The sequence below is a fragment of the Mytilus trossulus genome, chromosome 1, assembly GCF_036588685.1.
Source record: "Mytilus trossulus isolate FHL-02 chromosome 1, PNRI_Mtr1.1.1.hap1, whole genome shotgun sequence".
Taxonomy (NCBI): Eukaryota; Metazoa; Mollusca; class Bivalvia; order Mytilida; family Mytilidae; genus Mytilus; species Mytilus trossulus.
In genome coordinates, this window is record NC_086373.1 from 11,383,422 (window position 1) to 11,663,080 (window position 279,659).

Consider the following 279,659-nt stretch of genomic DNA (forward strand, 5'->3'; position numbering starts at 1 on the left):
GCAAATTTTTTTAAAGGCATTCAAATGGATAAAACCAGAGGATTTCGAATATCTGACAAAACATTTAAAACTACATTTGATCGCAGAGTTGAAATATTAAATTGTTTGGTACAATGAAGCCATACATGGAGCAATAACAAGGAAATGCAGACTTTTCCAGAGGAGTCAGTACATTTTAGAAAATCGAGAATTACACAATTTTTTTTTTATTGATACGATAAAAATACATGTTCACAAGTTATTATATCTAGCGTTATCGCTATTTTACGAAATTTCTTTTGATCTTGCCCGACTTATAAATTCTTTTCTCAGCGGAGTCGAGTGATTTGAAAAATTATCGCTGGAAACTAAAGGGGCACGTGGCGTTGTCAATGAAATTGACATGATTCATTTACAGTTGACTACACTTTAACGTCAAATATACTTGGTATAGTTGGGAAAAAATTAAGTAGTTATTCATGGAACTGATAAGCTTGCAGAATTCTGAACAGCAGCTTCATAATCAAGGACAAAAGCAATGATACGTTACCTCGGTTGCTTTGTTCAAAACATTTGGTGATAATTAGTTCTATTTTCTATTTTTGTTTAGACAATAATGCGTATTATGGAACGTCTATAATCGCAGTCTTGTCATGTTTCTATGCCTTCTTGATTAGTATAGATGCCAGTTGTTTTGGTAGATAACAATTATCCAGTATTGTGGACTTTATAGTGGTGTTTTGGACTTAAAAAGATGAATTGCGAACTTTAACGGCGCCACAATCCAGTATAACATTCTTTATAAAATTTGCAGGAATTGGAAGAGTACTTACATTTCATAAACATTTGTTATACTGAAATACTTCAAATACAAATAGTACAAAAAGTATACATAGTTCTATATTTACCAGACCAGAAGTCCATTTCTAAACTTCTGACTAGACCTATAAAATAACAACAATCGTCAATTTAAATAACAGAGATTCTCGTTATGAATAAAATAACAAATTGAGTAAAATGTTTATAAATTTATATTAAAATTCTCAAATGAAGCAATAGCATTATCACAGCATTATCTATATCACACACTTTCTATCACAGACATTGAATTATTAACTCTACAAGTGGATAAACGAGAATAAAACTTTTGATTTTACTAAATGTTGTTGGTGCAGTACCGACTGAAAAAATCAGTTCAATTCAATCTGTTTTTAAAGAATATATCATTTCTGATTTCTGTTTTCTCCTTATACCAAGTGCATGACACACCAATGTGTATGGTCACTAAATGCTGTGTTTTTCTTGTCGTAAATCTTTCGAAATAACACATATATGTACCGAGAGAGTATGAAAATCTTTCCACAATTTACCGGCAGAGTATTTTTTTAAGGCAAATTTAAATGTAAAAAGCGACTAGTCTATGTAAGTTAAAAATTATATGCAATTGTGGTAGATAAGTGAATTCGCCCGTTACATGGAAAGATGTCTATATTTTTAATGAAACTGAACACGAATTTTAAGTAAATGCAACACCTAACCATTACAGAAGTTTTGCAAATACGTTTATGTACTGTACAGTAGTACAAAAATGAAAGTCTGAAATGGCAATTGCACCTTTGATAAACAATGCAAGCGGGGAAATATACAATAATGTGTTCATATGTTAGGAACATAAATAAAGATGGATTCCTCATGTATGAACACAAGAATTGGCACAATAAAATCACAATCGCATTAAGAAACATCACTTGTCTGGTCGTCTGAGCTTTGCAGACATATTCATAGAACGTCTCGCTCCTGCTGGAATCCATTTTGAACCAGCAGTTTGTTCACTCTCTAAAGGAGGTAAATTACTTGAGTTTTTACTAGCACCTTTATTTATTTTCATATTAGGCATAGAAGAACGAACTGCAGGCTTCGGACTTCTTGGTGCCATAGGCAACCGATTAATGTCTAACGTCTCGCGTTTTGTCGTACTTTCCCTAGAATTAAGCAAGAGGTCTTTTATGTCTCGTACATCACTAAAAATTTCGTTATTCTGAGCTCTCAAGTTTTTCATCTCTTCGTATTGTTGTTTCATAACCTCACGCATGCGTTCTACTTCTAGACGCATTGCACGTGACGCCTTCTCTAAGTCGTCTCGAAACCGTGAGTTCATTTCTCCCTTTTCATATTCAAGATTTTTAATTTTCGTGTTTTGTTGTTCTATTATATGTCTAGCACGAGTCAATTCATTTTGCATCGAATTTAGTTTGTCTTTCACGGAATGCAGCTCATGTTTTAGTTTCTTTATTTCATCACTCTGAGATTTGTACAACGTATCGGATTCAAGATGTCTTTTTTCTTCCCTAAGCTTTGATACCTTTTTATTTAAATCTTTCGCGTAATCTTCAGTTTGTTCAACAAGTGATTTTAATTCAGTAATTTCATCAATTTTCTCTAGTAAATGTTGACTCTGCTCTTCCTTTTCTTTATTCAAATGTTTAATCCTATAATCTCTAACAGAAATTGATTCCGTCAATTCACTGATTTCATGATCTTTTACTTTAAGAGCTCGGTCTTTTTCGTGAACAACTTTCTTTTTTTCTGTCTCTTGGTTTTTCTGTTCAACGTCTATTCGTAATCTTAAAGCCACTACTTGCTCTTCAAGATCTTTGTTGACTTGCATCACATTTTGTAAAAGTTCCATAGCTTCAGTTGGTAACTGGAAACTACCTATTGGCTCGCCCAGTTCTCCAATGTCTTCTGGGTTGCTTGTGGTTCCTGATAACGGCCTCGAAGAAGACTGAGGTGATGACACATTACTAGCACCCTGGTCTGCCGGTCTGTCTGTACTATAACCTTTTCCTGTTATCTTAAATCCGTTTTTGTCGTCCTGAAATGAAATTCGATCATTTACCATTTATCTGCTATTTCAAAAAGAAAACCCTTGATGGTCCTTACAAAACTTATATTTGACCGGAGTATTAAAGTTTTATGGTATAGAGTTTGTTCTGTGTTATAGTGTGTTTCTTTGGACTTTTTTGGAAAATGTTCTATCGTGTAAAGCCGTTTACCTGCTGTTGTCTCTTACGAAGCTTTTCAGCAAATAACAACAACCTTGTGTTCTAATTCAAGATGGAATTACGGTTTTGTAAAACGTAGCTGTTACCACATTTGTATTAATTGCACTTAAACATTTTTCATAAAATATTTATATCCAAGGAGTTAAAAAATACATGCCATACTCTAGATGCGCCTGTCCGTCAGTCCAGTTTTTTTTTGTTATTTGTTTTGTCATTAATCAGACAGTGGATTTTGTCGTTTGAATCATTTCATAATTTCTGACTTTGGGAATTCAAAGTTTACATTGCAGTATGTTTTTTTCCTGTATGTGGACTTTAGAAAGACCGTTCGGAGCCTTGTTGTTGCTTACTTTAACTATATTTGGTATCTGGTTGACAGTTGTCTCATTGGCAACTCTAACACAGATCCGTACTTTTGCAATATGAAACAAACCATTTTAGTGTCTTTCTTTGGTCTTTGTGATGCAATCGTCCCACCTCCAGTCGCCATCACTGAATGCTTGACCTACAAATAAAATCATTGGTTCTTGAATGCCACTATTGTATAAAACTCATCTTTATGTTATTTAAGAAGACTAACATAGACTAGTTAGTTTTATTACACCTTAAGGAATTATTTTCCATAGGCATGGGGCATAGATACCCCCACTTGCACAGCTCAGTGATTTTCACGCGGATTAAAAATTCCATTCAAATTTCAATCCAAGTATCATGCCTCGGCTCTGGAACGATGCAAGCGAAAAGATGAGAATATAACTCTTAACATGCCTTTAGTGGGCCAGAACAATTTATTAAAATTTCAATTTATTTCTGAAAGAGTATTAAAAGGATAATACATAGAAGTAGAAACAGATAGAACAAATTGAGTCAAATGAATTAAAGTTGAACTTATCACCTACAATAATATGGAAGTGGTTAACTTTCCTTCGTGTCAATTTCATTGTTATTGAAATTACATTTAATAAACACACCAATCAATGTTGAAATTGAAAATTATAATTTGATAGAGAAGCGCTTAGAAAAAGCAGTATAATCTTTAAATATTTAAATATCTACAATCACGAATAAAAATCATCGTATTTGTAAAGTACTCGGTATTTAATTAGTATTGATAGGATCTCAGATTGAACAGCAGATAAATGCATACTTTTGTCCATGTAAAGTCGGCCGTGTTCTTCTTTTCATGAGAACGAAATCAATGACTGACGAGAATGTAGGGATGAGACGCATCTCGCGGAGTATTTTGTATTTTCTGCGTAATGTTTGGTAAAATGTAAGACTGTTTACAGTTACTGATTTTATTTGAAAGAACTAATAGTTTGAATAAATATTGACTATCTAAAAAAACTCGAGAAACCGTCGTCAACTTGTTCTGCTGAGCATATATGCTTTATCAGTCTGTATTAGCTTCTTTGTGTTTGATTTAAGAAATGACATGTATTTAAGAATGATATTGCTTGTTTTTATAATTGTTTGACTAGTATTTGGGTTTGTTATGCCCAACAACGGTATTATACTTTTTTCCAGCCTGACCATCCGTCCGTCCGTCCGTCGACACAGTTGTCGTGGTCGTCAGCTTGAAGCCTCAGTTCAATTTTACGTGTACTTTTTAACTAATGCATAAATCATATTATGCTGAGTTCACATGTAATTCGAATTCGATTCGCATTAACTAATTCGAATTAGTTTAATTCGCATTCAAAACGTTTGGTGTCCTAACGTCAATTCTAATTCGAATTACAATGCGCGACAAATTCGCTTTACTGTCAGAATGGCGTTAACTTTTAATTCGTATTGACAAAAACGTATTTCTAATGCGAATTGGATAATTCGAATTAAAAAAGAAGAGTGTGTGAACGCAATTAGCGAATTCGATTCGAATTCAATTCGAATTAAATGTCCATGTGAACGAGGCATTACTTTATTGACCTTGATTCAAATTTTTGATAATATAATAGACATATGATGGTGCTACAGGGGCATGGTATTCTATGACACGCATTCTGGTTTTTGTCTATTATAACATGACTTTAGAGTGCTTTCTCTGTGTATTTTTTTTAACGAGGGTGCTACTACAAAGACATGAAAACTCTTCTTAAAGTAATATATTAAGGAATAGTTGTGTCTCGTTGGCACTCGTACCACATCTTCTTATATCTATATACGTCTTGATAAAATATGCGAGAATTACTGACATGATCGTTTCATCTTTTTAATATTTTCTCTCTTTCTGATAACATTTTAATATTTCTTGCTATTTAAATATAAGTTTAACATAGCAAATACATTTATTTGGGTGACTTAAACCTTGAATTGATAAGAATACAATAAGACAAGCATGTTACCTCACGTCTGACACTCTTTATCCTTTAAATTGTATGTCATTGTATATCTAAACGGATTTCAATGAAATATCAAACTTTTGAATAAATCTTTAATTCTGTATTGTCGCCATATAGTTGTGAAAAATCGCTAATAATAAGAAAGAATGATATTTAAGATGTCTAAAAATAACAGTTTTCCATTTTAACATGTTTTTCTTCAATATACGTTTATACGTTAAAGTTTTTAAGGCGTACATTAATTATATATAAAAGTAGTCTGCACTTTAAATAAAATTATTTTAGTAGCCAAGCCTAATTGTAAAGAAAATATACAGAATGAAAAAAATAGTATATGAGTTATAAATGCAAACGAACAGTTTTTAAAGACCCTACCTCTTATTCAAAGTTTACATTTTTATCCAAGTATGTACTCTTTTCGGACAGTTTACATATCAATATCCGCCATTATGAACCAGTCTCGATTTCAGTTTCGGGATATTCCGAGCAGTAATCGATTCGGAATCATTCCTTTATCGTTGATGTAGTCTTGGACACCAAAGCTTACTTTGTTAAGTGACTAAGATTAATCTATACCTGAGTTATCGAGCAATTCTTTATGAAATTTAAATGTATGTAAATAAATATTGTGTAAACATTTTGAGAACAAAGAAGCAGAAAATTATCAATATTAATAGGCAAGGGTAAATGACAAAAACTTTTAAAATACTAAAAGATTAATCAGGTATGAATTTAAAAAGCCATTGAATTCATAAAAGAATAAATGGGGAATTTTTTACAACTTTGCATCCTGTGTTTAGAATGCGCAGATGGCTTTGTTGTATTAGTTACGCTATTTACATACATGTACGAAAGTTTACAAATGACTCTCAAGAACTATTGAAGAAAACTAGTACATGAGCAAACAAGTATAATGATAGCATTTGTTATGCTACTAACATCACAGAAGGAATTATCATGTTTTTGTGGCTGGCATAAAATGCTCTATCTTTCCTTGATCATTCAGCAGATGAAAGTTAGGAATATTTCATTTTTATGTCATATATGATAGAATAAAATAAGAAGTATGCATGTTTCAGCACGAAACGGAGGAATGTGTGCAGCATGCAGCCTAACATGTAATGTACATATAGCTTTTTTTCAACCTTTAGAACGAAAGCATCGGGGTATATAAATGCTAAAAGTGATACTTTTATAAACTATTGGACATATTCAGACTGTGGCGAATTTACATCAATATTCTAATAAATGGGTAATTGCAAACTCTCCAGGAAATCGATTATTATATATTTTGATATACCAAGGACCTTATGTACCATGTTATTTAAGGTCCTAGGAGAAAAAAAAACCTAAAAAATGCTGAAGACTTTATGATAATACAATTGACTACATATAATAAACACAAATAAGGCTGTTGTACATTTGGTCTTGTTTTTGTTGAAATTTATGGAATACCTTTTTACTTATATTCACGTCGGCAAAAGAACGCGCTTACATAAATTCCTATAGAATCATTTGCTACATCAAGTCTTTTTGATTTGATACGAATTAGATACGACACCTTATGGTAACGATCATTCAAGTTTATTTGAAATCTTAGCTGGAACATATTTCAGTGGAATATTAATGTCGGGTGATTTAATATATTCTTGATGTTTTCCTCCTCAAATGAATTTCTGGAAACTCGAGAAAAGCGACTTGGAGACACGGAGTTTATAAAACTTATTTTCATTATCTACAGACTATGTTTCTCTTACCTTGTCTGGATACATATGTCTAAGATCATTTCTGTTGATAGGCATATCAGAAATATCTTTCATTGTTGATGTTCAACTAATAATAACCCTTGATGTATTGTCTTTGATGCTTGTAAATTTTTAAGGATACTGAAAACTTACTCTCTCTGTAATATTTATACTATTTTAATATATAAATACCCTAATCAAAATTACCCAATCATACAGTTTGTCAGATCATTCCTTAATTCAAGAGTCAAAGTCAACATGTTCTATTGACACTTTGTTATATCAATTTTCTCATAAACAAAGAAATCCAGTCTGCAATAAAATAACGTCTGGTGAGGGTTTCATTTAATATTCATAGTTTGACACTAGAATATTTAAAATCTAGTCAATTAATAATACATTACGACATACAATATATCTATCTATAAAGTTAACTTAGTGTGAAACTAAAGAAGAAATAAACAACCAAATGGTCATTCCTCTCGACCTATATCTTATTTATAGAATAGTAGTGATTGGTTATGGTAGGTATCGTTTATATCGCTATTCGAAATAAAAATAAAAGTCCTTCAGTTGGATCTCCTAGTGCGAAAAGTCTCTCAACGGTTCTGGTTGACACTTATTAAAAACATTATCAATTTTTTTTTTACATCGAATGTGACCTTGAGAGGTCATTTCGGTGTTACGTTGCTTCAGAATTTCTGCACACACCCGGCGCTTTTGACTGGTAACGGAACGCATTTTATATAGATACGCGGGTATTATCAAGAACAAAATCTCATTTCTTATAGCTTGTAATACACATGAACATATTTTTTTAAGAACAGAAATAAATAATATGAAAATGTTGTGTCGTCGTAATAAATATATAAGTATATATACAAATCAGGAATAACTATGCACACGTACCAACTTTTAAAAATTGTGTTTGCGGATGAATATGTCATTTATTTCATGTGAATTGAATAATTGTAGGATGTACCAGGGATATACATAGATATACCGTTCCCAGTGTATACATATCTGTCTGATAGTTTTCAAATTACCATCTGTCATTTATTCATTGTTCAATCATGGAAACTTGCGGTCATGATCCGATGTCCAGTATATCAGTACTTTGATTATATTCAACATGCACAATCGTGCTATACTGTCGTGTTATAAACGTTTGACGTTTTTATAAACGAATCGGACACGACGTCAATCAATCAATCAATCAATCATCAACATTTATCATATTTTTGCACACGTGATAATATAAATTCTATCCCTATTTATAAACTATTTTTCAATTTCGACACACAGGACTGATTTCTTTTTCAAATGGATGTGCGTGAAAGTACGTCAAATAGCCTAAAACGAAGTTCTATCTAAAGATTTTGACTGATATTTTAAATGTAAATCCGTTCAGAATCAATCAATAGTTTCTTTTATATTTATATTCTTTGACTCAAACTTTCCAGCTTCCGGGTGCGGGATTTTCTAGCTGTTTTGAAGACACATTGGTGGCCTTTTGCTGTTTTCTGCTCTTTGGTTGGATTGTTGTCTCTTTGACACATTCCTAATTTCCATTCTCAGTTTTAATATGTTTTTTAAAATACCCTCTGAAGACAGTCCAGGTTTATTAAGTTTATTCGAATAATTCTCTCGCCAAGACAAGACATACATAATGTATTACATTGTTCCGTTTTCTTTTTAAAATACTATCTTGTAATATGCTTGTACTGTATTGAATTTTGTTTGTTAATCGAAATTACTTACAATATTCACTTTTAAATAAAGATAAAAACGTCTACCTAATTTTCTATTCAATGGTACACAAAATTTAAAGATTACATTTATTGGAACATATCCAAGTTTAACTAAATGATACATATTTTAAACTAAAATATACTTTACATCTACATAGACCTAGATGTAAACCTATCATTTAAAAATATTTGTTTGTGCGAAATCGATAACTTGTTGCATTTTTTTTTTTTATTAATTAACTCCTTGAAACAAAGAATGTCAAACTTATAACAAAGGAATATTCCCACTAAAAAGGTGAGTTGCTGTATATTGATAAATAGGAATTTTGTGTTAACTTATATTTTGTCAATGCAGATCGATCAATCAATTTTAAGTTTTTTTTTAATGTTGAATAATGAAATAAATACTATAAATTTTTGAATAGTATTGCGGTTGTCTACGTTGTTATGAAAATGATTCTAACAAAATGAGACATCGTCACTTAAATAAGATCAATGCACCGGTTGGTCATTTTTGAATACAACTTTATAAATACTAGTAGCTTATATGCTTTTACAAAAGTTATTTTTAGTTTTAAAAAAAGGGCAAAAGATACCAGAGCAACATTCAAACTGATAGATAGAAAATAAACTGACAACACCATAGCTAAAAAAAAAAGACAAACAGACAAATAATAGTACACAACTGAGACACAACATATAGACCCAAAGACAAAGCAACACCAAAAACTTGGGGTGATCTCAGGTGCTCCGGAAGGATAAGCGGATCCTGCTACACATGTGGCAATTGTCGTATTGCTCATGTTATTACAAATCTGGTAAATCGTCTAACTCGGTAGGTCACTTTCGTGGAAATAGAACGGGATTGAAGTAACGGCATTATAGGGACATATCCGATATCATCTGCGAAACGAATATTCCGTTGCGGTCAACCTGTAAAACTGAACATTAATACGATACTGAAAGGCTGGATAAAGGCAGCGCTTCGACTATCATTGCAGAAAGCTGTACATTTTCAATTTTTCTAGGTAACTGAATAGGCGAGCGAAGTATGGCGTCAACAACAAAGAGAGAGGTGAGGTCATAGGAAACTTGTAATTCAATCTTATGCCGTTTTATTTCAGCACTTTCACAAAAATCAAATTTCGGAAGTGGCTTTTCAATTTTTATTACCATACGAAGATGTGGTATGTATTCCTATAAGACAACACAGCACAAGAAACTAAATAACACCACAATTAACAACTATGAATCACTGTACGGCCTTCAACAATGAGCAAAGTCCATACCGAATATTCAGCTAAAAGATGCTCCGAATTCACAGATGTAAAACAATTCAAACGAAAACACCAACGACAAAACTTTTTGTACAAAGCCATGAACGAATAAACAAATGTCTTGCAAAGCAGCAAATGACGACCACTGAGTTAAAGGCTACTGACTTGGGACTTATACAGAATGTTAAACAAGTTTGAGGTGTGAACAAAGTAAGACATAAGATAGGTAAAAATGTCAAAAATATGGGTACAGCTGACTCAACATTTTTATATAGAATCTTTATCACTGTAAAATGTCTATATAAAGCCTGCAAACAATTACATAAATATGACTATACAAATTCCTATACTTTTTTCTCTCTATTCAATATATATATATATGTATGTATACAAAACTAGTTATCATTAGTAAAATTCGCATGTAAGACTTTAATTTACAGGAGCCACAAAAGTTATCAATTCAAGGACTTTCTCTACCAAAACCTGAAGAAAAATTATTTGAGGACAGGTTTGGATCTTTTGTTGGATCTGAGGATGAATCCGATACAATTCAGCATTCTTTGATCCAGCAAATAGTCAACATGAACTTGGGACTCGAAAAACAAATAGAAACATTGCGTTTAAGACTAGACTTTGGAAGAAAGCATCACCATGCTGCAAATGAATCTGAAAAACTGTCTATGGAATCCGAAATTAAAGTAAAGACAATCAAAATTGATAGTCTGAAAACAGAGCTGAATAACAAGGAATGTTCTTTGTCAAAGTTAGAAGAAGACACTGATGACAAACGGAGTAAGCTGGCTGAAATTCAGACTCAGATTAGCGAAATGAAGCAGAATGTCGATGCTGCAACCACGTGGTTAACGGAAATTCAGAAAGAAATAGTTAACCTGGAATCCGAAAACAGACAGTTGGTGTCCGGTGAAGCTTTTGAGAAAGCACAAAAAGACATTATCACTTTAAAAAACGAAATTTATACTTTTCAACAAAATATAAAAGTAATGTCGAAAGAACTAAATCGGGCGCGAGAAGTTGTTGTTTCCCAAGGAAACAGTATGAAAATTCTTGAAACAGACAAACTTAATATACAGGTTAAATTCAAAGAAGATTTACAACGAATAACAATGTCTGTAAGATTTGAGATAGAGCGCATGCGTGATATTATGCAAAACCAGTGGAGTGAGATGAAATATCTCCGAGAGCAAAATCATACTGTGCGACAAGATGTAAAGGAAATCAAACATTTGTTGACACTTGCGCAAGCTCAACCAGATTCTAGTCGTCTTGCAAAGAGACAACCTGAATCAACTTTGTCATCTTTTCCACCAAGTCGAAATCCAACCCGAAAACCATCTCATCCTCCGTTGCCGGCATTGTCGCCAAAACGAACAATCGTTCATAGAAAATGATTTTTTCGTCAAATATAATTGACTGCTGTTAAAGTCCTCTTTTAAGTACATCACTTGGCATTTGGTAGTATAATACGACTGAAACAACTCGGGTAACTGAGTTCTAAGAATAGCTTTTTACTTTCCTTGTTTCGAGTTTGTAACAAATACGCGAACCCTAGAATTTCATTTGATGATAAAAATTTAACATGTCAGAAATATTACTTTTGTAGTTTGAATTAAGACATTTTAAGAGTAGATTGCAGTCAAGTCAATTTGGTATACATTTTTGCACATGGAACGGCCATTATTACAGTCTTTCGAAGTTAAAATATGTATCCGATTATATATATTGACGTAGCTCAATTGAAATGCTCAGATTTTAAATAAATACCGAGATTGGTATTCTTAGAAAACACACTCATGTTTCGTCAATTTGTAATTCAAGAAACAGACATTATTTTCTTATTGCCAAATATATTTTTATGTTGTATAACTTTTTTTTTCAACAGACAATCGTCATGTCTACTGATGGGAACAAATTATCCTTCTCTTCTTGTTGAATTGTTTCTCAATACGCGTGAGACAGACTTCATACAAGTTCTTCATAAGAAGAAATAAAAGAATCTGGTATTTTCATTTAACTCAAAGTTGCACTAAACATTGATGTTCTCCGAGGGACCCACTGAATTGTTCTATGTTGACTTTGTTGGTCACTTAACTTAAGGCAATTTATACCAATGATATAGTTATGTCCTCTTCATGTCCTGACTCGCATCAAGAAATTGGCAATGCCGCGATTTCGGACAAATATTCTACTATATACAACAAAATATACTTTCCGCTAAGAAATATTTCAGCATCCCCTACAAATGGAGGTCGAATCAATGGTTACACATTGTAAAGTTCGTCGTTATTTCTACCGACACCATCATCATTCGGGTGACTGTTATAGCGAAACTATGTGCTAGATAACCACAAATATTGTTAAATCGTCATTGTTGCAATCCAGACCATTTATGCTTCATATTATAATCTCCGACTGGGACTTTTCTTCTTATTCTTATTTTTTGCAAGCATGTAACATGACGGATGGCATAAGAAACTTGGTTCCGGAACTGTCTATATTTCCTTGTACACCCTGGTTTTTTTTTTAAATAAGTTCGTGTTGTCTTTGCTCACGTTTTAAGTCTGTGTGTTGTGCTTCCTGCTACTGTATTGAGGCTTACAATTTTCTGCTCCTTTGTTTGATTGTAAATTTGTTGTGATCCTTTGTAATTTCCTTTTCAGGCTTGGTATTGTATGTCATTTTCTCACTGTGTTGAATACCAATTGGTGGTCTTGTGATGTTTTCTGTATGCTCTTTGGTCGGGTTGTTATCTCTTTGACACATTCTCCACTTGCATTCACAATTTTAAAATCGTCGATTGGTGGTTTTTCCCCTTGGTACTCTCTTCCTTCTTTTTTCTTGGTTTCTACGTTAATCTTTTTTTCCAAATGTTCCATTAGTTTTATATTTTCTTATTTAAAGTTATTGTAAAGGTCGGTACATTTAAAAAAAAAAATAATTGTGTACACCACGTTTTTATTTCGGTTACAAACATTTTCATCTTTGCTCTCAAAATCAGACAAAATAATTAAATCATGAAAACGACATCAAACCGAGAAAAAAAATAAAGAGCTATTGTATTTTTCAAGAATATATTTGTTCTTTTTTTATATTTCAACAAATATATATGTATATATAATTTGTTCTTTTTTTATATTTCAACAAATATATTCATTCTAAAAATGTACGCACGGTCAACGCTTTTACAACCCTATAAAGTTTCAAAAAGAAGTATTCAATACTTATAATTACATTTTTTTTAGCTAAAATCATGAAAACACGATTTTTATCGAGTTTTATTTAATTCACCTGTGCACTTTTTTGTGGGACCTCGTGTCATCATGCTTGTTAAATGTTATTGTCTGATGCAATTGTTTACGGAATAACATGTTAGCCAATCAAAATAACGTATTATAATGAAACTTACATCTAATGTAATTATTTACAAATAAAATATAATGATCAGATTAAAACATAACAACAATTCAACATCATTAAAATATTAGAAATTAACAATAAACAAACACGCCTGCGTGCAGAATCTATGGATGGATCTATGTACATTGTAAATCTAAAACATTGACTTAAAATAGTCTACACAAATGAGATACACTGCATCTATAAAAAATTTATCTACAAAAATGAGATTCACTGCGTCTAGACAATCTCGATATTTAAATATGAGATACGCTGTGTATAAATTTTAATCTACAAAAATGAGAAACACTGCGTCTAGACACATGAGTCTAGTCGTCTGCTGTGATAGTAACTTGTTGTAAACATCCGGTATGGTTTAATATTTCTTAGGCGGAAGATTATCATTGGTAGTAACGACAACTGGACCATCATTTTCCTGTGGAGCTTTGTACATTTCTTTTTTAAGTAAAGCTGCCAGGCGCTTTCTTCTCCAAAGGCTGTAAAATATAATTTTAATGGTAAAAATTTAAACTTAAACATGAACCTGAAAATAAAAGTAGAGATATTAAAACGGTATACCTTCTTGAACGGTGTTAAATGTACTTACAGGACGTGTGCACAACGTTTTTATTTCGGTTACAAACATTTTCATCTTTGCTCTCAAAATCAGACAAAATAATTAAATCATGAAAACGACATCAAACCGAGAAAAAAAATAAAGAGCTATTGTATTTTTCAAGAATATATTTGTTCTTTTTTTATATTTCAACAAATATATATGTATATATAATTTGTTCTTTTTTTATATTTCAACAAATATATTCATTCTAAAAATGTACGCACGGTCAACGCTTTTACAACCCTATAAAGTTTCAAAAAGAAGTATTCAATACTTATAATTACATTTTTTTTAGCTAAAATCATGAAAACACGATTTTTATCGAGTTTTATTTAATTCACCTGTGCACTTTTTTGTGGGACCTCGTGTCATCATGCTTGTTAAATGTTATTGTCTGATGCAATTGTTTACGGAATAACATGTTAGCCAATCAAAATAACGTATTATAATGAAACTTACATCTAATGTAATTATTTACAAATAAAATATAATGATCAGATTAAAACATAACAACAATTCAACATCATTAAAATATTAGAAATTAACAATAAACAAACACGCCTGCGTGCAGAATCTATGGATGGATCTATGTACATTGTAAATCTAAAACATTGACTTAAAATAGTCTACACAAATGAGATACACTGCATCTATAAAAAATTTATCTACAAAAATGAGATTCACTGCGTCTAGACAATCTCGATATTTAAATATGAGATACGCTGTGTATAAATTTTAATCTACAAAAATGAGAAACACTGCGTCTAGACACATGAGTCTAGTCGTCTGCTGTGATAGTAACTTGTTGTAAACATCCGGTATGGTTTAATATTTCTTAGGCGGAAGATTATCATTGGTAGTAACGACAACTGGACCATCATTTTCCTGTGGAGCTTTGTACATTTCTTTTTTAAGTAAAGCTGCCAGGCGCTTTCTTCTCCAAAGGCTGTAAAATATAATTTTAATGGTAAAAATTTAAACTTAAACATGAACCTGAAAATAAAAGTAGAGATATTAAAACGGTATACCTTCTTGAACGGTGTTAAATGTACTTACAGGACGTGTGCACAACGTTTCTCTTTTGGTCATTTCTTAATAAATATTAGAAAACAGTCATTTAGAATATCGTATACGTCAAAATAATCCCCCCAACGTACTATAACTTGGTGTAGGCCTAAAAATAAAAAATAAAATATTTATACCAATTTTTCATTCGTAAACCTATACCTACAAAAAGAATGGCTCTGTCTAGTCCTATAATATATGACCTCGGAGTTTCACTGATATCATTTACATTTTTTTTACTATCAATGTTGAATCATTGAATAGTAAAAATAAGATCCCATAAAAAACGTTGAATGTAAATATTAAGAAACTCCGAAGTCATATATTATATGATAGTCACTATACTCTGTCGTGCCTTTAAAATGGAAGGTATGACAGAAAGTCACAGGACAAAAAGTGAAAATACAATAAAGATACATGTAACTTGTTTTCCTTTTATAAACGAAATAATTATAATGACCATATTTTCAATCACTACTTTGTAATTAGTGCCGTCATCAGCGCCGCCAACACTTGATACCAACCACACTCGTAAGCATCGTTTTCGAAACTAAAAAAACTTACTATATAGCAACCATGGAGATCAACACACCAGCAATTATCACTGATCCGATGACCAAAACAACATATCGATGGTTTCGATGACATCGATGAAACTTCTTTCCGTAATCTTCTTCTTGTTCTTCACAATCATCATCATCATCGTCCTTTTCTAGATATATAAAAAGGAACTCAAACACCCTTTATGAAAATTGCATCTTTTTAGTTAATGTATATGATTGTAATATATAGGTTGAGGGTTTGGTGCAAGCAAGCTACAAATTGAAGTTTAAACCCGCCACATTATGTATATGCATTTTTCAAAAATCAAGAGCCCGTAACTCAGTGGTTTCCGTTTCTTGTTGTATATCATATTTGTTTTTCGTTCATTGTTTTGTCTGAATCAAACTGTTTAATAGTTTTCTCATTAAAATTGTTAAAAATAGATGTGAATTTTCTTATTTCGGGTTTTTATAGCTGACGATGCGTTAAAGTTGTTTCTCATTGTCGATACTGTACGATGACATATATTTGTTAACTTCTATGTCATTTGGTCTCTGGTGGAGACTGATCTCATTGTCAATCTAAAAACATCCTTTTATTTTATATGTTTCTACACATTATTCTGATGCTGTAGCTCAATCTTTGCTCTCACTTCTTGATGTCGCGTGGGTTGCGTAGAAGTAGCAAATACCAATTTTATAGTATTCTTGATTTGTTCCAACCTGAGATCGAACCAAATATCTCCAACGCTCGAGGTGAGCACATCACCGAGACGATCAAATTATATTAAAAAAAAACATAATATCACTCTGCATGAATAAAGAGTTCACATATTGACTGAGATATACGAAAAATAGAGAAGACGAATAGTCTAGCATAGCAAACTTTTATAAAATAAACAATACAAATGGAAATGAAAGACGTAAAAATGTAAATAAAAAAATGTTTTTACTAAACACATGAATTATGCTGAAACCTTTAAACTTTTTGAACAAAAGCTTATACATCGTGTTGAGTAAAAGTTTATGTTATCATTTTGAGTAGCAATTATTACAATATGATTCGTACGCATACTGTGTATAAATGTAAATCATAACTTACTGAAACAATAAGCTTCGTCCTGTGTAGCAGTTGCATTGAGATAGTAGACATTGTATTCTCCACAGTTGTGAACTTTGATGCTGTACTTGTTTTCACAAGGTTTTCCTTCACTATGATAAACACATCCGTCTAGGATTGCGTTATCACCTTCGTTAGCTGGAAAGGATCCTTAAAGCAAAAATATTTTACAAAAAATATTAAAAATTTCAGTGCAAAGTATATTATCAGTATGTTTAATAATATTGTGTTTCATTTTATTTTCGTAAAGAAAACGGGTTTTAAATATTGTTATATCATGTCTAAGGAGTTTCAAATATTGACTGTTCTAAACATATCTAAACATATGCACACTTTTTGAATTTTTGCCGAATGGTATTTATTTTCAAACATTACATGCTTGTAAAACCTGCTTAATGCTTTAGGAATTGAGTGTGGCTTGTTTGGAAATGGATATCATAGCATTGGTGTTTTTTTTAACCCTTCGCCAGGTACCATCTAGACCAAACCAGGAATGTCGAATAGAATTATATACTATCAGATTATTACATGGCATTTTTCATATCGCATGTATTATCAGCCCTAGGTTCAATATCAGCCCAAGAGCCGCATGGCTCGAGGGCTGATATTGACCGAGGGCTGATAATACATGCGATATGAAAAGATGACATGTTATGATCTTTTTATCATATGCTTCAACAATGGAGAAAAATAACAGATAGGTATATTGATCCTTTTACGTGGTTTTAAAATAAAAGTTCAAAGAGTGAAAAGTTCATGGATGTCGGACCTAAAATTTAGTACATTTGATATGAAATCTCTCTATCATATACCCAAACAGAAAAGAAAAATATCTAAATATGTACAAATCGACAAAAAAAAGTTATTCAACACTATACATAATGAACACCGTTTCGAAAAGTCAACTTTTTTTAGTAACTTTCTAAATTGTGTTTAAAACTTTTAAAAATGCATTTGTTCGGGTTTTTATTTGTTTGTTGTTTGGTTTTTTTTTTAATAATTTTACGCAATATACTTTCCAGTATCAAAATAATTGTTCTGTACATTACTTTGTAATGTTTTCCACTGAAAACGTAGCATTGCGGTGTATTTTCCGGAATTTGCCGAGTATCACCGGAATGCCATGCGATAACGTTACGGAATGGCATGTGATAACATTTGAAGCATGTGATAAACTTTTCATATCAGCCCTCTAAGCACCAATTCGAAAAATATGAAATTTTCGTTAATTCAATGCTATTATCATACAGTAAGAATCACATGTTATTTACTCTAAGTATATGATAAAACAAAATATCGAACAACAAAATCAAATAAAACAAATTATTTTATAATGGTCAATTAAAAATTATTGAACAGAATTTTTTACTAACAATTACGTACCTTTTGCCCATATTGGAAACTGTATAAATGAACAGGATTCGGGAATATCATCTTCATTGAGTAACTCGTGGTGTTTCATTCTGTACCATCCTAAAGTTAATGTGTTATGCGTGTTTGTCTTCTCCTTCGTGTCAAGTTTTATTGCTGAGTCACATTCTACTGAGCTATCAGCTGAAACACAAATAATCACTTTACCATGTAGGTAAATATTCGATGTTTTAAGAGACTTATAAAAAATAGGGAAAATAATGCATTGGAGACCTATGTAATACCCGATTAGGGAATTTATATAGAATGCTGCAAGGCGAAAGGTTCATATCATTTTAAAATCAAGAACGCATTGTCGGATTAAACTTTCATTAGAAAATCCCATGGTTTATTGTGTGACCGTCATGTGCGATATAAAAAGCAGTCTTACAATGTTACTGGGGAAAAAACAAATAAAAAATAGTAAAAACATCAACATAAAACGAAACGATATAACTTGACATAATGAACAAGTACATATTATCGTACAAAATAAGGGAGAAAATTAAAAACCAATTGTTCTGAACAATTGAAGGTCTTTCCACCAATAAGGATCTATTTTGATATGAAAATATAAAAATTCAGTTGGAAATGTCAGTTCCTATGGCTTATGAATTTCAAGCAAAGGTCAAAATCTAGAACGTCCATTTAACCTATGACCTTGACCTCAATTTCAAGGTCATAAACCAAGGATCCTAAATCCAAAGACCCTAGGTCTGTATTATGTATGGTCCATGAGTAATATCACTTTACACATAATTCTAAATATAAGAGGGGCAAAAACTCCCATTTATTGTCTACGCACCCTTCCAATCAAAATTTATAAGTAACGACATGTCGCAACTATCAATTTCGTGAAAATAATTTGTCAAAATCTTATAAAGTTAATGAAAAAGAGTGAAAATAAGCCAAAATCAAAATTTAAAATTTGACCTTGACCTTTTACCTTGACCTAATTTTCATTTTTTTGGACCAAGGATCTTAAATCAAAAGATCCTAGGTCTCTATCACTTATGGTTTACCAGTTAGAAATGCATATAACTTATATCAAATGCATAAGGGAAAAAAACTCTCATATGGAGCGTTCATATTGCTTCCGTCAAAATAGGACAAATCATGCGAAGGATATAATGAGCAATTTTATAAAATAAATTTGTCGTAATCTTTTACGGTTGCGAAGGAGTAGTGCAAACAAGGAAAACAGTGTTTGGGGAGATAACTCCTACAAAGACAAGTATTGGGTTAAGCAGGGTAAATTTCAAAATCGCATAAACTGTTCGATATCATATACCAAATGTATAAGCGACATATTGCGATACAAATGTTTATTGCAAGAACAAAATTAGGCGGAAGAAAAAAAAAAAAAAAAAAATAATCAGAAGAAAAACAATAGGTCTTTCCACAGAAAAGTGGAAAGACCTAATTAAACACGAAAAACTGAACAACTGAATTAATGAAATCAACAAAACAGGCAATGTGAGAATTTCATGTTCCTAAAACAACCAATAACTCGGTCACAGGAGCCATGAAAGACATGAAAACTGGGTTCCCAGAATAATAGCTCCTCGCTTTTTTCGTTTTTAAACAAAAATGAATTGATTTTAAAATTTATTATCTATAGATACATATGATGACGTGGTACGAGTGTCAATGAGACAACTCTCCATCCTAGTCACAATTTGTTAAAGTAAACCATCATAGGTCAATGAACGACCTTCAACACGGAGCGTTGGCTCACACGGTCACACCTAACATATTTACCTCGAATATATGATGGTTTCCAAGTCTTTGAGTTATTAACGGACATACATTGTTTATTTATTTATTTATTATTGTTCTATATGCGTTGGAGAGCGGTTAGTTACTAGGTAAAATGAACGTGCAACACATTTATATATATTTAAAAAATCAGTAGACATCATTAATCACGAAAACATGTTTATTTTTATATGTTTTCAATTTTCTCTTGGTTTAAAGATTCTTCCATAAAATGACTGTTAATAACAATACAATAAGTTTACTTCTTTCTTGACGATTCATAGTTCAAAATATTCTGTATAACCTCCTTGTTATAACTTACTCCTATTTTAGTCCGAAATTAGAGTCTTTTTATAATAATTGGTTTCATATAAATACTTATGATTGCGGCATGGTTGTCATAGGTATGTACACTCGAATCAAAATTACACCGGAATTTCCGATTTTCTTTTGATTAGGCAGAAACGCCTTTTATATAAATGTCCAAGCTACAAGAAATTATCCGTATTTAAAGTTTCCTTGTGAAGTGTTTTTTCGTTGTTATTTACTCGTTTTCTATATCTACAATGAAAGATATGTAAACAAGTATTAATCAACGTTCAAAAGGTCAACTTACCATTTACAGTTATGCTGCTGATAACTAGTAAAGCCAAAAGAAATATCCTCATTGCTTTCAAGTCTAGCTAAGACCAACTCTAAAAGATATTAAACGAATAACCAGATTTAACCTAATATTATCTAATCGTCTCTTTAATTATTAATTCTATATACCGACCTCAGGGTCGTTTTACACAGAATTTGTCAATAGCACATTTACAACAAGTCATGCATGGTATATATTTCAGTATTGCACGAAGTTGGTACACTTCTATTTAAATATTACAATCAAATATTTGAATTACAAAAGTTATTTGAAGGTTGTTCTATTTTTGTAATTCGTGATCGAATTGAATTGATTTTGAATTGAATGATCTATAGATATAAGAAGATGTGGTATGAGTGCAAATGAGAAACTCTCATCCAAGTCAAATTTGTAAAAGTAAACAATTCATGATAGGTCAAAGTATCGTCTTCAACATGGAGCCTTTGCTCACACAGAACAGTCATAAATGACCCAGAAAGGACTAGTTTAAAACCATTTATAACTAGAAACACTTATGAACCACATCAACAAACGACAACCATCGAACATCAGGTTCCTGTCTAGGACAGGTGCAAACAAATCAAAATCTACATGGTTTAGCATGGATGTCAATGCTCAAGTTTTTTTTAATTATTCTTATGATAAGGAGGTTTGTGCTGATTAAAACAAATATATCGTCCTGAACCTTCATGTAATATTTGCCACTGGTTGTTACGCTACCAACAGACAATCAATCAAATTTAATTTGCAATGCAATTATTTCATTTTGCTGTTGGAGAAGACACTCATTTGAGAAATGTTTTCTTGTAAATATCTATAACCTTCATTTCTTTATTTGTTGTCCATATGTGTCATGTCTTCATTGGGTCTTAATTTTGTTCATAAATAATTGCATTCAGTGTGCGCTGTTCCAGTGTTGTTAAATTTTTATTATGTGAAAATAAATTTGTACAAAGACAGGCATGCTGAAGCTTACCTGGAACAAAGTATACCATGAAAATCATCAGTATACTGTATAATGATTTCATTGCTGTTTTTATGTCCAGTTTTCACATAGGTTTATAGTTCCATTCAATCTTTAGTCTCTAAGACTTTTACAGGTAATCAATGGGAAATATAACCTATAAATACTCATTAAATATATATCCAGGTATATATTGATCTATATTTCAGAACGTTCACTTTTCTAAAGTAGACATTTATATCAGTGTTCAATATTTAATTTTGAGAAAGATGTTTAGAAAACATAGGAGTCAATCTATAATTCACTTAGAAATAGATATTATATAAAAGAAGATACCAGAGAATATTCCTGATTGTCAACAATCTATTTATGGTCTATTAGTTTCCAACTAATTCTGATTGCTTTGTTTCAGTATTCATATTTGAAAATACTTTCATCGTTTCTGAGATCATTCGCAGGGAGCCACATATGATATTCTTGTCAAAATGTGGCTCTTTATATTAACTTTTTGATTCACAATCGCATATCAGAAGAACTGAAGGACAAACGTCCAACCAAAAATCCCAATTCAGAAAAACTTGTTTTGGTTGAAATTATTGCTTAAATTATAGAAATCCAATGTTGGTGAAAAAGAAAAGTGAGATATCTCAGATAAAGAGTATTTTAATATTTTTCGTTACCAGAAATAGATTTTGACTTATTTACCACACGAAATACCGTGGTTCGTATAATGATTTAGATGTTAGAAAATACTAAATAATGACAAAACCATCTAAACCGTTTACTAGTTTACAATGGGAAAATATTGACTAAATGGGTCAAATACGAAAGCCATATGCAGGTATTGGAATCTTTAAATTGCTTGGTTTATCAAAAACAATTGGAGAAAATGTTGCTGTATATAGAGCAACTAAACAAATAAGGGGTTTGTGTCTTTAAATATCAGGCTGTTTCTTGTAGTTAGGTTGCTGTCTCATACTTCACATCTCATTTAATTCTTATCCGCCCTGTTTACATGTCTTGGTTGGAAAGTATGCATGCCAAACTTCCGGGTCAAAGTGAAGAAAATACATTCTTGTTCTTATGTTACATTTACCCAAGAGCAATTTAATACAATATATATGTAAATCTACTTTACTGTTGGTCGATGATTATGTTTTGTTTTTACTTGTTATGGATTTGTTTTGGGTGTTTTTTTGTAATAACAATTTTGGTCTTTTTAAAACTGCCAACCATTAATTATCATTCACAAGTCCCAAATCAGGATCATATGGCCTTAATGTTTGTTTTGTATGTTTTTTTCTAATTTAAGTTCATTTATATGTTCCGGAATTTAATGTGACGTCCATTTTCATTGAACCTGAACATATTTTTGTTTAGAGGCAGCTTAAGCCCTCCAATGGTTGCAAGATTTTCTCGCTGTGTTGAAGAACTAATGGTGGCCTTGTGTTAATTGTTCTTTGCTCTTTGGTTGGGCTTTTGTCTCTTTGACCCATTACCCATTTCCATTCTCAATTTAACATCAAATCATGTTATCGAGAATTTTATTCAGTGATGAATGAAGTATGATATTGGGTCTGTGGAACCAAGGATTTGTATAGTAAGAAGTCTTACTATACAAATCCTTGATGGAACATACTGTTTACGAAAAAAGATTGAATTGACAAATTATATGTTTTATTGAAATACAAATGAACACTTGGTACAATTGTCAGAATATTTAGTTGTTCGTCTCGGTGAGTTGTAGCAGCACCATTCAATATTAGAAATCTTCGGACTTGATCTAAAATATATCAAAAGTTCAGAGTTTAGATAACAGTCTTTCACAATTGGTATAATCATGGAAGTATTATAATACTTCCATGGTATAATATAGTGGAATAGTGGCTATAATGATTTATAAGTATTCAAGTGGTTACTACTATGCCTCTGAAACCCCTAAAGCTAGTCGAATAGAGGGAATAGGGCACTAGTCAGTAAAATTAAGTATCGGAACAAAAATTCTGAACATTTCATATGATAATAAGGAACAAGAAACGATTAAAAAGCCGAACTGGAAATGTATTATGATCAGCCGCGTAAATGGTACTCTCAATCTTTTTCTTGTCATTCACACTAACAATTAAAGGATGCTTTTCACAAATATGGAGCGGAAGACGCACTCATAGAATAAAAGAATGTTCAGACGATTAATTAAATGAATAAACTCACCAAAATTGACTGTTTTACACAGAAAACTGAATGCTTTTTAACCGGCAATGTTGTTTCCAGTGAAGTTGAATAGGTTCAAGAAGAAGAGTCCTCCTAACACTGCAAAAGAAAATATTATCATAAGAATAATGTTAATCTTATAGGTTCAAGAAGAACAGTCCTCCTAACACTGCAAAAGAAAATATTATCATAAGGATAATGTTAATCTTATTCTAAAAAAAGGATTCACCTGTGTGTTCATTTTACATTATGATTTTAACAAAAATAAGACTTTGATCAAATTAGATATGCATGAAAACAAGAATTGCAAAGCACGATAGTTATAACTCAGCACAAGAGTTTTGCTGAATTTAGTTTTGATTTTATTCTACAGATCTTGTGATATCAAAGAATCAGATTTCTCGATGTAGAAATATTCTTAGATTTGTTGAATTCAAACTTATGGTTTTCCTCACCATCATGCAGTTAAACAACCTTACTGCACATATATAGATAAATGGTAAATGATAGATGATAGATATTAACGACACTTATTATTATGATTCCATGGTATAACGAAAGTCATGAATATGATTCCATGGTAATAAATGACATAGATATAAAGTTAAACTTACAGTAGTTGAAAAGTCTGGCCTGTTTAAGGGCTTGTTGGCTGTTTGCTGCGTAACTGGCGTACTGTGCAACGTTTCTTTGTCCGTATCCATACTGTCCATACTGGGCTCCGGGGTAGTAGGCCGCTGAGACTACCATGGCCAAGATACAGGGGAGGACAATGCAGAGGATGATTTTGTTCATTTTGATTTTTAAGATGACTTTCACAATCTGAAAATGATAAAATCATTAGTTGATAAATAAAAAAGAAGATGTGGTATGATTGCCAATGAGACAACTCTCAACAAGAGAGCATATGACACAGAAATTAACAACTATAGGTAACCGTGCGGCCTTCATCAATGAGCAAAGCCAATACCGCATAGTATGAGTATATGATAATAAATTTTAATCGAAACAAATATCATTAATCTTGAGATGTATGAACTCAAATTCTAAATACACTGAAACATAAACTGTTACATACAAAAACTGGATATTTCAGGTCTTATTCATTGCGCAGGTTGAGTATTCGAGAAAATATATATTCTTTACAATAACACGCGAAGTTATGAATCTTTTACTGTATATAAAGCTTTATAAATGAACATTATATATTTTTCAAATTTCAAAATGTTGTCAAATGGAATTCTTATCAAAAAATGTTTATTCTTGTAAATTCTACAAAGTACAAAATTTAAAAACAATTAATTCTGAACAAATATTATATTTTTCCTAATATATTTTAATAGACAATACTGCTCTAAATATGATTTATATTGCAAGTTAAATCTGAAAAAAAATATTTTCAAGAATTCTTTTATATATTGATTACATGCTATATTTCTAGCATATACCAATAAATTATAGTTATTATGAAACACAAACCGTTTGTGTTGTACATCATAATTCTTTAAAAAGGACTTAAAAAAAACCCATGAAAATGATCATAATAAATTACATATTCAGGAAAACTTGTTAAAAAGTGCGTTTGTATAAATTTAGTTTAAAAGCATTACAAATTAGATTCAGTAATTAAAAAAAAAAAATAACAACTTTCAGTATTTACCAATGCTGTAGATATATATAATTTTTCCCAATTTCAATTGCAACACAAGAAGTAAACCTTACCTTTGAGATTAGAACTGGAAGTGTATGTGAAATAGCTCTGTTTGGTATTTATACATGTTTTTTTTTTCGTATTACGAAATTTTACATAGACCGATATATCCGTTATATCTCCGAAACAGACACATGTAGTAATATTATTTCACCAAAACAAGTTCCTTGAATTTTACTCGACTAGGAAGTAAAACATGAAGTAAGGTAATGTTATTACTTTTTTTCTGAATGTAAACAAAAATCGCATTGAATATAATGTAAGATGCTTGATAGATTGTCTTTATTTTTTTATTTCCATGGTCTCTTATTTTTTTCCAACTCAATGGTCTTTATTTTTTTCATTTCAATGGTCTTTATTTTTTTTCATTTCAATGGTCTTTATTTTTTTTCATTTACATGGTCTTTATTTTTTTTTTTATTTCCATGGTCTTTATTTTTTTCATTTCAATGGTCTTTATTATTATTATTTCCATGGTCTTTATTTTTTTTCATTTCAATGATCTTTATTTTTTTTCATTTCATTGGTCTTTATTTTTTTTCATTTCAATGATCTTTATTTTTTTTCATTTCATTGGTCTTTATTTTTTTTCATTTCAATGGTTTTTATTTTTTTTCCATTTCAATGAGCTTTATTTTTTTTTCGTTTCCATGGTCTTTTTTTTCATTTTCATGGTCTTTATTTTTTTTTCATTTCCATGGTCTTTAATTTTTTTTCATTTCCATGGTCTTTGTTTCAATGGTCTTTATTTTGTTTCATTTCCATGGTCTTTATTTTTTTCATTTCCATGGTCTTTATTTTTCATTTCCCTTTAAGTTTTAACAGTTTATTGATAATGAATCAAAGCAATATGTTAACACACAAGTGTGTATACCAACTATCTACTACAAGATAAATATGTTCCGGACCATATGAGTATTTATTTTATCAAGTTTTCTCATGTATATTATTGAAAAATATACCTATATGGTCCAAATACTCATATGGTCCTGCCCGTTTATAACCAAACGAGTATATACTCATATGGTCCGACCATACGCGTATGGTCGGACCATATGAGTATACACATATGGTCATGACCATACGCGTATGGTCCAAATACTCATATGGTCCGGAACATATATAATAGATTTGACAAGACAATTGAACTGATAAACGTGTGATAGAATATTGGGAAAAATGTATTCCCCCTTTTTTTTTTACTAGAGCGTTAATTACAAACGTGAAGAAAATACTATAATATTATAGATGAATAGATGAGTTTTATTTTTGAATACTAATTTTTGTCGAGCCTTCTTCTTAGGTCGAAAAAGCGAGAAAGCGATCCTACATTCCGTCGATGTTGGCGGCGGCGTCCACAAATATTTACTCTGTGGTTAAAGTTTTGAAATTTTATTAACTTTCTTAAATTATTCTGGATTTCAAACAAACTTGGACAGAAGCTTGTTTGTGATCATAAGATAGTATCCAGAAGTAAATTTGGTATAAAAAAAATCTGTTTTTCCGTATCTTACTTAAAAAGTACTTATTTTTTCTTCCAGTTAATATTAAATACAGTCTGCAATTAAAGTTTTTAAAACATTTATTTGATTAAAAAGCTATCCTGGATATTTACCAAACTAAGACAGAAGATTCTTACTTTCAAAAGATAGAATCGAGAGGAATATTTTTATCGACTTTTTTTCTTTCATTTTGTTGAGCCTGCATTTACCAACAAAAGTAGGCCAGACACTGGGTTCCTCGGAACCCTCGCGAATTTTGTAATATCAAAAATTCCCGCTTTATCAATATTGAAAAAAACCGTTGGTGAATTCTTTGCAGAGGAAATTAAGTTCCAATTTATCAGCGCTGTTCGATATTTGCAGATTACCTAATCAAATTACAATTCCCTCAGATTACCCATTTCCCCTAATTTAAGTCTTTTTGTCACTTCTATCGTCAGTGTAGAAAACCGATTCGGAATCTTTCCAAGCTCACTACGATGAGCAATTTTATTCACCCATCCATGTATTTTTGTTTCTTTACACTAAATTAAAATTTCAGACCACCACATATAGTAAACTAAGAGGGCTCGATACATCAGCAGAACTACACAGAAGTGAGAAAGAACAAACAGACTTTCTGCAAATGTGTATAGCACAGTAATCTTCAGGTTTACTAACCTGCAGGCATTCAGATTTTTCTTCCAGATTTGAGTTTTGGCACCAATAGATATTTTCATTTATTATGCCCCACCTACGATAGTAAAGGGGCATTATGTTTTCTGGTCTGTGCCTCCGTTCGTCCGTCTGTGCGTCCGTGTGTCCGTTCGCTTCAGGTTAAAGTTTTTGGTCAAGGTAGTTTTTAAAGAAGTTGAAATCCAATCAACTTGAAACTTAGTACACATGTTTCCCATGATATGATCTTTCTTATTTTAATGCCAAATTATAGTTTTGACCCCAATTTTATGGTCCACTGAACATAGAAAATGATAGTGTGAAGTTCAGGTTAAAGTTTTTGGTCAAGGTAGTTTTTGATGAAGTTGAAGTCCAATCAACTTGAAACTTAGTACACATGTTTCCTATGATATGATCTTTCTAATTTTAATTCAAAATTAAAGTTTTGACCCCAATTTCACGGTCTACTGAACATAGAAAATGATAGTGCGAGTGGGGCAACCGTGTACTATGGACACATTCTTGTTTTTATATATTTTGATAAATACTGAATAAAATTGAGAAAGGAAATGGGAAATGTGTCAAAACGACAACAACCCGACTAAAGAGCAGACAACAGTCGAATGCCACCAATGTGTCTTCAATGTAGCAAGAAACTCCAACACCGTAGGTGTTCTTCAGTCGGCCCCTTAAAAAATATGTTAAATAATTTAATTTAATTTAATTCTTTATTTATTTAAAGAGTATTGCCAACAGCCAGATGCTACGTGTGGGTCTCCTCAACGTAGATATATACAAATTCACAATTATCAAAGTTTTGAATACAAACATGTTAAACATAAGACTAGACAATATATACAGGACAAGACATACAAATATATTTTGACTACACACCCATCCAATCACTCGCTCATTATTATTCACATGCACACGACTTAACAAACATGTACGATTCAGTAATATAGAATAGTGATTATTGAAAGACAATTTTGAGCACAATCAGGTCAAATTTAATATTATATATGTGTTTCAAAGCTTATATGTTTTTTACAAAAAAAAAGTTAAAGAACATATAAGTTATTAAGCTATTGAGAAAATCTGTTCGAAGATTTAATAAATCGAAACACACACTCAACAACTCTAAATTAGTATCATCAGACAAATCATCACTAATAAAAATATGTTTACTAGTATAAAGGGATAATGGACGTCATACTAAACTCCGAATTATACACAAGAAACTAAATTAAAAAGTATACAACACAAAGAAAGGCCAGAGGCTCCTGACTTGGGACAGGCACAAAATTGCTGCGGGGTTAAACATGTTTATGAGATCTCAACCCTCCCCCTATACCTCTAGCCAATGTAGAAAAGTAAACGCACAACAATACGCAAATTAAAATGCAGTTCAAGAGAAGTCCGAGTCCGATGTCAGAAGATGTAACAGAAGAAAATAAATAGAATGACAATAATACATAAAAAAAAAACAGACTACTAGCAGTTAACTGAGATGCCAGCTCCAGACCTCAATCAAACTGATTGAAAGATTATGTCTTCATCATATAAAAATCAGGCACAATCCCTCCCGTTAGGGGTTTAGTATCATACTATCATAAAATATATGAGAAGAACTTAACCCGTGTCATGGCAACAACTTTTTTTTTTAAATAAACGTGTTTAGTTCCGATGATAAGACCCTATAAGTGAATCAATATTAAAGCCAAAATATGCAATCTTAAATGATCTGACAACAGTATCGTGAAGCCTTTTTTCGACAGAACTAATATTTTTAGGAAACCGATTGAATATATTAACAAATGTTATTCAAAATTTTTTAATACATATTTATAGTTGATGTTTATACAGGTCCTTTCATTCGTTCAGGTCCAGTACATTGACATCACATAAATATTTGCATTTTTTTGGTCTATCCAATTAGTTTTTAACGTTTTCTTGAACAGAATCCAAGTTTGAAATAAATCTATTGAATAACGAAAGTAATTTGAATTTGTATACAAATCCTTGGTATAATATCCTCCAATTGACAGAATCTGTAAACATATATAAAGCAAGTATATTTTGATGTCAACAATGTTTTTGTAAGAGTAAACATTGGATAGATCCATTCATTTAGGATGGATCAAGGGAGTTCCAATAACAGCAAAACAGTAAATTGATTTGGCTTAAATCAGATAACAAGGAATTGTAAAGGGACAATAACAGATAACAGTAAATGAAATCTTAAAATCAGTCCGGTCCAGAACCAATACAGTACTGTCAGTAGATCTTATTATATAACTGCTTGTATGGATCTGGTAAGGCGTTATCAGAGACATATATATATATATATATTCACTTATTTAAACAGGGATATTTTATCGAGAAATTAAATTTTTGAAGCTGTAAAAGACACATCTTTAAATGTAGCAACAGTTTCCGATCTTCACTTTTCAGTATGTGAACCAGTTGAAAAGCTTTTGAAAAATTAATAGTCAGGGTTCTCTTTCATGTAAATACAAAAGAAAGGAGTAGAACTTCTAAATGTGAATGCTAAAAGCAAAACATGTTGTGTAATTCCCAAAGGCAATATTTCACTCACATGCTCAAACAAATGATACATATATATACTATTTTTGTATTTTGTAATAAGTATAAAAGGAGATGTATGATTGCCAATGAGAAAACTCTTTAAAAGAGACAAAAAGACAAAGAAATTAACAACTATAGCTCATCATACCACCTTCGACTATGAGCAGACCAAAACTGCATTGTCAGATATAAATAAAAGGCCTTGAAATGACAAACGAAAAACTATTCAAACGAGAAATTTAACAGCGGCGAGCTTGATTTATCTACAAAAAACTGAACAAAAACAACCACTGAATTACAGGCTCCTGACTTGGGACAGGCACATACTGAGAATGTGGTGGGGTTAAACATGTTAGTTGGTGCCTAACCTTTGACAGTGGTGTAACAGTACAACATAACGTTCATTGTTTGGTCATTGAATTAAAATTATAAACGGTGTATCAATGCTTTTTTTTTTATAACAAATTGTAAAACAAATGTGAACAAAGTCAAAATACAAATTATAATTTGTAAGAAAAATGTGTACAAAGTCAAAAAACAAACTATAATTTGTTCCTATTTTTTGTACAAATATATAATTTGTACAACATCATACAGACAGAAATGAGATTTCTTGTCTGGTTTTGGGCGTTTACCGGTGGGCTTTTGATCCGATATTTTGGGGTATGGTTAGCACTTCGACGCTCTTCAACGCGTGTGTAAGATTTTGGGCTTATATTGAAGTGTAACAGTTAAAAAAAATCGTTTAAATTAAATTAAAAAATATTCTCAAGCTGCACCATCCGTAAATATTTCCGTAGCCATGATAGAGTTTTCTTATTGTTTTCTTTCAACAATAAAATTTAAAAAAATATGGTCCCCATGATACAGAATATTGAAATGAAATATGAGAAGATAGTTTTATAACATGCTTCCAGGAATTTAAAAAGAAAACAGTGCAATCGACTTGTTTTCTTGCTACAATAATCAGTGTATGTAAAGTGCGGATCCTAAAATAGCATTTTTACTGTATATGCCATAAATGTCTAATGTAGAATGATAAATAAACAGACGAACTTTTTTTCATTTTTGAAGAAAATGAAGAAAATTAGTTAAAATGTATATGTTCAGAAATACATAATACTAATAAAACAAAGTAAGAGATGCGAGCGGGGTTTTATCACGCCTAAAGCCATCCAGCTGTGAAATATATACCAAAATAGGTGAATATTTAGGACATTTCACGAACAGATCGTGCAGGTGCTTTAAAACTAACAGATAAGATGTTGTTGCAGTACAAAATATTCATTTTAATACAATTATTAAAGTTGTATAACATAGAATATGTTTTGTCATTCAGTTTCTTCATATTTAACTAAATTCCACTATGATGATTTCGTAATGCTAGTCATGTTTACTGTCGAATAATGATACTATTCTTTCATTTTCACTGTGGAGCGAATCATTAGTATTGTATATGCGGTGCATTTTCACTGTATAATTATTTATTTTTTATCTATAACAGCTCATTTCTTTAAGCATGTAGAGCAAGACTTTAGTTGATTTGCTTGCTTTTTTTTTATTGGATAATCATTATGATAACACCCAATTTAATTCAAATATTAAAAATACAGGTTAAACGTACTATGCCTATTCATATTGTTTAAAGATGTCAATCTTATTTACAAAGTTTGTATAAACAATTATACAAACAACGCAAGCAAGCCAACCAAAGTTTTGCTTTACATGCATTAGGAAATTAGCTGTAAAGCCTTAATTTAGCCGACTTGATCAAACAATTAAAGTAAGAGAAAGATTTGATCAAATTTAACTTACGTAGGAAAGTTTGGTTTTAAAACACTCTAATAAATTCAATAGAAATAACATTTATTTCAAATGTATTCCATTTAGTTTATTATAAAGCGTATAGGGATCTTTATCCTTATTTTTTTTATCCATTTCCATGACACTTCACCACTAATTACGTACATCTTGATATAGATTGCACCTTTGTTTTCCCGTTTAAGAGATTTTACACTGGAGCCCTTTATAACTTGCTGTTCGGTGTGAGCCAATACTCCATATTGAAGACCGTATTTTGACGTATAATAGTCTACATTTATAAATTGTGACTCGGATGGAGAGTTGTCTCATTGTCACATACGACATCTATATATGGCTCAAAAACGAAACGAGACGGGATAAAAAGGGATAAAAAATCCACGCTACTTTTTTAATATATTTATAATGGGCTTAATATGAGTCAAAATAGAGTAAAATAGTGGGTCGCATTTGGGTATAAGCGTCACGCCGAATTGCCGATTTTTTTGCAAGCGTGACAGGTGAAAGTCAAATGATTGTGTAGTGAAAAACGGGAAATGAAGTCTAGCGGGACACGGATAATTACAAAAAAATAGAACTGCATAGTATAAGCGGGATACGGCAATCTGACAAAACAATAAGCGGAATACGGGAATATGCCAAGACAGTAAGCGGGATCCGGGATCAGAATCCCCAATGAGACCCCAGAATAAGATATTTTGGTATATTTCATCCTATTGTTACAGTCATGCCTTCAATAACAAATGTATCCGATGCATGCATTTTTTTATTTTTTTGGTCCATTTTCAATTTTGTGGGGTCTAAATTTATAGACAAAAGTCCTTTAATATAGGTATTTGGAATTCGTTGACATGCTGAATCTAACCGTGTATCTAGTTTGGGGATTTTTTGCCTAGTTGCTGAAATAGCCCACATAGAGTTCCAAAAGGTCTAAAATCAACAAAAATTAATTGTAGCATGCATTTCGTGTATAATAACCCAAATGTGCATGGTTTTACTTCTGCGGTAGTATCCATTCGCGGATCTAGAAATTTTCATAAGTAGGGGCCCACTGACTGCATAAGAGGGCCCGCTGCTGTCACGCTCCAGTGATTCCCTATATGAGTTAAAATCAAGGAGAAACGTAATCTGAATAATACAATATGACATTTTGAGAATCGCTTTTGTTACAAGTTTGAAAAGCTATATATTTGATGAAGAATGAAGGAGGAGTTTGTATTTCAATTTGAAAATAGATGTATCATAAATCCTAAAGTCATCAACCAAGTTTTTTTTCATTTGTTGCAAGTCCATGTTTCACATAATTCTACAATAAAAATTCCTCGCATCTTTGAGAATTCTACATTAATAATGACTGCACTAACAGTGATAATTCATCGCATCTATAGTTAAAATGGATCGCTTTCAATAAACGATATGCTATATTATGATGCTTTTATAACACTTATTTGAACTTTAATGCTATGTTTGTATATTATAAAGACATATCACAATGAAAATATGTTAAAACTTAACTTGAAATCCTTTAACTTGATATTTTCAAAACGTAAACAAATACAGTTTTCCCATGATCCTTTATTCTAAAATAGACATACTCGCATATAACAGTAAAAATGAACTACCTCGATTCGCACTTTATATACACTGATAATGAAAAATTCCTTTATATTTTTTTTAATTATCTCCCCATAAATGAGTAAGTTTAAAAATGGATCAACCAAAAGCAAATATTTTGTATAAGATAAAACATTCTAAATAGTTTAATAAATCACTATTTTTTTTCCTTATTCAAATAAATATTTTTACACATAAACTGTCAATCTGGCTAAAAATGTGCAGATTTATAATAATCAACGACCTGGACCGACCACGTACGCCTATTTTACTATCCAAGGTCGATTTAGACGATATAAAAGGTAAAAATACAAAAAGAAATAAATTAAGAAACAAAAGAAAAGAAACAAAGAAAGAAATAAAGGAGGACACAAAAATAAAGAAAGCCCGTAAAAAAAGAAACGAAAGGCGGTGCTCCAATAAGTAGGAGACTTTTAAATCACATACTATTCTATTTATTTACATATGATCTTCCCGACGTGTGGCGCTTTTAATCAGTTTCCGGTTTTGATTGACCAAAACAGAAAATAGAAAATAGAATATCTTATGTGATATAAGAAAAAGAACACCATGCAAGTAGGTTATATCAATTAGAACTGATGTTATATAGGAAATTTAACATATAAGGAACCTAATTTTGATGATTTGTTCACAAAAAAACGTACAGATAAAGGACACAGCCCTGTCAAAAATGAACAGTAGAAAACTGGAATAAATTTCTATTTGCAGCAAAACATGAAACAAGGTTGTGCATTTTATGGCATGTAGAGTTGTTCCAGATTTCCCCCAAAATCAATGAAATAGATTTCTGTCTGACAGAGGTCCTCAATCCTCAGTTGAGGTTCATCATAAATTAATAAACATAAGGAATTGACAAATTTCATTGTGATGGACTCGCCCAAGTACTCCCAACTTCTCTAGAAAGGGATGCAGGTCGTTTCATACCTAGTCCATTCGTAACTAACTAGGAGGCTTTTTTAACTGAGACGTTTCTGAACCTTACAACAATTATTTCAGACTGAAATTCTCTGCACACCCTGTTCCTAGAAGTCAAGCCCAGGGCTCACGCTAACAGGCGACTTGGGCGAAGAAGTCGCTTTCCCGACCGTCACTTCGCTTTCCCCAAAAGCGAAGACAAGTCGCCCTGTTGTTTACGATACTCGCTTTCAGTCGCTTCCATCATCGGACATTTCAATTTTTACCAAGTTGATGAAACATCAACTTTTTATTGATAATTAAAGTAATTAAGACATAAACTATTAATTATCTATGAAATGAGATTGAAGCAATGTTTTTTGCAGTGTGTAGCAAGTTATTTGATAAAAATACAACTTTTTATCACTTCGTGCACTTCCGAAAGTTCCGGTGCTTGTTACTTGAAAACGTACATCAACCTAACTTTCAGCTGGAAAATTAGTTTTTTACTTCATTTAAACTTGATAAAAGTTGCCCCCAGTAAATGTTCAATCCATTTATTGCATTAAAAACGTCATGATCCTTTCCAAATAACTTGTAAAACATTGTTTATTTTTGTAAATTTTCTTGAAATCGTCCGCCATTGTCCGATTTCTAAACTACGGATCGGAAACGGACCAGCTATGACCGAAATCCGTATTTTAACAAAAATTACTACGGACGCACGGATGGAACAGCTGACAGAAGAATATTGATCCCAAAAGGAAAAATTACGCATTCCACACGCATTAAAAGACTTTTGGTTACATCTAAATAAACTCATCATTGATTGGTGTATATAATTCCCTATAATTTATATGGATTGTTGTAAACTATTGTAAAGTTGCTTAACTCTTAGGCTATAACAATAATATCAATAAATTATGGCCAAGCTTACCTTTATTATACCTTTTGATGAGAAACACTAAATGCATACACAAGATAGTTTTCAATTAAATTGTAATTGATATATTATAAATTCTTTACCTTTTTAAAAAAAAAATATTTTTTTTTAGTGCTAGACATTTAGTTGGTAGCTAGTTTCTCACAAGGACCTTAGTAAAATTTAAACAGCTTTTAATTTGAAATGTTACTTTAATTGAATACTCAGATATGAATTGAACAATATAAAAAGAACATTATTTACAAATGACCTTTTATACTACAGTAAAATCCAAACATTGTAGCGCACCGCGCGAATGAGCACTTCTCTTCCAAATCTCACCACTTCTCCCTATCAGTTTCAAAAAGAGAAGTCACTTCTCCCTACAAATGCCCTATAATTCTAAAGTAATGTGAGCCCTGAAGCCATCTTCAATAAAATTCAAAATACTTGTTTCGTAGTAGTTTCGTATTATAGTGTTATTAACTGACTGTTTTAAATGTTTATGTATTGGCACTGGTATAGAGTGAAGGTTTGCTGTATTGGCCTTGAGAAGTTAACTGTAGGGTCCAAGGACAATACAGCTGACAGAGAATGTATACCAGTGCCAATACAAAAACAGCCAGTTCATAAATGTACATGTCATAATCATATTATTTAAAATAATTCAATTTAAACCATATTGATCATTCAAAAAGATCAATGTTTACACTCCTAGAGACAAAACTAGTTAATTAATTCATATACAGATATATATTTTCTTTAACTGTTAAATTCAAACTAATTAATTTAAATCTATGATAGGGACACACTTTATAACCATATAAAATTACACCAGGTATGAAATGTCTCAGTTTCAAATTAACGTACATTTGTAGTTACGAACGGACCAGGTACTCCTACATGTAACGAAACGACCAGCATTTCTGGAAAGAAGCTTTTAGAAGAAAATTATGTTGACCCTCCTCAGACCTTATTCCGTAAAACACCCAATGAATGCCACTTCATGATTTTTTGAAAAAATCTACATCCCTATGCACATGATTCAGATATTCATAAAAGAAACATGGTACAGCGGTATACTACATTTTGTATTATTGCCTTTATTTACTTCCAATTCACTTTTTCAGATTCTAAAGGACAATCGGTGATTTCATTGGACTAATACAATGTACATGTAGATGATATGACATTATTTGTTAAAATTCTATAGTTTCAGATATTTTGAAGCAATCATATATATCGTCTTGGTGTACACTTTGGTTCTCAACATATTACCCAGAATTTATTAGATTCTGAAACTGAATTGGGCCTTAAGTGTACTACAGTATTTATATCCTTTTCTTGATTTGTCACTCTTCAGACTGAGAGGTCTCAATTACTCCTAATTTTGGAAATAATTTAAGGTGATTCGTTGAAATTAGTTGATTTTTGTTAAGCCTGTTTGTTAAATTTATTTAGTGAAAGCTACATTGAAATAAATCCTAGACAAAAATTCTTGTTTTACACTAGATATCCACTGGACTGTCTGGAGTGATCCTTATCAAAATTACCAGTTGACAGTTACATGAACACGTAGTTCCATCAAAAAAAAAACAATATTCAAGTGCTCTAATGTTTACAAAACATCCATTTCTTGCACAATTTTTATTATGAATGCATTCTCATAGACATAATTCTGACATATACATTGTACTTATATATAAAAGTAAAAACCTTTAATAAGGATTGGGTCAAACATTATTATAAGTCATGCTACTGTACATAATTTGTACATGTAAACATGGTATATGTGTACTGTTTTAAAGTAAACAATCATTGATTATTAATTAAACATTTTCTAAAAATTGTATAAATTACATTCTCATTTAATATATTTTCTTCCCAAAATATCTTCCCGTAAGATGAGACAAAGGAGCTTCTCTTTTACTATTTTGTGATGATCATGGTACAAGACGGAGGATGTTTTTTTATAAATGCTTAAAACAATGCAAAATTTTTTAGTGAGACAGTATTTCACTGGGCGTGCATTTTACATATAATTTATATTTCATGTTTTTTGTCAAACGTATCTCTATTTTTATTTTTGTTTATTGTCTATTGCAATTGTGTGATAAAAAAATCAATGTTATGATTATGCCTGTAATAGGTCCACTATTGGAAATGAAATATATCTTAATCTCATATCAAATCATTTCCTGTGAAATTGAAGATTTCTGAAATTTGCCTTATTACAAAAAAAAAATGTACTGCATTTTGAGGTTCATGAACAAATGGTATTATTATTGATCAAAATCTGTGATTTGATCTACTAATCAGAAACATTTACTATAATTTTTTAAAAGCAATATGGTAAATAGTAAATAATATGAGTGTTATCTTTATACATGTATGTATGTCCATGTCCATCAGTTTACCTGAATGATCCAGTTGTTATATTACGCTCCCTAGCGATCACTACATTAACCTCCAAAGGTGGAGAGAATTGGAGAAGGTAAGGGCTTGAATTATTCGAGTTAGTCCAGCTGTCAGGATTTATCTGACCATTACCTCATTTGCATGGTTCTATGGTCAATGTTAAGTTTTTGTGAGTGGGAATGTTTCTGAAGAACATTGTACACAAACACATGAACTAAAAGCAATAGGTTATCAATATTACAGTCTAGGTGGTCAAATGAGTCCTTGATCTTATAAAAATTTTCAATATAAAATTGAGACAATAACAGTTAAAGGAAGACTGCTTTTTACACAACCGCAAAAATTTAAAATATTTTTGGTCGTATATTGGTATCATGTAGTCGTCGTCAGCATTGTCCAAAGACGAATGGTTTCCAAATAATAACTTAAGTATAAGTACAATGTAGATATAAATCAATCAAATTTTAACACAAGGTTTAGAACGAATAAAGTGAGGGTGGGATTGAATTTGGGGGTTATGGTCCCAACTGTTTAGGAAAAGGGGCCAAAAAGAGGCACAAGGAAGCATTTCCCCACAATAACTTGTGTTAAAGTGTATGAATCTCTCTGAAATTATACCACAAGTTTCCATACAACAGAGGGATGGTTAGGATTGACTATGGGGTTATTTCTCTAACTATTTAGGAATGAGGGGCAAGAAAGGGGGAACATAAGTTTTTTTTCTGGTCAAAGGACAATTCAGACAATTTAAAAGCAGTCTAAGGGAGGTAATCCATACCCAATTCAAGACAACAATGTTTGATTACCTCCCTAACACTGCTTGTTAATTATGTATTAAGAAATGTGATTGTCTTAAGGTGGTTAGCTGTCAATTTAAAAGTAACTATAAATTAATATCAATTTTAGCCATTACTTTGTACAATGTATGTCATTTTATATTTTAAGACTTGTATGATGTATTTTAAAGGGTTATTATGGTTGTAAACTTTATTAGAATTTGAATTGAGATTATGACTATAACTTGAGAGAATGATTTTTTTTGGAATAAGGGAAAGGGGGGTGTGAAAAAAATTGTGTGGGAGGCGCCCCCCCCCCCCCCCCCACATGCGGGGTAGGTATATAAAAATTTGTGGGGGGGGCTATTTTTTTCTCATTTCAGATTCCAGAAATAAAAAGAAAATGTTTTGTGCAGGGTTAATTTTCAACAGTAATGTACAATGTACATGTATATTGCACAAAAGCAAAAAAACTTATCCAGCTGTGCTCAGTGAAGCAATTTTTGTACCCTTGCTTTCAATTGTTTTCCCTAATGAGGTTTTATTTTGGTTCAAAGACTTTATCTACTGAACATATGGAATCATTATTATTCATTGGTTGCCAAATATGGGTACAGGTGAACCACAAGTTCAACTGTTCAACAATTTACAAATTTTCTATTAGAAATACATTTGTATTCCTAAATCTATGAAAGTTGAAAAATTCCCATGAAAAATAAATGTTTCCACAGTACTTTGAGATTGTGGTTCAAAGGCGGTCATTTACATCCAATTAAGACTTTTCTTGCTTCATATAAGAAAGTATAATTTTTTTAGAACTTCATGCTGTTATACTCTATTTTGATTTTGATGAAATTTGAGTTCAAGATTGACCATGTACATGTACCTAACAATAAACATATTATTTCTTGGAGTTATAAATATTGAGTGTTACACATTTAATTCTATACCTTAAAAATGGAAGATTAGCCCAATTATATTTTTATTGCATAAAAGTACAAACAATTACTAGGTTAATATAATATTTATACCGTATTTGTATGGGGGATTTAATACTCATGTAAAATACATTGTATACATGTACATGTACTTATACATGTATCATTAACAGTGATCACTTAACATTATTTATTTTTAAATGCTTTGGATATTTAAATATCTGATACAAGTTTTATATTATATTTGTGTTAGGGAATATTCTGAAGTACATTTGTGCTCAATTTCAATTGAATTGCTATACTTTTATTGCTTCCTTGATGGAAGAAGGAAGTAAAAAGCTTATTTTGTTTGTAAACAGGTAAAATGTAAAACTGATTTCAGACACAAATGAATCAATGTTGTAACTTTATAGATAATACATGACTGATTCTCTTATTTAATTGTTTTGTATTTAAGATGACTAGATTGTTAACATGGTTAAGTTCTGTTGACTCTGAGCACTCTACTATACATGCATTCAGTAATTTGAATCACTTTGATATTTCCTGCTATGTGCTTAATTTTTTTTTAAATGTTTGTGTAATTGGGAATGAGGATATACGTTGTACAACATGCATGTACATGTACACTATTCAAAGAAATAACATCCAAATTTGGCAGATACATGCACATGTTGATATACATGTATGAGGTACAACGTAGATCATGGAGATTTTGGGTTCAAGTCCTAAATGATCCTCTCTGTCAGTACTTGATGATTACATGTACATGTACTTTTAACCTGTCCTGAATCATTGGGCTGGGCAACACTTATAAAGCTCATGTTTTTGCCAATCTTGGTCCTGATTTAATATCCAGTGTAGCAACTGTATATTATACAGTTTTGTATTGGAAAAGAATTTTGAAAGATTTGTAGAATTATTGAATCAATACTCATTTGAAACGTAGAGCCTATAGCTAAAACAAATAATCTTTTTTGTATATGTAAAACACTAATATATACCAACTGAAAATTAATAATGGTAATTACTAATTGTCCAACAGTCATTTCTTTCATGTCTTTGTAAATTGACACAAATTACTGTAAAAGGAGACAAATGTTTTGTTGTGACAACAGGGCACTGATCTGTTTAACAAAGATTAATATAGATAAATCATACAATACTTTATTTTTCAGGTGATACTGATCATGAAAACAAGGTAGAATGTGTTCCAAATTAACACCAGAGTGTGTTACTCCACAGAATTTGACCATCATGACCATACAGGAACATATCTCCTAGCAGAATCTCAAATAAGAGATGGGAGATTCAGGTAAGTGGTTTTATTGTGCTACCTGTGACCATGGTGACAAATGGACAAAAACATACATGTAGGGACGAGAATTCACCAGCTATTGTGATGGCATAAATCATTTGTTTACAACTTTATATGTCAGAGGGTGAAAGACCTGGGATGCGTCATACCTTGTCTGTCTGTATATGTCTTACATCATAAAGTTTCTGTCTGTCATTTATCCATTGTCCTTGACCTCATGTTCATTGTTTAGCATGCACATCTGTTTAATAAGAAAAACTACAAATATATGTATATATAGTATTTCATCACATGCATTTTTCATTTATTAAAAGTAATAAGATTATCCAATTTGGTATGAGATGAAACCTGTACCAAATCAGGAATATGACAGTTCTTGTCCAATCGTTTTTGATGCGTTTTGTTATTTGATTTTGCCATGTGATTATGGACTTTCCAAATTGATTTTCCTCTAAGTTCAGTATTTTTTGTGATTTTACTTTTAACTGTGCATATTGCTATGTGATACATGTATAGGGGAGGGTTGAGATCTCACAAAAAATATTTTACCCTGTCACATCTTTGTGCCTGTCCCAAGTCAGGAACCTCTGGCCTTTGTTAGTCTTGTATGGTTTTTTTAATTTTAGTTCATTTATATGTTTTGGAGTTTAGTGTGACAACCAGTGAAATAGTACAGATTTTGTGAGGAGCCAGCTGAAGCCTGCCTTTGGTAGTGGGATTTTCTTGCTCTGTTGAAGACCCATTTATGACCTTCGGCTGTTGCCTTCTCTATGGTCGGGTTGTTGTCTTTTTGACAAATTCCCCATTTCCATTTTCACTTTTATTTTAAGTTAATGTAATACTTGTAGTAAGACCTTCATCTTAATGATTTTTAACATAAATTCAATTGTGATCAGTAAAGCAGGCAGACATTTAGATTATTTCAGTGTATTCTTACTGGTTATAATACTTATTGATATGTATATTATTATTTTAAGATAAATTTGTATTAGCTTCCATGTAAAACCCAGATTTTTGGTCTGTTTAAAAAATGAAACTTAATTGTTAACAACCTGATTGAAGCATGAAATGAGTTACAGTATTCTTTTGGTAATCCTTAAGTTGCCTGCTGTAGATATTTTTGATTGAAGAAAATTCTTTGAATAATAAATACCATATATTTTTTACAGAATTAACTACTCACACCAGTATAAAACCTGATGGTGGAGGATCTGGCTCAGGTAATTACTTAACAGGGAAATAAATCAAGGGAGATAATCCTACAAGTAAATGGAAATCATATTTGCTGTGTGAGCATTCAATATGGACAGATTTCATGAAATTAATCTCAACCTGTGCCTCATGTCACTAGATTAATAGCTACACATTTTGATATCTTTCAAGCCTCAGTTCTGCCTTTTACAGTTCAAACATCATACAGTAGATCAGTGAAATGAACATTCTTTTGACCATACTAATTCATGTGTCACTTTAGTAATTGATTAATGATATTTACTCTGATATTTAAGTTAAAAAAGTATGTGATTTCCTATAATCAGAAGACTAACTATCTATGAAAATTACAGATCATTTGTGTAAAAAATAGTTCAGGCACAATTGTATATACGTAAGATGCCTCCAATTCAAAAGATTGTTTTACATATGTATTGCCCTTTAATTGGGATGTTTATGATCTTTAAAAACATTTTTTTATATTGAATATTATGTCGGGGGGGGGGGGGGGGGGGGGGAAGGATAAGTAATCTCTAAATAAAAATTTATGAAAGGCAAATTCAGATCTTTACAGGTGGATGTTAACTCCTACTAAAACAATAATTTAAAAAAATATTACTAATGTTAACATAGAATTTAAATCAAATAATGAGATAACGCATACTAATGAGTTATACATTGTAGATGGAGTATTAATGAAACCGAGAGATAACACAGAATTTGAGCAGTCATTACAGATTGTTCTTGGCACTGTATGTGGTGTGTTTGGTCTCCTTGGTTTGATACTAGTGCTATCCTTCTTGTACAAGTTTTATAAAAGAAGACGGTCCCCTCAACATACTAGAGGTAATAAAGAAAGTTGACATAATACTATAAGTTAGCCTTTTACACATGAATATGATGTATTTAGGTCACTATTGACCACAATCTTATTTAAAAATTGATCTTTGTATCTGACCTGAAACTGCTGCTGTCAATGCAAAAGTGTAAATTTGCAGTAATTTTTTCTGATGATTAAAACATTTGTTTGCAGTTAACATAATAATACAGTCTATGGTTGCAGTTAACATTTACATACTGTCTTAAATTATATTGATAGACATCTATAACTATGTTTAAAGATCGTTCCACTGTCTTTATCCCTCTGCTCAGCTTTTGATAAAATTGCAAATCACAGCTTTGTGATGTCAAATACATTGACCCTTCCTAAATATCTTTGAACGGGACATATCAGCAACTTCTTAATGTTTTTACTGACTTTGATAAGTTTGACCCATACTTATCAAATCATCATCCAGTTGCTGGTAAAGCTAAGAAAACACTTCTTAAAGACACTAAAACAGCCTGATGAATTGATTTTCAGGTTATCCCTATATTGATATTGTAAAATATCATCTGCTAGACACAATATGAAGCTTTTTTTGAGTGATTTTACAATATGAACATGCAGACAACCTGATAAGCAGTACATATCAGCTACACAACACAATTTGAAGATGTTTTTATCTTGTTTGATGCTCTGTGCTCACTCGACAAAAAAGCTTCATATTGTGACTCCCAGCTGATATTTTACATTATCAATATGCAGACAACCTGATAATCAGTATTTATCTTCAAGGGATGTTACAAAACTAAACTCAGACAGAAGTTATTTTAAGATCAAGAAATGGCATCTGAAAAAAATATATTGTTTTACATATTTTACTTACAAATGGACTTATTTTGCAGTCAACTTGACACTTGTACTCCATAAGTAGGAAAAGCATAGACATAGGGTTCTTTGGAACCTGTTACAAATGTTCTATACACTAACATTGAAGCTTACAAGTTCATTAAAGTAAACATTTTTGCATCCTATGCTTATTAAATTTTGTTCATCTTTAAAAATATTTGTATTTTATTTTATAGGACAAAGAGATTCTGATTTCAACAGTTCAATATCTATTGGTAATTATTTATATAAAAAATACATTGTCTCCATGCTATCCCCATGCTATCAAACTAATTCGTACAATGCCTGAAAAAAAATGAATGCGATGCTTATCCCAGCATTTCTATTTTGTTCAGGACAGTGAAATTCTACAGAAACATATTACCAACAACAAATACAAGGCTTGATACTATCAGGGATTTTAAAAAGATAAAGTTTTTTTATCTTCTGTCAACTTACTTTCACTAAAAATATCAATTTGTTCTATTTTCGTTGTTCGTTGATAATGTTAAGTTTATGTACTTTATACTTGTATTAAAACCTTCATTTAACAGACTTCCAACATACATTCAATCTTTAGTAAAGTAAACAGTCTGTGCACTCATGTAAAGAATTTAAATTTCACAAAAAGGGATGTTTTGTGTTTTAATTACATGCAGTTGATTTATCTACCATTTTAAAAGAAGAATTCTAGTTTGAGTACATGTATATGCTTATGTTATGTCATGTTATAAGATTTTGCTTTTGATCATAATGAAGTTTTTATAATTTACTTACAGATTTAGAACAAAAGACAGTACCTACTGTGTTAGTACTATACTCCAGTGATTGTTCGGCTCATGAGAAAGTGGTCTCATCGTTTGCTGGGTTTCTCATAGAAGCCTGCCATTGTAATGTTCATTTAGACATTTTTGAAGATCAGCTAATATATGAGAGGGGTCTTGATGAATGGTTGGTTGAAAAACTTCAAGAAGCAGATTTTATTATTGTTATGTGTTCTGTTGGTGCTAGATTACGTTGTACAAAAAAGCGAGCCAGATTTAAATGTGACCCAAATAGAACAATTCCAGATTATTTTGCAATAGCAGTTGATTATGTAGCAGAGAAAATGAGAGTGGAAAGGTCAAAAGGATTGCCAATGTCAAGGTTTATAGTAGCTTACATGGAATATTCTTCTGCCAGCGATATCCCCCATCAATTGGATACTGGCGTTAAATTTAATTTGATGAAAGATATGAATGCACTCTTTAATCATCTTCATGGTTTTCCATCTGACGTGAATAAATTTGGTCCAGTTTGGCGAGATACAATTGAACAAAATTGTGATTTTTCAGAATTAACCACAGAACTAAATTTGTCATTAGAATCAGCCAAAGAATATTTTAAAGCAAACCCTAATTGGATAGAGGATAGCATGGAATATATTCCTGCTCCATCAAAATCAAAATCTAGACATGTCAGAAAAAGTTCATTAGAACCGTTACTGAAAGAAAGTCAAATGAACCTACCATTTGAAACCTCTGGAAAAATTGACACATTGGTTGATATTCACAATCAAACACTACCTCGAACACTGAAACAGGAGGATCTTAATATGGTCCCACTGTATCAGCGCCAAAATTCCTTGCCCTCCTCACTCAGCAGTCATCAGACAAACTCCTCTCCAACACCGCCAACAAACACATCAAAAAGTTTTGAAAATTTCCAGACTAATACAAGATACCAAGATATCGACTTTCAACCATGTATGTTTTGTGGTTTGGAGGAACACGAAGACAGGAGAGCACCGTGTAAGGGGAGAAAACTTGTCCATAGTCAGATTGAAGATACTGAGCAAGAGGATATAGATTTATCTTCAGGAAAGTTAAAAAGTAAATCAATGCCAACAATATGTCCAAACTTATATTCAAGCTCACACACAGTTTTACATGCAGACGTGCACAAAGAGTGGGGATTTCATGATTGTCATCTCTCTGTTAGCTCAGAGTCCACCTCTGATAAAGAATTTGCTTTAGATGATTTAGAAAAAGATCTTCAGTCCATTCGAATGTTAGCAAGCTATGATGCTTTAAAACATTTTTCTAAAGAACAAAAGTCTTTGCCTAAGACCTTGTCTGTAAAGGTAGATCTTTATGGGTCTAACCCTAGAAGTGAACTTATTGACATATCTCCCCAAACCGCAGTGGTATCTCTTCAGAACAACTCTTACATTGGAAACATGAGTTTCCACAACTCATTAAATGCCAATCAAGACGATCAGGTCATTCAGCTTCAAGATATTAGATTATAAAATTGTTCAATTTTTTTTATTGTGTGTGTCCTCATATTTTGTAGAAAGTATTTTTTACAACTGATTTGTTTAGATTATATACTACTTAATTGTAAGAGCATATATATATATATATATTTGTATATAAACAAAATGGCTGTGAAATACATGTACTACATCTGTATCATAAATGAAGAATGATTTGATCTGTCTCCTTTATATAACATAATTTACCGGTATATGTAGATGACAAAAATTAGAAAATAGTCATTATGTAACTTTCATTCTGGAATTGAGTGATTCATACTTTGCTTAACAAGAATTAACTTTTAAAAGGGGGGTTATCTGCAAGGAAGAATTCAAAATAAAATTTCACCATTTCAAGATGAAGGAACAATTAAAAATTTCTTGCACATTTATCTTTTGACTGGTTTAATGAAACATGGTGAATAACGAACCCTTTTCATGGTTGCATTTGAAATAAAAATGGCAAAACATGTTGAACAAAAATAACCCTTTACCACCCTCTAATAAAGTTCCACCATTAGCAATGATAAGTAATTAATTAGAGATACGTGTATTACATGATCTCAGATTAAGGGGATGGGGTGGGGGAGGATTGTGGGTTTTATCAATCATAGATTGTTGACAGTTGTGTAGATTTATAGGCATAATAAAAAAATATTTGATTGCCTCCCCTGGTTTTTTTTAAAAAAAGGTTCGAAACAAGGTTTAAACATGTTGAATTAATGTGAATTTAAAAATGGTTTCTTTTTTGAATGAGATCAACTTTTTTCAACATGTATCAAATTATTTAGTACTTATTTTGCTTTACTTAATTGTCAATCTTTCTTGTACACACTTGCACACACACATGCATGCACATAAGATCTAACAAATGTTATTATATAACATTTAATATGTAGATGAATGCTGGTCATTCATAGTAGATACCAAATACAATTCCTGATATAACCAGAATTTTATTGCCTTTCTTTAATTGTTTAAGGCTGCTCTTGGAAAAAAATTCAACAAGTTTAATAATGTATATTGATAAGAGGGTAGGAATGGGTTAACCCACATGACCAATGATGGTCAAGATTAACATTTTTTCTCCCATTTGACATTGACAGTATTTACACAGTGAGATAAAACAAATGACAATAAGAAAATTCCAATTTTATTGTACATGTATAACAGTTTTTTTTAGTTTTGTTTGCAATTTTATTTTTTAAATTATTTCAAACTATAAAACTTTGTAATGTCAAATAAATGAATCCACAAAAACAAATAAAAAAAAGCTGATAAAATTTAACATATTTCTTATTGATCATATATATCAAGTAATAACTTCTTATTTAATCATGAATTATTATTTAGTTATTATATTTTCATAGAGAAAAAAAACAACACATTTTATATTCTAAATATCTTAAAGTGTGATAAGCTGATTTAATATGAAATATGTTTATTCATGTAGATATACAAAATTGTTAAGACTGTTCTACCTGAATTTGACCTTGATACTTTTCACTTGAAAAGGCTGTCTTGGATGACTTTTTTGTGTGCATAATACTGGCATTTTCTTCTAAAAACAACCTCCACAAGAAGTCAAAAAGTAGAAAATATTTATGCTTATTCAAGACATGTTTGTGTTTTAACCTTTTTTTCTCTTCCAGAGTAGCCCTTAAAACTTATATTGTGTAATTGTATTATATATATATACATATATATATGTATATGTGATATTAGTGTTACTATAGTAGCATAATGATAATTTATATTTGTATGATATCTAATTTGTGTATATTTAAATTATGAAAGATTGTGTTAAAGTTGAGGGAGAGAAAGATAAAACAATGTGTTAGTGTACCTGTACTTAAAGTTGATAGAGAGTGAGATTAAACAACGTATTAGTGTACCTGTACTTAAAGTTGATAGAGAGTGAGATTAAACAACGTATTAGTGTACCTGTACTTAAAGTTCATAGAGAGTGAGATAAAAACTATGTTTTTTTACTGAAAAATCAAGAATATATTGTTTTCTCCCATTTTGTAAAAAGATAGTTGCCAACTTTGCCATAACCTATATATACAACCATTTAATATGGGTACATGCATGTATCTAATTTAATACAGAGATATATAAAACTATGTTTTTTTACTGAAAAATCAAGAATGCACCTCCTTGTATGTTTGCTCCCATTTTGTTAAAGATAGTTGCCAATTAACCTATATATACAACCATGCACATAGTTAAGTATTTTAAGTCTTCTTTGATATCCAATTCAGGACTTTATTATGATATCAATTCAATCAAAGAAATAGATATAAGTTTTAGAAGCTTCTGACACTTCACAAAATAACAAGATATACGTTGGTGTCAGACCTACAATTCACCTACTCTAATTTAGAAGGTATGTAAAAGTAGTCCTTCCTTGACAAAAAATGTTGCCTTTGATTTTATTGTTTTCTTAAACTAACCAACAAAAATTTGCAGAACTGAAACTGTTGCCATGTTGGTGAAAGATAAATATATTTAGACCATTTAAGCCCAAAATTATTATTGTTAATGTATTTACATTAAAAATTGTGTTAGTATACTTATTTAAGATTTTCTGAAAACCAGGGGTTAATTTTAGTATTAATTACATTTGGAACATTGGTATTTTACAACAAGTTTTAACAAATTTTAATAATTGTCATTTAGAAAGGTGATAAATATACAATTCAGGACATACCTGGTTTCTATGAAATTAAACTTAAGGTAAAATATTTAGAAAGCTGTTGACAAATTTGGTTGAAAAGAAAAGGATGTGGTGGTCTGACACTTTTCTCATCACTTGATAACTTTTTCTAACATATTTCTTTTTTAAGTTGTCATTATCTTTTTGACTTATTTTCATTTCTACCTCTAGTTATAGAAACCAAATTGTCTGAAAATAACTAATAATTAAGTCAATATAATGACATGTGCCCCAAGTTGTCCATAATAATTTTTATGCCAATTACTGTGGATTCATTTAGCAATGAGTATCAATTTTCTTGTATTGCTGAAATCATGCAATTTCGTGGATATTTGATTTCATGGTTTTGCCAATCTCTGTATACAAACTGAGAGCCTATTGAAAATATGTAATTAGTTGAGTTTTTGAATTCCTGATTTATCTGTACCAACGAAACTCACGAAAATTTGTATCCAACAAATAAAAATGAATCCACAGTATGTGGGTAATGTGTGAAATCTATAACTTATTCCAATAAGTTGGCATATATTGCATTCATCTTGTCAGTCTGTTTGTCCAAATATATTTCTGTCAATTTTTTTTTCTCAGGTACAACTGGACAGAAAGATTTCATATTTGGTCAACTATTGATGAGTTATAAAATTTGGGTATTTTTCAGTTTTATCTAACCTAATTCCAATATCACACTCTAGTATTGCTAAAAAGACCTCTTATCTAACTTGACAGTGATGGGTTTTACCATGAGATCTTTCCAGACTGCTAGACACTGACTTCCTGTTTCTGAATACTGTTAATTCAGAAATTATTGCGAAATTTGCGATAGAGTTGTACACACAATAATTTAAACTTTAAACTCACATTTTTAAAATATTTTATATGAATTGAGCAGGATTTTCCCCATCGAAAAATAAAATCGCATTTAAGTTTAAAATGACAAAATCACAATAATTAATGCACGCAAAAATGAACAATATTTGGAATTAATCAATGTGAGATGAAAAAGAATTACTGCCTATGTTCCTGACTTCAGATAACCTTATAAAAATGTCTACATTCCATATTTTCTGAATGAAAAAAAGATGCTATAACAATTTTGATTTTTTTTCTGATTGAATTGAATTTATGTCCTATGTCAATTATTTTACTAAAGGCTGTTAAAAGTGCTTAACAATAGCATAATTATACTGCAATGAAATATTTATTTATAAGAATTGTGAATTTATCATTAAACATATCATGTTTATTTTTGTTTTTGTTTGCTTTTCCAAAGTTATGACTAACACATTGTACAAAAACATCACTGCAAAGTTTACACACACATGGCACTCCTTTGTTGAACTTGAAAAAGTAACAAACAGAAAATGATAAAGCTTATCTTCATCATTTGTATATTAAACCTTTTCAGTCTTCTACGTACATCAGAGATGTGTATTTATATGTCTCTGTGAACATTAGTTTTTACATACAAATGTCTTCTTTCAGAGAACCACTGAATGGAATGAAACCAAACATAAATGTTCTTTGTGAGGTACGAATGAAGTGTTGATTCTTTGTTGCTGATTTACTGTTAAATACTGCCACCAGGGCTAATTATACAATTATCTTTGCAAATTTACCACTTTTAGTTATTATTTTGCATCAACCATAGAGGAGGGGACATTCAGTTTATCCTTGTTTGTCTGTCCAAAAGTTAAATTCAGTTTTCTACCTTTAGTTTGCCTCAATCCATTGTTATGAAACTTGACACAAAGCAGGGGCAGCATCTGAAATTTCAAACAAGGATGATAAACTGGATCTTCAATCAGTGTATTGGATTACTAATCTACATAGTTGTCCTTACAAACAACTGTTTATTGCTTTGTCTTCGAAGTGTTCCTTGCAACCTCTTTCTTAATTATTAACATCAATTTTATCAGCAAATAAATCTGGGTTCAAAGTTATTGTCAAAACTACATATTCAAGAGAAGACATGAATCAGATGTGAATACTTAAAAAATCCAAAAATCTTTCCACTATATAGATGATGTTCTCTCACTAAATAATTCAAAATTTGGTGACTATGTTAAACACATCTATCCAATCGAACTAGAGATAAAGATTACAACAGATACAGCTAAGTTGGCCTCATATCCTGACTTACATCTAGAAATTGACAATGTGGGTTGGTTGAAAACAAAACTTTTCGACAAAAGAGATGATTTCGGCTTTCCAATTGTGAACTTTCCATTTCTAAGTATCAACATTCCAGCAGCATCTGCATACGATATTCCCGTGCCTGTATTTCCTATCATGATTTTCTTGATAGAGGGTTGCTGCTCACAAGGAAGCTATTAAACCAAGAGTTCCAAATGGTTAAGTTGAAGTCATTACTCCGTAAATTTTACGGACGCCATCACGAGTTGGTTGACCGTTGTGGAAAAGCCATTTCACAAATGATATCGGATATGTTCCTTACGTCGTAACTACAATTCCCTTTCATGAATATTACCTACCGAGTTAGAGAATTTACTGGATTTGTAATAACATTAGCAACACGACGAGTGCCAAATGTGGAGCAGGATCTATTTACCCTTCCGGAGCATCTGAGATCACCCCAGTTTTTGTTGGTATCATGTTGCTTTATGTTTAGTTTTAAATGTTGTGTAGCCATGGCGTTTATTTTCGATTTATGAGTTTGACTGTCCCTCTGGTATCTTTCGTCTCTCTTTTAGAGTACATACAATATAAGACTCTTTCATCTTGCAATAGTATTAAACATTATACTGTTCTACATTTTACACAAGTATTCCCAATTTAAGAAAAAAAGACAAATCGAAAAAGTTGGTCTTACTTCGTTTCATTAAAATTGAATGGCCAACGAAGGTACAAGTATATTTTATATTGTCTTAGGGAGAAATAAATTCTACTCTGTAAAAATTCACACGGAATCAAACAAAATTTTCTCTGAAAAGAATCTGACATTTTAAAAGACTCTTGATTTCTTGATTGACAACACATTTGTTACTTTTAAAGGATGTGTTTTTTCAAGAAATAATCGTCTTTCCCAAGGGAAGCAATCGTGCCCCCATTGCCGACTTGTTCCTTGAACATATTTATCCGACTTCATACAGTAACTTTTTATTTAGAAAGAAAAAAAGTTAGCAGTATCATTTAACTTCTTTGACCTACCATGTTCTACATAAGGCAATGTCTTGACCGAGTCAGGAATAAAACAGTTGTTTCACATTCGTCAGATGTGTTTGATATTGCCATTTGATAACGGACTTTCAAATTTGAATTTGAACTTGGGGTTCGTTTTGTTTTAGTTATTTTACTTTTTTGCTGAGTTTCTTCTTCAAACTTCTGTAACATCGGACTCCGACTTATTGTGTATTAATTTTTACTGTGCGTAATGCTGTGTGTTATTCCACATTGGCTAAATGCACAGTAAGAGGGTTGAGATCTCATAAAACCTCTAGTCTTTGTTAGTCATGTGTTTTATTTTTTTAGCTTACATGACCTGAAAGGTCAAGTGAGCTTTTCTCATCACTTGGCGTCCGTCGTCTGTTAACTTTATCAAAACAATCTTCTTCTCTGAAATTAATAGCCCAAAATTTAACCAATTTGGCCACAATCATCACTAGGGTATTTAGTTTAAGAATGTGTCCGTTGACCCCGCCTTTCATCCAACATGGCCGAACATAACGACAAATAGAACATAGGGGGATAATGCAATCTCTGAAACTAAAGCATTTAGAGCAGATCTAAAAAAGTTCATCAGGTTAAGATTTATCCTCCCCTTTCCTTTTCATACGAATCCAGCAACCCAATTTTGGGTTGATGTCCCTTAACTGGTTGTTTTAAATACATTTTTATATTTTTTGGTCATTATCTTGAATATTATTATAGATATAGATAAACTGTATAAACAGAATTAATGCTGTCAGGAATATTAAAAAAGTTGTTGTCCATTCGTTTTTGATGTGTTTTATCATTTGATTTTGACATGTGATTAGAGACTTTCCAATTTGATTTTCCTCTGAGTAGTATTTTTGTGATTTTACTTTCTAGGAGTCATTGTCCTTTATAGTAAATTTTTAACATTTTTTCGTATTTTTTTTTATATTTTTTACAAAAATCTTTTTCTCTGAAACTACTGAGACAAATTTTACCATACTTGAGCATAATCATTATTAGAGTACCTAGTTTTAAAAACGTATCCGATGACATGCTCTAACTATTATGACTGCCATGGTTAAGCATAGAACATAGGGGTAAAATGCACTTTTAGCCTATATCTCTGAAACTCAAACATTTAGAGCAATTTTGACAGGTGGCAAACATGCTTATTCGATTGAGATTTATCTGCCCTGATGTTCGGTTGCTGCCCCTAAATTAGTAATTTTACGAAAATTTTGCAGTTTTTTGTTATTATCTTAGATGTCATTATTTTACATAATTTCCAAATCACCAGTATGGAGCCTCTAGTTAATTTTAGTTCATTTATATTATGTTTCGGAGGAGTTTAGTGTGGCGTCATATCACTGAATAAGGATTTGGAGGAGTTTAGTGTGACGACATATCACTGAATTAGTAAACTTTATTTGCCGAAATGAGCATCAAGTGCAAGGCCATTTACCATTTAAATTTACTGATATAAAGGTGATGTGATATTTCAAAGATTTGCGCATTTAGAGGAATATTTCGATGATTTGAACTACAAAGAAATGAAATTAACATTAATTGTAAAATTGATTAATTATTAAAAAACAAGGAAGCATTTAAAGTTCATGTATTTACGTTAGGGAAAAAGCGAAATTCATTTTTTTATTTTGTTGAATAGTGAAACGATCATTAACTTCAAACACTTTTTTATGAGTAATTTATATATGCATCGTTTTAGAATTAGATTATTTGTGGACTAGTAATTTTATTTCGAAATCGTGATGAAATTATAAGCAATTAGACACGTTACATTCAAATTTTGATTACAATGTACTTTAAGTAGTTGGGACAGCTTTTTAATTCCGTTTATTGTTTAGAAAAATGGTAAATAAAATCAACAGTGGTATACTTTCAGTCATAAATTGATTGCGAGAAAGCAAATGCAGGTTACACACTATTAAAAATCGAGGGAAACACATCAACTATTAGTGGAAAACAACGAAACCACAAACCATGAAGTGCAACAAAAACAAACGACAATGCAACATAAACTGAAGAAAAAAAAAACGTATTACAAAACAACTGCCATATTCCTGACTTGATACAGGGCATTGAAAAAAATGGTGGTTTTCTGGCTATGTTGATCAATTTGAAAGTAATTCTTTATGATTATTGAGATAAATAAATTATTCATCTAATATCAAACTTATATTTTAATGTCATTTGTGCAAATACGCAAACAGTGTCTTAGTTCTAGTTTCGCCTGCATACAAACGAGACGGACACATCAGTATAAACTGAGTGTAAAAGGCTATATTAGAGAGAAGAAGACCTTGATACTTCATATCTTGTTATATTTATATGTATGTATGTATGGCATCATGTATCATTAAACTATGACCTCATTTTCATGGTTGATTGGTGATTGTTAAAATTTCATGGTTTGGTATGTTTATTTTATACTTTAAGCAACAGGCCAACTGTAATTGATGAATACAATGATTTTAAGATGTACATAACTATCTGACAGGGTTTATCTGACTCTGATTTCATTTCTTTTATCATTGATGATGTTATATCTTTTTTATATTTGTAGTAAAGCCCTAATCTTTCAACATAAAACCAATTATGTTCAGTAAAGCGGGTTAGATATTTCCGCGAAAGCATTATAAATCGAAGAAAATAACTGGAAGCTTGTTTAAAATTATATACTCTTGCATAGCTCTGGATCAGTACAATTAAAACCGTTTATGTCATTGCAAGCATAATCAGCACCAGTTTTTACCGTTTCAATTGAATAACTATAACTCTGAAAAGAGAACATGTTATCAGATTTTATTTTGGCTTCTCAAATGGCAAAAATAGTAAAACATTACCAAGTCTTTTAAAATCCTTCATACTGAAAAAATTCAAAACGGAAAGCGGCTTAGCCCGTAATCAAATGGCAAAATCAAAAGCTCAAACACATCAAACGAATTGACAACAACTGCCATATTCCTGACGAGGTAAGAGACATCGTCAGAAAAAAATGGTGGGATGAACCTGGTCCAAGGACATAGTTATCGTCCTTTGGTTTTCGTTATCTACGAATATAGTCCCTAGTGTAAACAGTGTATAACTGGCATGTTTTATTTGATACACTTTTCCAATGTATTTCTTGATACAAAATGCATGAAATATTAAGTAGGGGGATGTAATTATATGTCCAAAAAATTTGGGTGCTGAATCTTAATGTTAAGTAGTGATTTGGTCCACTTCAAAAAGGTCAAATTTTATCACATCTGAAGCTGTCAAACTGAATTTTACACCCCTTAGCACAGAATTGTCAATATTTTGAGTTAGAGCTGGTAGACGTTTCTGTAATTTTGATATTATTTGTCTCACCGTTAGTACACTACACTGTAAATATCTTTTTGAGAAAGACCAGGTGCGATTTTTTTAATTAGAACTTATTGTCTAAAAGAAATGCACTATGCACTAACTGTGTTCTAGGGCCACCTATTATGGATAGCCAAACATCACGTTAAAAAAGACTTGCTAAAATGATAGAAATACGACACAAAAAACATTCATCACAGAAAAAAACCCGTTTTGGTAAAAAAAACAAAAACAAATGTACTCTTCCTCTACTGATTTCATCCTAATATTCTAATTATTTTGTATGTTGAAGTATTTTTAAAAATTATTTGATTAGTTTTTTTTTATTATTTATTTAGGTGTGCTATTATCGATCAGCATTTATTGCCTATTAAATGTAACACAAAACTGTTATGAAGGCTCATATATAATTAAAGATATTCAGGATAAATATGGAAGAGGGGGAATTAAGTAATTTTGTGAAAGGGAAGAAAAGTAAATTTCAGGATTGACGCACACTGTACAATGTTGTATCAAATTCTTTTGGCTACTTTGGCTGTGGTAGCGTTCATGTTATGTGCAAACAGTAGGAAAATTAAATTACAGAATTTTGAACTAGAGAAAAATAATCGTATTGTTCCAACCAGTTCGTCTGTAGGAACATACATTACACGAACATTCTTTGAATGTGCAAGCTCGTGTACTAAAGATGAAAACTGTTACTCTGCAAACTATGAATCCGTTTCAGGACATTGTAGTATCTACCATGCACACTTTCCGCACAAGGAATCATCTTTAGGATATGAAACAATCAGAAGGACAGGTAATCATACGATTCTTTTTCAATGCTTGTTTTACTGAGGAAAACTTGTTGCATTTTTTTTATCAAATAAATGAACATTTGTCAGGAGCCTGTAATTCAGTGGTTGTCGTTTGTTTATGTGTTACATATTTGTTTTTCGTTCATTTTTTACATAAATAATGCCGTTAGTTTTCTCGTCTGAATTGGTTTACATTGTCTTATCTGGGCCTTTTATAGCTGACTATGCGGTATGGGCTTTGCTCATTGTTGAAGGCCGTACGGTGACCTATAGTTGTTAATGTTTTTGTCATTTTGGTCTTTTGTGGATAGTTGTCTCATTGGCAATCATACCACATCTTCTTTTTTTTTTATATTTGGAACAGTTGTAAAATCAACTAAAAATTTTAACATTGTTTTGTATTACTACAATTTATTTCCGTTTATTCAAATGAACATGGTTATTTTATAAAACGTTTATCTATAGAAAATAAATAAATATAATTATCTTACATTACATCATATAAAACATAGTGTAACTACAATCCCCTTCCCTTTCATGAATTTGACCTACCGAATTAGACTATTTACCGGATTTGTAATCACATAAGCAACACGACGGGTGCCGCATGTGGAGCAGGATCTGCTTACCCTTCCGGAGCACCTGAGATCACCCCTAGTTTTTGGTGGGGTTCGTGTTGTTTATTCTTTAGTTTTCTATGTTGTGTCATGTGTACTATTGTTTTTCTGTTTGTCTTTTTCATTTTTAGCCATGGCGTTGTCAGTTTGTTTTAGATTTATGAGTTTGACTGTCCCTTTGGTATCTTTCGTCCCTCTTTTAAACCTTCTCTTTACAAAACTGTTAATAACTATTTTAAACTGAGCCTCACTAATGAGTCTTATGTATCCGAAGTGTCTGGTGTATCATATATAAATAAGCCTGGTATCTTTGATAACTATTTAAAATAAAGAAATGTATCATGTATGTCATTGTATGTTTATGTGATACAACAAGAGGATATAGGTATAATGTAACCATCAGTATTTGTTACAAGGTATATCCTGAAAAAGAAGATCACGCAGATGCCACTACAACATGCAGAGCAGATGGTGTCCATCTCCTGCTCATCAACTCCCTACAGGTGTATCAATGGGCTGTTGATCAGATGGGTAATATAATTCATTAACGATCAAGCAAAGACTTGAATTTAAGATTAAATGTCATAATAGCTACGTTTCACACGACTTAGCAAAAAGTAACAAAAATACCGAACTCTGAGGAAAATTTAGAACGAAAAGTCCCTAATTCAAATGGCAAAATGAAAAGCCCAGACAATTCAAACGAATGGATAACAACTGCAATATTCATGACTTATTTTTGTACAGGAATTTTTGGTAAAATAAAGGCAACAGTAGTATACCACTGTTCAAAACTCGTAAATCCATGGACAAAAAACAAAATCGGGGTAACAAACTCAAACTGAGGGAAACGCTTAAAATATAAGAGGAGAACAACGACACAACATAAAAATGTTACACACAAAGAAACAAACTAACCATTAGACAAAATCCTAGAGAATAACAAATATAACATCAAAACCAAATACACGAATTTGGGATAGAAACGTACCGTGACAAGTATTATAGTAATATGAATTCACACTCAAACACAAGAGAAAACAAACGACACAACGGAAACACAACGTTTAAATGTAATACACACAGAAACGAACTATAATACAACAATGGCCATATTCCTGACTTGGTACAGGACATTTTTAAAGAAAAAAAATGGTGGAGTGAACCTGGTTTAAATATGTTTTACAGGAAACATGAACTTATTCTTTTTTGTGTCAAGCTTGCGAAACTTAATTCGCGGGAGCCATACATAACGATTCTATATTCCGTCGTCGGCGTCGGTGTTGTCAACATTTAGGATAAGTTTATGGTTAAAGTTTTTGGGGCATCATTAACTTTATCAATCATACAGAATTGTAATAAAATTGGGACAATAGCTTGGATATGACCAAACCACAGTATCATGATACTTTGTATACTTTTAAACCAAATTGGGGTACTTGTCAAAACCATCTCCATGGATAATCTAGAATGATGGAAGTATTGTTATTTTGACATGAACGACTACTCATAAAAAATACTTGCAAACAATTTAACTCTATACATGATACTGGGTCGAAATTGTCAAGAAAAATGTCTAACGTAAAACGACAGGATTTCGTACGTAGAAGGAACGACTTTCTAGGGGGAGATTTCTACGTTTCAGAGTTTTACGCATAACAGGTAGAGACAAACAAAGCAGGAAACAAGGATAAACAGATGTGCAATACAATAAAACTGTGCTTTAGTAATTATCAATTAAACACAACATACATTACACTGATATCTTCCCTTAATAAAAATAGTTAACCATTTTAGTGAGTTATGCTCCTCCAAACAGCAAAAAAGTAATGCCTGTCCGTATAGGACACCTTAATTGTATATGCAAATAGTTACCAGGTTTGTACTAACATGAGCAATACGACGGGTGTCGATCTGCTTATCCTTCCGGAGCACCTGAGATCACCACAAGTTTTTCTTCTGGGGGTCGTGGTGCTTAGTCTATCCTTTCTATGTTAATGTATTATTATTTGTCTGTTTGTATTTTTTTTTGAGCGATTATGTTGTCGGTTTGTTTTCGATTTATGAGTTTGAATGTCCTTCTGTATCTTTTGCTCCTCGTTTAGAATAGTATAGGTCAAGACAATGGCCACTGTTTAGGATAAATACAAAACATTGAGAATAGTTTAAAGGTCTAGGTTCTCAATATGTGAAAAGACTACTAGAAATTTTAAATGCAAAGGGAATACCTCACAGGAAAAAGGGAGAGGTTCAATTTAGTAGTTACTGGGAAAAGAGAAATAATTCTAGTATATGAAGAAACACGTGCGTAATCTTTTTTCTACACTTTTTTACTTCATTTTAGTTTCCAATGAGATGACAATAATATATTTCCAAGGTGAAAGAGCCGATGATGATTTTCCATTTTTGGACGACGAGGGAATTGAATTAACATATTTCAATTGGTATAAAAAGGACAAAGGAAAGTATCTACGTACCGACTATAATACCAAACTCATGGAGGCATCCAGCGGTATACATACCGTTACGGATATATTTGTCAAATATATTAGATTTTTTCATCTGGTGTATCATCTTAAAAGTCATATGAAACGATTGACTGTTGACAACAATTGTTAATTCAATACTTGAGCAACGCATGCATATATCATAATTTAAGACTTCTGTTCACGATTTTGTCATTTTTTGCACATTTATTACGTATAATCGTCTAAAAAACATTACACTTGGTCATTGTTGTTATTAAAACATGACAGCTTAATAGTCGTGTTTTGAAACCGAAGTTTACCGATTGTCACCTTTGTAAACAATCAAAAAACAATTAAGTTTTCCCCTTTGCACTTGCGTATTCTGATCTCCACACCGGATTTTTACGAGAAAGGTCGCGCTCAGGTAATTGCATAAGATGAAAATGTCGGCGAATTGTTGTCTGGTCATCAATTAAAAATAGTGAATTTCTTTTAAATATGGACAAATTAAAGAATTTTCTAGAGAAAAAGTATATGTACATAAGTTTTATATAAAAAAAAAACTACCCATTTTGTAACAAAAACACATGCATCATTGTATTTTAATTTGAAGTTATATATGACTTTAATAACACTTAATACAGAGTCCTCAGATATGGCCCTGATAACTTTCAATTGTTCTTTGTTCCAAGATTAAGACAATTATTATTTGAATCAGTGAACCTTGGTAGACATTTTATTGATAATATAACATTTGCTAATTCAATGACACTTCATCAAAGACAAACTGCTAAATATTTAAATTTATTTTTCTGTAAAAGAAAGGAACTTCTTTATAAGTAACAATCACAATACGTATTACAAATTTGAACATTAGGTTTAAAGTGACTTATAGGTCCAACGGGCCGGGTATAAAGTTATTTAACTACTGTATATTTATTATGTAATATTATATATACTACACATGTCACTATAATAAATGATATACTTACTTACTTACTTTTAATACAGAGTCCTCAGATATGGCCCTGATAACTTTCAATTGTTCTTTTTTCCATGTTTGACTAGAGTACCGATTCTGGATTGTCAATCTAATAAAGTTCCATTTATGATTTATTGTAATGTTGTGCTTGAATTTGAGTGCCTGTTGTTTATACTTTACATAGGTGTGCTTAACAATTAAGAGTTTGGTATCATAGTCTGTACGTAGATACTTTCCGTTGTCCTTTTATTAAAAAAAAACCTGATAATAAATTGTTCAAATAAGGCCTTTGAAAATAGTGGAATTAATTACTTTTGGAGTGTCAAAAACTCGTTGAAAGTACTTGATAAATTGCATGCATATATTGGTGATTTTGAATCTGTTCAAAGTTTTGATTTTTCTACCCTATTTACCACTTTGCCTCATATTCTTTTTAAGAATACAAATCACATCCCTTATTAACTGGGCATTTCAAAAGTCAGAATGCGAGTGCATATGTTCAAACTCTTTTAGGTCATTTTTGTAGCACAAACAAAAGAACTTTGTCAATTGGACATGCTATGATACTATATTTGCGCTTACATTTTTACTTGATAACATTTTTGTTCGCTTTGGAGATTCCGTATATCGTCAAGTTATTGGAATTCCAATGGGAACTAACCGGGCACCAATTATTCCGGACCTGTTTTTGTATTGTTATGAGTTACAATGTATGACTAATATTAGCAAAGACCCATCGAAACAACATTTGATACAAAAATTTAACAATACTTTTAGATATTTGGATGATATATTGGCTCTCAATAATGACGAATTCAGTATGTATACTAAAGAAATTTATCATGTTGAACTTACTTTAAACAAAGCTAATACTGTCAATGACCACTGCCTTTTCCTCGATCTTGATATCTATATCATTTACGGGAAGCTTAATACAAAAATTTATGATAAAAGACAGGATTTTTCATTTCCTATCGTTAATTATCCATGTTTAGATGGTGATGTTCCCTTGTCACCGTCTTATGGTGTTTATATATCGCAACTTGTACAATTCGCTGGTGTATGTAACAACGTATTAGAGTTTAGTTAGAGAAATTTATGTATAACTGAAAAATTATTACACCAGGGTTTTCGATATCACAAACTGGTCAAAAATAAAGGCAACAGTAGTATACCGCTGTTCAAAACTCATAAATCCATGGACAAAAAACAAAATCGGGGTAACAAACCAAAACCGTGCGAAATGCATTAAATATAAGAGGAGAACAACGACACAACACCGAAACGCAACACACACAGAAACTGACCAATCATCAGACAAAACACCACGAGAATAACAAATATAACATGAAAACCAAATGCATGAATTTGGGATAGACAAGTACCGTGCCACGTCTTATCTAAATTTTATCATCGGTACAAGGAAATAATTCGTAAATATAACTTAACATGCAGACATCTTAACTTTTAATAAGACTTATTAAGAAGGGATATAGTTACGATACTGTTTTCAGGTCATTAAAGATTGCATATTTTGGCTTTAATATCGATTCATTTATAGGGTCTTTGCATCGGAACTAAACACATTCATCTAAAAAAAAAACCAGTTGTTGGCATGACACGGATTATGTTTTCCTCATATATCTTATGATAGTATGCTACTAAACCCTTAACGGGAGGGATTGTGCCTGATTATTATATGATGAAGACATAATCTTTCAAATAGTTTAATTGAGGTCTGGATCTGGCATGTCAGTTAACTGCTAGTAGTCTGTTGTTATTTATGTATTATTGTCATTCTACTTATTTTCTTTTGTTACATCTTTTGACATCTGACATCGGACTTCTCTTGAACTGAATTTTAATGTGCGTATTGTTATGCGTTTACTTTTCTACATTGACTAGAGGTATAGGGAGAGGGTTGAGATCTCCTAAACATGTTAAACCCCGCCGCAATTTTGCGCCTGTCCCAAGTCAGGAGCCTCTGGCCTTTGTTAGTCTTGTATGATTTTTAATTTTAGTTTCTTGTGTATAATTCGGAGTTTATTATGACCTCCATTATCACTGTACTAGTATACATATTTTTTTAGGGAACAGCTAAAGGACACCAACGGGTGCGGGAATTCTCGCTACATTGAAGACCCATTGCTGGCTTTCGGCTGTTGTCTGTTCTATGGTCGGGTTGTTATCGCTTTGACACATCCCCCATTTCCTTTCTCAATTTTATCTTATAAACGAAACAGTATGTAAACCTAAACAAGGCATCAAGTGTTCAACAAAACAAAAATATAATTATGAAGTAATGTATGTACATATGTTTGCCAAAGAGGAAAAGGAATGTTTCGTTAAGATCAAGGGAATTTAAACATCATACATTCTTCAACAATGTCAAATCCATACCGTAAAGTAGGTCATACAGGTTCAAACAACACACTGGCTTATAAAAACGGACAAACTTACAGCAAACAACACACTGGCTTATAAAAACGAACAAACTTACAGCAAACAACACACTGGCTTATAAAAACGAACAAACTTACAGCAAACAAAATACTGTACAGACACAAAAAACAGAGGGAGCATTTAGTAATGTGAATGTCGACAACAATGAATGTTTACCTTTTGATGGATATAAGCTTAAATCAAACTGTCAGTTTACTCGTCTGAATTGATTTATATTTTGAAATACCGATGACCACTGTCGCTCAAGTTAAAGGATGCACATTGTAAAGCAGTTCTATTTGAGATACAAATCCATCAATAATTAAAGTGCAGTAAATATATAAAACAAAATGCATTCGAGAAGATGTTTTGGAAATCTTCTTATGTTGATTTTCAAGTCTTCGGATTTTTGAAGTACACTCGAAACAAGATATGCCTCTTTCGTATTTTGATATTTTCCTTTGTTGTTGACAGCAATTGAGGTCTTTAAACTAGAATTTATGACACACCTGTTGATTTCAGATTTCCAATTGTCAACTTCCTAATTCTCAGCTGAGCTGGAACATACTCTCATTGGATCGCATTTACATATCTTTATTGATAAGTCACGCTCGTGCCTGTTTACATTAATTAAGGTATGTTTACACGGTACGATTTTCCATTCGATTTTCATCCCGATACATACGGATTTTGTCAAAAGATTTGACAAAATTTTCATGTCCAAAAACTAAGCATGTCACTTATCCATTTAGGAAAAGTAACTATGGTCAAAATTAAACGGAAGAAACACTATATGTACTCTAACTTGAAATAAATGTTTCAGTTTTTGTCTAAAACATTTTCTTCATATAATAAAACTCCATAAAATTGGGCATTTTAGGGATTTAAACTCCAAAAACACATGCACAAATTTGTTGTCTGCAATTTGAAAATTTTGTATAGATTTTGTCCTATCGATGATTTAAACCCTTATGTATTTCACCATTGTTCATTTGTAAATTTTATTGAAACTTATACAAAAAATGTACAACATTCAATGCTATTTTGACACTGCTCAATAGTAATAGGGGAGTTTTTAGTTCTCGATTTTCTATGTGACAGTAACGTTTACTGTTGCTGAATTGCTAGTTTTATGGTTGTCAATATAATGGAATTGTATGCGACTGTCATACAAGTGAGAGGTTTAGCTGGCTATAAAACCAGGTTAAATCCACTATTTTCTATATGTAAAAATGCTGTTCCAAGTCAGGAATATGACAATTGTTATCTATTTGTTTGATGTGTGTGAGCTTTTGAATTTGCCATGATTAGGGATTTCTGTTTTGAATTTTATTATATATTTTGGTTCAATATATTGATTTTTTTCGGACATGAAAGGTTGTTATATGTACTAGCTGTCGACGAACCAGTTCTTGCTCAATTAAGAGTTGACACAATACATTTTCCTTTTTATGTATGTGTGTGTGTGTTATCTTTATTTGGCTTTTCTTAAATCGAATTACGAGATTTAAACACCAGTAAACTACTATCGCCTCAATAGTATGTAGCCTGTATCATATACTATCAATCTTCTACGTTAATAATAGCAGATTTCAGCTTTTGTAGCTGTTAAAGTTGGTTTTTGTTTGTCCTTATTTCCCTTCCGAAACCTTTTATACATGTTGACTTTCTTAATGAAATGAAACCTCGTCCAAGAATCCTCGATGTAAGAGGCGAGGTACGTTTTTGAAGCAAATCTAGTTCGTAATTTCTTAACTCTTTTTTTTTAATTCTTTTTCTTAACATGTCATTTAAAAAGGCAAAAGGTACTATATATATAGTAGTTGTTCACCAAACAGAAAGAAATTCCTCTAAAACGCATTCATTAATTTATTCAGGAAAGATTAAATAAAATAAAATGCCTTTTCAATTTTTAAAAGTATAAATATATTTAAAATAGACATATGATGAGGTAGAAAGTATAAAACGAAATGAGCTGTTGACAATAGAAAAACTTGAATAGACACATTAACTGTAGACCTTTCTAAGTCGTTCAACTTAATCAGGTTCAAAAAGATATCTGAATATGAAGCAGGACTGTTTGCTTTCAGTATAATTGAAAATGCCATAGGCTATATGAGATGAACGCACGTACTGAAATGAGTTGAGGTGATCAAAAACATATCTAAATGTGAATCTAATGAAACTAAAGAAACCGGCAAGGTGTTTTTTTCTATGAATTTCCTGTAAAGGATGTGTATGAGTTTGTCCTGACGAAATAAAACTAAAGAACCTGGCAAGGTGTCTTTTCTATGTGTCCTTGTGAAAGTTGTGTATGGGTTTGGTCTGTAGAAATTAATCTAAAGAACCTGACAAGGTGTCTTTTCTTTTTGTCTTTATGAAGGTTGTGTATGAGTTTGACCTGTGGAAATAAAACTAAAGAAACCGGCAAGGTGTCTTTTCTATTTGTCCTTGTGAAACATGTGTATGAGTTTGGCCTGTTGAAATAAAACGTAAGAACCTGGCAAGGTGTTTTTTTCTATGTATTTCCTGTAAAGGTTGTGTATGAGTTTGGCCTGTAGAAATAAAACTAAAGAACCTGGCAAGGTGTATTTTCTATTTGTCCTTGTGAAGGTTGTGTATGAGTTAGGCCTGTAGAAATAAAACTAAAGAACCTGGCAAGGTGTATTTTCTATTTGTCCTTGTAAAGGTTGTGTATGAGTTAGGCCTGTAGAAATAAAACTAAAGAACCTGGCAAGGTGTATTTTCTATGTGTCATTGTAAAGGTTGTGTATGAGTTTTGCCTGTAGAAATAAAACTAAAGAACCTGGCAAGGTGTCTTTTCTATTTGTCTTTGTGAAGGTTGTGTATGAGTTTAACCTGTAGAAATAAAACTAAAGAACCCGACAGGTGTCTTTTCTATTTGTCCTTGTGAAAGATGAGTATGAATTTGGATTGAAACAATAAAACTTAAGAACCTAGAAAGATGTCGTTCCTATTTGTCCTTGTGAAGGTTGTGTATGAGGTTGGACTGTAAAATAACCCATGCTGCAAATAAACTCATCATATATACCATGATTAAAATTTTGTTTTTGCACCAGACGTGTGTTTCCTCTACAAAGGACTCATTAGTGACACTCCAATCAAAAAAGTTAAAGAGTCAAAATTAAGAACGAAGTTGAAGAGCAATGAAGACCAAAAAATAAATATTTTGCCAAATTCAGATAAAACTATTTATTCCTCAGATAGAAAAGCCTTATTATTTAAAAAAAATCAAAGTTTTGTGGACAGTTAATTTCCAAATATGACCAAATCAATGATAACTCATGTTAACATCGAAGTGCTAACTACTGGGCTGGTGAAACTTTCGGTGAAAAAAACTCAATCAGCAGTGGCATCGACATCCTAGTGGTTGTAAATAGACTCTTCATATACTTAATATACCAAAGGCAAGAACAAACACATTTAGAAGATCTTTTTCATATTCTGGCCCAACTTTATGGAATAAACTACCAGAAGCACTAAGACACATGTCAAACATAAATACTTTTAAAACAAACTGCTTTAAGTTTTACTTGAAAATCCAGGAAATATTTAAATGACTATGTATCAACTTTGATTTATGTTTTCTTTGTTTTGAAGAAATTGTGTGAATTGCATTATGAGTGGAGTGTGAGGGCCTCAAGGGAGAATAGTGTTTGTACTAATTGAGCATACCCTCTTGAAATAAAGATTATTATTATAGATACCAAGTTTGAATTTTTGTATTTTTGCCAGACGCGCGGTTCTTTTTCAAAAGACTCATTAGTGACGCTCCAATCAAAACAATTTAAAAATAAAAACAAATAAAGTATTGCACTGCAATCATCGTAATGACGTTTCTCAATCATGACATGTCAAGAACATTATGCAATTCCGAGAGAATCATTCAAGAAGACGTTCAATAAAGAATGAGGGGGGATAGGAGGGGTCCTGATCCCAAAATCCCGGGCTTAAAAACGCGAAATCCCGAGGTCCCGAATTTAAATAAAGTAAATCCCGACGTCCCGAAATTCGACAACAAGAATTCCCGGATCCCGAAAGGGTCAATCCCGAAATCCCGAGCTTAAAAACAAGGTCCTATCCCCCCTCAAGAATGTGTGTAGATAAATTAATAAATAAACACACTTACATTAATCAATAACCCTTGGTGTCAAAAAGAACAAAGAACATTTGTCATTTTTCAAGAGGTATTTTTGTTATGTTATTTCTAGATTTTTATTTAATTACCAGGACTAAAATTTGAATAAAGCAAGTTGAAGAAAGTAATCAAGACAATTAGATTTTGGTATAGGATTTGATTTTGCTCCATGCGTCAAGTATTTTACACTATACATGTATTTAGTGCTTTGTACTTTCGTAGTAAAAAATTATTTAGGAATCAATGATATGGTACAAATAAGCTTTTGCACGCAATTTTAAAAAAAGACTGTCATGTGTTGGTGCAACTAATTCTCTATACCGTTCAGTCACAAAAACCACATAAGTTTTGTTCGACTAAAGCACTAGAGTTGCGTCCCTTTGTCTTTTCAATACCATATAATCAGGAAAAATGTAAGCTTGATCAAGTTGATGTCGAATATTATTGTTTTCCTGAAAGGTTTGTTCTATGTGTATATGTATCAACCAAATTTACATTATCAATTGGAAAAGGATCAGGGAACTAGAGGATGCAGTCGTAATTTTGTGTGCTGATTAAAGGACCAGTTACAACCAACGTTACATAGATAAGAGGTTTGTAACTAACGTTTGCTAAAATAAAGAAATGGGTAATGCGTATGCTGTTGATGTTTGAATTGAATCAAATAAAGGCAACAGTAGTATACCAGTGTTCAAAAGTAGTAAATCGATTGGGAGAAAACAAAAAAGTTCGGGTTACAAAACAAAACTGAGGGACACAGTCGTTGAAAGAGACGTTTCTTTGTAGAAAAAAAATTTTGTTTTAAGTAAGGCTTAAACCAAAGAATACAGTTGATCAGTTTTGTTTAGTTTAAGTATTTATACCAAAAACAAAATCGTTTAGAAGAAATTCTACTATAATGTATGTCATAACTGTCATACGATCCGCCGATTAAATTGTTGAATTTTCCAATTTGAGGGAATAAGATTTTTGTGGAACCCATTTGATTAAACCAGAAATAGATTATTTGCGTACTGGTCAGTTAACTAAAAACAACTTTAAACTGAATGGATAATCAGGGCCAATTTAGGGGTCGTTGTAACTTAGATTATACGATAAGTTTTGCCCTTTCACAATACCATTTGGTACTATACAAATATCATATGGATAAAATAATCAAATTACAGTTTGAATTCATGATATCTTGTAATTTTTAGTACAGGTATTGTCACCTTTTTACACGATTTGTCCCTCTGACATGGGCGATGTTCGTAAACGTTCACATTTTTCAAACTGCTTGGTCAATTTGAATCAAACATTACAGTATTTAATGAAATTCCCTTTAGTTTTAATCGGACAAAGTTCATGACGCAAGACGCAAACTTTGTATCGGAATGACTAAATCAGCAGATAGATATAGGAACATGTGGTATAAGTGCCGATGAGACAACTCTTCATTCAAGTCACAATTTATAATAGTAAACCATTAAAGGAACATTTATCAAAATAATTTTCCTCTGAAACAATAAGGCGAAACTTTACAGTATTGTTGATTAAAGGCAATTTGAGGATCATATTCTCTTTTTAGTTGTTCAAATTGAAAACAAAACATGGCAGCATAATGCTTCGAAGGCGTTTGATTTGCTTGTGATCGAAAGAACTACATAGACGTCAGAAATGGCTTGAACTGTACATGATTGGTGAACAAGAGACAACAGCTAGCTTTTGTTACTGTTGTTAAATTTCATTCAACCAAAGTTATGCAGTTGGAGGCTTCGACCATTTTCTTTGAGCCTCTGCACTTTTATGGAAGGCTGGAACAATGCAACACATTCTTTTCAGGAACGCTAGTAAAACAGTTCCACTTAAATACTTACTCTTTTATATTATCATCCAGATTTTTTCGTGCATTTTCTTTTAAAAATCCGAATAGCCAGTATATAGTTGTGGTAAACATAATGTGGTTGTATGATAATTAAGGCGAGTATGAGAATGAATAAGCCCATTGAATGCGATTCCCTCGGTTTTCGTTGGTTACCCCGATTTTGTTTTTTGTCCATGGATTTATGAGTTTTGAACATCAGTATACTACTGTTGCCTTTATCTATATCCATGTGTATGATATGTGCTTCAGGGTTCTTACCTTATGATTATGTTGAGTTTCTATATAAATCATCGAGTTATAAATGCCTTGAGATATTCAAAAATTCAATTGTAAACGAATGTTAGGAAATGTTGAGTATTACCCTGTATATAGTAAAATGTAAACGAACATTCTTTAACCAAACCCGAAATTAAGTCGGAATAAAGCTATTTAAAGATATTTCGTCTTCGGATTAAAATAAATTCATTTTAGGTAAGTTATGTCCTTTGATTTTTTAAATATTTTACAAATACATGTATGATTTGCAATTTTGTATCATGATATCATATCAGTTAAAATATAGAATGATTCGTCCTTATGCTTAACTCTTATGCCAAGTGTGCCTGGTTTAGTTTTACTCTTTTTGTTTTTGGGATTGTCATCTTTTCAATGTTTCTATGAGGTTTTGGGTTTCAATGTTTTGGAATCGAGCATCCATAAAGACACTTGTATGATCGAATTTAAAAAAAATTGATATGCTTTTTTTTTACGTTAAGTACAAAGCAAGATGAATCAAATAAAATATATGTTTATCAAAAATATTGAATATTGATTTTGGATACTTTCCCAGATATTCGTCAAACAAAATTCTGGTATTTTAATGCTTTCTTCATTTGAATGGGCTACATTAATGCCAATCAGGTCACTTAAGCTATTCATGGTTTAATGCGATCAGTATGCTCCGATTACAAAGAAATAGTATTTGCAATGCATAATCACCACCATTGTGAAATGTAACCAACCTTTAATTTTTTTCTCAATTGAAAACTAATTAATACTTTTTTTTCTAAAAATTGGATTCACTATTGAAAAAATACACGAAAAACAGGGAAAGTGTCAGGTTTTCTGGTATCTTGATGCACAATTGAGTGTGAAATATGGCCATGCACAGTAATCTAAAATTAAAGTTTAGTAAAATAGCATCCTACCGAAAGATAATCAATAGATTGTAAAACATCGTTCTCTTAATTATTTTCTACTGATTAAAACAAACCTGTCATCACTGTTTTAATGATAGTGATTCGTTCAATAGTATTTGTTTAAAATTTAAAGTTAGAATTTTCAAATAAATCTGAAATCATAGTTACATATGTTGATTATCAGTTGTTATCCATTTGATTGATGTGTTTGATCTTTTGATTTTGCCATTAGATTAGGGACTTTCCGTTTTGAATTTTCCTTGGAGTTCGGTGTTATTGTGATTTTACTTTTTGAGAACATTATCTTCTTCACATTATTTACTGTTCATTATTTGTTTATAAAGTATCTTAGTTGCTATTGATTCTATGGTCAAATCAAGTTTTCATAGAATCTTAAAAAGCTTAATTTCCCAATCTCAGAACAGTATAAAATTTAGATAGAAATCCGAAATAGATATATATGTTATGAAGTATAAAATCATTTACTATGGTTTTGTTATATTGCTAGTAGTTTGGTATTTGAATGTTCTGTCAGCTTTCATTAGTGTGAAACATGGTTTGCTCGAGAAAATTTCAATTACCGTTGTTGGCCATTTCTTTACTGGCATTGATTTGCTCCATATCCTGATTATTTTTACACTGAGTTGATTTACGGAATAAAATTCTGTGTGACGACTTTTACTTACTGTCATTATTGGCCATTTAATCGACTCTTAACACCACAGAAAAATCGAGCACGTACAAAAATGACTTTTTTAATGATGAGAGGGAGAAGATTGACTTGGTCACGGACACCATTAGTTAAGCTTATATCTATAGCAACAGACTTGTTACAACAGATTAGCTATTATTTATTTGATATTTACAAAAAAAGTTGTCACAATGTGTTAATTTTCCTTTTTTGTGATATGTAAAACCATTTTTTTTTGTAAAGGGTATACATATTTTGTAACAATTCTCATCGCCTTTCAAAGAACAAGATTTATCATTAGTAATTGTGATACTCATGCTTTTACCAATGAAACTTTTCTATCCAGATTTTAGCTCCAATCAAAGTAATTCAAACTTATCATGTGCGCAACAGTTGATATAGTTAAAAGATAATATGTGTGGCTTACATTTGTTAGACACGGTTCAAAGAAGAAAAAACAGTTTCACCCAAAAGACAATACTTGCACGAAATTCTAGATAACTTGAGGTGACAGTAAACAAAAAATATGTAAAACGAGGGGCAAAAGATACCAGAGGTTTGTCAAACTCACAGATAGAAAAAAATATTGACAATGCCATGGCTAATAAAGAAAAAGACAAATAATAGTAGACAGGTGTTCCAGAAAGCTAAGCAGATCTTGCTCCACATGTGGCACCCAATGTGTTGCTCATGTTATTACAAACCGGGTAAATAATCTTATTTGCTAGGTCACATTCGTGAAAAGAGAACGGGATTGTACTTGAAATTGTAGTCATGACATAAGAAACATGTCCGATATCATCTGTAAAACGGATATTCCATAACAGTCAACCAACTCATCGTGATGGCGTTCGTAAAATTTACGAAGGGATGATTTCAACTTTACCATTTGGAACTCTTGGTTTAATATCTTCCTTGTAATAAATAAAAACAGCACGTTAAATAATTTCATACGTCCGAAGCGCTTTTCTGGATTTAACTTCATCGGGAACACGCAAAGCTAAACCATTGAAAAGATATATGACAAACATACCTAAAATAAATAGCCAAATTCATCTAAATATAAAAAAAGAAGATATGTTATGATTGCCAAGGAGACAACTTTCCATAAGAAACCAAAATGACACAGACATTAACAACTATATGTAACCGTACGAAAAGTCAAGTTTGCCTGAGGGAGTAAGTAGCAACCCTATATCAAGGAAAGCATGATAGGAAAATCGTATCAATCGGAAGATACATAGATGCGTTCAACAAAGTCGTCAAATTTTCAGTAAGAGAGCACTATCTATAAAGCGGAAAGTCAGAATAAAGGATATTACTAACTTCTTATTGTTTTCCTAAGTAGTCAGCCTCATAAAAAAAGTAAAATCACAAATATACTTAACACCGAGGGATATTCAAAAAGGAAAGACCCCAATCAAATGGCAAAATCAAAAGTTCAAACACATCAAACGAACGGATAACAATATTCCTGGCTTGGTACAAGTATTTTCTTGTGTAGAAAATGGTGGATTGAACCGGGTTTTATAGCTATCTAAACCTCTCACTTGTATGACAGGTGCATCAAATTCCTTTATAGTGTCAACGATGCGTTGAATAATAAAGGAACACGTCGGCACGAACAGGGGCACAATTGGTTTGCATGGGAATGCCGATAGTTAGTTGAAAAAAACCCGTCCTCTAAATGTAACAGATATGTTGTAAATAAAAACATCTTGATAATGTCGCTTTTAGATATTTTTTTGTTTAAATCAGAGTGATTCTTTACAGAGTACGATTTATCCATCCCAAAGACAAGATAATTGCATCTACGTATGCTATTCTTTCTTATGCAACAAAGCAATACCAACTCTTTCAATTTGTCATTTAGATTTGAATGGCGAATTCTTGTTTAAAGTGTAAAAAAGTCAAATGTTTTAAATACTATTGCAAGTCTTAGAATGTTTTTTCACTAAAAGATCTATTCGTATCCACATCTGATTCCCGCCAGCTCTAGAATAGGCAGTTACAAGATAACTTTAAAGCTTGGCTTTGATTGCTGATCAAATAGATGTTAATAACTTAGAAAGAGCTTTTGTGATGCACTTGGAAGACCCAGCTATATATCGTTGTGTGTAAGGACACTTAAGTCATAGATTACCTTAGCTGTATTTGGCAAAACTTTTAGAAATTTTGGTCTTCAATGCTCTTCAACTTCGTACTTTATTTTGCCTTTTTAACTTTTTTGGTTTCGAGCGTCACTGATGAGTCTTTTGTAGACGAAATGCGCGTCTGGCGTTTCTACAAAATTTAGTCATGGTATCTATGATGAGTTTATTATTTAGTTTAGGTATCCAATACAGTGAAGGAAGATCCAGTTCTTCGTCTTTATTTGAAATTCCAAAGAATTATAAAGCAGACCTATGATTACCCATGATTTCCTCTTTGGTAAGTGTCGTGGGGGTATATGTTGAGTTTCCAAGTGAATTGTCATTACCTTATTCATTTATCAAGCAGTTTATGTAATGAGATTTACACATAGAACGATGTTGTTTAGGGCTTTATCTGCGTGGACTTCAAGATATTTTTCATGGACAAGTGTTTTGCAACATAAGGGTCTTCAAAGATTGACGAAGCATGGGTATTGGAAGACCCTTTTAGTTTTTTAATTGTGATTTGTATCAACGACCTGAGTTCCCACAACCTTAATCCATTCGGAAAAAGTATCTACGTCTCCCATTGTCTGTCATAATCCTCAACTGAATCTATCAGTATTTAGAAGTTGTATTTCCATTTAATGGATTTAGGTTCACGATATTTCGGACCTTTGTATAACATATTTCGCATGGAAATGTTATCGATAATGTTGAGGTCACATGTAATAACGTGACCAGCCAGATTATATGTTAATTGGGAACTAGCACAATGCAATCAGGAGGTTAAGACTATATGTGAATTGGTAACTAGCACAGGTACAATAATGAGATATAGACTATATATTATTTGGGAACTAGCACAGGTGTAATGAGGAGGTTTAGACTAACATTATGTGAATTGGGAATTAACGCAGGTGCAATGAGGAGGTTTAGACTATTATGTGAATTGGGAATTCACGCAGGTGCACTGAGGAGGTTTAGAATATATGTGAATTGAGTACTAGTATCAGGAGGTTTTGTCTATTGGGGACTCTCAAAGGACTTTGTATAATTGAAGTTCCAGTATACAAAACAAAAAGACATAACTCTCACATGATCTTCTATATAACTTAAAGTGCCAGTACACAACAAAAGAACAGAAGAAAAGAAAATATCTAACTGTCATAGGACATTCTAAATAATAATTTGGAGTGCCAGTAAACAAAACAACAAGATGTAGCTCTCACAGGACAGTCTAAACAATTTGAAGTGCCAGTAAACAAAACAACAAGACATAACTCTCACAGGACAGTCTAAACAATTTGAAGTGCCAGTAAACAAAACAACAAGACGTAGCTCTCACCGGACAGTCTAAACAATTTGAAGTGCTAGTATTGCATTGACTATTGGATACTTGTATCAGAGGCAATCATACCACATCTCCTTATTTTATAAAATGTTTACTTGGAAGTAATTACAGAAATTCCATTTTTTTTCTGTTTTGTTCTGTTTTAAGTTCTGCATTTAATAACAAATAAATATGCAACATATTGAAGAGATGGATTTTACTATAATTACGGCGATGTTGCTGAGCACTACAAGCCTGAAGCAACATGCACTTGTTGATGTGAAATAAATTCACTACATAATTTTAGAATACTGCTAAATTTTATAAAGAACTGATTGATTAAGATAAACTTGTTAAAATGAGATGGTGTTATTTTCTCGTTACAATCTTTTTGATGGTGTTTTCCGTGGAAAGAAGATCTGTTTCAGGGTAATTGGTGAATATATTGTATTAAAGAAGCCACAATAGATTACTCTCAGAGAATATGTTTCTTAAGTAAGTTGTCTAGAAAACGCAGAAACAGTAAATCCAATTTACCTTTCTGCTACTGTCAGGGAATAATTCAATTTTTATGACCAATTCCTTCGATTGTCACAACGCTGCCTCAGACTTGCGTTTTAAATGATGCCAATGGTTAGGATAATTTTATCACGTAAAATTGTTTTGTTTCCATATTGCCTAAGATAAGATTAGATTGTCAGTATAAATTTGTGTTTGGTAATTCCTTCATTCGTATTACTTTTATATCATTGGTCTTAAGATTCACAAAAAAAAGGCGGAAAATTGAATTATTTTGCAGAAATTGTATCCTTATTTTGTAGAATGAAAGGAATGTCAAGATTAATATAAATATTAGGTATCTCAATCTAGTGGCGAAAATTCGTTTGCTTGGTTCCATTTTTGTTAGTTACTTCTCAAGTTAATCAGTTAACCAGAGATTTTATTACAGGTAGGCTTAATTCTCAAAACAAATAGATATATAACGAACAAAAGGTAGATTTGGTAAAACAGTCATTTCTTTGGGATCCGTAGGTTACTGGTCGGTTTGATCCATGGCTTCGTGTTGAAGAACGTACTTTGACCTATGATCATATGGTTTACTTTTACAAATTGTGACTTGGATGGAGAATTGTCTCGCTGGCACTCATACCACATCGTCTTATATCTATTGTCTCCTTGGGACAATAAAAAGGAAATCAAATTCTTCTATAGCTTAATTCTGTTCCGATATCAAATTCTTCTATGGCTTAATTCTGTTCCGATATCAAATTCTTTTATTGCTTAATTCTGTTCCGATATAAAATTTATTTTAATGGAAACAACACATTTATATTGTGTAATTATGTACAGACTCCAATGCAAGCATTGAGTAAATCCTTGACTTAATAGGGGATACAAAAGAGGGACGAAAGATACCAAAGGGACAGTCAAACTCATAAATCTAAAACAAACTGACAACGCCATGGCTAAAAATGAAAAAGACAAACAGACAAACAATAGTACACATGACACAACATAGAAAACCAAAGAGTAAACAACACGAACTCCACCAAAAAATAGGGGTGATCTCGGGTGCTCCGAAAGGGTAAGCAGATCCTGTTCCACATGTGGCACCCGTCGTGTTGCTTATGTGATATCAAATTCGGTAAATAGTCTAATTCGGTAGGTCACATTCATGAAAGGGAAGGGGTTGTAGTTACGACGTAAGGAACATATCCGATATCATTTGTGAAACGGTTATTCCATGACGGTCAACCAACTCGTGATGGCGTCCGTAAAAATGTGTTTGTTGTCAAAACCATATCTTACTCTTTTTAATGTATTTCATCATTTCATTTTGTGAGCTCAGTAATGTATACAAAATTTCCTATGTTTCTAAACATTGTAGAATCATGAATTACCGCAACAGTAGTAGACTGCTGTTCTACAGTCATACATCGATTGAGAGAAAACAAATTCGGATGACAAATTAAAACCGGGGGAAAAATATTAAATATAAGAGGAAAACAAAGTAACAACAGAAACATCGAAGGGAACAAAAACAAACTTATCTATAAGCAAAGATTAGTAATCGCTGTGTTAGCAGGCATTAATCTGAACAATTGTATTTTACTGCAGACCATTGGTCTAGTACAAATCGTTGGTATTAAAATGTCATTTATTTGTTTTCTTTCCAGAATTTGGATATTAAACAACCATAAATCCATCAATCGTTTTCTTCATTATATTGTTTTTGTCTTGTCTACAAGCTGTTGTTTTTCGACACAAAATCACTTACAGTTTACGTAATACTGCAGCCAAACTTGACAGTATTACTACTTTTTTCTAGTTATTAACCTTATACGATTTTTCTTATTTCTTGGATTGATTTTTGGAGTGTGTTTTTTTTTCGTAGTAGAAATGTCTTGTTTTTGTACATATGTGGAAATTTGCTAATGAAAAAATAAACGAATAAATTTAACATTAAAATGAATAAAAGTTTCAAATGTCCGGAGAGCAGTTAACATGTCAGGTTTTTTTTTTTATATAACATTAAGCTTTCTAAGTATCAAACTGCATTTGTATGCTTTGGATGTGCAAAGGCGGACCAATAGTAAAATTGGCGACTGCACACGTCAGTCTGTCATAATTAAATCACTTAGAAAACAGTGATGTAGCAAAAAGTTTATGAAAAAAGAAAATGCTCACAAATATTTATTTTTGATTGCATTTTAATTGAATCATTTTTAAAGCAAAATAATTTAGCAATGAATTTGTAGAAACGCACAATCAAGTCTATACATGTCTTAACATGCAATGTATAATGATCTTTAATTCAAATGACTTTTTAAAAAAAAATCTGAAAACAGTTCTATTAATTCTTATTGGTATTATTAGTTGTAAGAACGCAATCTTTGATAGAATGAAAATATAAATATGGGATTCCCAACTGAATGTTGGAAAAACTGATAAAAATATGATTGGCATTGAGTACTTAACAATTATAGGACATATAATGTTGCCAGATTAAATTGAGATCAATATACAAGGACTCTCTAGCGGCATCATATGCATTTTTGTTCAGATCGCAATCATAAATAACTGTATTGATATGACCTCAACAACCAGATTTCATTATTTCAGATTTTACGTCTTGATGAAAATTTAAATTGTTCCCGATATCGGAATCCTATTGACAGCCATAAGATGGCTCCTTGTTATTGTTACATCATATACTATTATTCCTGGCTTTTCTTTGATTCCAACGATGATAAATTAAATGTATCTGTTTTATATAAAATTTAGTGATTTTCGTGGAGAATAATTTGCTACAAATCTTGTTAATAACAACTTGTTGCATTGTTTATCTTTCCATGGGGAGCTCTATTGGAATTTTCCGATGGAATTATCTCTAGATAACTAATAGCATTTGTATTGTCACAGATTTTCTGAAGTAGAAACTAAAGCTTTTATAATATTGAACAAATTGGAATTGTTACACTTGTTTGATTCTTAATTTGTATTCAACATATTGTTTTGAAACAAAGTAATTCTAAGCCAATTTCATGTATTACAGGTAAAATTAAAGAAATGTCAAAGTTATAATGATGTTTTGGAAGATAACATCTCCCCTCTCTCTGAGAAAACTAATGGTTATACATGAGTACATCTTTCCTAAAATGTATTGTGTTTTATAGAAGATAGATTACTCTCGCCTTCACAAATAAAACTTGTAATCGTTGATTATCCTTTACCGACATTTCTAAAGAGAAATTGTTTAAAGCAATATCAAGTTTTTTGCAAAGGAACAGGTATTTTTTTAAACTGCATATTAATCTTCATCCTGTAATGGAACAAACAATATAATAACAGGTTCTCTGAAATAACAAATGTAGTTCAGTTGCTCTTCTTTGATAATAGAATTGATAGATATTTTTTTTAAAGATTTTTATTTCAATTCAATTTTGTAAATTACAATTCAATTAAAGTAAACGGAAAGTTTTTCTTAAAATCCTTTGTCTTGGTTTCTCAGTTCGGATTTCATTGTGAGTATATCGTTAAGAGATCTATAGGAAGGAATACACATATGGAAAATAGAACATAGAACAAAATGAGCCTGGATAAGTAACAGATAGATATGTTTCCCTGTTTTTAAGTAAACGGAAAAAGTATTTAAAAAAAAAAGCAACATTCCAACGATAGTTTCTTCGAATTGATGTTAACATTTACACCTCATTGCATATGGAATTGAAACTGCTGGAAATGTAACAATTTCCAAGAAAAGATAAATATCATCAGGCATTTAAAACTGAAAAGCAGAAGACGAACTGATGAATAAACTACCAGTCTACGAAACATTGACATGCGTTGCATGAAGAACATCTTTTGAAATAATAAATCTAAAAGATGGACAAAATATATCAGAGGGATAGTCGAACTCATAAATCGAAAATAAACTGACAACGCCATGGCTAAAAATGACAATTGATAATCACTTCTTTTTACCACACAAATGAGCATGGCAGTGCATACTATTTTATTATGTTTATCAAAATGCAAGTTAAAAGCTTCAATGTTCATATGAAATATAGGAAAGCGAGAAGACCAAGAACTGCGTAACAAACTAGAGTTGTAACTTCTTTTGTATGAGCACTTTAAAGTATGTGGTTTCAATTTATCTTTGCCAGGACTTTCCTTTCAAATTGTTATAAGTTTGGCTGTTTCCATAAGACTAGTCCACAATTTTAAGAGTCAAAATTTTCCTGCAAACAAGAAAAGTAAATGGTGGTTCGTTTAGTTTTTTCAATTTCTTGCTTTATAAGTTCATATTCACAAAACTGTCGATACAACATGAAACTGTACTGACTCCTTATAATACAACAACTTGATCATGGACTTAAAGCAATTTCGACTTTAATATTACATTACTGTCGATTTCTCAATTTTGTAAATTTAGTGTTTGCTATTCTGCAGTTATTGGACATTAATCGTCAAAGTAAAAACATATTTTACAAGCTTAAAGATCAGTCATTTTGTTTAGTCCCTCATTTCACTCAGTTTTGATAGAGGTGTGTATATTTATAATGTTTCATTTTATAAATCCAACGTTTACCAGTCGTCTAGGGAACAATTCATGTCAAAATGAATTATAAATTATCCCTTATAACAAACTGTTTTTATACAAGTTTTTTATATGCAGAGACAGACAAACCATGATATTTAATTGAGTATAAATCAAGCATAAGCTAGCGTTAAATAAGTGAATATAACTGTTCATTGATACCGTCCAATGGTGTCTATAGAACGTAATATATACATGATAGATGTGTTTGTAGAGACGAAGATGTGTTAGAATATCTCGGGTTTAGGTGTTATGGTGCCAGACTCAATTGATTTGTTTGTGTTAGGCAACATAGGCATTCAGTCTAAGTTTTGTAATAACCTATAGATTTTAAAAGACAGTTTATGGGTTTACCTCATTTCAGAACTGATGCTGATTTCTCGGTGAAGAGACCGGTGTATATTTTTTTGTGAAAATATTTTTTCTAGTTAAACAAGTTGTCATAAAATCAAATATAACCATTATTTGTTACTAAAATATTTTTTTTTTTATTGAATTTGAATTCAATTTCTGACATTTCCATACGACATTTGCAACATTGTGTTTGATTGGGAAAAGCAGATGGGTCAAATAATAATTAGATAGTACCCGCAACTTTGTCATTGCCACAGCGTACGTATTGCTTGCTCTGACCATGCATGGAGTAACACGAGGAGTAACATAATGAACGTTTGGTTATCCTTCATCTGTCTTCACTTCTAATGCAACCAAGAATTATCCTTAATCGTTCTTTGCTAAAATAGATTAATGTATGTTATCCCCTAACGTTTTAAAGGTAAACAGCTATAGAAATCTTTCGTCTCTTCTTACTCCAAATGTATTCAGCTATGGTTATCCCTTTATTTTCATATATCAAACATTATAAACACACCTAATGTCACTAACTATAGGTTATTCCTCAACTTTCGTCCTTTCCAAAGTAACAAACTAAGTAATAACTACATCTTTCCTCATTTCAAAGCTGATTACCAGTAGGTTTAATCTTAACCTTTTCACACTACGAAGTTTATCAACTGTTGGTAACTCTCCGTTTCAGAATCAAATGCATTCTTGGTAAAATCTTTAAAAGCGTATACCAAACGTTGTGATTGGTTTAAAATGTTCTAAACAATGGAAATTCATCCAATGGCGTAACGTTATTTTCATTTCGATGTACGAACAATGAGATTACTCATAGTCCTTTAGATGCTGAAAAGGCGAATTTTACATGTTTCCTATGTAACAAAGTAATCAAATGTAGGCTATCATCATCTTTCCTTTTTTTTTTTTTTTTAAAGTAATCAACTGTTGGTTAACCTATATCTTTCCTCTTTCCAATTGTAATCAAATATGGTTTATCCTACATAGCTTTGCTTGCCAATGGTAATCAAGTGTAGATTATTCTACAAAGTTCCTCTTGCAAATGGTAATCAAAAACGGGTTACCCTACATCCTTCCTCTTTCTAAAGAGAATCAACTGTATGTTATTTTACATCTTTCCTCTTTTTAAAGGTAATCAACTGCGGGCTATCCTACATATTTCCTTTTTTCAAAGCTAATCAAATTGTGGTTAGCCTACAAAACGTTTGTTTCCAGTGGTAATATCATGTTGCTAAATCTACACCGTTCTTCTTCCAAACGGTGATCAACTTTGGATTGTCCTATACCTATTGTCCATCCAATGTTTAAAATGTTTAAACAGTTATCCTATATCTCCGCTTTTTTTTAAATGTACTATAGCTACGAGTAATCCTTCACTGTTCTTGTTTCTGAAAGAAATCGTTTTAGTTTTTTACCCCGATTTTGTTTTTTTTCCATCGATTTACGAGTTTTGAACAGCGGTATACTACTGTTGCCTTTATTTATTGGTATTCTATCATTTCCTTACTACATAGATAACAATTTTAGGTTTCCATACACTCTCCGCTCTCCTCGTCAGCTATGGGGAAATTTCCATGCCTTTAAATGTAACCAACAATTGGTTTTCCAATAAGAGTTGTCGTTTTATAGTTATCTATATAGCCTTCGTCTCATCTTACTCCAAATGTAAGCAGCTATGGTTATCTCTTGAATTTATTCTATTAAACAGTCTCCCCACTTATAATGTCATCAACTTGGGTTGTTTTTCAACTTTTTTCCTTTCAAATGTAATCAGTTAATCAATTTAAAGGTGATCAACTGTGGGGTTAATCTACACATTTCAACACTACAAAATTTGTCAACAGTGGGTTGTCTTGTATCTTTCATCACTACAAAAGTAATCAACTAGGGCTTATCATCTTTACTCACCTCAACAGTAATCAACTATGGGTTATCCACATCTTTCCGTAGTACAACAATAATCAAATGTGGCTTATCCTCATTTGTCTTTACTCAAAAAGTAATCATCGGTGTCTTATCCTCGCCTTACCTTACTCTAAAGGTAGTCAACTACGTCTTATATTCTTTCCTCGTTACAAAAGTAATTAAAGTAATTGTTGCTCATGTTATTACAAACCCAGTAAATAGTCTAATTCGGTAGGTCACATTCATGAAACGGGAAGGGGATTGTAGTTACGACGTAAGATACATATCCGATAACATCTGTGAAACCAACTCGTGATGGCGTTTTAACTTATTTAACTGTCACTTATCTTCATCTTTCTTCACTACAAAACAACATACTATGGCTTTTTTTACATTCTATCCCACTAACAAAATAATCAAATGTGGGTTATCGTTCCTCTCTACAACAGGAATCAACTGTGGGTAATGATTATCTCTCCTTACTTCAAAGGTAATCAACTGTGGATAATGATCATCTCTCCTTACTTCAAAGATAATCAACTGTGGGCAATGATTATCTCTCCTTACTCCAAAGGTAATCAACTGTGGGTAATGATTATCTCTCCTTACTCCAAAGGTAATCAACTGTGGGTAATGATCATCTCTCCTTACTCCAAAGGTAATCAACTGTGGGTAATGATTATCTCTCCTTACTCCAAAGGTAATCAACTGTGGATAATGATTATCTCTCCTTACTCCAAAGGTAATCAACTGTGGGTAATGATCATTTCTCCTTACTTCAAAGGTAATCAACTGTGGGTAATGATCATCTCTTCTTACTTCAAAGGTAATCAACTGTGGGTAATGATCATCTCTCCTTACTCCAAAGGTAATCAACTGTGGGTAATGATTATCTCTCCTTACTCCAAAGGTAATCAACTGTGGGTAATGATTATCTCTCCTTACTCCAAAGGTAATCAAGTGTGTGTAATGATCATCTCTCCTAACTCCAAAGGTAATCAACTGTGGGTAATGATTATCTCTCCTTACTCCAAAGGTAATCAAGTGTGTGTAATGATCATCTCTCCTTACTCCAAAGGTAATCAACTGTGGGTAATGATTATCTCTCCTTACTCCAAAGGTAATCAACTGTGGGTAATGATCATCTCTCCTTACTCCAAAGGTAATCAACTGTGGGTAATGATCATTTCTCCTTACTTCAAAGGTAATCAACTGTGGGTAATGATCATTTCTCCTTACTTCAAAGGTAATCAACTGTGGGTAATGATTATCTCTCCTTACTCCAAAGGTAATCAAGTGTGTGTAATGATCATCTCTCCTTAGTCCAAAGGTAATCAACTGTGGGTAATGATCATTTCTCCTTACTTCAAAGGTAGTCAAGTGTGTGTAATGATCATCTCTCCTTACTCTAAAGGTAATCAACTGTGGGTAATGATCATCTCTCCTTACTCCAAAGGTAATCAACTGTGGGTAATTATCATCTCTCCTTACTCCAAAGGTAATCAACTGTGGGTAATGATCATTTCTCCTTACTCCAAAGGTAATCAAGTGTGTGTAATGATCATCTCTCCTTACTCCAAAGGTAATCAACTGTGGGTAATGATCATTTCTCCTTACTTCAAAGGTAGTCAAGTAAGTGTAATGATTATCTCTCCTTACTCCAAAGGTAATCAAGTGTGTGTAATGATCATCTCTCCTTACTCCAAAGGTAATCAACTGTGGGTAATGATCATTTCTCCTTACTTCAAAGGTAGTCAAGTGTGTGAAATGATCATCTCTCCTTACTCTAAAGGTAATCAACTATGGGTAATGATCATCTCTCCTTACTCCAAAGGTAATCAACTGTGGGTAATGATCATTTCTCCTTACTCCAAAGGTAATCAACTGTGGGTAATGATCAACTCTCCTTACTCCAAAGGTAATCAACTGTGGGTTATGATCATTTCTCCTTACTCCAAAGGTAACCAAGTGTGTGTAATGATCATCTCTCCTTACTCCAAAGGTAATCAACTGTGGGTAATGATCATCTCTCCTTACTCCAAAGGTAATCAACTGTGGGTAATTATCATTCTCCTTACTTCAAAGATAGTCAAGGGTGGGTAATGATCATCTCTCCTTACTTCAAAGATAATCAACTGTGGGTAATGATCATCTCTCCTTACTCCAAAGGTAATCAACTGTGGGTAATTATCATTTCTTCTTACTCCAAAGGTAATCAACTGTGGGTAATGATCATCTCTCCTTACTTCAAAGATAATCAACTGTGGGTAATGATCATCTCTCCTTACTCCAAAGGTAATCAACTGTGGGTAATTATCATTTATTCTTACTCCAAAGGTAATCAAGTGTGTGTAATGATCATCTCTCCTTACTCCAAAGGTAATCAACTGTGGATAATCATCTTTTATCTGTACCACAGTAATCAACTGTGGGTAATGATTATCTCTCCTTATTCCAAAAGTAATCAACTGTGGCTAATCATCTTTCCTCACTACCAAAGTGTTCAAATGTGTCTTAGCCTCAACTTTCTTCACTCCAAAGTAATCAACTAGGGCTTATTATCTTTGCTCAATTAATAAAAAATCAACTGTGGGTTATTCTCATCTTTACTAACACCAAAGGTAATCAGATCAGTTGTGGCTTGTCATCTTTCCTGATAACAAAACTAATCACCTTTAGGTTTTCCACATCTCTCCTCACTCCAAAAATAATCAACTGTGGTTTATCATCTTTCCTTCATTCAAAAGTATTAAACTGTGGTTTATTGTCATCTTTTCTCACTCAAAAGTATTAAACTGTGGTTTATTGTCGTCTTTTCTCACTCAAAAGTATTAAACTGTGGTTTATTGTCATCTTTTCTCACTCAAAAGTATTAAACTGTGGTTTATTGTCGTCTTTTCTCACTCAAAAGTATTAAACTGTGGTTTATTGTCGTCTTTTCTCACTCAAAAGTATTAAACTGTGGTTTATTGTCATCTTTTCTCACTCAAAATGTAACCATAGGTGACTTATCATCTATCCTCGATCCAAAAATAATTAACTGTGGCTTATCCTCATCTTTGTTGATTTCAAAAATAATCAACTCACTCCAAAAGTAATCAGATCAGTTATGGCTTATCATCTTCCCTCACTACAAAAGTAATCAACTGTCGGTTATCTTCAACTTATTAAAAGTTGGTTATCTTTATCTTTCGTCAATCCGGAAGTAATCAACTATAGTTTATAAAACTTATCTTATAATCTTTCCTCATCACAAAAGTAATAGATTGTGGCTTATCATCTTTTTTGGGGACAATTCATCAGTACAAAAGTAGCTGTCGCTTTTCCTCATCTTTCCTCAATCCAAATATATTGAACTGAGGGTTATCTTTTTCTTTCCACATTCCAAAGGTATTCAACTGTGGAATATCCCACACCATTCCTCACTCTAAATGCAATTAACTGGTGGTTATCCTCACTTCCATCACTTCAAATTAAGTTATTCAATTGTGAATTATCTTAAATCTTTAATCACTCCTGTAAAGTTAATAAATTTGGTTCATCCCAGATATTCCTATCATCATGTTATCAACTTTGGGTTATCCAACTTTTTCCCCTTTAATTACTGTCAAATGGATGATTTGGATTTTTTTTTCATGACTTGCTTAAAGTATACTGATTCGTGTTGGCTGATTGGTGATTACTATAGAAATGTATTTCTAATTCTTTTTTAATGTCTAGCAATGCCAGCAGATCAAACTTTCAATTAATTATAAATAAGATTGGAATTGATTTATGATGACTAATAATTTCTCACCTATGGCATACCTTTACTTTGATGTTAATCGTCTCAATACAGATGATGCTGTGTTGCATACCTCGCTTTAAATACATAACAATTAAACAGGTGTAATTAAGCGGGGTTTCTTTCATCCTCTAAATATAACCTTTTTTATCTTCTCTTTTACGTTTGTGGACATCAATAGTTAGGACTAAACGCTGGTGCTAGATATATATATATAATAATATAATTGTGACTTAGATGGAAAAGTCATGTTCGGGACAGCAGGAGGAAGTAATATGTAATTGTATCTTCGACGGGCGACAGTTTTTGATGTGAGGAAATGTCAATTTTCGAAAAGAAAAAAAATCGTAATCAAAAGGTCTGGATTTGATTGTATAATAGTAGTAGAGATGCCTTTGAAGTTTGAAATTCCAAATAATGTCAACCCAATTTAATTCAAAGAAAAGAAAACGTCATATCTTTAATGAAGCGTCAATTAAATGTTATTTATCAAAATTTATGATTACGATGAAGCTGAGAGATGTAGTAATTGATTTAATATCTGAATTTAATTGCATATTTGCAAGATTTCATGATACATGAAGACGTTAAGATGTTTTCTAAAAATTAATTTTTGATTCAGACAACAAATGTCAACTTCTGATTATTAATCAGAGACAAGTATAGGCAGACGGGTTATGTCATCTAGCATAGCTTGTAAGAGACATATATGTTCGCAAAGAATAGAGGGGTTCCATTGAGTCAAAGATGAAACAAAAATGATAGACATGACTTTTTGTATAAAACTGTATATGAAAGAGGGGTTGACAGGGGTAGCAATTCCCACTTCCCTCCCCTCTCACTTCCACTTCTGATGAGCGACCACGACATTATCATGGGTACTCTGCAAAGCAAAATTCCCAGAAAAATAAGACCTTTCTACAATACTCAAACGAAAACTACAATGATTCTAAAATAAGTTGAAAGAAGCTAGATTCAAGGGACTTCAGGAGACACAGAATAAACAAGGAAATTCAAACAACACAACAACCACGTCAACAACTTAATTGGCAATATAAAACAGGATTCTAAACTATTTTGAAATATATTGACAGGTAGAGGGCAGACACAGGATAATACGACCGCCGATACAGACCAAAAGAAATCAGAGTAAATGAATACGAAGTTAACAATCTTGTATACCAAGTCATAATACGAATCCATTCCATATCAAAAGAAATCAGAGTAAATGAATACGCAGTTATCAATCTTTTATACCAAGTCATAATACGAATCCATTCCGTATCAAAAGAAATCAGAGTAAATGAATACGCAGTTAACATTCTTTTATACCAAGTCATAATACGAATCCATTCCATACCAAACTCCTCATGTAGAAAATGAAAAGCACCACAATAACATTCAAAGGAGTGAAGAAGATAATAAATAACTGGTATTCGTAAAAAAAAAAACGTTGGGCCCTGATGGTATGCACCCCAAATTACTGACTGATAGTTACAACAGGAAACAAACTAATATAATTCTTTTGATTTTGAAAAAAGCATTTGACACCGAAACCGCACGAACTATTTTAAAAACGTAATCTTTACAAATATGGAGTGCCAAAAAATATCTTAAATTATGTTAACGCCTTCCTATTTACAAGATCTCAGTGTGTGGTTGTGAATTGAATTTAATCCAAAACATCGACCATTATATCAGGAGTACAAGTACCTCAAGGAACATGGATCCAATCTATTTCTGTCCTAATGACATAGCAGAAAATGTAACATCAAAAATTAGGCTGTGCACGAATGTGTATGCTACAGGGAAGTAAAACATAAGAATGACTATACTAGAACTACAGAAATATATAGATACTCTTGGTACTAGTAACTGGGCAAACAATGTGGTATGAGATTCCAACCAATTGAATTAGACGCAACATGATGATACGAAAATAACACCATTTAAATACACTCTAAAAAAATGAACTCTAATTGTTAAAAAATATTAAATTACTTACGTAACGAAGATTTTCCACTACTATCAGTTTTCTATAGTGTGCCCTTTTTCTATTGATGTGTAATTGCCTTTGCCTCTACAGTTCTCCTTCATGTCATTTTAGGTTTTCCTCTCTTTCCTTTTCCTTCTGGTGTCCAGTAGCTTGTGTTGGTCATTGTCTGTCATCCTTTAACATTCTGAACCATACAAAATACAGGCAAGACACATCTGCTTTAAAGTTTGAGTTTGGTCCAGATGGTATATTGTCCAGTCTGCAGCTGGCCTTGCCTTTGATAGTCGTCTTTTGATGTTAGAATCTACTCCGCGATTGGTAGTAACAGTGCTGCCAAGTGTTTCGATGGGGGGGGGGGGGGGGGGGGGGGGGGGGGGGGGAAATGTCACTCCTATTACATAGTTGTTAGTGGTACAAAGTTATGCTAGTCTTTCACCATTCTCATTCATTTTACCGCATCTATGATTTCCCATAGCTCTTTTAAAGTGATCCAACCTTAGCATTCATACCTCCCATACTGATTTAATGTCATGTTTTTGGGTTTTGTCTATTTCATGTGAAGTTGTTCATAAAATGCGTCTTTGGAGCGTAACATTGCAGTATAGTCATGTTGTCTTGTTTCCCTTTTAGACTTACCATAATCAGCATGCTATTTATTAGTTTCCAATTCATTAGATATTTCGCCATTCCTTCCTGCAAAATAATTGCTACCCCTTTGTGGTGTTGCACAACAACTCTTCCACAGTAGAGTGTTGTGTTGCACAACAACTCTTCCACAGTAGAGTGTTGTGTTGCACAACAACTCTTCCAGAGTAGAGTTTATAGTTTCACCCGTTCTTGTTGTTAGGACATTCCAGAATCTAATTCTAGTTTTAGTTTTGGCTGTGTTAAGGTCCTCCACCTTGTTGGTAGTTTAATCTCGGCTTTCACTGCCACAATTTATACTTGGCCCATTGTTACTTTAGAGGCTTTTCTTCACAGTTATAGAAAAAAATCTTTACTGCATGTTTCTGTAACACATTTTTTTACAAGTTATGTTATCTTAATACAGCCTGCAGGTAAGAGCTGGCCTGGCCTTTAATGGTCGTCTTTTGATGTCAGAATCTACTCCCATTGGTAGTAACAGTGCTGCCAAGGTAGAAAGGTATCAACATGTGGTAAAGTTTTTCCATCCAGTAAAACTGACCATGGGTTGTTTACGTTTATCGTTATGATAACAGTTTCGATGCCACTGCTGGTGGACGTTTCGTCCCCGAGGGTATCACCAGCCCAGTAGTCAACACTTCGGTGTTGACATGAATATCAATAATGTGGTCATTTTTACAAATTTCCTGTTTACAAAAGTTTGAATTTTTCTAAAAACTAAGGATTTTCTTATCCCAGGTATAGATTACCTTAGCCGTATTTGGCACAACTTTTTGAAATTTTGGATCCTCAATGCTCTTCAACTTTGTACTTGTTTGGCTTTATAAATATTTTGATTTGAGCGTCACTGATGAGTCTTATGTAGACGAAACGCGCGTCTGGCGTACTAAATTATAATCCTGGTACCTTTGATAACTATTTTATTGTTGATTTGTCAGCCCCATCTGTCCTAAAACAAGTTCGTATGTTTTATCTTGAATATGTTGGTGTGTGTGAGAAATTAATACTAGTTCGTCATCAGAATCTAGGTCTTCTAAAGTGGTGAATGCGCCCCATCTAATGGTTCTTGGTCTACCAGCAGTTGTTTGTCGATGACATGATACACCCTTGTCTTACTCCTGTTTTTATCTAAAAGTATATATCACTGTATCCAACCTTGCACCTGCATATGCTGTAGAATGCTTTTATGATGTTTATAAGATGTTAGTGACTGCCATATGATCGTAATACTTTCCAAAGCCTATCCCTGTGGGTGCTGACAAACGCTTTCTCAAAGTCGACAAAATGTATATGCAGCTGCCGTATTGTTCTTAAATATTTCTTAATAATTTAATTTTGGATAAACGCGTCTTCTGATTGGCTGATGTAATTTTGTTATGAGCCCATATACATAATTTAGTCATGTGACCGTGACGTCATCAACGTTTTTTCATGGTTTTCTATGGTTTAAAATGGAATTTAGAATTAATTTATAAGAAATGACTGTAATATTTTTTTCTGTCTATTTGAAATAACATAAAAAGTGTGGTGCACACTATTAAATAACCCGCTACGCGCGTTATTCAGTGTGCACCACATTTTATATGTTATTTCTTCATAGACAGAAAAATATTAGTCATTCCTTAAATGTAATTATTTGGAATATGCAACCTCTCCCTGGGCGAAAACCTGCTATTTCTTTTCGCAGTATGTTATAAATGGAACTCTGCAATTCATCTTATAACGATGTTTGTCATGATCTTACTTGGGATGGAAAGTAGTGTAATGCCACGCCAATCATTGCAAATTATTAAGTGCTCCCTGTTTTTGTAAGTTTATCATAGTCCCATTATTCCAGATTTGTGGTATATGTGCTTTTCTACACATGCCTTTGAAGATGTTATACAGCAGGTGGTCGATAAGCCCGGGTCTATTCAAAACAGTTCAGCATTCAGGTGATTTTCCATTTTTAAGACATTTGATTGCAGATATTATCTCCTGCACTGCAGGTGGTTCTCATTCATTTTTTCAAGTTCATTATTATTTTGTTCTATAATAGGAAGTTCTGTGGAGTTGGTCTATTTGTTAGCTCACTGATGTTTAGTCCATCTTTGTTCTTTGTCATTTCACAATGTTAACAAATTCCCTAGCTTGTTTTTACAGAAATATTAGACGATGTTGTATGTTTACCATCTGATTTTTATGGGAGGCTAGGATTGAAATTTTATAAATTGTAGTTTCTGTCTGACCTGCATTTTTTCAATCTATTCGGTCCGGACATTTTTTTTTTAAAGTTTATCCTGATTTGTTTTGCACAGGCATTTGTATCTGATTTCCCCCTATATACCTTCATAGTGTTATATTAAGGTATACAGGGGAAAAATTCTGAAACAAATGCCTGTGTTGTTTTCACATAAATTGCCTTCCTGCCTTTTTTTGCATTTTTCAAAGTGTCTCATCCAGTCTGTTTTAAACTTTTATTAATCAAAACTCTTGCCTTGCCTATTTTCTTAATATTTCATGCTACACATCAACTATATCTACAAAACTGGCAAATGTACATAATAGAGCGGCCTATGTTCATAACATCATACAACTACTACAAACCAGGAAGTACGACAGCAATTTTAGAGCAACTGCAATTACCATCTGTCACTAAAAGACCGTCTTACAGCTAGAAAACAGTCTGATCTTTTTTTTTGCAAATGATACACGGTCAAGCAAACCATCTTGACCCATAACCATCTTGACCCATCAATGACAACCAAGAACATGCATAGTCCACTTTTCTAAACTTTAAACTAAATCATACACATTAAAAGACAGTTTCGTACAAAATACCGTCACAGGCACTTGTCTCAGATTTTTTTTTAACCCTATATACCTTTATATTTTTAGGGTATATAGGAAATTATGTTTTGAGACAAGTGCCTGTGCATTAAAGACTAAAACAAACTACCACAGCCTCGGATATCTTCATCAAAATCCCGACAGCAAAAGAACCAGCTAAAACGTTTAGTGAAATTGTAAGGGGTCCCACAAATAAAAAACTAGCGCTTTGCTTTATTTAATTATGGAGACCATCAGAGCTCATACGAAACACTTCTGCAGATTTCAAACCTTCCATCATTAAAAACTCGTAGAATGCGCTCAATTGCCTTGGAGTTGTAAAATTGAGAATGGAAATGGGGAATGTGTCAAAGAGACAACAACCCGACCAAATAAAAAAACAACAGCAGAAGGTCACCAACAGGTCTTCAATGTAGCGAGAAATTCCCGCACCCGGAGGCGTCCTTCAGCTGGCCCCTAAACAAATATATACTAGTTCAGTGATAATGAACGTCATAATAATTTCCAAATTGTACACAAGAAACTAAAATTAAAATAATACAAGACTAACAAAGGCCAGAGGCTCCTGACTTGGGACAGGCGCAAAAATGCGGCGGGGTTAAACATGTTTGTGAGATCCCAACCCTCCCCCTATACCTCTAACCAATGTAGAAAAGTAAACGCATAATAATACGCACATTAAAATTCAGTTCAAGAGAAGTCCGAGTCTGATGTCAGAAGATGTAACCAAAGAAAATAAACAAAATGACAATAATACATAAATAACAACAGACTACTAGCAGTTTACTGACATGCCAGCTCCAGACTTCAATTAAACTGACTGAAAGATTATGATTTCATCATATGAACATCAGGCACAATCCTTCCCGTTAGGGGTTTAGTATCATACCATCATAACATATACGAGAAGAACATAACCCGTGTCATGCCAACAACTGTTTTTAGAATAAATGTGTTTAGTTCCGATGCAAAGAATTATCAGTGACTCAATATTAACGCCAAAATATGCAATCTTTAATGACTTGACAACAGTATCGTAATTATATCCCTTCTTAATCATGTTAATAAGTCTATTCAAAGGTTTTGTTAGTTTCTATGGTGAATACTGTATAAAGAATATTTCCATAAAAAATTGGATGTGAAATACCTGAACGTATAAGAAGTCTGCATGTTGAGCTATATTTACGAATGATGTCCTTATACCGATGATAAAATTTAGTAAATGTTTTGACTAGTTTGTGATATCGAAAACCCTGGTGTAATAATTTTTCAGTTATACATAAATTTCTCTCGTTAAAATCTAAAACATTGTTACATACACGAGCGAATCGTACAAGTTGAGATATATAAACACCGTAAGATGGTGACAAGGGAACGTCACCATCTAAAAATGGTTACCTATAGTTGTTAATGTTTGTGTAATTTTGGTCTTTTGTGGATAGTTGTCTCATTGCAATCATACCACATCTTCTTTTTTTTATATTTTCTTTAAAATAATTAATAAAAAATGTCCTTTATTTATTCAAGATTTAGTTGTAATCAAAAACAACTCATGTGATTTTAGGTATGTGAATACTGCTGAGGTACTTAGACCTAGAACCTTAAGTTATGGTAAAAGATCCTTTAGATTTGAGGCAGCACAAGTATGGAACTCGATCCCTTCCTAATCGGAGGCTAGGTTCATGACTTCTTTTGACCAGTTTAGGAATTATATAAATTCCTAATATGGGGATAAAAAATGTAACTGCAGTTCATGTCGTTTCAGCCATCCAGTGCTATCTCAAAGCTGAAATTTCTTTCTTTCTTTTTATAATGGCCTTTTGCTCTGCTTTTATGCATTTGTTGAATATATCTGTCACTAAATGCTTGTGCTTATATTTATTTATTGTTTTTATGCTTTTTTGTCCGACATTATTTTATCATCGGATTTTAAAGTGATTTGCTGACTTCCCCGTTCAATGCACATAGAGGCGCTTACCACATGAACTTTGACTATGGAGGCTCATAGATCAAATAGTTTGGCTTTCATCATTATACTTGCTAGTCCGAGATTACTCTGACGTCCAACGGCTGTTATGCCAGACAAGCTGGGGCCGTGTTATGTCTTCTGCGTTCTGTTCTATGCGTAACGTCCGGTTGGAAGTTGGATTTTCAAAACACCCACCTTACCTGTTTTTTTTGTCCATTTGTTGTTTACAAGTGTAGAATATAATTAAAAATCAACCCACGGGCTAACCACCAACATCCGACTATTCGGAACTCCTAAGAAATCTCGCGATAAATTTCAAGACTCAAATCGGTACGACGCTGGGTACGATTATCGACGGAAACGTACCCTATTGGTACCATTCATCCAAAACACGGTACCCAGGGTACCATCATTGAAAGTAAAAGTACCCAGGGTACGTTGATGGAGTACCCAGGTCGACAACGACCCGTTCAGCATAAATAACTAAAAGTTTACATATTAACAATTTTGTAAAACTGCCATATTTTGGGGTCAAAAAGGGGTCTTACCGGACCTACTCCTTTACTTACTTACTTGAGTCAATTGCTTGACGCACACGCGGTCGCTGTTAATTAATATTCTTGAAAGATTAAGTTCTATATATATCACAGACACTTCATATACTCCCACTTCCCTCCCCTATACTCCAACGTCCCTAATTTGGTAGAGTGTATTGGTTTATGCAAATTTCACTCTTACAATGTATCATATAAAACATGTGCTTTTGGAGGAAAGAGTCTTATGTGTTTATTGACTGAAGTTCCATGTCTAAGGTAAATAAAAAAGGTACGTATACAGATGAAGGTTTATAATACCTTTTCCAAGGCATGTGAATTACAAAATTTTAAAGCACAATAATAAATAAAAGGGACTTTCTATACTATCCAATTCAGCTATTTTTAGAAAGTCCCTGTATAAAAATAGTTGAATTGATAGAATTGATATGTTATGTCTGTTATTATGTACAAGCATCACAAGGCAGTGGCGGATTTACCGGGGGGGCACAAGGGGCACGTGCCCCCCCCCCCCAGTTCAGATCACCAAATATTTTTTCTAACATAATTTTATTGCTACTGAAACTTCTTATCTAGTGCGGAAATTGTCACAGCTTGATTAGACTTTTTAAACTGACCGTTAATTAATAACAGCGTCCCCATGCATGATTTATGGCAACTTATCGGTGGGTGTGTAAATATTGACACCTGTGTGTAATGTCTCTATGCAAAAGCTTTTATGTAAAATACATTTACATGTTGATTGGAATAGTACAGATTTGTTTTGGTTTATAATGCAATACCGATAAAGATCGATTACCAGGTGAAACTTCTGATCTGTGTATTTGAAGAATAGGTACAAACATTTCCTGTAAATGTACGTTTTTTCCAAAATTTTCTTTTTGTGAATTTATTCAGCAACAAATTAAACTATTTATTTTTTGATAACTTAGAAGATAAGTTTTTTTAAACGGAATGTCATATTTCATTCCCCTCTTATTTTCAAGGGAAATCAACAATTTGTTCCCCCCTCCCCTTCCCCTAATGCTTCAAGTCACACTGTCCAGGAAAAATAACAAGACATCTCTATTAAATAACAATTAATAAAATGCTATTTGATTTTCATTAAAATTTAGTTTTTAACAGAATATAGGACTTATACATTTCTCTAAAAGCCGAAGCATGCAGTTATATTTGCTTTTTTTGTTCTTGTTTCAATAACCATGTACATGTATGAGGCTATGCAAAAGATCAACATTTATGAAGATATGAAGGTGTTTTGCAGATATTAGAATAATGTGCAAAAAAGTAAGTCTGGAAGAGAGGCCAAAAATATAGATAAAAGAATATAGAGGTGATAAAATATATAAAAAAAATATTGTTTGAATGTTGCATAGTTGTTAAACGTACGTCCAGTGGCAAATATAGGTCGAATATAATAAAGATCAATTGGCAGTAAAGTGAAAAGAAAAAAAAAAACTTAAAAACATATCGAAATATAGAAAGGTGATCTGAACCCCCCCTCCCCCCCCCCAAAAAAAACCGAAAAAAATAAAAACAACCAACAAAAACCCCCAACAAAAACAACAAACAAACAAAACAAACCTAGCACCCAATCACACTCGCATTTATGTATATAAAAAAAAAATTGTTTCATGGTGCCCCCCCAGAAATCGAGGTCCTGGATCCGCCCCTGCAAGGAAGCATCATTAATAACAAAATTGTCATTTATGTTGAACACATAATAAGTCTGAAATATTTGTATTAGTTTTAAAGAAGCATTGAATCAGCAGAGGGTTGCATGATCTTTATATAAAAGTGCATTCTTACCTTTGTGTGAACCTCAGGTGTGAACCGCCTAAGCAACATGGAATAGACATAGACAATAACTGTTTAGTGTCTTTAAATATCAGCAGTTTTTGTACGAGGCTGAGAAACAGGTGTACTGCAATCCTCTGCAAGCTACTACACCTATTTTGAGCCGAGTATGTGAGTTTTGAAAGGCACAAAAACTCACATTTTGTTTTATTCTCCATTTGAAATCCCTTGAGACCCACGTAGTAATATTCATGAAAATCACATATTCAGCTGAAGACGGGTTCGCCAAAAAAGATTCTTAAATGGTCAACAATAATACATCGCTCAAGATTAATAATTATCTATTTTAACATAACAACTAATTTAAACAGTGAAAACAAAAAAACAAAAACATTGTCCAATTTGAAACAGAACTCTGAAGTTATGGACTCTTCCGTACTACAGATTCACCAGGTGTTGGTTCACTTTCTTTTGTCCTACATGTATGCTTCAGATTTGACATTCACTAAACATGCCTGCTGAAATCGACATGGTTGATTTTGTTACACAATCATACACATTCAAGTTTTGAAATCGACAATTGTACTTGTTGGCATGCGACTGCAATGGGCATTCTGAGGTCACGCAGGTTCATGCAATACTCATTCTGGCAGTGTGCGGAGCTTTAAAGCGATATCTGTATAGTAAACAGATACAACATAGCGATATCTGTAGGACTGTATCTGTATAGTAGGACACCCAATTGCAGGATAAAATAGTTTAAATGTACTGAATAGCTGTATAAAGTACCATAAAATGCAAGTTAACACACAATTACCTGATTACTATTGTGCCTGTGTTTATCGCTTTTTGGAAATGTGTCAGAAAAAGTATCATATACTTAACACTGATAAACATTAAATAACTTTCTTTGATGCATTATGATTGCTAATGAGACATTGCCATCCAACATAGTCTATGACGTTAAAGTAACAACTATAGATCCCCATTGTAATGGTCTTGGAGAAACAGCCAAACCCTGACTGTAGAGTCAACTTTACAATCCCCGAAACAACAGAAGAATTTAATTTTGTATGTAACACATCTTCTGATTGGCTGACGTTATTTTGTTATCAGCCAACAGACATAATTTAGTCATGTGACCGTGATGTCATCAACAAAGTTTCATGGTTTTCTACGGTTTCGAATGGAATTTAGAATTCAATTATAAGAAATGATTGTAATATTTTTCTGTCTATTCGAAATTACATAAAAAATGTGGTGTATACTGTTAAATAAACCGCTATGTGCATTATTCAGTGTGCACCACATTTTTTATGTTATTTCTTCATAGACAGAAAAAAAATTACAGTCATTCCTTAAAGAGAAAACCAACTGCCTGATTTATGACACAAAAAAGAAATGAGAAAGAAAAATGACAGACATAATGTTCCCTTTATTCAGTTATTGCATCATCAGCTTAGGTTACTTACTCTCCATGTTTTAAAATAGTTAAAGATAATAAAAATACCCTTTTTTTTGGTTTATAGTAATTGCTATGTGAAAATAGCTGTATACATACTAGCCATTGAGTCAATATAACTGTTTTACTGATTGACATCTCTGGTTTACCATGATTGGTCCAAACCATGTGTCTTCACTAAAATAATTGACATTTTGTGAATTTACCAGCTTCAGAAGTGCTTTTATCTGTATAACAAATTAACTTTTAGAAATGGAGGTTTCCTTTCGAGACTAACCTCGATTACTCCTAGGTTATCCATCATTGTCTATAATGTCACTTTCTACTTGTTACTTTATAACTTAGTTGTTTGTAGTTTTTCCAAATTAACACATGAAGATCATAAATCATAATGCTACTATTGATTGTTTGTCACAGTGGGATAAATGTCCTGCTTCCAACACAACTGAGTTCTATTGATCATCTGTAAATACTGAGGACCAAATGTTCATGTAAGCAGGGGGGACATGTAACACAAGGATACATTCTGACAACTAGAAGTCTTTGATTAATTGTAAGGAATAAAAAAGTGATTTGGGTCAATAAAAATAAATTCAAAGGAATTGGAAAAGTTAAGAAATCTCAATTCATTCTTGATTGGATTTAATAAAGAATTAAGACAGCAAATAAAAGGTTTTGATTTTAATATAATGAAACCATTTATCACATTTAAATTACTGCTTTTAATTCAAGACCAGTGATAATTAAGCTCTATGATTTTTCTTTTATTTATAATTTACAGAGATTTGGATGGGGAGTCTCCATTCCTGTATTGTTGCAAGGCCATTTTTCCCTATCTGGTATTTATTATATATTTTATAACTCATTTTATTCTCTATTTTTATTTTTTAACTATTATTCTGTATTTTTTGTGTCCATTATTCTCTATTCTGTAAACTGTATATAGACCCTAAGAGGCAGTGATGTCTATTTTTATTCAATTTGTGAACTTAGAGATTGGTCTATTTTCAAAGATACTACTCCTTATGTTGTATAAAGGAAATAGATATAGGAAGATGTGGTATGAGTGCCAATGAGACAACTCTCCATCAAAGTCACAATTAAACTTATAAAGTAAACCGTTATAGTTCAAGGTAAGGTCTTCAACACAGAGCCTTGGATCACAATGAACAGCAAGCTATAAGGCCCCAAAAAATATTAGTGTAAAACCATTCAAACAGGAAAACCAACGGTCTAATTTATAAAAAAAACAACTAAGAAACACTTATGAACCACATCAACAAACAACAACTACTGAACATCATAGGCATGTTCATTCTTAATTTCATAATTGCAAAAACTTGCTGCATTTGAACTCATAGAAGTTTGTAATTTTTTTGAGTGAAAAAGATAAAAAAAATTTACCTGTTAAACAACAAAAAAAGAACTTTGATAAAAGGAGATATTAGGAATTATTCTTAGCAACAACCCAAGGACCACAAGAACTTATAAAAGAAGATGTTGGGAATTATTCAGTTGAACAACAACCCAAGGACACACACATTTAGAAGTCAACATGAGACATTAGTGTTTATGTAATATCTCAAGCTCTAATTCCCCTAGGTCAAGAAAAGTCATGAACAGAGACCATCAAGGATCTGCAGTTGACACAAAAATCCTTGAAAAAACGTTTTTTTATTTCATTTTATACAAAATGTACATCCTGGTTATACTGAAAATCAGATGTGTGTAGAAATATAAAATTAAGAAGATGTGGTATGATTATCACGAAGACAACTCACCACCAGAGACCAAATGACATTAAATTAACAGCTATAGGTCACTGTCTGGTCTTCAACAATGAGCATAATCCTATACTGCATAGTCTGCTTCTAAAGACCCTGAAATGATAAATGTAAAACAATTCTAGCAAAAAAAATACTAACTGGCCTGATTCATGTTCAAAATAATGAACAAAAAACAAATATGAACAAATGACAACAACTGAATTACAGGCCCCTGAATAGGGACCTGTGCCTACAGAATGTTATGCAGTTAAACATGTTTAAAAGCTTACTTTTTATTCAATCAATTTTTGTAATGAAATGATTGATTAAAAGAATTCATAAAATTATTTTGTAGTTTTAGTTTAGTTTTCCTGTTCAAATAGTTTATGATATGAAGAGCAACCAAAATTAAAGTCTATAATCATATTGCTACAGAACTAATTCTACAGGTAATTAGGATTAAATTTTGCTTCTATGAGTAATGTCCCTTTGAACTCAGAATTTGGCCAAAATATACTGCTGCAACAGTTTACCATTGCAACTCCTCTGTTATCACAAAACTGAATTTCATTAAACTTTGTAGTTTCATTGAGGGGTTCTGATCCCGGATCCTGCTTACTCTTTTGATAGATTCCTGTATCCAGATTACACTATGTATGTACGCAATTCTCATTCATTTGTAATTTCCTGTGTCCCGCTATACTTTATTTCCCGTTTTCATGGCACAATAATTTGTCACGCTTACAAAATATAGGCGATCCTGAGTCCCGCTTAAACCCCAATGAGACCCACTTTGGAATCTGGTGAGATTTTGTTTGCTTAGTGACAATGGGGTGCATGTGGTATGTTAGATTGATCAATTATTCTTTAAAAAAAATATAGTATTGTTTGTCATGTTGTTTCAAAAGCTTTGCACAGTGTCATTGTTCATAATTTACAAATTCAGTTTGCTTTTGACCAATTCTATTTAATATTCAAGAGTTATGTCCCTTAATTGTCTGAAAATTATAGTTTTTTTAGGCTTGGAAAGAAAGCAAATGTATTACATGGTGAAATCTTAAGGATATATGGCTAATGGCAGGATTTTTTGTAAATAACATTTACAGTGCAAGAGGCCATATCTCTTTTTACTACTATCTACTTTGAACATTTCACAACTTGTTTTGTTTTGGAGTTATTGCCCCTGAAATGTTACTTTTTACTGTTTGTTTTTGAACAGTTTGGCTGCTATCTTAAAGCTATAAGAGCTAGGTTAAACATGTTTTAAATTGCATAAAAAAATAAGTTACACAAAGAGTAACTATATATTAAAATGTGCATATTTAAGTCCAAATTAACAAACTTGTGATTTTTTCATCAGGTGAGCAAAAAGGCTTTCTTATCCCTTTTTTAGGCTTTTATTGTGAGCAATATTATAAATCTTTCCAGATTTTGGTGGATATTATGCCTGAATTTCCTATCCACTGTATTGTGGTCTATTATTTAACTCCCTCATGGCCTTAATCAATAGAGGACATGCTTAGTTTTCTATCCCCTTATTGTGATCAATACTTAAGTTCCCTCATGACCTTAATCATCAGGATTGGACTGGATCGAAACGCTTAGCTAGCAAAGATGCTTTTTATGCCCTTTTATGGGCATTATGTGTTCTGGTCTGTGCGTCTGTCCGTCTGTTTGTTTTTCTGTCTGTTCGTTTGACTGTCTGTTCGTCTGTCTGTCCCGCTTCAGGTTAAAGTTTTGGTTAAAGGTTTTTGGTCGAGGTAGTTTTTGAAGAAGTATAAACTTAGTACAAATATTCCCCATGATATGATTTTTCTAATTTGAATGCCAAATTAGAGATTTCCCCCCATTTTCACAGTCCACTGAACATAGAAACTGATAGTGAGGATGGGGCATTTGTGTATTCAGGACATTCTTGTTTTGTCTATAACTCCCTCTTGTCCTTGTTAGATGTTAAGTATGAATTTTATATTCAATATATTGATAGCAAAAGCATAAAACTCTGATAGTCTGAACAGAGAGAAGCTTACTTAGTTCTCTATACCCTTTATTGTGTTAAGGTTTTAGGGTTGCTTAGCTTGATTTCTCTCTTATAATATGTATATACATATTCATTCCAATAACCTTTGCTGTCAGAATCAGTTAATATATAGCTTAATTTTGTTTCCTTCTATAATTTGAAAAATTGAGCAGTATTCATCCAATTTGGTAAATGAGGAAAGAACCTGCTTCTATTACTGGAATCAATCTATATTATAAGCCCAACAAATGTCACTCGTAATTAACACTTAGGATATTATTTGTCAAAAAGTTCACATTTCATCAGGAAAAAGGAAGGTCTAAATTGATTGTGAAATATAACTTTTGGTTTGTTATACACTGTAATGAGACACTTGTCATTTTATGGTTTTATTAAGCTTAATTTTACCGATATTGAACATTTTCTTGAAAGAATGATTTTAGAGATATAAGTGGGATTTGGAAGATCTTTAGTGAGTATTTGACAGGAAGCAATCCATTGCTACTATTGGGAGTTATAATAAATAACACATGATTTACAAGATTCCCTCAACGAAAGCCATGTGACTTTTATAGGCTGTAGGGATTTCTAACGAATGGTTCGTAAATGGTTATTTATATGTCAGATTTCCTGTTTTCTCTAATCTTTTCACCTTTTACAACTGTAGGTAATAATCCCAGGAAGTGAATGTTAATTAAACCCCATGGAATATAAGTTGTTCAAGGTTGAATACAAAATAGGTTAATTTAGGCTTTGTTGCATTTATATAAGGGGATGAACATTTGATTTTTTTTTGCCCCCACCGTAGTGGAGGAAGCATCAGTTTCTGTCCCTGTTTGCGGTACATATGAACGTATATCACAAAATTGGTTTTCGTTTGATAACTTTAGTTTCAATGCCTTTTCATGAATCTGATGTACAGTAGTTGTCGTTTGTTCATGTAATATATACGTGTTTCTCGTTTCTCGTTTCTCGTTTTGTTTATATAGATTAGACCCTTGGTTTTCCCCGTTTGAATGGTTTTACACTAGTAATTTTAAGGCCCTTTATAGCTTGTTGTTCGGTGTGAGCCAAGGCTCCGTGTTGAAGGCCTAGGCCGTACTTTAACCTATAATGGTTTACTTTTTAAATTGTTATTTGGATGGAGAGTTGTCTCATTGGCACTCACACCACATCTTCCTATATCTCTTTAATAAATGTTATGAAACCTATACTCAATGCAAATTGCCACAAAACACAGATGAAGTTTGAATTTTGGTGGCATCACTTTTACTGTTCTAGAGTGATGCACCTTTACAAATTTGATTGTTTTTGTTTTGGGGGGAGGGAGTGGTATGAAGTCACTTTGATAATGAATAACCTGACATGGTAAGAACTTCAATAACTTTGCTCAATACAGGATAAAAATCATCAATCTGCAACAATTAATGCAGGAACAAATGTTTACAAAAATAAAAATAAATTGACAGGAAGCAAGAAAGTTGAATTCTGATCTAGATGTCCTTTAGACCTGAGAAAAACTATCATTGAAATGAAAAACAACTAATTACTCTTTGCTCTTGGAATAGTATAAAGACATTACATATTTCTACCCTTAACACAAGTATTCGCCATTCAAAACTTAAAAAACAGAGTGAAAGAATTACTAAGTTTAAAAATAAGAATGACCAATGTTGATACAAATATCTTCTTCCTTTAAGGGAGGTCCAAACCATACTTTTAAGATGACTATTTTGATTGAAACAAAAAATTCTCTGAAGATGATATTATCAAGAAGCTGTTTCTTGATTGACCACATATTTGTTACATGTTGCATTAGTTTTCAAAAGAATTATCAACATTCCTACAGGAACCAACTTATTCCTTTATTCATAAGAGGCAAAATTCATACTGGAGTTTCTTATGAGGTATAGAATATTCCACTATATAGATGATGTGCTCTCACTGTATAATTCCAAGTTTGATGAAATTGTTGTATCCATCTATCAAATTGTTTTTAAGATAAAGGAAACCACTTTTTTTTGTAGAAACATTCCAGCAGGGCTTACATATGAAGTACAGTGTACATGTATATATCCTTTAGTTGATCAAATAGTTAAAAGACTGTGTTTCTCATCATAATTTTCTATTGAAAGGGTTGCTGCTTGCAAGGAAGCTACTAAACCAAGAGGTAAAGTTAATGTCATCCCATCTACAATGTATGATGACACAGCCGACCATCCAAGATGGCCGCCATGGGTAAACATAGAACAATGAGGTTAAATGTAGATTTTAGCTAATATATCTGAAATCAAAGCATTTCCAGAAAATCTGACAGGATAAAATTGTTTATCAGGTCAAGATCTATCTACCCTGAATTTTTCAGACAAATCGGACAACCCATTGTTGGGTCACTGCCCCTGAATTGATAATTTGAAGGAAATTTGCAGGTTTTGGTTATCTTATAATTATAGATAGAGATAAACTGTACACAGCAATCATGGTCAGCAAAGTAAGATCTACAAATAAGGCAACATGATCAATATGGTCAATTGACCCCTCAAGGAGATATTGTCCTTTATAGTAAATTTATGGAAAATAGCAGGTAACTGACACAGGCTCCTTGGAGCCTCTAGTTTGTTTGATTTTTAAAGATGTACCCATTGATAATGGCCTCATTTTGTTTTTAACTACCCATACATTTTAAAATTTTGTATACTATAATATTTGAGGAATTTATCCATTTTGAAATAGAAAAAAAAGATCAACTATTTTCTATTAACGAGTCTGTAAGTGACATTCTGTAATTTACAGAAGACATATTTTAGAATAACAAAATAGAAGTTCTTTTGTATGGTATTCTGCTCAGGACCAAAAGATCGTCAATGTCGGACTCTTCGGATGACGAATTTATATCTTCTTCTTGATTATTTTCCACAAGTAACGGCTCAAACTGATACGGTCGAATATCTAAACTTTGAGAATTGCCTTGTAAACTGCTGTCAACACCGTCCATTGTTTAATTACGCAAAAATGCGATGTACTTCGTCCATATTGAGACATTTTCTCAGCTTGTATCCAGTGACGTCACCACGATCACGTGACCGGTATCTCATTAAAAATCAAAGATGACGACAAGCGCTGGATTCTTTGACCATAAAAAGTTATTTTAATGAGGTTTTGACAAGAAAAATTAATTATAATATACTTTTTTACCAATTTGAATTGATTAATTAAAAAAAAAAAAAATTGTGTCACGTCTCCTTTAAACCCATACCAATTAGGGTTAATATCATTACTATTCTTAGGTGTTGTTTTGACAGTGAACATAAAACTGAGGACAGTCTAGCTATTGTCTGAGTTTATACTTTGAAATGTTCTGTAAAGATATGATTTGATTGGACTATTTCAGACAATAACTAACTTTGATTTCTACAAATAAGTATGTTATTATTGCCCTGGAGATATCTTTGTTAACATCAAGAAATGTATATTGAATTAAAGATAAAACCGGTCCTGTCTGACACATACTAACTGATCATTAATTGAATTGTCCAGTCGGCACGAGGCGCAGAAGTATCCTTTCCTTAGACTTATAAAAGGAAATTTGATTTCCTTGTCATTTTGAGTTCACAATTATGTACGAGGAACATAATTTAGATATAAAAACTAGACTATTATGAATATTATTAATATATAACTACCATGTAAGAATATGAAGCGATGCAATATTTATGTCATTATTTTATTGGAGACATAGTACCAAATTGTAGTCTATGATATAGAAATATGATGACTTTCATATCTGACAATAATTATTCAGTTTAGATAGAAACTTTCCTGGTAAACAAATGATGTATATAAAACAGCAGTTGATAGGTAAATGTATCTTCCCTCTAATAATAGTATAAATTGTTTTTTTATTATTGTGAACTGTATTTTCAATACTGCCTCTGTAGTTGAAGTTCAAAACCAAAACCAAAAAAATAATTAAGGCAACACACCACACAAGAAACATATGAATAAAACTTTTTGGTAAATTTGCCTAGATGTGGTATTATTGTCAACTATCCAAAATAGTCCATATAATGGGTATTAAGCAATAAAAGGTCACCATTCAGCCTTCAACAAGGAGCAAAAACATATACCATAAAGCAAGCAATTTATAAAATGCCCAACATGACAAAATGTGAAATAATGCAAAAAAAAACCAAAACCCCAAAAAACAGGGACCTGCTTTCTGACAAACTAAGAAAGGAAAAATAGATATAATATACAGTAACCAATGACAACCACTTGGCTTGAGACGGGTATATCAGAAATCTAGCAGGGATAGATATATTTGGTAGCTCTCAACCACCCCTAAACTTTAACAATGGTGTTACATTACAACATAAAAGTTTAAGCTTTCTCACCTGAATATAATTAATTTTCACACCTAACAAATGACGAAAAACCTGCAGGTAAAAAGTGAAATCACAAAAATACTGAACTCAAGAGAAAAATTCAAAAAGGAAAGTCCCTAATCCAATGGCATAATCAAAAGCTCAAACATATCAAACAAATGGAAAACAACTGTCATATTTCTGACTGGGTACAGGCATTTTCTTATGTAGAAAATGATGTATTAAATCTGGTTTTAAAGCTAGCTAAACCTCTCAATTGAATGACAGTTAAAATAAATAAACCACAAATTTAAAGGACTTCGAAGTGAAAAAATCATCTATCATCTGTAAACAATATAAACCAGTACAGTAATTTTATATTTGCTTTGTATCTTTGTAGATTTATAACAGATGAATGGATCAGTCTACTACTACTAAGTGGACAATAAATATGGTTTTATCATAGAGGTATAACTGGGGGAAAAAATATAGGCCTCAGTATGCTTCAATTTGAAATTAGCCCATCATGGTTTATCTTTGAGTAACGACTGGACAAGAATTCTCTGACTTCTCCTTGGGAAATCAGCATGGGTCATGATAGATTGTGGCTCATCAGAACTGTAATGACTTGACCAAATTCATACTGCCTTCCATGGAGTCTCAGCATGGTTCATCAAAGAATGTGGCACATCCTACAGGGAAAAGACCAGCTTTCCCCTTGAGAAATCAGCATGATTTGTTATGGAGTATATTGATCATCATGGCTCCTCTTCCAGGAACTGAGTGCAGGAATGATGCAAAAAATGGGGTATTTATTAATTGCATGTATAATGTGTTCTATAACATATTTATACGTTGTTTTTTTGATTTGCTTTCACAATGGAGCAAACACAATGAAAATATGCATGAACCAGTAGAAATTGCATTATAGTTTCATAATAAAGAAATTGTCATTTTAAGTAAAGAGAATAGAGCCAATTATATACTGGTAATGTAAAATAAGACTATCTACAATTTGTCAACATTGAAGGGTAATCCATGTTAATTATGATCCCTACAGAGTAATTAAAACATGATTTATGGTACTGATTATCGGACATTTTTTTTTAAATTGATGGTAAAATCATACACAACACAATCTAATGACAAATGAAGTATGGGATGAGTTAGTAAATTCTTTTCTTATGCCTCAGAGATTTCAACACTCAACAATAAAATAAAAAAAGTTTGACTTTTGAATGCCTATATGTCTGTGCTGTTGATAGTTTTATAATGATGTTTTCTGCCATTTGTTTTGTGAGTACATTTGTCTTTGTTGAGGTGTTAGATTAGATTCAATCTGTGAATTGAAGCGCTAAAGTTTATGTCTTCCGCTAAAAACGTACTGGTTCAGCTGTAGAGAAAAAGGTTTAAAATGACAGCTTTTATTTAATCCCTGAAATGCTAAGAAATACATGTAGTAGAATTTTTCAATCATTATGTATTAATGCATGCTAATTGAAAGAGTGTATCAGGGCCTTAAATGCCGACCGGCATGAAGAGGATAGGTGAGGTGAGGCTAATTGATGCTCACTTAAACATATAGTATTTTTGTAAATTAAATATAACAATAACCCAAAAGATATTTTTCTCTGATCATTGTCTTTGAATAATACGTTATGTGGCAAAACAAATATTTTAGTAGGTTTAAAATCTAAATATTAATGCAAATATCTTAAATTCTGACAATTTTCCTAAGAAAATTGATGGACTGCAGCAAATATGTTAGAGAAATGCAAAGATATAATCACTCATATCTGACTGAATTCTAAATGGTAAACACCTGAGGCTAATATTTAATAGATTTGTAATATTTTGTGATTTTCAAATTCAAAGGAGAAAAGAAAATGGTTTATCCTTCTGTTTTCTTATGCTGAATTTACAGAATAATTTTTAAAACTGAAACTGTTTGTATTTTTGTGCATTGAAACTGTATAAGAAATGGCATAAACACTTGTAATTACAAAATAATTGTGGAAAAAGCATTTCATGAGTTATCTCCCATAGGTTAGAATGATATCATATTTATTTTCATGCATTTACAAAGGTTATCTTAAGCTTATTTTTGCAAAGTACTCAATATTTTTAAAGAATACTTGACTGATAGTACGAAGTCATATGAAAATATATAAATGTTACAAAGACAACAAAGAGGTCAAAATCTTGGCTTAAGAACAGAAGGTCAGAAAAAACATGATGAAGCTGCATCACATATGTTATATTTTGATCAGATCATTTATATAAGAATACAAAACTTACAAAGAATTCCAGATCTATTATAAAGATTCTTTTGGGATTTCAGAACTAATGAATGCCTGGTGTATTGCATCTTGTCAATACATGTATTGCTCTTATGTAATAAGTTCTACCTCATTTACAAGTGAAATTATTCATGTATATATTACCCTTTCTACAATGCTTGTCTAGACAACAAAAAATTAAATGGAATGGCCCAACTTATACTGTATATAGAAACCTATTAATGAGATTATTAAAGTCAAAAATGTCGGGAATGATGCTATGGTTTTTGTCTAAACAATAGCTTCTGTAAACTCAATCAGAATCTGAAGGAAAGGAAGTCGTAACTAAGAAAATAATGACCACGCCAGATATATGTCCGAATTCAGAATAACATATACACCCCACAAGCTGTGCACCAGTAGTGCATAAACTGGAACTTTTTCAAAACTTATTTGTTATGTTTATCAAGATAATGTTTGTTTAGTTTCCTCAAGTATGTATAACTTATGTATAAATAAAGTTTGTAGTGCTTAATGAAGATATATTGTGCATTTCGTGGAGGTTAATTTTCAAAATCTTGTTTAGATCTTTGTAGTGCTGTGAAGTTGTGCAAAATTAATTACTGAAAAATATGTGAATACATGTGTTTTCTTTTTTGTTTACTGTAAAAAGGTAGTTGTTGTCAATTATCGTTAGTGCAGAATAAGACATGTATATACCCATGTGATAGTGGTGGTTTACAGTGGTGCCAAGTCGTATGATTGGTGTAGAACATCATTGATATAGTTAATACAATGTTAGTATGATTTGTATTACAGATCTATGATTTACTATCCTGTACTGGAGAAATATTCCCTGAGTGAGATAGTTACATCCCATTACATTAGAACATGGCAAGCTTGATGGCAAGTTAATGTGGACAATACTGTTAATTCTCACTGCGAGTGTAGTCAGAGAATGTAGAGATCTGGATTGAACATTGTCACTTCACGTGTTTATATCGTTCACTACGTTCCTGACTCGTGACATAACAGATAAAAACCTTACAGCATATACTCTATACACTTAGTTTTATTTAGTGACAGTTCTTTGGAAATATAGGATTAACAGATATATGTATATATAGGAAGTTCTTTGTAAAGGTAAGATTTATCTAAGTATTTGCCTCGATTGTTATATAATAAGCAGAGTCTTTATTTTTTACATTTTAATTATGATCACTTCCTTCTCGCTCATTAAGCAAAATGAATCATTATATAAAATTCTTAATTTACCGGATTTAAAGTCTGTTAATTGCTTAAGGCCATGAATCTTAGACTAATGTGATTTTAAGTAAGTATCTACTTTTACAGTAGACTGAAATCTAATTTCATCAGAAGTCAGCTAATAGGTGATTTTAGAAATTCAATTTAGTGTTTCCCCATTTCTTTAAACTGTAAGAGTTACCTCCCTTTTTTGAAGTAACAGCATATATTTGTTATTAAAATAATACACAAGTCAAGTTTATAACAACATTCATTTAATATTTTCAATCAAAGAAGAACCCTTTCCTCCATTGAATTATTTTTTTGCATGCTCGATTCGCATAGGATTTTTCAGTATTAATGCACTGCGAAAAACAAATATTTCTGACATCAAATAAATTGAAGTCAGATATTCCTATAATATTCCTTTTCATATTGGATACAAATTTTATTAAGTCTACTGCAGACACTTTGTAGTCTAAGCGTTTCAACTGAGGTACTGTACAGGCGTCAAAAGGCGACATTATGGAGTAAAGGGGGTGGCATCTAGGCGTCACTATGGAGGAAAGGGTTAAAAAATTTAAGCATCAGTTGAGTTTGTTAAAATTACAACATGGCCCAACGATGTTCAAAAAAGAGCAAAGATTGATAATAAAGAAGTGAAAAGGACCAAAAAGAACCAAACAAAAATTCAACTTTGATGGTAAATTTTGAAGGGTAAATGTAGTTAAAAACAATTGCTCATTTATAAATACAAGTAGTAATATTTTTTGTTTTATTTGTAAAAATAAATGATCTTTTATTATTATTCAAAGATTTGAATCTTTTTATGAAAATATTTATGTTACTGTGGTTTCACTAATATTCGTTGAATACTAATTTTCGTGGATTTCCTGAGTACAGGGGAACCACGAATTTAAATATTCAATGTATTACAAATTTTCTAATAAATGTATGCAAACATTACCAAAACCAAGAAATTAAATATCCATGAATATGGTAGTTTTCTTCAATCCACAAAAATTGGTACCCATTAAAATTAACGAATTTGCAGTATTGCATTTATAATTTTCGAAATAGTTATATCATACTAGTACATGTAGTACTACTAGTAGTTACCCCATACTTTCCCACGATATTTAAGGTAGATTTAACTAAACTATTCCTTGGCTTGAAACCTTCCACATTCATGGCTTGATACCTCACTCTATATCAATTATTTGTTAGTCAAGTCAGATACTATGCAAAATACAAATTCACCTGAATGAGTTTTATGGTTCTTCAAAATATTGACTTAGGATTCAGTCAGTTTTACAATCAGATGATTACACAAATATGTTTTAAGAGTGATAAATATGATCTTCTACTTGATGAAATTGATTTATTTTGAAATTCTAAAATGTATTGAATACATATTACAGATTCTGCAGACAAATTTCGGAAAACTACAAAAAAAAATAATTCTGGATACAAAAATATATTTCTGGTTCTTACTTTAATTAAAATGTAACTATGAAACTCTGAAAAGAGAGGCAGATGCACTGTTTACTGTTTATTCACTATAGATTAGGTGTTTACAAATAAAGACTTCATATGGGATATTGTAATATAATTTGACATTGAATATACATGTATTTATATGATAAATATGGATTCTACCACTGCATCGAGTGTGATACCATATTTATCCTCTTGAGACAGTTAAATTTTAAAATTTAAAAGGCAACAGCTCGCTTAGTGTTTTAAAAAATATTTAAAATTTAACTGTTGAGAGTGGATAAATAATTACATGAGATTCGATGTTGGAGTCTGTTTCTCTGATGATTTTTATCAATATTCAGGCAAACTAATGATCTGCAAAAAGTGTGTTCTTTCTATATGACATCATCAGGTACGGTTGCATAATTGCTGTTTTAAGAAATGATTTGGTTGTATGTTGATGACAAGAGATGTCTCATTATTTTCCCAAAACAAATTACTAAAAACATATGAAAAATGTCAAACAAGTTGGTCCTCGTCTCATCCGATATATTCTATATTCATTACAACTCTTTTTCTGATAGAAGGCCACTGTGTGTGTGTATTAAATACAGCTGGTTCAATAATTGGCATTAAAATATTTCATACATATGTTATTTTTTCGATATTTTATCCCGAAAGAAGCATTGTGTACAGTGTTTAGCTGACCACATAAATCCCTATGTACAGTGCATAGTTAAGTTGTTTTACACCGTACACAAAAACTTTATTTTCACTTGTTTATTACCCAAAAAGTTACAATGAATGAGTAATCACAGGTAGATTTATGATTGGTAACTTTTACTTTCGCCCTGTATTAGGTTTCGTTCAGATAAAACATGTAAATGTCTCAACAACTGTATCGAAACTGAAAATTAGTGTTGAAATTCACAACTATTTGCACACAAACAAGTTAATTGTTCTTATAAGAATATCAAAGTTGTTTTATGAATAGGAAAATTTGATGTTAAAATTATTTGGGAGCAGGAATTTCAAATGTTGAGAAATGTACATTGAATATTGATAAAGCAAAACAAAGATCTTTGTTACCTGCCCACTTGGTTAGTACCTATATCCGCTGTCCTGATGATACAGGGTGATTATGTCAGGAAAAGGATAAATCTTGTACATTGTTTTGTAAGAATTAGAGAAACAGTTATACATGGTTGTAAAAAAAAAACTTAGCAAATATACATCTGCACAGAAGCAAATTAGCCACCCCTTAGTGGGATTCAAATCCTTTAAGGCACATGTCTCAGAAAAAATTCATATATACCTTAATATAAGATTATATTATATGAATATTTTTTTTTTTAGACAAGTCAGCTTGTGATTTTAAACAATGCTTTTATGACAACTTGATCTGCTCGCATATATATCTATAATTATTATGAAAAGAATACTGTGTTAACTACCAGTATATGAAAGCACAAAAGTCAATATCCTTTTAAAATTTATCTCAGTAGAATTTTTTTTATAAAGTGAAAAATAGCTTATTATACCCAAGGCTAATGAAACTATTTTTTTTCAAGAAAAATTACTTAACCTTGTAATGTTGAGAAGACTTATTTTATGAAGTTTATGAAATATTAAGTCTGACAGAAAATGAACTGGAAAACTTCATCAGAACTGACACTGTATGTTATAAAGTGGATTCTGTTTTAGTTACAATAACAGGATTGTATATATATATAGAGTCAGCATTGATCTTTTAAATGTTAGAAGTTAAAACAATGTGGAAGTTGATGGATAGCTTTCTAAGGTTGTGGTTATATTGACTCTTTCCATTTAGTTATTGAATTTTAGAGAAATTGCTTTTTTGTGAGAACTTTTTTGCTGGAATTTGTAATGAGAAAACATTTATAAAACTATAGGCATCTTCTTGTTTCAGGAAATATCTAGATATAAGTTGAAAAAAACTTATTTAGATACACATTCTTTCTAAGATTTTTTTTCTGTAGTAAGTGCTGGCAATTCATTCATGTTTTTTTTCTCACAGTGATGCAAACATTTTGATCTGATATAGATCTATATAAATTTTAAATCATTTACGAATGTTATTAAAATGATGTAAATGCAATAGAATTGAGAATGGAAATGGGTAGACTTATTCGATGTTCCACTTCAAAAGTTGCCTAGTTTCGGGGCCCAGACTCCCCACTTTTCAAATTCCAGGATCACCATCTGAAATATGTTATTGCACTAAAGTTTTTATAAACACTTGGCTTTATTTGTAAATCATGTATATTTAAAAAAGCTTTTAGTGTTTCATGAAGAAAAAAACACTGTTGTAAGTGTCTTGGTGACAAGAGATTGATTTTATTTTCATTTAAAGTACATTACACTAAATAACATATTAGAAATGTGGAACTGAAGCAGTATAAAAAAGATGTCTAAATCCTATTTGTTAAATTGTTGAAGTGTTTCTCTTTCCACTTTTATCATAATAAAATGTAAGTCTTCATTAAAAATCATCAATATTTGATAAAATTTCTGATATAGATCTTAATATACAAAAGTTTATTCTAAGTCCTTAGTTTATAATGGAATTAGTTAAAAATGATATGTCCAATTACCATAAAGCTTAATGTAGTAATGACACAGACTGGGCAGGAAATTAGATAATTAAATCAGTTCCTATCGAGAAACTGTTGTATACCTATAAAAAAGTGAAACTGAAGTGCTAAGAAACAGTGTGAGGAATCTGTTATCCCTTTAAACCAGTAATAAGCATCAGAGGAAATGCACTGTGTAGATCTGCTTAGCCCTTCAAACTTTTAATAAGCACCAGAGGTGATATATTGAGACAACATATGTTTTGAATGATGTATCTTGTGAAGGATAAGTGTTTATTTTCTCAGCAGGAATAAATACAATTCAGATGTCAAAAATGCTTTTCACTAGTTATATACAAAGCATTTGTAGCTTTAAAATCTGTCTTTGATGAAAAAGTAAGATTTTCAATTATATTCGAAGGTCAAATAGGTACACTTCGGAAATGATTAGATGGGATTTTCTATAGACCAAAACTCAGCCAGAATTTAAAGTTAAAAAAAGAGGGAAGTAAAAGTTAACAACTAGATTCAGTGAAAGTTCCCTTTGAAATCTTGAAATGTCAATTGCGCTTCAGATAGGAAGAAAATTTTATAAAATCATAAATTGTAAAATCCATGGAAAAGTTTGGGAAACGTGATATATTGAAGAAAATTGCTTCTATGGAATTCCTGCAAACAATCTTTGATGACAGACTTCATGCCCTTACTAAAAAAAATAGAAATTCAAAATTATAATGAACAGTTACTATGGTAAATTTTATAGAAGAAAAACAATTGATAGGAATTGCAATATGGTTCAAATTTTAAGTTTAAAACTTCAATGATTAAGATATTAAGTATTGAGGTCTTAATAACAGTCTGAAAAAATGAGTATCAATTTTATATGGACATTCTGAGCTTAGTCATGTTAGTGGTAGTCGAATACTGCACCACTCATTAACATTCCTAACTTGATTGTGTTTGCCAGTCTGAAACAGCATTATAAATTAATGTTATTAGTTATTCTGATATCTTACAGTTACCACTTCGAGTTGTTACATGTGGCAGACTTTTGAGTCCTTAATTTAGCAATTTGTCAATTGTGTACCTTGGTAACTTGTAAACTTACAATAATTTCCAGAAAGATTTAATGAATCAAGCACCATTCACTTACATACATATATGTAGACCGAATTCTTCTGTCCCTATAATGCATATATTTTCTAATTTATGTTTGCTTTTTATTGCTTTTGCTATTTTCTAAAAAAAAGTTTTAGTGCAATATACATTGCACAAAAAAAATAAAAAAAATAGCAAAATCAGAATTATTCCGTCTAACCAATATGAGCAGGCGGTATTGGTGAGCAAAAATGCTAACGACTCTTTCATTCATAGAAAAAGACCATTTTTTTGGAATTCCTTTATTTAATCCTAGGATTATTTATATTTATGACTTTATACAAATTTTAATGATAAAGTTTTATGAATTCTCAGCAGGAAACAATGCATTAAAAAATGAGGTTAAGTAGATTTGCAGTATTAATAAGAAATAATGTCTGAGAGCATGACATTAATAAGGTTTTTGGCGACACTGGATTATATTTATATTAAGTAGGTCAATTATAGAATAATAATCACTCAAGTAGGTTCTTCAAGTAATGTGCAATACACTTTAATATTCATTATACTTTTTAAATTAAAGTATGTAAAAACTGTAATGATAAACAATAGAAAGATAACTTGTGATAAAAAAAATTGAAATCATTGACACTTTTTGTGCCTAAAAGGTTCAAATGAAGAAAGTGGTGCCATTGTGACAATTTGCCTCATCTTCCATTAAAAGATTAAAATCAATGAAAATAAAAGTAAATCAGCCCTAAAAAAGTAAATGATTTTAATGATTCTATATAAAACAAATAAGACTAACACAAAATTATCTTGCCTATTGGTCTAAGAAGTTGAACTACTGTATCCAGACTGTATCACAAGCCTGTCAACACAGAGATTGGGAGTAAATAAACCTGCATGTGATAGGTGCATTCTTATCTTAATTGACTAGGATTGTCAGTTTTTTCTGATTGACAGTTAGTGGTTTTCACTTGTCACTCCATCAAAAAGATCTGACCACTTGTATATCCAACCATGTCCAAGGTGGTGTAAAAAAACTTATCCTGATTTAGAGTAATTTCTCGCAATTTGATTGGCGGATATTGTTCTAATAAGTTTCAGTACAACTTTTTATCACGTTAATTGGAATTATCTCTCTTATTTATAACATCAATTGGAATTATCTTCCTTATACCATTGACCTAAAAAAAAAAAAAAAAACCCAATTGAGTTGCTTTGTAATAATATTTTTTATTTTTCACAGTTTTAGATTTAATATCTAAAATAATTTGATTGATATTGTCCTTATATTGAATTTGAATATAATAATATGTAATATAACAAAATCAGGATAAATTTGTTACACAGTGTTCAATTGTTTTAATATGGAATTTAGCGGGTCAATAAAATTCATATCGGGTCTGGCTTCACCTCACCCGATATGAATTTTATTGACCCGATAAATTCTTGTATTAAAACAATTGCGCAATGTGTAACTAATAAACTATCAATCAATAAAAAAATTCCTGAAATTAAGTAACTGAGATCTCTCCCAACTTAACAAAGCCAAGTGAGAGATATGTTGCAGAAAAACTTATTGAATGTATACTATCTTAATGAACAATTATCATTCATACTTATGTTGCTGTGTTTGTCTACATGTGAATTATTTATTAAATATCAAAAGCTCAAAAGCTTTGAGAAAATTGTAGCTGCTTGTGGGTGGCATGTTAAACATTTTTTTTTATACATTAGTACCTTATAAATTTGATTAGATTTAGTCAGAATCTTGTTTGTTATCTTAACATGCAGATTTATTTCTATTTTATACAAAACTATGCAGCAGGTAGCCAAAATCAGCTGTTTATAACTGAGATTCTGTGATATCAAGGTGGAATTCTTCATAAATTGTAAATATCTTACAAGAAAGACATGAATACAGGTTTTGATAAACTGGTCCCAGAATTTATTTACTGTAGATTCATTTATTCCTGTGGGTTTAAATTTTCTTTGATTGCTGAAAACTTGCTGTTTCATCAGACATCTGATTTCGTTGATTTGCCCATCTCTGCATACAAAGCCTATTGAAAACATCTTATTTGTTGAACATTTAAATAAAGGGTTCACCTGTACACAGGGAAGATTAGTTATATAGCTAACTGTGTAACCCTCTTAAAATAAAATAAAGTATTGTTACCCATGAGACCCATGAAAATTGGTATCCAATGAAAAATAATGAATCCACAGTAAAAGTAGCTCATAGACCTATTGGCAGCCTTCGACTGTTGTCTGCTCTTTGGTTGTTGATTCTTTGACATATTCCCAATTTCCATTCTCGATTTTATTCAGCTTATAAGTAGCAACACCTCTTTTCATCTTTATGAATATATGTTTAATCATTTTACAGGGAAATACATATTCCTGCAACTGATCATTCCAAAAATATCTGAGAAATGATTCTTTTTGACATCAGAGATTGTGGGAAAGGTTAGAAAAGGGTAAAAACTTTTACAAATATAAGTACTCTCTTGTTAACAGCTGTTGGTTATAAACAAAAAATACCATGATCCTTTTTTCCTGAAAAGGGCTAACAGATCAAGGACAGTTAACAGTATATAAAAAAAAACATTGTGAAATGTCTCAAAAACAACAACACTGTATTTTTCTTCCAACTATCCTTTGTTTTGACTTATCACTTGACTTGCTAGGTATCTGATAATAAGGTGTTGATCATGACACCTATTTAGGAACAGTAGATAACAGGTATACAGTAGTTCCTATATAAATCTGATGCTGAGTGACATTGAATAGCCTAATCTGACCTCTAGCTGTCAGATATTGTTTATATTTACACATAATTATATATACCACACAGAGGGATATTATATCAAGGGGGCACACTTCTCATGGCAAGGGTTACCTATTATGTAGTAGTAAATCTGTCGTCTGCTGGGGATTATCTCAATAAAAGTCTATAAAACAGAGATAATTTACCATAAAGTGATGAGTAATGTGCATATTTTGATAACAACATCTTTGTGAACTCTTCCTTATTGTAGCAACTTATTAAATTTTTACAAACAAGCAAATGATACCAGTTGTAGGTTGCTCATTGTTGAGGGTCTTCCACAGGCACTTTATCTCTGAATTTTTTTGGTACCAATATTTACCTAAAAAAACAATGTATATAAAGGTATATTGTTAAACATTTTTCTGAGGTAATAAAGTGTTATTTTCAAGCAACATTTTTTGCCATTTTTATTTCACATGCAGCCCTAAAAAAGGTTTGTTATTCATCGTGTTTCTTGAAATCGGTAAAAAGATCAATGTGTGGGAAACTTTTAATTGTTTGTTCATCATGAAAGGGCAATATTATTTCGCGTTCTTCCGTGCAGATACCCACACTTTACTTCCTTTTTTTCAGTGACAAGTGCCTGTTGTTTCTTTATGAAAAGAAAAATACAACTTTATTTTTTTAGTTTCTCTTAAAATTATACCACCACAACTTTTAGATAATGTTGCATACTATTCCTTTGACAAGAAATTTGATGACATTTTTTACATTTTTTGCAACCATGTGTAAACAATTAAGCCAAGCAAGAAGTAGAATGAGTTTGTTGTATGTTGTAAGTAATTGCTTGACAATTTGTTGTTGACACTCGGAAGTTGACATAATAGCCTAGCGGTAGTCTGGTCACGGGTAGATGACTTGGCTAATGTCAGAATGTTACAATATAGTCTACAGCTATTGTTACATACAAAATATAATAATGCCTTTAGATTATTATGAACTTGTTAACTTTTTGATAGTTGATTTTTATTGATTTTATTTTTCTCAGCAGCAAAAGAATAAATGTACAGCTATACAATAGAAAATGCTATTTATTCTTGCTGTATGGATCAGGAGGCACAATAGATATGTTTTGTCAACTGATTTTATTCCAATTTTGAGGATAAAAAAATATTTTCGAATTAATTAATTGACTTTACAAATTTGTAAAAAGCTTTTGCAAAAATGTTCCATATTTTATTCTATTTCAAATTAAATAATCACACAATCAGAATCAGGAATCTTATATTCTGAATCCAACAAATTTGAAACAAGTACATTGTTCTATATCCTTTTTCTTTTTATAATGATCAATGGGACTGAGTTAGTTGTTTGGTAATCATAAGTAGCAATTTAAGATAACTGACCTATTACTGCAGTTATACTGGAAGAAATAATGAAAAAAAAAAATCTGTGTTTTCAAAATTCCAATGGGGAACTAACTTTATATAATTGTATCAATAAACCAATCTTTTGATTTGGTTTATTGAAAAAAAATATAAAGATAATTGAACCTGAGCAAAGGTAGATCCCTATTCAAACTTGACCTCTTTCAAGAATAAGTAAGGCCAGTGCATGAAAAAGTTTTCAGTAGAGTTAAAATTTGTTTTTTGAAACCATTGAATCTATTTATTGATGGTTTAAAAGAAAAAAAAAAACTGTTTTTAGCTTTCCTAATTATTTTCTTTGATATTTGTTTGTGGAGCCAAACTTTTTCCTGTTTTCTCATAGAATGACAGGTGATTACCAATAAATCTTTTACACCAAAGCCTACTGGTCATAAAACACTATTGCCAAATCCCAGAAAATTACTACATTCCAAATTTCATATACCACTTATATCTTGAACATTTGTGAAATAATTCCCCAACATTGCAACAATCAAAGAAAGATTAACCTTCTAGACAGCTAATCATAATATCCTTTGACCTGAGAATTATGGCTTAATTCTGTTAAATCTAGAACACACAGTGTGTGTAATTATGAGGAAAATTCTTACATTATGACGTATTGAAAAAACATCATTTTCCTGTCAGAAATAATTTCCAGATGTCCCTAGTGATAAAATATTTGTCATGGTTACAGTTTTCTCACAGTTGTAATGACATATTTTGGGATTTTTGTTCGTAGATTTGTTTACTTCAAGGATCTAGTGTCAAGGCTTAAGTTATTTTTAAAGCGTCAACAATTCTTTCATTATTTCTACCAGGTTTGAACTAAGGTTCACTTGTTCAGAGTTAAGAACATGATGAAAAGTAACTTCTCTTGTCAGTTATAGTAAAGAGGATGATAAGACTTTAATATTTAACCTTGTTTTTAAATTTCAAGTAAGAAAGTAATACCATTATGTTTATTTACTATTTTCCAGTTTGTTCTTTTTAATCAGGCCCTATTTGATAGGGTAACATGTTACAAATATAAAAAAAGAAGATGTGGTATGATTGCCAATGAGACAACTATCCACAAAAGACCAAAATGACACAGACATTAACAACTATAGGTCACCGCACAGCCTTCAACAATGAGCAAAGCCCATACCACAAAGTCTACAAAGTCTACCCAAATTATTTCAGTTTGCAAAGAATTCAATTCAAACTGGTGTTACGGTCACTCAGTCCTTAACTTGCAGAGAGGTGAAAGTTTTTTTGCTCAGTGTTGAAGGCCTAACTATGACTTTGCCTTTTTATGTATGGTTTTTGCTACATGCAAGTGTTATGGATGGATATTCTAAATCCTTTGTTTTTGTCTTTTACCTTTGGCATATTTGAGCTTCTTTCTTGAATACAGATGTATTTTTCCACCTTTTGATTGCTCTAAAGTAGAGAAAATTTCTATCAGAGGAAGAAAATAACGGAAATGAATCAGGAATTATTATTTATTGAGCACAAATGTTAAAGTCTGTTTTAGACTGGCCAATGTTATTTATTGAGCACAAATGGTATAGTCTGTTATAGGCCAGAAAGTTTGATCATTTCTGATTGTGATCACAGACATGTGGCAAAAATATTACAGATATTATTTTGCACTCATATTAAAAGAACTTTCAGTTCTTTAATGTTTTTAATCAGATGTGTAAGGGATGCTTTATTGAGGAGAAAATGGTATAAAGACATTAAATTCCCTTCATGAGTACTGTACATAAGCTAGTCTTTTTTTGGTTATTTTTTTTCCTCCCCCATTTTGCTTTGGATTTTTTATTTGGTATTTCGATGTTTGCTTATAACAGGTAAATCATGACTATGGCACTATATATGCAGTATGGGATATGCTCATTGTTGACAATGACTTGACTTAAATAGCTGTTAATTTCTGTGTCACTTAGTCTCTTGAGGAGAGTTGTCTCATTGGCAATCATACCACATCTTTTTTATATAGCATTACAAGGGGTGCCAATCAGAAGCCTCAAGAATTTTGAGGGATGAAATGCTTTCCAGATTGGTTTCCAATTCTCTAAGTGGTTGAAATTCTAAAAATAAAAAACATTGTGTAGACTTATATTCCAGAAAGATTTGATTGGACAGTGTTAAGCAGTGTCGATTTTAGTTTGTGCATCATAGAATAATGACCTGTTATCTTTTACCCACTCTGTCAAAACTCTCAAATAGCTCAGATAATTAGTTCGTGAATAAAGATATAAACCAAAATATTCCTGCATCAAGATAAAAAAAAATTACTAAGAAAACAAAAAGAAATTTCCAAAATGCTAAGTATTAGCTCTGATTATTTACCAAAATACATAATAACATATTTATCTTCTCATTTTAATTATTTTGATTAGGAAACTAGTAACATATAAACAAAAAGAGCATATGAAATACAAACTCTGGTTTATACTTTCAAAATTGTTGGGCTTAAAAAGTTATATTGCAGTTCTTTATTTACAGGTTGCTCAGTAAGATTTTTTTCAGTGTTTACATTTTAATAAATAGACCAGAGAAAACAGAGGTCTTTCTTCACAGTTTATCATTATGCAGGTTCTGTTTGAAGGTGTTTGTTTATAGCAACCATTTGGCATGTGATATAACATGATGAAAGGAGAAGTGAATTATTATATACATTACATCCTCAACAAAATTCTCATTCCATTAGAACCCAGCCATTATATTAATTCTTATTAAACATTAATTTAGCTGATTGTTGGGTGGTGCTGATTAAGAACCATTATAAACAATTTAGACTAAACACATTTATGGTACCAGAAAGAATATAAATTATTTACAAAATGTTTGGAATGCTTTGTCTTTCTAACAGTAAGTTCTATAGGAGTCATTGACTTGTTTTAACACTTTGTGTTGTACAATGACAAAACTTGTTTTATAAATAACATACATGTGAACCTGATGTTCAGTTGTTGTTGTTTGTTTGTTGATGTGGTTCATAAGTGTTTCTGTTTTTGTTATTATATTGGTTAGATAGTTGGTTTTCCTGTTTGAATGCTTTTACACTAGTAAAGTAATTTTTGGGGCCCTTTATTGTTTGCTGTTTGGTGTGAGCCAAGGTGTTGAAGACCATACTTTAAACATTTTGTTTTGATGGATTCTGTATGGTTTTTCTGGTGAAGATTATTTAAAGTTCAGTTAAATCAAAGTAAAATAAACAGATTTTTGAAAAATTCTTGTATTTACATTGTTTATGAATATCTTGAGCTATGAGAAAGAATCATTAGATATGCAAGAAACAACCAGAGAACAAGCCAGGAAGCACATTACATTTCTTGCCAAATAAGAATCCCTTAAACTTTCCTAGTTCAGCTTTACCTGTGGGTATTCATACCCTAGTATTTTAAACAAGACATCTAAAAGACTAAATTGGTATCTTACATTGTAAATTGAGTCTAAGAAATAATAAAAAAAAATAAAAAATAGTGGTGAACTTTAGAATTGTTTCTGACATTATGAACCTGAATTTCATATAGTTTAGCTGCAGTAGTGGCCTCTATGATATGGGGTTCTCCTTAAATTATCTGAAATACAGGGCTGATTATCTTTCTAACAAATTTGGCTAGCTAAATACTCAGTATTCGCTAATACTTGTTGGATTATAACTCATTGTTTGTGGATTTTAATTGATAAGAAGTAAACCACATATTGAAATACTGTTGATTCATAATAATTTGAGGGGAACTTATTTCCATGGAGTTCTTTGGTATAGAAAACCACAAATTACTGTGGAGTCATTAATTTTGGTCATTACTAATTATTGTGGAATGTAGAAACAATGCATTTTGTGGATATTTGATATTGTTGGTTTTGCAAAAGTCTGCATGCAAGCCAGTATAGACATTTGCAAATTGCTGAACATTTGAAATCGTGGATCTTGGTACGGCTTTACATATGAAATCCACAGGCACTTTTTCCCCCCTATATAACATTAAGGTATATAGGATTTTTTTTGGAGACAAGTGCCTGTGCTGAAATCCATGAAAATGGATATCCCATGAATAATAATTAATCCACAGTATAGAGTTTTTATATTTTTTTTTATTTTACAGTAGATGTTGGTACCTTCAAAAAAATTAATACAATACAATCTATTTGCAATGTCACTAATTGATGAAAGCAAATTATAAAACAACAAAATTTAAGTTTCCTCCTGATAGCAAATAGTTCTAAAAACCTAAGACGTGGACCCCCTCCTCCCGCACACACACTTTGTTTATAAAATGGGGAAAAAAATCTTGAAATAATAGCTAGTTATGACAATTGGCACATAGCTGATCATAACCAACTAAAACACAACCTTTACTGAAGTAGAAGTGTAGATTCTGATTGCTGTAGATTAACTTAAAACTGCAGTTTGATTGAAGTATTACTTGAGAGGAAGCTAAGCATATAATAAACAAATGATTCTGTTTATAATAATAGAAGTTTATGGTTTCCAGCTTATTAATAACCATTACTTCTGATCACCTGTTTTCTTCATATTGTAATAACTACGATACAATTAGTACAGGAAATTACTGAAAAATAAGTATTGTCTCATTGTACACTTACTTTGAACAGATGTATCATGTTCAGGAGGGAAATTCTTAAAAATACTGCTTTAAAGAAATTGAAATTTCCTGAGCAACAAAGTAGGAAATATCTGTTTAATTCTGAGGCCTCAGTGGTCAAGTGGTTTAAGTAGTTTTACTACTGTAATCACTAGCCAGTCAACACTGAGGTTGTCAGTTCTAACCCCACTGGTGTGGGTGCACTAGACTCCAATCTTCAATTGACTAGGATTGTCATTTTTCCTATGGAAGGTTGGCGGTTATCTCAGGGCACTCCTGCTTCCTCCACCATTAATAACTGGCTGCAACAAAATAGCCCTAAAGTGGCTTTAAAACACCAACAATCAATCTGTTTAATTTAGTTTGTTACACAAAATATCAATAGAGATAGTTTAGTTTAATATTTGAAATAGAATTTCATTATTCTTCAGTTTCAAGGCAGTAGCAAAAACAGGCGCATTTAATAAAATGGCCAAATAATCAACCTCTCTGTGAAGGGTAAAAAAAGAATTACAACAGTTGAAAAAAAAAAAATCATCACAAACATTTCTGTCATATTTGTTATTTCAAACTATCAGCCTTTCCTGATATTTGGTGTTTCAGATGGACACATTGGTTCTATCCAATGAAAAACAATATAAAAAAGATTAATGCATCCTTAATTCTGTCCAAGTTTTATATATATAAAACAGCAATATGACATTTAAATAATTATAAAATCAGTAAGCCCTTGCATAAGAAAGGGGGATTAAAATCAAAAGTACGGGAAATTATTTTGTAATCTTTTACGGAGTTATTGGTCTAAGTGACCTTTGATGATTACAGGAATATATTTGTATCGGAGTTAATTGATATTAATGGAGAGATAAAGGAAAGACTAAATGAATGCTTATTCTAATACCTCTCTGTGCAGGGAAGGACTAAATCTTTGACAGAATTCAATTTATTTTTCTTCTGATTTCCATGCTTTAATCAAATTTTGAAATTGAAGCCTACAAATCTTCAGTTCCTTCATTAAGTTTGTTCGATTAAGCATGTGAGATAAAGAGGAGAACGTTCACGGTGTTGGTTAATATTCTGTCGATTCTAGATACTGTATATCAATTATCTACGTCAAACTTCCACCAAAATGGGAATTGATACATGGAAAATCTTGGTCCTATCACCTAATGTCAGCCTCATTGTGAAAAATCCATCAAATTGCAATTATTCTGGTTGCTTTCTGATTTAATTTGCTGTGTTGCTTTGTAACAGTTGGAAATAAAAGTGTTATACATAACAATTTTATTAAAAGCCATTTTAAATCATGATTTGTCCAAATGAATATATAAATTTTGTATGTAGTATTACATTAATGGATATTTATCTCTTCAGATTGTATAAAGATGACAATATTTAAATTAGATTTACGCCATAATATCGGTTGGATTTGCAATATGTTGTAATAATATTGTGAAGACTTAATGTACTGTATCCAAATCCATAGAAAAGTTAAATACACAGTAGATGAGTGAAAATGGTTTAATTATAGATAAAACTGGAGATACAATTTTAACTTTCATATTGATTTTTTTTTATCCTTTTTCTGAGGTCAACTATTTTAAAGGTATCTTAAAATCTAGTTTCTGCAAGTTGAAAAATAAAACAAATAGATACTTTGGTGATTCATTTAATTTTAATATGTCTTAATTTTATAACATTCATCTTGTCCATCCATCCATTCCATACCCGTAGCCAGGGGTGTTCAGACGAACACCCCCTTGAAAACAAATAAGCACTGTTAAAGTCAATGTTCTGTTCGAATTGTGACTGTTAAAGTCTAGTTTGTGAGTCCAACAAACCCCCCTTGGAAATTCCTGGCTACTGGCCTGCATTCCTCTGTTTTTCTGTCCATTAATCCTTCTTCCAACAAATATTCCTTACTCACTTTTTCCTAAGGTACAAGTTTATTTTTGAAGTCTTTTCGCTCCACTTCTTAAAGTTTTGTTCCTTTTTCCTTTCTATAAAATGTTCAGATGTAGTTTATTAATGACATATGAATTTGTAATTTAAAAAGTTTTTAAGTTGATGATCATCATTCTTTAATAAAAATAAAGTATGTGCTTTTAACCATGCATTGCATTTCCTACTAAAGATTTATTAACTCAGTTTGCTGTCTTGTTTGACAGATTTCATCTTTTTTCTCAAGTTTTGTAGTGTTTATTGGTCTTAATAAAAGTTTTATTCGAATAATGACAAATTTCCTGTCTTGGTATACCAATTTTAATTGCAGCTTAGATGAAAAGATATAGATCTTACTTCAAAGTTTTCGTGTTTATTTTAACACACAAGTCTGTGCACCGATTCTTTAATGAAATAATGTCTGATTATTTTTGGATTATAAATCACCTTGCCAGCCAAATTGATTTTTTAACATACTGCAAATTCTGAATTGAAAAAAAAATACCCCATTAATAAAAATGTGGAAATGAAGATTTATGGTATACGATTAAATATGGGTTTTCAAGTTAATCCTTTTCCGTTCTTTTGGCTACTTTTTGTAGCATGTTCTTTCAGCTATGGATGTTGTTAATGAATGGTAGCAATATTGATGATGTTTTTTATTTCACACACATGTCCATGTCAGGACAGTTATATCTAAAAAATGTCATTAGGGGGAAAGAATATTGGTTAGAAACATGGAATAACATCAATATCTATCCTGCGGAAGGATAAACATTTACCAGAGATATACTGGAAAATAATTTAATATAAGAAAAAAATACTGGGAAATACTTATATATTAGAGAAATACTGTAAATAACCATAAGAGAGATATCCTGGGGAATAACTAGATATCAGAGAAATACTGGGAAATAACCATCTATGCCAGATTATACTGGGAATAACCAAACATCAAAGATATCCTGGGGAAATAACCTTACATCAGAGATGTATTAGAGAATAATCAGATATCAGAGAAATGACCAGATATCAGGGATTTCCTCTGGAATAACCATATACCAGAGATATACTTGGAAATAACCAGATATCAGGGATTTCCTGGGGAATAACCATATACCAGAGATATACTGGGAAATAACCAGATATCAGGGATTTCCTGGGGGAATAACCATATACCAGAGATATACTGGGAAATAACCAGATATCAGGGATTTCCTGGGGAATAACCATATACCAGAGATATACTGGGAAATAACCAGATATCAGGGATTTCCTGGGGAATAACCATATACCAGAGATATACTGGGAAATAACCATATACCAGAGATATACTTGAAAATAACCATATATCAGGGATTTCCTCGGGAATAACCATATACCAGAGATATACTGGGAAATTACCATATATCAGGGATTTCCTCTGGAATAACCATATACCATAGATATACTGGGAAATAACCTGATATCAGGGATTTCCTGGGGAATAACCAAAGACCAGAGATATACTGGGAAATAACCTGATATCAGGGATATCAAAGGAAATAACCATATACCAGAGATATACTGGGAAATAACCAGATTTCAGAGATATTAGAGAATAATTATATTTATTCCATATTGATAGAATATTAGTAGGTTTTTCTATATGAATTGGATTTTGAATAAATAAGCATATTCACTTGCAGAAAAAGGATATTCACCGCGCAAAACGTTGCGTGCGTTTACGTGTATAATTTTGGTAAACTTGAAACGTTTGATGTACAATTGGTTTTGGTAAATATTTTCCATAACATTCATTTCTCTCCGAATATGGAATAAAACATTTACTGTCTTTTGTTTCGGTAAATATGTTGTTTTATTGACTTTTTGAAAAACTGATATTCACTGAGGCCAACGGCACATTTACCTCATCAAAAGAAAGTATTTGTATAATATATCTATGAAATAACCAAATATTAGGGATTTCTTGGGGAACATCCATTTATCAGAGAAATCCTTGGAAATAACCATATATCAGAAAAATAACCATATATCAAATAAAAAACTAAGGAATAACAATATATAAGAGATATCCTTGGGAACTTCCATATACATCAGATATCCTGGGGAATAACAATATATAAGAGATACTCTGGATAAAAACTATAAACTGGAGACATCTAAGGGAAATAATCATATACCAGAGATATTCTGTGTAATAACTACATCTGAGATATCCTGGGGAATAATCATATACCAGAGATGTCATATATCAGAGATATTTTGGGAAATAACCATATATCAGAGAAATACTGGGAAAATACCGGTAACCATATAACACAAAATATGTGTTGTTCATTTATCCAAATAAGGTTAATTATTTTAAAAGAACTTTTTTGTAGTCTTCAGAATTACAAGTTTTGAAATCATTATGTGAGAACCATTGAACAGTAGGGAAATAATTAGTTTTATACATAATAGAAAGATTTTCAAAGGATAAGAATAATCAATACTCTTACTTGCTTATTTGACTGATTTTCACTTTATATTTGTTAATCTAAACCATGCTATTGCATGTAGTTTGTACTTCAAAAAATGATTTTGTAAGAACTAGTTTGAAAGGGATTGATATCAAGAATTACTTGGTATAAACATTTGTTTTTAAGATTCACAGCTTTACTATTTCCTATATTCATGGTTTATCAAACTTAGTAATGTCTGCTGAAAGGGTTTCATATTATGAGTTGGATTATCAAATTTAGAATACAAACTTGAAAGAATACTTCTTATTTAGTAGAAAACTTCACACAATTGTAAAAAACTACCTGCATGAAGATATGCAGATAAGATAAGATACAACAATAAATTGAATTATATAGGCAGTTTAGGTATCCTTTGTAAATTCACTCATAGTTCTAGTTACAATTTGTTCTTATGGGGCCTGTTACACCACTGTCCCAGGATAAAATATTCCTAATTGTGTAGGCATACTTGGTCAAGGTTTGCACAGCATAGTTTAATAACATGTAAGCCTGCATACATCATTTTTTTTTGGTGAAAGAATGTAAACAAACAGACTGTGTGACAAAGTGACCAGTGGAAGAAACCTTCTATTGACCTTTCTAAAACACATTTATAATATCTGTGTTAAAAGTACTGTAAAACACCATGAAAAATAAGACATTTATATTATAAATACATATACTTATTTCCTAAAATGACAAAATTGTCAAATTTATTATGTTGTTAATGATAGCAATTAACCTCACCCAAAAATTTCTGGCCTGTGGTCTGTAATTTTATGCAAATTAGCTGTCATGAATTGAATCATTGGATTTTGATAAAGGTTCAAAGGATAAAAAATGTGTTTCTTTCTTTTGATGGGTTACAATTATCAGTAAATTTGATGAAATCTGATACACAGAAATTGTTGTTGTGGTCCACAAAATCTCATTATCGCCAGTTTTGTTAACCAAATTTAGTCGGTAGTTTATGAGTAATGTCCCTTGAAAATGTCACCCTTATACAGAAATTTGACTGTTTATGGATAAGTAATGATTGTTATAATGAAGTCATGTATTTATGATTTTGGTTCAAATTACATTAAAACAGCATGAACTCTTCTGATTTGTTTTAATTTATAAATGCCATCTTTGAATGGCAGTACTTGACCATTTACCAATGGATAGAAAGAGGATAGATAGACGGATAGGTGGATAGATGGATAGATGGATGAATGGGTAAACCTGACAAAGCATCATTTTCAAATTGCATTATCCAACCTTAATCCTGAAGTAGATCTAATTGATTTTCTATTTGTCCTGAATATTTGCCACTGGATGTTATGCAAACAGCAATCAAATACTCCAACAATTCTATGAGTGGATCATATATCAATTAAATAAGTAGATTAGAGATCAATTATTGATGGGTTATAATGTTAATATTGTTTTTGACTTAACAGTTTTGAGGGTTAAACATGGGGTATGGGAGATAACTCTTACAAAAGATTTGTCAAAGATAACAGGAGTATATTTGTGTTCATTTACACAAGACTGAACAGTGGCATAGAATTAAAACAGCGAAGGACAAATGATATACAAAGTTGTAGAGCTTTTAAAAACTGAAAATAAAAAAGAAAAGATATGCCAAATGTGTTTAAGCCAATCTATAACTGGGGGTAGCAAAACTTTAGTTTTTCAAATAATTCAATATTTTATATACTGTAAAAATGAAGATGTGGTATGATTGCCAATTAGACATGTTTTTACATGAGAACAAATGACACAGAAATCAACAGCTATAGGTCGAATTATGGCCTTCAACAATGAGCGGAGCCCTTACCAGATATTCAGCTATAAAAGGCCACCAAATCACAAATATAAAACAATTCAATACTGTTTATTTACAAAACAGGAACAAATCAATGGAAGTGATGGATGGTCCTGTAAATTACTCTAGCATGCCTTTTATCAGTATTGGTCTGATTGGGAAGTATTGTTTACTGTGAATTCATTATTATTCGTTGGATACCAATTTTCCTGGTTTTCGTGGGTACAGGTGAACCACGAATTTAACTGTTCAACGAATAACAAATTTTGTATTAGGATGTGTGCAGACTTTGGCAAAACCACGAAATCAAATATCCACGAAAAGACAAGTTTTCAGCAATCCACGAAAATTGGTATCCACGAAAATAAATGAATCCACAGTATAAGTACCAGCCCAGACAAAAATACCTACTTTCTAGTCTAAAACTATAATTTATTATAAAGTATCTGAGGTTATAGAACAGGTGTGATATGGTCTGTCCATTGTTAATGAGGGATGAGACAAATTAGTGATGAGTTCCCTCACCTGATAATTACAGTAACATATAATCATATCTCAGGTGTAAAACAGAAGTGACAAGGTGAATTCAGGTGGAAAGGTTACCTGGAAGATTGATGGTCAACACTTGCTTACTTTTGTTATAGATTTTGTCAGATAATTTCACAATTGCACATACTTCCTGATAAAAATACTTATAATGGCAAAGCCATAGATAGCAGAAATATTCAGTAATAATTTATGTAGATATAAGATGATATGATATGAGTGCCAATGAGACAACTCTCCATCCAAGTCACAATTTATGATAGGCCAAAGTTCAGCCTTCAACAAGGAGCTTTGGCTCACACTGAACAGTAGGCAATGAAGGGTTCCTCAATTATAATATCTTTATTATTGTTTTATCATTCCTTCTGTCCAGTGTTTCATTTCCTTGTCATGTACATATTTTACCTTTGGTATTTTTTCATTCCAACAACCTGATTTATAACTGTCAAAATGGAATCTATATTCATAAGATAATTGTGAATAAAAGTTCTTAAAAAAGGTATTTCAATGACAGGAAAGTCTCCTAAAAATCAAGAGGTTTGTCTATTTATTGTATTTAGATTGTTTGTTTTAATCATGAAAGTTTATTTGTTTTCCAAGTTTTCATATCGATTGCACATTCACAGTGGAAGAATTTTGACATCTGTATAACAATACTACAGGCCACATAAGATGCATGTATTTGCATATAAATTCCCATTCATCCAGCTGCAAATGAATTTGAACCATTTATGAATATGCGTCCTTGCAGTGCACTCTGGCCATGGCTTTCAGACCTAAAATCAATATTGCACTTCAGTAATCCTTATTCTTATGTACTCATAAATGTTTGCATATTCTCATCATTAATACTTAATCTTGCTTATGTTGGTATAATATTATTGGCTCAAAAAGTTCTACAGATTGAGATGTGGGACATTGATTAGGAAGGTCTACAGCATTATGTTTAGTCTACTCAGTGTTGACATTGCTTTCTATGAATGTAGAGAGTTCCATATTTTTGTAATTAATCTTTGCACAAAACCACTTAAAATCTGTTCTCAAACTTTTCCAAATTGTGCAAATACAATATGTATAGAAATCGCAAACTGCAGCATTAATTAAACATAGGTAATATGTATTTCTGGTAGTTATATAAATCTTACACCTTTAATTTATTAGTCAGGTAAGACAGAGCAGGTGTTAAAGTGTTTGTTTATTTATTATAATGTTAATTTCTGTAAATAATCTCAAGTGGATTTTTGTCACATTTAACTCTCAGTTCAAACAAAAACTTCTGTTCAGTATGAAAAAATTTAATAAAAGTTGTGGTAATTAAGCTTTCATGAGCAGTTCCATTGAGTTTTTGTACCATAAAGATTTGAAGCACTTATGTGTTATAGGCAGCACTTATATTAATGTTTTTCTTCTGAGGAAAATATCATTTCTTGAGGCTGGTAAGTTTTACATTTTATTTTTTGTTCTTAGCTGTGATTTGGTACCCCACAATAAATCCTGAGACAAATCACTAAGGAATCAGTCAATAATAAATAAATTTATTTGATTAAATTAGTCTTCAATATATATGATATTTTTTTCATATGATGGCTCAACAAACTATTGATGAAAAAAATCTTTCTCTCTCTCTCTCTGCAATGAGTTTTTTAGCCCTTTTAGTAAGCTTTTTCAAAATATCTTCTGCATTCATCAAATTAAAGTCATTATACTTCGTTTTTTTTTATTAAAGATTTCAATGGGAGATAATCCACAAATGCTAGCTCTTTCTTTTTCTCTGAATGTATCTTAAAAATTATTATAAAAAAAATAATTATCATACTAGTATCTCAATTGTTTGTAAAACAATTGAAAGGTCTTTCCTGTAAAAGTGATGTTTTCGTATTGTAATTTGTACGACCTTTCGTTTGATATAAGACAGCATACCTTCTGAAACTTTTCGCTTTTTACACTTAATGACCTCATCCGCCTACATTTTTGAGATCGGAATTATGATACTTGGAACAGAGTAGATGAGCTTTCTTTTGATATGCGACAACACCATGTTCTAAAAAGTTTGATTTTTGCACTTAATAACCCTATCCAACTAATTTTTGGAGGTCGGGAATTTGATATATCAAATGTACACATCATGACCTTTCATTTGATATACAACAACCCTACCTTAAAAGAAAATTTATTTTTTGCACTCAATGACCCCATCCAACCAATTTTTTGGAGACGTCAATTTGAAATTTGAAATGTACGCTTTATGTTCTTTCATTTGATATGCAACAACCTTACCATCTGAGAAATTTGAATGTTTGCACTAAATGACCCCACCCGTCCCCCTGGGATGAAAAGGAGGTTTAAAATTTTCATTTTTAAGTAGAGTTTATTGAGACCTTCAATTTGATATATCAGATGACCCCATTTGACAAAGTGCAAATAATGATGCAATATCAACTATATAAATAGAAGTTATGAAACTTACAAAGTCAATGCAAAACTTGAAAATTTCAAATTGATTTTTTGGTGTTTTTTTCCATGGAATGTTTTTGGTATTTGGTCAAACATATAACTATGTCAACCTCTTCAATTTCTAAGACATTTTAAGTGGTAAACTCTTGATGATTCAGAAATACATGCCTCCGCTCGCAAAACTTCAAACTGCATTATCTCTAAAAGGACTATAGATATTTCAAATATGTTAAATGATAAACGATATACAGTTGAACAACAACATTATAGAAAAAGAATTGGGACAATTTCAAAGTTCATAAAGGTCACAATTTATCATCAAATATATGATGCAATACTAAACTTAAGAACCGGAAGTCGTAGAAACATGGGACTACCACCATTCAACTCAGGACCACTTAACCTTTCAACTATCACAAGGTCAAGGTCATAGTATACTGTGAAGGTCAAGGTGAAATTTCATCATGACCTGACATTGACCTCAAATTGAAGGTCTCGAACTACTGATCATCTTTGCAGTTTATAGTAGGTTGATATCTGTTACCTTTAAAAAGATATTCACACAATACTATACTTTTAAGAATCATCCCGTTGTAACTTTTGAACAGACGGTCGGACATTTTTGGGCTTATTGTATAAAATGTAGAGCTTGTCGAGAAGAACATTTCATACGCTGTATGTATGCAGCAAAGTCTTATCGTTTTCCTAATATGTAAGCTTGAAATTGCAGCGTAATTTTTGTTTGCACTCGGTGACCTTTGACCTTGGGTGCATATTAAAGGTCATATGAATTTAAGATTATTGGTGAAGGTTACAAGTCTCTATGACTTCCGGTTCTCGAATATAAATTTTTGAAAATATATTTTTAATTTCTAAAGGGAAATAACTCCTTATAAGGGTTAATAACAAATAAATTGTTTATGTTTATAAACATTGCCATCTGTTCTAATACATGCTGTCATTTTCAATTAAATTCTATCTCTAATACTTTTTGAAAAAAATGCAAATAAAAGAAATTGATTCAAGGGGATATAACTCTCAAAGTAGATGATGAAATCCTATGCAGCCTCATATGGTAATACATTATGATGAGATCTACCTTTTGTCCAAATAAAGTCGTGATATCTTTTAACACATTTTGGGGGGACCATGTTGAAAAAAATCAACAAAAGGGAGATAACTTCTTAAGGGGAAGGTGAAATCCTACAAAAGTTCATCTGGTAAAAGTTCATGTTGAGGTCTATTGATGGTTTAATTTTGGTATTGATAACTCCAATAGAAGCGGTAGGAGGGCGAGCCAAACAAATGCTGGAAGAAAAAAAAGAAAAAAAAACATTAGAAAAACAATAAGGTCTTTCCTCACGGAGAGGAAAGACCTTAAAAATGTACATTAAATCATAGCTTTTATATATACCAGTAGCTTAAAATGTGGGGCATTATGTAGTATTGAAAATTTGCATGAATCATCGTTTTTGAAAGAAAACAGGAATAGAAATGTATTTTAGTTGATAACTAGTAATGAAGTTAATGAAAGATGGGCTAAAATCTTATCAAATATAATCCAATATAATCTGTACCCTTTTTAAATGAATGAGTGAATTAATACATATAGAATCTACATAATCTCTCTTTAAAAAATGTCAAAATATGTTACGTAAAACATATTTCACTGAATACACCATGGTTTTAGTTTAGTTTATCCCCCCCCCCCCCACACACACATGTAGTAGCTGATACAATTGTAAATTATTCTATTTATAGACCGTAAACAAAGAGAGAAGGATTATATTTCCAATCATGTCAAAGTAATCATTGAAAACCTATATTGACCTGAATCTGGAAGAACTGTCTATTATACTAGTGAGAAAATTTCATGTGGTAAATCAGAGAATTTTGATATTCCTTTGATACCAATTTTTGTGGGTTTTGTGGGTACACTGCCTGTGAACCACAAAATTAAGGTTGAAGAAATGACAAAAGTCCTATAGGCATTAATGTAGACCTCAGGCAAACCACAAAATTAGATATCCACGATCTTTTTCTTATTTCAAACAAATTGATCCCCAGGAAAATGAATGAATAAATGATCCCACAGTATATATATTTTGTCACATAGATATCATTTAAAGTTTTAAATCCTTGTTCAAAAACATCACTGTAAAAGGTCTGGGAAAAAGTTTGGAACAGCAGACGTTTATTATTATGTTGTCCATGGTAAATTATTATGCTTTGTACATGAATTTTAAAAATATACAGAAGAAGAGTAAATTTGACTATGCTAAAATTAATCTCTTTTTATAATGATAACATATGGAGAATGAAAAATAAACTGAATCGACTAGAGATCATGACATAATTACACTAAAATCTACAAAACCACAATCTTCTTTTGAAGGCAAATAATCATTGATAGTCTTCCCTAGACACAAAAGAAAATTACTAAAAAAAACAGAATGTTATATAATGATCAAGTCAGAGACAAATAAAACATCTGGTGCAGGCATGTAATAGCTGTTGGTTTCTATTGAAAGTCAGTAAAGCAGGGACTCGCTCTTCTTCAGACACATTTGTCATACTGAGTATGGAAAAATTAAACGTCTAAGCCTTCTTTGGAAATCTCAAAGCCATTCCTTTGGTTTGTATCTAATTTAAAGATAGATGTTTCTCATATTTTGAATTTCACTTATTTGAATTTAAATGTTTAGGATAACCAGAATTATTCAGACTATATTTTCTGACTTACGGATCAGCCATCCTCCAGATTGCAATCAATAGAACACTTAGTTATAACGGCAGCCCTCAGTACATTTCTTGTAACATCAGGTGTATTGAACTTTTTGTAGTAGGTCTTTATATAAAGGATATCTCTTACAGAATTAGATATACAAAGATGTGGTATGACTGCCAAGGAGACAACTCTCCATCCAAAAGTCATTATTTGTAAAAGTTAAAACCATTATAGGTCAAAGTACAGTCTTCATCACAGAGCCATGGCTTACACTGAACAGCAAATGACTAGTGTAAAACCTTTCATACAGAAAATCATCAATCTAATCTATATCAAAAACAAGAAACATTTATGAACCACTTTAACAAATGACAACCGTTAAACATAAGCTTATTCTAGGTCCTGCTGATTGTAATTCTAGTCCACTGTGATCTACAGTTCTCCTGATATTGTGTTTGCATAGATTGAGTAAATGGATTTTATATTAAATTGAATAATAAATAGTCACAGGTCCATTTTGATTTCTCATTCATGGACTTACCAGTACTTATCCTAAAATTATGAGCCTTGGATAAGTTTAATTTTTCAGATGAAGTGATCTATTTAGTCCTAGCATTGTTGTAGTTATGCATCTATATTTTGATGATCTTGTTTGTTAATATTCTTTAACTGTTTTTTATGCCCCCACCATAGCTGAAGGGGCATTAAGTTTTCCCCTGTCTGATTGTATGTACGCCTAAAATAGGTTTCTATTTTCTAAATTAGGTTGTCTGAACCAAATGTTTGGAAATATACACAATGCTTGCTACCACAAAACTCTGATCAAGTACTAGCTAGTTTGGGTAACGTGTTACTTCTACAGTTCTTGGGTTATGTCCCTTTATGATGTTATATACAAATGGGGCATCCATCATCTGTGTACCATGGATACATTTTCATTCATATTTTCAAGAAGCCTTTTTTTTTCAGCAAAGTCATCAAATTTGCTGAAATAGAAAAAAAAAAATATGGGGGGAGAAAATTATCAATAGGAGATTTTTTTTATGACAAAAATATTTATACATCATTCATATGAAGTAGTGAAAATTTCCCATTTATGATGATGACTTGTAAAAAAATGCAATATGTTAATTGTATTTTGAGTTAGATGTATAAATGTGTAATGGGTCATTGAATATGCATGTAGAAGTAAAAATTTCCCATTTATGATGAAGACTTGTAAAAAAATGCAATATTATGAGTTAGAAGCATAAATGTGTAATGGGTCATTGAATATGCATGATTTAAACAAGTAAAAATATGGAAAATGGTAATTGAATATTTATGCTTTTCAAGTAATTTTGGACCATAAAATTTTTCTGCAAAATTGCACAACCATTAACACATTAGTGTGAATAACACTATATAGATTTCAAATTTGATAGAGTTTTAAACTGAATGGAAACTTTTGTCTAAATTAGACCATTTATAAGTGTAAAGGGGTGTACACCCTACTTCTCAATATGCATTTAGACTTATCGCTCTTTAAAATCATACTACGAAAGGTAATAATTGAAATAATACATTAAACGGTTTGCCAGTAATACAATATGAAAATGATTAATTAACCCATCAATTGAAGGCCAAGGAAGAGAAATATATAATTTCATCTACGCCATCACCATTGACAAATTATCATAATCTTCAGTCTTTTGAGTTGTGAATTGTTTAATTTGACAGGTAATCATCAAGTTTTGTGAAGGATTTGACGATTTTTGCCGTCAAATTTAAATGATATTTTAAATAAAAAGCTACCACCCTCTATATACACAATAATCTTGCTAATGTCATCTTGTTAATGACTTATATACCAAATTCTTTGGTAAAGAAAATGCTGATGTAAACGATGACGAAGACTTCATTAAGTACTTTGTCCCATTTTTGATTTTATTCTACTTAATATTAGATGTTTGTCAAGAGAACATATAACTGTTAGTGTACATTGTTTTGTGTTTTGTAGTAATTGGTATAAATAGCTGTTAGATACCACATCAGAGACTTAGAGACATCAGCATTGCTGAGTGACCGATTTACTGAGATACCACATCAGAGACTAAGAGACATCAGCATTGCTGAGTGACCGATTTAATGAGATACCACATCAGAGACTTAGAGACATCAGCATTGCTGAGTGACCGATTTACTGGTTAATAATACAAGTAAGTACTTCAAAGCTTAAGTTATTTTATTCATACGAGTTGATCATACCAAGGAGGTTATATAAACTCCTTGATCATACAGTACACTATGATTTAAAACTTCAAATTGTAAATGTTTTTGTTCAAAGATTAATGCCAGCTTGTATTACAACAGACTTTAGAACAATAGAACTTTGTAGATGCTCTAGGCAAACACCTGTAACTTATCATATCATATTGCAATTTGTAATGCATTTGGAAAATTTCATTCATTTTGAAAATAAGATATTAAGATATGAAGTAAGATATACTTTCATGAGACAGCAACTCAGCAACCAGAAAAAAGTAAATGAAACCAATTATAATGAAAGTTGAATAAGGGGATATAACCTATCTGAATTTATTATTTTTATGACCCTGCAACGAAGTTGTCAGTGCCATATAGTTTTACCCTTGTCCGAAATTCCGAAATTCTGTAATTCCATCATTCTGTCATTCCGCAAAAAAACATTATAAGGAGTTTTTTTCTAAACGCCTTCAGATAATTTTTTGTGATTTTTGTTATGTTAGTTAACCATGATGAGTTACAGATCAAGTTTAAGTTTTGTTCCGCTCCACTAATTTTTGCCGAAATTACGGGCTTTGGACTTTGAGAATTTTTTTTAAATCACAGTTATACAGACTTTTTTTTTTAAACGCCTTCAGATATTGGTCTGATTTTTGTTATGTGAGTTAACCATGATGAGTTACAGATCAAGCTTAAGTTTCGTTCAGCTCCTCTAATTTTTGCCAAAATAACGGACTTTGGACTTTGAGACATTGTTGAAAATCACAGTTATAGACTTTTTCTAAACGCCTTCAGATAATGGGCTGATTTTTGGTATGTGAGTTAACCATGATGAGATGATGAGTTGGCCAGATAGATATAAGGTTGATGTAATGTCTATGTTGATTAGTGAATAGCCAAAATTGAACTACATGTATATCGTGATTCTAATGACCTCAATTACTTTTATAAATGATTAATAATCTGGTACCAACTTCTCTAACTCAACATTACACTTGATTGTAAGTACTTAAATCTGGATTGTAAATGAATTAGAATTTAAGATCTTAGAATAATAAGCAATACAATTTTAATGACTGAAGTAGAAACAAGTAGTCAGTCCACTTAAATTCATTTTACCTATTGTAATAGATGTTAGTTTCTATCCTTAATTTGATTTTTTGATTTGGAGGATTGGAATACCAGAAGAGGGAGTCTATTTAAAAAAAATGATTGAAGTGGTGAGATTTTATTAGAAAAGGGAGTTGATTAATAGGAATACACCAATCTTTCCGTTTACTCATCTGTATCCAATGTATACTCAGAGGTTGTAATGATCTCATATTTCCCTGGTGTTGTATTAATATTAATTGTATATGATATAATCAGATGCTATGAACCTCACTATGGTGCTTACCCTTTTACCTTTCTCCGATACACCTTCTATTACATAATCACTATCAGTTTAATTTCTACTATAACAGTATAGTATTACTGTAATTGAGTGACTTACAAATTGAATTGGGCGTTTTAATTGTACAAAGTAACGTACTGACACAATAGATATTGCAAAAACTGCTGGTTATATGTTGTCAGAATTGATTAAGCAATTTTAAAGCAGTAAGCTATTGTGTTTTTTTTATAATACAAGGATATAGATATGATATGACAACCAGAGTTTACGGTTTCAATATTGTTCAGTTATGATCAGATTCTGAACCTAGGATTGATATTATCGTCAGATTTCACTTTGTACATCAGTAGTGGATTCAGAATTTTCATAAGGGGGCCCTCTGACTGACCTAAGGGGACCCCCTCCAGTCATGCTTCAGTGATTCCCTATATAATCAACCAAGTTTTTCCAAAGAACAGGGGGGGGCTGCCCCCCCTGGATCCCCCTATGTACAGTTCGATATGTAAGACTCTGAATGGAGATGGTACTCTGAACCCTGATGGTTATGCTGAAGTGCAAGGGTTTGACACTAGTTCAATTGTAGCATCTTTACACTATCGTGTTGAATGTGGATTATAAAAGCCATAATTTTGTTATGGACAATAATGAATGCCAATTTATATTCTCAATTATGAAAAAAATCTTCTTCTTATAATATATACACATCTAAATATAAAATTTAAACCAGCAATCATGCATCATATAGACCATCACACTTGAAGGGTTGACTTTTATCACACTTAAAGGGTTGACCATTATCACACTTAAAGGGTTGACCATTATCACACTTAAAGGGTTGACCATTATCACACTTAAAGGGTTGTTGACCATTATCACACTTAAAGGGTTGACCATTATCACACTTAAAGGGTTGACCACCATTATCACACATAAACGGTTGTTGACCATTATCACACTTAAAGGGTTGTTGACCATTATAACACTTAAAGGGTTGACCATTATTAAATGAGAGTCAACATCTTCCTAGGTTTATAGCTTTAATAATAAGGATGACTGATACCTGAAATGAATACACAGTATATTAGTAAATGATTAGTTATCTCCTCCCCGGGGGACAAGTTTTTTGTATACGAAAAAAACTTAAACCAAGTCAAGTCTATTAGAAAATAGATCTTCAGGAATGTTCTGTTAAAGTCATCCGGAAGCGAACAAGATTAAACGTATGGTGTCCTTTCACAATTTTAAACATATGGTGTCCTTTCACAATTTTAAATGTATGGTGTCCTTTCACAATTTTAAACGCAAAGTCTCTAGATTCACTTATAAATGTCTTTGCATATCTCATTAATCAGTTCCTGATTCATCAATGTTATGTTCTGTTGTGTTGCGGCGGCTCGGTCTTCGTGGTGTCAATAGTTCCTTTTCTCCAGCTTTATTATGTGGCTGAAGACGGGATAGAGCACGTGGTACTCTAGACATTGAAGGTACATCTGGTTCAGGGGTCTGGTGGAATGACTGGTCCAAATCTATTTGTGAAGGCTGTTGAATTGTCTGAGTCTGTGTACCCTGTTTTTGAGTGGGGACTATAATTGGTGTCTCATTCAATGCAGCTGGTTGACTTAAGATTCTTGTTGGTGATAAAGACACTGGAATCTTGGGTACTTGTGGCTGTGTTGTCTTGGGTGTAGATGGAGAGCTCAAGATCACTTCTGGATGTTGAACTGCAGTAGGTGCCATCAAAGTACCATGTGTTTCGTTGGTTTGAAAAGGAGTGAACTTTCGAAGGTGTTGGCGGTTGCGGATAGTTACTCGGCCTGTGCCATCTACACGTATAACATACTGGTGGTATTGGCGTACTTCAACAACTGTTCCTGTACGTTCCCATCTTCTGGGATGGTTGCCTACCAAGTTCTGTATGTATACATGATCTCCAACCTGTAGTGTTGGCAGGTGATGAGTGTGTTCATTCCACCGTTCATGTTCCCTTGAATGACGTTTGGCAAGAGCCATCTCTCGGTGAGACATTAACTCAGTCCATGTTTCATGTGGAGAATATCTACCCATCAGTATGGGAATGGCATCACGAATGGGTCGTCCAAACAGAATCAATGCTGGTGATGCTTTTGTCTCTGGGTCAATAGAATTTCTGTACATTAGTAAGGCTCTTTGGAATTTGTCAACATCCAGAGATCCAACAGCAGTAATGTTGTCCACCAGCATGCGTTTTACTGTTTTTACCGCTATCTCAGCCCTGCAGTTAGCGTGTGGGTTTGCAACTGATGAAAGTCTATGACGAACTCCCCAGGCCTTTAAAAACTCTTGAGTCTTCCCTGCTGTGAACTGTGGACCTCCATCAGACGTCAACTCTTCTGGGATTCCAAATGTCACGAACGTCTCACGAAGTCTCTTGACAAGTCCTTCGGCACCTGATTCAGACTTGTATACCATTGGCCAGTTTGAATACCTGTCAACAATAACTACATAGTCATTACTGTTATATGTGAAGTAGTCACTGCAAATCATCTGGAATGGATAATCTGGAGGTGTAATATCAGATGGTGGCTGCATAGGGTTTGACTTAGCCATCTGATGGCAGTGAACACATTGGTCCCTCACCTGGGCAATATCTACTGTGATCTCAGGCCAATATACAGAGTCCATGGCCCTCGCACGCATAGCGCTGACTCCTTGGTGGGCTGCATGTAAAGCATTTAGTACTGGTTTGCGAAGAGCTGGAGGTATAACAATTCGTTGGCCCATAAGAACTACACCATCCACGGTGCATAAACTGGATGCAAAGCGATGGTAAGGACGCAAGTCTGTTGGTAGCTCCTTGTGGTCTTCTGGGAACCCTGCTTCCAGCTGCCTGATTAGATTTACAAATGTAGGGTCTGATGCAGTGGCCTCACGAACCATGTTCCAAGTAACAACTGTGATAACAGCATTCAAGGCACAAGTGGCAGCAGCGACTGTGGAGGCGTCATTAGCTGTATCATTATCCTCTGTATGTAGACATAGACTGGTAAGTGTATCTGAATGATAATGAGCAGTCATGTTAACTAGGGAATCAAGTTCAGGTGCTTCACCAGGTAAGTTCAGACGATCTGGTGGTCCAACAGGATACCGTGACGCTGCATCTGGCCCAAGGTTCTTTCTGCCTGGTACATGAAGAATTGTAAATCTGTACCCTAAAGTTTTCTCTTTGAGGTTGAGAAGTCGCCTGTTGTCGATGTCTGTGAGTGATCGATCGTTTAGAATCTGTAGTAGTGGCTTGTGGTCAGTTGCAACAAGAAGGTCTTTGCAGCCAAGAACATAGTAGCGTGTTTGGTGAAGTGCATACACAACAGCCAAGGCCTCACCTTCAATAGGAGCATATCTACTTTCTGCTGGATGTGTGAATCTGCTGCCAACTAGACATAGTTTCCAACCGTCATTACAGCAGGTAGGGGTTTTACTTGAGCACTGACAGTACTTCTGCATCAAAAAGGATCCAATTCCGTCAACAGACCAGTCGGTAGCTAGGCATGTCATACGAGCAGGGTCAAAAAGACGAACACCTTCCTTCATCTCCTGGATAATGATCTCTTTTGACTTGTGAAATACTTCGTCTAATTCATTTGTCCAGCAGAATGTGGTGGATGGTTTCAATAGAGCACGAAAAGGTTTCATTTGTCTTGCCATTGCAAATGCATATGCTCCTTGGTTTATGAGCCCAAACCAAGCTCTTGCACCAGTAATGTCAGTTGGTGTTGGGAAGTTGCTAATTGCATCTAGGAACTTAGTACTTGGTCGTATGTTTGTTGGGGTGATTGTAAGTCCTGCAAAATTGACAGTGTCTTGAGCAAATTGAAACTTCTTTGGGTTTAATGTAATGCCGTTACGAGCACACAGGTCGAACCATTCACATGCCTGAAAAAATGCTGCTTCAATGGAGTTCGCCCACATACATGTGTCATCCACACATTTTACCTTGTCGTTGAAGTTTGATATTATAGCATCAAATCGTTGATTGTAAGCGTCACCGCTGGCCATAAATCCCTGTGGAGCAACCTTGTACCTGTAGCGCCCCCATGGTGTGATGAATGTTGTGAAATGGCGATCTTCTTCACGAATAGGCACTGAGTGGTACCCATTCCAAGCGTCTGTCACTGTTTTTTTCATACCTTGAGGGACACGGTCAGCTAGATGAAAAGGACTTGGGACATGATGTGTTTGCCGAACAGAATGTCGATTTTGTGGTTGTAGGTCTACTGTCCGCCTTGGAGTGCCATCCGACTTGCTGGTTACAACCATTCTTGAGCACCAAGTTGTAGGTGTGTTTTGACTTACTTGTTCCAGTACACCAATGCGAACATCCCTCTCAAGATCAGCATAAACTTTATCCTGCCAATGGATAGGAACAAGTGCTGGTTTGTGGACAGCTACGGGTGTGGCATTAGGATCAACATGGAGTTGAAGAGGCTCACAATTCATAAGTGGTAGAGGTTGATGTTCACATACATTAAATGTTGTAGCACCATAGTAATCAAGAAGCCACTCTTTTAGTGACTCTACATGTTCCTCTGTGGCCTTCAGACCGGGTGGTAAAGATGTGGGAATAGGTGGTGGTGAAGGTCGACGTCTAGGACAAGAGCAGGTTACATCTTCAGAGCTTTCCATAGATGCAGCAATGTTTGGAGATGTGACTGTTGATACATTAGGAAAGTTGGTGTGAATAATTCCCAGAGATATGAGTGCTTCTCTGCAAATGAAAGCTCTTTCCATGGTATCAGAGACATAACACAATAAACGTGTTGACATGGCACTGCTAGTAGTGTCTTTTGTAGTAACACTTACTGCGACTGCTCCAATTACACCGAGGTCTTCCTTTATAGCTCCACGCATCACAAGTTTTACTGGAAGGAGATCCTTTTCTGTTATGCCAAGACTGTTTGCAGATTGTAAAGGTATGATTGAACTCTGGCATCCTGTATCAGCCACCATGGACATAGTGATTGTCTTAAGCTGAGAAGTGTCTTGAATGGGATGTCCAAACGATGAATGGTCCTCAGGTAGGGGTGTCATGTTCACCAGGAGCATTGGGTGGGGTTTTGAGGGTCTAGCCACCCAGTGTCCATCAAATATGTGATGTTCAAGACGTGATACTTGGTTCGTCTGTTCAGATGTAGTGCACAGCTGCTCATAGATATAACCAACTTGTTCTTGTTCTTGATCTTTAGTTGATTTCCCTTGATTGGACATGTTCCTGTGGCCCTTACCTTGAGTGCAGATTCTAGAAGATGCATCACGGTGGCCCCATACGCCACAGGTAGTGCACTTGCTGCAAGATTTGGTGTAATGACCTTTGACTGTACATTTAGAACATGTGAATGTCCAAGCTTCACAGAATCTAGACCTGGCCTTGCGATCATTCCTCTGTCCATGAGCAGGACCACCACAAGCCCAACATTTGGCTCCAGCTGCTTGCGGTCGCTTCTGAGTATTACATGTGGCACTCATAGCACTAGCTGAATCTCCTACTGCACTCCTTGTGACTTTACCCTGCTCTTTCTGAGCAATAAATGACACAGTCTCTTCTAATGTTCTATCTGTCTTGGAGTCACCTAGCAGGTCAGACATAATTTCTGGGTCTGCAATACCTCTTACTAAATTGTCTTTTATAATCTCATCACTATAGTCAAATATATGGTTGCAACCTAATTCTTTACACGTTGCTTTATACTGGCACAGTGATGCTTGGCCTCTGAGACTGGCCAAAAAAGTTCTGATATTTGAACCAGGTGATTGAGTCATCCTGTTCAATTTTATGCGTTGGACTAGTGTGCTTTCTTCTTTGACAGCCAGCCTTTTGATTGCCTTTAAAAGATCTGTCTCTAGCATACTAGCAACATCACCTTGAAGGTCACGCATAATATCTGTACGCAGATTAGTGTCACAGCAGTAGAAAAGGGCTGTAGGCAAGACATTGTCTGTGATCGCCATCCCTGTTTTATACATCTTCCACTGTCTGGTGAATGCAGACCATTGATCTGGATCACATCCTGTGGCTATAGACGGTGGGTCTAATTTTAACTTGTGCGTTGACGGTTGAGCCAGAGGTGGGTGGACGGTTCTGTCATGAATCTGTAGAGCAGTGGTTAGAGCAGCAGCAAATGCTTCATCCAGGTCCTGAGATTTCCAATTACAGCCGTCAATAGGGCACTGTAGAACTGGCATTGTAAATTCACTGTGGTTAAGCTGTTAGTTGAGTATCAGTCATAAATGAGAGTCAACATCTTCCTAGGTTTATAGCTTTAATAATAAGGATGACTGATACCTGAAATGAATACACAGTATATTAGTAAATGATTAGTTAATTATCACACTTAAAGGGTTGTTGACCATTATCACACTTAAAGGGTTGACCATTATCACACTTAAAGGGTTGTTGACCATTATCACACTTAAAGGGTTGACCATTATCACACTTAAAGGGTTGACCACCATTATCACACATAAACGGTTGTTGACCATTATCACACTTAAAGGGTTGTTGACCATTATAACACTTAAAGGGTTGACCATTATCACACTTAAAGGGTTGTTGACCATTATCACACTTAAAGGGTTGACCATTGCAGTTTAGGATGACCATCATACTTCCAAGTCCTATACAAACTGTTTATAATTTTCTATACCACTTCAATTAAGAAATAAGTCTGTCATGCCATACGCTATGCTCATTTGAACTTGGTAAGCATTATATTTGTCAATATCTTTATATTTGTCTTCAGGAAGGTTTAAAAAAGTTCACATGTGTATGCCTACCCATGTAAAAATGAGCACATCGAAGTGCTACTCATTTCTAAACTTTTTGTTTAAAAATTTTACTGTTTTCTTACCTCATCCCCTAATTTTTATAAAGAGTGAGGCATGATATAAAGGTTTTGGTTTAATTGGCAAATTTCTTAGGATTTACAAAAGTATTTTAAAACTATGCAGGTGCAGTGTAAATGATGTTTGAAATATGGGAAAAAAGATGTGCCATAATGTTTACAACTGCTCAACTTAAAAAAAAATATTTTCAATTTTACCAGACAAAATTTTTCCAGTTTAAAGTTGTATCCATTTCTAAAGACTGTACTGTTACAAATTCTTCTATCTACATCATTTATATTTTAATTAAAGGAGGAAAAGGGAAAGTAATTCTAGGTATTTGATAAATATTTGGAAAAATTCCTATACTATTGTACATATCTCAATGTCTTTTCTTTGTTTCCTAGGAATTTTATCTATTTATGTTGAAGAAAGAATTATGTAAATCATTGAATACCATTAAGTAATACTTCAGGGATTTGTGCCAAAAACTATCTGATAGAGAAAAACAGAGAATTTAGATTGAGACAATGCATAGCATTACTAAATTGTTGCCAAATTGAATTGTAAATAACTATTGTCAAACATAATATTGCATTCTTGATAGACAGATCAATCCATAGTTAAAATACACAGGCTCTTTATTTACATACTTTTACTTACATACATCTTGGAATTGAGGTAGCCCCTTCCTACAATCCATTCCAAAATAAACTCAACCAACATGGCTACAATGGCTAAAAACAGATCATAAGAGTAAAGTTCAAATTAATGTCTTATATCTAAGATAAAGGCAACAATGGTATACCGCTGTTCGAAAGTCAAAAATTAATTGAAACAAAAACAAAACCATAAATGATTTAGAAATCTTAAAATTTATAATAGTTTAAATATTCCCAAACATGTTGAGATCTGCCTTTGGTTCTATATCAATATAACTATTAAACTATCTGATGGTCTAGAAAATAAAGACAAGTATATAATGGGTGAAAATATAGGAATTAATTTTTTGGTCTATGTCAACAATGTTAATGCATGGAATTTATCTAATGTTTATATTTCTGTTTGGCAGGAATCATGTGACCTTGACCTCATTTTCATTGTTCATTGGTCAATGATAAGTTTTTGTGGTTAAGTTTGTTTCTTATATACTTTTAAACTTGATACATCAACTATATTTGATCCGTTGAATGATTGTAAAGTGAGCATGTTTGACTGGCAGGGTTCATTTGACCTTGACCTAATATTCATGGTTCATTGGTCAATATATAGTGTTGTTTTGTGTATACTATAAGTAATACTTTATTAAATGTATGGAATGATTCTGAGGTGTACATGTATTTGTGGCTTGTTTTTTTTATTAGAATGACCTTAATTACTTGAATCATGATAAGTTAATTAATATAATACTTGTATTTAAACTTAATATTTAGGGTTATCAACATAAAATCACTGGTTGTATAGAAAGCCAGACACTTTAACCATGTGCACTCTTGTGAATATTGATGTTAGACATCTGCTAGACAAAAACAATCTGTAATCAATCATCATTATATTTCCTCTGTATAAAAATGTTGACAACATTTTGTCTTCCTTTATTACACATTAATATATAAATCTTCCTATTTTTGACCAAATTTTATCTTCCTTTCATTAAGCATTGGTTTATAAATCTTCCTAATTTTGACAAAATGTTGTCTTGCTTTCATTAAGCATTGGTATATAAATCTTCCTATTTTTAGACAATTCAGCCTATAGTGTAATTAGATGAGTATTTGCTCCCAATCAACATTTTGACTATTTATTAGTCTAGCCAAGAATTCCCTTGACAAATCTATTTTATTTGTCAAACATTTTCTGGTGATTTGCACACTGTCATTATATTGTATGTATTGCTTATAATTGCTGCACCAACAAGCATACAGAGTCCATTGATGTAAGAAAAAAACGATCTAATGCCAAGATGCCCGCAGCTTTTTTTTATAATGACACAAGTGGTTATTCCCATTAATGTAAGAGTATTCCATCAAATTCTTTTAAAATGTTGCATGTTCAAGTGAATTAGGAAAAATTTGAAACACTTCATGTTTTCCTGCCACTAATGCATGTGACCATTTCTTTAGGGGGAATCTTATATGCAGTGTCTAAAAGGTTAGAGTTGGTAATCACCTTCTTTGTGGTGTTATTGATTATTGAATGGTTTCGTCAAAGTGTGATGTGTTATTTCTTTTCCTCAGAAGGAATGCGATTGTTTGTACATTATTTAACGATCAGACTTTTAGTCCGTAAGTGAATCTGGTGGATTGATCCGGATTTAAATTGGAGATTGTTTTCTGATATTGGTAGGTAAGAATAGATTGGTTTATAGGTGCTATCATTCAAGCTTGCAATTTTAGATTTGATTTTCCTTTTAAACAAATTAATCAGAATATAAACTAAGATGAGATTCGATAAAAAATAAAAGTAGAATGTTTGCTTTTTAATTTACTTTTTTATAGATTTATTGGTAAAATTTGCTTCCCTCTTTAAATGAATTAAGAACAAGGAAAAAATATGTAAACAAAATACATAATGCTGTGTGCATGTGCTTTTCTGAGAAATGTAACATGAATCGTTCTTAAAATTATGTCACAGTGACTTAATTCTTAAATTTGGTAGTAAGCCTATGATTTTTTTTATATATATTTTCTGAGATTACTATAACTATGTGTTATCATGTTATCTCAGATATTTCTAAAAAGTTACCAATTTTATAACAACAACATTTTGTAAAGAATTTAAAAAAGCCTGAATCACTTATTTTGCACTTGGAGTCTTCATGTGGTATTGTAAAAAAACATAGTTTATACTATAATTCGTAAAATTATAACCAATTGTTTCCTGTGCTAGTCATCATTAAGTATCCCAAAGTGTGACTGATGTTGAAATAAAAAAGTGATTAATTCTTAAATTGATCCAAATTGTCTTATTTATTACATTTTTAACTTACCCATCCTTAAAGAGAATTTTTACTTTGCTGTAATGGTTACTGTCTTAATTTGTTGTCTTAAGTTTTGATAAAGATCAAATCAAGAAAATATCTCATTGTGTAGATTTGATCTTAAAGGTAGTTAAAAATCAGGGCAAAAAAATAAGAAAAGCTCCTCCAGGTGCGGTAATTTCTCGCTACATTGAAGACCTGTTGGTGACCTTCTGCTGTTGTTTTTTCTATGGTCGGGTTGTTGTCTCTTTGACACATTCTCCATTTCCATTCTCAATTTTATTGCAACCAGGTTGGATCCTAAGTTTTAAAAAATCTTTTTTACAAAAAATAATTGATGAAATACTTTTTTTGTTCAAACCAGACTAAAATCATGTAAGAAACTTTCCTAGTTTCAAACCTTTATTTAATGTTGCGTCTTATCAAAAGGCTTGAACAAAGGGGAAATTGTTAAAAACTGATTGTGTTTCTGTAAATTGAAATTAAATATTTTCGGAATAATGCTACTGTTTTGTTTGATATCCATTAAAATGGTGAAGAAAAGCCTGCCATTCTCCCTACCACTACCTAACAATCTCATTCAAAACTAAGCAACCTAAGTAAGATAATTTGATCATTCTTTTATCATTGTGAAAATTGCTACAGATTTTTTTTTAATCTAAAATAAAGATGTTTTGTTGTTTCAAAGGATCAAAATGAATGCCAATCAGTCTACCCTTAAACAGGACTTTAGGTTCTAATCCCATCATTTTCAAGCATGGACCAGTGTTTTTATCTTTAAATTTAAATAGACCAGAATATTTCCAAACAACCAAAGGTGCACATTTCTTTTGTAGACAAATATCTAATTGTACTTAGTTGAACTAATCATAATGTACTATGTACCACTTGGGGTAGATCTTTATATTTTGGGTGGATCCTAAAAATATATTTTTTATCAATTAACTAGATAGTTTAACAGGTACGTCTAATTGTTAGAGAATTAAGACATGTCTTCCATTGACACTAAGTATAAAGATGTGACAGTATCACCATTGTGTAATAATGAGCTGATTCTTTAATGTTCCTAATCTAATTTATGATTGGCAAACATGAAATAGATAGATTTGAGAAGTTTTAATCGGTATTTAGTTTCAGAGCTCATATATATTATTTATAATATGAAAAAGGGAAAGTGTAAGTGGCATGAGATCTGACAGTTAATATTGTTCCTAACAAAATCCTATTACAGACTGGTGTCACATGAAACATTATACATGTAATAGGTTGATGACTTTATTTAGACTAGACATAAAAAGTATGGTAAATCTTGTGGTACTGGATTAGACTTAAATGCTTAAAGCAGGTAAGGAGTATTTTGTAGAATTGGTTGATAAAAGATAAGTCTTTCAATTGGATTTTGATTTCTGCAATCTAAGAAAAACTAATTATTTCTTAAAGCATGATTCTGTAATATGAAACATAAGAATCATATTTAGATTGTATGATATCCATAGTTATGTATTGCTATCTGATATTTTTGCTGCAGTTTTGGGTCTGTAGAGGTAAGTGCTATTTTGAGATTTGTGAAAAAATGGCCTGTCTTGAAACAGCAGATATAAACTCCATATTTCCACAACTGAGGGAATACTTTTATTCACTCCCTGATTCATGAACTCACTCACTCAGGTGAAGAAACCATGTCTAATGCACCCCATAATTCCACCTACTAGATAACAACCTCTTGTTCACTCCCTAATTCCACCTACTAGATAACAACCTCTTGTTCACTCCCTAATTCCACCTACTAGATAACAACCTCTTGTTCACTCCCTAATTCCACCTACTAGATAACAACCTCTTGTTCACTCCCTAATTCCACCTACTAGATAACAACCTCTTGTTCACTCCCTAATTCCACCTACTAGATAACAACCTCTTGTTCACTCCCTAATTCCACCTACTAGATAACAACCTCTTGTTCACTCCCTTATTCCACCTACTAGATAACAACCTCTTGTGCACTCCCTTATTCCACCTACTAGATAACAACCTCTTGTTCACTCCCTAATTCCACCTACTAGATAACAACCTCTTGTTCACTCCCTAATTCCACCTACTAGATAACAACCTCTTGTTCACTCCCTTATTCCACCTACTAGATATAACAACCACTTGTGCACTCCCTTATTCCACCTACTAGATATAACAACCACTTGTGCACTCCCTTATTCCACCTACTCCCCAATTCTGCCAGATATTTCACTCTTTAATTTTGCCAGAGTTGGAAACACCTCTTTTTACACCATTTTCCATCACTGGGGATATTAAAACAATATGAAAATGGATTTTGATTCGTCTGCATAGATCATCTTTCTTACGTAAAATCGTTGAATGGTTTCATCAGTCCTATTTTCATCTTGAATTACATGGCACATTTATGTCTGGTGATAGGTGACCATTTGCGACAATAACAGGACGTTGAACTATTTGATTGTTGTTTTGATCATACTCAGCTTACACACATTTGCTTTACATATACATATAAGGTATATAGAACATATCATTGTGTTGTATTAAAGCAATGATTTTGTTGGGTTTCTGCCTCATTGTTGAGACAAATGTTACCAAACTTTACCTTAATGTTCTGTTGTGTATAGTTTAAGAATTGCATTCAAGGATTTGATGTGTCAGCAAACATGGCTGCTGTTTATATAATAGAAAATAGGGAAATAAAGCAGTTTTTGGCTTGCATAAAAAAAACTAAAGCAGTTCGAGCAAAACTGATATGTGTGTAACTATGATCAGCAGGATAAGATTTTCTCATTCTTAATTTCAAGAAATAGGAATACTGATTTTAGAGTTATTGCCCCCTGAATAAAAAAAATCTCTGTTTTTTTGGCTCATCTCTGAATAAAAAAAATCTCTGTTTTTTTGGCTCATCTCAAAAACTAATAGTAAAAGCAAAACTGACCCTACAGGGTAAAAAATGTGTGGAAGGAATAGGTATAACTCACCTGTAATTTTCAGGAAAATAATCCATATCAGAGTTGTTGCCCTTGTGATGTAACTATTTGCAAATTTCATAAAAAAATTTCGGATTTTATCTTGAAAACTATAGTAGATAAAGAAAATTTGAAACTGTTAAAATGACCTCTACAATAAAATCTACATAAAAGTGACATGAATAAAATCATTAATTGACCCTTTTATGAGTTATCTTTATCAAGTCCTATCTTGCTCTTCTAATTGATTAATATGTTGAAAATAGGCAATTCATTGAAAGATCCTTTTGTTATATATACTTTTTCTCTGTTAAACTTCCAGTTCCTTTAAAAAAAAAAAGGAGGAGGGGAGGAGATACCAAGCTGACAATTGCAGAATTTTTATAGATGACCAATATATCACTATTCCATGCTAAGGAATGCAGACTACTTACTCCACTACTTTGTCCACTCCTATGTAATTACAGGTAATGTCCATCTTGTGTATAATCCTAATTGATTACTTTGTATTGATTATTAATCATGGGGAAGTCATATTTGTATAGGTACTAGCGAACCCAGAAGTGAAATATTCAACTAAATAAAATATTAAATAGGCTTACATGCAGAGTTTGTTGAAAAAAAATCTTAAAATTTACATTTCAGATTCCCTTCCATCCCAAGAAAATTTGATACCCACTAAAATAAATGAAATAACAGTTGATTCCTCCAAAATGACAAGGTTACTTATAATGCCTATATGTTTGATTCTTGATAAATCTTTCAGAATCTAGAAAGTAAACTATCTATTCCTAATATTCCATGACGTGTCCATAACCTGACCATATGATGACAAAACACCTGAGATTAAGAAGATAAATAATTGATTGAAGCAATTTTAATAGTGTGACATTTTTGTCAGTTTTCACAGTCACTACTGAATGGTTTGCTTGAAAAATGGGGGTCATTTCAGCTTTCAACACTCTCAACATATCTAGCTTTGACGGAATCTTCTCAAGTTTGTGGTCTCATGGGATGGCCATCATAAGCTGGAAACAGAAACTAATCAAGTTATGGAAGCAGAAATCGATACCAAAAGTGACAATGTAAAAATGAAGTTGAATTAAGTTTGTCCTTAGACAGTCATATTCAAGTGGTATTATTTGTAGTAAGACATTTAGTTGCAGTTTTGTTGTCAACAATTGTAGTTAGATAGCATTATTATCAGGAAATGCTTATTTTATTGTAGAATATACTTACCATTTCTCTGATTGGCTTTCTCTCGTGGGTTATTTGGCATGATTGTTTTGGAAAAATCAACAGCTTTTTGAAAAAAAGTTCTATTCCATGGTAAATATAAAGACACTGATTAAAGTTTATAGTGGTACTTTCTTTTTAAGTAGACATTATAGATTTGAAATTTATAAATTATATATGCAGGAATAATTCTCTAAAGTGTAATAAAGATACATGATTCCTTTTATAATGTTATGTAATATACTTAGAGAGAAGTACACACTTATACTTATTAATTATTCAGAGTAAAAGATAAGATATTGAAACTGTAATACTATAAATAAATAATTACATTAGATGTATGTTTCATTATAATACGTTATTCTGATTGGCTAATTGCACATCACATGTTATTCCGTAAGCAGTTGCATGAGACAATAACATTTCATTCATGATGACACGAGGTCCCACAATAAAGTGCACAGGTGAATTTAAAAATTTAACTTCATGAAAATCGTGTTTTTATAATCCTAGCTAAAAAATGTAATTATAAGTATTGAATGCTTCTTTTTGTAACTTTATAGGGTTGTAAAAGCGTTGACCGTGCGTACAAAATGTACTTCGGTTAACGCTTTTACACCCCAATCAATTTACAAAAAGAAGCATTCAATTCTTAAATAAAGATGTAAAGTACTCATCAATGATAAGAAGATGACTAACTTTGGAGCTTCTTCATTTAATTTAATTTGCTTCAGAGCTAGCTATTTAAATTTTTTTATTTAACAGTTTATAGAATTCACTCTCAAAATTTGTTTTAAAAGTAACAATCCTATAGAAATTGTACTACATCTAATGTTTGATATTTGAAATATATACTTTACAATTCACACAAACAGGAAAGAAATAGAATGAAAAGTTATTTAAGAATTTGGTCATGATTCAATTGTAATGAGTCTCTTGATTAAACTTTACGTTTTGGGCAAGAGTTATCATCAATGATTAGAAAATCTATCCTAAGACTCAAGACACTTTTTGACCATACATTGTTTCAGTATTTATTCATGTAAAGAAAGTTCAATGCTTTCTGCCTTCAGTTACATTTAGAACTTTGAATGTGCAGACAACTGACTCTGAAAGTTATATCTAAATACAATACAGCTATGAACCTCCTATTGATTGAGATTTAAATCTACAAAAATGATTTATATCTGACTGGAACAAGATGAATTTCCTATTATATTTCTTATTAATAGATCATATTTTTTATCCTACTTTTATTAATGTATCGAAGTCTGTGAGAAAGTAATACTTTTGTCCAATCTATCACAGTAACTATTGTTCCATGATAAATCATCACTATCATCTTATAAAAACAAAGACATTTGGATGTGTTGACAGAATCAATATCTATGGTGACCGTTGTGATGGTCAGTACAGGTCAGACCTTTCAATCATACTTCAGGACTGATTGGATGAAAACTTAATAATCTCCTGCAAGTATAATTGATCTATGCCTAAAGTCAAATGTAAAAATTAATGAAAATTATTGTAAACGGTGAAATCGAAAAAAATAATTTCCTGAGGGTAAATAAAGCTGCACTTCTATAGATTTTGTAATTATATAGAATTACATTCATTTTTACATCCCATGGGATAATTACATATTCTTTTTCACAGTTTGTGTGTAAACAGGTAGTGTTGGAGCTGAATTGTACAAAATAATGGTACCAGGCCATTTATAGTTGTAATTAGGTAATATTCTGAGCAAGGACAGAAAATATGCTCAAGGACATAGCAATCATTATTTTCAAATAGGTTATATTGACATTGTGTTCATATAACTTTTATAGACTCTGATGGATGTTGATTTAGCTAAGAATTCAGACATGTTGTATAGTCTTCTGTCAATTGTTAAAAGATGTTTGATGCCTTCAGATGTATTTTGGTTATTTTTGTTGTTAGTTTGCTGTTTCATTGAGGTATACCTGACTCGTCCTTTCATTCATATGTACCTTGTATCAGACTAATAAAAGACATAGTCATGTATATTTTTAGTGTATTCAGTTGTCGATAATACCAAAGGAGTTAGTGTCGTAATATTGAATATCTGCGATGATAGATAGTCTGTCTTTGAAAGCTAAACAACAATAACAATCGATTGTGTTTTTAATATTATCAGATTATCTTGAAAAATAATCGATACTGTCAAATAAAGTTATTTGAAATTATTTTATTTTGTTTTGGTCATATTTATTTTATTTTAATGATAAGATTCAGGATAAAGTTAGACCACTAATAATATGATAAATGCTTTTAAGACATCAGCATGTCTTTGGTTTCTGTACAATTTATATCTTTGTAGCAGTATATTTACCAAAATTGGTTTGACAATGCCTCATTAGATGAGAGGCAAACCTTAACAAATTTGGGTCAAAAGGTCAAGGTCACAACAGTTATTAATACACTAAAATATCAATCAATTAATAAAATTGTGGTTTCTAAATGACAATTTTTGAACTATATAATTTTAACAAGATTTATTTCAAGACTCACTGGGTGAGGATATTTCGTATTAAGATTGGGATCATAGGTCAAGATCACAGCAGCTGTTAGTAGGCTAAAATTCTGTCACATAGTAGAGACTAATGCCTGGTGTTAAGTCAGTGTTGATAACAGCAGTTTTCACATTTTTTCAAGTTTGTGATTGGGTAAGTTTGAGGAATAGCACTAATTAATGGTTCATTATAATATTTGGTAGGGTAGCACATCTTATTTCCATGGAGATAACTTGGCCCCAGCCTCCTTGAAGTCATTGGCCCTTGACATTGAAAATTTAGCATTTTTTATAAAATTCGGTTTAATAGAATATAATGAAATAATGCTTTCTTGCTTATAAGCAGTCTGATAATAAAAATAACCTAATTGATTTTTTATCCTTCAATAGACAATTCAACTAGTAAAAGGAACTCTCAGACATCAAGTCTCAAATGGCAGAACATTAGAACAATATTCAATTCTTTTTTTCTTTTTATTTGAAAAATAATGATGAAAATATCCAATAAATAAGAACTGTAACTATACACTAATACCATTCTTATTGAACCAGCAGCTTAAAATAGTTGTTATGAGCAAGGACAATGGCTATTGATATTTCAATTAAAGATATGAATTCAAGAGATTCAGTATTAACTGAGGGAGAAAATCTCTCTCGCTGACCACAGATGTGGACTTGTTAGCCAAAGTAAACACTTAGTTAAAGCCAATCTAATAGAATTTGTGAGGTAATTACCAGAGGGATTTGGTTGTGGTAATCCATTAGGATCAAGAATACATCAGAATTATCAGCTTTCTCCGGACTGACGGATCACAAATACATCAGTTGTGGAAATGGACATTTCTCAACTTACATTAAAATGACATTTCTTGTAAGAAGTCGGTTGGACAGGATTAGATATAAACTGGTCATTTTCTATAATGTAAATTTTCATAATTACATCTCTTCTTAAAGTGCTAGCTGTGCACCGATTGTCATTTATTTCAGACAAAATGACCAGTATTTAGTTTGCATTTTTTTCAGCAAAAATCAATCTAAGACGGAAATAATATAACTGGACATTTCCTTGCCGTTTGTCAATAGATTTTTACATGGGAGTGGTGATCTTGGGTCAATATAGAAAAAGACAAATTAGACAGTTCAATTAGATAGCTGTATGACATTTCATGACAGATTATTTAAGGATTTTGTCAAATTCACATTTATGGAAGGTTGGAGAGTAGAAATTTCTCTATTGTCTCCCATACAAAACCAGTTGATTGACTGTCTCCTGTTTATTCCAGTTGATAAAACATCTAATTAATCATGTCATATTTTGGCTGTTTTTTAACATTTATATTGATTTGAGTTGCAGTCTTCAATGTATTGATTTATTAGGCTTCATTGGTTTCTTGTAAATCCTTGCCAATGTGGTGTCATCTGTTGGTAACAGGAACTGATTTAAAGGATTAAAAGTGCAGAAAAAGATGAACTATAAATAAGATATTGTTAATTGATTTACCTTACAGTTATTTATCGAATGTATTGTATTTTTAGCTGTTTGACCTCTTTTCACACATTTTTTTTTTATGTCTTTCAATTTTTCTAATAATACAAAGAATTTAAATTAAAATTTTTATATGAATAAATTTATTGTTCATTATTTATCAGTTATTTGTAAAAAGATAAATTTTACTTGGATGACCTCGATTTCAATTGATTCTTTATCATTCTTTATCCAATTGTTATTTCTGTTGTCATTGAAGCTAAGAGTCAATATGAAGTGTTTCTTTAAAAACTAATATAAAAGGAAGTAATATAAAGTTCCTTTGATTTTGAAACTTTTATGTAATGTCATATGATTTATATGTGACAAAGTAGCTGAAAATCCGTATGAAAGTTTACATATAGCAAACTAATACTGCATGGAAAAATATTTTGTAAGTCAATTTGTGATCTGGTTTACCAGTGGTGGATCTTATCCAGGGTTGGAACCCCCTTTTTTTTTATGAGCAATGCTTTTGAATGGGGACATATGGTTGGAACCCCCCTTTTAAAAATGACTGGATTTGCCCCTGTCCACTATCAACGATCATGCTTGAAATGTGATGTCAGTCCTGATTATCTACCACTGATAAGCCAGGGGCCAATAAGACACTATCTGGTCAAACCAAAATTAATTTAATTGTTTTTATTTCTATTTAAAAGCAATGACCAGAACTGGACTATAATCATCATTGTCAAGGTGTTAAAACTGGCAGTCCTTTGTATTCTGAAAAATTTACAGGTGTCGCTGTAGCAGAGGGGGTTGGTGTTTATAAATACTTTAATTATACCTTTAATATAAACCTCGAACAAAGACTTGTATCATCTAGACCTTAATCGGATCACGTCTTTAACTTGTGAAATAGCTTTTAGAACTAAACAGCTATTTACAGACTCATGTCAGCCTCCCTCGAGGGTTAGAAATTATCTGTACAGAAAATTTTTAAGTGAACAAGAGTAGTATTATATTGGTTATAGAGATGGAACTCTTTAGTAAAATCAATTTTCATCTAGAGGAAATAAAGTTAAACAAGCTGAGGGATGTTTTTCTTGATGAAATCTCATTGTCGTAATATGTAATGAGTGAAAAGTCATCCATGTATGCATCATTGATTGTCAACACACGACACACGCGACAGTGTATAGAAATCACCTGCACGCTAACTCTCTCTGGTCCAAGATTCCATTGTTAGGGTCATATTGATTGGCTTATAACTTGAAGTGATGTACAAAGATAATGTCTATTTACATAGGACATGTATAGTTCTCATTACATAAAATCACCAACTTTTTTAACTTACGATCGTAATGAGGCTTAATTGATTTTGATCGAAAAACTGATCAGAATTATTAGAATATTTATCCAAGTGCAAGCGAGTATGGATACTTTATGAAGTTTAATGGGTTTCAATTGAAAAGAGATGAAATATATAAAAGTATTGGTTTTTCGGCTCATTTGAAGTAAATGAAAAGTTTCAATTGATTCTGATCACAGTACGATTCAGTATAAATTGTATTTTTGTTTAAGCTTTGTATTGACCATGGAAAATCTTCTATGGCTTATTTGGACTATTGTTAAGTACTTATATATTGGATTGTGATACCGATTGTATTCAGATACATCAATTAGGATTATATTGGAAGTTCAGCCACAATACTTGGTAAGGTATTAAATTTCTTAGCAAGTACATGATATGTCTTTTCAAATACAGTGTTACATATAGATAGACGTAGTTTATATGCTTTTTTATGATTTATTTTTCTTAACAATATTTGTTCATTTAGATAATTTCAAGGAGGTAGTCAAAAACCACAAGACAAAGGACAAACCCTGGCAAAAAAAATAATTTAAAAACGATAGACATACAAAACAGTCCACAAATGAGTATACCAAAAAGTGATGATTCAGCAACATTGGATCCCTTAAAACCAAGGTACAAAAGCAGCTTAGAGTAAAAGTTGTAGGAATCAAGAAGGAATAAATGACAGATAGTTTGTTAACTCTCCTTTCAACCATAGTTTACAGGTTTTTATGCTCGATTTAAGGGCATTATGTTTTTATGCCCCACCTACGATAGTAGAGGGGCATTATGTTTTCTGGTCTGTGCCTCCGTTCGTTCGGTCGTTCGTTCGTTCGTCCGTCTGTGTGTCCGTCTGTGCATCTGTTCGTCCTACTTTTGGTTAAAGTTTTTGGTCAAGGTAGTTTTTGATGAAGTTGAAGTCCAATCAATTTGAAACTAAGTACAAATGTTCCCCATGATATGATCTTTCTAATTTTTATGCCAAATTATAGATTTGACACCAATTTCATGGTCCACTGAACATAGAAAATGATCATGCGAAGTTCAGGTTAAAGTTTTTGGTCAAGGTAGTTTTTGATGAAGCTAAAGTTACATCAACTTGAAACTTAGTACACATGTTCCCTATGACATGATTTTTCTAATTCTAATTCCAAATTAAAGTTCTGACCCCAATTTTCACGGTCCACTGAACACAGAAAATGATAGTGTGAGTGGGGCATCCGTGTACTATGGCTACATTCTTGTTTGGTCTAGCTATAAAGCTGTTCCTCCATTTGTTTGTCCATTTGTTTGTCCCTCTGTTTGTCTGTCTTCCCTGTTCGAGGTTAAAGTTTTTGGTCAAGATAGTATTTGATGAAGTTGAAATCCAATCAACTTGAAATTTGGTACACATATTCCCTAGGATATGATCTTTCTTATTTTAATGCCAAATTTGAGTTTTGATCTCAATTTCATGGTCCACACAACATGAGAAAATGAGAGTTCGAGTGGGGCATCCATATACTATGGACACATTCTTGTTTTATTTGTTCACTGTTGATGAAGGAAATAAACAGACCAAAGTAAATACATGTTTTGTGTGCTTTGAGTGAGTATCTCTAATGAAACTGTTTGACTTACTTCTGCTTTGGAATAAAATATTGGTTTAATCATGATTCTTTTAATTTTTTCAAATTACAAACATAGTCCGGAGACAGATATCATATTTAATCCCTAGAATTAAACCATTTACCTCTCTTCCTGATTTACTATTCAAATATTGACAGAATTGATCTCCAAAAGGCATGTGTTGACAATTGTCCAGATTTCCTGAAACAAAAAATGCTGAATTCACATGAATTCATGCACTGGTTGAATTAGTTTAATCTGATTTTTTATTATATTTGTAGTAAGGATTATTATAAAGGAATTGTTTCTGTTTAAACAAAGATTGTAAGAATGTGTCCATAGAAGTGTACAGTAATATCCTGGCTGAAGTGTGTCCGTAAACATTCCGTCCTTGGAATATTGATGGTCGTCATTGAAATGTTTCTGATTAATTGTGGCTGACATGGGCAACAGGAAATTATAATGTCATAGTAATATTTCTTACAATTTGCAAATTTTTTACATGAAGTGTATAGTTTCTTAAGAAATACTTTAATAGGACTATATATATAACCCATTATTAGGAATTTAGAATAATAAGAATTTAATAGGAAAATCATTTGTTCGATTGAAAAAATTTAAGAGCAATGTATAGATTTAAATTTGTAATAAAAAAACAACTGATGTTATCAAATAAACTAAAAGATAAGTTCGTTAAAAGCCAAATCATTTCAGTATGCAAAACAACAATACATTGTAATAAAGATCTAGATGAAAAGTTGACAATGACGGCTATTTTCGACCTAAGCTGCAATTAATAGTGGTCTGCAAGTGTAGGAACAGAATTTCAATCTATAGCTAATTTAGCCTAAGTTAAGTAATTCTTTAGCAATGTCAAGTTCATTCTGCATCTAACTGTATCACAGACATATACCATATAAATCCTTGTAGCTCTAATCAGGAAGACTAGTCTATATTGGATCATTCGCTAGCATCATTATTCTTATAAAATCATTTTACTTTGTTAATATCATATTTCAGTAATAAAAACAATTTATGAATTATTGATATCACTTTTTTTATGATATCAACTTTATGAATTATTTTTTTTCTATTGTTGACAATGGAACATTATTGTTATGCATGGACAGCTATATCAACAGCTGGGCAGGTCTCTCAGTGAACCATCAGTCAAGATTGAATCAAAAACCAGTTTTCCTTGATCATTATGATATAAATACTGATAATGTCAACATTATAAGTTTACTAAACAATAATGTTCTATCTTTTATTTTGATCTGGATTGACAGGACTTGTTGTATAGCTTTATTCTTGTGTTCATAGGTGGGCAGATGTTTTTGGACTTTTGTATTTTTATTCATCAAATCATGCTTCAATTTTTCAATAAATTAAACATTGTAATATATATATCAACATCAGAGACCATCTGAACTGAAACATTACAATTAACAACTATGTATAATTATGAAAAATGGAAGCATCTGAACTGAAACATCACAATTGCAATGTTTCAATTTTTCATAAAATAAATGTAGTTGTTTAATTGTGATATTTCTGTCTCAGACCTTATATAATATGTAATAAACTGAATACATAATTATCAATTTTTAATTACCTATTTTTCATCTTTCTCTTTTATATATGTTTGCAAAACTCGCTTGAATAATCACAGGGCAATGATGAATAGAAACAATTTAATTATTCAATTTTAATTTGAAACATTACCTGATGTTTTCAAAGTGATAACAATTACCTACAGTGTGTAAAACATCAATTTACGCACTGTCATTATCTATCTTAAATATTTCATTAGGAATATATGATGTATTCAATTGGAAACATTTAATTTTTAAATCGTTAACAATTTGTAGAAATAAAATCGTTTCTTCATAGAGCGTAAAAATGAATTTGAATTCCGGAAAATTGAGGTCCATATCAAATTATTCTTATTGAAAATTGAAAAAAAATATTGTTATTTTGTCATAGCTCATTTAAGTCTACAAAAGCAAACAGTTGAGGATATGATTTAACCAAATGAGGCATACATTTGATCAACTAAGATTTTGATCAAGATTATTAGAGAACTTGGTCGTGAGTCACATGCAATTACACAGGAAACAAAGCTTGGTCATAATGCATCGCTGTTTGTCACAGCAGCTAAAACACTTGATTAGTGTTTGAAATCAATTTACTATACATAATCATAACACCTTACAAAAGGTTATAAAGTAACTGATACAAATGTCATCGGCAAAATATTTTCAATGTTATGACAGAATTAAAAACGGAAAAGAAAATTTAAAGGACACATGGTTTAAAATACTATAAGAAGTGTGACTCAATCGCTTAATACATCATTGTCACCATCGTGTGCCATAGGCATGGACTTTACCCTGATTGGCTCTCTCCAGCAGTAAAGATCTCTCTCGTACAAATTGATCTCAAGGATAGCCTAAAGGGAGGAAAATTTCTTAATGACGAGCATATTGAATTCTGTTTTTCAGATTAGAGAATGAATTTTGGAGGATGATTATAAAAAGATAAAATTTGAAGACAACTGTTCCATCTAATGGAGAAAGTGGATTAAAAATTCAAAAATGTGGAAATTGGTGTATTTAACGGATTTGTTTATTTGGTGGTGGCTTATTATTTCCATAGTAACAGGTAAGCTTTATCAAATTTGTTGTAAAGCAGGAAATCTGACTTCAATTCTTATAAAGGATCAAATTGTTAACAAAAAAATATTGATTTTGATGAAATGGAAATTGATTCTTATAATCTGAAGATTTATTTCCTGTCATATTTTATGAATCAAAAACACAGCTTACACGAAGCCCCAGCAACAGATTGAAGTGACGTTGAAAACTAACAGAGGACCACACGTTCATGCATATATAGTGTCTGGATGAAAAATTATATACATATAATATATATAATGGTGAAAGTTTTAACTTTAAATTTTTACCTTTGAGGATGAATGTTTATATATCTTTTTGATTATTATGTAAAGATAACATCAGATAAAACTTTAGCTATCAGACAATCACTGATATATCTGTACATTTGATGTTTGAATGGTAAAACAGATTGCCTTTCATATCATCATTTATAAAGATTAAATTTTTATGTCACATTTCATATTTTTGATCTCTTTTGATGTTATTGTGAGGACCTCAACACCCTTTTATTTATTATCGAACTAGTTTTTGTATAAAATAGGATTTTTTGTGAAATGAATGGTAGATTTGGTAACATTATTTTACCAATTTAATTAAGCTTGAAATTGAAATCTGGTTTTAATTTTCAAAATGACATATTTAGTTGATGGGTAATGGATATTTGTAATTCAGAAACATCTAATGGAAGTTCAATGCAATTAAAATTTTATTGACTTAAACCTGTTTTCCTTGGAAATTGACAAAAATGCAAAATAATGGGATTATTTGTTACTATCGCTATTTTTCATCAATTAAGGAATAGCATTGTGAGAACAAGCATGTTTAACTGTAAGTTAGGGGAGGTGTTACTCTACTTATCTCAGGTGTTGTGTAGTTTATATTTGGTATTTAGGTAACACTTGTAAGATACATCTCAATAAAAATACAAATTGATGGATATCTTTCGTGTCATTTTAATCAGGGTTTTTTTTTCAATCGATCTTTCAAAACATGATCACTTCTTGTTTTGGGATTCATATTGTATGACGACATCTGTTGTTTAAAAGACTCTTTATTGATCTTTGCAAGTCTTCTTGTTTTTGTTTTTTTGATGGGTTGCTGTCTCATTAGAATATACCAGGCCAGTATCTCAAATTTTGCTTTAATATGCATCAAGGACTATTGACAATGGTTTGAAAAAGATGTGGTATGATTGCCAATGAGACAACTATCCACAAAAGACACACATTATACTGTTTAAATATCTTTGCTCTCTCTGTTCTGATTGAGTAAGCTTAATCTTGTAACTAACCACTGTGAGCAAGCAAGCATAGGCTATCTATAATTCCACCGTGAGCAAGCAAGCATAGGCTGTCTATAATTCCTCCGTGAGCAAGCAAGCATAGGCTGTCTATAATTCCTCCGTGAGCAAGCAAGCATAGGCTGTCTATAATTCCTCCATGAGCATCCAAGCATAGGCTGTCTATAATTCCTCTATTTATCTTCACTTTAGAAGCTGTACTAAGAAACTGCATCTGTTTATTTTGTAAATTAATAACATGGTAGTCATATTTAGTCAAAATCTATCCAGCTGTGTTTTACACCAATTTACTAGTTTTAATTAGGTTTAAAGTTTTCAATTTATTCTGTCTTCAGCTGTTGCTTTTTGAACTTTATAAGTCATGTAATGCTAAATACCCATTTTATTTGTTGAAATTAATCCAATTTTTTAATTCTTTATTTAAAACATATTTCACATGCTATCTTTTGTCAATTTTTAAATATGATATACAACATCTGTTTGAAGTTATACTTACCTGAAGAACACCTGTTTAACGATTTGTTTCATCTTTCCTTTGATGTTTACCTGATCATGTTTAAAGTTTCAATACTTATTGTTTATATCTACATAATGCTGTGCTATTGTATTTATTAGGATTATTGTAAATCATTGCATTGCATATTCACATGCATATACAGTGATGGGCATTTGATGATAAAAGTTGGCCCTTTTCTCTGCTTGAGGTCTAGTAAGGGAACTAGATATCTACTAGATTTTTGGTAACATTACATGACTTTCTAGATGACTTTCTCAATGCAGTGTACATTTTATCTCCTATGTCCTTTTATAATTCATAATTCTGCCTTTTTGTATTCAAGATTTTGTTTACCAATCTGAACATAAGTAATTGAATTAAACTTAGAATAAACTTGCAAGATGCTCCTTAACTAAAGCAAAAAGCCAAAAATATATAAAGAAAATTTCACCCATGTGTTTATTCTGGTTCTAATTTTGTTGGCTGGTATCCTGATTGATGTAAGATAGTTACATATGAACAGGAACAGTTTACGGACTCTTAGAAACTTTGTAACATTTGAATCATTTTAAAAATCAAAGGGATTTTGTATTTGATCAGTTCATTATAAATACTGTTACACTTATTAGTATTTACCAGAAGGTACAATGTTAACGTGTTCATCTGTTCTAATTGTACATGCAATTATTCCTGTAAAAATGCATTGTTAATTTTATTAAAAACATCCCTAGAAACAAGTTTTGTAGTTTGACAATAAAATAGATAATTGATTTCTTGTTTGATTAATACCTATAGGCTAGTTGTCATCTGTATGAATAATTTTTATTTCTAGTTTTTAGGTTTTTTTGGGGTTTTTTTTTGGGGGGGGGGGTCAGGGGAGGGTGAATTTGTATGATTTGAGTGATTGCCTTACATTTGATAAACTAACTTTAGTTATTTCACTCATGTCAATGGAATTTATTTATCCTTAGGGATTTATTTGTTAAAAAAATAATAACATTATGATTGGGTTACCAATTTGTTTTTAATATTTATGAAATGTTTATGAATGATGTAGGTTTCATATGACACATTGTGACAATATATTTCAGTCTTATTTTCTTTGGTAAAACTAGAAGTGTGTCCTCCTGACCTTACAAGGAAGGTTAAGATGGTACCAAGCACCTTAACTAAAATTAATTTGTCTTGTTTAATTTTCATAAAGATATGATAAATTATTTAATTTGACCCTTTGACAAAAATATAAATTTCAAAAAACTTGAACTGTTACACACTCTATCAGAAAATTACATAGGATATATAACAGTTTGACAATCACTAATTTTGATAATATTTGATAATATTTCCTTACAATGAAATGTGATTATAAAAGGTTCAGGTTATTTTTACAGAGTTATCTCCCTGTAGTGTTATGTACAATACCACATTAGCGATGTTTAATATTTTAATAAAAAGCATCATATTTTAAAGACATCTTTTTAGGGCAACAAGCAAATATTTAGAAATTATGGAATCTGACCATGGGATGTTTATTTTTCTGTTTACATCTTATTTCATAACAGGTGTTTTAATCATGGGAAAATATTTACTTCTAGATCCAAACATTGATTATAGTAAAAATTATAGTTAAAAACCCAAAGTAGCCCATCAGATTATGGACTGCAACATAGATTTGACAGTGCTGTATTTATGTGTTTTATTGCTGCAGTTGTACACCTTATTTTACTGATAAGAATGACTATTTATGTAATACCAGTAACTTACTGTTTGTAATTACTCAGCCAATCACTGATGGTAAAGATTTTAAAAGCAGTGGTAAACAAATTTTAATGGTTTCATTAAGTGCAGTTCGAAATAGTTTTTTTGTTAAAATAGGACTGAAAAACCTTGTTTCTAAATTAAATTTGTTTTTGAATTTGATTTGTTGACTGCCATTTGTCTTCCTGTAAACTGTGGAAGAGGAAGTGTTCTTTCCTTAATGATATTGATTGTGATAAGGCCTTGTTTAAAAAGTACAGCATAACCTGGGTTAAGGAGAGAATTAGCATCATTCTCTTGGGTAACACAACTTAAACATTTTTCAATGTTCCCTAATTTAATAGGAAGTGACCTCTCCACATTGAATTTATATTTAAATTTATGTTGGGCATTGTACAACAATGTGTTTTCTTGTACATTTTTTATAACATTATGTGAAATCCCCTCAAAGGTGCAGCCACTGATATTACAGTGTTTAGACATGATTTCATATCAACAGATATAGAATCTGTGAGAGTGAGTTTTACATATTGTAAAGATATTAACATTCCAATGTTGAAGACCCATCTGTTGACCTATAATTCCTTTGTTGCTTTGTGCTGTTGGATTGCTGTCTAACTGATATATACAAAGCATCTTCTTATTTCAACACTAAATTTACTATAGTGAAATAAAAAAAAATCATTTTCATTTAAATTCTGAGAAAGCAGGAAAATCCTTAATATTTGGAAATCCTTTCTTTATACTTATTTAATGTTTGGTGTAGAAGATTTATAGCCATATAACATCAATTTAATTATTTCATAAAGCTTAAACAGCAATCTTCATATTAAGTACATATCTTATTGCCTAATGATAGTCAATTCCCCATAGGCTCCTAAACTGGTATCCCTTCACATTATTACATTGCCTCATAAACTTGAAGCCCTTATGAACATTTGACTTTTTACTCTCTACATAATTAGGCTCCTTAGTCTGTGTCCCTTCAGAATGTTAGACTTTTATTCTGTTCTTACCTGTTTAAGTTAAAAAAAAGAAAAAGGTTTAAATAATGTGTCACATTGTGTGTGAAGTATTTGTATTGTTATTGTACATTTTGTTCAACTTTCCAGTTATTTCTAGTTTTTATGGTCACAAATATTTTTAATAATTTTATTTCCTTTGTGAGGTAAGAGTTTATAAAAATATTTTCTTACTTCTACAAGTTAGCCATCTGTAGGGGTTTTAACGGTGTAAAAGTTTTAATGCCACAAGGGCTGTAATCAATTATTGAATTGAAAAGCGAACATTTTAATACAATTATCTTCAGATTTTCTAATGATGAAACTAGCCTCTGGCTATGTCAGTTATAATGATCATTGTCAAGGGATGGTGTTATGACATTAAAATGTATGAATTATGTGATAATCAGTAATGCTTGTAGGATTTATTTTACAACATTTTAACGTAAATAGTTAAAATCGTTAAATCTTTGTATCTTGGTTGAATATGGAATTATTAAAGTTTGTCTTGCAAAATATTTTTTTCATCAGGTTTTTTGTTCATTCTCATATTGTTTTTTGTACCAAATTTTCGCGTAAAATCTTAGTGAAGATTTGTTCCTATTGACTTTTTCCCTGGTTTTCAATTGAGAACATTTTTAGACCTGATTTTCATTCAAACTAATGCAGCATTATTCTGAAGAATAATGAAGGCAGATTTAAATGATTGAATAAAACATCTTAGCCAATCCAATCAATATTAATTAGGCTACAATAATATTATCATTGTCCCTGATGGCTTTCTTTCCAAAGTTCATAATATTGAATTAGGGTTTAAATTTAAAGATAACTGCATCAATTTACAGACGGAAAAAAATGTCACATCTGGTCTAAGTTTGAAATTTGACTTGAATGACAATTTTTTTTATTTAAAGCTTTCTTTGGAATTGGACAATGTTTTAAGTTCTTTTCTAAGCTTATTGCTGAAATGTCATCCTTAATATTGGTTAAATAATTAAATTTTTGGGATACATGATACCATCATCCATAATGATACCTTTTAACTTATCATCTTAAAAGAATAACAATGTTCTACCGTATACGGCTTCCAAAATTTCTATCTCAACAACATTAAAAAAGACAGTTTATTTGCGTTTTTCTTAACATGTGACATTATATTTTGTTCATATTTACTTGTCCTGATTGCTATGTAAAAATCTTCTGATAATAAAGTTTAAGTGAATTTATCATTCCGATTAAAAACAAAGATTAAAACTTATAATTTACTCCTTGTTGTTTGGTATTTGGTTTCCAATTATAAAAAGCTTTTTCTTGTTAGTTACCAGGTTTATTGCATGACAACAAAATTCCTAATTTATTTTTTAAGACAGGAAAGTGTATTTTTTAATTAGAATTTTTCTGATAATCAATAAGTGGGACAACTTGCTTTAGTTTAAATCAATAGACTAGTCTCATCCAACCTGTCAAATGAAAGTGAAAAAAATAGGAGCTTTAATAATTATATTTATTTTCTTAGCAAATTAATTGTTGTTTTTCAAAATAAAAGTCATCATAGCTAGGTGTGAAACATAGTAGTTCTCTGAAATATGATAATTTTCTAGTAGTTCTCTGGAATATGGTTATTTCCTAGTAGTTCTCTGAAATATGATAATTTCCTAGTAGTTCTCTGAAATATGGTAATTTCCTAGTAGTTCTCTGAAATATTATAATTTCCTAGTAGTTCTCTGAAATATGATAATTTCCAAGTACCGTAGTTCTCTGAAATATGATAATTTCCTAGCAGTTCTCTGAAATATGATAATTTCCTAGTAGTTCTCTGAAATATGGTAATTTCCAAGTAGTTCTCTGAATTATGGTAATTTTCTAGTAGTTCTCAGAAATATGGTCATTTTCTAATAGTTCTCTGAAATATAGTAATTTCCTAGTAGTTCTCTGAAATATGGTAATTTTCTAGTAGTTCTCTGAAATTTGGTTATTTTCTAGTAGCTTTCTGAAATATGGTAATTTCTAGTAGCTTTATGAAGTATGGTAATTTCTAGTAGCTTTCTGAAATATGGTAATTTCTTAGTAGTTCTCTGAATTATGGTAATTTCTAGTAGCTTTCTGAAATTATGGAAATTTCCTAGTAGTTCCATGAATTATGTTTATTTTCTAGTAGTTCTATAAAATGTGGTTATTTTCTAGTAATTCTCTGAAAAGTAGTAATTTCCTAGTAGATCTCTGAAATTATGGTAATTTCCTAGTAGTTCTCTGAAATATTGTTATTTTGAGTAGTTCTCTGAAATATTGTTATTTCGTAGTAGTTCTCTGAAATATGGTTATTTCCTAGTAGTTCTCTTAAATATAGTAATTCCCTAAAAGTTTTATGAAATTTTGAATTTCTCTGATATATGGTTACTTACAAGTAGTTCTCTGAAATAAGGCAATTCTAAGCTGTTCTCTGATTTCTGTTAATTTAATATCTAATATACAGTTTACCGGTTATTTCCAAGTTATTTGAAATATGGTTATTTCTCTGATAAATTGTTATTTCACAGAAGTTTTCTGAAATTTTGTTATTTTAAAGGATTTCTAGAATGGATATATATGGTTACTTTCCAACATAAAAATCTCTTTTATATGGCTATGGCTCTTATATATGGCTGTTTCCAGGGCTGTTTATTAGTATTATATATTTAGAATGTTGGAATAAGGTTGTATAATGTATATATCAGCTGCAAATCCATTTTTCTCTGATTAAAAATTGAAAATATATGGTCATCATGACTTTACACATTATCATATGACAGACAAAGAGTTTTTATTTGTTATTATAAGCAAGAAAATATATTCAATTCTTAACAATGTCAAATGTCTCTATTCAAATTTTTAGGACAATATTAGTATCGCATAGAGAGAAATTTTCATTCACAACTCCTGAAGTCCAATGTTCATTCAAAATATAGAATTTTAATTTAAATGTTTAAAATATGACACTATAATTGGTGGGTGTTTTGGAAAAGAGGGTAATAATAGTTTGTCGCCTACTGTTGCTCCTGGTGTCAATAATTTAATTCTGATAACAAGGAGTAAACCATAAGCAATTCATGTAATATTATACAAAATAATGATCATAGAGAAATAGGTGTTATTAAATACATCGTAAGGCAGATGTCACATTTAAACTTAAATGAAATATTTTGGCTTTTTGTATTATAAATATCAAATTTCTAATAAGCAAGATATAAAGTACACAATTTGAATGCATTTTATGCAAGATATTAAAAATTATTGATTTTCGCTTTGCAATTTCTTAAAAGAGATAAAAAGATTACATAATTATCCTTACAAACACCTTGTTGGCGTGTTTCTCACTAATTAAGATGTTAAGATATACTTGAAGTAGACTTGTTGACAAATTTGATGAAATAATTCGGAGCTAAATTGTGTCTGACACCTTAATGACACACAATGATATTAATCTTATATTGGTATATATAATCAGTCAAATCATGCATATACGTAATGTAAATTTTCTTACTTAAAAGGAAACCAATATGTCATGATAAAGCAAATTATTCCAAGGAAGTCTTATAGCAAGTAACAGTGTCTTTAAGATTGATTTGCCACAGCACAGTTAAAACATCTGATGAAATTTTAAAAGGAATGGAAAACATATAAAATTTGATATTGGTCTCTGACAGAATAAAAGGCACTTATGCAATGTGGATGTAGAAAAATGTGTCCCTGCACCTGTAGTGTATATTTTTAGATATTTTTTTTGCTTGTGAGAGAAAAAAACAGAGAAAAAACTAGGGAAAGGAAATGGTTGAAACAGGAGGTAAAAGTAATATGCCTTTTACCTCCAGCTGTATGATTGCCTATAAATTGGTTACATTCACTTCATTTGAACTTTATTGGGTAGTTATCTCATTGACAATCATACCACATCTCATAATACTTATTTTGTTATACATCTTAACAGATAGGAACAGTAGACTTATGAAAAAGGTGTAGGCTATTTTATTTCTTCAGTAAAGGTCATTCATTTTATTGTTGAGTTTTTTCTCTTTCTTTACGTCATGACACCATAGTCAGAAAATCCTTTTTTAGTCATGTCAAATGAAAAAGGCACTTTAATGTCAACCATGTTGGATAATTTGTTGAAAAGGAAATTTTAATCTGTGTATACAAATGGTCATGTAACCTCCTACTACACTTTAAACATTATGATACAAAAGTATAGAAATTAGCACCATGATCCTGTAAAATGTCATGAAGTCTAAGATTCTAATGATGTAACTGTCATTGTCAATTTTTGAAGTAAAGCTCAAATAAGTCTAAAGAATTTTTAGATTTTCATAACGCATGAAACACTATCTTTGTGGAAAAGTCGACAACTGTCAACAATTTTAAGTTGGTAATTCAATTTATCAGTTTGAATATGTATAGTACATGTATAATACTGATTGAACCAATCATTTCTTTCTGGACCACGATTGCATTTGGTTAAATCAGCTGCATAAGAATTAATAATTCCTTGATAAACAATTTACTTGAATGTGATTGGTCAGTAAATTTCCTTCCTTGGTAGTATACCCATCTTGCTTATAATAATGCAAAAACACAGTGTGTCCATTTCACAATTATATATTCATGAGCAATACACAGGAATTGAATGTTGGTGTTCCGCGAAAGATGAAATTTAGAATAATAGCCAGGAACCCTCTACATAGTTTTGTAGTCAACAGCTATTCTATATGGTATTCAACATTTAATAAACCTGTACTTTACATCTAAGTGAGCTTATAATTGAATGAATTCCAGTTTTATTCTTTTATTTTCCCACAGATATTTCCTGATAGATGTTATATTTAACAGCCTCTGATACAGTTTAAGAAAACCTATTATCTTCAGTATTTTTCCATCAACATAAATTTCTTAAGAAGGAATTGAACTGTTTAAGTTGTACAGTTGATATATTGTTATTACTATTCTAATGTTTAGAAACATGCTATATCGTCAGAAATAGTTTACATAGAAATAGAGATTGGAATAAAGTCTAACTTTGGGAGAAAATTGCATGTCAGCGTTAAACATAATCCATTTCTCCAGTTTGTTTTATAGATAATTATAATTCATGACTTGATGCATACAGAGATTCGTTCCTGTAGCAGGATATTTGTGATAAACTGTAGAAAATTATATTAAGCCCTTCTTTTGAATGAGTTATCTTGGTTTTCCACTTCCACTGATGGATAAGTTATAATTTTCAACGAGCATGATATTTGCATGCGCTAAAGTAGGCAACAACAGTGGTAGAATAATAGTCATGTATCAGATTTTAAAACTCTTGGAGGAAATAAATCATTTAGTTTTATGATGTAACCATTGACAGGAGCTCAATGTGCGTAGAATTATCTTTTCCTCAAACAAAAGCAGTTATGTAAATTTTTCAAATTGGAGTAGAATATGGGTTGATATAAAGAACATAAACCAATTTGTATGGCTCAGTGTCTGTAGAACACAAGTAAAGGGCAAAATATTCTTTTATATAGCAATTTTATTAGACTACAGAAAACAAAGTAAGACTAAGGTCATACTAGCAATGCAATATGATGGCTGTCATATGCCTGCCCTTTCAAGAACCTTGTCAGTGGTAGTATCATATCTAAATCTTATTTGTTATATTGGTGTTGGTGGTAATGTTCTTTGATAGTTTCTGTTTAATATTTTCACAACCTTTAAGACTCAAAGCATGAAAAATTGTATGGACTCTTTAATTATTGTTGAAGGGTATATGTTGACCACTAGTTATCCTTTTGTTAGTTGTACTGTTGTCTTACTTTCTTGGAGAGTTGTTTAGTCCCCATTTTCTTTCCTCTCAATTCTATGGGTTAAAAAGTGGTATAGCTGGGAGGATAAAATAACTTCCCTTTTCCTTACTTTTAAAAGAAAATTGCGTAATTACTGAAAACAAATTTTAATAAGATAAAATACAAAATCAATGTCTCAAAGAAACAAATCAGTTTGGTGCTGTTTAGAATATAAAAACAAAGGTCAGCCTTGCAATTGCATTGTTTTTGATAGTAATTCAACCTTTTGAAGTTACACTACCCAGACTTTTATTTCCCTTACTAAGCTTTGTAGATTGTGACCTTTAAATACAATTTTGTTCATAATGTTTCTGTTGAAATGATTATGAAACATTTTTTGCAGCTTCTCATAAAGATTTGCTTGGTAGAAGTCTTTGAAAAGTTTTTAGAGCCCAATCACACAGCCAACCATCTATTCCGATTATCATATATTTGTCGAAATTCTATTTAAAGGCATATTATTGCAAGTTATAAACCTATAGCAATCACCAATCACTAGCTACGGCAAATCATTGCTGGTGTTTTTACTGTTGTTAGGAAATTACAAAATGCAAATGATTTTCAATATCGGAGCTATCTGACCATCACTATTCTGGACCATTTCTGGTTTATCACCTGATAAGGGGATGTCTATTCTCTGTCTTAATTAAACCTGAACATAAATGTTATTTTTGCCTGTCATAAAACACTTTGATGACAGAAATGATTTTTATCTACCAGCATCCTGTAAAATTTCTCTTTGATCTGTCTTCATCAGTATTGGAACTTTCATTGATTTCTGTTAGAAATTTTCGTCAGCTTTTTATAGGGAAAAATTTATGAAGGTTATAAAATATACATCAAAATCTACCTGTTTTCACCTTAAGGGGATGTCATAATAAAATGATGGGAGGGAGTAAAAATCTATTGTTAATGAGCAAAATTTCATGATGCAGATATTTTGTAATTTTCCTGTGGGAAATTTACTGGGACAGATACCACGATTATTGTGTTATTTATATATTCTGTGATAAATAATTGCTGTAGTTTGCCTTATATGATAGAAAATGCATTATTTGTGTGGTAAATAATATCTTTACAGAACGTGGACACCATATAAATTGTTTTTAATGACATTTTCAAAATATTTATCTTTTTATCAAAAGTGTTGCTTTTTTCACGAATATTTCAATAACAATACTTCATTACACTTTCAGTCTATGCCAGTAAATTTAGTAAAATTACATAACTGGAAAAATGAAGAACATGGTAATATACATTTTTACTATAAAAAGATCTAGTAATATTCAGTTTATGTGTCCTCAAAAAGTGTTTCTGTTTGTTAAATTAATGTGAGTTAAAAATGTTGATTGAAATTACACAACAACATGTTAATAAACCTATGTATTTCTTGCTGCTGTAACCTTTGAATTTAGAGGATGAGTTTTGTTTAAATCTTGCTCATATGTTGAAGGCTGTATATGACCTTAAGTTCTTCGTCCTTAGTTGTTATGGATAGTTCATTGACAAGCATATAAAAAGCAGATAGTATGATTTTCGCTTAATGTTGGTTACCATTATAGAGTCAGATTATGGACCTCTTTTAAAATATGAAGCTGGTTTATGCAGAGAATTATATTAGACTTGTAGAGATCTGAATGTCAATAGAAGATATCAAGTATCGCTTATTAATTCTAAAACATTTTTATGCAACTACATATATAAGTTTTAAGGGAGAAATTATGCAATAAATACAGTTTATAATATTAATAATGAATTTAACAACAAAAACATTGTAATAATTTCCAGGAAAACTAATTGATATTCTATGTATTGTATATTTCCTGATTTAACTATGTCATTTAAACCTTAATAAAAGGTTTTTTTCTTCAGATTATAGGTCTTATATATATCTAGTTAAATGCTTATGTTACTACACAAATACATTTAGAAATGTCTATCCACCTGGTTCCCAAACATGAACAGTAATACAGTAACCAGTTAAGTATTTATAGGCTGAGTTTTTTTTTAAAATTTTATGGACATACTGAGAGACAACTATTTGTTAAGGACGTAACAAAACCTTGATGGAATAAAATGTCAAGAATTCTAGGCCAAGTTCATTTGATCTTTTGAAGGAGCCTGCTTATAAGACATGTTATAAATTGCAAAATGGCTGCATTTTCCCACAATTTAGTTAACTAAATTATCTATATGTACACAAAATGATTTTGCCATCCCTAATTCATTTATGATCATGCTTTTCCATTTTGACTAATTCGTATTATAGTTAACCCTCAACCACTGCTTTTCTAACGACATATGGTGACATATGTACATTCAATTAAATTTAAACTGGTATTATGATTCTGAGAAGTGACAGTATTTTATATAACCCTTAAGTTAAGAACATTAAAAAAATTGTCTAATCTGCATGAAGTTCTCCATGGTGGAGTGAGAGAGTGCTTATACTTATTCATATGTACCACAGTTTGGATTGATATAAATAAAAAAATTCTTTACATTTGAACTTTGGTGGATAGTTATCTCATTGGCAATTATACCACATCTCCTTATTTTTATATAAACTGGCTGTTAGCATTTCTGTAGACAGAAATTTGTTGACTTCTTCAGGCATACCTATTATGGTACATGATATCATTAAACAAAAATTCCATTCTCATGTAAATGATATCATGAGGAAAGTTTGATTTTAAAGCAACAAAAGCATCAAATTTCATTTAAAATAGACGAAAGACCATGCTAAAAGACATCATTTTCCATACTCTAAATCAATAAAATGAACAGTTTTTGTCAGCTAAATGTTTCCTTTTTACAGTTAGACTTCTGTTAGCCTTAGGCCTATTTAATTGCCAGAAAATTCTGTCTTTTTATGCTCTGGAATTTAACATTTGATATTGAGAATTATGGTATTGTTTAAAATGATTAGTTTAACCTTGTTTTTCTTGTGTGTGTTGTCACTTTGACAAAAACACCAGATGGTCTTAATTGTATGATTACTGAATACCCCAGCGAAAATAAAAACGTCCTACTTGATTAGAAATGAGAAGCCGTGTTGAAATATAAAGTTGCCTTATTTGCATAATATTGGTCTGGTTCCGTTTTTATCAAGATTAATCTAATTAAAGAACACGAATGCATTTCTTTGGTGAATTAGAAAGTAAATCTTTAATGGGAGGCTTTTCTATTTAGATGGAAATGTTTTGAATTTAAAAAAATCTTGATTTTCATATCATTTGGTTTGGTTGCTCAAACACTCATGCAGCTATTCCATGATGGTAGAATATATGTTTTGTATATGTCTGAAAGTAATGTTGTACTCTTGAATTAAATATCATTCTGAAGTTAAAAGAAATAACGTCTTTTTAGGACTGAATTTAATGCAATTTCTATCTTAGTTAAGGAAAACATGCTGAGTGTTTCAACCTCTGACCAGTGAACACAGATGAACTGTGAAATGTTGTAGCAGTAACACAAATCCATTAGGTTTTAGTGCCGTCATTTCACTTCCTGTCACATGACTTATCTACAGAGCTTGGCTAATTGAAGTTCAGCAACAAACCGTTTCGATCCATTAGGTACTAGACAAGCTTTTCCATTTTGGATGCTTAAAGAAGATTTGTTGTATTTTTTTTCTACCTCAATTAACTAGATGACAGTACCTTCTTTACTTTTTACGGTAATTACTGTGGTCATTCTACCTATCTGATCACATTTTGTCACTTATATAGGAGATGTTATGGCCAGTTTGCTGTTTTCAATGGCGTATTTTTGGCTAAGTGATATTGGACATTTTACTAGACAAATGTTTTATTAACCAATATATAATGTAGCGATTCCTCTTAAATTTACATGTTAGGACTTGTCCTTACTCAGTGATCAAGATTTATTAAGAATAGCATTAGATAGATAGATGGTAGCAATTAAAAGATGAATGATATTCTGTACATATTACAAACCATATTTCTAAAGATGGTCACAGCTAGGAGTTAATTATCCTACATGCCAGATATACAAATCTGATTTCAGTAAAATTTCCTAGAATTGTGGAGCATCTTTTTTTATTTTTTTATTTAATGCATGATTCCCGGGATTTTTAATGCCTTTTTTTTTGATATATTTTATACAGCTATCTATAGTGTATTCACTCACAGTCTTTACTAAGAGAAAATCTTCTATTATGCTTTTCTCAACTACAAACATTATATAATATACTTTCTGACAGCATCATTTTTGTGTTCCCTTGCATAAAAGCTGTATAAATATCAAAGGGGCCCCTTATAGTGTCTTGTTTTGAAATTGTCTATGTCATTGTCTGTGCCATCTGTTTCATTGTCTATCATATGTCATTGTCATTGTCTGTGTCATCTTTTTCATTGTCTGTGTCATGTATTTCATTGTCTTGTGTCATATTATGTGTCAACTGTTTCATTGTCTGTTATTTTATATGTCATTGTATGTGTCATCTGTTTCATAGTATATCATCATATGTCATCATCTGTGTCAATATTTGTGTCATCTTTTGACTATTTTATTGTCTGTCATTTTGTCATCTGTTTCATTGTCTGTGTCAATATCTGTGTAATTGTATATGTCATTGACTGTGTCACCATCTGTGTCATCCTCTGTGTCATCATCAGTGTTATCATCTGTGTCACACTTTATTTATAAATAATCTGAAAATTCTTGAAAACCATTGGACAGATTTCAATTAAACTTGCACACATTCTTTTATAAGTCGATGAAGCTATGTACCTGCTATATCCTAGTAATTTTGTTATTTGAGGCATTTTTAGGATTTTCCATAGACAATATTATTTGGCATTGTGATTTTATAGCTTTTTGTTTAATCTTCAATATTTGTCAGTTTTATATTTTGGCTTTATAAAGATTTGTAAAAAACACAGCTGTTTGAATATCAATTTTTCTTGACTTTTAGACTTGTTTTAATCTTTTCAAAGAATATTTGATTTTTCTTGATTTGGAAATAGATGAGTAAATTTACAGTGCCTTTAATATCTTTATTAAAATTCCTTGACTTTCTGTCTGTTTTTTCCCATTCTGTTCCTCATTTATTTTAATGGAACTGTATTTTCCTCATTAACCAAATGTCATATTGTCCCTCAGTGTCTGTGTTTTCTTGTCTGGTTAAAGTCTTATACTTGAATTCCTTTCAATTGTCAGTCAGTTTTTTAAAAGTGAATTAGAAATTCAGCTTGACTGCCTTCCAGTCTGCTCGTTGATGTAGATGTAAAATTAAATTGTTTGTCTATGTCTCACGATGACTTTGATGCTTCAATGTATTTTAACAAAAATAGAATTAAGTATCATCAGTTGAAGACATTAGGAAGATAGCATTGAAACGTTTATAAAAGGGCAATTTAATTTCTAAAAAAGTTTAAAAATTCAATTTTTAGATAGTTTTTTTCAAGAAAATACAATTAATTCTCTGCTTCTGGAGTATTGCATTTTATAGAGTTTTATAGAATCACAATCCATTCAGGAAGTTGTTGAAGGGACCTTTTACATGTAAATCAGTGTTTATAATCATACAATTCAAATAATGATAGATGGATTTCAATTCAATTCGAGAGTTACTTCCCTTTTTTGCCATGTTTGTTTACATGGTCTAAAGAGGAAAAAATATTATTCTTACATCAGGCAAATTTCATCTGATATACTTTAGAAAAAGTCGTACTCTGAAGAATTCTTTTAGCCTGTCTTTATGCATCACCATATCACCTGAATCTTTTATCAGACTTGTATTTACAGCTTGTTTTAATTTAAAAGTCAAAGTTAATCAAAGATTTATCCCCTCCATAATGGCAACTAAGGGAAATAACTCATACATAGATTTTGTCATAATTTGTCAAATTTTTGCTTTTGCACAGAAGAGTACAAAAATCTTTATATGACATTATGAAGATTTGTAGAATTTGAATAGCCTTTTTACTGATAAATTTAGCATTGCATGTTAAAGTGTTATGACATAATCTTATAAAGCAACAAAATAAGGCTTACAGTCATAAAACTTTGGAGTACAAGTGTACTTTGATTTAAAGATCAAGATTATATCGAGCACAAATTTTGCACTCTGATGAGTACTGAGTCAAGTTTTAAGTGACTCAAAGGCAAGGATTCTGAAGTGACACTGATTATAGTTAAAACTTTAAAATAAGTTTCACATTAGATCTTCAAAAAAACATGTATCAACATATATCTGATTTTAAATCCCTTTAGTAGAGAAGCATTATGTTTTCTGGTCTGTGCACCTATTCGTTCATCCTTGCATCCTTCTGTCTTTCCTTCCGTTCGTCCCCTTCAGATTCAAGTTTTTGGTCAAGATAGTTTTTGATGAAGTTGAAGTCCAATCAACTTGAAACTCAGTACACATGTGCCCTACGATATGATCTTTCTAATTTTATTGCAAAATTAGTGTTTTGACCCCAATTTTACTGTTCACTGAACATACAAAATGATAGTGCAAATTTCAGGTTAAAGTTTTTGGTCAAGGTAGTTTTTGATTAAGTTGAAGTTCAATCAACTTGAAACTCAGTATACATGTTCACTGTGAAATGATCTTTCTAATTTATATGCCAAATTAGAGTTTTTACCCCAATTTCACGCTCCACTGAACACAGAAAATGAAAGTGTGAGTGGGGCATCTGTGTACTATGGACACATTCTTGTTTGTTTTTGGAGTAAAGATGTTTGTTGATGATATTCCTATTCCCATGCTGGTCAACAAACATACATTACAGGAAAAAGTTATTTCCCCCTGAACATCTTGTATCAAATGATAATGTTCAGAACCCATATTTTTTAAACTTAGTCCATCTAGTGACAATTGACATGGGGTAGTTTTATTTTCACTTAGATTTGAGCTTTTGATTTAACATTTCCATTTATGTTTATTCTGAACTGGAACATCTTTGTTAACTTTTCTTGTATCAGCAGGTGCAAGATACTTTTAGTAGTTTGAACTCCTACTTTTATAAATAAATTTAAAACAGCTAAATTAACGGACAGAAGATGTAATGCAAAAGTTACATCATTGATTTTGTATTAGTGATGTATAAACATTTCAAAATTATATTCTTCATTGTTTTAAAAAACTGTAGATATATACATGAAGTTTGAAAAGCTGTTTAGAAACTATTGTGTTCATTTTTAATTGAATCATAAATTTTAGAATTATTCATATATGCATGCATCTTATTTGTTATAAAAAAAAATGCCGACAATGGAAAATTTAATTGGTTTTCATACTTCAAAATTGTTAATTCTAAAATTTATGATTCAATTAAAAATGATTACAATAGTTTCTTCAAATATAAACTTTTTAATTGAAATCTTTAACAACAGCATATAGAGAAGCAAGGGAGACAACAATCGTATGCAAATAAGATATCACATGACAACAATTGTATGCAAATTATATATCACATGACTTAGTTTAATCAGACAGTTTTTGCAATCTGTTAAATTACAATTCACTATTAACTTCATATTTAATTGTATATTTTCATTGAAAAGTTTAATTCTACAAGAAATTTGCATTAAACTAATTGAACAAAGCAGACATTCTGTTCGTATTGATGTCTCTATGTTGTAAAGAAATTGTCAAATAAAAGAACACATTGATCAGTGGTAGATCTTTTTTCAATATGAAAGAATTTCGTTGATTTTATGTTAGTTTCTGCTAAAATTAATTGAATTTAGATGAAATTCAAACATTTACAGCTATAAATGTCATGTTATTTAGACCAAATAATAGAAGTTTAATGTGGTCGATGTAAATTTTATTTCCATATTATTGAAAAGCAGCAATTACAGACAGAAATTGTAAATGAAGCACAATGCAGTAATTGGAAAAAGAACTGTCAGAATTTCAATAACATTTCTGTAGGTGACATTGCATTTAGTGGGCAGAAAACTGTGAAGATCATTAACTATGGACAACTCAATGATAAATGGCTTCCTTTATTAGGTGTATTACAAATTCACTGTATTTTAGATGATCTGACCTTTGCATTTTTCTTGATGTCATTTAAGAGAAGGCTGAAACAATTCTTTAATGTGACCGACAAATTCAGTATATTTTTTATAACTTGTATAATGTGGTTTGACCTTTTCTTTTTTTTCATGTCATTTTAGAGAAGGCTGATATGATGCTTTGATGTGACTAACAAATTCAGTATATTTAAGATTGCCTGACCTTAGCTTTTTTCTTGATTTCATTTAAGAGAAGGCTGAAACAATTCTTTGATTTCATCTTTTCCCCCTTAATGATATTTTGGAATGTTGAGGTTAATGTTAATGCTATTTTTCAGCTCTCTCCATAAAATTGAGAAGTGTCAAAGAGACAGAACCCAACCAAAGAGCAAAAATAGCCCAAGCCAGTACCCTTTGAATCTATAACTGGCAAGAATGCTTTTTTTTCAAAGGATATTTTCTTCTATGAAAAATTCATTTGCAATAACAAAGCTTTAATTTTATCTTACTGCATTCACAATATAAAATGTTTTAAGCAGACATGATTGTAAAGCCATTGGTGGGAGTGCTTTTATGTATGAAATACCTTATCTGTCGTAAAAATGCATTAGTAAGAGTTATAAGGAAGTTGGGAATAAATCCTCCGTAGTCAATGGCATGATCATAAATTTTTCAGTACATGGTATGTCAACAATTTATGCTCTATTGATACATGTTTTTAACATTTGCATTTGCGTGTAGACAAATTTTAGTATTGTAAAAAAATATTGACTTCTCCTAAAATTCAAATACCATGTACATATAAGGAGTGGATCATTCATCATTGATAGTGCTAATAAATAAACCATATCATATACTAAATACTGTATAAGGAATTGTTCATTAGCGATAGTATTATCAGTATAGGGTTTTCTACATGATAATTAGATACAGTCTTAAACATGCTTAATTTAGATGGAAGTGTGACACTGTAAAGGAAATATTATTACAATATATGTAACTCCGGGGATATTTACGATGAATATATCATCATTTTCTGTCACTCGTTCAATTCTCATGGGGTTTGTATAACCAGTGGTATAAACAGGAGAACTTTGATCAAGTTTAATATAGCAAGCATGTGACAGAAATATCATTTGGTGATAAATAATAAGTAATCCCTTAGGAGAATAAAAGAAAGATTCTACAAGATACTGATCTTAATGTAACCAAATATTCCATATCATTTCCATAAATTTTGTGAGAATGTGTGAACTGTCACTGGTTATAAGTTTCTTGTTTGCTGAACATTACAAGATATTGAATAATGTGTCCACGTTTTCACTTTGCTTAATGTAGAATGTGGCTTTATTGTCTTTGTAAAATGATAATTTGAAGTCTGGCCTTTTAAATAGAGACATTTAACCAATGTTATAGCATTTATTATCAAGTGCATTACTATAAAAACAGACAAATAGCAGAGATAGCAGAAATTGATATCTCATAATACTATAATTGCTATAGTATAATTTCATTTTGTAATTCAGGCGCAGTTAAACTTTTCAGATTTTTGGTTGTTTTGTAAATTGATTTACTTCAAAAATAGATGGTTAATTTGGGACTTTGTAAAAGTCTTAATTAATAACAGCATTATATAAAGCCCTTGTAATAATGAAAATCTATGCCAGGTGATGTCACAAGAATCAAGATGTTTTGACTTTAAAATTTAGAATTATACATCTGTATAATTATAATTATGTACAGCTCTAGACAAATTTTTGAATGAACTGCTGTAAATTAATTGAAAGAGAATAATACATGTAATATGTGTTGTAAAGTGATATTATTAATAAAAAAATCTTGTTTGTAGTTCTGTGACCAGAGAATCGTTCATACTGGGGATAATTTTCACTTTTTTCACAATTCTTTAAAATGGTCAAAAGCAAAACACTGAGCTAAAAAGTTTGTTTTTATAATCATATATATATTTCTCAATGTGCAAATTGACAGTGAGAAAAGTTAGTTCATTGAAATCATGAAAAAAGCAACTTAAAAAAATATCTACTCCCCTGTAACTGCATGTGATACAAGTCTTTCGATTCATAAACTGCTTTAATTGTTGCATTTTCTGTCATACTTTTGAATAAAGCATTTTAACCTCAGATGTCCTTTACTTTGTACACTCTAAAGAAAGTTTGTATTTTTCGTTCCTGATACTTATGTTTAAGTATGTCAAGACTGCATTAACAGCCAAGCAGAGGACATCAACAGAAGCTGAACAAATAAGTCTGATGTTTGTCTCATCATGGTTTCAATTAAAGAAATGACAGACTCAATATTTGTTCAGGAAAGAGAACATTAGATAAAAATAAAGTAATCAAAATAGGCATAATAAGAAATATTTATGTAAAAATAGATGAATAAGATGACAGTGATTTGACAGCCTATTTGTGAACTTTTTCAACAGTCACAGTTAACTTCTTGGTATTGTGAACTTCATGAACATTTCAAATTTACTTTAAAACCATTTCAGTTTGATACAACAATTATTTAAGACTTGAAGGGCAGCAAAATATTCAATGTATTTGACCAATTACTCGAAAAGGTACCTATTTCTAGTTGAAATGAATTTATTTATACATAGTAAATGTATAGTGTTTATAGAAATCGGTCAAATAGGTCAGGAAAATTTAATTCTTTGATAGTTATAATTATCTTAATTACCCAACATTAAATTTGGTCATATAAAGATTGATTTTTGTCTGTTTCCAATATCATATTTTTATAGCTGTAAGTCCTTAAAAATTGAATAAAAGAAAATCAATTTGTTTAACAATGTCCAATGTGTTATGGGTTAGGTATATTGTGAGTTATCAAAATGTCATTAAAAGTTGATCCTATTATCAAGAGATTTGTTGTAAATCATTTGTAGTGAAAATGGAATATAAGGATTTGATATCGCTTATAAAGTAAAGTTCAAATATATAGATCAGTTGATATGAGTGCTTCTAGTTACACTAATGGAATTTAGAATAAATCGTGATAGATTGGGGATAGAAAATCAGATACTATATGCTCATGGAGCTCCATGCTCTTTGCCCACACTATCAGATACCTTTGATTGTGAAGTTCCACCCTCATTGCACATATTGTAAATTAGATGCTATTATAATGTTTGTGGAATTCCATGTACTTTGAGCATAAACAACAATTTGCAACAAGTTGCAACAAATCTGAGAAGGTGTCACCCTTAAAGCTGTCCATATATATGTGTTCCGCCTAACAAAAATTCCTCCAAAAACTTTGTTATAAACAATGCCTTATATCTGTTCTAGTTAGAACAAATATTCTATGCTAGGTTCAAATTATTCCCACATTTGTAGTACATGTACTGAACTATGTTATCTTTTTAGCCCTTTTAGTGTTGTGGGAACAGACCAATTTGGAAATCTAAGTACCACTGTCAACGGCATTATAAAGGCCTTTTTAATTAGCCCAAATATGAATGCAGTGGAAAAGTTACCATATAATATACTTTATATCTTTGTCCAAACTACACTTAGGAATAAGGTGTTCAGAAAATTCAAACAAATTTCACATTAAAAGAGTGTCCATGGTAACCACATATGACAAAATGTGTATCTTTTGTAAAATTACTTAATTTTCCTTGTTTTACATCAACTTTGAAGTATATAATAGATTGGAAAAGTATATACACATCCAAGAAACAACTTTATATGTGATTAGAATATGTCAATGGTTGTTATAAAGCTTCTATTTAATTATTTGGTTGTTTCTTGCCTGTGCACAATGTTTACTCAAAAGAACTATTGAAGGGAAACTGCATAAAGTTAGCAATGAAAATGAAAATGTTGTATATTGTGACATAATTGCGACATTGTAAAATAAAAATCTGATGAAGTTCATTTTAAATTTTTGATTGTATGCATTTCCAAACATTATGTGCAGATTTGAATTTAGTTCTCAAAAACTTTATTTTCTTACGTGGAGGTCAACAGATCCATGCTTGTCCTCAAACTAACAGTGCCTTACGATAATGTATGCCAGAATCTAGAATTAGGCATTCATATCATCAGTCACTGTTAGTATTGACAGTACTGTTGTGTGTAACTGTAATACCGTTCCTATATTTTTACTTCAAAGAATTGGTCTAAATTGTTTTAAGAAGAAAATTTTATAAGAAAAAGATTTAAATAAAAACCGTAAACAAACTGAATAGCTTGCTTTTAGGTCTAGCTAAGACTGTGTGTTGAAGACTGTACTTTGAACCATAATCATGGTTTTTCTTTTACATATTGTGACTTGGATGGAGAGTTGTCTCGTTGGCACTCATACCACATCTTCCTATATCTATAAACAAGAAATCTGATTCCTTTATATTACTTCAATGTACTTATTTTTATGCATTTTTTTGTGTCAATAAGAATGTTAAAACCTAAGGTCATGTTGAGCTAATTATTTCTTTTCATTTATCACAATTATGGAAATTTCTTGATAACTGTTTTTGACAGACATTTGTATTACTGATGCATGATGGGAAAAAGAGTGCTTTCTTTTATATAACCTCACATCTGTAGACAACATGTGAATAGCCAGCCATTACACTATAAAATAGAATCTTATTATTCCTTGGACTTAATCATAAGATATAATTGAGAGATTTTTTATGGCTTTCTTCGTACTTGACAAGCTTGATGATGTATGTGAAAATTGACTAGAATTTATTTTGTATTAACCCCAAAATGCTATAAAAGGTTTCTGTAGTCAGATATCTTATTTTATATGGTTTCTGGTAAAAAATTGTTGTTGTTTACAGAAACTTTTGAAATCTGTTGACAAGGGATTGAATTTCTGTTCTCTCAACTATTTTTAGACAATTTCTTAATTAAATATATCGAGGGAATTGTTTCGATATAATGCAATGGTAATTGACCCTATGTCTGACTCACCAAAAGGTTTTGAGTAACATTTCCCCTATGTGTAATAGTCATTCTGATGTCAGTTTCATTAATGACATTCATTTAAACTAGGGGTAATTTAATGAAAAAGCAACATGTTAAATAACAAGCAAAAAATAATAAACGTGGCTCACAAGTAACAATAAGGTCACAGAATCCATTAGAACCATACGTTGACTTTTCTTTCCGATGACAACCTAGTATTAAAATGGTAAGTTACGATAGAATTCCACCATTGATGGAGTTGAAACGTTGTGATTAAGCTGCAGAGTCAGTATTGATCGTTGATATAAAACTCGCCTTGATGTGGCGATTATAAAGTGATAGATAATCACATATTTATTTCAATTCATTTAATGTAGCACGATTTAAATAAGACGGTGTTGCTGTTTTCTTTACTATATTATTAAAAAAGAAATCGTATTGGATTTTAGTCATGTTAATTTCTGTGCTTTTGTCACATAATTACCATGTGTTGCCATAAAGTATGGTCAGAAAATGTTCATTATTTAGTATTTATTGTATTGGTCATTGGATCATATTGATCTTTATCAAGGAAAAAGTTCCATTATCCAACCAAATGTTATGAAACTTATACACAATGCTATTTATTACCACAAAACTCAGGCCGAGTTAGAATTTGGACACAGGGACACATTCTCAATTCATTTAACTTTGAACTTGTAAATACAGTCTACTTAGGAAAGAATGAAAACTTTTCTGTTGTTCTTTGAGTTATCTCCCCTTTTTCCAGCATTGAAGTTCTCACCTACATATTGATGACCGTTTGGTTTTTTTGGTTTGCTTTTGTTTCATTAAATTATCTGATCTCTCATCAATTGAATTATTTTTTTTACATTTTGTAAGACATTTTATCTTTTTTCTCTGATTTATTTTGTTTAAAAATATTTACTAGTTTAACTACTTTATAGAAGACCACAAAATTGTTTAGATAATGATTCTCAATTTTTTAAAGAATACAAAAGAATAAATACTGTGTTTGATAGGAAGCTGTTATTGATTTCTTTCTTCTTCTGTCTATCTTCATTGATGGTGAGACATGATCTTCATTTGTATATGAACTATGATTAGAGAGAATATCGACATGTAATGTGTATATTGATGGTATGAAGGTCCGCGAGTAGACAGATACAACGCTACAGTCAAATTAAAAAAAATGATATGGGCACAGATCTTGTAATCTTTTATAAGACTATTTAGTTCTCAGACAGGTTAAAGAGCTCCGAACAAATTGATTCTTAAAGATGATGCCAAAAATCATTTAGTCATTCATATTGATATGTCAATAAGGGAGGTAATGACAGTTTACTTTCAATATATTTCTGATCGACACATATGAGATAAAAATTATTTTTGTTTACTCTTTAGAAATTTGAAATTTTGTTTGCTCAAATTACACTCGTTTTTATGCATAATAAGTGCATCCTTATATTTTTTTCAAAGAAGATCCCCAATTGTACCCCAACCAATGATATTACTAACAAATTGAAAAAGTGACATACAAGCTCTATTGGAAACAATAACTAACCAATGATTCTAATATAAATGTCATTTATTCCTCCAGCAGGAAAATTAACGCTTATTTCCCATCAGTCTTAGAATATGGAAAATATTCCAGTAAATCATAGACAAGTTTATGTCCATTTTTAATCAGTCTTGGTTTACTGCATATATCTCAGTAAATCATTTATATTCAGAAGAAAATGATTGCTTGCCAATTTAGAGCTTGAAATATGGGCATGCACTCTAAACTATTGTTGAAGCCTCCACATTCATATTCTCAGGTTTCATCTTGTTGTTGGGTTGCTTTTGTGTTGAAATAAACCCATAATTGTCTTTATTCATGTGATTTGTAACAGTAAATGTTTTCTATCAGAAAACTTCTTTCAGTTATATAAGAATACTCTAGGACTTAATTTAAAAAAAAAGTGAACTTTATTGATTTATTATAGCTTATAAAGTGCACCAGTTTCTTTTTTCCATCAAACCTACATTAATAAGTAAATAAGAAATTTTAGCTTGCTATAAATCTTCCATTAAAATGTAACTTGAACTCTTTCATTTAACCTAAAAAAAAATGTCAACACAGTATATTGCACTTGTAATCAGAATAAAGTTAACGTTATTAGATTAAACAAATAAATTTGAAATGCATTTTCTATTCCAATGGAAAAAGGAAGATTCATAAACATGTATATATATTCTGTGGTTAGAATGTGTCATGTGACATTATTGCATAAAATCTAATTGGAAGTAAAGCCACTGTTAGTAAAATGTAAAATTTCATGATTGTGGATCTGCCTCAACCTGTGTGTACCCTCAGTTTTAAAATGTATCATTGCATAAAATCTTATTGGAAGTGAAGCCACTGTAACACTGTAAGAAACATAGGATGTAGGATGACATGATTGTGGATCTGTTTTAGCCTATGTGAAACCTCAGGTTTAAAATGTGTCATGTGACATTTTTGCATCAAATCTAATTGAAAGTATAGTCACTGTTAGAAAAATGTAGGTTGTCATGATTATGGGTCTGCTTAAGCCTGTGTGGAACCTCCCTTTTAAACGGATGAAATAAAAAGTATTGTGGATCCATCAGTTGCTTTTTGATGAGTTTTACTTTATGCGGTACATTTACTCAATTGAAATCTAATTATCAACATTCTGGGTCGACATGTATTTGATTACAAAGTCATGTTTATAATCGGTTAATTTGAGCTGCAGAGATTCCGATATTTATTCCTGATCAGATTCATACTAGAGTGTACAAATACAGTCTGTTTTTCACTATAATCACACATTGGGTTTTGTAACGAAGATGAATGGAGGTCTACAGAGTTAATTACATAGAAGCATGGACAAGATGTAGCATTTTAATCAACTTTTCTCAGCAAAATCAATTTTGATTCTGGTATATACTCTTACAAGTTGCTGTGTGCTGTTACATGCACTTAAAAAAGTCTCTGTATTTTATCAAATTGTCCCCATTATTATTAATTTACTCTGACAGGATGATTAATGTGAGTCTGAGTTCCGATATCTCATTGGACATAGACTAGTGCCTTTCTGGCAGAATTAGCTCTCTTCAATGTCCACAAACAATCTGTCTAATTTCACACAGAGTTGACCAAGATGGGTATGATTAGACAAAGATGACCAGTGCATGTCTGTTTATAGATATGAGAAAGTTTGTTAATTTAATTTGGCTAAAAAAGCTTTTCATGGTGTGGAAGAATGTAATGAATATAGAAAGGGGAATTATTTATCCGTTCGACTAAGCATTGATTGTTTGTCTATTTCAGAATATCAAATGAATTGCTTCATTAAGTTTTGGCAATACAAATTATTACTTGCATTCATTTCTTATGAATTGGCAGCCTCATCATTATGCCAAACTTTCCTTTTTTCTCTCACTTTTTAATGAAATATCTAAATTAGTTAGACGATTGTCAAGAGCAATTCTAAAAAATGGATTAGGAATTTGATTTTTTTCTTTGTTTCCATGTTGAACACTGATAAAGGTTGTAAGAATAGGGTTACTCAATATCAAGGAAATGAAATTTGTTGATCTCAAGTTATTTCCGCAATTAGCAACTCGTGAAAAAACGTGAATTAGTAATGATCACAGAAGAAGGGTAATAATGCACGTCCCGTACGGATTAGTAATGAAATTGACGAGTAACCATAATCACATTTTATAATTAAGACTTTAACACATGACTTGATAAAATCTGAATCCATCAGTCTAAGCGCCATTTCAAATTCCAATAGACGCAAGTGTCAAAGACAACAGAAATGTGACCAGCTTAGTAAATTGGTGATGAGTCACATTTTTGTATAAAATTGATATCAGAAGTGTCGTGTACTGTCATATTGTGATATGTCAAGCTATGCACATCAACTGGACGTAATTTACGGACAGACAAGAGATATTCGATAAAACATGTCCCCAAATTTCTATAATTCATAATGGAATTCCGGAAAATAATTTTCATTATTGATACTGTGTCAAGTTTCTTACAATGATATTCCCCTTCAACTTTAGTTCCTTTTTATTACACCAGACAGTTTTTATGGTTACATCTCATTTTATTAAGAATAAAGCAGGAAATAAAACCATATTATACAAATCTTGAGAGATACACATTTTATGTGAATAATCCTATAAGTAAATTAAAGAAATGTTATCATGTTTGATAATTCAGTTATTCTTTTACCAATACTTTTCAATAGACATATTACAGTTTTGACTATTATGGCTATATCTGGCTTTTGCCCAATGAAGGTTATTTTTTTACATCTTATTGTGTTTATATTAATGGAATTTTCATAAGGCTCCATATAAATAATTTTATTCTTCAATGCATTAGAAATTTTGGACCCAAAGGAATAATTTCTACTTTACGCTAAATGTACTATAACTACCGGAATGTGAATTTTCAATAGAGGCCTTTCATGTGCAGTTACTATTTTGCATTCAACAAACAATAGTTCAATTAGAACTTTTACCTAAATTATGAAAAAAATTGTCTGTGTTGAAATTAGTAATGTTCTGATAAAGCTTCTTGATGAAGTGAATTTGCCTTGTATTATACAAAGTAACTGTCTCAATAATAAAATTCTAGAATAGCTCCTACTGAAGTTGATATCACATTGACATCTGGTAAAATCTTAGTGACTGTTTGAATGGTTTGTTCTAATTGTAAATTTTTTAATGGTTAATTTTAGCATTAATTTGATTATATATCATGAATAAGATGGTATTGGTTCAAATTTAGACTTAATTTTTTTCTATTTCTGAATTTTCTACAGATAGGTGTAATTTAGTTTTCATTTACTTGAGAAAAGATTTTTTTGGGGGAAATTTAAGCTATGTCAGAAATGCATTAATCATGCTGCATGTTTGTCTAATCAAGTGTAAACATTAGTTTTTCGGTGTTTGACTTGAACTTAACCTTCTATCAAAGGTTATGAATATTTTAGAATCTTATTAACAATTTGGCTCAGGCTGACACACTCCAGAACGGAATAAAAGGACAAAATTAAATGCTGAGACCAAAACCACTTAAACAATTGAAATCAATATTCACTGTTTTCCTCTGTCAACCTCCGGTTTTGAACAAGAAAAACTTGTTTTTAGCCTGTGGTAAAAATTCCGTTAGATGAAATGAAACAGGAAACGAACGTGCTAGAATTATCCAATATTAAAATGACTTCTTGGCGAGAACAAACATTTTTGTCATTTGTTAAGGCTCATTATACCAGGGCTAATTGATATTATCAATCAAACTGATTACAAATATTAACAGTATTGACCTGAATGATATAACATTCAGCAGTTAATGTGCTGAACAAACTTGATGTATTTTAGGTTATATTTTAATATCGTGATGGCAACCTAATTGATTAACAGATAAAAGATACATTTATATTTTATATTTTTGTTTTTTAAGTTTCTTTGTATAGAAATGCTAAAATCATTCAAACATTGCATGAAAAGCTGGAATCCTTCAAACAATATTGCATGCAAAGCTGGATTGTATGTTTTTCATGCAGTAGGTCATGCATTGGTTCTCTCCAGACACGCCTGCTTCCTCTACCAATAAAAAAGACCTGGGTGTGCTGTAAGTAGTGTTTAACACAAAAATTAATTAATCAATCATATAAAGTGTTATTTACTTTTAATGCATGAAATGCTGGATTTGGTTAAATGGTAGAAATCATGCAAATAATGGGCATGAAACGGTGGACAGTACTACATAAATTGCTTGAAATATACCAATCATTATCACCTTATAAGTTGGTAATTTCCCAGACATTATGACATGAATAGCTGAATTTTGATTATAAGCATGATTCTAACACCTCATTTTGTCTCGCGTTTGGATTTGCCCAAAATTATCTTGTGGCATGACGAACTACCACCAGAGTGTAATATACTTTTAATATGAATTTCATATTTCAACAGCAATGTTAATTTTATAAAAAACATATATGCCAAATTCTACTTTTTACCCAGATTATTTCTTCACTGAACAGTCCTCATCTTGTTTCAGAACAATATATAAAATGATCTTTCTGGGTTAATAAATAAAAGCAAACCAAGGTCACAAATAAGCAATAGAAATTCTTCTTAATAGTGCCTCAAGTGTATTTTATTTCATAATTTACATATATAATTTCATATTTCGTGATATCAGCAGACAAATAAATTCTTATAGAGTTACCTCCCTTTTGTAAAATTATGCCATATATATACACCTGAAATATTATTTTATGTTATCAGACATATAATTTCACTTTGTGGTTGATTTGGTTGTAGATAGAATTATAATGTTATCATTTATCAATAGATAGAATTATAATGTTATCGTTTATCAAGTTTTAATTGTTATTCTGACATCAAGAAGTGTAGTATTTAAGTCTCAAATGTATCATAATTCTGGTAATAATAAACATTGCTATTGTTTTTTGTGTAACTAGATTCCCGAAAAAGACTCCAAAATGTCTGCATGCAAATTGATAATACAGTATTGTTGCTGTAATTGGTGAAAATTGACAAAGTTAACTGTAGAAATTCAAACTCCTTTGAGTACGAGATAGAATATAATAAGAATTCTAGTGGCGGAGCACATGCATCATAGTCTAACTACATTGACATACAGGTCTTGTGTTTCAATGGAGAGAAGATATTTAATTAATAACTTGGGAAATCATAAAACTCATATATGGAAAGAGCTGATGGAAGTCATCATCTAGGGTTAACTGATAAATATTATACCGGCAACAGTTCTTAAAGAATGTTTCCTTTGAAAAATGATCATTATTGCCTTTATAAATCAAGAGAAAATAGCTTAAAGAAAGAATCAAAATGAAATATGTTTTGATATGAAAGTACAATTACAAAAGAAGAAAATGCCTGTTCAAGTCAGGAATATGACAGTTGTTATCCATTTGTTTGATGTGTTTGAGCTTTTGATTTTGCCATTTGATATAAAGGACTTCCTTTTTGAATTTTCCTTGGAGTTCAATATTTTTGTGAATTTACTTTTTACTAATGCTTAACTAATAAGACCTGACAAATACCCTATTTAAGGTTCCCATATCTACCTGTTTTTTTATTCCTTTTTTTATTTTTAGTCTATTCCTTTCAACCTATTTTTCTTCACATTTTAATAACTTTGTGGCTATTCTTAGTATGAAGAAGACAGACAAAAACTAAAATAGAATTCTGATTGAAAATTAAATGAAAAAAGCCTTCTGGAAGAAATTATTAAGCTAACAGATTGAATTTGTAATTTCAAAAGGCTTTTAGTTTTTTTTCCATGAACTAATTTTTTTAACGAGTTGTTTAATGAGTTACATGAGGTGTATTTTTCTTAAAACATTATTGACTAGCACTCTGCATCTTTTTACAATGTGGTGATATGATGACCATTTCTATCCCTTTGTTCACATAGAAAAAAGTGTTCTTTGTCAGATTATTTGTTATAAGACAATTCTTTTTGAAACCTAACTTGTTGATTAAGCATAATTTCTCTATTATCATTAGGACATCCAGGAATTAAAAATGGGTTCTTTGCAAAATAATTTGGGGACATCATAGAAAATCTGAAGACAATATTCCTGGGTAATTTATAGTTCTCACCGATTCTAAAAACTTATACATGTACTCAAATTAAGGAAAATACCAATATTTTCTGTAGATATTACATCTGAAACCTCTACAGTTGAATGCTATTTGTGAAATTATTTTCTAATGTTGAAGAAAATTGTATGTTGAAAATAATTCAATTAACTTTAAATTACATATTTTTCTTTTTCTGATGAACAGTGAATTGATGTTTGATTTTATAAAGTTGTTAAAATGTGTCATTCTTAATGTTGTGGATTTCTTATTAAGCATATTTATTTTGTCGATATATGGCAAATAATATGAAGTCTAGATCATTCGAGAGTTTATTAACATGGACATTCTGACAGTTATGTCAAAGATTTGTGTGTATTGAGTCAATACAATATGTCTAATAAGTTACAATTGAATCAGTATTAATGTACGCAGGATTGTAGAAGATACATTCCGACAGATTAATCAAATTCTTATTTAATAGCAGGAAAAAGGCATTGTCTTAAGATAAAATATTGATGTATACTTATTAAGGGGAGATAACAATGAGTTGCCAGACAAAAGCATTATGATTGGAACATTTTACTGTTATCTTTGAAGCCATAATAGTATAAAATCTATAAGAATTGCTAGAATACAACTTACATAGATCTGTTGAAATTAAAGCCATTACAAAAAAAACCAACATGATACTCAAATAAAGCATTGATAGATAAACATTAAACCAATTAGAGTATTTTAGAAAGCAAAATTTAAGTTGTTAGTCTGTGAATAAGAATCTGTAGATGTGATTAAATGTGATACAAAGTTTAGTTCCTTTAGTTGCCTTTACTTTTGACATTATGAAGAAATGGGAGTGATTTTGTAAATGCTGAAATCTGAAATCATCAGTTACCAAACTAAGGAACAAGCAATAGAACTCCAATGAAAACAAGGATTAAATCAGGTGCTCTGGAAGGGCAATTAATTTTATTTCAGTGTAGCAACTGTTTTGGCATTATATACCAGTATATAGAAGTGGGAATGAGTTTGGCTTTACATGTTTACAATCATTTTGGTTTAGGTTATAAAATTCTTGATATGACTAGCATTCAATTTTATTCTGCCTCCATCATAACACAAATAAATTTTATTATTTATTTTTGAAATATTACGAAATGGCAAGGTTTTTAAAGGGATGGTTATAATGAACACTTAGTACAAAGTAATTTGAATTATTCAATGAAGCACACTGAATACTACAGGACACTTAAACCATCACTTATATCTCAATAATTGAAATTAAGTATCTCTTGTACAATGCATTCCTGTCATAAAACATTGCATGTTGAATCAACGTTATTTTTTTTAATTTGTAAATCGATATACTGCAGCCTTTGATATTGTATGTAAAGGTTTTAACCTTATTGATAACTCACTGAATAAATAGAATAGTTAAACAAGGTATTATGTTTTTTTCTTGCTTCAGTGGAACTATTTGTAAAATTTGTCGGATATGACCGATTGTCATCCACACTTAGAAGTCTTTTGAAGTTACCCAAGGTTCCTTCCTCATAATGTTTTATTACTCGTATCAACATCGTATTGCAAAATGGTGCATGATCATTAAAACTGTAATCAGGATACATAAAATGAAGAAAATTGCATAATATTAGATATAAATTTTAAGTTATGGATTTAATGTCTTTGATCAGGCAAAATAATAAAAGTGCATGAACCTACAACACAGTCAACCAACAAAAGAGAAAAAAAAACCGAACTGGATTTTCGTGTTTTAAAGCCGAGAAGTTTAGATATCTTCCAAGTATTTGCCTGCTCCATCTTAATCAGTTTCTGGTCAATACTGTAACACCACTTCTGTCTGGCCATAAATCAGGAATAAATTGTCCACGGCAAACTGTAGGTGGTTCCTGACTACATACCAAACTTAAATAGCTATAGATCACACATCAATTGGAAACCTTTTAAAAGCAATCTTTTCCATTTCCTGTTATACCATCAGACCTAACACCTAATAGCCATTGATTCCTCCAATAGGTGAGAATTCCAAATTATCCTCAATTTTCTAAGCTCAAAGTCTAACATATTTGTAAAGTAGGTGTAAAAATGCAATTATCTAAAATTACATCAAATTAATTTACAGAGAATGATTTTGGTTTAATTCTTTCCATTAAGTTATATCAGAAATTGGTCAGATTATAATTATAGATACCTTTGTGATAATTTGTTATTGAAAATTGCTTTTAGTTACTGTTCTAATAATTGGTATTGACCAATCATATAAATGGATTTCAGCCTTTTGGGATCAAAGGTTCAAAAGGGTCACATGGTATTATTAGAGTTAGGTTTAAAGGTCAAGTACCTTTGAACATTTATCTGATGAAACTAATTATGCTCTCACAGCAGGGTGTTATATGGGCTTGATTGCAACTTTTCTTTTGTTTGCCTGATATTAATGGTTTTAATCTAGTTTGTTATGTCATTGGATTTGGTTTATTCTGGAAAATACAAAATCCTAATCTGCATTTAAAAAAAATGGTTCAGCATTAGAAATGACATCACAAAACAAAGGTTCATTGAATCTGACAATGTGAACATCACAAGAAGACAAAGTGACCACACTAGAATTCCATCACTGTAAACACCATAAGAAGACATACATTTTCTTATTTGAATTGTTTTACATTGGGACATTTCAAGACTTTTAAAGCTGACTATGCAGTATTTGCTTTCCTCCTTGTTAAAGGCTGTAATTTGACCAATAATTGTTAATTTCTGTGTAATTTGGTCTGACTTGTGGAGAGTTGTCTCATTTAAGCAATCATACCACATCTTCCTTTTTTATATAGTATGATAAAGCAATATGTCCTTAGAATCACACACCTTGAATGACCTTGTTCAGTTTATTTGCAGTGATCAAGTGAATTGTTATTGATTAAAATATTTGTATAATATTTTGAATATTACTTTTGCATCTTGAATTTCCATCTCTGAGGTATGATTGTTCGCATTGTGTATGTGCTTGCATTAGCCAACCTTTATTTAACTCTGTACTCTGGGAATAGTTCTGGGTTTGAGTTCAATGCATTTTACAAAGATTTTAATTATGTATTATTCCAGAGACACTAATTACTATCAATAATTAAAATGTTTCCATCAGTAGAATGAGGATCTATAATTAAAATGTCTGAAAACAAATAAAATAGATAAATAAGACATTTATTTTCTTTTTCAATAGTGTTTGTGTCCAGAACCAATCTTTCCCTGCTGAATTTATTGTTCATCATCATGCGAAAGCTTACAGAAATTCTGAGATGTAATTTAAATGAATTGAAAGTCACATGGAAAATCATTATGTAATGAACAGAAGCAATGTTCATAGTATGCATTTATAGTTTGAAATTTTAATTGAAATTAGAATGAAAAGAGGAGTGCATTTAATTTTAAATGAATATTGTTCTGTTACAGTTTTATATGTTTCTATCATGAGATGCGTTACATATATACATGAGTTAGACTGATAAAGACTTACACTTGGAAAAGGGAAAGTACACCACAAGGAATTTAACAGTTTAACAAAATGGAATTTGAATCTTTTCTCTCATTCTTTTTATTTACAAAATGAATATTGATTTGTTTACAGTATTTGTCCATGTTTTTTTGTTTTCATTTTCTTATTCTTTACCCTATTATTTCTATCAATTTTTATGGCTAAATAATCACTAGCAAGACAAATATTTAAAATAGTTGGCAAGTGACCCGAAAATGTTATGATATGGTTTTGATTCCTTCTGGAGACAGGAATCATACAAAAGAGCAGACGACAAAACTCTTAATGGACAACATCTCCTGAATTCCATTTATGTACCATATTTACTGTGTTCAACTGTCTCATTCATTCTAAAAAGCTGTCTGTGTTTTCTTGTCTCCAATCTTGATCTTCATCATATTTATCTGTAATATGATCTTGAACATTATGTTAAGACCCATATGAATCAGTAATTGTCCCTAAACTTTGTGTGTTATTCATATATCTTTCTCTTTATGGTGAAATACATATTGTATTCTTAATAGAATATATAATCTACTTTATTCTATGTACAAAAAATAAAATGTCACTTTTCTAAACGAGATTTATTTTTGATACAATCATTAGTTTTTCTGTTTGATTGTGTTTTATGGCTGATAGAAATCAACTGGAATTCTCTTTGGTAAAGTTAATGTATGTGTAAGGATGCATAGTAACAAATTTCCATGCTCCTTGGTGATAAAAGTTGACATGGTAATAATTGTCTTTCCTTTAGAACAAACCATTTGGGACTCATCTGACCAAAACTCATTTTCTTTATAATAATGAGAAATGCATATCAGCCACATTAATCTACAGCCATCCCTATATTGTTCATAATGACAAATGATATTACTAGTGACCTTGAACTCATTTCAATTAACCTCTAAAGACTTTTTCTACCTTAATGAACGTTTTGAGAGATGAGTAAGCATTGTAAATATTAATTGATAAAGGAATAATGATGTGTAGTTTAAGTGCACTAAGTGATGGCTTTGATAGGTCCCATGCAGCCTTTCAACTCCTCTCCTCAATAAAACCAGACTCCTGTATGAAAGGTCTAGTTATGACAAGCATACAGTACATTACCAGTACCTTTGTCTAAATCAGTCAAGATTTGTTGTTTTGTTAAAGTTTTACTTTGTGAGTTGTTTGATATATTTGTGTGTGTGTTACTGCATTTATTTGGTTAGTGTGTTATTACAATCATTGGTAAGTGTGTTGCTACATTCATTGGTTAGTGTGTTACTACAATCATTGATGAGTGTGTTACTACAATCATTGGTGAGTGTGTTACTACATTCATTGATTAGTGTGTTACTACATTCATTGGTTAGTGTGTTACTTCATTCATTGGTTAGTGTGTTACTACATTCATTGGTTAGTGTGTTACTACATTCATTGGTTAGTGTTACTGTTGCTATAATCATTTGTAAGGGTGTTACTTCATTCATTGCTTATGGTCTTGCTACGATCATTGGTTATTGTGTTACTACATTCATTGATTAGTGTGTTACTACATTCATTGGTTATTCTGTTACTACATTCATTGGTTAGTATGTTACTACATTCATTGGTTAGAGTGTTACTACATTCATTGGTTAGTGTGTTACTACATTCATTGGTTATTGTGTTACTACAATCATTGATTAGTGTGTTACTACATTCATTGGTTAGTGTGTTACTTCATTCATTGGTTAGTGTGTTACTACATTCATTGGTTAGTGTGTTACTTCATTCATTGGTTAGTGTGTTACTACATTCATTGGTTAGTGTGTTACTACAATCATTGGTTATTCTGTTACTACAATCATTGGTTATTCTGTTACTACATTCATTTGTTAGTGTAATACTACATTCATTGGTTAGTGTGTTACTACATTCATTGGTTAGTGTGTTACTACATTCATTGGTTAGTGTTACTGTTGCTATAATCATTTGTAAGGGTGTTACTTCATTCATTGCTTAGGGACTTGCTACAATCATTGGTTATTGTGTTACTACATTCATTGATTAGTGTGTTACTACATTCATTGGTTATTCTGTTACTACATTCATTGGTTAGTATGTTACTACATTCATTGGTTAGTGTGTTACTACATTCATTGGTTAGTGTGTAACTACATTTATTGGTTGGGGTGTTACTTCATTCATTAGGGCCCCGCCGACTAAGGCGGGTCGCCCTATAGTGATCAGTCTGTCCGTCCGTCCGTCTGTCCGTCTGTCCGTCCGTCCGTCTGTCCGTCTGTCCGTCCGTCCGTCTGTCCGTCCGTCCGTCCGTAACACTTTCGTGTCCGCTCCATATCTAGAGAACCATTATGATTTCATACTTAATACTTAACATGATTATCAACCAACACCAGAGGGTGTGTCATGTTGTATGTACAACTTTCTAGGTCAAAGGTCAAGGTCAAAAAATTTGGTTTTAGTTGACAACCCCCTGTCCTGTGGTGAAGATCGTGTCCGCTCCATATCTAGATAACCGTTATGATTTCAAAGTTTATACTTGACATCCATTTCAACAACCACCAGAGGGCGTGTCATGATGTATGTACAACTTCCTAGGTCAAAGGTCAAGGTCAAAAACTTTGGTTTAGAGTTGACTACCCCATGTCCTGTGGGATTGTGTCCGCTCCAAATCTAGAAAACGGTTATGATTTCAAAGTTTATACTTGACATCCATTTTAACAACCACCAGAGGGCGTGTCATGTTGTATGTACAACTTTCTAGGTCAAAGGTTAAGGTCAAAAAATTTGGTTTTAGTTGACAACCCCCTGTCCTGTGGTGAAGATCGTGTCCGCTCCATATCTAGATAACCGTTATGATTTCAAAGTTTATACTTGACATCCATTTCAACAACCACCAGAGGGCGTGTCATGATGTATGTACAACTTCCTAGGTCAAAGGTCAAGGTCAAAAACTTTGGTTTAGAGTTGACTACCCCATGTCCTGTGGGATTGTGTCGGCTCCAAATCTAGAAAACGGTTATGATTTCAAAGTTTATACTTGACATCCATTTTAACAACCACCAGAGGGCGTGTCATGATGTATGTTCAACTTCCTAGGTCAAAGGTCAAGGTCAAAAACTTTGGTTTAGAGTTGACAACCCCGTGTCCTGTGGGATTGTGTCCGCTCCAAATCTAGATAACCGTTATGATTTCAAAGTTTATACTTGACATCCATTTTAACCACCACCAGAGGGCATGTCATGATGTATATACAACTTCCTAGGTCAAAGGTCAACGTCAAAAAAACTTTGGTTTCAGTTGACAATCCTGTGTCCTGTGGTGAAGATTGTGTCCGCTCTATATCTTGAGAACCATTATGATTTCAAATATTATACTTTACATCCATTTTAACCAACACCAGAGGGTGTGTCATGATGTATGTACCACTTCCTAGGTCAAAGGTCTGTCTGTCTGTCTGTTGGTCTGTCCATCGCTAACAAATTTGATCCACACTATATTTTGAGAGGACAGCTGTTATTATTTCATACTTTATACCTGACAAACATTTTCAACTTAACATATATATAAACCAACACCAGAGAATGTGTCATAATGTATGCATCCTAGGTCTAAGGTCAGTCTGTCAGTCTGTCCATCCGTTTGTTGTTCTTAACAAATTGTGTCCGCTCTACCTCTCGAGAACCGTTAATATTTCATACTTTATACTTGGTGGGTCATAATATATTGAAGGCATAATTCTAAAAATATGTGACAAATATCAATTGGGCAGCACCTTTAAACATATTGTTCAAACATCAATCCATACATCCAGAAGTCACCTTAGAGTAGTCAACAATTAGTTCACATCATGCAGTCATATCACTATTATACTATGAAAGTAAGATGAGAATATTTATCAGTTTTAACTTAAAATCTTAGATTGAAATCACACATGAGATTCCTTAGAGTAGTCAACAATTACTGTAAATTCAGAAATTATTGCGAGGTTTTTATTATTGCGAATAATGCGACTGAGTTGTAAACGCAATAATTAAAACTCGCATTTTGTAATATTTTAACTGAATTAAGCATGACTTTTTCTCAAAATCGTAAAAATTAAAATCGCATTCAAGTGTAAAATGACAAAATCGCAATAATAAATGCACGCAATAATTTCTGAATTTACAGTAGTTCACATCATGCAGTCATATCACTATTATACTATGAAATAGTACTATTACTATTACCCCACGTTATTGACAGCGGGGCCCACAGAGATGGCTTCCATCTCAATGATATCTAGTTGGTTAGTGTGTTACTACATTCATTGGTTAGTGTTACTGTTGCTATAATCATTTGTAAGGGTGTTACTTCATTCATTGCTTATGGTCTTGCTACAATCACTGGTTATTGTGTTACTACATTCATTGATTAGTGTGTTACTACATTCTTTGGTTATTCTGTTACTACATTCATTGGTTAGTATGTTACTACATTCATTGGTTAGTGTGTTACTACATTCATTGGTTAGTGTGTTACTACATTCATTGGTTATTGTGTTACTACAATCATTGATTAGTGTGTTACTACATTCATTGGTTAGTGTGTTACTTCATTCATTGGTTAGTGTGTTACTACATTCATTGGTTAGTGTGTTACTTCATTCATTGGTTAGTGTGTTACTACATTCATTGGTTAGTGTGTTACTACAATCATTGGTTATTCTGTTACTACAATCATTGGTTATTCTGTTACTACATTCATTTGTTAGTGTAATACTACATTCATTGGTTAGTGTGTTACTACATTCATTGGTTAGTGTGTTACTACATTCATTGGTTAGTGTGTTACTACATTCATTGGTTAGTGTTACTGTTGCTATAATCATTTGTAAGGGTGTTACTTCATTCATTGCTTATGGACTTGCTACAATCATTGGTTATTGTGTTACTACATTCATTGATTAGTGTGTTACTACATTCATTGGTTATTCTGTTACTACATTCATTGGTTAGTATGTTACTACATTCATTGGTTATTCTGTTACTACATTCATTGGTTTGTATGTTACTACATTCATTGGTTAGTGTGTTACTACATTCATTGGTTAGTGTGTTACTACATTTATTGGTTGGAGTGTTACTTCATTCATTGGTTAGTGTGTTACTACATTTATTGGTTGGGGTGTTACTTCATTCATTGGTTAGTGTGTTACTACATTCATTGGTTAGTGTGTTACTACATTAATTGGTTAGTGTTACTGTTGCTATAATCATCTGTAAGGGTGTTACTTCATTCATTGCTTATGGTCTTGCTACAATCATTGGTTATTGTGTTACTACATTCATTGATTAGTGTGTTACTACATTCATTGGTTATTCTGTGAATACATTCATTGGTTAGTATGTTACTACATTCATTGGTTAGTGTGTTACTACATTCATTGGTTAGTGTGTTACTTCATTCATTGGTTAGTATGTTACTACATTCATTGGTTAGTGTGTTACTACATTCATTGGTTAATATGTTACTACATTCATTGGTTAGTGTGTTACTACATTCATTGGTTAGTATGTTACTACATTTATTGGTTAGTGTGTTACTATATTCCTAAATGGAAATATAATTAATTTTTTTTTAAATCCTGTCAACATTTTTCTTAATTTCTTCAAAAGGCAATACTATATCCCAGATTGACTGATATTCTTTCTTCTTATCTAGAACTATTTACTTATAATCTGAAAAGACAAATGTCCCATGTTTATAATGAATGTTTTGTGCATCTAAATGCACAAACTGTCATTATTGCTTTTTTGTTTAATAATTTGATGACATCGTTTGTTTTTATTTCTTTTGATACACAGTAAATTGTAATGACAGAATATAACAATAAAGATATTTGATTGTACCATTTTAATGACCAGTATGGGAGCCACAGAAAATAACTGCAAATATTGATAGCAAATCATTAAACATATAAAAAAGAATAGGTTAATTAGTTTGATTAAATTTGAATTATTTATGATTATTTTCACTTTACAATTAAACTTAGTATTTTAGATTTTGTTCTGATGTTATTTGTACTATGTATGACTATAGTTATTTTTATGGGTGTCTGATGTATGATTTGTATGATAACAACAATAAAATACCAGTGAAATTTGTATGTATTACCAGTGGGAACAAATATATGCTAACATCAATTTATTGTGATACAATTTACCTTGTAATTTTACATAGTAAATAAATGAAAGAGAATAGATAAGTGGATTGCTATTGATTTGTATAGAATGCACCGTCTTTCTATATCAATAAAACATTTATATACTCCAGTCTAGTCCTCTGGTAATCAAATGTGCTATCACAATCTAAATATTTTATGTAATTTGTTGTTAAATTCAATCTTTTGGTGTAATTTTGTAATACTTTCAGTATATATTTCCTACTGTGTGATTTCATGCAAGGCAATAATTGGTATAGACTTGTACAATGGGATGATTGTTTGTGCTTTTACCATAGACTTTGCCCATTTACAATACAAATTGGCCAAAATGTTTTCCATGTAGAAGTTTGAATACATCTACTCAAATTGATCAACTCCTACTGCTTAAGTGAAAGGTTGTTAGTATGAAGCAAGTGCAATGTAATAAAAATTATTCTCCATCAAATTCCAATATCAATAACTTTTTTAGCTCACCTGGCCCAAAGGGCCAAGTGAGCTTTTCTCATCACTTTGCGTCCGGCGTCCGGCGTCGTCCGTCGTCGTCCTGCGTCCGGCTTTAACTTTTACAAAAATCTTCTCCTCTGAAACTACTTGGCCAAATTAAACCAAACTTGGCCACAATGATCATTGATGTATCTAGTTTAAAATTTGTGTTTTTTGTCCTGGCCAACCAACCAAGATGGCCGCCATGGCTAAAAATAGAACATAGGGGTAAAATGCAGTGTTTGGCTTATAACTCAAAAACCAAAGCATTTAGAGCAAATCTGACACGGGGTAAAATTGTTTATCAGGTCAAGATCTAACTGCCCTGAAATTTTCAGAGGAATCAGACATTGTTGGGTTGCTGCCCCTAAATTGGTAATTTTTAGGAAATTTTGCTGTTTTGGGTTATTATCTTGAATATTATTATAGATAGAGATAAACTGTAAACAGCAATAATATACAGCAATTTAAGACTCAAAAATAAGTCAAAATGACCAAAATGGTCAATTGACCCCCTAAGAAGTTATTGTCCTTTATAATCAATTTTTAACAATTTTCATAAAATTTGTGAATTTTTACTAACATTTTCCTAACATTTTCCACTGAAACTACACCGACAAGTTCATTATAGATAGAGATAATTGTAAGCAGCAAGAATGTTTAGAAAAGTAAGATGTACAAACACATCACAATCACCTTAACACAATTTTGTCATGAACTGTCTGCTTCCTTTGTTTAATTCACATATACCAAGGTGAGCGACACAGGCTCTTTAGAGCCTCTAGTTTACTCTTGAGAACAATAAATACCTAATTATCAGCACACTATATGTACATATGATATTTTAATAAGAAAATTGAAATTTATTTGTTAAATGCGTGAATTGATTTCTTTAATTGTTGAAATAATGAAATGAAAGTAGGAAAACATCTTGGTTGATCATAGATTTTGTTGTAAAATTACCTCCCTTTGATAATAGTAACTCAGTAATACATTTTTTTGTACAAAAGAAAAATATTAAAATGACTTACATTTTTTATGTAATAAAAAAATGAAGCACTACCTAAGCTTGTTTAATGCATACTAAGTTGTACTTTCAAATTGTTCATAACTTTCAAGTGATTTTTGTTTTATATGGTACAATTTATAAAAAAGTCTCTCTGTTAGTCAATCTCTAGTATTCTTTAATGCTGTGTTAGAGATATTGATAACTGCCTTGACTTAAAACGGTCAATAAAGATTATCATTTCCTGGATCCATCGCTGAGACTTAGGCATATCTATGCATTCATGTGATTCTCTGAAACTTGGCATACTGCTGAGTCTGGATTTAAAAACACAGAAAAAGATCGTGATGGAAGGATATAGAAGAATGGGTTAAGTCTACACCACCCCAAGGCTTTTTTCTCAAATTTTAAGACTGATGATTTATTCTCTTTTTTCTTTTGAATTTAGTAATGCTTATAACTTTTAAATTTCATAGACAGTAAAAATATGTATAGAAAATATCATCGATTGGCGAGAATTAATCCTATAAATGTACACAGATTCACAGCAGGTTATCACAAAGGTGATTGATTTAGATTTAGAAATTGCACGTAAAAATTATTATAAGGTGGTTGTTAATATGGAAATTCTATCGGTGAACAGTTGTATGGCAGTGACTATTTTGGGGTTTACAATTTCATCAATTGATTAGGTACTATTGACAAGAATTTTTCTTTGTTTAAGAATTTTATACTTGACATAGCATGAAGAATAGAAAATTTTGTGTCGTTTTAGTGCATTTTCATTATCGCAGTTATGATGAGTTGGAATAATTTTTTTTTATTTGAAGAGGAATTTTTATTAATTGGATTTTTTTATCCTTATATTGACAACCTCCATTTTCTTTACAACTGTAATTTCTATACATATCTTTGCTTATAATTAACATAGAAAGATCTATAAACAATTATTTGTTTTTTCTTCTGAAATATCCTGTTAAATAAGATTGAAGGTTTTTTTTTATTGTTTTTTTTTTAAATTATTGATTGATGGCAAATCTGTTAAAAAAAAATTCAAGGTACATACTAAAAGTAACAATGCATAGTTTGAAGGTCTGTCATCTAAAGATGATGTATAAAGACTAGAAATCATTCTGTTAGCCATTACAGAAAAAGGCTTCTGAATGACCGATTTTTCTTGGCACGGGTGACATGTTGAAACATTGTATGCACATTGACATGACCAGCAAGTATTAAACCTGATTTATTTGAAATTACTCTTCATCCATTTTTCTATGAATTCTTCCTTTGTTCAAAGGGTCCTGGTTTCTTTCATCTCCTTCAATGTAGAGAGTCAACAATTGTTAATCATCAAAATCAATTAAGAGGTTAATGAAAGATGAGATCGTGTTTAGAACAATTGTACGATTTCAGATTATGAAACTGAAATTCGGGAATCCCTGCAACTCATAACAGAGATTTAACAGAAAACCTAATGTGTAATCTGTTCCCAAACAATTTGTTACAGTGAAATTGAATTATAATTGTGAAAAAGAGAAAATTATATAAATTCCAAGTAACTTCTTCTGCTTCTAGTCATAATGGTGATTACAGAATCTGCAAGTGATATTTTTATATTCCTCGGTCATTTTTTTGTACATTTACAATTGTATTAGAGTTAAAAGGAAATTTGTTTCAATTTTGTATTTCCAAGAGAATGAAAGAATAAAATGAAATGGGCGACTGAAAATCAAATAAAATCAACAACGTTGACAAGTAGAATTTCTATTACACGGAGGACTGGTGACTCAGAAAATATTCATTGTCTTAAATTTGTTTTATTTCGTTAGCCTGTTGTATTTGTTGAATGTAGTTACGGAGGACATAACGAAGTTTTATGGTGGTATAATCTCTAAACATATGTTGATTTGCATTTGTCATCCTCACTTTTAAAGGAAATAAAGTAAAATAATGTGACATGCTTTTTATAAATAATAGACAAGAAGATTATTTGATGGAAATTTTGACAGGAATGATACAGATTTAATGACAAAAGGTTGATTCATACAAATAGTAGAAACATTAAGACTGAAAGGTTTATGTTTTGGCATTGTTATTTAGGGTTTTAGTCATTTGAAGAAAGCTTTTTTTCTTGTTGGTTCCATTTCTACTTTTGAGTCTTTTATGATCAACATTTTGTAAAAGAGAGGCAAAAAAAAAAAAAAATCAAAGGGATATAATTTATTAGACGAAAACAAATTACAATGCCATTGCAAAAACTAAAAGGTTATTGCTGGAAAGTGAAGAAATGTCAAATCTTGTGGCTGCAGCCACTGTGCACATCTCAAAGAAACTTTATCCACAAAATCACCTCCTTTGTACAAATGTTTAAAAAGACGTAGTTTTGCTACATTAAATCAGATCATTTCTGCCAATTTTCTGGCAAAAGTTTAAGATTGCATTTTGTTTTTATTTGAAAAGCCAGGAAACTTCACCAACTTCCTTCAATGCATACGTGAAGATTATTGTCTAAAATGTTAGCACATATGTATTATTTTATGATGATTTAAAGATTATCTTTACATATTTTCAGGTGATTTACGGATTCGTGTGCCTTTAACCAACCAGGAAGTAAGACAAGGAGAAACTGTAAAATTTGTATGTGATGTAGTAACAAGTCCCGGAGAAACAGATAAAGTTTTCATTCGATGGAAATTTAATGAAGAAATTATAAAACCAACTAGTTCTAGTAAATTCAACATTTTAGAAGATGGTCAGACATTAATGGTACAGAACGCTCACAAAAGTGAACAAGGCGATTATACATGTATAGCTTCAATACGCAAAATGAAAGATAGATCAACAGCAAGACTTATTATAAAAAGTAGGTACAATTGTCACATTAAAGTTAGAAGATGTGGTATGATTGCCATTGAGACAACACTCCACAAGAAACTAATTGACACAGAAATTAACAACTATAGGTCACTGTATGGCCTTCAACAATGAGCAAAGCCTATACTGCATAGTCAGCTTTTAAGTATGTTCTACACCCTAAAATGAAATATTAATTTTGTAGTTAATGAATAGATGCCTTTTAGAGAGCACCCCAACAACATCTTATTGAACAAATTCACAATAAAATTGCCTTATTTTTTCTCAGATATAGTTTTGTGTTTTGATAAAATGCATAAGATCTTATGTAATCTTTGCATTTCATTGATCAAAGTAACTTGTAGAAATAAGAACTAGTAAAAAATAAACGAAATAATTAATTTCTATATATAAAACAGAAGATATTCATGCTGCACTAATTTATCATTACATAATGTTCATGGATGAAATTGCTGTAAAGACTTATAACTGAAAACTGTTTTGTGTCAAGTTTATCTAAAATTGTTAATTCAGGAAATTACATGTAACAAATTATTGACAGAAGCTGACTTCTTTCACCCCAGAGAAGTATTTAAAATAGAATGCTGACATCCAATTTGAAAACAACTTGAAATTGTTACATTTTTCTGTCAAAGACTTATATGAAAAATGTTATCCATTATGGAGACTTAGTCAATTTGAAAACTACTTGAAGCTGTTACATTTTTCTGTCAGAGACTTATATGTATTTTTTTTATCCATTATGTAGAGTTAGTCAACAGTTAATACAACAACTAATGGTCTTCTGGTGATATCAGATTTTCAGACATGAACCATCTTCACTTAGCATGCTTAGTGCCATGTGTTAAGTACCACACATCATAAAAATGTTATTGCCAGGTTTTAAAAGCTTTTAAAAAATAGTGCCTAGTTTCTTGGTGTAGGATAATGATTCTTTTATGTGTCTAAGTGTTATAAAAACTGGTTGTTAATTCCTCAGAGTGAAAGCCACCGTAGAATTGATCTATCTTTTAAAGGTTAAATGCAAAATAAAAATGGATTAGCAATTCTATTCACAATTTAGAATGCACTTTATAGATACTTGAACAAATTTTCATGTCAAATATTCTTTTGAAGTTTATTTTTTATCCATTATAAGAAAATATTCACCTTCCATTTCATTTAAATTTGGCAGAATTTTTCAATACATCAACAAATTGTGTAAATAAATGATTTACAGTAAAAATTTGTAGCAACATTTCCCAGACAGGAGACAAAAGATTTCTGATTTTAGTTTGGATCAAAAAAAGGTTTATAAACATTTGATCTTTTCAAAAATATTGATTCCAGGCATTTGACTCTTGTACAAATAAATTGAACAGTTTGCAAATTTAAAGTGCAGTCACTTTGATAAAATCTCATTGCAAGGAAAGAAATGTTTCAATTTTAGAAAATGTCTTCATTAATTTTCAGAATCAGTGATAAATTTAACTCTTCACCAATTTATTCCAACAAGTGTCAATCAGAAAAGATGTGTAACATTTTGAAAATCTCCTCATTTCATTTTGATTGGTTGTAATTTAAATTTTGTCCTTTAAAAGCCACGCTAGGCTGTCTATTTTTTTAGAATCATGTTTGATTCATCTCAAAACTGGAATGAGTCACTCTCTACAATTTCCTAAATTATAGAATTAAAGGACAAGAAAGGCATTAAATGGTTTTGAATGGTCTTAAAATGTATTATGGTTCTCCTCAGGTCTCATCTCAGCATCACCTCTTACAATTTTATGTTGTGTAATTACTCAGAGTTTAATTCGCCATTGCTCCTGACAGAGTTAAACAAAGGATCTCTGAACTTATTATTGATTTCTGCAGTTTTTACTACTTTTTAATTTATTTTTTAACAATCATGTCAATTGTTTTTGGTCTGTTCTGTTTTTTTCACTCTTTCATTAGGTTTTACCATTGTCAATTCCTGTCAGATCCAAAACATTTTTGTTCAATTATATCATGGAAAACAGTTGTTTGATGTAATGTGAATTGTAGCTTTTTTGGGGAAATGACAATTTCTGAGCTTTGACCATTGAGCTCACACTGTACAATAAGATAAAGTTACCATCAATTTTCCTGATTATTTTATTGCACTATGCAAAAATAAAAACAGAATTTTAGAAATATAATACATAATTGATAATGGACATTTAGTTGGAAGTTGGCACAAAGTATTCAGTTAAGAATGTTCCATTGAATAGACCACATAAAGAAACAAATTGAGTAGTGATCAGTTGAAATTTTCACTGAAATAAGCTTTAAGGAATAAAAAGAAATGGTTGAAAATCAAAAACTGAAACAAAATGATCAATTAAAAATGTTCCCATGGATATAAAAGGAAATGGAACAAAGTTAGGTAATGATTACAATAATGGATGGCAGATTAAATACATATTAACTAAAGGATAAATATGGCTTTGTACTAAACAGACACGCTGATTTCAAAATGTTAGCTAGCCAGACACAAGGTAACAGTCCATAAGAGAAATGTCACCCTCCCAAGACTTGTTATTATGACTCTAAGCCAATCAGTCTTTACTCTTACTCATAATGCATGTGCTTAGTGGAAAAGAAGCAAGTACCAATTTTAAAGTCTGGTTTGACTTGACCATTTTTAGGTCCAAACCTGAGGCTCTACCCCCACTTATTCTAGAGACCAACCCTCTTTATGAAGACCATTAAACTGGGTCAAAATCTTTAATTGTTTTTACAAAGGTGGTAATGGTTACGTTTTTTCCTGTAGCTCAGTCCATATCGTAAACTTGGATATGTATGATAGCTCGTTTCAAAGCTGTGACATTTTCACATATGTGGTTAAATTTTCGAGGTACGAAGTGAGATTACTTTTTCCGTAAATTAGCAAACCCCGAACATCCTTTTGTGATGTGGCTCCTTGTGGTAAAATATCCCCTTTTTAACACAATAAGTTCTTTGGAAATTTAATACTTTGAACACATTCAATAGCTCCATAGTTTTTACACATTTATTCTATGTTCCTCTACTTTCCTAATCACCATAAATAATTAAGTTCAGTCATTTGTTAAAAATAGAAACATGTCCAATATCACTACACAGAGATTTTTTCTTTACATGTGACTTTTGAGTTCCTCATTTCAAGGCGCATTAGGGATGTTGTCCCAACTGATCCATTTGTCAATTTGTATAGCCTATTGATAATACAAGCTTGTAAGAATTATATAAAACAATTGAAGTGGAATAAAAAGTACACATAACAATGATGAGTTTTATGACTTATTTTGTGTTTTTTTGTAGCAACTCCCTCATCCCCAAAGAATATAGAGTTGGTGACATGTATGGGTCACAAAGCTGACCTGGTTTGGGAGGATGGGGAGAATGGCGGTGATTCCATTAAAGGTTATCTAGTGCAATATAATGAATCAATGAATCCTAACTATTGGAATCATAACTATGAAGAAATATCAAAGTCAGCTCCAGAGCCAAGAACTATAGATTTGTCTCCTTGGGGGACTTACTCATTTCGTGTTTTAGCTAGAAATTCTATAGGATATAGTGAGCCAAGTTTACCGACGAAAAGTAAGTGTCGGATTCCTCCAGGCCACCCAGATGGAAATCCTGAAAAAGTGGGAACAAAAACTGATAAAAAATATAAACTTGTCATCACTTGGGAGGTATGTATACTACAATATGAAATAAACACTGTGACAAACACTGAGATCAAACAATAACATATTTAATGTAACATCGGCAGTACAGTTATAGAAGTCCTTACTCTGTTAAGTTTGTTACTCTTAGATTGTTTTAATCAATGAATAATAGAGGCAGTATAAATGGTCAACTTCATTCTTTATTATCATAGATCTATCAATGTTGTGGTAAAAATTGTATAACTGTAAGGTCACTCTTTACAAAATTTTTTTTTTTTCAATTTTACATTTATTTTTTGATAGTGGAAGACTTTGCAGGATTGATTGTTGGTTGCTTAACTTCCAGTGGCAAATATTTCATGCATGTTCAGGATCTTGCTTGAATACAATAATCCAGTTAATGGGTGTTCTATATTTCTAGTTAGGAAGGAAAAACAGAAACATGCCACTGATCAATAGTATTATTTTACAGTGTTATGGGTGTGCAAATAAGTTCAATCTAACAAAGCCCAATCATTACCTTAAGGACCTTGTTAAAGTACTTTTTGGTGCACTTGACTTAAAAGCACACTTGATACAAAATCATCTGCTGTCACTTACAGAGAGCACCTGTCCTTGACTAAAAGGGATTAATAATTGTAAATTCAATTTTGATCAGGAAAATATGCAAATCGTAAAAATATCTGTCTCCGTGTTAATCATGTTTATAAGCATGAAACAAGTATGAATTGTCAGGTTATTTTTCATAATGACAGGAAATAGTAAAAGGCTGTAATTTCCTGACTAAAGGAACAATCATTTGTGATTAAATTGATTTCTGCGCAGCCTGGTACACTACTGCATACAAATTTCTTCACGTTCCATTGCACGTTTGAGATAAATAGATATTAACAAGAATACCAAATTAGCATGCCCAATAGGATTTATTTGTGATAAGCAATATTTGCATGCTAGACTTAAAAGTTGGGTTTAATCAAATTTCTCATATTTGATATGTCAACTCACATAAAAACTTCATTGTTTTTTAGTGTCATGATTGCATAAAAGGAATGTTATTTAGAAAATGTCGTTGAGTTTGTATTTTGTAATTTGGCAGAACTGATCAACAATTATGAAACGTGTCACGTTGCATCGTCCTTGCTAACATAGTATTTATTTTTCAGTAGAAAATGAGATATTATGAGAGATTATTAGGAACGGCAGATTAAAACCTGGTGTTATTTGCATATAAAGCACAATAGAATTGGTTATATAGAAAGATCTTTTCGAAAATAATTACTTAAATCTAACTCATATTGCCTTAGAGAGAAATATTTTGTGTAATAGTGCACAATTTCTTGTTATGAGCCCTGGAGGTGTTAAAAAAGAGGTTTATAATGGCTCTTAGAATAGCACCTTACTTGTTGACATGCTGAGTGAAGGGATTTTATAACAATTTTATAGATCCATTCATCATAATCGGTTTTAAGTATTTCAAAAATAAAATGGAATATTGATTGTGACAAAGGAAAATAATTCACCATTATATCTTACCCAATGAAATTACGAAATGCTAGAGCTGATTTTTTTTTAATAAATTAAACTATTTTATCAGGTTCAGAAAAGAAACTTTCAACATGATTTTTTTTTTGTATTCTTCATGAGTTATATTCTTAATCAGAATCAAGTTGACCTCTAAATGTCTTTTAGTACTTTGAGTGCTGTTACTGTTAGGTTGCTGCCTCATTGATTCACACTCCACATTTCCCTTTACTCATATGTCTTGTGAGTTGTCGACTTATTAGTCCAGTTATCTCCCTGTACACCACCTTAAGTGCAATGTAATAATAAGGGTATACAAAGATGTGTTGAACAGACAGAGAAAATGTTTGTTCTTTGAATTGGCCTCTCATGATTAGTTGTTCTTTGAATTGGCCTCTCATGATTAGTTGTTCTTTAAATTGGCCTCTCATGATTAGTTGTTCTTTAAATTGGCCTCTCATGATTAGTTGTTCTTTAAATTGGCCTCTCATGATTAGTTGTTCTTTAAATTGGCCTCTCATGATTAGTTGTTCTTTGAATTGGCCTCTCATGATTAGTTGTTCTTTAAATTGGCCTCTCATGATTAGTTGTTCTTTAAATTGGCCTCTCATGATTAGTTGTTCTTTAAATTGGCCTCTCATGATTAGTTGTTCTTTAAATTGGCCTCTCATGATTAGTTGTTCTTTGAATTGGCCTCTCATGATTAGTTGATGTGCAGTCATTGATGCAGTAATTATTTTATATATATGTGACCGTTGTCCTTTATTTCATCCTGTGCCTAGATTAGAACATATAAAGATCCAAGTTTCACTGATTCAGTATAGGTTTAGTTTATACATGTGACCTTTATTTCAGCCTATGCCTAGATTGGAACACAATGGTCCAGGTTTCCGTTATCATGTATTCTGGCGACCTAAAGGTAGTACATACTGGAAGAACATGACAGTCTGGGACGAGAATGCAGATGAGTTAGAGTTAGAAGTAATTGATATATATGGTTTATATGAAATAAAAGTAAAAGCTGTGAATGATATAGGAGAATCTTATCAGCCTGCGTTTATTATACTTGGTCATTCAGGAGAAGCTGGTGAGTGAACCATAAGTTATTCTATGATTTATTACAATTTTAAAGATAAAATTTTTGTAACAGGTACGTCACATTTTAAATTTTGGATTATTTTGTAAATGTTATGTTCATATTTGCAATAGACGTTCTTTCGAGTTCATCCGTCACCAGAAAAAACTTGCAATTATGCGCGCCTTTATGACGTCATTAACCAGATAGAGGGGGTCGCCTATATCCCTGCACTATTTACATTCATCGAGCATCATAGTGATCGTCATTCTGCAGGATAAACTAGAAATAATGGTTGTTCTGTAGGTACTTAAGGTAAATTGATGGTATACCGCCATCTTGGATTGTACAATCACAGTACAAAATCGGTCAAGTTATTTGCCTAAATCTGCAAATTTGAAGACAGGTTTGCAATTCAATGGTTAGACTGTTTTTTCTATTTGAAGAAAACTTGTTAATCAAACGTATTATACAAAATATTTTAACAAATATAATTTTTTTTAGTTTTAAAATATTTTTTTCCAAATGAGCCATTTAAGGGGAGATAACTCTTTTAGTACAAAATTTATACTGGGCTAATAGGGATTTTTTTCATTTTTACTTGTAGCAAGAAACACCATGTTTTCTTTTTATTTTCTTAAAACGTATTATGAAACCTTTCTTCTCACAATTTATTTCAAAATTCTATCTCATAGAATTTTTTTAATGCACACTAGTGTGTTTTTTCATGAACAAACTAACAAAATTTAGGCAATTTTCAACGACTTATAGCTTGAAAAATAGCACGGTGACCCATACTTTTTATTAAATTTTTGAAAAGAGCATAATTAAATCTTCATTTTGGCAAATTATAAAAAAATTCTGTCTCAAAAAATATATACTTGTGTAACGTGTAACCAGGCGTTTATATCCCAAACGTCCGTTCCAGTCAATACTTGGATCCAAGTTGTCCACAAACAGTATGGTAATACTAAAAACAACAACTATCTATATTATGCACAATGAACCAAAATATATACACTGGCTCTTTGCCGATACAAAGTAAGTATGAACTCTTATATATACAAGTTTATACAATATAACACAATAAACCAGCCTGTCCTCCGAATGGGATGATGTGTCACTTAGAGACAGTATAGCTGGTACAGCTTGTCCTCCGAATGGGACAGTCTGTCAATACAAGACAGAGTGGTCTGGTACAACTTGTCCTCCGAGTGGGACAACCTGTCACTACCAGACAGTGCGGGCTGGTACAGTCTGTCCTCCGAGTGGGACAGCCTGCCTTGTCAATCCTATCAACCTGTACGTTCACTTGTACCCAGTACAAAGTGTTTCCTGAATATTAAAGCTCTCCTAGCGTCTTAATATTACTGACGTACGCTCTGTTGACTGGTGACGGCTCATCGACAGCCAACCGACAGCCTTGAGTGCCGTTTCTCACTCTCTTATATACCCCAGGGCGAATATACTATTTTACGGATAGGGGTGTTCTCTAACTGTTTCCGATACCGAACATAGAGAGTCCCTTACGATCACCCCTATAACTTTCGACCCTGCCGCTAATTTCCCCGCCAAACGTCTAAATCTGCCTAACTCTTCCTCTAGCGTAAACCATGCATTTATACACCAAGATTCTACTATTTTCATAACCATAACGACCAATAAACATTACACTTGTGATCTACCTTAATGACAATCCCATAATGACAGCAGTGTTAATTGTCAATTTTGAGAATTCAATTTGCCGAATTATTTCGTACAATAAAGATTTAAAATTTTCCAACCACTCGCTCAACATTGGATTGGAAGTGACGACGCCCCTAAACGCACAAATGACATTCACTAAATGCATCGAACTCGAAAGTTGTCTATTGTTTTATCAGCATACACCTTGTCTAATGATGAAAACCATTTGGTTGACCTTTTGGATGCGATACTTTTTTGTGTTGTTGGGTTACTGACATATATTATCATATCTCGTATTATAAGCTTGTATATAATTGTTAAGAGGTAAAAGGAAGAAAGCTTTAACTCACTATTAAGAAGTAGGAGTTCATCTTTGAGTATTGATATTGTATCAAAAGAGCTTAATAGCAAAAAAAGAAAATCAGTGATAGCATAAATAATTAATATGTCATATTATAGAAATAATAGAAATAGAGACGACTTAACCCTTCATTTATAGAAGTGACATATGAACTATGTACAGTGAAAGAAAGTGAAATATGGCATATAATATAAGTTTTCCTACAGAATAAATAAATAGAGTTACCTATTACATGTATTAGGTTTCCTTGATAAAAGGTCAGAATGTAAATAAGTCATCACAATATACATTAGCATACAATATTTAATGTTTTTGTTTTATACCTTCTATAATTTGTTTTTCAAATAAATATAACTGAATATCTTGCTTTCTTTACAAAATGTGATGAAATTAATATTTTCAGAACCAATGATTTCCTTACTTGTCACAATAAAATTGAGAATGAAAATTGGTAATGTGTCAAAGAGACAGCAACCTGACAACAGAGCAGAAAACAGCTGAAGGTACCCCAAGGGTCTTCAACATGAGAAATCCACCACTAGAGGCAGGCTACAGTTGCCTCAAAACAAAATGTGTACTAGTCCATTTTTGGACATCAGTGTAGAGAAAATTTAATGATGTCTTTCTTTTTCAGAACCATTGTTGTCGCCTAAAGATTTCCGTCTGGATCCTATGCAGCCGATACAACCTCACAAAGCTCACTTTATCTGGGAATCTGTAGACACATCTCAAGACAAGATAAGGGGAAGATTTAGGGGTTATAAGGTAGGTTAATGTTGTCTTTGGAATACATGTCTGATCATTTCTCTAGTCAAATAAGTCCATGTTTCTATTAACTTAGCACCAAAGGAACAGACTAATAGTATTTACAAAAATTACAGAATTACTTTGCATTTGCCTGAGTTTGTTTATTATTTTGGTATGGAAATTCTGAATGCAAATTAATCAGAAATTGTACATGTTTGGTAAGTAATTTGAAAATTGATAAAACAGACAATTACAAGACAAACAGAAAGGTTGATGTTTTAATCCTTAACGTAATTAATTAAAAATAATCTGGTGATATTCACAATTGTACTAATTTTACATGATATTTTCAGTTACGTTACTGGAAGTCAAGTGAAGGTCGACATAAATGGGAGGAAGTAGATGTTATTGTAGAAACAAGTGATGATATGTATCTCAGAGATGTCAGAGCTGCTATTAGTGGACTGCCAGCATATACAGCACTCAGGGCCCAAGTTTCTGTGATGAATGACCATTATACAGGGCCACCTAGTGCTACAATAGACTTTTCAACTCCAGAGGGAGGTAGGAAATACATGTTATTATCTTACAAGTAACTAAATAAAATAAATTGACTAAAGGGATTTCTTTTTTTTGGACTAAGTCGCTAATCATTGTACAATCAAATATTCAATTTGGGATCTATCTGGGCTAGAAAAGAATTTTTAAGTTTTATGTGTTACACTGTACATAATTGTCATATTCCATTCAACTTCTTAAGTATTTCTTTGTGAAATATTCTTAAAATTTACATGATGGTATTAACAATATATTTGTTTGTTACTTGTAGTGCCAGGACCAGTTAGACATCTACATGAACACAGAATTGGTTCTACTTATGTTGTATTAAAATGGCTGCCACCAGAGGAGCCTAATGGGGTATTGATGGGATATGATATAGGATACCAACCAAGTAAGGCAAATAGTCCATTCACCAAATACCGACCTTCTTTTCCTTCTAAAAGTATATTGGTAAAGGGAAACAACTCATTTTAAGACCAATCTGTAGTCTTGCTTACATATAGCAAGTGGAATGAACATAGTGTATTGTGCAGAATCAGAAAAAGATTGACTTCATTATAGAAAAAATAAGAAAGTGTGATATTATTGCCATCAAACAACTATAAACCAGAGACCAAAACACTAGATTTTAACACCCATAGGTCACCATAACAATTGCACCGAGTAATAAAACCCATACTGCATAGAAAGCTGTAAAAGGCCTAGAATGACAAACATAATTCCCTTTTGCTTAACTTTTATAGATTATGTTTGCATATATTAATCTTGTAGCATATTTTTGAAATGAAACAATGTTTCTCCTTTACAGTAAAGTCATTCCAAGTTGGTAATGTGATATTCCTTGAACCCAAAATTTCCAACCCATCAATATTAAGAGCTCAAATCAAAGGATTAGAGGCAGATCATACATACAGATTCCTTGTGTGGGCTCGAACACAGACAGGTAGAGGAGAGCCTAGCTTTATAGATGTTGAAACTACAAATTCAAGTGAGTTTTATTTTCTTATATAAAATATTTGATATCATTCTTTTTTAATTTGGTGTTTGTCAGCATGAATCTTCAAATTAGATTTTCACTTTTCAGTCCTCATGATATTTTTTGTACCATCTTTATCATTTCATACTATTTTTTTAAGAGAAATAAATAAAATGTGATGTGAGAGTACATGTCAATTGACAACAACCCAACGATAAAAACAATCAAAGACATCTACAGTGCAGCATGCAATCTTATACACTTAGTCAAATAAATTTATATAGAAGTCAATATAAACCTTGATTAAAAAATAGGATATGGTATGATGGCCGATGAAATAAATATCCACTGAAGAAAAATGGGTCAAGAATGTAGGCAACTGTAGGTCATCAAACAATACATTTTGTACTATGACATTTGCTGCGATATTTGTTTCCTTGTAACCATCTTTTTATTCTTCAGGACCTGGTATCCCTCACCCTGTTGTGTCAGCAGTAGATAGAACCAGTTTTAACATCACATGGAGACCAGAGCACTTCCAGCAAGATGTTCAATACTTCTTAGAATATAAAAGAGAAGGTAAAGTCTTCATTAAAATATCCCTTTGTAAAAAATTACATTGATGGACAATTTATAAAGATATACTTTTTATATATCAATACAATGGCTTTTAAGGGGGCTCGCGGGTCTAAATCAATTTTTTTATTTAATATAAGATTTCGCTATATTTTTCTATAAATTAACTTTATCTTATACCTAATAGAAAAATGAAATAAAAAAATGGGGTCACCGTTCATTTACACTCACAATCTGCCTTGGAAAAAAGCATACATTTTTGCTAATGTCCCTTTTTTCTGTTGAACTAATAGGAGAAAAAGCGGTAATATAGAAATTTAAAAAGAACTAAATTACAGAAATGGCTTAAATTTTACAATTATTTAGTTTATGTACAGCTTTTTCGAAAATAACAATAAAAATATAGGTCACCGATGAGTTTAAAAAGATATTCAAGTTTTAATGCCAAAAAATGGCATTTTTTTCACCAAAGGGAGATAATTTGGAGCTTTTTCAATGATATCTACATTTTAAAAGTCACCTAGGGCCAAAACTTATTGATTTTTTGGAATAATTTTTGTACCATATGATAAAGTAACAAATTCTTAAGGTAATTAATAAAATTTGTAATGAAAATTTTATACCTGCGAGCCTCCTTTAGTTGGATATTATCTGATAATTGATCAGCTTTATAACCATTCAGTTCAGATGCTGAGGAAATATATATATATATAAGTCCTAAGTAATGGTGGTAAGAATTGTTTTTTTTAAATGAAACTATCATAATAAACAAGATTATGTTTGATATCTTTCTATTTGTTCATGAAGTTCACATCAATTATAGAAATATTCTAAGATATTATTATTGAGATGCAAATATTTACATTTTACTGTTATTTTTTATAGGAGAAATAGATTGGGAGAAAACAAAGCCAGAATTTTTAAAATCCTGGAAAGTGGTGCAAGGTCTCAGGTCAAACACAAAGTACCAAGTACGCCTTGTGGCCATGAATAAATTTGGTGAGACAACATACAGTAAAAACTTTCCTGTGTTCACAGATGCTACAGCATATGGTTAGTAAATTATATAGGGATTTCTGAGTTACATTTTGTACTGTAATGTCAGGATTTGATGGTGCCATGAACATACAACTATTTATTTATGTGAAAAACAACAGACTAAAAACATATATATTTAAATATATATATAAGTACGTCTTAGCCAGTGACAACTCTACAACAGACACTGTTCTTAGACCATAATGATGCATCCTTTTTACAGTACATCTATTCATATCTAGTTTGAACAAGGTACAAAACAAACCTATTTTGGTGTGAGCCAAGGCTCCATGTTGAAGACTGCACTTTTGACCAATAATGGTTTACTTTCTACACAATGTGACTTGTATGGAGATATATCATTGGCTTCCATACCATATATTCTTGTATATATTTATTTCTTACACTTAATGGTTCAGTGATTTTCTTACAAATATTTAGACACACTCGATATAAATGCGATAAAGCACATGCGTGCCGAACCAAAACTAAGCCCAATTTCTTTCAATGGAACACGGATCACTTGATAAAATCGATAACGGAAAGAAAAAAAATCCGGAAAATTTAATGTATAAAAAAAAAAGACAAGAAAATTTTAACAAAGATGTGTATGTGTATTCACAATATTTATTTTATATAATTGTGAAATCAATTATACTATAGCTACTAATCTTAAGAATAAGTTATATTTTACCAAATAGTTTTTCCCTAAACTATTAGGTAAACTAACATGAGGGATACTAAGTTTCAAGCTGTAAATTGTAACAGCAAATATGAAATAAAGATATTATTACTTTTAAAAAAAAAAGAAAAGATTTTCTTACAAATGAGAGCTAATTTTGGATTAGTCAAATTTTTCATTGTTCTTTTATATTTATGGTTACTTGACTAAGGGCTTTTTTTTTTTATTTCAACTATAATGCTAAAAATATGAACCCATTTGTTGTGCTGTTTCACTCAGCTTCATTTTCTGGAAAACTTGAGTATAGTGCTCTGTTATTATTTAGTTCTCTTAATTTTGACGGATGAGATAAATTTGATGATTTAGTTATACATTTTATATTGCAGACATATACATATAAGTTTATGTTTAATCTTACTTTTTCAGGTGATGGTGCGCTGAAAAGTTATGATGCTTCAATTGGAAAGTATGAAAGTTTCAATAACCACAACAATGCTAAAAGACATCATTTATCAGTGATTTGTGCTATAACGACAGTTTTTACTGCTTATATTACAGTCTTCCAACGATAGCGTCTTGCCATATCATTCTGTTAAAAAATCATGGTTGTGACAATGTTGAGTTTAATATTCCAGCTAAGAAGTTATCACGGCTCTGTGGTGACAAAAGTAGTTGCATAGTTCAGCGAATTAGTGAAAGAAGTACATAGTAGATTGTTTATTCTTGTTAATGGTTGTGAAATTATCTCAGATAACAGTATATCTCAGATAACAGTATATCTCAGATAACAGTATATCTGAAAGGGTATTGTATTGTGCAAGTTAACAAAATTATAGATCTTGTGATATTGTACATGTCATTCAGTAAAACGAAGACTAAGTATGAAGTTCAAGATTAAGACATGTAATGGATGAGGAAGTTCAAGATTAGAAGTTTTTGCTTACATTTTAGTCAGTTCTTGATGGCAAATTAAATTTGATAACGTATGACTACACTTAATGTGACATTCTACAGAAAACCAAGAAAACTCCTCTAGAGGCTGAAACTTTGGCTGAAACAGAGACATATCCAGCACATATTAATAGTTACTTATAATACAAAACTGTTATTCAACAATTTGTAAAATTTGAAATCTTCATTTAGATTATCATTTCAGCTAATTCATGTAGTCAATTAATAATCTGTGCACAATGCTGAATGTCAGATAATTATCAGAAATGTAAACCATTGCTCATTTGTGCCATATATATATATAATGAACACTGTAAAATATCAGGTTGTGAATGTATATAAATATATAATGTCTAGTCACTTGATCACAATGAAGCCAATCATATCAAAATGTTGAGATTACTTTTTGTGTTGGTGTTGTTTTAGTCGAGTGATTGTGAAACGAAAGATGTGCTAGACCTTTTGTTTATGTTCTGAAAAACACTCCGAATAGAAATTGCTTCCAAATCTGGTATCATTCATTTTTTGTTAGAACATATTCATTTCTAAGAAAGGAGATTTTTTAATCCATGACTCATGATGGTATAACTTATTGAAGAATACAAACTATTACCATTACTATATGTTAAAATATATATTATAAAAACCAATGTTGCATAATTTCTCATATGATCATTTTGTCATAGTAAAGACGAACCTTTTTTCTTTTTCAATACCAAATATGTTCATCAAAATTATCTACATTATTTAGTTTTAAAATTATTAATTTTCATTCTAACATTGTCATGTAGCAAAGTACTCAAGCTTTTATTCATTCACTTTAATAACATTTTAACATTCCAGAAGAATGGAAAAAACTTGCAAAATACATGTTCATATCCTGTCCTTTACCCATCAAGATTTAATGACCACCAATATCCATATTGAAGGACAGACATTTCATAATGGCTAAACAGTTTTTGATCATTAAAACACAGATTTACCAATCTGCACAAAAGTGTTTTACCATTTATCATGGAACATATTTTTGAAAAGTTTTATATTTTATTGACATTCATTTCTTATTCAATTAAGTTGTAAAATACTCACTGTATAGAAATTTATTTAGAATTTTATTATAAATATGTATATAATTATAGATGTAGGATATGTATGGGTGAGAATGAAAGACTAGGTCTTAAGCTTTATGTTTATATTATGTGATAAGAATAAATATGAGATTATTCTCATGTTGTACAGAGGTCATTATTCAGCACGTAAATCTTTTCTGTTTTTACACCCTTTTGATCTGGTATCCTCACTAATAACCACATTTTGTTTAGTCCCATAATTTATTCATGCCCTCAGTTACTTATCGTAAAAAAATAATTGTAAAAACCTACTTAGGTAAAATAATAGTTATTCACATGTGCTCAAGTACATGGGAAATTTATTGCAAAATAAAACTTACTTAAAAAACAAACTTTAATAAATGAAAACTTCAAAATTCATAATTTTTTGCTATGTGAACAATTTTTCCTATCTTTATATAACTTGATTCATACATGAGAAATTTCATGTATAAGAAAGTGCATTAAAAGTATAGGAAATTGGGCTACTTAAATATGAGAATCTAAATGTCTTGGCTACTTAAGAGGTATCCACTTCATATGAGAATCTAAATGTCTGTATAAGGCATCCACTTCATATGAGAATCTAAATGTCTGTATAAGGTATCCACTTCATATGAGAATCTAAATGTCTGGGCTACTTAAGAGGTATCCACTTCATATAAGAATCTAAATGTCTGTATAAGGTATCCACTTCATATTAGAATCTAAATGTCTATATTTCCTGGTTGTGCATAAAGTAAATATTATATTTTCATCTAACAAAGTTAATGATGAACATAATTGTATATGTTATATGTATATTATGTGTATTTCCATTCCAATTCTATGTTCAAAGGGACATAACTCTGTGGGGAATCATTTTATTTTGTGCCAAATATGTTTACTGAGATTTCTTATTGAGTTATTGTTACCTTTTATGTTATAAATGTTATCATTATGTAGCACAGCATTTGTAAGAGGTTAATATTCAGGTCATACACTGTTGCATATATTGTGTACTCGGAACATGTAAATTTTTGTTATGTGATAATCAGCTCAGATTTTACATTGTGAGTTTCATAATGTAAATACAGTGTGTATGCTCTTTTTGATCCTTAGCTTGCTTTAACATTTTTCATACTAAAGATATAAACCAATTCCACAAAGTGTACTGGGCCTTACTTAAGTGGGGTAGACCTTGGTTCAGGGAGATAACTCTTTAAATCAGTCATGGGTCTCAAAGAGGAAGTGCACATATTAAAGTGCCATCTTTTATTAAAAAAGCAATATAGCTAATAGAAATTAAATAGATCATAGAATGATCTTTCATTTTCAACTACAAGTTATTAAGTTCTTATGATGACAGTGCTTTAGATATTTGACTTAGTTCCCAGAACCTTTCTTGTTTCTTTTTATTCAGGGTTTTGTTAAGGGTTATGAATGATGATTGATCCTGTTTTGTTTAATACTTGTCTGTTCAAAATTGTTCTTTGTAAGAAATATCAGTTTTGAATTTTTACATTGCTTTCATCATGAAAGCAGTATAGATATACAAAAAAAAAATAAGATTAATAGTTAACCTTAGTAACATTGTTAGAATACCCGAAATACTGAGAAGTCCTTCATTTGGGGTATTTCCACAACTTTTCCCATTAAGCCATTTTTTTTTAACAAAAAAAAAAAGATTAGTGTATGGTTAGTAGATTGATTTAAAAAATCATGTTTGTTTATTTGTGTGAAAGTATTATTCAATTGTGCAATATTTTTGTATTATCTTTCTTGTCAGTGCAATATTGTTATGTTTAAAAGCTGTTCAATTGTAGCAGCTAGGCTTACTAATACATATTTAAAAGAAGTACATAACACTACAGGGAGATAACTCTGTAAAAATAACATTTTAACTATGTTCTATTGTTAAGAAAATTTTAAGCTTCTCAATGATCAAAATAAGTGTTTGTCAAACTGCTATATATCCGATGAGTTTTTTTCCGATAAAGTTTGTGGTTCAAGTTTTTTGAAATTTTTTGTCAAGGTAAATATTTGTCATAATTTCAGGAAAATTAAACAACACCAATTGATTTAAGTCAAGGTGTATGGTACCATAGAAGATAGATGATGGCTATAAACACAGAACAAAACACGTTTCTGTGGATTCAATATTTTTTGTAGGATACCAATTTTTACAAATTTTAATTCTCAACGATGTACAAATTTTAGATATGCTATTATGATGACTTTGGCAAAACTACAAAATTAAATATCCAAGAAAATACAATTTCCCCTCTATCAACAAAAAATAGTCACATGAAAAAAATAATCCCACAGTATTCATTATGTTCTTTTGTTTAAAAAAAACATAAAAGTTTAAAATTGTATCACAATTTTAGATCCATTTGCCTACATTAAATGTTACAGCTTCAGAGTTCATTATAATACGTACTAATTATTGACCTCCAATGTTCAGCATTTCATGACCAATTTTTTGTTGTGATATCCTGTTTTAAATGAATTGTTTTATTCTTAGTTTGATTATCTTGTTACATGTTATAATGTTCAAATATTATTTTCCAATGTATCTCAGATTCATTTAGTTCAAATATTCCCTCATATGATAAGTGATGTATTATTCGGTCATCATGAATTTGTCCAATATTTGATTATCTTTTTCCTATGAATAATTATCTATTTTCTATCATTTACTTTTTGCTGACAATGTACAAAATTGACTATATATCTTACAATGACTAAGGAAAAGTAAAAAGTAAAATGAAAATGCTATAAAATTTTTAAAAGTGTAGACAGAAGAACATCAGTTGATAACATTTTTCATAAATCTACTAGTATAGGGAAGTCTCTTGAAGTTAACATATTTCCGACAAGTTCACAATGACTGAGTACTCACTTAATGTTATAAATCATGTTGGTGTTTGTTTTGTATATCTTGGGTCAAATGATTCATGTGTAGTTAAAACTCATCTCACAACAAAATAAAATGACACAAAATACTGATTTAGTTTTGTTTCTTCAGTGTTTTACGTCAGGATTAATTGGCAAATAGACTAGTGGAGATAAATGATTTGTCAAATAGCTACAATAGCACATGTACATGGACCCCAAAGAGGATATGTTTATAAGTAGAATAAACTCATTATAGATACCAGGATTTCAATTTTGTATATCAGCCATGCATCTCGCCTACAGAAGACTCATAAATGACGCTCAAATAAAAAAAGTTAAAAAGTTAACTAAAGTATGAAGTTGAAGAGCATAGAGAACACAAAATTCCATAGAGATTTGCCAAATTTACAGCTGAGGAAATGTATTTCTGGTGAAGTAAATCCTTAGAATTTAAAAAAAACAAAGTTTCGGGAAAATATTACCTTATCCACGTTATTCATGTCAATATAGATTTGCCAACTACTGTGCTTGTGATATCTACTCCAGCAGCAGTGGCATTGTCCTGTGGTTGTGGTATCTACTCCAGCAGCAGTGGCATTGTCCTGTGGTTGTGGTATCTACTCCAGCAGCAGTGGCATTGTCCTGTGGTTGTGGTATCTACTCCAGCAGCAGTGGCATTGTCCTGTGGTTGTGGTATCTACTCCAGCAGTAGTGGCATTGTCCTGTGGTTGTGGTATCTACTCCAGCAGCAGTGGCATTGTCCTGTGGTTGTGGTATCTACTCCATCAGCAGTGGCATTGTCCTGTGGTTGTAGTATCTACTCCAGCAGCAGTGACATTGTCCTGTGGTTGTGGTATCTACTCCAGCAGCAGTGGCATTGTCCTGTGGTTGTGGTATCTACTCCAGCAGCAGTGGCATTGTCCTGTGGTTGTGGTATCTACTCCAGCAGCAGTGGCATTGTCCTGTGGTTGTGGTATCTACTCCAGCAGCAGTGGCATTGTCCTGTGGTTGTGGTATCTACTCCAGCAGCAGTGGCATTGTCCTGTGGTTGTGGTATCTACTCCATCAGCAGTGGCATTGTCCTGTGGTTGTGGTATCTACTCCAGCAGCAGTGGCATTGTCCTGTGGTTGTGGTATCTACTCCAGCAGCAGTGGCATTGTCCTGTGGTTGTGGTATCTACTCCAGCAGCAGTGGCATTGTCCTGTGGTTGTGGTATCTACTCCATCAGCAGTGGCATTGTCCTGTGGTTGTGGTATCTACTCCAGCAGCAGTGGCATTGTCCTGTGGTTGTGGTATCTACTCCAGCAGCAGTGGCATTGTCCTGTGGTTGTGGTATCTACTCCAGCAGCAGTGGCATTGTCCTGTGGTTGTGGTATCTACTCCAGCAGCAGTGGCATTGTCCTGTGGTTGTAAATAAACTCAATGAAATTTTGTAGGCCAGTCACAAGGTTAATTATCACTTTTATCCTGTGGTTGTGGTATAATTCTTAAAAAGTCTTTTCTACAATTAAAGAGACAAAATGTGGTATGACTGCCAATATGACAACTGTCCATTAGAGACCAAGGATGGAAACAACTATAGAAACCTTTTATATTGAAGCAAAACTCATAGGTAGCAAGGGCTCAAAGATCCCAGCATGACATATAGATTCCAAAACTGCAACAAGTGTATTACAATATTTCTCCACTATAAACAATTACATTTTAATATTTAAAGCGCTAGACTTGCCGAGCTTTTTAAATAATTAAAATTAATCTACAATGGTGGAATCTGTTTCTCTAATGATTTTTATCCTTCCTTTTCAAAGAATTTCTCTCTGTTTTGAAGACCCATTAGTTTTTAGGCTGTTTTCGGTCTTTTTTATCAGTTTATAATCTCTGACACATTCCCAGTTTCAATTCTCTATAATGTTCTGAACTCTGAATGGTCAACCCTCATCTTAATCAGGAACAGTAGTGGTGCAACACACCATAAAAATCAGTCAAATAAGGCTTAACTCACCAAAACCTTGCCATCCATTAGAATTCAAAAAAATTGTTTCTTGTGTAGAAATTCCAAAAAGGAACCCTTTTACAACATTTAGTATTTAAAAAAAAATCCAATCACTTGGTTTATGTTGTTAAAACTTTTAAAAATCCTCTCTAATAAAAACATTCAACTAATAAAAAAACTTGGTCAAAATCATTGAAAATACTTATACCCTACTTTGCACAAAGAGTCTATGATAGGTGGGATTTTTACCATGCTAGCTCTCAAACCTGATTATTGACATGTCAACCTACCTGCTTGTTATAAAGAATTAATGGAGAAGCAACAAACACCTTTTAAAATTCTTAGGACTAACCAAGCTGGACATCACATCACAATTTCCCCCCCAACAAGTGGCAGGGACACAGCCATGTGACCATTTTTTGTTGTAAAATAAATATGTAGTACAAGTATTGTTGAAACTGGTTGGTATGTAAACAGGAAATGAAAAACAATCTTTTATTTTCTGTTTTTTATTGGTAAAAATTAACAATATATAATAGATGAATGCACAATTTAAACCACAGGACTAAACAATATTATTGGAGATCAAATACCATTATAACAAAAATTTACCAACAATAAAGGAATTCGGAAAACAGTTATTTCATAAAATATGGAGTACATTTGCTTGTACAGATAGTTGACATCATCTTCTGTTTTTTCCTCTAATGTTTTAGAACAAGGTTAATAGTCTTAATTATCCTTTTGGTGCAGAGTGGCAACAAATGAGACAAAAAATGCCCTAATGATACAGTAATTTGATTGTTTCTACAATAACCATACAGAATAGACCATTTTCATATTCCCTACTTTTGACTCAGGATTATATAATTTTTCAACAGGCAACCTACCCTGTGACTAGGGCAGCTTGGTACTCTGTCAAGGAAGAGCAACCAACAGAAATAAAATCAAACATGATAGGTGAAATTTGATGGGAATTTTAACTGTTTTTCAATGATTTTGTTGTGTATAGAAAACATAAAACAATTAGGTTTCCCCATAAATTATACCAATTATAAGCTTGATTTTACCTCTTTTTAAAGTTGCTCTTACATGACTGAGAATCAGGATGTCCTAGTTAAGAAAAGGTAACCTGTTGAAAAAATGTAAACTCTGGAGTCAAAAGTCCGTCTATTAGTACAGTTAATGAATGTCTACAGAGGTAGTTTAAAGATGAATGAAGTATATATAAATTAATTATATCCTCCTGAAGGTACTTCATTATGTCTTACATAAAAAGTGTCTTAATGCTGGAATATTTTGAAATTGATAACATAAAAAGTCAAAAATAAATTTGAACCATGTGTAATGAAAAGAACTAGGTTAACACAAGATATTATTATAAGTAACATAGAATAAGATGACAGACATATAATAGCTGCAACATGTACTATGTCATACTCTAGGGAAAAATGAAAGCTAACTGATGTATTTCTTAATCTACCATTATTTAAAACAATTAATCTTTGATATGGTATAAGATCTCAGTATACAAAGATAAATTATTGTACTGGTTTATTTAAATGAATGCAATTGGGCAATTACATCACCCCTGTTTACTGTGAATGCTTTGCTTAAAAAATTGTGTGTTTCAAATTTTTAAGAACCAACTAAATGTGAAGAGCAACACATTTATTTTGTGTGGCCTTTAATCTGTACATTTTTTTCTGAAATTAAATTTAAAAATACCCTTTTATCTAATGCATAGTACAACTTCTATCTGACATATAGATACTGGTCTTAGCATTGTGGCACTGTAATTTAATGTTAGGCAATTAACTGTAATTCACTTGTTTCCTATGAAAGTAAGTTTCAACATTTGACTATTCACATTTCAACAAAAATGAGGATTGTGGCAAGTTTAATTCATCACTGTAACTCTATTGTAAAATATACTACATAAAGCTACAAAATATTTAAAACTTATTATAAGTAACAAAGAATAAGACGACATACAATAAAATAGCTGCAACATGTACTATGTCATACTGTGGATTAATTTATTTTCATGGTTAACAATTTTTGTGGATTAAGAAAAACTTGCATTTTTGTGGATATTTGATTTCGTGTTTTTCTAAAAGTCTGCATATAACCATACAGCACATTTGTAATTCCTTGAACGATAAAAGCATGGTTTCCTTGTACAACAAAATCCTTGAAAATTGATATCCAACAAATAATAATGAATCCACAGTAACTCCATTCAGTAATTATATGCATACCACAAGACAATGAAACACAGGTATACTTCACAAAAGATACACAATACAATCAATTAAAATTCCTATTACAATAATATTAAGGTTTTGCAATATTGTTTTAATGTAAAAACCCTGCCCTTGCTGAGACCATATTGGTCAGATGATCGCCAAAAAGTTATAGCACTTGATAAGAACCCAATAACCTAACGGCTGCAATGTTTAACTTGCTACCTAGTGGCTACATCAGTGCCATCAAGCATTTCTTTCATACATACATGACATATGTGTATTTGGTTTTTAGTTAGGTAACTCAGCTGATGCTTGTAGCACTACAAAATGTAGTCGAGTTGACCATTTTTTTTATAAATAGTTGAAATCTTTATTATAAAACATAAAGTCTTGAAGTTCACTAACTGATCCACATTTTGTTAACAACACTTAGGAGTTGGTTGTTTACCATGGTCTCCAATGTAAAAATAATTCACTTGCAAAAATATTGATTGTTCAATCAGTTTATACAATACAAGGACCATTCTGTGTTTATAAGTAATTAGTTCTAACTTGTTCACCAGTTTGCTAGAAGGTCTCATAAATTTCAGTCAATAAGAAAACTTATATTTTCAACAATGGCTGCCATGTTTGTTTTCTGAATAAGACCCAAAGATCCAAGTATTCCTACAACTTTCCCTAAAACATTGTAAGTTTGTTTTCAAATGTTTGAGTAGTTAAAGAAAAAAGTTTCAAGGGCAAAGAAAACATCAAGTGTTTGGTAAAAATTAAATAATTCAAACTTGAAAAAATATAAAAACACTAAAAATTAAGGAAAATTTCACTCCAATTGCACCATACACATACTATATTGCACCCACAACATTATACCAACACAATATATATGGCACATTCAAGATCATATAGACTCGATAATAAAACTCTTCATTCTTCAAAAACATACAAACTTGTTGTTCTACTCATATACAATAAATAAAAAAACTATATTGTTTCAATTTCTGGTTTTCTTCATTTAGATCTGTTAGCATTTACATTTACATTTAGTTTTTAAGAACTTGTAGCTTCTTTAAGATTGACTTAAAAATGTTTGCTTTGGTTTTCCATTTACATATCCTAAAACATATAGTTTGTTTCTCTTCAGCAGTAATTTTGCATTAAAATCTTATTTATCAATTTTAGTCTTTTTATTCATTTTACTATTCTTGCTACTTTTCAAGTCATTTCTATAAATGTGTTTCATGTTTCTTTTTCCATTGATGACTTTTATGATCCTGAATATCCATTTCTATCTTCCATTTTGTTCACAAGTCTTTAGCTGCCTAAGAATATCACAGATTAGTAGTGGGGAGGGACTGTAGATAGAGCCTCAGCGGTACTCCTCTTCCTACAGACATCCTGCAATAAAGTTATATTATTAATTATCTATCAAACAGGAAAGATCAATTTTCATATTTGTTCATTCAAGGTCCTATAAAAACAAATGGAGTAATTATTCTGGTCTAATTGTAACTTCAATTTTTTTCTACACTTCTGATAAAACCATCCCCACTGCCCAATGTATTCAGTTACTCAAAATTCTGAAATTCTTGCTTGATTCTCATTTTTAAGTCAGGATAAAACCATTTTACCAGTTACAACTTCTACAGTGGTAACATAAGGCTGGTAATCAAGGCTAAAACATGTAAAAAATGAGGATTTCTTCCCTTTGGAGCTTCAGAGTTTGGATAATGTAGTCGAATGTTTATTGTGAGTGAACCTTTAGTCTTCAGTTTGCATTTGAATACTCTTAGACAGTACTCAGTCAGCTGGTATTTTATTTTGGTTAGATAAGTTTCATACCCCTGGTTTATCCCTGTGAGAGTTAATAGCCTCTATATTTTGACTGATATATTCTACTCTACAGCCATACGTTACTAGCGTCAGTTTGATCACTGCATGTAGTAAACAGTCTTCATATTTAAAAGTATCTTACCCCTGGTTTATCCCTGTGAGAGTTAACAGCCTCTATATTTTGACTGATATATTCTACTCTACAGCCATACGTTACTAGCGTCAGTTTGATCACTGCATGTAGTAAACAGTCTTTACATTTAAAAGTATCTTACCCCTGGTTTATCCCGATGAGTATTAACAGCCTCTATGTTTTGGCTGATATATTCTACTCTACAGCTATCTTACCCCTGGTTTATCCCGATGAGTATTAACAGCCTCTATGTTTTGGCTGATATATTCTACTCTACAGCCATACGTTACTAGCGTCAGTTTGATCACTGCATCTAGTAAACAGTCTTTACATTTAAAAGTATCTTACCCCTGGTTTATCCCGATGAGTATTAACAGCCTCTATGTTTTGGCTGATATATTCTACTCTACAACTATCTTACCCCTGGTTTATCCCGATGAGTATTAACAGCCTCTATGTTTTGGCTGATATATTCTACTCTACAGCTATCTTACCCCTGGTTTATCCCGATGAGTATTAACAACCTCTATGTTTTGGCTGATATATTCTACTCTACAGCTATCTTACCCCTGGTTTATCCCGATGAGTATTAACAGCCTCTATGTTTGGGCTGATATATTCTACTCTACAGCTATCTTACCCCTGGTTTATCCCGATGAGTATTAACAGCCTCTATATTTTGACTGATATATTCTACTCTACAGCTATACGTTACTAGCGTCAGTTTGATCACTGCATGTAGTAAACAGTCTTTATATTAAAAAGTATCTTACCCCTGGTTTATCCCGATGAGTATTAACAGCCTCTATATTTTGACTGATATATTCTACTCTACAGCTATCTTACCCCTGGTTTATCCCGATGAGTATTAACAGCCTCTATATTTTGACTGATATATTCTACTCTACAGCTATACGTTACTAGCGTCAGTTTGATCACTGCATGTAGTAAACAGTCTTTATATTAAAAAGTATCTTACCCCTGGTTTATCCCGATGAGTATTAACAGCCTCTATATTTTGACTGATATATTCTACTCTACAGCTATCTTACCCCTGGTTTATCCCGATGAGTATTAACAGCCTCTATATTTTGACTGATATATTCTACTCTACAGCTATACGTTACTAGCGTCAGTTTGATCACTGCATGTAGTAAACAGTCTTTATATTAAAAAGTATCTTACCCCTGGTTTATCCCGATGAGTATTAACAGCCTCTATATTTTGACTGATATATTCTACTCTACAGCTATCTTACCCCTGGTTTATCCCGATGAGTATTAACAGCCTCTATGTTTTGGCTGATATATTCTACTCTACAGCTATACGTTACTAGCGTCAGTTTGATCACTGCATGTAGTAAACAGTCTTTATATTAAAAAGTATCTTACCCCTGGTTTATCCCGATGAGTATTAACAGCCTCTATGTTTTGGCTGATATATTCTACTCTACAGCTATCTTACCCCTGGTTTATCCCGATGAGTATTAACAGCCTCTATGTTTTGACTGATATATTCTACTCTACAGCTATCTTACCCCTGGTTTATCCCGATGAGTATTAACAGCCTCTATGTTTTGGCTGATATATTCTACTCTACAGCTATCTTACCCCTGGTTTATCCCGATGAGTATTAACAGCCTCTATGTTTTGACTGATATATTCTACTCTACAGCTATCTTACCCCTGGTTTATCCCGATGAGTATTAACAGCCTCTATGTTTTGACTGATATATTCTACTCTACAGCCATACGTTACTAGCGTCAGTTTGATCACTGCATGTAGTAAACAGTCTTTATATTTAAAAGTATCTTACCCCTGGTTTATCCCGATGAGTATTAACAGCCTCTATGTTTTGGCTGATATATTCTACTCTACAGCTATCTTACCCCTGGTTTATCCCGATGAGTATTAACAGCCTCTATGTTTTGACTGATATATTCTACTCTACAGCTATCTTACCCCTGGTTTATCCCGATGAGTATTAACAGCCTCTATTGCTTAGGCTGATATATTCTACTCTACAGCCATACGTTACTAGCGTCAGTTTGATCACTGCATGTAGTAAACAGTCTTTATATTTAAAAGTATCTTACCCCTGGTTTATCCCGATGAGTATTAACAGCCTCTATGTTTTGGCTGATATATTCTACTCTACAGCTATCTTACCCCTGGTTTATCCCGATGAGTATTAACAGCCTCTATGTTTTGGCTGATATATTCTACTCTACAGCTATCTTACCCCTGGTTTATCCCGATGAGTATTAACAGCCTCTATGTTTTGGCTGATATATTCTACTCTACAGCTATCTTACCCCTGGTTTATCCCGATGAGTATTAACAGCCTCTATGTTTTGGCTGATATATTCTACTCTACAGCTATCTTACCCCTGGTTTATCCCGATGAGTATTAACAGCCTCTATATTTTGGCTGATATATTCTACTCTACAGCCATACCTTACTAGCGTCAGTTTGATCACTGCATGTAGTAAACAGTCTTTATATTTAAAAGTATCTTACCCCTGGTTTATCCCGATGAGTATTAACAGCCTCTATGTTTTGGCTGATATATTCTACTCTACAGCTATCTTACCCCTGGTTTATCCCGATGAGTATTAACAGCCTCTATGTTTTGGCTGATATATTCTACTCTACAGCTATCTTACCCCTGGTTTATCCCGATGAGTATTAACAGCCTCTATGTTTTGGCTGATATATTCTACTCTACAGCCATACGTTACTAGCGTCAGTTTGATCACTGCATGTAGTAAACAGTCTTTATATTTAAAAGTATCTTACCCCTGGTTTATCCCGATGAGTATTAACAGCCTCTATGTTTTGGCTGATATATTCTACTCTACAGCTATTTATACCCCTGGTTTATCCCGATGAGTATTAACAGCCTCTATGTTTTGGCTGATATATTCTACTCTACAGCTATCTTACCCCTGGTTTATCCCGATGAGTATTAACAGCCTCTATGTTTTGGCTGATATATTCTACTCTACAGCTATCTTACCCCTGGTTTATCCCGATGAGTATTAACAGCCTCTATGCTTAGGCTGATATATTCTACTCTACAGCCATAAGCTACTGGCGTCAGTTTGATCACTGTGTGTAGTAAACAGTCTTTATATTTAAAAGTATCTTACCCCTGGTTTATCCCTATGAGTATTAACAGCCTCTATGTTTTGGCTGATATATTCTACTCTAAAGCCATAAGCTACTAGCGTCAGTTTGATCACTGTGTGTAGTAAACAGTCTTTATATATAAAAGTATCTTACCCCTGGTTTATCCCGATGAGTATTAACAGCCTCTATGTTTTGGCTGATATATTCTACTCTACAGCCATAAGCTACTGGCGTCAGTTTGATCACTGTGTGTAGTAAACAGTCTTTATATTTAAAAGTATCTTACCCCTGGTTTATCCCGATGAGTATTAACAGCCTCTATGTTTTGGCTGATATATTCTAATCTAAAGCCATAAGCTATTGGCGTCAGATTGATCACTGTGTGTAGTAAACAGTCTTTATATTTAAAAGTATCTTACCCCTGGTTTATCCCGATGAGTATTAACAGCCTCTATGTTTTGGCTGATATATTCTACTCTACAGCCATACGTTACTAACGTCAGTTTGATCACTGCATGTAGTAAACAGTCTTTATATTTAAAAGTATCTTACCCCTGGTTTATCCCGATGAGTATTAACAGCCTCTATGTTTTGGCTGATATATTCTACTCTACAGCTATCTTACCCCTGGTTAATCCCGATGAGTATTAACAGCCTCTTTGTTTTGGCTGATATATTCTACTCTACAGCTATACGTTACTAGCGTCAGTTTGATCACTGTGTGTAGTAAACAGTCTTTATATTTAAAAGTATCTTACCCCTGGTTTATCCCGATGAGTATTAACAGCCTCTATGTTTTGACTGATATATTCTACTCTACAGCCATAGGTTACTAGCGTCAGTTTGATCACTGCATGTAGTAAACAGTCTTTATATATAAAAGTATCTTACCCCTGGTTTATCCCGATGAGTATTAACAGCCTCTATGTTTTGGCTGATATATTCTACTCTACAGCTATCTTACCCCTGGTTTATCCCGATGAGTATTAACAGCCTCTATGTTTTGGCTGATATATTCTACTCTACAGCTATCTTACCCCTGGTTTATCCCGATGAGTATTAACAGCCTCTATGTTTTGGCTGATATATTCTACTCTACAGCTATCTTACCCCTGGTTTATCCCGATGAGTATTAACAGCCTCTATGTTTTGGCTGATATATTCTACTCTACAGCTATCATACCCCTGGTTTATCCCGATGAGTATTAACAGCCTCTATGTTTTGGCTGATATATTCTACTCTACAGCTATCATACCCCTGGTTTATCCCGATGAGTATTAACAGCCTCTATGTTTTGGCTGATATATTCTACTCTACAGCTATCTTACCCCTGGTTTATCCTGATGAGTATTAACAGCCTCTATGTTTTGGCTGATATATTCTACTCTACAGCTATCTTACCCCTGGTTTATCCCTATGAGTATTAACAGCCTCTATGTTTTGGCTGATATATTCTACTCTACAGCTATCTTACCCCTGGTTTATCCCGATGAGTATTAACAGCCTCTATGTTTTGGCTGATATATTCTACTCTACAGCTATCATACCCCTGGTTTATCCCGATGAGTATTAACAGCCTCTATGTTTTGGCTGATATATTCTACTCTACAGCTATCTTACCCCTGGTTTATCCCGATGAGTATTAACAGCCTCTATGTTTTGGCTGATATATTCTACTCTACAGCTATCTTACCCCTGGTTTATCCCAATGAGTATTAACAGCCTCTATGTTTTGGCTGATATATTCTACTCTACAGCTATCTTACCCCTGGTTTATCCCGATGAGTATTAACAGCCTCTATGTTTTGGCTGATATATTCTACTCTACAGCTATCTTACCCCTGGTTTATCCCGATGAGTATTAACAGTCTCTATGTTTTGGCTGATATATTCTACTCTACAGCTATCTTACCCCTGGTTTATCCCGATGAGTATTAACAGCCTCTATGTTTTGGCTGATATATTCTACTCTACAGCCATAAGCTACTGGCGTCAGTTTGATCACTGTGTGTAGAGGAACTTTTAAGTAGGGAAGATCTTCTGTAAGAAAAATAACACATATAGGTAAAGCACTTTCCCGTTCAAAAATCATATCTGTACATAATTATATGTAAAAAATAATGTAAAATATATAAATAAAAGCCTTGTAGTGTATCATTGTAGCGTATTATTTAAGATTAAATGTATCAATAATATGCATTTTGAATTACAGAACTATATTTCAAATGGCCTAAATCTTTCTATATTTAACCAGATTAGCATTTGAATAACATCAACTATTGGTTTATGACATAAATTCATCTGTTGTGATTTTGAAAAACCATCTTATGTTCTTCCATTAAAAAAATATGGGAAAACATTTCATTTCTTGATTGGTAGACCCACTATAAATTTGATATTGGAGATGCGTATTTTGTATAAGACATGTGCGTAGGCATACTAGGTAAGTCAGGGGAGTGCCATACAGATTAAATAGAAACAAAGCATCAATAAATGCAAACTAACTACTAAAAAAATATCATTCTTTATTGTGCAATCACATTCCTCTGGAAAATCAGAATGAACTTTCTGACCCTTTTTCTAGATAACAAGAGACAATTTTCTCTTTTATCTTCATGTTCTTAGTCATTATTTAAAACATTTTCTAAACCTTGATCTATTGACATCATGCAACAATCACTTTTAGATGAGATGTCAGATATTCATTATTTTCTCTTGTGACATCAAAATTTGACAGGAATATCCATGAATTCCAGTAGTGGAGGAGACACAGCTTTGAGGTGTGTTAGTTGTTAATGATTTTTTTTCATCCCAGATTAAGATTATGTATTTTCAAATATTTTGCACCACAAGAAAAGATAGAGCTGCATATTAACCTTAATCTACTTTTAAATCAAAATAACTTTATGGAATGTAAGATTAAACATGATATACATAATGAAACTCTTCAGCATAAGACTGGCAACTTTTATAATCTTTCATGCTTGTTTTGTATATATACTGTTGTTTTCTAAGAACCAATGATATGCATAATGCAGCATTGTCTTTATGAGAATAAAGATACAATACATGTAACATGAATATATAGCAGCATGCAAGACTGAATGATGAATTTAAAGCCAATTTTCTTATATAATTCCTAAACATTATCTCACTAGCAGGGGATGATCAAGGTTAGGTTCAAAATGTCTGCATCTTTGAGGAAAACATGTTTGTTTCTTCAGTAAATATATCTGATATTTTTAAGGCTAATACCATGAGATAGTGAACCAACTACTCTGTTAAATTAAGATATGAATTCATCTTTTATAAAAAAAAATAATTAAAAAATGCTTTTATTTTCTCAAGCTTCTACTTATCACTGATCTTTGAAAAACAAATCCCGGACTTTGTACTTTTATGCAAAAACATAATTTTCATTTAGTGTATATACAAAAAAAAAAAAAACTTAAAAATGTCTTTCACAGATTCATTTCAAGTAGATGTTAAATATTGTGAAGCTTTCAACCAAGTTTGAATAAATATAAGAAAAATATCAAATTTACATAGCTCAATTTATAAGAAATTCAGTGATCATTCTTTCTACTAAATAAATAAATGAGAGAAAAATCCTGTTATTTCGTAAAAAGGAAGTACTACTTCAATATCCAGTCACTACCACGATAAGGTAAAAAGACATAGTTTCAATACATTTATTGGGCGATCTTGATTTTCATGATAGGGCCTGACATATCTGGGAAACAACTGTTCAAAGGTTTACTGTCATTCAGTTATGGACATTAGTACCACATGCAGCCAAGCAGAAAGTCAAAGAATATTCCCCTGATACATAATCTGGGACAGATAAACCCACAGATAAGGTAATTCGTTGAACAGACAGGAAAATAGAGCAAAGTGTAAAATTGTTAGAAAAAAAACAAGAATGTGTCCATAGTACATGGATGTCCCAATCGCAATATTTTTTTCTATGTTTACCAGACCGTGAATTTATATAATATACCTTTTTTATATTTCTAACAAAACAAATTAAAAAGTACATAAAAATATCCAGTTGTACAGAAACTTTAAACAAAAGTATGGGGAATTTCATGCAAAAACAAAAAGAACAAACTTATGTCATAAACTTATCAATTAATGCAAACACATTAGAAGTTATAATAATGTGGAAGGATAAAGCAAGGCATACAGGAAATAACATGTATTTTTTGTGTTACAGATATTTGTACAATGTTCATACATTTTCCTATTTTATACTTGAATGTTTGAAACTGTTTTATACATGTATGATTAATTGTTAACAGATGATTGTCTCAGGTGAAATTATAGGAGTACTTTACAAAGGTCACACTTGTATCAAACAAAGCTTTATATTTAGCTTTTGGATGCTTAAAAGTATTTTGTGTAAAATTTCTAAAAAGCTTTCAAAAGAACCTTTCCCAAAACACAGTATTATGTAAGCAAAAAAAATAGTTTAGTATAAATACATTCATTAAAATGTTTATATTGTCAAAATAGACACACACTATCCTCATATTATAACAATTTCAGGAGACAATCATGCATAAGAATATTGAGGTATGAAAATTGGAATTTATTAATATTCTATTTAAAAATATGATCAAATGCTTTTCATGTAAAAGCTTCCATGTGAAATGTCTTTTATAATAAAACACACTCCAAATCTGACTAAAATCAACCAAATTTGTAAAAAAACAAAACTCCCCTAATCTCATCAGAAGAGGTTGACTTGAGTCTGATTTTTTATTCCTGTATGCATTTTTTTATTCCTGTATGCATTCCTGATAAGTGCGGAACAATAAAGCATCTATATTTAGAACTAATGGGTCATGTGATACCTTGTCAGCAGTGGTATGTGTAGACACTCGCAGCCATGTCCAGTCAATTTCAATTTTACCACCGTATGGAAGGGCACCTTCACATGAGGGATTTCATCTAGAATATTATCGAAAAAATATTCCCACTAAACTCACACTTTAAGATCAAATGAATTTTATACAATATTTGGTTGTTAAATTATTCACTGCAATACAAAACAACTGTTAAAATCACACATATATTTTTCTATCAGACCAAAATACAGATTAAATGATATCTACTGAATATTACCATTACACAATTGGCGACAAATGAAAAAAAAATTAAAAAAAGAATGAACTGGATTATTGAAAAGTGAGTGAAAACAAAAATGATTCAATAAAAACTAGAGGCTCTAAAGAGCCTGCGTCGCTCACCTTGGTATATGTGAATTAAACAAAGGAAGCAGACAGTTCATGACAAAATTGTGTTTAGGTGATTGTGTTTGTACATCTTACTTTACTGAACATTCTTGCTGCTTACAATTATCTCTATCTATAATAAACTTAGCCCAGTAGTTTCAGTGGAAAATGTTGGTAAAAATTAACAAATTTTATGAAAATTGTTAAAAAATAACTTCTTAGGTGGTAATTTGACCATTTTGGTCATTTTTACTTATTTTTGAGTCTTAAATTGCTGTACATAATTGCTGTTTACAGTTTATCTCTATCTATAATAATATTCAAGATAATAACCCAAAACAGCAAAATTTCCTTAAAATTACCAATTTAGGGGCAGCAACCTAACAACGAGTTGTCTGATTCATCTAAATATTACAGGGCAGATAGATCTTGACCTAATTAACAACTTTACCCCATGTCAGATTTGCTCTAATTGCTTTGGTTTTTGAGTTATAAGCCAAAAACTGCATTTTACCCCTATGTTTCTATTTTTAGCCATGGCGGCCATCTTGGTTGGTTGGCCGTGTCAAAAACACAAATTTTAAACTAGATAGCCTAATTATGATTCAGGCTATATTTGATAAAATTTGGCCCAGTAGTTTCAGAGAAGAAGAATTTTGTAAAAGTTAACTAAGATTTAAGAAAAATGGTTAAAAATTGACTATAAAGGGCAATAACTCTTAAAGGGGTCAACTGACCATTTTGGTCATGTTGACTTATTTGTAAATCTTACTTTGATTAACATTAATGCTGTTTACAGTTTATCTCCATCTATAATAATATTCAAGATAATAACCAAAAACAGTAAAATTTCTTTAAAATTACCAATTCAGGGGCAGCAACCCAACAATGGGTTGTCTGATTCATCTGAAAATTTCAGGGCAGAAAGATCTTGACCTAATAAACAATTTTACCCCATGTCAGATTTGCTCTAAATGCTTTGGTTTTTGAGTTATAAGCCAAAAACTGCATTTTACCCCTATGTTCTATTTTTAGCCATGGCGGCCATCTTGGTTGGTTGGCCGGGTAAAAAAAAACACAAATTTTAAACTAGATACATCAATGATGATTGTGGCCAAGTTTGGTTTAATTTGGCCCGGGAGTTTCAGAGGAGAAGATTTTTGTAAAAGTTAACGCCGGACGACAGACGACAGACGCCAAGTGATGAGAAAAGCTCACTTGGCCCTTTGGGCCAGGTGAGCTAAAAATGAAATGTGTATTAGAATATAAAGGAACAAGAATGTGTCCCTGGTACACGGATGCCGCATCTGCACTATCATTTTTTCTGTTCAATGGACTGTGAAAATGGAGCAAAAACTCCAATTTGGCATTAAATTTAGAAAGATTGTATCATAGGGAACATGTACTAAGTTTCAAGTTGATTGGACTTCAACTTCATCAAAAACTACCTTGACCCAAAACTTCAACCTAAAGCGGGACAGACGAATGCACAGATGAATGAATGGATGCACGGACTAGAAAACATAAATAGGGCATAATAAATTGGGCATAACAAAGCAAACTGAAAGATTTTCTACAGAAAACTGTTGTTTATTGTTGATTATATTTCCCCCGGATACACCAAAACCATGAATATATATTCTAAAATGCAACATAAAAGTCATGCATTAAAAAATGAAGGAACAATAACTAAATTGGAAAGGAACAAAACTTTGTAAAAGTGAAAGGATATGAAGCAAGGATCATTGCATTTTTTTTTTTTTTTTATAAAAATCATACAGAAATGAAGGCTTGAGAGCGTATACAATGCAATTTTCCATATGATTATTATTTCAAGGGGTCATAACTCTTTTTAAAATAATTGATCAGCACTTGTTTTGAACATTTCCAAGAAATTGCTAATATTAGCCTATGATACAAGTTTCATAAAAAATAAAGTAAGAATTGTGCACATTAGAGCACAAACATTTTTTCAATAAACTAATATCTAGGGGCAGAACCATTTTAAATATTGTTGCTCATCACTGATTTTTAAAATTGTCCCACACATGGTGATATAAAGTTAAAATATAAGTTTTGTAAAGATCTGTCAAGAATGGTACTTGTGAGCATGCTAACAATGCAATTTTCCATACAAATTAATATTATCAAGAGCATAACTCTTTTCAAATTGTTGATGTGTTCTGATTTTCTAACTTGTCTGAGCGAAAGAGACAAAAGATACCAGAGGGACAGTCAAACGCATAAATCGAAAATAAACTGACAACACCATGGCTTAGAATGAAAAAGACAAACAGACAAACAATAGTACACTTGACACAACATAGAAAACTAAAGAATAAATAACACGAACCCCATCAAAAACTAGAGGTGATCTTAGGTGCTCCAGAAGGGTAAGAAGATCCTGCTCCACAAGTGGCAACCATCGGGTTGCTAATGTGTCACTAGTCTTATTCAGTAGGTCACATTTATGAAAGGGAAGTGCGGAACATATCCAATATCATTTGTAAAACGGTTATTCCATAAATGTCAACCAACTCGTGATGGCGTTCATAAAATTTAAGTTTGATTAAAATCTGGCAAGAATTGTACAAATATTTATACTGTAATTACACTATTTGTAAAAATAAACTTTCCATACTGACTTTATAAAACATAAAATATATACAAGTATAACCTCACCCATTATGAATGTTACAATTAGTTTTCAAGAAGAATTCTAATTAAGTAGATATAGGAAGATGTGGTGTGAGTGCCAATGAGACAACTCTCCATCCAAATAACAATTCAAAAAGTAATCCATTATAGGTTAAAGTACGCCTTCAACACGAAGCCTTGGCTCACACCGAACAACAAGCTATAAAGGGCCCCAAAATTACTAGTGTAAAACCATTCAAACAGGAAAACCAACGGTCTAATCTATATAAACAAAACGAGAAACGAGAAACACGTATATATTACATAAACAAACAACAACTACTGTACATCAGATTCCTGACTTAGGACAGGCGCAAACCACAGCAAAAAGTAAAAGTATCAAGTGTTTAAACTGGTGTCTTATATTTTGTCAATTGATGCAAATATTGTATACTTATATTTTAAATGTGCCAAAGATGTGATATTTGATGAAATTGATCATTAAAAACATTATAATTTCATTTTTCCTTATAACTTTTTATTTACTTTGCAACATTTAACTCATGAATAAATAATGGGCAAGCCATTCATATTCAACACTGCATTCCAGGCAAGTGAGCAGACTATATCAATATATATTAGAATGTTTGATTTGTAACATCCAAAGCTGGTTACTGAACATGGCTGCTAAGTGTTGACACATTCAACTATTGTCTGCTTCACTGACTTTATAACAAATGACTTCACATTCATAAACATTCTTTATAACAAATGACTTCACATTCATAAACATTACGCTAACAAACAGAACTTGAATGTAATGGTATTTCAACAATATAACACTAAGAACAAGAACTGCAGAGGTATTTTTAAAGCTAATATCATACCTTAAGGATATATGTAATGGTATTTTTAAAGCAAATGCCAATCAAGTACAATATACAATAAACCAACTTATTTTCGTGTTGATCTTAGATTTACATATTCACAACTATTTATATTTGCATTATTTTCTTTGCAAACGTCACGAAAATAAAAAGCTTGTGAAAATAAGTTGGTTTTCAGTAAGTAATGGCATTGCCACAGCCCATACCAATTATAATTAAAAAATAAGCAGCATTTCCATAGATGATTGAAAGAATGAAGACCAAATAAGAAATGGTATTTCCCTAATGTTATCTTAAAATAAACAGTCTTGTGATTTGTTACTAATGATGCAGAATAATATGTAATATAAACAAATGAATTAAATTATACCATTTAACCTTAAATTCACAAATATTCTATAAACCATATTTCTATGCCTGGAAATATTCTGCGACAATAATAGGTTAACATTAAAAAATATTAATTAAATGGCATTAACTCCAATAAGAGTCACTTATCAATTCAGCAATGTTGACACCTTTTTTTTTACAAGATACCCTAATGATGATTATGGCTAAGGTTTGTTCCAACTGGTCTTTTAGTTATTTTTGCTTAAGTTAAAAGACGAAGATGACAGATATCAAGTGATGAAAATAGCTCACCTGACCTTTTCAGGTGAGCTTAACATTGTACAGTCAATTCACAACAGAATGCTTGAATTTTCACTTATTGTTCCTAATTTATTTGTTAGTTCTTTATGTATATAATTTCTTTCTAACAATATTAAATTTTTACCAATTCTAACATTTAAACATTTCCTAAGTATAATTAGGTTTGTTCTATATTTTCTTATTACTGAATATGTTCTCTTTATTTTTATAATCATGTTAGTAACCTTATGTATGCTAAATAAATAACATGGTTATTTTCTCACTTATATTACAATCAATTATTTGACCATACCTGCTGATTTATCTTGAAAATAAGCTAACAAACATCTCATAACAGCTTGGTGACATACAACCATCACATTTTCTTGTCTTTCTAATTCCTATAAAGAGTAACATCATGAATTAACATAAATGATAAAGGCGTTATCTTTGTAATTCTATATTGGTACTAGGATGTAACTTAAAAAAAATCCAGTTTGGTTCATGGTTAACCTATGCAAAATTCTAGCTGATGATGAAGATGTGAAAATTTGATAATTTTCATTATGTCAACAGCTCACACTAGTCTCTAATCTAGTATATGATGGAAGAACCAACAATAAGTTTTGTTTTTTTTTCTCATCTAAAAATCAAATTACAACTTAAAAATCTGCTGTTCAGTTGTTCCATGTAAAATTGACATTAACTTTTATTTTTTCTGTATTTGCCTGTTTGTTACACATTCTGTATATAATGTCCCAAGTCAGGAGCCTGCAATTCAGTGGTTATCGTTTGTTGCTGTACATCATATATGTTGGGTTTTTTTCTTCATTATTTTGCACATAAATCACGCTGATAGTTTTTTCATTGTATAGTTTTAAATTTGTCATTTCTGGGACTTAATATAGCTGACTATGCGGTATAAGTTTTACTCATTGTTGAAGTTGGTATTGTGATCTATAGTTGTTAATCCTGTGCAAGTTGGTCACTTGTGGAGAGTTGTCTCATTGGCAATCATACCACATCTTATTTTTATAAAAGTGTTTATCTACATGACAACTAACAAAGTTACATTACCATAATAACAGGTTCTAGTCTGGCAACCAAATCTTGATATGACTGAAAAAATAAATTAATGATGAATTTAAGCTCAACTGATTACAGAACAAATTAAATTCTTTCAAATTTTATATGCATTACATATCCTTCAGAGGCTATAAATGTAAAAAGTGTTTCAATGATATCTAGAGATTATATATATTAACATTTGTGTCCATGTACTCCTGAGGATATATATATATATAAATATTGACTAGATGTGTGTCACTACCTCTCAAGGTCAAAAGTATTAACATGTATTTCAATGACCTTTAGAGATTAAAATATTTTCATGTGTTTCAATAACCTTTAGAGGTCAAACAACCCTGTTCCATATGTTAGTATACCTGTCCTTAACTTATTAAGTATTTGGTGTTGACAGCTGCTGTAAAGTCTTGTAGAGTTTTACCCAAATTCAACAAAATGATTTAGAGGTTCGTAAATATCATTTGTGTATTATTGAGATTGGTATGTCAACCTTGGTATAAATGTTGATTTATTTGTCTCATCAGTGAGTGCTGCCGTCATTGAAAAAGTGAAATGCATTTAGTCTTTTATTGGTAATTTACTGACTTTTTTGGGGGGAAAATAATCTTGCTCTTAGAAATTGAACTTAAACCTTAGTCTCAATCTATTAAAATGATGACAACATCAAGGACACCTTAACACAACGTGGATGACAGAATGAAAGATCATTGTCCCAGCCTTCACAACTTTTGTGATGCATTCTGACATTGAATAGACAAACTGTCTTATATCCATAGTGAACATCTAATTATCAAATAATAATTTCTGTCTATTACAATATCTTACCTCGCCACTGGGATATCTGTAATGGAATTTATCTTGGTCTCGTGATGCAAATTCATGTGGATATTTCTCCTGGATTTCTTCATAAGTCATTTTTTCACATATACCCTAATGAAAACACAACAAAGATAAACAGATGCTAAATCAAAAGAGCTGTTTGTAAAATTCCAATACAGTCTTACTAAAATTATATCATGAAAATCTTCAAAAACAGACCCTTAGCTTATCAAAATCATTTATAAACAAGAATTTGTTCACAGTACACAGATGCCCCAGTCGCACTATCATTTTCTATGTTCAGTGGACTGTGCAATTGGATTCACAACTCTAATTTGGCATTAAAATTAGAAAGATCATATCAAAGGGTACATGTGTACTGAGTTTTAAGTTGGACTTCAACTTCATCAAAATCTACCTTGACCAAAAACTTTAACCTGAAGCCGGACAGACGGATGAACAAACGGACACACAGTTAGTTAGGTATAAAAAGTAAAATTTGAAGTAATGATTCAAGGTATTCTTGAATTGCTGCAAGACAGTAAAATAACCTACTTTTTGTCATACGAACAACCAGATAAAATTCTTATGAATATGAACAGACCCTCAGCCTACCATTCCAAAAAATTGAGTGAAGTGTTTCACTCAAGGCATATCTGAACTGTTGTGTAGCTTGTGTAAAGTAGGTGGTTTTTTTTATAGTATGTCTTATACAAAATTATCATCTTAAAGAATACAAACAGTTACACCACAAATTTTAATAAGTCTGTAGTAAATTACTCAAGGCATACTTAGTTTAGTGAATATATGTTTACGCATTAAGGACAACATTATAGGTATGTTGTTATATCAATGATTGGGATATTTGTTTTGACTTACAGCATCAATTTCATTCAGAGCTTTCCAATTTTCTTTGGGTGCATCTATAAATTCTGCTGTCTGTTTAGTTCTAACAAGTTCACTGGTCCACACTCGTAGATTTGGAATGTTTTCGTCTTGTACATATTTACCCAACTTCTGTGCATACTGTATAATAAAAGGAAACTTTATCATATCTACCATATTATGGAAAACATTTATACAAATAGACTGAAACTTATTTTATCCATGACATCCAATACTTTCAACAAGCTAATAAATTATAGAAGATGTGGTATGAGTGCCAATGAGACAACTCTACATCCAAGTCACAATTTGTAAAAGTAAACCATTAAAGGTTTAAGTACAGCCTTCAACACAGAGCATTGGCTCACATTTAAAAGCAAGCTATACTGGGCATCCCTATTACATATGCACATGCTTATCATTAGTCAAGAATCACTTAAGTGGCTGCCTACTATCTTAATATTTTTGTTATTTGTAGAATTTGTGTTGATGGGAGATCTTTTTAAAATTACGATGTGGTTTGATTGCCAACGAGACAACTATCCAACATCTTCCAGATGGAGACAAAATAAATTATAGATACAAACCTCATGACCTCTCTCTGACAATCCACTATCCCCTCCAATTCTTCCTAACAAATAATAGATACAAACCTCATGACCTCTCTCTGACAATCCACTATCCCCTCCAATTCTTCCTAACAAATTATAGATACAAACCTCATGACCTCTCTCTGACAATCCACTATCCCCTCCAATTCTTCCTAACAAATTATAGATACACACCTCATGACCTCTCTCTGACAATCCACTATCCCCTCCAATTCTTCCTAACAAATTATAAATACAAACCTCATGACCTCTCTCTGACAATCCACTATCCCCTCCAATTCTTCCTAACAAATTCATTTCACTTTCACCGTGCTGTAAAACATAATAATCCATTAAAATCATTAAATAAGAGATACCTACTTAAAGGATTAAGATTTAATACAAAATAGTTGTGGAACTAAAAAAAACTTTGAAGTTCTAATGATAATGCATGAAATAATTGAAAATAGAATTCTCTAAGCAACAACTGATCAGTGTGAGAAATACTGAAATTAGTATCATTTGGTACAGTAGAAATAGACATGGATGCTAAACCAAGATTTGGTCCACATATTGTAAGCTGTTGAAATTTTGATCTTTCTGGTTTAACAGAAAACTATCTTTTAACTGATTTTCACACATTTTAAGTCGCATAATTTATAAACAATATTTTTCAGAAAGGAGATCTTAACCTTACACTTCAAAAAAATAAGCACAAAACAAACAAACATTGGACACAGAGATGCGTCACCTGTCAGCAAAAGGGACAATCGGAAGGACAGATCTAATTCAGCTGGACCATGAACTTGTGGGCATAGCCTAGAAATTGTCAACAAACTGACCCAGCAATGTTACTTTATTGAAAATATAATTCTCTATAATTCCTATCAAACTAAATAAAGCAAAAAATTAACATTGAAAATTGGAAATTAATTGGAAGTCACTGGACTGTGACATATGGGGGCAAGGCCAAGAAAATAGTTGTCAAACTGATATGTACACATAGTAATGCAACTTTCAAGAAAGTATCTTTGACCTGTCACAACTAGTTCCTATTAAACTGACTTAAGAAAAAAAATTATATTGAAAATTGATAATTAATTTAAAGTCACTGGAAAGATGACCTATGTGGGCAGGGTATCAAAATAGTTGTCAAACTTATATATACTGATGCTAATACAATTTCATACAAAATATCGTTGATCTATCACAAGTAGTTCTTGTCAAACTAACATAAGCAGAAAACTTAACAATTGTTGACACAAAAAAAACAATGATATTGTCACTGGAAAATCAAAACTATGTCTCGCCAAACAAGGTGAGACAAAAAGCATAATACTTTTTTTACTATTTTTGTTGTTTTTATACTGCTACAAAAGTCAACTTACCCTAGTTAGATAAATGGCTCTTGGTAATACATGAATATTCATTAAATAATAAACAACTCTACTTTGTAAATGACCTGAAATAGAAATAGCAAATCTATTTCACAGCAGTTAATGATATTTGATATGAAAGCGATATTTATTTCTAAACATATAATGTTAAAACTAGTGATAAAAGTGATTGTTTCATTTAGAAGAATATATAAACCACAAACTAATGTGTCCAATGAAGTGCTTATTTTCTATAGGCTTGTATACATGTAGACTTTGGCACAGCAATGAAATCATATATCTAAAAAAAAAAGACATTTGTCCTTCAATCACCCAAAAAAATTGGATCCACAAAAATAATTATATCCACAATCTTATTTTGTTAGTTGATAGTAGGTGCATGTGTGTTATAATTGTTATAAATAAAAACCTGTGTTGTTCTAATCTTATTACCTATAAAAGCCCTTGTGTGGTCATGATAAGGTGCATGTGTGTTATAATTGTTATAAATAAAAACCTGTGTTGTTCTAATCTTATTACCTATAAAAGCCCTTGTGTGGTCATGATAAGGTGCATGTGTGTTATAATTGTTATAAATAAAAACCTGTGTTGTTCTAATCTTATTACCTATAAAAGCCCTTGTGTGGTCATGATAAGGTGCATGTGTGTTATAATTGTTATAAATAAAAACATGTGTTGTTCTAATCTTATTACCTATAAAAGCCCTTGTGTGGTCATGATAAGGTGCATGTGTGTTATAATTGTTATAAATAAAAACATGTGTTGTTCTAATCTTATTACCTATAAAAGCCCTTGTGTGGTCATGATAAGGTGCATGTGTGTTATAATTGTTATAAATAAAAACATGTGTTGTTCTAATCTTATTACCTATAAAAGCCCTTGTGTGGTCATGATAAGGGGGAAAGCATTGACATATACTGTCAGAGTGATGCTAAATTTACTTAGTGATCAAATTATCTGAGTTATCTCCCCTCAATCATTTGTTTGTTTGTTTCATTCTTTTTACAAGTCCTAAAGAAAGGCTATTTCATCAACTAGATGTGGGAAGTCTTGTTTTTTACTTGAGTCATGTGTTTAAATAGATATATGTCCATGTTGTGTATGCACATTTACTCAAGATTATGACAGTTGTAAGCTGTTGGGTGATTTTGTAAGTCCACATCCATCTCTTTTAAAGGAACAGCTCTAAACATCCAATAATTTATTATGAATGTTTGCATTCGAAAAACATGCATGTTAATAAATATCATTTCTTAATAATTTGTGGTGATTTCAGTGTTTACCAGTAATGATTATTAATATAAGACTGAAGAGGGCCAGCAGCATTTTAAATACTCCAATGCTGCTATCTAAGAATTTAAAAAGTAAACCATATATAAAAGCTTTTCACAACTTTCCATATTTTTGTATGAGAAAGGGTCAAGTTGATTAAATCTTCTTTCTGTAAATAGTTGCTATATCATTGATAGAAACTAAGTGTCCTGTAGAAGAAGATATAGATAACTTTACCTGCTAGTTTATGTACCATAAATCTCTCCCCTTGATTAAATATCTGTATGTATGACAAATCATTGTCCTTCTCATGCTCTAGTTCCTCATAGTGTTCACGATAATGCTCTATACGCTGTATAAAGTCTTGTACAGCAGAAGTTTTATCCATTCCTTCATAATCTGGACTACATACTTTTACTTCCTGTTAAAAAAAAAAGATCCACGTTGGAAATAAGGTTTGTAAAATATTGGTACATTGTATTAGGTTTTGTTATTGTTTTTGTTGACACTGTTTTTTTTTTTATATATATAAATCTCATTTATCTGTACAAAATGTGACAGTCAAAATTGCAATTGAATGCGGAAATAAGAAAATCCTTAGGAATTGATGTGGGTTAAAATACAACCCTATTGGTTTATTGCTTGAATGTGATCAATCAAACAACTAACTGTTTACTTTGTTTTAGTAGTCTTTGAATGTTGTAATTTGTTTTAATCTTATTTTGAAGACCATAGGCCTGTAGTCCAATTGTTTTTTAATTCAGTTTCAATATCTTCAAACAGGTCTTTTAAAATAAATATGTATTTTCTATATTTTCTATATTTTATCATTACAATGAAGTAACAATATGTGACAAAATTTAACCTTTTACTCAAAATTGGATAAGTTTTGATGATGCTGGAGGAAAAATGGATATTTCAATTGGTGTTGCTTGCTTCCTATGGAATTATCATTTGTTATCATCTTGAAACTAAGAATTTTGGAGCTTTTTAAATAGACAATGCTAATCAAATCTTTAAAACTTATGCTTTCAAATTCTTATTAATCACCAGGTTTGATACCTTATTTTCTGCATGGGAAAATGCCTGAACCAAGTCAGCTATATGACAGTTGTTATCTATTTGTTTGATGTGTTTGGGCTTTTTATTTTGCCATTTGATTACAGACTTTCTGTTTTGTATTTTCCTAAGAGTTAGGTATTTTTGTTATTTTACATTTTACATCTATATATGTCAACTTAATTTATTTTTTGTCTATCTGATGAGTTAAGCCTTTTTCAACTGATTTTTATAGTTAGTTCTTATGTTGTACTGTTATACCACTGTCCCAGGTTAGGGGGAGGGTTGGGATCCCGCTAACATGTTTTAACCCCGCCACATTATTTATGTATGTGCCTGTCCCAAGTCAGGAGCCTGCAATTCAGTGGTTGTCGTTTGTTTATGTGTTACATATTTGTTTTTCGTTCATTTTTTTCATAAATAAGGTCGTTAGTTTTCTCATTTGAATTGTTTTACATTGTCTTATCGGGGCGTTTTATAGCTGACTATGCAGTATGGGCTTTGCTCATTGTTGAAGGCGGTGACCTATAGTTGTTAATTTTGTGTCATTTTGGTCTTTTGTGGATAGTTGTCTCATTGGCAATCATACCACATCTTCTTTTTTATATCAAAGATCAAACTGATCATTAGCCTTTACTACTTACAACAATATTAGCTTCTATAATAGTTGGATCATTACATATAGACTCTACAAAGAAAATCTTAAACTTGTGTTTTTCTTTTATAAGATCTACCAGTAAACGTCTCCTTGCTCTAGTAGTGTTGGTAGCATCCAAAACCTAAAACAAAACAATAATTTCATGTTGTGTTGATCAAATATAATGCAAACTATAGTACATATATACAATAACTAGCCTGACATGGTGCATTTCTTATATATGTGTGGTTAAATTTGTGTGCATAGACATTGTATATGTGTGTACAATTGTTTACATAAGTAGACATTTTTGTTATGTGTGTGTACATTTGTGTTCGTAGACATTATTTTTTACATGTCAGAGTGTGTACAATTGTGTACAGACATTTTTGTATATGTGTGCACAATTGTGTACATAGATATTTTTTGTATTTATGCATACCTGTCAACCTCTGAAAATGAAAAGTCAGGTCATGACCTGCATTGAGAAAAAAAATCTCAGGTCATAACGCGTACGACATTTTGCGGGCTCAATTGAAGAAAAAAAATATGTTTACATATAATTTATATAGTCAATATGTATATGAAACAGTTAGAACATGTATGCAAGTTTATTTCAGACTATTGTTATATTCCATAGTAGCAGACTTGGCATTCTTTAAAAGAACTGCACTTGGATTCAGTTCATTGCAATGCAAATGTGTATTCATTTTACAAGAAAGAAGAGCACACAGTGTATCCTTATTAAGATTAGCCCTAAACTCTGTAGCTATTTTCTTTACTAAAGAAAATGCCCTCTCACTGTCTGCATTGCTGTTTGGCAAAACCAGTAATGTTTTAGCAAGTTTTGACAAAACAAAAAATCTTGGCTTGTTAAGAAAAATGTCATGCAACTTGGACATTTCTCCCCAAAATGTACCAATGTCAGTTTCAGGGGAAGTGCAAAGTGGAAGTTCATCTAATTGGGTCAACTGATAGTCACTGAACTCATCTTGTAGCTTGTTGAAAATATCGTTACGTAGCTCAGGTAAACAAGTCCTACATTTTGACTTTTGGTTACATTGAAAAAGACCGATAAAACCGAAGGTCGTATTACTTCTAAATACCGGAAACAATTCCGGTCAGAAATCCGGGTGAAACGGGTAATGTTAGAAATTCCCGGGACCCGCCGGGTAAAGAAAAACTCCCGGGTGAGAGGTGAAAATAACGGGTGTCACCCGCAAAAAACAGGTGAGTTGACAGGTATAATTTATGTGGGTACATTTGTGTACATAGATATTTTTGTATAAACGTGTGTACATGTGTGTACATAGACATTTTTGTATGTGTGTGTGTGTGTACTTTTTGTGTACATAGACATACTTACAGCAACTTCACCGCCACTGTCTAGAAATTTACAGGCATCTTCTACTGCCATTATTGCACATTTCCTGTAAATACAAATCAAAATGTTAAGCATGGATGAATCAGCTTGGTTAATCAATATGGGTTTCGGTTTGTACAAGTGTCTTTATAGTATGTCATGCTATAAATAACCAGGAGTCTTTTATGCTAGAGTAAATATACAATATAAATTCAATGACAGAAAAATATATATATTTTTTTGTATGAACCTGAGAAAACTGGGTCAGGGTCAGGGCCCTTCTTCAGTTTTGTGCAGAGTATAAAATATTTTATATCTTTTAATTTACATTGACCTAATATTTTTGTATACTGCAACTTAAATATATAGATATAGGAAGATGTGGTGTGAGTGCCAATGAGACAACTCTCCATCCAAATAACAATTTAAAAATTTAACCATTACATTGATAGCTATTTAAATGTTACACAAATTTCACACATAATTGAATAACAAATTTTCTTTGATGAGTGAAAACTGTATTTTTGTGGACATTTCATTTCACAGTTTTGCCAAAATCTGCATACGTCTATAACAAATAGCTGCGCCATGAGTGATGACTCGACCGTCCCTTTCTCAAAGAATAAAGTTCAATTACTTAATCTCCTTCGTGCAAAGCTCTGATTCCTTTCATGGATTTGGCTATATTTTTTGGACCTTTTAGATTATAGCTCTTCATCTTTTAAATTAGCTTTGGATTTCAAATATTTTGGCTACGAGCATCACTGAAGAGACATGTATTGTCGAAATGCGCATCTTGTGCAAGAAAATTGTTACCTTTAATTTTATCATATCTATCTACTAACAACTTCTTATGATGATTCTAAAATTTATACTCATATATACAAAACACTAAATATAAATCATGTTTGTTTGATTGCATTCCAAGAAACCATTAGTACATATATAATACATTTTTTTTAGTTTTGTTGTTGTTGTTTGTTTTGTTTGTTTTTTTGGAAGAGGGGGGGGGGAGGGGGGTATCAAAAACCAATCTTGTATGAAACTCATATAAAATCTGTTGCTTTTGATTTTTCAATTATACAACTCTGTACCACCTATCACTTCGATATCTGCAAACCTTTATTCTGTTTGTCCTTATTTCATCATAACATGTTACTTTTAAACTTGACTCATCTTCCTTTAATAAGAAAAAAACTATACAAACATTGAATTTTGATCATTAAGTCATCAATTGAAAATTCAGACCAGAAATCAAATATGCTACGTACTGTCTAACTTCCTGTGCCTCTTTATTGTCAGCTCTGAAGAAATCATGAGTTCTATAAGCCTCAGTAGCTGCCCTACGATATTCTCCAACATTAAATGCTACAAACATAAAGTATGATATCTATTATAATATATACTGTTTGAACGAGATTTGTTTTAGTTTGACAATCACAGAATCTTTGAAATAATTAAAACAATCAATTGTGGTAAATAAGCATTGTGTATAAATGTCATACCATTTGGTTAAGTCAAACTTAAGCTTGAGAAGGAAAGCAATTTAGGGATGTACAGACAGACATACTGCAGGACATATAAGGGGAAAACTTAATACTATGGTGGGGCATTAAAATGGAGGTGATAACTAAAATTTGGATAAAAAAAATTCAATCAACTTTAAAGTGATGAGTTCTGTTGTTACCAAGGAGGTTATATTAGAAGGAGAGAGGACGAAAGACGATAATTACACATAAAATGTTACCGACTTTTCTGTAAGTGGGTGTTAATTAGTTGAGATCGACTCTGTCACAGAGGGAGATTTTGTCCTAATTACATACCCGAGTAAAAACGGAAACACCCGAGGTGTCATAAACTGACCGGATATACAATTATTGAAATGTTAATCAGTTTTTTGTGATATTTTTTATTAAGTAATTAAAAATTAAAATGTTATGTTAAAAGTAAACTTATTACCAATAGAAATAAAACGAATATCCGTCTCATTGCCGTCAATGTTAATATCAACAGTCATAACAGAAAGTCACTTTTACGTTGTTTCCGATAAATTTCTCTATGTTTCAATTGCAAATATTCCTTCCGGTCGTTACCGGTCACCGTAACTAAAGTATTTTGCATATTCGTATATTTTCTATGATTATTACCTGCCAATTCTCATAAGCAGGAATTGACCGGTGAAGCGAAAATCTCTGTTTAAAGCAATGTAGTGTTGAATAAAAATCGCTCACTAACTTTCCTTTAAACCCTCATAACTTTGTCATTTCTTTATCGTTTTTCACCGTAGACAGACGGTTGATTTTGAAATTGCCCGTCAAATCTTTTTCCAAATCATAAACACCTATGCACTGCACTGTAACTAAAAATACACCTAAACTTTAAAGACCCAGTCACTGATAACAATCACGTGACACATGCATTTATCTTATAGTCCGAACTACTCGCGGTAACAGCCCGGTACATCAGAGGGCCATGTCAAGTGGGTGATAAACATGTCGGTTTCTTTATAATTTTATCATTTTTCTCTGATCGAACTGCTATCCTGGGGATGCTAATTTTGTATCAAGCAGAGTGTTCACTCTCCTTCTAATATAACCTCCTTGGTTGTTACTAACTAACATGCAACTATAAACAGAAAACAATAAATAATTACATTGTACTTTATAGTACAGATTTTTCATTTAAAGTGCAAGTCCTGAAGTAATTGATTACTGAGAAACATGATTCATGTACAAACATATTTTGCTTATGTTATTATAATACAAACTAATCAATTGTTTGGAAAATACAAAACAACTTTGTAATAATAACCTATTGTCACAGAGATATGTCTTGCCTTTATGTAATTTTGACAGTATAATGTAAATGTTGAAATTCAAATTGTAATACATGTACTTTTAACATGTAAACTAGCAACACATTCAAATTTAATAAACAATTATTGAAACTACTATCACTGACTTGCCATTACTGGTTCCCCTCAAATTGACGGTGACCTACTCATAAATTTTAACAAATTGTTAATGCAACCACATAGCAGAAGCTGCCGGGCACGGCACATATAAGTCAGGCATTCATTACCATGCCTGCTTCATAGAGGCAAGACAAAATCTGTAACATTGTTTCAAGTGTTATAAGAAATAAACTTTCTAATTACTGCAATGTTATACAATATGCTTTCGACTGTTTCAGCCTCAGTGCAAACACAGCCTGTATTTTACTTCTATTTATCCTGTTACTATGGGATTTGGTGAGATCTGAATTAAATCATAATTTTCTAGTGCAAAACAAATTAAGCGAAATCAACATACAAAATGGTAACCTTGAAAATTAACATTGTGAGCTAATTATTTGTCGAGAAAAATCTGTAGCGTCAGAAAATCTGTTCCTGCCTTTCTATTGTAAGCATTTAGGAAAATGTTATTAGTGACTGAGAAAGTAGTCATAATTCTCACAAAAAAGACAAAGCACAAGTTTGCATGATGGTTAATAAGATTTTCACTATGGGACTTACTGTTATTGATTTTACGGCAATTAGTTAAACTGGAAATGTGAAAGACTATAAACACTAAAACACATTCTTTAGATGCTCTTAGTTGGAATTGTATTATTGATGCCCTTCAGCTACAGTAAAATCTCAGACAAGGTCAGTTCAATAGCAAGGTCAAAAATTGAAAATAGATTACTATTAGTCTAATACAGAGTATATGATGTCTTGTAACATGTATAATATTTCTGTCATACCTAAGTTGTCTTTTGATAGATGTAAGCATGAAATCCAACTAGATCAAGCAACTAACTTCAAAACTGATTTTTGCATTATAATTATTCAGCAAGCAACCTTTAACAGGCAAGAGCAATGACAGGCCAGCTATGAATTAGAATAATGTTTTCTAATAGGAAGTTTAATAACTTTATAATAATAATAATAGTAAAAATTTCTATAGCGCCCTATATAACAATAAAATCACTCTAAGGCGCTTTACATATATATATACATGATAAAAATATAATAAGTTAACCACAAAACAAAATGGAATAAAAAATGTTGTGTTTAAAAGAACTAAAAACGTATATATGAAAGATCAAGCAACTAACTTCAAAAAACTTTAAATGAGGATCCATTGTTAAAATTCTCATGAGTTCACTTTAGTAGTACCAGGCCAAGTTCATATACATTTATAAATTATAATGAACATGCTTTGAAATGGTGTGTATATGATCTGTTTGATGTTAATCCACATTTATAATCTGCAACAAGGGCTAGCCATAAACAGGTACCTTTATATAATAAATACATGTACAATTTAGGAGATCTTATATTTTTGGCGGTTTTTTGTTTTACAGATTTCATTTTATGAACGACTCTGTCCATAAATGATTCTTATAATTTGAGTGTTCCACCAAAAATTTCTATATTTTGCAAAAGGAGTTAGAAATCTGTATAATTCTTACCTTTAGTTTTAATGCCAATCCAATTCAGATAGCGAGTTAGCTTTTTGGACATGTAAGTTTTGCCTCTGGCTGGGAGGCCAACCATGGATATGACAGTCGGACACTTGACAACATTTGGACATGTTGCTGAAAATAGGAGAAAAGTCTGTTAGTGATTAATAAAAACTTGTTAGTAATAAATTTCCAAGTAATATTTAGCAATTCTTCATGTCTTCCTGTAAAACAAGATGATTTTTTTTACGCTATGGACCTTAAACTGAAAAGGCATGTTAATTTTGTCAATTCTCAAACACCAGTTACTCCATCTGGGTTAACAGCAACCAGCTTATGGCGGCATTAGTATTTAATAAGTTTGGTTGTCACAAAGAGATTAAAATTCATTACACCTATACATTCAGGAAATTGTTTCTGCGGGAGTGGATCTAGCCATTTTCAAAAGGGGCTGTGCCAACCATTTGACCCCATCCAACCTCCGCAACCCCTTAGATCAGCCACTTTTCTCTAAAGAGTTCTGACATGATCTCTGATTTGGCATGACATCATAACAAAATCAGAGGAAATCAAGAAATTTTGACTTCCTTACTGAATACTGAGATCTATAATTTTAAAGGAACACATTTTGCAGGATCTTATAGGCTAAAATCTTTCACATTTGAAAGCTAGCCATGTATAGATTTGTATAAAACTTTAGGAGAACCTTCATCCCCTAGCTTGGGCAGGTCAACTTCTAGTTGATTATCAGTCAGACAGGTATAAATGTCCAGTAAATTATGTGCTAGGTAAAACATCACTAAAACATTTTGTATTATACCTGACGCACATTCCTACCAATCTAATAATAAATCTTACATTTAGACTGCTGCAAGGTCATGTTATTGTCAGGAAATGCAATGAGAATGCATCTGTAACCTTGATGTGTATATTAGCATCATTGTTTGTAGATAATTGAACGATTAAATATCTTTCACAATGCATTAAATCTTAATCTTAAATTTGAATAAAATGAGATATTGCTTAAACATAAGACAAAACCAGCAAGCAATACAGAAATAACCACAGGACAAATCAGTCTTCCCCTCAATACAACTGAAACACCACATAATCTCTCCCAATACATGTATAGTCCTTTTGATATACAATGAAATGAAGATAAAACACATCAATACTTTGAAAGGGCACCTAAAAATGGACATCAGCTGTTATCCTGAGGTAAATGAACTTTGTTTTCATTTAAAATAGAAAAGTCAATCACCTTTACCGTTTACTGTTCATAATAATTATTCGCTCTTCCTAAATAGCTTCCCACTCAACAACAGGTTATGTTTCAAGTGACAAATATAGGAGATCCAGTTCAAATACTACTTTTATTTATTTCTTCTGAAACTACATGTTGTTCACTAATCCAAAAAGATATAGGAAGATGTGGTATGAGTTCCAATGAGACAACTCTCCATCCAAGTCACAATTTAAAGTAAAAAAAGCCAGGATTTCTATCAAAGGGCGGGGAGGGGTATTTGAAGTCAAGAACGCCCAAATTAAGTAGTCAAAATTCTATCTTAACCCTTAGTCTTATGTGGTACATATTATAATACATATATGTTGGTTTTTTTATGCATAAGCATAAGTGTTAAGAATATAAATTTCAGGTCCAAAGCAAGCAGTTATAACCTTACATTGTATCTCTTCAAAACAGTAAATAGACGATTCTGAGTAATGAACCATGTTATTCAGATCAAAAAATTTATACGGCATATAATTACACAATTTCAAATCATAATGAAGATCAAATTGATGTGACTAGTGGGGACAGACAAATGGGTATATAAATTTGTATTATTTTTTTATTTATATTATTTTTGGGGCTTAAAATGTTAATTGTACCTGTACTTTCACAAATCAAACAAAAATGGTCATAAATTTACTTTCTCATACAAATAAATTCAGCTTTTAAAGTTTCATCTCAAGGATCACTAGACATAGGGAAGTAATGTAATGTACGTGTATTAAGTAAAGTTATGTCCCATATCAACTGAGGTTTTGATGTTATGGCAATTTCTTTTATCATGCTCATCTGAAACTCATTAAAGTAATATATTTTATTTTCTTAAATAAATTATTTATAAATCTAGACCTATATATAATTGAAGTTTGCTTTGAAGTTCATCCAGGATGTTAAACTAAACAGAGATCACTGTACAAGTCATTAATCATGTAAAAAATTTAAGTAACAGCTGTAACGTTAACCCTTTCTTTAATCTTATCCTCATACATTACATAATTTTAAAAAACCAAACAATTTCATTAGTTTATAGAAGAATTCATCATTGAGTTTTTTTCAAAGTGAAGCACATCTTTTCTTGCTATGATATCAGAATCTAAGGGCTCTTCCACATAAATTTGAAATCATGTAATGATATTAATTGAAATACCATATAAATGACATCACGAAATTGAAATACCGTATAAATGACATCTTGAAATTATAAACAAACAAAAAAAAATCTAAATCTTTTGTTGTCAAAATTTAGTTTTATGATATTTGGTATTGTATGCAATTTAAATTTATGTAGAAGGAAAGGTTATAAATTTAACCAAAGTTGGATAATGATAACCAACTATATGTTTAGGTTAGATGTGAATTGCTAAACCATGATGTTTGAGGTGAAACAACATAATGCAAATAAAGAGTTCTAATTTGTAGATGAATTTTGTATAGTATTAAACTTTTCTACTTTGTAATGTCAAAATGTCAAAAGGTAGAAAGATAAAGATTGGGTTAATGGGAAAAGGGAAGAGCACATAGAGGGTGTACTGACACAGAGGCAGATTAATAGAGAAGCCAGGGGTCCAGGCATTCCTTTTGTGGGAAAAATTTGTTTGATCATAAAGAGACCCCTCTCATAAATATTCCTAGATCTGCCACTGTGTCATATTAGTTTATTTTTTCTACTGAAACAGAACTTCTTAAACTTCTACTAAGCAACCAAAATTGAAAACAGCTGCAGTAGGAAAAACAAAATTCTTTATCATAAAGAAAATGTTCTAATAAAATTCATTGGAACTAGATCAAACAATCTTTGAGTAATATTGCTATAAAACTGATATCAGAATCAGAAACAACTTCAAGTAACTCTTACAACAAAATGATTACATGTAGATTTCCAAAAAATAGAAAGAATTAGACCTCAATATCATCAAATGAACACACCAACTAAACAATAACATAACACACTTCAATACTGTAGATTCATTAATTTTCATGGGCACAAATTTACGTGATCTAGGAAAACTTGCATATTTGTGGATATTTGATTTCATGGTTGGCTCAAAGTCTGCTTAAATTTTCGAAGAAGATTTGTAATTCATTGGTCATTAGAATTTGTGGTTCCTGGGCAGCCAAAAAATCCATGAAAATTGGTATCCAACAATTATAAATAATGAATACACAGTATTATCAAATGAACACCAACTCGACACTCGGTTTGCCAAATCCTAAGGTCAATATAATATATAGTTTGACAGACCTGACATACTTTAATATTCTTATAATCAAATGAACACCAACTCGACACTCGGTTTGCCAAATCCTAAGGTCAATATAATATATAGTTTGACAGACCTGACATACTTTAATATTCTTATAATCAAATGAACAACAACTAGACACTCAGGGCAATCTTACAAAATATTCAAAAATCAGGTAAAATATTGTAATCGTGAAAATTGTAATCGTGAATGAAGTAAAGCCTCAAGTCTATGCTAAACTAAGTAAATTTTGAATATGAAATCATTGCCCTTTTAAGCTTTCCACACTTAGAGAAGCCAGGATCAGTAACAACCTGGTTGTGCATGGGCCAGTAAGTTTTGGGATAAACTGTTTCAAGGCCAGCATTTAATACAAAGAAAGAATTTAAGAAACAATATCAATGTTTATGCACATGGCAGGTAAAATATTTCATAATGAAATAAAAACGAAGACATGTATTTGATACATGAAATATGTAAACATAAATATGACCTACCTGACCCCCACCAATGATCTTCTCCTGAATTCATCCTTAATGTTGTTCACTTCACAACTCACTTCCTAAACACTGTTTAATAACCTGGATATTGACCTTCAACTCTTCTTTTACACACTTATGTGTTGTTTGTCAATATTTACATATGTAATGTTATTTAAGACAATCTCAATAAATCTATTTATGTTTGTTCACTTTGATTTTACATACTAGGTATACTAAAGCACTGCACACCTGATTGAAAGATTATTACATGCCAAAATATATACAAGTGCAAAAAAATAGCTTTCTTTACTATGCCAATTTAGATCGTACTCCTTACAATTTATAATAGCATTGAGATGAGAGGCGAAGGTGGGTGTTTCATTTATATCTATTAGGCGGCATCCAAGTATATAGACTCAAACTATAGCATCCAAGTAAGCTTATACTGAAGTCGTCCAAGTGTGCTTAAATTTAGATAAATGCTGACTCACAAATTACCTGTATTGCATACAAATAAAGTTTAAAAAAAGTTATTTTAAAATATGACACAAAAGTAAATTGTTTGACTGGATTTAATATCAACTCAAGCAGATTAAAAGTAAAGCTGAGTACAAATAGATTGATAACACATTCTGTTGAATATTGCTCAATAAATTCACAAACCATGTTTCCTTTAAAATTCATGATTATTTAAATAGATATATCTTAATTAACTGAATGTATTGATCATAAACTGTAAAATGTTTAGCTAATTTTTTAAAAGTGTATCTGCAATCGCATTGTGATCCACAAGTACTAATAAAAAAAAAAATGTAGCAACTAACAAAAATGCTTGGCCACAAGAAAGTAAATACAATAAATAAATGTAAAATGACATCTTGGCTTGAGCTGATAAAATAAGTCATTTATAACCAAATCCTGTATATCCTATTTAATCTGATTTGTAGAACAATCTGTGGGTTTCCTGCTTAGTAAGTCATTATCTATTATGACAACTATCTCAGAAAATTATTAGGTTAGAAAGGACTTGAAGAAAAGAAAGACAAATTATATTTATGACTAAGATTAGACAAAAACTGTTGATACACCATCTGAGAGTGAAAATATACAAGAATTTAAACTTTCATTTTCCTAATTATTTTTTAAAGAGTGTAAAATTACTTACAATCTTAATAACACTAAATCTCAAACTACCGGTAGTTCATTTTTATGCTTGGTTGCTGCATGGTTCAGCCATCAAGCATGAAAAAAAATGAACAGGTGCTAAGATTCTATATTCAAATAAGTTTGAATGAAGTATGTCTCCCATGAACTGGAGATAACTCCTGTTTGTTTTCTTCAATTAGAATATAGTTGTAGTTATCTCCCTTTCACATAAAACCGAGAAAAAAAAATGAAAAAACGAAACTTCTGCAGAATGATCTAGGGTGTGTAGAGTATATATAGTTTTAAGTACATCTATATATCTACACAAATATTTACCATAATAGAAACTGTATCTTCCTTTAATTTCAATTGATTCAAGATTTTTTAGAAAGGTAAAATAATTTGTTATCCAACAATCACAATCACTATCATTATCTATTTACCTTCATTTTTCCTATTAGCACCAGTCAGAAGAGACATACTGTAATAATCCTTTTTCAGATCTAATTTTGTCACACATTAAACAATATATGATGCAATACTATGCCTCTATTACATGTACATGCACTGTATTTTAAAGCTTTAAATAATCACCTCACAGATTTCAAGATTAGTTTCATGTAATAATCTCACCTAATACATAAATAAACATAGACATAATAAAGAATTATGATCTGCATGGACAGATCCCTTCTTTGTAAAAGATTTATATAAGATTGGATACTATCTAAACAGATGCATCTTTCTCAGCATAAATTATGGGTACAAGGTAAGAACTCACACTTAATTAATTTAATAATTCAACAATTTCAGCTGGCACAATCCTTTACACAAAACTTGACATTGTTTTCTCAAACAGTAACCTGTCCATACAGGGTTCTCACACGGAGTTTTAAGGCTGTGCCCTTGAACTTGTTTGTTTTTGAAGTGGTATTAAAGACAGAAACGAGGGAAAACAAGTGATATCAAAAATGTGTATCGCTTTTTTATCAAATATTCATTTGATCTTACTGAATGGTAATTTCCTTTCTCAGCACAGTAGAATGATATGAAAAATGATTGCTAGAAACTAAGGGTGTATGTGTCATTGTGATGGAAATTCAGTATTGACAGGCTTGTGATACAGCAGATTAATGTCTTAGACCACTCAGCCACAAAGGCCCATCTACCAAATATGCCGAAAAATGTCATTTTTCAGATGGTTTTTGTCAAAAATGAAAGTGGACGCATCCGTGTTAATACTCAACCTTTATATATGTTAGGTTTTATCATCAAATAAAACTTGCATTTCAATATTAAGGATGAACACGAATGCGGCCACTTTTGTTTTACACCGAAACAGTCTATAATTTAACTAAAATGCTAGAATTGTAAAGATTTCAGTAATTTAGCACGACTTAATGATGCTAGTACACGATATATGTGCATTGTATTGTCTAAAACAGCCCATATTTATGTAGCAGAAGCATTCTTCTGTCCAATAAATAAGTAAAAGTTTACATTTTAAGAATTTTGTAAAACTGCTATATTTTGGGGCCAAAAAGGGGTCTTACTGGACCTACTCCTTTGGTAAGGGCCATATTTGGCCCCAATTATAAAATTGAATGGTACAAGATAAAATATGTCTTAAAAACATGTGAGAAAGTAAAATAGTTTTATTCTAAAGAGGTGATTTCTACTTCCAAAATAGGTAAAAATAAGAGATTTTGACGAAATTTGACAAAATTGACAAATTGTCACCACATTTAGCATCAGGAAACATAGAGCGCAGGCGTCGACAAACTAAATATTCATGGTAAACATGCAAAATGTCATTAAAAAAATTGTGTTCAAAGATCTTTTTTGTCGAGGTATGCACTCTATGTTTCCTAATCAATAATCAATGCAAAATACACATGTATACCATTTTACATTGATTTTTCATGGAAATAAAAAAAAAATGCTTGCGACATCATCAGTAGAACGCAGGAACGTAATTATAACCAACAGGTCCATTTCCTATCTAGTCAATGTGTTAGCTATGATCCATACTCATAGTGATATTGGTCAATAAATCGTAATATGAAATTTAGAGTAAAACAAAGGGCTTATCGAACCTACTCCTTTGCTAAACAAATATATCTGTATAATGGTATGCATGAATATGAACTTCTGACACAGATATGTCTTGCCTTTTTGTAATTTTTGTAGTATAACACATATATATGTTAATATTTAAAGCAAAACATTCAAAGTCCTAATTTACGCCAACCAATACACACATTTGTAAAGTATGCAAAACATTCAAAGTCAATTGAGACAAAAAAATGACATTGAGTATATAACAACAAGAAACTTATCCACTTCTGAAGCCAAATCACCATTAATAATACATTAAGGTTAACACTGTTTGTCCCCTTCCCTTTGCAATAATTACAAATTAATTTTTCCAGACTTTTGATTATTTAACATTTTATAGCAAAGGTTTAAATCAGTAATGTCTTGAAGAAATTTCAGGGGAATTAAAATCTAAGCCAACTCATAATCAAGCAAACTTTTATTGTAGGATATTAATGAAAAAGTTTATAAAAGAAAACAAAATATTTTGGAGTTATTGCTCTTGCACTGATAAAATATTTGCATCTACAGGGTACATTGAAGTGCAGTTTTTTTATGTTTTTTTTGGTAGAATGATTTTCAGGGACTAAATATATATTGTTTGACCCTAATTAAACTATTTAAATATCCTTAAATAGTTATTTATAATGATTGTGTACATGTTCATGTACTATTACATGCTGAGTGACCCAATTGGGAAGTATAATTAGGACAGATTTTTTATCTGTACTTTTACAAAAGCATTCTAAATTTGGCCAGTACTTTTAACACTATCAGCTAAAAGGAGAGCAGTTTGATGGGTTCATCATAAATAACTGTTATTGCGTAGCTAAAAATGTTTGCATTATTCAGGAGTTCTATCTTTTCTCAAAAATAAAACTTTTAAATCTGAAAGCATAAAACAACAGCAGAATATTACATTAATGAATATTAATAAGAAGGATACAATTAACCAATATCTCAGTTTTATATTATCTTCTGTTTTCTAATTCAAATAAATCAGCCTTTTCATTCAAAAAGAAAAGAAAATGTGCCTGAGGACAAAACTGCCCCACACTAAAGCTTTATAATTTTCCAAGTTCTAAGGGGCATTACTCTAGAACAGTAAGTGCCCAAATTGAACTCTGTGTGCATATTGGGGCACTTTGTTAGCACTGTGTATAAGTTTCATAAAATTTGTATGAGGCAAACTTAAGTACATTTTCTTGGGGTGTGGAAACAATTTTTTTTTTTTAATTTTCCGAGTTGTAAAGGGCATATAATGGAATGGGATGGATGAGTGGAAGGACAACGGTGAAAAGGACGGATGGGCAACACTTAAAGCCCTGTTAGTGGGGACATACAAATTAGTTATTTTCAAAGTTATAAAGGATATGACTCTTTAACAGTATATACTTTTCTGTCAAAATTCAAACACTGTCTACCAGTTTTGCTTAGAACTTAGTTTATGTATGATTTTCCTCAAATTTATATTAGGAATGCTGAAACAAAAATGGGTCGGCAAAAGGACAGATGGAGGGTTAACTCTTAACCTATGAGATTTAGCAAATTTCTTTTCAGATTAAGTTTTCCCATACTTAGCAGAAAAATAAACACCATGTTACACTCCAGTAATACATTTTTGCAAATGAGACTGTGCTGTTTGGTAGTTGACCAACTTTTCTTTTTCTTTTTTTCCCATTGTTTACAAAAAAATTAAGTATCAGAAGTTTATATAGCATGCAATCAAATAGGTAACTCATTCTGCTCGTGTCAGTTATGTCCTGAAGAAACTCATACATATATCATGTAAATAGTATACAATACCTTTAATTATTTCTGTCATCAACAATATAAATAGAAATAAATAAAACAGCTTTTACTTACCTTTAATAAAACAAGGCATTTCTAACCCAGTATTATTACATAACAGAAAAAGTATTTATCTAAATCCTAATATTTGGTTATCAGACCTGCCAAATGTTTTATCAAACATCTTATAGAAATTTGTACAGTTTAAATGTATGTTCCACTGACCAAGTAATATAAAGCATATACATTGTACATAAATTTCAGTCACTTTAGGACGACATGACCAAATATTTGAAGGTTGTCAGAAGGTTATTTCATTCATATTACCTTTTTATGTCTCTATTTAAACACAACTAGGAAATACATTGTATATATATATTATTAAATATGCAAATGTATATCTATATATCATGTATGTGTTATTTACAAATAAGGATCATTTGTTAGCAAGGCCTACATTGATGTTGCATAAACATTTCATTTTATTATTTTATTTCTGCACAAGTGTCACAACATTATTTGGAAACAATTATTTATTTCACAGTTGCGTTTGGAAAGATTAACATTCTTAGTAGCTTCATCATTTTTAAATTGTCTTCCAAATAGGAATATTAAATAATAAAAATCTTTCATCAAAAACGGATAAAATCACATCATGTGACTTGTCAAATCTTCAATATTATATCAGCTTACTTCTATATATCAAATTAAAAGAGCAGCACAATACACTTTAAAGGGGGGATAGGACCTTTATCGGGACTCCGGGATAGGGTTTTTTAAGCTCGGGATTTCGGGATTGACCGTTTTGGGATCCGGGAATTCTTTTTTTGGATTTCGGGACCTCAAGATTCCGTATTTTTAGGCCCGGGATTTTGGGATTTCGTGTAATTAAACCCGGGATTTCGGGATCAGGACCCCTCCTATCCCCCCTCACTTTTCATCACTGGATTTCAGATTGCATTATCATCCTTTTCAGTCAGGTGACAGGTACCATAAAATAAATAATAATATCTCCCTATCTATTACTACTTACCATTCAATTTCTTTTAATGAGGTTCAGTTGGTGTACAATTTCTGCTTAATAAGACCTTGTTGTATAATTGCATTTTTTGAAAATTCAGTAAAAAACATTAACAATTTTTAGGGACATGTTTGAATAAATAGCTATACCTTGAATCATGGACTAGAGCTTAAGATATGCCCTTTCAATGCATATATATCGTATATTGAAAATATTTCAAGAATAAAATTACATAGTGTATAATTAGAAGGTATTGATTAAATCAGAAGTCAGTAAAATGTCAAAGCAGAAAATTTTGCAGGAAGATATTCTTAATCATGATATAAAATTTGACATAGAACAGGATGTGATAATGAATTTATGATCCATTTTGACTGAATTATTTTCTTACAGAAATTTATCTGAATACTTTTTTAAAGATTTCTATTAAATCTGTTCTTGCTGTCAGATAACCGCGAGTACTCTCAGATCTGTTCATTGTGTCTTTTTGTATCAGGATGTATAAGTACCCAGCCAAGTCCACTTATATTTTTGTCGATCTGATGAGTAAAGCCTTTTTCAACTGATTTTTATAGTTCTTTCTTATGTTGTACTGTTATACCACTGTCCCAGGGTAACTTAGGGGAGGTTTGGGATCCCGCTAACATGTTTAACCCTGCCACACTATTTATGTATGTGTCTGTCCCAAGTCAGGAGCCTGTAATTCAGTGGTTGTCATTTGTTTATGTGTTAGAAATATTTGTTTTTTGTTCATTTTTTTACATAAATAAGGCCCTTAGTTTTCTCGTTTGAATTGTTTTACATTGTCTACTCAGGGCCTTTTATAGCTGTCTATGCGGTATGGGCTCTGCTCATTGTTGAAGGCCATACGGATTGTTGAAGGCCATACGGTGACCTATACATTGTAGTTGTTAATGTCTGTCATTTTGGTCTTTTGTGGATAGTTGTCTCATTGGCAATCATACCACATCTTCTTTTTTTTATATGAATTAAGTAATATACAGGTTATATGCAAAATAAGATCATACAATACAGAAAGTTGAGAAACAAGGGCAGATAATAACACTTCCAAATGTAGCGTGTTGTTTTATCAAAAATGTAAAACTCTATTTAATAATTTTGAAAAGACAGACTTGAATTTTTCGGAGGTTGAAGACCAACTAACCTGAAAACACACAAAATAAGAATGTGTCCATAGTACAAGAATGCCTATCAGCACTATAATTTTCTATGTTGAGTGGACTGTGAAAATGGGGTAAAATCTCTAATATGGCATTAAAATTTGAAAGATCATGTCATAGGGAACATGTGTACGAAGTTTCAAGTTGATTGGACTTCAACTTCATCAAAAACTACCTCGACCAAAAACTTTTAACCTGAAGTGGGACAGCTAGACAGACAAACCGACAAATGAACAGACAGAAGCACAGACCAGAAAACATAATGCCCATAAATGCATATCAATTTTTTTAAATGACTTAGCATAAGAGGATATTACTAAGCAGGAGTAGATACTAGTATGTCACACTAATATTTTTATTTTATTCAGAGTGATAGTAATTAAGTTACATAAAAGTGTGTAATCATACCTTGAGGTGGGTCAGTTTCTGCTAAAATATATAATAGAAATGTATCATTGTGTGTGACCTACTATCCAGGCAATAAATCACTAATAGTCAATCATGCTTAAGATTACAAAATTACAAACCTTATTTCAATAAGTTCATGTTGTGGGAAAGCTTTGATTATTTGAAATTCTGATATCTAAAGGGGCTGAGGTCATAAAACATGTACATTAAATGGGGTTCAATACATTCAATACTAATTAATATGTAACAACATTATAATAAGTGAAAGTAGTTAAAATACAATTATCAATTTACATTATGATCTATCTATAAGCATGATAAGGGGAGAGGAATAAATTTCGAAACCTAGGGGAGGGGGAACAAATTACAATGGCTAAGAAAAAGTGTTATATAATAACATATTTTTATCAATCTAGAAACCCAATGAGACACCTTAATTCTACATGTATATAAAATCCCTTAGAAATAAATGCCTCACCAACTTATTATTTTTATATTATTAAGCAGACACTTTCATGACTTTATTTGGAGTCTAGTCTTCACCCCAAAAAAATTATGCACACCTTAATGATGTCATTTACCAGATAGAGGGGATTGCCTGCAGTATACCTGCACTATTAACATTCATCAAGCATTTTAGTGATTGTCATTGTGCAGGATAAACTTGAAATAATGTTTGTTTGGTAGGTACTTAATGATCTGTTTTAATCACAAATACCTAATGACAGCAGTTAAGATTTCATTTCAAATCCTGAACTAGGAAATATCTCATCATGGCGTTACTGCGTCTTGAAAATTTGAGATAATGACACTATTCCTATTTTATCACAAGGGTGCACACGCTGAAATGTCTTGCCTTCTTTACTAATCATTGATATTATGTTGATAGACCTAAATATAAAGCTTTATTACAACTGTCACATTAACTCAACATTAACCAAGAAAACGAAACATTGATCAGTGAACCATGAAAATGAGGTCAAGGTCAGATGAAACATGCCAGGCAGACATGTACAGCTAACAAATCTTCAATACAACAAATATAGTTGACTAATTGCTTATAAATTAAGAAAAACAGACCAAAACACAAACACTTAACACTTAGCAATGGACCGTGAAAATGAGGTCAAGGTCAAATAAAACCTGCGTAACAGACATATAGATAACAAGAATGTGTCCACAGTACACAGATGCCCCACTCGCACTATCAATTTCTATGTTTACTGGACCATGAAATTTGAATAAATTCTCTTATTTGGCATTAGAATTAGAATGATCTTATCAAAGGGAACATGTATATGTATACTAAGTTTCAAGTTGATTGGACTTCAACTTCATCAAAAACTACCTTGACCAAAAACTTTAACCTGAAGTGAAACAGACGGACTAACGAACAGACAGACGGACGAATGAACGCACAGACCAGAAAACATAATGCTCCTCTACTATCGCAGGTGGGGCATAATAAAATATTTCAGTACACCTAATATAGTTGACCTAATGCATAAAGTATTAGAAAAATAGACCAAAACTCAAAAAACTTAACTTTGACCACTAAACCATGAAAATGAGGTCAAGGTCAGATGACACCTGTCAGCTAGACGTGTACACCTAACAATCATTCCATACACCAAATATAGTAGACCTATTGCATATAGTATAAGAAAAACAGACCAAAACACAAAAACTTAACTATAACCACTGAACCATGAAAATGAGGTCAAGGTCATATGACACCTGCCAGTTAGACATGTACATGTACATGTACACCTTACAGTCCTTCCATACACCAAATATACTAGACCTATTGCTTATAGTATCTGAGATATGGACTTGACCACCAAAACTTAACCTTGTTCACTGATTGAGGTCAAGTGAAAACTGTCTGACAGGCATGAGGACCTTGCAAGGTATGCACATTAGAAATATAGTTATCTGATTACTTATAATAAGAGAGAATTTAACATTAACTTTTTTTCAAGTATTCACTGAACCATAAAAATGAGGTCAAGGACATTGGACATGTGACTGACGGAAAGTTCGTAACATGAGGCATCTATGTACAAAGTATGAAGCATCCAGGTCTTCTACCTTCTAACATTTCTAAAATATAAAGCTTTTAAATAAGAAGTTAGCTAACACCACCGCCGGATCACTATCCCTATGTCGAGCTTTCTGCAACAAAAGTTGCAGGCTCGACAAAAACAAACTATTGGTCTATCAGACTATTGCACTGTCAGAATTTCAGGGTGTTGTATACATTTTGTACATATCTATGCTCCCAAAAAATATACATGTATCTTGGACATGTTGGACTACTTAGTCACCAGGGCAATGTTCTGTGGTTTCCCTTTCCAAATGAGCATTTATAATTTTAGCATTAGTCTGTTAATACGGATTTAGTCACCATTTAACTTTTGACTACAGACCATTTTACTTTTTTAGCATTTTAGTATGAACAGTCTACATGCAAGCTATGACAAGACAGGAGTTACTTCCCCTTTTAAAATGCCCTTAACATTTTCTGTGTTTCTCGCTTCAAACGTGCGTATATCGTTAGTTAATGAGTGCTAAATTGATCTTGATTTATCTCTTAGCCATTCAAATTCATAAATATTACATCATTTAACGATTTATCCGTTATTTTACCTTTATTTGGCAGAGGAGTTCCTGATAAACGCGACATCCGGTTCTGTAATGTGCACAATAATAAATGACGTTTTTCTCACTTCCGTTGCAAAGGAAGCATACTTCAAACTAAAACAACGGCTTGACAGGTTTGTTCTTTACAAATAATGACTCAAATCAAAAGTATAAGTAATAAATATATTGTTCTTACTTGACATATCGCCCCTATATTGTTATCCAATTCAACAGATAAAGCCTAATCCCTCAAACTAGAAACTGACCAAGGAATGTTCAAAACCAGCATAAATTTGAAAAACTGGAAAATTCTGGCAAATACTAGTCACTGAATTGAAATTTTTATGAAACATAATTTGAAAACCAGTCCCTTCCTGTTCAAATAGTATTTAAATTTGGCTCCACTTTGTTTGCAATTTCTTTCAGGTCTGACATCAAAATAATTATATTATATGGGCATGGGTTTGTTTACACTTTTTTTTATTTAGTTTTCTCTGTCATGCCTCTGGTCTTTGTTAGTCAGGAATGATTTTTTAATTCTAGTTTCTTGTGTATAATTTGGAGTTTAATATGACGTCCCATATCACAGAACTAGTATGCAAATTTGTTTAGCGGCCACCTGAAGGACGCCTCCAGGTGCCTGATTTTCTCTCTACATTGAAGACCCATTAATAGCCTTCAGCTTTTGTCTGCTCTATGGTCGGGTTGTTGTCGTTTTGGCACATTTCCCATTTCCATTCTCAATTTAATGTACATATAACTTGTGTGTAACTGTATGGATCTCTCTGAAATTGTGCCACAATGTTGTGGCACTGGCTACGTGGTTAAATTTTCGGGGTACGAAGTGAGATTACTTTTTCCGTAAATTAGCAAACCCTGAACATCCTTTTGTGATGCGGCTCCTTGTGTTAAAATATCCCCTTTTTAACACAATAAGTTTAATACTTTGAACACATTCAATAGCTCCATAGTTTTTACACATTTATTCTATGTTCCTCTACTTTCCTAATCACCACAAATAATTAAGTTCAGTCATTTGTTAAAAATAGAAACATGTCCAATATCACTACACAGTGATTTTTTCTTTACAAGCGACTTTTGAGTTCCTCATTTCAAGGCGCATTAGGGATTTTGTCCCATATGGAACACATTACAAGGTTTCTTACTACAAAGGAAAGGCTGGAATTGAGCTTTTTGGTTCTTGCTCTGACAATGTTCCAAGGGAGTTTTCAATAAGTTTGGAGCCAAAAAGGGGCCCAAATTAGCATTTTTTCAGTTCCAGTCAATAACTTGTGTTTAAGTGTATAAATCTCTCTGAAATTATACCACAAGTTTCCATACTACAAAGGGATGGTTATGGGGAATGAAAGCTCAAATCATTTAGCAAATATGGACAAATAAGGGGGGAAAACAAGGGTTTTTCTGGTTAAAGGACAATTTAGACAATTTAAAAGAAGTGTAAGGGAGGTAATCCAATTCCATTTAAAGAATACTGTAATATGTATATATATATATATATATATGTTTGATTACCTCACACACAGCAATTTTTATCATTTCAGAAAATTTCTTCTATAAATATTTTTCCTTTTTGAAGGGATTAAAATTTAACAGCATAGTGAATTGCTCAAAAAGCAAAATTTAAGTTCATTAGACCACATTCATTCTGTGTCGGAAACCTATGCTATGTCAACTATTTAATCACAATCCAAATTCAGAGATGAATTCCATTTTAAATGTTGTGTCCATACTTGCCCCACTTGCCCCAACTGTTCAGGGTTCTACCTCTGGGGTTATTAGGTCCGAGACCACCATTGTCGTCCCTTGATTTTCGTTGTTCACAAATATAGTCCCTAGTGTTGACAGTGGGTTACTTGCCATTAATTTTTATACCTCTTCCAAATTTATTTCTCCATGTTTAATGCCTCAAATTGCAAGTAGGGGGATAAAATTACACTGTAAAAAAATTTGGGTCCAGAATTTTAAAGGAAAGTAGTGATTTGGTCCAGCTGAAAAAGGTTGAAAATGAGCACTTCGGAAGCTGTCAAAAGATTTCAAGACGCCCTAAACATAAAATTGTCCATATTTTGAGTTAGAGGCGATGAAGTTTTCTATAATTTTGATATAATTTGTCCCAAAAGTAGTACAACACACTGTAAAAGTTTCTTTGAGAAAGCGCAGGTGGGATTTTTTTTATTTTCATTTATGTTCTAAAAGAAATGCACTACGAATTAATTGTGTTCTCGGACCTAAGAGGTGAAATCTGTAAATATAGAATTTGTACTCTGGCAACTTCCCTAAATTATTTGATGGTGTCAACTTGTCAAATAGCATGAAACTAAAGGATTTAAACTTTTATTTTATAGAATTTCTGCAAAAATAACCAATTTTGGCAGTTTATGGTCAAAATAGGCATTTTATAACTTTTTCAATATTGATGCATAAATGGCATCCTGACTTTCTATCTGGCAGGTTTTCATGTGTCAATATTTGTGTTTCTATGCCTTTATCTACTTCTTTTACTTATTTATGAACTCTGAATCTACAGAAAAGAAGTTTATCTCAGACAAAATGTGCAAAATGTGTTATATAAATGACCCTTGTCTAACGCCTTGTTTGGATGAAGTCAATAATGGGGAGCTTGGTACATAAAATTTGATGTCCATATCGAAGACCTCTCTAAATTTGTATCAAATGCACTTTACAATGTCTATTGTACCTGTTCCATTTCACATACTATCTTTCTTTTCTTCTGTAGGATAGCAAGTGGTTTAAATATAAGCCTGTTGAGAATAAATAGCATGCAAGTTTTTCCCTAAAAAGGCAAAAATCTTTGTATCAGCCCATACTGCTTGTAAGAAAAGTTAATTGCAAGAGTCTTTTTGTGCTCAGATTTGTTGTATCATGTCACATGAGTATAGAAATGATAAAAAAGACACAAATTTTTATTTCTTATAGTCTCAATATGCATTTTTTAATGTAAATATGTGGCACAGCCTAAATTGACCCTAAATTTTTTCCACTCTTAGTTGGCCCATGACCCTTTTAAACTAATATGATATGTTATTTGTAACTTTTCTTTTCATTTAAAGTACTTTCAATACATATGTAAGGATTATTTATAACCAAAAAGCTTCACAAATTTAAAATTGGTGGAAAATATTACATCTTCATGTAAGGCCCACCTTCATTGAAAAACCTCAATTTTTAGGCGCAGGCTCATATAAATTTGACTTTTGAATAATTATGCCAAGTCTTATAAATCAAATGAGTACTCTATTGCTTTAAGTACATGATAAGTTATATATTAAGTCATTTAAAAAGTATTTTTTTGCAATATTTGAATTTTTAAAGCCCCAAATGTTGATAGTTGAAATTTTTCAATTTTAACGTCAAAATTTTACACGCAAAGAGGAGTATAGAATTTTACTTAATGTCTATAATATACATCCTATTGTCATGAAACTTTGTAAGCAGTGTTATAATTCATTAAGCTTTAGTCATACCAAGTCTTTTTAAGATTTGTCAACTCTTTATACCCTATTAGGTCCGAGACCACCATTGTCGTCCCTTGATTTTCGTTGTTCACAAATATAGTCCCTAGTGTTGACAGTGGGTTACTTGCCATTAATTTTTATACCTCTTCCAAATTTATTTCTCCATGTTTAATGCCTCAAATTGCAAGTAGGGGGATAAAATTACACTGTAAAAAAATTTGGGTCCAGAATTTTAAAGGAAAGTAGTGATTTGGTCCAGCTGAAAAAGGTTGAAAATGAGCACTTCGGAAGCTGTCAAAAGATTTCAAGACGCCCTAAACATAAAATTGTCCATATTTTGAGTTAGAGGCGATGAAGTTTTCTATAATTTTGATATAATTTGTCCCAAAAGTAGTACAACACACTGTAAAAGTTTCTTTGAGAAAGCGCAGGTGGGATTTTTTTTATTTTCATTTATGTTCTAAAAGAAATGCACTACGAATTAATTGTGTTCTCGGACCAGTATAAAACTGTGCCATGGGGAGCATCTTGTTTGATATAGAATACTAAAAAAGTAATTAGGTAGCATATAAGTTTTTGTGGTTATTAAAGATTCAAAGTTATTATTAACTATTGATGGACTGAGTTTTTAAATAGAAAGATGTAAGATGTGCTAGTCCTTCTGGCAGGGTTTGTCTGTACTTGACCTTCCTTTCATCGGGGACATGAAACAAAATAGAATTCTAAAAGACATTTAACTTTAAGATCAATAATATTTATATGTTTTCTATTTCCAGATTGTTCTTGTGTGTAACAATGAGTAACTCAGTACTGAATCTCAGATGCAAAACCAAGACTGGACAACACAGTTTAACTGGGCTAAAATTGTCCTCAAATGTAGGACAGCTCAAAGATAGAATATCAGAACTGACTAAAATTCCTAAGGAATACATAAGAGTTAGACAGAGTTATCCTCCCAAATCTATTGATCTGTCAAAGGAAGACTTACTGTTATCTTCCTTGCCATTCAGATCAGGGGACACACTTATTGTGGAAGAGGAGAGGGTTGTTAGAAACACATTGCAGAGAAACATTGGTGATGTAATGCAGGACCAGAATTTAATGGGGAGAGGGGTTCTAATGAGAAAAGTTGTACCTGCTAATAACTCCTGTTTGTTTACAAGCATTAATGCTGTTATGAATGGTGGAAAGATTGATTTAGATTATGCACCATCCATAAGGCAACTTATAGCTGGGGTTGTGATGAGTGATCCACAGACATACTCTGATGTGTTCCTTGGAAGATCTAATTCTAGTTATTGTAAATGGATTATGAAGGACGATACATGGGGTGGTGCTATAGAAATTTCAATATTATCCAAGTATTATGATGTAGAAATTGATGTTGTGGATACTCAAAGTTGTAGAATAGACAGATTTGGAGAAGATCTCCATTACGACCAGCGTGTTCTTATTATATATGATGGTGTTCATTATGACCCTCTTGTGTTGGAACCATTTGACTCCTCTTTACCTGTTCAAACAATTTTTTCCGCAGACAATGCTTCAATTCTTGGTCAGGCACAAGAGATTGCCACTGAAGCTAGACAAGCCAGACAATATACTGATGTGACTAACTTTTCTATCAAATGTTTGATCTGTCAAAGAATGTTCACGGGACAGAGTGAGGCTCAAAAACATGCTAAAGCTTCTGGACATGTTAGCTTTGGTGAAGTTAAATGATAATTTATTGTATAATTTGTAGTTAGTTTAAATATAATGTTACCATCAGTATTACTATCCAGTTATAGACAAAACATATCAGTCAGGGGATCAATTCACGTCTGCAAGTCAGAATCTTACTTGTTCAAGTTACATGTATTTATTTTAAATCCACCCTTAAATGTAGAAGAAAGATAAAAATGTACTTGTAAATGTAATACATTTGTACCTATGTATTGCAATTACACAAATAAATTACTTTACATGTATCAATCTTTTGAATTCCACTCTTTAATACTATATTGAAGTATAATTTTATAGACAATGTCTGTAATTTTGAAAATATTGCTTATTTCAGTTTTTTACACCTTCTCTGAAAACATCTGTGCATAATCTTTCTAAAATTCTTATGATAAAAGTGAATCTTTTATATAAAATACATACATAATTTGACATGCAAACCAACATAAAATGCCTGAGTCATGTTTTGACTTCCAAAATTTGAAAATTTCAGAAGTTGAAAACCACCTTTTTAATTTTTTTATTTTTTTGGGAGGAGTACACTAGTGTAAGGGGAGATTATTCAATAAGTTCACTTATACAAGTAAATATTACTTACATGTACATCTTCAATTACATAAAACTAAGTTGGATATAAAGTTACATGTATATACTCGACTCTCAAAGAGACAGTAACTCTAATTATAATATAGTCAATAGTCATGTCAGAAAATTTATCATTTGAAAGAGAAATAACTTCTGTTGATTTAATTCTAGGATTGATTGTGACTGTTCTACATTGTATATCCTGCAACATATGCAGTAGAAATGTAGATCAGAGCAAGTTTATTGTTTCCTCTTTAAATTAATTAATGTATGTTAAAATGAATAATAAAAAGTCCGGTGTTGTTTTCTATCTATCTAACCTTTTATCAGCTGAAACATATGTTCTATGAAAGACTTGCATCTACATTGTAAGCTTCTATGTACAAAATGTATGGGTATCAAACTGATATATGTTACTTACTTAAATTTGTATTTATTTTAAATGTCATAATTTCAATTTTGTATTACAATGTAATATTATTATTATTAAATTAAACAATAATGAATTGTTGCTGTTTTACTACAGATATTACATATGGGATTGGGGTACTGTCTGCATGCATATGCTGTATTTGTGTTTCTTTCAATATTCTGTTCATAACAAAAAAAGTTTACCTTTGTCATTTCTAGGTCTTTTATAGTCCACTATGCAGTGTGGGTTTTCTCATTGTTGAAGTCTGTATGGTGACAATAAGTTATTAATTTCTGTCATTTGGTCACTTGTGGAGAGTTGAAAATTGTCTCATTAGACATGTTAGATATCACAACACATTTCTTATTTTTATATTGAGGCAGACACCAAAAAAATAGAGCATCTAAAATTGTACATGTATGTATCAAGGCCCTTAATAATTAGCTGGTGCACATTAATTATTTTATAAATAGATCCAAAATTGATTCTTGAAAAAAAAGATCATGAAGATCACACTTTACATTTTTGTTTACATCAGAAGCTCTTTTCTGAATTTACTTCATTAGTATATGTAATGCTAAAAACCAAAACATTTGAAAGTCACAAATGAATATGACTGAAAAGGACCCAAAAAGAATACATAGCTAAATTTATACAAGGTCATCTTTGTCTGAAAGTTATTAATACTTTTTTTTATAATTTAATTATCAGCTGTGAATTTTAGAAAAATATGTTATAAATCATGTCAATACCAAAGCACAGACTACATATATACATAGCTGATGAATATATATTAATTGACACTCTACATTTCTCATGTTTCCATTAGCTTGAAAATTTCATTGAGCAGATACAGCTGCAATTACTGGTAAACAGTTTCAACTTTTCAGACATTGATTAAATATCAAAATTATAAACCAGAAAAGACAAGATCATGCTGTGAGACCTTTATAAAAGACAAACAATAAACAGCTTCGGTGGTTGACATTATTGAAGTTACTGAAGATTGAACAGCTGGTATTGATCACATTACATAATGTTGTCTCTTCCTGGATTTCCAATAAAAACTGAATCAATAATACATAAAAAGGATAGCATAAATAGTCAAACATTAGTACACACCACAAGCAAACCAAATATAGTTGCCCTATTATATATGTATATAAGAAGATGTCCAAACCATGAAAATGTAACATTCACCAATGAACCATGACACTAACGTCATGGTACAAGCCAAAGAGACATTTACAGCAGATAATCATTCCATACACCAAATATAGTTGATCTATAGTATATTTTGCATATAAGATTAGAAAAACAGACAAGAACTAAAAAAAATTACATTGACCACTGAACCATGAACATGAGGTCAAGGTCAGATGAAACCTTCTAGACTGTCATTGATGAATACCCAATTTGTTTTTCTAATTTACAAAATTGAGAATGGAAATGGGGAATGTGTCAAAGAGACAACAACCCGACCATATAAAAAATTTAAAAAAACAACAACAGAAGGTCACCAACAGGTCATCAATGTAGCGAGAAATTCCCACACCTGGAGGCGTCCTTCAGCTGGCCCCTAAACAAATATAAACTGGTTCAGTGATAATGAACGCCATACTAATTTCCAAATTGTACACAAGAAACTAAAATTAAAAAAATACAAGACTAACAAAGGTCTACCGGTATTATGTTTACATTACAAGTGAATCATTCCTGTATATACCACCCCATACATTTCACCTACTGAGAAACAGACCTTACCATGCAACTTAAACCCTTGATCCATGAAATAAGATCATCGTCAGGTGGACCCTGCCTGATGGACAAGAAAACCTTGCAAGGAAACCATATACCAAGTATAGTTATCCTATTACTCATAATAAGTAAGAAATTCTCAGGACCATAAAACTAACATCTTTTGAAGCAGTCACTGAACACTGAGGTCCAGGACAATGGACATATGCTAGAAAGCAGCTTCTTAACAAAAGGCATCTGTATACAAGGTATGAAAAATAAAGGTCTTTATTTTCTAAAATATTAAGGCTTTATACAATTATTTGATGCTGTTCCTCAATAGTTCTGGCTATGTCTGGGTCACTGGCCAATTGATCAGAAACCCTAGGTACAAGACTTAGCTAGGTGTAATAATGTGTCAGGTTAGAGCACGGTAACAAATATTTTCCTGGCTACTTTCTTGTGTCCTATACCAGTGTGGAGGTCTAATAAATAGTAGAGTTCTAGAATCCTTTCCCCCTGGTCCTTAAAGAAATCTACTGTTCATCACTATTATTATTATTACATTTACCAAATTGTGTTGGTCCTTTGCCAAATGAAG

At 31.7% G+C, this 279,659-nt stretch overlaps 7 protein-coding genes and 2 long non-coding RNA genes across 23 annotated transcripts; 4 read left to right on the forward strand and 5 right to left on the reverse strand.

Moving 5' to 3' along the window:
- Nucleotides 1-992: 992 nt before the first annotated feature.
- On the reverse strand, nt 993-7,306 carry LOC134715132 (trichohyalin-like). 2 transcript variants are annotated; one of them, XM_063577077.1, is made up of 3 exons: nt 7,144-7,306; nt 3,478-3,549; nt 993-2,854 (listed from the first exon to the last, which is right to left on the reverse strand). In XM_063577077.1, the coding sequence occupies exons 1-3, from the start codon at nt 7,204-7,206 to the stop codon at nt 1,724-1,726; spliced, it is 1,266 nt and encodes a 421-aa protein (XP_063433147.1). In that variant the 5' UTR covers nt 7,207-7,306; the 3' UTR covers nt 993-1,723. The 2 variants fall into 2 exon arrangements, with proteins under 2 accessions (XP_063433147.1, XP_063433156.1); XM_063577086.1 differs by lacking the exon at nt 7,144-7,306 and adding an exon at nt 5,762-5,950.
- Nucleotides 7,307-9,908: 2,602 nt separating this feature from the next.
- LOC134706697 (uncharacterized) lies at nt 9,909-11,946 on the forward strand. Its single transcript, XM_063565873.1, has 2 exons — nt 9,909-9,957; nt 10,600-11,946. Exons 1-2 carry the CDS (start codon nt 9,934-9,936, stop codon nt 11,566-11,568), a joined length of 993 nt encoding a protein of 330 aa, XP_063421943.1. The 5' UTR covers nt 9,909-9,933; the 3' UTR covers nt 11,569-11,946.
- A 2,493-nt stretch (nt 11,947-14,439) lies between these two features.
- LOC134715145 (uncharacterized) lies at nt 14,440-21,828 on the reverse strand. Of its 3 annotated transcripts, XM_063577106.1 has the most exons (6): nt 21,707-21,725; nt 20,704-20,782; nt 18,303-18,473; nt 16,902-17,069; nt 15,822-15,969; nt 14,441-15,138 (listed from the first exon to the last, which is right to left on the reverse strand). In XM_063577106.1, exons 2-6 carry the CDS (start codon nt 20,753-20,755, stop codon nt 15,018-15,020), a joined length of 660 nt encoding a protein of 219 aa, XP_063433176.1. In that variant the 5' UTR covers nt 20,756-20,782; nt 21,707-21,725; the 3' UTR covers nt 14,441-15,017. The 3 variants fall into 3 exon arrangements, with proteins under 3 accessions (XP_063433186.1, XP_063433176.1, XP_063433168.1); XM_063577116.1 differs by lacking the exon at nt 20,704-20,782 and having other exon boundaries at nt 14,440-15,138; nt 21,707-21,828; XM_063577098.1 differs by lacking the exon at nt 21,707-21,725 and having other exon boundaries at nt 20,704-20,891.
- Nucleotides 21,829-23,354: 1,526 nt separating this feature from the next.
- LOC134706705 (uncharacterized) lies at nt 23,355-24,757 on the reverse strand. Its single transcript, XR_010105649.1, has 3 exons — nt 24,520-24,757; nt 23,906-24,004; nt 23,355-23,477 (listed from the first exon to the last, which is right to left on the reverse strand). It is a non-coding gene; the product is annotated as an uncharacterized LOC134706705 (long non-coding RNA).
- A 16,193-nt stretch (nt 24,758-40,950) lies between these two features.
- LOC134715159 (interleukin-17 receptor D-like) lies at nt 40,951-50,264 on the forward strand. Its single transcript, XM_063577129.1, has 5 exons — nt 40,951-41,080; nt 42,253-42,303; nt 42,980-43,141; nt 44,204-44,242; nt 44,786-50,264. The coding sequence occupies exons 1-5, from the start codon at nt 41,068-41,070 to the stop codon at nt 46,294-46,296; spliced, it is 1,776 nt and encodes a 591-aa protein (XP_063433199.1). The 5' UTR covers nt 40,951-41,067; the 3' UTR covers nt 46,297-50,264.
- Nucleotides 50,265-106,940: 56,676 nt separating this feature from the next.
- LOC134715165 (neuroglian-like) lies at nt 106,941-224,628 on the forward strand. Of its 6 annotated transcripts, none has more exons than XR_010106617.1 (14): nt 106,941-108,183; nt 136,249-136,447; nt 161,412-161,571; nt 206,397-206,687; nt 210,002-210,378; nt 212,731-212,962; nt 215,632-215,762; nt 216,098-216,308; nt 216,574-216,696; nt 217,114-217,293; nt 217,744-217,860; nt 218,743-218,910; nt 220,004-222,285; nt 222,324-224,628. XR_010106617.1 is itself a non-coding variant. In XM_063577141.1 (13 exons), exons 3-13 carry the CDS (start codon nt 161,505-161,507, stop codon nt 220,147-220,149), a joined length of 2,043 nt encoding a protein of 680 aa, XP_063433211.1. In that variant the 5' UTR covers nt 106,941-108,183; nt 136,249-136,447; nt 161,412-161,504; the 3' UTR covers nt 220,150-224,628. The 6 variants fall into 6 exon arrangements, 3 of the variants coding, with proteins under 3 accessions (XP_063433211.1, XP_063433235.1, XP_063433220.1); XR_010106615.1 differs by having other exon boundaries at nt 220,004-222,164; nt 222,241-224,628; XR_010106618.1 differs by having other exon boundaries at nt 220,004-222,164.
- Nucleotides 224,629-228,398: 3,770 nt separating this feature from the next.
- On the reverse strand, nt 228,399-233,952 carry LOC134715176 (uncharacterized). Its single transcript, XR_010106621.1, has 2 exons — nt 233,877-233,952; nt 228,399-230,155 (listed from the first exon to the last, which is right to left on the reverse strand). It is a non-coding gene; the product is annotated as an uncharacterized LOC134715176 (long non-coding RNA).
- A 1,816-nt stretch (nt 233,953-235,768) lies between these two features.
- LOC134715183 (6-phosphofructo-2-kinase/fructose-2,6-bisphosphatase-like) lies at nt 235,769-271,403 on the reverse strand. Of its 7 annotated transcripts, none has more exons than XM_063577195.1 (15): nt 271,112-271,154; nt 268,463-268,483; nt 256,812-256,937; nt 253,628-253,724; nt 252,360-252,423; nt 251,001-251,135; nt 249,535-249,718; nt 248,017-248,090; nt 246,890-246,961; nt 246,033-246,179; nt 245,160-245,264; nt 244,326-244,367; nt 243,562-243,649; nt 238,714-238,810; nt 235,769-235,897 (listed from the first exon to the last, which is right to left on the reverse strand). In XM_063577195.1, exons 1-15 carry the CDS (start codon nt 271,146-271,148, stop codon nt 235,828-235,830), a joined length of 1,359 nt encoding a protein of 452 aa, XP_063433265.1. In that variant the 5' UTR covers nt 271,149-271,154; the 3' UTR covers nt 235,769-235,827. The 7 variants fall into 7 exon arrangements, with proteins under 7 accessions (XP_063433265.1, XP_063433274.1, XP_063433314.1 ...); XM_063577204.1 differs by having other exon boundaries at nt 235,775-235,897; nt 268,463-268,480; nt 271,112-271,152; XM_063577244.1 differs by lacking the exons at nt 268,463-268,483; nt 271,112-271,154 and adding an exon at nt 271,302-271,403 and having other exon boundaries at nt 235,775-235,897.
- A 3,979-nt stretch (nt 271,404-275,382) lies between these two features.
- LOC134715215 (ubiquitin thioesterase OTU1-like) lies at nt 275,383-277,415 on the forward strand. Its single transcript, XM_063577256.1, has one exon. The coding sequence runs from the start codon at nt 275,398-275,400 to the stop codon at nt 276,322-276,324; it is 927 nt and encodes a 308-aa protein (XP_063433326.1). The 5' UTR covers nt 275,383-275,397; the 3' UTR covers nt 276,325-277,415.
- The last annotated feature ends 2,244 nt before the right edge of the window (nt 277,416-279,659 follow it).

Bases quoted from the DNA above. Each gene is read 5' to 3' on its own strand.
- LOC134715215 (XM_063577256.1), top strand. From the start codon at position 275,398: ATGAGTAACTCAGTACTGAATCTCAGATGCAAAACCAAGACTGGACAA.
- LOC134715165 (XM_063577141.1), top strand. From the start codon at position 161,505: ATGTGGAAATTGGTGTATTTAACGGATTTGTTTATTTGGTGGTGGCTT. The intron at 206,688-210,001 runs GTAGGTACAATT...GTTTTTTTGTAG, and splicing joins AGCAAGACTTATTATAAAAA to CAACTCCCTCATCCCCAAAG. The intron at 217,861-218,742 runs GTAAAGTCTTCA...TATTTTTTATAG, and splicing joins CTTAGAATATAAAAGAGAAG to GAGAAATAGATTGGGAGAAA.
- LOC134706697 (XM_063565873.1), top strand. From the start codon at position 9,934: ATGGCGTCAACAACAAAGAGAGAG. The intron at 9,958-10,599 runs GTGAGGTCATAG...TTTAATTTACAG, and splicing joins CGTCAACAACAAAGAGAGAG to GAGCCACAAAAGTTATCAAT.
- LOC134715145 (XM_063577116.1), bottom strand. From the start codon at position 21,758: ATGAAATCATTATACAGTATACTGATGATTTTCATGGTATACTTTGTT. The intron at 17,070-18,302 runs GTACGTAATTGT...TTTTGCTTTAAG, and splicing joins GTTTCCAATATGGGCAAAAG to GATCCTTTCCAGCTAACGAA. The intron at 15,139-15,821 runs GTAAGTTTTTTT...TATATTTTACAG, and splicing joins ATCTCCATGGTTGCTATATA to CCTTTGGAGAAGAAAGCGCC.
- LOC134715183 (XM_063577195.1), bottom strand. From the start codon at position 271,148: ATGTCGCGTTTATCAGGAACTCCTCTGCCAAATAAAG. The intron at 246,962-248,016 runs GTAAGTTGACTT...TATGTTTTACAG, and splicing joins GAGCCATTTATCTAACTAGG to CACGGTGAAAGTGAAATGAA. The intron at 246,180-246,889 runs GTTTGTATTTAT...TTTATTATACAG, and splicing joins TGTCAGAGAGAGGTCATGAG to TATGCACAGAAGTTGGGTAA.
- LOC134715132 (XM_063577077.1), bottom strand. From the start codon at position 7,206: ATGAAAGATATTTCTGATATGCCTATCAACAGAAATGATCTTAGACAT. The intron at 3,550-7,143 runs GTAAGAGAAACA...TTTTATTTGTAG, and splicing joins GACATATGTATCCAGACAAG to GTCAAGCATTCAGTGATGGC. The intron at 2,855-3,477 runs GTTTGTTTCATA...ATTTCATTTCAG, and splicing joins CAAAGAAAGACACTAAAATG to GACGACAAAAACGGATTTAA.
- LOC134715159 (XM_063577129.1), top strand. The intron at 42,304-42,979 runs GTAATTACTTAA...TATACATTGTAG, and splicing joins TGGTGGAGGATCTGGCTCAG to ATGGAGTATTAATGAAACCG. The intron at 43,142-44,203 runs GTAATAAAGAAA...TTTATTTTATAG, and splicing joins GTCCCCTCAACATACTAGAG to GACAAAGAGATTCTGATTTC.